General features: G+C 46.9%; 1 protein-coding gene across 1 annotated transcript; it reads left to right on the top strand.

Annotated features, from left to right (window-relative positions):
• Positions 1 to 57585: 57585 nt before the first annotated feature.
• Positions 57586 to 284332, top strand: CCBE1 (collagen and calcium binding EGF domains 1). The gene is made up of 11 exons (XM_042909738.1): positions 57586 to 58149; positions 58519 to 58599; positions 251443 to 251495; positions 255660 to 255794; positions 257964 to 258116; positions 267917 to 268020; positions 275670 to 275790; positions 281065 to 281204; positions 281306 to 281341; positions 282314 to 282349; positions 284016 to 284332. The coding sequence occupies exons 1-11, from the start codon at positions 58019 to 58021 to the stop codon at positions 284247 to 284249; spliced, it is 1224 nt and encodes a 407-aa protein (XP_042765672.1). The 5' UTR covers positions 57586 to 58018; the 3' UTR covers positions 284250 to 284332.
• Positions 284333 to 288358: the final 4026 nt, after the last annotated feature.

Here is a 288358-nt window from a genome sequence, read left to right as displayed (position 1 = left end):
ATAGCGATAACAAAGTGGATCAACTTCAACCCCAAACAATTGTTTTTGTTATTGAACTTGTTTTGTTTTGCATCGAACATGAGGCGATGAATTTAAGGTTTCCATTTATGGTTTCCAAAAAGAAAGTAATTTGGCAGTGATAGTTTCCCACTAAGGGCAAATAAATTATGCTATGACACAAATCTGGTTTCCTTCTTGTCAATAGTGATTACCATATGTCAGCTAAGGTCGGCCTGATTTATCGGCATGAGAAGTTTCATGACCAGCAACTGTGACCATGGTAACCACTGAAACACCCTATTACGTTCTTTTTGGCTTGGACTCTTTGGAGAACCAATGGTCATTTGGCCATGGGAAAATGGAGCACCATATTCCTTCTGGAAAATTTTTGATGAGTAGGTAGAACAGAGGGAAAATGATGATATCTGACTTTCACTGAACATGAGAGAGGGAGACACAGAATCGGAAGCAGGCTTCCGGCTCTGAGCTGTCAGCACAGAGCCCGAGGTGGGGCCCGGACTCACAGACCACAAGGTCGTGACCTGAGCCAAAGTCAGATGCCTAACCGACTGAGCCACCCAGGTGCCCCATGATAATTCATTTATTTATAGAAGACAAAATTAGGCTTGGAGAGATTAAACCCCCTTCTCAAGGTCATACAAGTAGTAAGTAGTAGATATGGGATTCAAACCTTGCTTTGTTTGGATTTAAAGCCTGAGCTCCTAACTACTGTTCTGCATTGCCTTACCTCCCTACCTGGGAACTGGGATCCCCGTGGGGTTAGTCACCGTATCCTATTAACTCTGCATTCTATCTTAAATCCACCTGTGCATTCCTATTGCCCGTACACGTCCTTATGCCACGTTGGGATCACCATGTCACATTTCCACCTGGTCTGCCTACATCTGCCATCTCTTATCAGAGTCCATTTTGTATATCACATGCAGACCGATCTCCTTTCATCCCCAGCTTCAACATTTATTCTACCACTGCATGTTGAGCACCTGTTGCATGCTAAGCTTGGCTCTGTATAGACCCCATCCCTAAGAGGTCTAGTCAACTTCATGAGGTTAGTTCTGTGCGTTTACACAACCATCGGTCCCATTAACTACCCTGGAAATGCTAACGTACTCCATTGGCCTTTCACAACCATCTATGATATCGTCCATCCACCCATGTGACTTTTATTTTTAATTTTTTTTCAAGTGTATTTATTTATTTTGAAAGAGAGAGAGAGTGAGAGAGAGCACAAGTAGAGCAGGGGCAGAGAGAGAGGTAGAGGCAGAATCCCAAGCAGACTCTACACTGTCAGCACAGAGCCTGTTGCTGGGCTCAATCTCATGAACCACGAGCTCATGACCTGAGCCAAAACGGAGTCAGATGCCCAACCGACCGAGCCACCCAGGCGCCCCAACTTTTATTTTTTGTATACAACTCCCACCCACCCAATCTCCAAACTGGGCCAGGTTCGTGAGTTTTACATTTGGCAAAGATGATCAGTCATTGAAGATTTTTTTCATTCATTCAACAAATATTTACCAAATGTCTAATTTTTCTCAATCACTAGGGGCTATATAGTCCTAAAAATTTATAAGACTTTGTTTATGAAACCAAAACAAACGCATTGTTTAAAGGTTGCATTAAACCATCGTCATTGTCTACACTTTAGTCTTGTTCTTCAGCTTTCTTTGGTGACTTCTGTTCTCCGTGGTGGTCACAGGTGTCTCTAGCTCAACCTGAGGGGTCTCCATGTAACTGCTCACTTCTCCAATCTCCGTTTCCTTTTTTGGTTTCTTATTGCTATTAGAATTTATATACGTTTGCGGACCCTTGCAGCTTACAGAAGCAACCCAACCTTTTTTTAAATCAAACTTTAAAGAAGTGTCTTATGGAAACTTTATTGTTATTACTGTTTTTTGACAGGAAGTTTAAAATGAAAAAGAAAACAAAAACCACAGGCATATCAGCAGTAGGGCCATATAATTACAGAGGAATTCAAATTACAACGTAGGTTCCATCCCTGTCGTGCTGCCATTTCTCTCCTGTAGCTCCCTGGGTCTAAGATTTCTGGTCATCCTGCTCTTCTCTTCATCACAGATTACTTGGCTTTTTTCTTTGTCTTTGTTTTGTTTTTTGGGTTTTGCAAAAGTTTCAACAAAAGGTTTACAAATTTTTTTAACAAGGGAAAATTAAATTTGGGTTTTTTTGATTTGCAAAATATTTTTGACTTCTCGATTGAAAAGATAACTCAGTTTAACTGATAGGACCCAAGCTGACAGAAGGTTGACTTGTTTCTTTATTTTTTTTATGTTTATTTATTTATTTTGAGAGAGAGAGCACGTGTGTGAGTGGGGGAAGGGCTCGATCCTGCAAACCAAGAGATTTTTGCCCTGAGCCGAAATCAAGAGTCAGATGGTCAACCCACTGAGCCACCCAGACGCCCCTCATTTTCCTCTATTTAGAGCAAAGTAATGACAGGCAAGAGCGTCAAATGAGGAAAAGCTAATCCAATTCACAATCAAACAAGCATGCTCTGGGTTCAGAGCCAACTAAAAGTTTGAACAGACTTTTGTCAGTGCCTTTCATTCAACCAGATGGAATGTTTTAGAAGTATTATCCCTTCAATCCTTTGAAATAAAGGATTTGTCTCTTGTTGGGAAATATGTGTCTCATCATAAAAATGGAACACAGTGTCTTTGGTTTAGTTATTCTCAAGAGAAGCAGACTTTATTGTGCTATGTGCCAGGAATATAGTAAGGCAGTAGGGATGGGGGCGAACTGATTACGGTGAATTGATTTCAGGCATGAGAGGCTGGGAGACATTTATATAGATAGATGGATAGATTCGGAAGAGAGAAGCTGTAGGCTGCTTTCCCAGGGTACCAATATTCACGGAACAAATTCTCAGAAGGAAATCAGTCACTATGCCTTTTTTTGTTCATGTTCAGTATTCACGAAACTAGAACAAGCCAAGAGGAAAGGACCCACTTCAGAAGTGTGATAGATTCAAGGTTTTTAGAAACCATAAGCTCAGTTATAAAGGAATCTGAACAAAGCTAGGTATGAAACAGCGTTCTCAGGGTCTTGGCTCAAGCTCGGGCTTCTTTTTCTTTAACCATTGAAAAAAAAAAGTAAACATGGATACCCTTTGGGGCACCTGGGTGGCTCAGTTAGTTAAGAGTCCGGCTTCAGCTCAGGTCACGATCTCGTGGTCCATGAGTTCGAGCCCCGCGTGGGGCTCTGTGCTGACAGCTCAGAGCCTGGAGCCTGCTTCAGATTCTGTGTCTCCCTCTCTCTCTGCCCCTTCCCTGCTCGTGCTCTGTCTCTCTCTCTCTCTCTCTCTCTCTCTCAAAAATAAACATACATTCAAAAACTTTTTTTAAAAGATTGATACCTTTCTTATACTATACACCTTGTGCTAAAATAAATCCCAGACTGATTTGAGGTTTTAATGTAAAATATAAAACCACATAAGAACCAAAGGAAAATACAAACAATAAATAGAGAAAAACAAAAACAACAAAAAATACAGTTGAATATTGATATAATCTTGAGGTACAAGTGGCTATGTGAAGACAAACCAACAGCAAACATTGTAAAGGAAATGAGAGGTAGCTTTGTTTTTATTCGAGTTAAAAAACTTTTTACTCAGGATTAAAGCACCATAAACAGAGGCAAACCAAAAGGACCTGGGCAAAAGTCTCGTCAGTTTCCCTTTGGTTGCAAGCAGTCCACTCAAGCTAGTGCATGACAAACAGAAGAAAAGGAACAGCAGGTAGGGATACAGGAGTATCTCACAGACTCCAAGGACAGGAGCATAGCTGGACCTCAGGAAAAATGGGAACAGGGCACGGAAAACCATTGGGAATGAAGGGCTGAAGTGGCCATTCTCAGAGTTGTCCTGGGACCGCGGGTCCCCGGTCACCCATTTCTCAGTCTACACTGTGGCTCCCTTCTTATCTCTCGGACTGTCTTTCCCACCCTCTCTCTGCACCTGCCTGCTCCGGACCTTGTAGGTCTTCAAATCTACCCACATACGGAAGCTGTACTCCACAGTCACTTGCTCCCAAGACAGTGGTGACCTGGTGACCTGAGCAGGACGAGGCCATTCCCCGGCCCATCAGTCCTTTTCTGGTGAGAATGCAGGCTCCTGATCTCATCACATTTTCTGATCTAGCTCCCAAAGAGCCCACTCCAACCCCACGGCAGGGTCTGCTGGACGGTAAGCACCGCCCATCCTGAAGAGGCATCTCAAAGGGAACTGTGCAGGTCCATTTTTAAAAATTTTTATTTAAATCCAAGTTACTGTAATAATGTCATAATCACTGAGTTAATGAATTCAGTGATTCATCACTTACATATAACACCCAGTGCTCATCCCAGCAAGTGCCCTCCCGAATGCCCATCACCCATCTAGCCCATCCCCCCACCTGTCACCCCGCACCCCCCCTCCAGCAACCCTCAGTTTATTCTCTGTACATAAGAGTCTCTTTTGGTTTTCCTCACTCTCTTTTTATCTTATTTTTCCTTCCCTTCCCCTATGTTCATCTGTTTTGTTTCTTAAATTCCACATATGAGTGAAATCATCTGATATTTGTCTTTCTCTGGCTGACTTATTTCGCTTTGCATAATACATTCTAGTTCCATCCATGTTGTTGGAAATGGCAAGAGTTCATTCTTGATTGTCAAGTAAGATTCCATTGTGTGTGTATATGCCACATCTTTTTTTAAAATTTTATAATGTTTCTATTTATTTTTTAATGTTTATTCATTTTTTCTTAAAATTTTTGTAACATTTATTTATTTTTGAGAGACAGAGAGAGACAGAGCGTGAGCAGGGGAGGGGCAGAGAGAGAGGGAGACACAGAATCGGAAGCAGGCTCCAGGCTCCGAGCTGTCAGCACAGAGCCCGGCGCGGGGCTCGAACTCACGAACCGCGAAATCATGACCTGAGCCAAAACCAAGAGTCAGATGCTTAACCAACTGAGCCACCCAGGGGCCCCATACCACATCTTCTTTATCCATTCTTCAGTTGATGGACATTTGGGGTCTTTCCATAATTTGGCTATGGTTGATAGTGTACAGGTCCCTTTCAAAAGGTAGGTAAGGAGGGGCGTCTGGGTGGCTCAGTCGGCTGAGCGTATGACTTCAGCTCAGGTCATGATCCCACGGTTCGTGGGTTCGAGCCCCGCGACGGGCTCTGTGCTGACAGCTCGGAGCCTGGAGCCTGCTTCGGATTCTGTGTCTCCCTCTCTCTCTGCCCCTCCCCTGCTCACGCTCTGTCTCTCCCTCTCTCTCAAAAATAAATAAACACAAAGGTAAGGAAATGAGCCAAATGTTTTTCATCTTTACTGCGCTCAGAAAAAGACATGATGGCTGAAGGCTGAAGCATAAGAGGTTTCAATTACAGAGGAGAAAGACCTTCATCAGACTGGGGCTCCCTCCCCACCCTCCCCCCCAACGCCCGTATGCTCTGTTCCTCTCTGATTGAAACCTCTCTGGTTCCTCCTCCGTCCCCACACCCGTCCTTCACTAGCTTCTACAAGGATGAAGAAGAGTGATTCCTTTATTTTTCATTGTGGCTTCAGGTGCTTGGAGGAAAACTGCCTCCCCACACCTCTTCCTCTCTTTATAAAATTTTTTTCCTAATTATCAAAATAACACATGCTGATAGTAGAAAACTTGGAAAAGGCAGAAATATGTACATTACATATATTACGAACACATATTAGAGTTTTACTACCTAAGTGGCTGATAATGCCAAGTACTAAGGGGGCAAATTGAAAGTTCCTATTTGCTTTTATGTGTTATATATCAGTTCAGGGCATATGTGCTAAGCTCCTACATGTGCCGGCTGCTGGCAAGCAGGAGCGGGATGTAGGAAAGACTAGGAATGTCATCTAGCCACCCCCCTGTGGCTGGGGAGGCGTTCCCCTCTCCACCAACAATTTGAGGGCAATCCCCATGCTGTGTAATGAATTATTTCTCTGACATTCGCTCTGCAAAGAAAAAAGGAAAATATAGGCAGAAGATACAGCCTTTCATTCAGCATAAATCTGAATTGACGTGCGTGTTTCAAAGAGTTGGAAGATGTGTGACTGATCTTCTCATTGTCTCTGTATCAACTGCTGTATAATTTATTTAGAAGACCATTTCGGCGCAGCAGAGAAAATATGACATTGCTCATTTTCTCTATGTCAGTTTCCTCACCATTCCCATCTGTGGGATCCGTCTACCCTACCCATTTATCTGCAGGTAGTGCTGCAAAGGTTGTGTTTCGAAACCACAAATTCTTCCTGAACTTACCAAAGTGTGAACATGTACCGAATGATTATGAAATCATGGAGGAGTCTTCTTTTTTTTCCCCAAAATAAAAAATTGTATTGTTTTACAGAATAAATTGCCCCATACGCATGGGAAAATGTATTTGAGGTTATTTATTTGTTTGTTCTTAAGGCTTTTACGTTTGTTTTGTTTTGCTTTGTTTTTAACTCCAGTATGGTAAACATACGTGTTATAATAGTTTCAGGTGTACAATACAGTGATTCCACACCAAGTGCTCATCAGGGCAAGTGCACTCCTTCATCCCCATCACCTATTTCATGCCCCTCCCCCACCCATCTCCTTTCTGGAGACCATCAGTTTGTTCCCTGTATTAATGGTCTGTTTCTTGGTTTGTTTCTCTCTCTTCCCCCCCTTTGTTTGTTTCGTTTCTTACATTCCGCACGTAAGTGAAATCATATGGTATTTGTCTTTCTCTGAGTGACTTAGTTCACTTAGCATTATACTCTCTAGCTCCATCCATGTTGTTGCAAATGGCAAGGTTTCATTCTTTTTTGTGGCCGAATAATATTCCAGGGTGTGTGTGTGTGTGTGTGTGTGTGTGTGTGTGCGCGCGCGCGCGTGTGTGTGTATACACCACATCTCCTTTATCATACCGTTCCTTAATCAATGGACACTTGGGCTGCTCCCATAATTTGGCTACTGTAAATAATGCTGCTATGAACATAGGGACGCGTATATCCTTTTGAATTAATGTTTTTTTGAAGATTTTATTTTTAAGTAAGCTCTACACCCAATGTGGGGCTTGAACTTATAACCCCGAGATCAAGAGTCGTGTGCTTTACTGACTGAGCCAGCCAGGGACCCCTGCGTTAGTGTTTTTGTATTGTTAGGATAAATACCCAGTACTGTGATTCCTGGATCATAGGGTAGTTCTATTTTTAACTTTTGGAGGGAACCATCATCCTGGTTTCCACAGTGGCTGCCGTTTGAATTCCCACCAACAGTGCGTGAGGGCTCCTTTTTCCTCACATCCAGTGTGAAGGAGTCCTTACCTGAACTCAGTATTGCCAAAACGATAAAGGGCTGTATGTTGGAGGCTTTTATAAAACATTAGGTGTATCATGTATTTCATTAATATGTTTTAATATAGAACTTAGTCCAGTCCTCACGTGTGTTGTTACGCACGATAGACATACCTAATATAGTTTGCTACTATTAATTTTGAATTTCTGTATCCAAGACAACTTTTTTAGCACAAAGAGAAAAGGTCCATTTCAGGGAAACTAATACTCAGAGCAAATGCATATAAAGCATTAAAATAATGCAAATTCTTACGTGGTTTATATGATTAACACACATACAATTGACACTGAATACCGTGGCACACAAGCAAGTGATATCCAGATTCAGTATAGATGACACTCTGTAGCCAGAAAAACAAAAAACGAAGAGTAGAACGCCTATTAACATTGGCTTTGGAATTTGAATGTTACGAAGATTGTTATTTGCTGAATACTATTTAGAATGGTGCTCTATTTGTGGAGAAATCGATTTGTATCTCTCTCTCTTTTTTTAAGTTTATTTGCTTATTTTTGAGAGAGAGAGAGAGAGAGAGAGAGAGAGAGAATCCCAAGCAGGCTCTGGGCTCTCAGAGCAGAGCCCCGCCTGGGACTTGATCCCACCAACCTGTGAGTTTATGACCTGAGCAGAAATCAAGAGTGAGAGGCTCGGGGTGGCTGGGTGGCTCAGTTGGTTAAGCCTCCGACACTGGCTCAGGTCACGATCTCTGCAGTCTGTCGGGATCCAGCCCCACATCTCTCTGCCCCTCCCCCACTCACGCGCGCATGCTCTCTCTCTCTCTCTCTCTCAAAATATAATTAAAAAACATTAAAAAGAAAAGAGTGGGAGGCTCAACACACTGAGCCACCCAGGCACCCCCATTCCAAAATTTTTTGAGAAGACATTCCATATTGAGAACAATATTATATGATTCTTACCTGTTCAGGGGAGGTAGAGAAAAAAACCGAATACACACCTATGTCAAATCACATGCCTTGCCACCGTGTGTTGGCATTTTGTCAAGGGGAGCAGTTTGGGGTGAAACCAGTGCCGTGAGTCCCCTCCTCTATTTGGGGAACCAACCACGGTGATAGACGTATTCACTGGGTCATCAAACAGTGTTCGAGTGCCGGCCACGATATTCGACGGCCACCTCAAAGGTAAGGGAGGCGATGGGCCCAGTCCTCAACGCACACGTAATCGCGTGGGGGAAGGAAGTGTAGGGACAAGCGTGGGAGACCCGGAGGTACTTGGCGATGGGCCACACCGGCAAGGTTGGCCCGCAGTGGGGAGGGGCCAGGCCGGGTGGGTGGGAGGATAGGCTGGGAGCAGGGTGGAGGGGAGGAGTCGGGAAAACGGGCCAGCGGAAGAGGAAGTTCGGGCTCCCAGCTTGGCGCCGAGGCAGGTGAAGCGCAGGGCGGGGAGTGGGATTACACTGTCGGAGGCATCCGACAAAATGCCGGTGGAGATGCGGCCAACTTCTCCATCCTGCAGTCGGGCAGGGGGCTGACGAACCAGTGCAGCCGAGGAAACAGCAGTGAGTGGACAATGACCGCAGCCGCCAAGGTGGGGGGGACGGGGAGGGACGGGGACGTCCTTGTGGGGGACTCAGGAAGGGCACACGGCCCGCGTGGTTGGGCCCGACCCTCGAGCCTTGCATTTGCTGCTCCCCGTGGAGCCCCGTGCCAGGTACTTGCACGAGAGCCTCAGAGACTTCCAGTCCGAGGGCAGTAAGCACGCATTTAGGAATGATCTCACGCTTCTCCCCTCCCTTGGGTCCAGCTGCCTTTTGATCCCCAAGTGGGAACAGATGAGGACCGCTTGCTTTTTGGAGATGCCTGCTCTCGTGCCAGTGGAGAAACGGAAACTATTTGTTGTGCTCGGGGTTTCAGCCCTTGTTCGGAGGATCCCGGCGGCACATGTGTTCCTCCCCTCCCGGGTCTCACAGTGTCCCTGAAAACGGATGTTTTCACCCTAGGGCGAGTTGGGGCAGATGAACGAATACGGCCCGTTTGGTGGCAGGACTGGGGTCTGTCTACCTGCCCCCTGACATCGTTCTTCAGGGCAGTAGTTAGGGCGTGGGTTTCCAGTAGCCAATCCTATATTCAAGCCTTTAGTATACAACCCAGTGGTCTCAGGGGTCTGGTTTTGGTTAAGCTCGGGAGAGACGTGCCCCGGGGCGGAGAGGAGAGCTAGACCTTGGCAGGAAGTGTATTTGTGCTTGTATTGCCCGGCCCAAAGCCTGCACTGAGCTGGCGCCCCGTAAAATGTGTGGAATGAACACATTGTAATAATAAGGAATTAGAGAGGAAACCTTTCAAATGGTAAATGTGGGGTCTAATCCTTTATGTTTTGCTAAATATCATTTCGGATATGGTTCCCAATACTAAAGTGGTTTTAGTATTTTAAGCATGATGCTATGGCATTAAGCTTTACTTTGGAAAAAAAAAATGTACAAAATTAAATGGCTGAAAGCTGAGCTTTCTGAGTGCAATGCACCCACAGGGAAGTTTTTTCTTTAGGGAAAAAGCTACAGGGGAGGCTGAACAGTCACTGTGTGACCTCACCTATTAATGGCACATCAAGTACTTAGAAAACAGTAGAAAGAATCTCAAATCCCATCATCAAATTGATAGAACAAACAATAGACCCTTTAGACTTAAAAAAAAAAAAAAATGCAACAACAGGGGCGCCTGGGTGGCTCGGTCAGTTAAGCATTTGACTCTCGACTTCCGCTCAGGTCTTGATCTCATAGTTGGTGAGTTCGAGCCCCACAGCGGGCTCTGCACTGAGTGAGGACCTTGCTTGGGATCTCTCTCTCTCTCTCCCTCTCTCTGTGCCCCTCCCTTACTCTCTCAAAAAAGAAAAACCAAAACAAAATGCAGCTACGACTGGGTGAAGCAAACAAAGTAGGGATTTTTCGCATACAGCCGTAACAGCTACAGGGTAGGTAAGTGTCTGTCTACACGAGTTACATGCACCTGGTTTCTAAGGGACAGGACTCTGCAGGATGTTGGAAGTCAGCGCTGCAGCTGGTGTGCGAGTCTCCGAGATGAGGCTTTTCCTGCCGTGTGCCCTTCTCTCCAGTCTTGAGAGTCCCAGGGAACAAAACAGATTAAATCATCACGTTAATTCTGTGCACGGGGCATGAAGAACAGTGTTCCCCTTGGAAAAGTAAAAGGCATTAAAATGTAGACAAGGCATGTTCAGAACCTAGGACGATGCCTCTAACGTCCAGTGTGATGCCTCATGATACGTGCAGAAATAATTGCAGAAGGAAGGAGGGGAGAGAGAAGAGGATGGGGGAGGAGGGAGAGGAGCACAGCAAGAACCCCCCCCCCCCCCCATGCTCAGTCCCTCCTGTGAATCCCCCAGATCGTTAACAGTGGCAACGCCCGCCCCCGCTGGGACTTTTCCTCTCCCTAAATTCTAAAGTTCCTCCAATTCCTTCCCTACCATCAAAACTTGTTTGTTCCTTATTTACAAAGGGCCCCTGACCGGCTACTGTGACAACTTAAGGAGATGAGGTGTTAGTGGCCGATCATAACAGCACGTGTTGTTCCCATAGGATGACATTTACATTTAACTGTGGCCTTGAATGCCGGCAGTAGTAATCCTAGAGAGGTAAGAACAGCTACCAGGAGCCTCCAGCTCAGCGGGGGGCCTTGGAAAAGCTCTGGGACGTGGTCATGAGCTTCCACTACCATTTTTACCACATCCGCAAAGGGCAGCTGGCCTCTCCTCGGGCGCAGATAATATCTGAGTGTTCCAAAGTGGGCAGTTGGGTATTCTTTTGAAGGTCCTCTGGGAACCCACGGTAGCTCAAGTTTGGTTTCCCAAGAGCAATAGATCCAAATGTTTAATGAAAAAGTCTTTTAAAATCTGAACTCGTTTTCTTGTTTCTATCTCAGGGAAGGTGGAGGGCAACTGGGGAATAACCCTCCTCGCCAAGCCTTCTTTTATCTTTTTTATTTAAAAAAGTTATTTTAATTTATTTATTCTTGAGAGAGAGAGAGTACATAAGCAGGGGAGGGGCAGAGAGAGAGACGGAGAATCCCAAGCAGGCTCCACACTGTCAGCAGGGAGCGCAGTGCGGAGCTCGAACTCACAAACCGTGGGATCATGACCTGAGCGGAAATCAAGAGTCCGTCGCTTAACTGACTGAGCTGCCCAAGCGCCCCCTAAGCCATCTTTTATGTCTGTGAAGACAGGAATTAAGTGTCATCCGTTCTGAACAATATGACCTCAATTCTTCTAGACTTCTTTTAATAGGAAGTCCTTTTGCACCTGCTTTAGCATATCCCCTTTTCCTGGGTTTGCTCCACTTTCCCACATAACTTCTAAATTGCAGGGGCGGTGCCTACTTGCACCGCCTGTGGTTTCCTTTGGAACGCCAACAGCAGGTGCAGCCCACACCTGCTGTGCGCACACAAACACACACACACACACACACACACACACACACACACACATACATACATCCACCACAGAAACTGCTTTGGAGATGGGGTAAAACAAAGAACATATAACCCTGTTGCATAAAAATGAGGGTTAGAAGGATCAAGGTTGTAGATGTGCAGTCCCCTTACTGAGGTCCTTGCTCCCTTCAGGGGATGGTTCAGTGGTCAGATCCGTGCACAACTGCATACAGACTCACTTGTGAGGGGAGCCCTTTGCAGGCTGCCCACTTTCTAACTGGGTTCAGGACTCCCAAACCACACCCTTTGCCACTTCATGGGGTTTCCTCTAAAACCAAGATACCCTCTTACATGGCCACAGCACGGTTATCAACCGCAGGAACTTAATATCAATACCATAGTTTTAGCTAATCTCTAACCCATGTTCCAATACCGTCCATTGTCCCAGGAACGTTCTCCGCGCATTCAGTCCGGGATGCAGCCCGGATCACGGTGTACGTTCAGTTGTCATTTATTCTCCTTTACGCCGAACGCTTTCGCAACTGCTCTATGCCTTTTACGACATTGACATTTCTAAGAAGACAGACTACTTATATGTTTTTTTAATTTTATTTTTAAGTAAACTCTACACGCAATGTGGGACTTGAACTCCTAACCCTGAGATCAAGAGTTGCCCACTCTACCAACGGAGCCAATCAGGTGCCCCCAGCCTACGTATTTTATAGAAAGTTTCTCAGTTTGGGTATATCTGGTATTTCCTTGTGATTACATCAAATAGACTTTGAGGGCTTCTCCATGGAAAGTTAGAAATCATGTAGTGCACAGCATGGTGACTATAGTTAATAGTGTCGTATTGCATATTTGAAAATAGCGGGCAGGGCACTGGGGTGGCTCAGTCGGTTAAGTATCTGATTCTCGATTTCGGCTCCGGTCACGATCTCCTGGTTCGTGGGTTTGAGCCCTCCGTCAGGCTCTGCACTGACGGTGTGGAGACTGCTTAGGATTCTCTCTCTCTCTCTCTCTCTCTCTCTCTCTCTGTCCCTCCCTACCCCCTCTGAAAACAAATAAATAAACTTAAAAAAAACGAAAGTTGCTGGGGGAGTGGATCTTGAAATTTCTCATCATGAGAAAAAAATGTAACTATGCAGGGTGATGTTAACTGGACTTATTATTATTTCACAATATACACAAAGATCAAATCATTATTTGTATGGTTGAAACTAATATAATGTTATGTCGATTATACCTCAAAAGGAAAGACAGACAGGAAGGAAAAACTCTTCCAGTGCCTTCCGTCTCATTGAGGATGAAATTTACACATTTACCAAGCCCTACAAGGCCTTGCTTCCTCAATACTGATCCTTGGCTCTCTCTCTCTGCCTCAGGCCCTTTGCACTTGCTGGTACTACTTCCTGGTATGCTCTTCATCCAGATCATTGCTTGTCACGTTCCCTCATTTTATTCAGGTACGTTTAATTACAAACTGAACGATAATCTCAGATTCCAATCCACAGCATTCTTTCATCGTTTGGAGCCCTCCTTTCCTGCCAGATGCCTGAGAGCCTTCCTTTCTCTGTTTCCTACCCCCGCAGGGTACACGTGTGTGTGAAACGCTGATGAATACTTTGCTCTTTGGAACCAACCGGGTGTACCGTCAATGTCCAGTCTTTTAAAGATGGGAGTTCGGATTTCAGAGCACTGACTGTTAATTTACGTGACAGTGACATCTAGTGGATCACTAATGGCAGCTAAAAGCTCTAAAGATCAAAGGAGGGGCAACACAAACATCAACCACGAACAACAAAACTCCACCCTGATTCCTGGACAGATGCTCTAGTGAGGTCTGGAGAATCCAGTGAGATTTCTGTTGATGATGTGGCCATTGATGGGTTAAGGATATCTGAAGATTTACGTTTCACTATGCGTGTTGGGGATGGAGCATCGAGGACAAGCCTAAATATGAAAAAATGAGAGAATTTGTTGTGTGGGATAGCTTAAGCTGCTACCAGTTCATTTTTCAAGAGGTTGATTTATCACTCAAAAGCGAGGGGCGCCTGGGTGGCTCAGTCGGTTAAACGCCCGACCTCAGCACAGGTCATGATCTCATAGTCCGTGGGTTCAAGCTGTGCTGACAGCTCAGAGCCTGGAGCCTGCTTCAGATTCTGTGTCTCCCTCTCTCCCTCTGTACCTCCCTCTGCTCACGCTCTGTCTCTCTCTCCCTCAAAAATACACATTAAAAAAAAAAATTTTTTTAAGGTGATACGAACATGAAATTAGTGCATGCTGTCACCAAGTGGTGGTAATAATTTGGAAGAAAAGTAAAATTTTGGTCATTAGGTGTGCTCAGCTGGAAGAAACTAGCAAATTTTGCTCTTGATCTGAAATCAAGAGTCAGATGCTTAACCCAGTTGCCCCTAACAGCAAGCTTTAAAATATAAGATTAAGGAATAGTTTAATAATTATTATAAGTTTGGACAATTTATATCACAATGGAGAATGTGCAAGTCATGTTCTCATGTTATGTTCTCACTTCCACATGAGCAAAGCATGTTATCAGACTTTTTGTTCCTGTTAATCAAAAATTTTATTTTGCATTTCTCATATGATGCCTGAGATTGAGTAACTTTTCATCTGATTTTTTTTTTTGGTGAATTGTGCCCTTATATTTTGCCCATTTCTCTATGAAGCTAATAACATTTTAAAAATTGATTTGTAGAAGCTCTTTATATATTAGGGTAATTGGCTCTTTAGCTGAGATACGAATCACAAATATTGTTTCCGGTGTCTTTTTACCTTGCTTTTGATGGTTTTTGCCATGTAAAATTTTCTTATCGTTTGGGTTTTTGTGTTACAAAGACATTCCCTTCTCTAAGGACTATAAAAGAAAATTATTGCATGGTTTTCTTTTAGTACTTTTATTTATCTTTTCTTTTTAAGTATATGATCAACCTAGAGTCTGTGAAATAGTGTTCTCAGTTTAATTTGTCAGTTGCTGATTGTCCAAACATCATTTATTCAATAATGTACTTTAAATGTCACCTAGCACTTGGGTTCTGCTTTGCCCAGGACTATCCTGGTTTTTGCTTGTTGTCCTGGCATAGTTTTGAATTGTGTTCTCTTTCATTCTCCAGTGTGGCCTGGTTTGAATAATAAATTACATGTTTACCTTCCTACTCATGATAAACGAATACAATACACTTGACCAAAATTGACCCATGGTTAAATTTTACCCCACTGGCTTACTTGTTTGTGCTCTCTCCCTATATTTCTTTTTTCTATTATTATTTTTTTAACATTTATTTATTTTTAACAGAGCAAGACAGAGCACGAGCTGGGGAGGGGCAGAGATGGGGGGAGGGTGGGGGTAGGAGACACAGAATCCAAAGCAAGCTCCAGGCCCTGAGCTGTCAGCACAGAGCCCAACGCGGGGCTTGAACTCACAGACCTCGAGATCATGACCTGAGCCAAAGTCAGATGCTTAACTGACTGAGCCACCCAGGGCGCCCCCCACCCCTCCTATATTTCTTAAGAGTAGGAATAGTCTCTTTCATAGCCTCGGTATTTTCCTTGAAGCAGTATTTTTATCTAATCTACTGTCATATTACAATTTTGTCAGTTGCCCTAATAATCCCCCTTATAGCATCCCTGTGCCTCCCCAAGCGCCTCTCCCTGCCACCCCACCAAGTTTATGGTCAGATCCAGTTTATGGTCAAGCATTGGATTTACTTGTCGTGTCTCTTTGGCTTCCTTTAACCTAGAATTGTTTCCCTTTTACGGCATTGACACTTTTGAAGAATACGGTCTTCCCCTACCTTTTTATTCCAGAACATTCTTCATTTTCTGTGAATCACAGCCATTCTTAATTACAGAGCTCCACTGCCTCAGTGGGGGCTGAACAAGAATCGATAGCCGTATCTCCTCCATAATCTTCCCAGAGAACTGGATCTCAGGCTCCCTGAATGGATCTGGTCAGTGAAATGAGTGAGGGAAGGCTTCACACACTGGCTCTGGGACCCCACTCTTTCCGCATCTATCTTTGATCACTCTCTTCTAGAAAGTCCTTGGCTTGGCAATTGGTTGATCCCAAGTCTTGGGTCAGAGGGATGGATGTGGTAGGTTCTGAAATGGGGAGAGTCTTTTCAAAACTATGGGGCCAGAAGAATTATGGTACCCACTTACCTGGCCTCGCTCTGTCTGATGTCCCTTCCTGCCTCCCTCCTGCCCTTCCCTAGCCTCCCAAGCCTCTCTAGTCACAACCACTGGCCTTGCTCTGTATCACCTAAAGTCATTCCAGGTGCCTCCAGAGACACAGGAACCCCCCCCCCCCCAATTAAGAATCATGTCCCCTTGGGGTACCTGGATGGCTCAGTTGGTTGAGCGTCCAACTTTGGCTCAGGTCATGATCTCGCAGTTCACGAGTTTGAGCCCTGCGTCAGGCTCTGTGCTGGCAGCTCAGAGGGTGGAGCCTGCTTCAGATTCTGTGTCTCCCTCTCTCTCTGTCTCTCCCCAGCTCACACTTGGTCTCTCTCTCTCTCTCTCTCAACTAAATAAAATTTTTAAAAAATGTAAAAAGGATCATGCCCCCTTACGATCTCTCAGTACGTCTCTCTCTAAGGCCTCAATAAACTGTTTTCCCAAGTCAGACTCAGAGCATTCTTGGACCAAATGGCATGATCCTCATCTGAACAAAAACTTCTTCTTTCTTACATGACTGCCCCCCAAAATATTTGTGCCCCATTAGGATTGGAGAAAGATCTCCTCCTGACAGCCATCCCAGGGAGCCTGGAGGAACCCTGGTAAATGTAGCTTTTGCTCACCAGCCCGAGTTGCTGTAAGGGCGTCGCTGGAAGAAATCTTGGCAAGAGTCTCTCCCCGTGGACTAGTCTCTATATGGCTCCCCACTCAGCTTCGCTTATTATGGAGCCTGCTTCTGCTTCTCCCCATCCGTGTCCTGAAGGAGTCCCAGCCTGCACGACCCCCCAGTTTGCCGCCCACTGGTTGCTTTCTTGGTTGACCCTTGATCTTGTAGATGAGCACATGCTGAGTCCCCCCTCCACGGAGCCCGCATGAACCTCTGGACCTCTGACCAACCTGCCCACTTCTTTCCTAAATTTTGACTTCTGAAAAGATCACCACAGCTAACCCACTTCAACCTGGCAGGGAGAGGCCCCTGCCTTGGCATATCCCTAGCCACTGGAGCCCTGACTTAGCAGAAGTTCTCATCATGGGAGATCCAGGAAAGTCTCCGAAAGAAGATGCCGAGGTTCCCAGGAGCACCTTTCCTGAGTCTGTGCTATGATTAGGAGATCTTTGTCTTATGCATCTACGTGAAGCAGACATTTTTGGCAATGCCTTTATTCTGCAGAACGCCAGCTAGGTCTAGGGCTAAGAAAAGCACCATGTTGGGGCGCCTGGGTGGCTCAGTCTGTTAAGCGTCCGACTTCGGCTCAGGTCACGATCTCGCGGTATGTGAGTTCGAGCCCCGCGTCGGGCTCTGTGCTGACTGCTCAGAGCCTGGAGCCTGTTTCAGATTCTGTGTCTCCCTCTCTCTCTGACCCTCCCCCGTTCGTGCTCTGTCTCTCTCTGTCTCAAAAATAAATAAACGTTAAAAAAAAAAAGAAAAGCACCGTGTTTATATGTCCACAAATTTTCTCAATCATGAGCAAATTATTTGCTCCTCGCCACATGAAAAAATGAACTTTATCTTTTGAGAGTTTGGAGAAAATAAAAAAGAGAAATTAACCAATCAAAGAGAGCTTGGACAATAAAGTGAACAAAGACATTTGCTTTCCAAAAGCGTGTTTAAATATTTTATCTAGAAAAATCTTCCCAAAGTTATAAATAGCGCCTAGCTATCGGTTCCAGCATCGACCTCGGAGAAGTGCTTCCAGCTTTATGACTGAGTTTGTGTGCCTGTGGCCAAATGGATTTGGAATGGAAACTTTTTTTTTTTTGTCATCTGGCTTATTGTTGTTTCCTTCTGTGGCCACAGTATTTGTCTGGGCCATGGGATTACTCAATCAATCAAATATTTATTGAGTAACCAGACAACCAATGGAAAAACTAGACTTGGATCATATTGTACAGATCATACCATCTGTCTTAAAGTCTTAAGGCAGTTGTGCTCACTAATGGTCATCTCTTTTTTTTGGAGCTTAGAAAAGGATCCATTTGGGAAAAGAAGTATCCATGCAGAAGCAACTACATTCCTATGACTTTTGGCAAACAAAATATTCGCACATTCCATCGCCCTGTTCTAATATCTATTTATAAATGTTTCTCTCCATTCTAGAGGTTTTCTCTGTAATATGTGGACCATGCCATGACATCCTTTAAAGCTGGAAGTTTTGAGAATTAAATTCTGGTTTCCTTAATTTACTATAGGAATACGTCCCTAGAGACTGTAAGTCCAACATAAATGATGTGTGTGTCAGAAGGCGAGTATATACACCCTTAGTTTTTTGCTAAATGGGTGTAGAGTCACGAGTGCTATTTATCAATATTTCCGCGTCTCCTCTTTTTGGGGACGTGAAAAGATGTCAGTCATCTGCCCACTTGAAGTTAGAGTAGGCCAGCTGACTGCTTCGGCCAATGAAATGTGAGCAAAACTGAGAGGTGCCCCTTTTGGGTAGGTGGTCAACTTCTCATGTTCCCTTCCATCTTCCATGATAATTGGGTAATGTTCTAGCCAGTAGAGATTTTATCAGCATGCATCCAGAGGAGAGAATAAAATAAAGAAGGGTCCCCCACTGACCTGAAATGGACATGTAGCAAGAGAGGGAAATAATGTATTCTAGGCCACTGAAATATCAGGGTTGTTTTTCCTCTAGCATAGCTTTGCATATGCTGAATAATACAAAAATCGGTCTATAGAAGTGGGCCACTGCTATAGCAAAGTCCTAAAACAAATGACCTAAGGGCCAGGTAGGGGGTGGCAAGGACACTATGCCTGCAGTAATTTGGGACGTACATTTTACTCCTGCAGCAGGGGCCCGTGAAAACCCAACCCTGCATCAGGGGACCCATGAAGGGTATGGCCATCATACTCCTTGTTAACACCCGTCGATGAATTAAGGTGTCTTTGAGCAAAGTTCCATTAATGGTGTGGGGTCCAAAAAATCTCACTTGCACAGAATGGCTTGGGGAAAAGAGACGAAGTACATACTCAGCTCTCTCATTGAAGCCTGATGGCCTCGGGGAATTGAAATTAAACTGATAAACAGAGTCATGGGAACAAGAAAGCAAAGAAATACAGTAAACACGAGAATTCTGTCTCAAAAAGAACTGGCCATTGCCATGTGGAGCTGACGGGAAGACGATACCTGAGAAGGTGTTTTTGACAAAAGAAGTATTAATCAGGGGTACCTGGGTGGCTCAGTCGGTTGAGCGTCCAACTTCGGCTCAGGTCATGATCTCACAGTTTGTGGGTTCAAGCCCCACATCAGGCTCTGTGCTGACCACTTGCTCAGAGCCTGGAGCCTGCTTCGGATTCTGTGTCTCCTCTCTCTGCCTCTCCCCCGCTCACGCTTTGTCTCACTCTGTTTCTCAAAAATAAATAAATGTGTAAAAAAAAAAATTAAAAAAAAAAAAGAAGTATTAATCAGCCTGGACAAAGCAGGTGGTGGTTATTTAAGACTACGACTTTGAGGGGCACCTGGGTGGCTCAGTCAGTTGAGCATCTGACTATTTTGACTCAGGTCATGATCTCATGGTTTGTGAGTTTGAACCCCACGTTGGGCTCTGTGCTGACAGCCTGGAGCCTGCTTAAGATTCTCTCTCCCTCTCTTTGCCCCTCCCTCGCACACGTGTGTGTGTGTGTGTGTGTATGTGTGTGCTCTCTCAAAATCAACACACTTAAAAAAAAAAACAAAAACATGACTTTGGGTCTCTAATCAACTAAAAGCAGGAAGTGGGCTGAGAGAGCTGCTCATCCCAGGGAGGACGTATTCTCGTCGCCCACTTCAAATGCGGCCAGAGAAGAACGAAAAAGGAAAACTTCCAGAAGTTGTAGCCAGACTTCAGGAGGACAACCGGACAAGACACCCTTTCCCAGGAAGCAATATGGGAACACAATCGAGGAACTTTCCCTCACCCTGGGAAGAGCCCTCAAATGTGCCTGCCCCGTGGGCGTTAGAATTGCTGTGGACCAGTGTCCCCCACTGCCTCTCTCGTCCCCGCTATGTGTGAATGGAGGCACTTAACTGTAGTTCACGTGTACTTGTTCTATCGTTGAAGGGTGGTTGTGGGGAGGGCAGAAAACCTGACTTTCTCTTTCGTGGGTCCCTGAAGCAGTAGGCACCATATCCAGACCTGTTGTAAAAATGGCTCTGCATCTCCCCAAGTCCTGGGTGTAGAACCAAAAGCCACGTTGGGATGAAACTTGCCGTCGGTATTCCTTGGAGGAAGAGACGGGTGCATTTTACAGGCAGAAAGAAAAGTGAGCTGAGTGTTCAGTAGCAAAAAAGGGCAGACTCTAGCAGCCGTTGGGATTGTTCGATATTTCTTGTTTTTTCTCTTTCTAAGCTTAAAAGGAATACAGCCATCTTGCCACCTTGACGTTCAGCAGGCCGTGTGACTTGCTCTGGCCAATGAAACACCAACGAAGTGATCTGCGTCGTTTTCAGGCAGAAGACTTTCAGACGCAGTATTTGACTTGCTTTTTCCCTTTCCCCTGCCATGGCAACCAGCGAAGTTCCAGAAGGTGGAGGCTCTGGAAGCCTCGGTTCCCAAGTGAGGACAACACAGAGTAGAGAGTCTTGCCCACCCAACATGGACATACAGCACCAATGAAAAATAAATCTTCATTGTTTGTTACTGCAGTATAATTTAGCTGAGGTTGACTAATACAGGTGAACATGTTTAAATTGAATATTAAGATCTGAAAAGACTGGGGCGTCTGGGTGGTTCAGTCGGTTGAGCGTCTGACTTTGGCTCAGGTCATGATCTTGGGGTCTGTGAGTTCAAGCTCCGCGTTGGGCTCTGTGCCAATCCCTCCCTTGCTCTCACTCTGTCTCTCTCTCTCTCTCAAAAATAAATAAACGTTAAAAAAATTTTTAATCTGAAAAGGATTTCCTCGTGGATAAAAGCCAGTGTCCCTTCACAGGTAAACTTGCTTTTTACTGAGCACTTATGCTTGTTGGTTCTCATATATTTCTGTTGAGATTTTTAGTGAAACGATCTACTGTTTTAAATCCCCTCCTTATAAGAATACCATAGATTCAGGTGTACATGCCCTGTCAGGTAACATGTTTTTGCTAATTTCTTTTTTTTTTTTTTAAGTTTATTTTTTTTAAATTTTTTTTAACGTTTATTTATTTTTGAGACAGAGAGAGACAGAGCATGAACAGGAGAGGGTCAGAGAGAGGGAGACACAGAATCCGAAACAAGCTCCAGGCTCTGAGCTGTCAGCACAGAGCCCGACGCGGGGCTCGAACTCACGGACCGCAAGATCATGACCTGAGCCGAAGTCAGACGCTTAACCGACTGAGCCACCCAGGCGCCCCAAGTTTATTTGTTTTTGAGAGAGAGAGAGAGTGAGCAAGGGAGGGGCAGAGAGAGAGAGGGAGAGAGAGAATCCTAAGTGGGCACCATGCTATCAGTGCAGAGCCCGACGCGAGGCTCCATCCCACAAACCGTGAGATCATGACCTGAGCCGAAATCAAGAGTCGGATGCTTAACGGACTGAGCACCCCCCCAGGCACCCCAAATTTCTTGACACTTGTATTATACCAGTATTTAATAATATATTCAATTTTACTTGTTTAAAATGCACCTGTTCACAATACGGTACATGATCTATATTTAAAATAAATTTTTTTAGCGCTTATTTATTTTTGAGGGAAAGAGACAGAGCGTGAGTGGGAGAGGGACAGAGACAGAGAGGGAGACACAGGATCCGAAGCAGGCTCCAGCCTCTGAGCTGTCAGCTCAGAGCCCAATGCGGGGCTCAAACCCACGAGCGGTGAGATCATGACCTGAGCTGAAGTCGGACGCTCAACCGACTCAGCCACCCAGGCGCCCCCCACATTATTTTTAAACATATGAAAGAGACATTTGTTTTCCCATATTTATAGGAAGAAGAGAGCTGTCCTTGAAGCATCTGATATGGACAAAATACTGCTGCACATCGAATCAGCCCTCGGCCTTGGGTTACAAAGTTGTCACTGGTTGATAACGGCAAGTATACAAACTCATCCTAGGGAAGAAAATCTTTTTCAGACTCTGTAAGGGTGGGTGCCCAGTGTCTATCGTATGCGTGATTTTGCAAACGATACGAAAACATTCTTCAAACGAATACCTTATTTCTCTTTATCCAAAGTCGAACTCGTCACATTTAATTCTGTGTAAGCTTATCTGTGGGAAGTTAAGATACCGGCCTTCAGGTTTGTGGCTGGCTGGCGATCTAATTTACTTCAGGGATATGGCTTACAGAACCTAGAGAAATGGAGAATTAACGTATTTCCTTCAAATCCCAGATGTTTACGGCGAACTTCTCTGGCAAACGCCTGAAGCGTGTGCGTCTTCGCTGTTTCCTCCTCTCTTGTGAATATTGTCTCTGCAGCTTGGAACGACCCCTTCTCCAACGGTCAGAATCCTTCCTGTCGTCATAGGTCTGGCTCCAACGCTAAACCTCCACACAACAGTTGACAGAGGCAGTAATGAAAATGATAGATTATCTTTTTAACTAGAAGTCAGTATTATTTAGGTTCCCGTGTGCCAGGTGCTGGGCAAATGCTTTGGGTGATTATCTCATTTAATTCTTATTATAAGCTTATGTCTTGGAACTGTTATTATCCGCATTAGTCATTCTTTGGCTCAGAATTCCATAATTATAGAAATGCTCTATCATGCCTTTGCAACAGACATACCTGGGTTTGATTCCTAGCCCTAAAACTCACGAGACTAGCTGTGTGACCTTGAACGCATTTATTTAACTTTTCTAAACTTACCTGTACGAGAATGAAAATAGCTAACAAGTCACGAGCGTGCCTGTGGTCCCGCGATACTCCTTCCTCCACACGCCAGGGTCCCCAGTGCCTCCCTTTTGTTTTAAATCCCGTGTCATCTTGGTTCTTGGCTTACTCTTTTATTTCGGTGGAACACATGTTCCAGATGCTTTCCGAGAAAGTAAACATGAGCCAGAAGCCTGTGTTCGGGAGACCTCACGTGTCTGCAGTTTTATTTATTTGAATGCTTCTTTAAGAGGCACTTAGAGCCTCCTCTTCCTGACCTCTTCACGGTTCATCCATGTTAATCAGCTTGTTTCTGGATTTTTCTACCAACTTAGGCTGATTTTCTTTGGTTCATCAAGTGCAGCACTATTTATCTGAGTGCTTTGCTGCCTTCTGAGAGTGTGCGTGTGGCTGTTCTCTCTCCATAGTCTCTTTGTCCTGTGGGTTTATGCTTCTTTCCACATCTTTTTATTGTAATGCAGTGCTGTCGGGGTTTTAGCGGGAACACAGATACCCACAAATATTCCACCCACTATCTTGGACCAGAAGTAAGGACTGTCATTATCTTCACATGAAAATTGGGAGGCGTGACTGGTGTTCCCATCCAACCAGAGGGTTACCTCTTTTATTTAAAGGAAGAGTTGGGGTGGGAAGTTAAGGATATCCATGTGGGACAAGTTGATGTTAAAGTTCCCAAGGGACATTCAGATTGAGATTTCTCAGAGACCTTTGGATAGAAGAGCCAGGAACTCAGGAGAGAGTTCCAGGTTAGATAAGGATGTATGCAGGCTTCAGGAGGGAGGGGACAGTGAGAACGTGTGGGGACAGCAGTGGATGGAGGACAGAATATCAGTAAGGGTCAAACAGATGACAGCATTTTGTAAGGATTAGATTATGACCCGGGCTCTTGTTTTGTTTTGCCACTCCCCAATTTCTGAGATTAAAAAAAAAAAAAATCTTAAAAAAAATGTTTTTTAATGTTTATTTACTCTTAGAGAGAGAGAGCAAGCAGGGGAGGGGCAGAGAGGTGGGGGATAGAGGGACCAAAGTGGGTTCCGTGCTGACAGCACAGAGCCGGATGTGGGGCTCGAACTCACGGACCCCAAGATATGACCCGAGTCGAAGTCGGACACTTAACCGACTGAGCCCCCCAGGGGACCCCTAAAAAAATCTTGTAAGCAAAGTGTCAAACATCCTTTTTTTATGTTCCAAATAGACTTTTTTGGGGGGAATAATTTTGGGCTCACAGCCAGTTGAGCAGAAACTACGGAGAGTTCCCCTCTTCTCCCTGCCCACACACACGCACGACCTCACCATCAACATCCCCTACTATGGTGGGACATTTGTTACAACTGGCCAACTACGATGACCTATTATCACCCAAAGTGTGCGCTCTATGGGCTTTGACAAATACGTAATGACGTGTATCCACCATTATAGTATCACACAGAGTAGTTTCATTGCCCTAAAAATCCTCTGTTCAATTCGCTTCTCTATTTATTTTTTGGGAGAGAGAGAGAGAACACAAGCGGGGGAGGGACAGAGAGAAGGGGAGAGAGAGAATCCCAAGCTGACAGTGCAGAGCCTGACATGGGGCTGGAACTCCTGACCCGTGAGATCATGACCAGAGCTGAAATCGAGAACTGGACGCTTAACTGGCTGAGCCACCCAGGCGTCCCTCAGTTCTCTTCTTTTTAGGGAATTATGCAACTTACTCTAGACTCCATTGCTGCTTCCTGAAGCTTAGCCGACATGAAACCAGGACGGTGCAGATAGTGGGGATAAGAAAGCCAAGATAGATGGAGGGTTGCTCCAAAACCTGTGGACCACCTTCAAAGGTCTAAGTGGTTTGTAGCAATTCACTGAAAACTGCCTTCCTCCTTCAACACCCGCAGGCTGCAGACAGGCTAGACCCAGCCGTCCTGCCATGGAAATAGGCCCTCCCGGCTCATCATCCAATAAATGTTGACAGGAAGCCAAACACTCCCAACTCGATTAGCAAGGCAGTGTTCCTCAGTTACTAGACGAAATCACACATATGCTTACTACATTCAAATATGGTAGCCGTAACATCCTTTGAGGGGGGAAGAAAGCAATCACTATTTTCGGGAGGATTTGCCTCTTGACTATTCCAACAGGGAGGGGAATCAGTGCACATGGCCTGGCCCCTGTAAATGAAATGAAAGGGATTCAAGTCCCAATTGATGATGCCAGTCTCTCTGGCAGGTCGAAATAGTTCTCAGGGAAGGGCTTTGAAGGGTGTCTGGCTGGTTCAATCAGAAGAGCAGGTGACTTTTTTTTTTTAAGTTTACTTATTTATTTTGGCAGAGAGACAGAGAAAGCTAGTGGGGGAGGGGCAGAGAGAGAGAGAAGGAGAGGGAGAGAGATAATCCCAAGCAATCACTGTCAGCAAAGAGCCTGATGTGGGACTTGAACCCATGAACCATGAGATCGTGACCTGAGCTGAAACCAAGAGTCAGACGCTTAACTGACTGAGCCACCCAGGCGCCCCTAACCTGTGACTCTTGATCTCAATGTTGGGTGTTCAAGCTCCATGCTGGATGTAGAAATTACTTAGAGAGAGAGAGAGAAGGGAAGGAAGGACGGGTAGGCAGGCAGGCGGGAGGAAGGAAGGGAGGGAGAGCAGGTGGGCTTTCAATCAGCACAGGGTTCTGTGCTGTGAAGCAAGATAGAGACAAGTTTGATCTGAAAATATTTAAAGGCAAGTGTTACCGGTTAGTCACCCAGGCAATGAAAAGATCGCCATGGGATCTTGAAGACTGTCTGATTTTTAGTGAAATTACCCAAAACATATCCTATGGTTGTGCTAGGACAATGGTTTTCCCTCTTGCCTGCCCATTAGGATAACCTGGAAGACAGGTACAGTGATTCCCCAGGTGGCAGGGGCACACTTCTGACTTAGCTGGACCGAGGGGGACCTGAGTATCTGTTCATCTTAAAATCGCCTTCTGGTGGTTCTACAGGCAGCCAGGGTTGAGATGTGCCGCGTGAGTTAGCTTTACCTGTGCTCCCCATAGCTGGAGGAGGTCTGCACCCACTGACAAAGGTGACCCCGTGACCAAGGAACCCACCCACGGACAGAACAAGACCACAGTCACATGATTCCTGTTGGATGGATGGAAGTCAGGTGCCCTCCTCACAATGCAGATAAAGAACCGAAGCTGGGAGAGGCGAGCACCCTCACTCCGGTCACACAGCAAGACTTGTGCCAGGTAGAGAATCAAGTTCTCGGCCGGAGACTAGACTTACTTCTTTTGCTTTGTCACACTGTGTTCTGTTCCCAATTTCAAAACTCAGCTCGCCTGGCATAGCCTCAAAGATGCATGCTCCCTCGCACGTTTGCACTGCCTGGGACAGGAGAAGGACCTCTGGTTCCGTGTTTATGAGGGGCTTGCTTCTCGAAGGCAGACGGGCTGGGGGCAGGGCAGAGGTGGCGGGAAGGATCAGGATTGACCAGCTTTTGGGTGCCCTGCCACTGTTTCCATCACAGCAACTCCTGTTTTACCTATTTTCATCTTTTGGTCTTTTGTAGAAAAAAAAATTTTTGAAGGAAAAGTGTCCGATGCTAAGAAACAGAAAAAATAATATTAAACTTCATGATTTAGTCTAATTAATCCCCTAGTGTTGTAAGAGCGAAAACGAGGCTGAGAAGTTCACAGACATTTCCAAGGCCTAAGTGGATGATGGCTCAATCAAAAGTAGCCTCAACTGGTTGAGCGTCCAACTCTTGATTTTGGCTCAGGTCATGATCCCAGGGTTGTGGTATCGAGCCCCGTGTTGGGCTCTGGGCTCAGGGCTCAGGGTGCAGCCTGCTTAAGATTCTCTCTCTCTCTCTCTCTCTCTCTCTCTCTCTGACCCTCTCCCCTACTTGCTGCCTCTCTGTCGCTATCTCTAAAAAATAAAAAGTTTGGGAGCACCTTGGTGGCTCAGTCTGTTAAGCGTCCACTCTTGATTTTGGCTCAGGTCATGATCTCATGGTTCTTGAGTTTGAGGCCCGCGGCAGGTTCTGTGCTGACAGTGTGGAGCCCGCTTGGGATTCTAGCTCCTCCTCCTCTCTCTCTCTCTTCCTCCCCCACTCTCTCTCTCTCTCTCTCTCCTAAAATAAATGAATAAACTTAAAAAAATTTTAAAAATCTTAAAAACTTAAAAAGTAGCCTCTTGCTCTGTATCCGTATTTTCAGAGTTATAACCACAAACCACATAGTGACCCAAACTTAGAGAATGATGTTAAGTAACAATAATACCTTTTGTATTATTCCTGATTTTATTCATAACACCTACAGTGTTTGCAGGATGAGCCTGTTTGTTGCCTAGATATTTTGCCTAGGATATTTTGATGATGTGAAAAATAATTTGTGCTTTTCTTTATCCTTTACTTCAGGGAATATTCTTTCTGGCCTTTTTATGACCCTGCACAAGGACAGTAAGTTACACCATGACATCAACTTTTTTTCCAAAATGTGTTCCAATAGTTGTTTTGAGAAAAAAAGAAATTTTCTGTGGTTACATACACTTGGGAAACATTGGATTAAAGTAACGTAAACAGGTTTTTTCACTTTAGGGCCTCCCAAACCTTTAATATGCTGTGTGTATTACGAATCTTGTGACACACAGCACAGAGTGCTTCCCAAACCCGTTTTTCTGTAGAATTCCTTTCTCGGGGGCCAGCCGACAAGCAAGGGGGCCAAGTGCCATCGGGACACACGTTAAGAAAATCAGAATTAGACTAAGAACCAAAGAAGCAACAAAGGCATAATATTGACTTTGACGAACAGCAGTGGGCTGGAGTGCGTTGACAGACTTCAGCTGGAACACGTGTAAATCTGGTATATTAAAGAATGTGTTGCTTTTCAAAATACACCGGAGGACCATGGCATGCCGCCGGTGGGAGCTGGCCATGCCGTCAGTGGCTAGTAATGAGGTAGAAGAATGAGCCTATGCGTTGGTCATACAGATGCGAAATGATTGCGAGTTTTCTTGGGCGTATCATGAAATGCAGTATTGCTTTAGGCTTGGGAAAAGGTTCAAGGTAAAAGACATTGTCCTGGAACTCAGTAAAGGGACTCAAGGAGCAGCATCACCAACAATTAAAGACTTTGGTATTAAGAGACTGATTGTGCTGGGGAGCCTGGGTGGCTCAGTTGGTGAAGTGTCTGACTTGATTTCCGCTCAGATCATGATCTCACGGTGGTGAGATGGAGCCCTGTGTGGAGCCTGCTTAAGATACTCTCTCTTTCTCTCTCTCTCTCCCTCCCTCCCTCCCCCCCCCCCCCCCTGCAAAAAAGAATAATCATGCTGTCTTCCAAAAAACCGTCCTTAAAGATCACAAAAGGTTGATTAATGACTGTTGTTAGTCAGGGTCCTTCAGAGAATAAAACCAGTAGGATATATAATATATCCTCAAAACCCAAGCAGGCACCTTCGAGACTGTTGTCTCAGGTTGACTGACCAACTGATATTTCCAGAGAGTCTTGGTTCAGCCTCTTTGTCACAATTTCGTCTCAGTGGAAACCAGTAGACTCCTGGGGCGTTTCACCTCACTGTAAAATGGGTCTCTGGCCAGACTTGGGTGAGAGATCAGGAAATGCAGACCAAAATTAAATTGTAGGGGATTCCTTTTCTCTACTAAACAGAGTAGAGATCCAAATGCAAGGTCTAGTGTATGACCTTAGGTAAGCCGTTTACTGGGTGGTCTCAGTTTTCTCATCTATGAAAGGGAAACGATAAGGAGGTGACGGTCTTAGCGTAGCTGAAACATAATAGGCTCTCTTCATGACACCGTAAGGGCCACCCGGACAAAAGGAACTGAGGAGAGTGGCCAGGATGGTGAGAAGGGTGGAAATCCACACGTGTTTGAAGAAAACGGGCATAGTTAACCAAATACAAAAATACTTTGCGTGGCAAGATAACTGTCTTTGACTCTTCCAAAAGCTATTCTATGGAAAAAAAATAATAATACATTTTAAAACCTGGGCCATCAAAAAACAAATAAACATTAAAAAAAAAAAATTTTTAAAGGGGCACCTGGGTGGCTCAGTCGGTTAAGCCTCCGACTTCAGCTCAGGTCACGATCTCACGGTCCGTGAGTTTGAGCCCCGCATCGGGCTCTGGGCTGATGGCTCAGAGCCTGGAGCCTGCTTCCGATTCTGTGTCTCCCTTTCTCTCTCCCTCCCCCGTTCATGCTCTGTCTCTCTCTGTCTCAAAAAAAAACAAATAAATGTTAAAAAAAAAAAAAATTTAAAACCTGGGCCAGGGGTGAAAGGGGCAAGAATCCTATCAAGGAAGATTTTTTTCAACAGAGCTATTTTGTGATCTAATGGAATGATGGTGAATTTCCTATCCCTAGAGAATTGTGATAGAAAACAAATGACCACTTGCATTGTAAGTACATCAGGCTTCAAATGGGAAGTGCAGTTGGAAAACATTAAGCTTGTCTTCAACCTGGAAATTCTAATTCTTTATGTGTATCTTGATTATCTTATTTAAAAATGAACTAACGTATGAGAAAAAGAGGTTTTGTAGTTTTTTTAATTCTTTTTTATTTTTGAGAGAGAGCGAGATGGAGAGAGTGCAAGCAGGGAAGGAGCAGAGAGAGGGAGACACAGAATCCCCCACAGAGGGTGACTGTGGAAATTATCTGCGTGACAGAGAAGAAAGCAGCTCATCACCTACATCACTTAGAGCATCTGGCTCAGTGCCAGATGGACCCACGGACCAAGAAAGCATGCTACAGAAAGCTCAGCATGTGACACTTGTCAGACTATCCCAACTCTTGAGTTCTGCAGCCTTGCACATGTGCATTGTCAAGTAAATAGCATGCATTTTGGACATATGGTACAAAACTTTAGCACACACTTCAGTGCTGGAAGTGTTTTTAATTTTCTCAGCTTTATTCACCGTTAAGTAACCTATGTGTCACCAACCTTGTCCTGCAAACGGTTCACATTTACCACAGAATGATGAGTACACTCAGAATGACTCAACTGGGGGCATTTTGGAGGGAAATGACAGCTCATTTATATTGAGCCCAGGTTTTTTTGGTCTAACTTAAAATTTCAAACTATTCCTCCTCGATGGTCTGCTGGATAACTTTTGGCTTACCTAGAAGAGCCTGTCGTTCTTGGCAAGGCAAGCAGAGTTGGTGGTGGTCTTCGTTAAATCTTCAACAGGTTTTTGGGGCGTCTGGGTGGCTCAGTTGAGCGTCCGACTTCGGCTCAGGTCATGATCTCACGGTCCGTGAGTTCAAGCCCCGCGTCGAGCTCTGTGGTGACAGCTCAGGGCCTGGAGCCTGCTTCGGATTCTGTGTCTCCCTCTCTCTCTGCTCCTCCCCTGCTTACACTGTCTGTCTCTCAAAAATAAATAAAGATTAAAAAAAAATCAATCTTCGACAGGTTTTTATTCTGATAGCAGTTATGAGTGTGACCCAACGTCCTGTCTGACCACTTGAGTATGAGGCCAAACTGCTAAAAATGATTCAGGAGGGCTCTTTAGATGCAACAACTTTAAATACAGAGAGAACAGGAAAGGAAAGAACCCCAGAGACATGTAAGAAGCCCTGTTGTTCAGGAAATAACGACCACCAACTGCCGAAATCCAAGAAAAAGCCCCAGGACTGAAGCCGAGAGGAGTGAAAAGAGTGGGTAAATAAGGAAGAGAATTACGGGAGGCTTCGTTAATACTTTCCAAGGAGGAAATATGTGGTCAGGAAGTGGTTTAAGACTATTCAAGGAGGGGCGCCTGGGTGGCTCGGTCAGTTGAGCGTCCGACTTCGGCTTGAGTCATGATCTCGCAGTTGACGAGTTCGAGCCCCGCGTCGGGCTCTGTGCTGACAGCTCAGGGCCTGGAGCCTGCTTCTGATTCTGCATCTCCCTCTCTCTCTGCCTCTTCCCCCGCTCATGCTCTGTCTCTCTCTGCCTCAAAAATAAAGATAAACATTAAAAAAATTTTAAAGACTATTCAAGGAACCCAAATCTATGAAAAAACAGAATGAAGAAATAGGGAATATTCATTTAAATAAAGTAAATCACGCAGAGGGAATCCTAACCCACCTCATACATGATCGCTTGGAATCTGCCTCCAGAAACACTGCATTCTCTGAGAGTGTCTGAGGGATGGAGAGGCAGATGAGAGAAAAAAATTGATTATGACGGCCTTCCTGACGGCATGGAGATATACTTTGTCACCTACTTGTGTGAGGCTTGCAGGCCTTGCTTCTACATCATCCTAAAGCAGTCTGCCCATGACGTTGGATAGTCTTGGCAGAGGCAAGGAGGAGAAAAAAAAATGTCAATAAAAAACAACAAGCTTTAAGCTCCCAATTGGTCTCCCGGTGGAAAATGGCTTCCAGAGGCCACCTAAGGAAGGAATCTCTGGGAGCACTGCTTAAGTCTGCAGCCAGTGCTCCCGCTCTTTCCCAGAGCTCACTCCTACTCTTCCCCAGAAGGAAGAGAAATCCAAGTTCTCCAAGCTGAGGCTAAGACATGGCAAGGAATATAGAGATGGATTGAGAATGGGTGAAGTCCCAGAGAATTCTTCTGTCTTAAGACTTTGGTCCTCCCATAAGCCTGCAAGGCAATACGATGATGTCACGACTAGAAACGCTCAGCATCCGCTACTCCAAAAGGGAAGAAATGGAAAAGTAGCGCGTGGGAGTCCAGAGTTCAGCCCCAACATCCAAAAGCGAGAAGGCCTCCTGGCTTCCCTAAACCATTTTGAGGAGCCAGTGATTATCAACACCTCGTGACACTCTGGCAGCTTCCATACTAGAGGTCCCAGCAATAATCCCATCTGCAAATCCAGGCCCGGGCAACAGTCGTTCCGAGAGCACTTGCCCCCAGTTGCCAGGCTAGGCTGTGTTACCAGGAGCTGGCAGAATACACAGCTATGAAAAATGACATCTCGAGGCTGTAGGTGTTCAGTGTCACAGAGACAGTACAAGGGCCTGTGAGTTTTCAGAGCCAGAGACAGCTGATGACAGCCTCTTGAGCTTCTGTCCTTCAATTCCAAGCTAAGCGGGTGCTCCGGTGACCTCTAGCTTTGGCTGTGTCCCAAAGGCTTACGGTAGAGATACAAACCCAGTCGATAGTATATAAACCAGGATTGTGCGGTCACTGCAAAACCAGTCATGCAAGATCTACAGTTGTAGGATGTGGGCAGCATTCTGACAATGGCAGTGACTGACTGAGGGAGAAGGGAATGAGCCAAGCAAGCACATCCTATTTACTGATTCTTAAATAGTTCACCTGCCTTTTCTCTCTGACTTTATTAATGTTTTTAGGACCATAGAACCATTTAGCAATGGAAAAGACCATTGTAACTTATTACCTGACTCTCGGCCTAAGTTCTGTGGCTAGGATGAGAGAAAAGAAACTACCGGCTTTGGGGAACTATATAATACAATTTTGAACTTACGATCTAGTTTGGAACATCAGATGAAGAGACAAAATGGCTTGATACCTGGGGAGCGAGGTGGGGACGTGATAGAGCATTAGGGGCTGGAGAAGCAAGGTGGGTTAGGGGCCCAGCAAAGATACAGAAGAAGCTCAGGTCAGACATACAAGGTTCGGTTGTGTTTGGGACCTGGTTATCTGGCAAGGCCGAAGGCAGGGGCATTCTGTGTGGGGAGTATGGAGCGATTCACCTAATAAATATAGAAGGTTCAGTATTGAGGAGTCATTGGAAAAAAGAGAAGCCAAGTAGAGAGGTTAAGAACATGATTTGGTGGCTCAGTTGGTTGAGTGTCTGACTCTCGATTTTGGCTCGGGTCATGATCTCATGGTTCGTGAGTTCGAGCCCCATGTCGCCCTGTTGGCACAGAGCCTGCTTGGGATTCTCTCTCTTGTTCCCTCTCTGCCTCTCTCCCCCCTCAAAAATAAAGAAATGAACTTAAAAAAAAAAAAAAAAAAAGAACATGGGTTTGGAGACCAATTTGAATCCCAGCTGGATTTCCTTGTAGCTGTGTGACCTTCATCAAGTTATCTCAACTTCGGAGTCTCAATTTCTTCCTCACCTGTGAGATGGTGCCGTTCACCCCATCAGGTCGTGAGGATCTGAAGAGAAAACCCACGTTCAGTGCCTGGATGGGCAAGCTGGCAACAAAGATTAGCTCTTATGTGTTTTTAGTCTCCATGAGAGTAGGGACTCTGTCATTGTTTCCTAACACAGCACATAATGAACTGGCAACACGTGTTCTGGAATAAGTGAGTATTGAAATATATACTTATATATAAATTATATAAACATTTAGGTTGAAATATGTGTATGTTTAAGTATGTATAAAATATACATATTTACATATAAATAATGCAAATGAATGAACAAAAGATCCGAAAGAGGAGAGTAACCCAAGTGAACATATTCATAATCACGTCGCCAAGAAGGGTACCAAGTTTCTTTAAACCAGTTGTCACATTTATTTAGATAGAAATTCCTCCTCATGGGTATTTCCTCCTTCAGTCATGGGAAACGCAAACAAACAAAACACGAAGAACCTGATATCTCATTGATGGCATCACAATTAAAAAGAGGATTATCCGAAGGAATTATCTATGGTAACATTATCATGTTCAAATAAATCCAATTTTTCATGTGTAAAAGTTCAGTGAGCGTTCAGGTTTCTCCGTAGAAAAACAACAAAGATCTCTGTCCATTATGTAAAAACCCTAGCTACTTTGTTTAGGCATACAATAGAGAGAGCTATGATACAATTTCTTTTTTTTTTTTTTTTTTTTTTTTTTTTTATTTATTTTTGGGACAGAGAGAGACAGAGCATGAACGGGGGAGGGGCAGAGAGAGAGGGAGACACAGAATCGGAAACAGGCTCCAGGCTCCGAGCCATCAGCCCAGAGCCTGACGCGGGGCTCGAACTCACAGACCGCGAGATCGTGACCTGGCCGAAGTCGGACGCTTAACCGACTGCGCCACCCAGGCGCCCCTATGATACGATTTCAAGAAGAGTATTTTTGTTGTTGTTGTTTTTGCTGGTCAACAATGCCCCATGTCATTATGATTAGTTATAATAGCCAAAAAAAGAATCAATTTGATATTGAACTCCGTTCGTTCGTTTATTGTAACGTGAGTGAATTGGAGTTTAAATCTGACTCTGGACATGCACCTGGAATAGTTTATGTAGCCTCCGACTGCAAAAAACAAATGGATTTGGGTAGCAGGTCAAGAGGACAAGTGTTAGAGATATTACCTTCATACCCATTGAGGGCCTTGGACGTGTGAGATCTCATCAGATTCACAGATCCAGGGATGAGGGCAGGTCGTCTTGAAGTCCATTTTGCAATCCTGTCTACCACTAGCCTTCATTGTTATCCGTGACCCATAATCATTGATCTCTCTCCACGCACCTAGACCAGTATCTTCCGCGGAGAATGCTGTTCAGAGGGGAAGTTCTTTTGGCTTGCCACATTCAGACAACTGCTTAGTTCAATTCTCTCCTTCATTTGGCCTACACAGGCATACCTAAAGTCTATTTCACTCAAATGAGTCTTTAAAATGTGCTCCAGACCCAGCGTTAAGAGACTTGAAATCATGATTCAATTTCAAATTCTTGCTGTTTTACCCCATCTTATTGTTACTTGCAGAATGATGCAGAATGAGTCTGAGCTCACAATGATGTCAGCTAACTTCCCAACTAATGCCGTTCCATTCCACGGGCCCCAAATCTTTCAATGCGTACAAATTGGAATTGGAATTGGAAAAACTTTCGGCCAATTTGTAGCAGGTTTTCCAGAGAAGTGTTTTTCACTGACATTGTGGAAACCTAAATAGACTTCTCCCTCAGGATCGTCGTAAGAGTCTGGAAATATCAATCAGCCCTAAACACAGTCCAAGAGTTTAGGTTTTCTGGTTTTTACAAACTGTCAGTTTTGATTTTTATTGAGCAATAAGAAGTTTAGTTGTTTATTAGAACAAACAAGGCTGGGAACAATTCTTTCCAAGTGCTGGATCTTTCTATTCACTTTAACTACATACAGTATTCCTGGTATGCCCATGAGAGGCAAGAATGTACAAATGGAGAGCCTGCATTCGCAAAAGGATTCGCGATGTCTCTTGCGGGTCATTTCCCCATGAACCGCCTGCTTGTGTCTTGTTTTCTTTTTAAATCTTTGCAGATACAGGTCGGATACAAATTCCGATTCCCTTCCGGTAAAATTGGAAGATACTTCAAAAATGAGCAAACAGAAGAGGTGAGGATGTTTTGTGGACACTCGCGTGCTGTGGCCTGTCCGTGGCCCATAGCGATAAAAGCATCAGTCGCTGACATCCAGGATGACATCCTTCATCCGATGGATGAAGTCGCTTCCATCCATCATCATCTTAATGATGAGGGTGGAAGCATAGTGAGGCCATAAGCTTAGAAAATGAAGGAACCTTCCCCTCTCTCAAGAGAACCGTGTTTTATTATGTCCTCTTATTTTGAAAACAAGGACGACTTATTTTTGCTATCATTTCATTAAAAAGCCCACACATTAAGATATGGATGTAGGCATATTATAAGAGGACCAAGTCTTCCAGGCTCCAATGAACCTCCCTGGCTTTTAGCTGGTGAACGGCCAGGGAGGAAGTGATCTTTTTCTCTCTCTTCACCATTCTAGAGGATCCTCTCTTCCCAGCATACACCAGAACCAATAAGAATGCCTCTGAATAGAAATGTATTTCTTCCACCATTTTTTCTGTACATGTTACGGAAATTTCTTTCTTTAGCCTGATCACACATTTTCACATTCAGTAAGTTCAATGGATGGGTTGGTGGTTTTAGAAACCAGTCCTGACCACCATCATAATGCCTTGGGATTCCTTTCTCATTTGACTTAGTGACTTAGTGACATAAATACATGTGCAATCCTCTACTCTGTCCTAAAGGGACCAGTCTTTTTTTTTTTTTTAATTTTTTTTTAACGTTTATTTATTTTTGAGACAGAGAGAGACAGAGCATGAACGGGGGAGGGTCAGAGAGAGGGAGACACAGAATCTGAAACAGGCTCCAGGCTCTGAGCTGTCAGCACAGAGCCTGACGCGGGGCTTGAACTCACGGACCGCGAGATCATGACCTGAGCCGAAGTCGGCCACTTAACCGACTGAGCCACCCAGGCGCCCCGGAACCAGTCTTTTTGGCATAATGTTCTCAAAAACTGTTGAGGGGCGCCTGGGTGGCTCAGTCAGTTAAGCGTCTGACTTCGGCTCAGGTCGTGATCTCGCGGTCTGTGAGTTCGAGCCCCACGTCAGGCTCTGTGCTGACAGCTCGGAGCCTGGAGCCTGTTTCAGATTTTGTGTCTCCCTCTCTCTGACCCTCCCCCGTTCATGCTCTGTCTCTCTCTGTCTCAAAAATAAATAAACGTTAAAAAAAAAATTAAAAAAAAACTGTTGAGTTCCCAGTGACAAATCAATGAATCTTTTTTCCCCCCCTACTTCCTGGATCTCTTGATGGGCCTCAGATGAAAATAGAAAGATTCACCCTACTGTTTTTGAGCATGTTTTGCTGCTTTGGGTAAGAATCTTTGGGCAGGGGCGCCTGGGTGGCTCAGTGGGTTGAGCGTCCCGCTTTGGCTCAGGTCATGATCTCACAGCTCATGAGTTCGAGCCCCACGTCGGGCTCTGTGCTGATGGCTCAGAGCCTGGAGCCTGCTTCACATTCTGTGTATCTCTCTCTCTTTCTGCTCCTTCCCTGCTCACATGCTGTCTCTCTCCCAAAAATAAAGATTAAAAAAAAAAAAAGAATCTTCTTGGGCAAATTGCTTGAAGCATAAGGCAAATCTTGTGAGAAACTCCCCAGCTCAGCCCAATTGCTGTGTTGTGTGGACTATCACAGTGACAAATGAGCTATTCTGTAACTCCAAGAATGTTTTAGCTGAAAGGGGTCGCAGACCCTATTTGACTCAAACTTCTCATGCTGCGTGCAAGGCGACTGAGATTCAGAGAGGCTTAATGAGTGAGCCAATGTCAGTCTCCCAGTGGAGAGTTTGAAGATCTTCTATCAGAGGGCCCCATTTTAAGGTGTAGTTCAAACTCATCCGAGTTCCTCCAAAAAGGAGATAATCATGAATAGACGCCCGGTTTTGATGTTAATTTTAACCACATGTCCCACAGTCAGGGTTAGTGCCTAACTGGCGCTTCTACACGTTCCTGCTGAAGCATATAAACTGTCAGGAAATTAAATTTTGCTTCATCCTTTGTCTGATAGAAATGGCATCTTTGAATAAGGTGGTATGTGAAGTTCCTCATGTATAGTTAGAATTTTGCCATTCTGTGTTCATTTTTATGAGGTGTTCAGCGGGTCACGGGTGGATACCCTAAAAACCATGCCTAGGGTATTGTTGGTCCCATCAAGCTGCCTGTCGGTGTGTGTGATGGGAAAGTTTTAGCCTGACTTCAGAGTAGGTGCAGAAAGGTTCAGAAAAACCTGTCAGGCCATTAACACGTTTTTGGATTTCCCCCATCCGACAAAAATATATTCACGGTGACCCTAAGAATCAGAAGTTCTAGAGCTTTGGATTCTTTTTTTACAGTCTGAATTATTACAAACCTAGACTTGAAAAAATGGCCAGCGAGGGGCGCCTGGGTGGCTCAGGTCGTGATCCCAGGGTTGTGGGATTGAGCTCTGCACCGAGTGTGGAACCTGCTTCAGATTCTCTCTTTCTCTCCCTTTGTTTTTCTCCCTCCCTTGTGTGCTCTGCCAACAGTGCCAAGGTTGGAAAACTTTGCTCTAAAAAAGAGGGATGGGGCGCCTGGGTGGCTCAGTCGGTTAAGCGGCCGACTTCGGCTCAGGTCATGATCTCGTGGTTCATGGGTTCAAGCCCCGCATCAGGCTCTGTGCTGATGGCTCAGAGCCTGGAGCCTGTTTCAGATTCTGTGTCTCCCTCTCTCTGACCCTCCCCCGTTCATGCTCTGTCTCTCTCTGTCTCAAAAATAAATAAACATAAAAAAATTTAAAAAAAAAAATAAAAATAAAAAATAAAAAAATTAAAAGAGGGATAATTCCAGTCTGCATACCGAATATTAGTGCAATATGGTTAATAGTCTTACAATTCTTAGCATATGCTGCTCAATATACATCAAGAATTATAACCCCAAATGCATTCTTCAATGGGAACTAGAATATGACAGAGTGAAAAATATATATTTAATGAATTGAACTGAAAGCTAGGAAAGACAACTAAATATGAACACAGTGGACTATTGTATATGCAATAGTTTTGTCACATACATACATATAGACGTACGTTGGAAACTCACAAATACACAGAAACCTATTTCATTGAGATGTGGGGCCTTTTATATTTTTAAGCTATGGCATAAGGACCTTTCATCATATTGGGTTGACATACTTTGTCAGTCCCCACATTCTGGGCCATTAATCATGCAGGCCGATATTGTATTTTCATCAGTGAGATTTTATCAATTAGTCTTTGCTGTATAACAAACCACCCCCAAACTCAACCAGCCTTCACCGATAGACGTTTACTTTTGTGCACTTGGGTCTATAGGTTGATTGAATGGCTGATCTAGGTTGGGCTCAGCTGGGAAATTTGGGCTTAGCTCTTCATCGTGGGTTGCATTTGGATTTGCTCCGTGTGTGTTCTTTTACCCAGGCCAAAGGAGCAGCAGGAGCTCCTGGGAAGATCCTTTCATGGTGATGGTGGATGTGCAAATCAGGAAGCAGAAATGCGATGTATCTTAAGATCTGGGCTCAAAACTGGCACATTGGCACACTCTATTGGCCAAAGCAAATCACAAGGCCGCGCCTGGCATCAGTGGGGGTAGAGGAATGTTCTCTGCCACCAGTGGGAGGACTGCAAAGTCACATGACAAAGAGTATGGAAACGGAAGAGTCAAGAAGTCGTATCGAATCCACAACATGCATTATGGTAATTCCTCATGGCATCGTCTCAAAAGTGTCTTGGGTCGTTGTAAAGCAGCTGACATCTTACAGACATTCGCTGTGGCCAGATCATCCATAAACATATAATTTTTTAAACATATAATTTTTTAAAAGCTCAATTTTCTTTCATTGTGAAATAAATAAAAAACTTATTTTGAAATGAAAAAATCATTGACAATATTATAATCCACAGAAAATGACTATTAATGTCCTAGTGTAGGGGCGCCTGGGTGGCTCAGTCGGTTAAGCGTCCGACTTCAGCTCAGGTCACGATCTTGTGGTCTGTGAGTTCAAATCCCCGCATCGGGCTCTGGGCTGATGCCTCAGAGCCTGGAGCCTGCTTCCGATTCTGTGTCTCCCTCTCTCTCTGCCCCTCCCCCGTTCATGCTCTGTCTCTCTCTGTCTCAAAAATAAATAAACGTTAAAAAAAAATTTTTTTTTAAATGTCCTAGTGTAATTAGTTTTAACATTAAATTGCTTTTAAATTAGGGAAGTAATGTTTGCCTCTGTTGAAAGTTTGGAGAATTGCAAAAAGGACAAAAATCACAATAAAAATTGAAATCCCACTATATAACATTGTTAACATTTTTCAATGCACAGATTTTGTTTTACTTAATTGGTATCAAACTGTATATGAATTTCTCATGTTAATTTTTCTCACCAAAATATATATTAAGTATTTTCTATGTCATTAAATATACTTTGCAGACAAAACTTTAGTAGCAGTCAAATATGCCCATACATAACTGTCCTGTATCCACTCACTCACTTAAGCTATTTATTTTTAATTTAAATTTTGATTAAAATTTTTAAATTTACATTTTAGTTAACATACAGTGCAATATCAATTTCAGGAATAGAATTCAGTGATTCATTACTTACATATAATACCCAGTCCCCATCACAGCAAGTGCCCTTTTTAATACCCATCACCCCTCTAGCCCTCTCCCACCCACCTCCCTCCATCAACCCTCACTTTGTTCTCTGTCATTAAGAGTCTTTTGTGGTTTGTTTCCCTCTTACCTTTGCTCCCCACTTCCCATGTGCTTATCTGTTTTGTTTCTTCAATTTCAAATATGAGTGAAATCATATGGTATTTGTCTTTCTCTGATTGACTCATTATTCTTTAGCATGATACATTCTAGCTCCATCCATGTTGCTGCAAATGGCGAGATTTCGTTCTTTTTGATGGTTGAGTAATATTCCATTGGATATATACCATATCTTCTTTATCCATTCATCAGTCAATGGACATTTGGGCTCTCTCCATAGTTTGGCTATTGTTGATAATGCTGCATTATCATTGCATGCATGATCCCCAAACATGCACCCCATGGGGTTTGCATGCACCCCAAACATTGGGGTATATGTACCCCTTAAAATCTGTATTTTTGTATCCTGTGGGTAAATACCTAATAGTGCAATTGCCGGATTATAGGGTAGTTCTATTTTTAGTTTTTTGAGGAACCTCCATACTGTTTTCCAGAGCGGCTACACCAGTATGCATTTCCACCAACAGTGCGAGAGGGTTCCCCCTTTCTCCACATCCTTGCCAACACCTGTTGTTTCTTGTGTTGTTAATTTCAGCAATTCTGACAGGTTTGAGGTGGTATCTCATCATGGTTTGGTTTGCATTTGCCTGATGAGTCATGTTGAACGTCTTTTCATGTGTCTGTTAGCTACTGAATGTCTTCTTTGGAAAAATGTCTGTTCATGTCTTCTGTCCATTTCTTAACTGGGTTGTTTGTTTTTGGAGTGTTGACTTTGATAAGTTCTTCATAGATTTTGGATACTATTCCCTTATTCAGCTATGTCATTTGCAAGTATCTTCTCCCATTCCGTAGGCTGCCTTTTAGTTGTGTTGATGTTTCCTTCACTGTGCAGAAGCTTTTTATCTTGATGAGGTCCCAATAGTTCAGGTTTGCTTTTCCTTCCCTTGCCTTCAGTGACATGTCTAATAAGAAGTTGTTATGGCTGAGGTCAAAGAGGTTGCTGCCTATGTAGGATCTGTAGGATTTTGATGGTTTCCTGTTTCACATTTAGGTCTTTCATTCATTTGAATTTATTTTTGTGTATGGTGCAGGAAAGTGGTCCAGTTTCATTCTTCTGCATGTTGCCGTCCAGTTTTCCCAGCACCATTTTTTGAAGAGACTGGTTTTTTTCCATTAGGTATTCTTTCCTGCTTTGTTGAAGATGGGTTGACCATATAGTTGTGGGTCCATTTCTGGGTTTTCTATTCTGTTCCATTGATCAATGTGTCTGATATTGTGCCAGTACCATACTGTCTTGATGAATACAGCTTTGTAATATAGGTTGAAATCCATAAATTATTTTTATCATCATCTGTCAATCCTCTTAATGTAGTGTTCTCCACATAATTTATAAGGCACATCTTTGAAAAACAACGAAAGGGAAAAGGGAATGTATCCCAGATGTTGGTCAAATTTTGGTTTTATACAACTTTACAACTTTTTTTTAGTAGACATAGTGATTAAAATGATTCAACTATTTCTAGCAAGGCTAACCAGGACAGGAGCCAAAATTCACCAGTGCCAACAAAAGTCACAAACATTCTTTAAAAGTTAATATCTGGCTTATTTATTATCTTGGACCTAACAGTAACATATGCTTTCCTGGTGACACTTTCTAATGATTTTCTTCTAGACAAAGAAACATTAAGGCTTTAAATCACAGAATTCTGACAGTTCACAATATTGATTGCTTTTCATCGTAAGGACTTTTAGAGCTGTGTGTGTATTCTAAGAATGGGTAGCCCTTTGGTTGACCATTTAGGGTGTGGCAGTACATATTGATGAGGCTTGAAGTGTTAGCAGATGTAAATGGTTGAAGGATCAAGTTCCGAATATTTATCCCTTTATATACTATAAAATGACATCTGACAGTTGAAGAAAATGTACAAACCCGGTGTATTAGTTTCCTAGCCCTGCCTTAACAAAGTAACCCAAACTGGGTGACTTAAAACAACAGATTTATTGCCGCATAGTTTTGGGGGCTGGAAGTCCAAGATCAAGGTATTGGCAGGGCCGTGTTCCCTCTGAAACCTACAGGGGAGAATTTTCCTCACCTCTAGCTTCTGGCGTCTTCTAACAATCCTTGGTTTCTTTGGCTATAGATGCATTGCTACAATTTCTGCCTCTGTGACATGTCACATAGCCGTCTTTCCTTGCATGTTTTGTCTCCTCTTTTAAGATCATCAGTCATATTGATTAAGGGCCATCCGACTCCAGGATGACTTCATCTTAACTGATTACATCTGCAACGATCCTATTTCCAAATGAGGTCACAGACTGAAGTATTGGGGTTAGGACTTCATATCTTTTTGAAGAACACAATTAAATCCTTAACACCAGGAAATGGAAAGTTAAAGCCCTAAGTAATTGAAATACCCCATATGAATATTGTTCCTATTGCTGAGCTGGAAACAGGGAATAAATAACAAAACGTGTTTCTGCAATTGTGGGCTGGCTTTAATTAATAGAATAATGAAAAGTTCCCTTTTGGCCACTTACTAACATACATTCTGTTGAATCCCAAACTTCAAGAGTAACGTGTGAGCCTGGAGTGCATAACATCTCCACGTGTAATGACCGCAGCATTAGTAAGGGAACCTCCTGAGTTAACTAGCGTTTTCTGCGAATTTCCCAGGTTTTTCTGAATTTCAGCCCATGCGACACGACCCCGTGTGACCGCTTTGTGTGATACAGGATGATAACGGCTGGAAAGGACACACTTTCCTAACTCCTTGTAGGGTCTGTGATTTGGCTAATTCCGTCCATCTCAGTTGCAGATGAGCCAAAGGAGAAAAAGATTTCCCAGAATGAGGCTTGATTAGAAAAGTCTGCCCCAGTATCGTCCAACTGCGGGCCAATTGGCAATATCTTGAATCACCAAAGAGAGTGCTGCAATGTGGCTTTCCGCATATTTTGCTCCCTTTATCACTCTTGTAAGTAATGATTAGCCACTGGGATCTTTTAGAAAGCACTTTTTAAAACCCCAAAGCCCATTGATTAATTGATTGCCAAGTAATTAATTACACACAGACACGGTCTGTAGCCAAATGGTGTTCACTTTATTTAAGCAACTGCACTAACAGAATACTCGTGGTATGAAGAATTCGGAGTATATAAAGTGAACTCACTGGGGGAATGATTTATAAAATACTCCTAGAACAAGTTCAACGGAGATACTTACAAAGGTTAAGATGATTTTGCTTTACGTTAGAACTGGTGAAAGAGAGAGGAATGACATTTTGTGTTGATAATAGGCCTCTCAGTAGAATTTAAAGCACTATCTAAATGTTATTTTTTTTTTTAGTTTATTTATTTATTTTGAGAGAGAGAGCACGAGTAGGGCAAGGGCAGAGAGACAGAGAACCTCAAGCAGTCTCCATGCTGTCAGTACAGAGCTCCACACGGGGCTGGAACTCAACGGCCGTGAGGTTATGATCTGAGCCGAAACCAAGAGTCAGATGCTTCACCGACTGAGCCACCCAGGTACCCCTACATGTTAATGAAGCACCCTTGTCCTTGAGGTAAGCACAGCATTTTCTAGGAGGAAGATTCGAGACAGGGCAATAACCAAGTGACTCACTTATGATCCTAAGTGTTGGATAGGATTAGGATGCTAGTTTATGATTTCTACAATTTCTTTTTTTTTTATTTTTTTATTTTTTTTAACGTTCATTTTATTTTTGAGACAGAGAGATACACAGCATGAACGGGGTGGGGGGGGGTGCAGAGAGAGAGGGAGACACAGAATCGGGAGCAAGCTCCAGGCTCTGAGCCATCAGCCCAGAGCCCGACGCGGGGCTTGAACTCACGGACCGCGAGATCATGACCTGAGCTGAAGTCGGACGTTTAACTGACTGAGCCACCCAGGCACCCCGATTTCTACAATTTCTAAGTGCACACTCACAGAAACGTGTATACAGTATGTTTACTGTGCTCAGTCCTCTGTAGGACTTCCATGTATCTAACGTCACAGTGACCTTATGTACTGGGAATTGTCACCACCCCCATTTTAAAGATGAGGAAACTGAAGACCAGAAAGGTTAAAGAACTTGGCCATGGCCCCAGGCTAATATGAATCCATGGGGTAATTCCAACACCTGGCTTCATCCTAAGTCTGGTTTATTCCCATTCCTTTAAGTAATGTCCTTAAGCTCTCTCTCTCTTTTTAAAATTGTTTTAATATTTATTTATTTTAGAGAGAGAGAGTATAAGTGGGGGAGGGGCAGAAAGAGAGTAAGACACAGCATGTGAAGCAGGCTCCAGGCTCCAAGCTCTGAGCTCCAAGCTCCAAGCTGTCAGCACAGAGCCCAACATGGGGCTGAAACTCACGAACTGCGAGATCACGACCTACGTCGAAGTCAGACGCTCAACGGACTGAGCCGCCCAAGCGCCCCTTTTAAGCTGTCTCTTTTGAAGACATTCTGTACCTGTGTTTCCAGCCAGCACTCCTTCCAGAACCCATCACCAATTCAAGGTGAACCTCATGGTATGAGCAGGCAAGTTAAGGAGCATCTGATCAGAACCACAATCCTCGTCCTTGCCTGGGTACAGCTTGCGCGTGAGGCTCCTGCCGAAGGTCGGGTGTGCGCTGAGGTAGAGGCTGGAACAAGTGCGTGCGACTGGCCACCTTCCCAACTGGATGCAGGCTGGAGGTGTCACGGGGCCCAAGTACCTCCTTCGCATTCCTCCCAAGTCACATGAGCTCCCACTCCTCCCGTGGAAAGCAACCACCGCATGTGTTCAGTATGAGAATGCAGATTCTGTGAGATTATAAATAACACCACCACCGCCCCCCCCCCCCCGACCCGAGCATATTCCCGGAAAACATTTGGGGAGCCTAGAGGAAGATGAGTAAGTAGAAACAACCTTGGCCAGCTCTGACTAGTTGCCAAAACATGCGTTTTGAGGTCAGAGCGCTGTGAGTTAACTGTGCGACGGGGAGCTGTGTCCAGGACCACAGGTTCCCTGCTTTGTTTGTGAAATAGATCATTTATGTACAGAAACGCTTCCCCCCAAAGTGAAATAAACCCAAACGAAGTCACCACCAAAACAGCTGGCTCTCGTGATCGAATTATATGAGGTGTGAGAAACTGTTTGGATAGCCTTCCTTGATGGGGAATGCGAGCAATGGGGAAGAGCTGACTCACTCCATCGCCCTTAAATTGTTTTACAAGGCTTTCCTCTAACATCGCGGGGGGGGGGGGGGGGGGGGGGGGGGGGAATGACAAAGCTGTTTCCATTCAGTCTCGGTGGTTTGTTGGCCATGGGGAAGGGGGGAAGGCGCTGCTCCTTTCTGATACTCCTAAAATGTTTGTGTTACTTTGGTCCCTAAAAGTGAGGCCACAGCCACCTCCTCCCCGCCCCCCCCCGCCGAAGTGATGTCACCGGCAGGGGTGCATAGCCAGAGCGTGGGGCACAGAGATGTCTCCTTCCCCGCCCCGTCCTCCCGCTGTCTCCTCACCACTGCCTCACCGTGATTACGGGAACCTCCCAGCGGGGACCAGGCCACCTCCAAAAATCACAACACCTCATTAAACCGCAACTTCCAACGTCTCCTACCCTGCTTCCCAGCAGAACCGTGCCAGTAGGGAAAGCATCGGATGGAATTTCAATTCTATTCTATTTCCTCTCCCTCCTCCAGACTGTGAAGGTCTGGCGGGGTTGGCTAAGCAGCGAAGAACTTCTGAAAGAACCAGAATGTAGAGGGTCTCGAAACCCACAGCTGCGTGTTAAGTACACGAGTGATAATAACCGGCAAGCCGTAAGCGTTGACCCAGATCCGGGGAGAGGGGAATGGGATTCTGATCCTGGGTCTCATCCTTCACCGGCTACAGACAGAGCCCTGCTGTCTAGATGCCTCCGCTCCAGCCCTCTGTCCACCTGGGGAGCCAGTTTGGCCCCTGCTGGGGTGGGCGTCTGTTTTCCAGCTAGCTTCCCACCTATTCTGTCTCTGGGGTTCTGTTAAGTCCTTTGTTCACAGGGCACCGACCCACCCAGTCATTCCTCTGCTACTTGTGTTTTTCCTCAAGAAAGCCAGCTGTAGCTGGAAACCCCCAGAAGCTAGGTTGACAGAAAAGAACCAGAAAAATCCAATTAACAGAGGGCCGAGCAAGGCAGCCAATCCCTCCTAGAGCCTCCAGCCCAACTTGGCGGGTGCAGGAGGAAGGATGCGGTCCCGGGGAGACGGGCCAATCTGGACAGTGGATACCAGCTGTCAGTTCTCACACCCAGAGATGCTGATCGTCAGTGTTCGCACAGTGATGGCGGTGGTGATGAAACTTTGCAAATGGTGCATAATTGACATGTGAAATGAAGATAAGTGGATCCCTTCCTCAACGAGAGTGGAATCACTTAACAAACAGGAGATGGGCGTGCTATATGAAGAAAGTAATGATGCACCAAATAAACATGTTTCTTCTGATTCAGCAATCACTCGTTAGGAACATACTATGCACAAGGCCTAAAGGAAACATTCAAAGATGTAGAAGTCTCCTTGTCCTAAATCTTACACTTGGGTTCCAGGCTCCAGACAAATCCTAAGTGGCTCTGAGTGTATTCTTGTGAATTACGTAGTAACGTGTCTACCTCTTGTCTGCATGTACACCCTTCGTCCCCATACGTGCTGGAAATTTTTCTGATTGTGGTAACATCTGCAGTCATCCATTGGTGCAGCAAGGTCCCTCCTTTTTTTTTTTTTTTAACGTTTATTTATTTATTTTGAGAGAAAGAGACAGGAAGACAGACAGAGGGCAGGTGAGCAGGGAGAGGCAGAGAGAGAGGAGAGAATCCCGAGTAGGCTCAGCACTGTCCGCGTGAACCCAACACAGGGCTTGATCTCATGAACCGTGTTGTGACCTGAGCTGAAAGCAAGAGTCAGATGCTTAATAGACTGAGCCAACGGGCACCCCAGCAAGGTCCCTCTTTATGACTTTGCACGGTGGCTGCTTCGAATTTTGCACTCTGCCTGTGGGTACGGAGCTCCGCAGAGCGGCCTGGCTCACGCAGGGACTGTTCTTTGAACCTTGTTACCGTGGAGCACCCAATTTGGCTAACTCATCGTGAACAACGAGACCTCCCACCGGACACTGTAAAGGATGAGTGTTGGATTCACTTCCTCTGTCCTTAAGGGAACCCCAGATCTTACTTGCAGGCAAAGCCCAGGCTGCCTGGTCTGGTGACCCAGGCCACTACAGGTCCCCAAGGGCTCTATGGAGACCAGATCTGAGGGAAACGATGGTGACGGACCCAAACGAAGTTTCTATAGGGATGATGGCTGCACTGTGAGTCCTGATGCAAAATGCCTTTTTGTCGAGAGTCAGGGCCAAGAGAGGGTAGTGGCTGAGTGTGTGCATTCCCAGACCAGATAGCCTGTGTCTGATTCCAGGCCCCCGTGCCAGGTGATCCTGGATGAGTGAGCGACCCTTCCAGGCCTCAGTTTTTTTCTCATCTATAAAATGGGGCTAATAACACTTGCCTGGTAGGCTTGCTGTGAGGACTGGGTGACATCACATCAGTAATTACGTAGAACAGTGCGGGAGGTAGCGAATAGTTGATAAAGGATTGGCAGAGTTGTTGAAGCGTGATAGGATCCAAGGTCAACCTCGATAGGGACACCAGAGCAGTGAAGAATGTGCATATAAGCCCTCGTCTGGCACCAGCCCCCGAGCCTGGCAATAGATAGGGATATCACAAGCAGGATTACGGCCCTTTCAGGGACACCCATATAGCCACAGGGGAAAGGCCCTTCTCGTGAGAAAATCTAAGGTGATAGTGCTTAGGATAAAGGGCTTTGACTGTACTGTGGTCTGTTTGATCTCTGGGGGAAAGAAATCTCTTCCTTAACACCAAGTTTTCTGTACCGGAGTACCTCTCACAGGAATGACAGTGTTTTGAAGGCTTATGCTGAATCTTCCTATTTTCCTTCAGTCCCTTAAACTGCTGCTCTAAGTTTTCATAACCTTGAAAACTTAGAGCGGGGAATTTGGGCCAGAAGAAAACTAAAGCCAGCCTCAAAATAGTGTTGGCTACAAGTGTCCTAGTGTTGCAAAGGCGTCTTATCAGTGAACCAGAGTAACTTCCACACGTTTGCGAAAATGTCTTGATTTCCAGAGATGAGGCTTTAATGCCTCCCAAAGGGTACAGTTTCCTATGGCAAAACCACACAACTCAACCTGCTTTGATTTATTCACTGCTCACTGCGTGGAGAACGAGTTTGGCCCGAAGAGGAAGAAAGTCGCTTTTGTACGGAGGGGCTGTTAAGTGTAGGTAGTTTAAGCCACTTGCCTTCTGACCCCTTTCTCTGAGACCTGATTAGACGTTGATAGTGTTTTTGCAAGAAGTGAGAACTAAATAAATACAGAGCCACAGAGCTGTCACAATGGCATAGGAGCTCCTTAGAGGGTCACGGGTCCTTTGTGCTTTGGGGTCAAACGCAAGAATCTCCAATTACAATGGTCCTTTTCCGAATGCTGGCCTTTAGTGCTGGTATTAGAGGAGAGAAAGTGATGTAACACGCCTGGATTCTTGTGGCTATACCACTGAGCCACGTGTGGGTCCATCTGGACGCCTGCACTTCAGGGTCCACTCATCTCTAAAAGTGGAGTCTTAGATACGAGGATGGCTGAAAGGAAACTGGTGATGGGTGGCCAGTGACGCCTCGGTCCTTGCTTCACCGGACACGGTCCGCGAAGGGCTCCCCACGTGTATTGCGTTTCCTTCCTTCCTTCATGCGTGTATTGCGTTTCCCTGCCTGCAAACGTGTAAGCAGCAAGCTCTACATTAGTCTTTAAAGAAAATGAATAAACTCTCTGGTTCTTTCCTTCCCTCACCCTACCGGCACCTGCTCTCGAATCCTGCAGAAGCCACGAAGCCCCACTGACACTTGGATTCAGCACAGCAAGACTGATACCGGACTCCGGGGTTCTAGAACTACCAGATAGTAAATGTGTGTTGTTTTGAGCCACTAAGTGGTGGCCACTTTTTACGACAGCCATAGGAAGTTAATGCAGGTGTCCCCCGCCCCTCCCCCCACTCCTATAGCCCCTAACAGACCCTCGGACAGCATGCAGCACCTAGTTTGGGGTGGTTAGTTATCTTGCTGGTCCCCCCGTCAGGGTTGGAGCTCCCCGGAGACCACTGTTCTCTTATTTCCTTTAGTCACTAACACACCCGGCATTGCCGGCCACACAGGAAACACTCATTTGATTGTCTCTGTGTGTGTGTGTGTGTGTGTGTTTAAATTCTTTTTAATGTTTATTATTTACTTTTGAGAGAGACAGAGCGTGAGCGGGGGAGGGGCAGAGAGAGAGGGAGACACGGAATCCGAAGCAGGCTCCCGGCTCCGAGCTGTCAGCACAGAGCCCGACACGGGGCTCGAACCCACAAACCAGGAGATCATGACCCGAGCCGAAGTCAGACGCTGAACCGACTGAGCCACCCAGGTGCCCTAGCGTGTGTGTGTTTTAATGAATGAAGGTAGGGGAAGCCTATTTCTCCCCTCTTACGGTGAAGGAAGACCTGCCAAGAATGCCACACCAATGCAAGCAGCACGTAGGCATCACCGTAACGAGACAAGACAGAACAGCCTCCCTGGCCAGCAGCAGGTGAACAGATGGAGGCAGGCTGCACCTGCCGGAACGCGTGATCTGCTCGAGAGACTCTGAAACCAGAAGCTTCAGGGCCGTCTTGGATTCGTGAAAACTTGCAAAATAAACAGAATTCTAAGAAAAAATATTTCCCCAGATCTTCCAGTCACTGCAGGACAGCTGAGAGATAAGGTAACTGCTGAACTAAGGTGTGGACACCAAGGCAGGAGGAGGAGGAGGAGAGAGAGAGAGAGAGAGAGAGAGAGAGAGAGTCTAAGCAATGAGATCCGACCGAGTTTAAAGGTGTAGAGGAGATCCAGCCAAGAAGACAAGAAGAAGGATGTCAGGGCAAGGAAGAAACGCTAACAAGAAGATGGGGGGCCGGCTAACGGTCAGGCTTGGGGAGGGGAAGGTTTAAACAGTGGGATTGGGCAACAGGAGATAATAGAATTAGAGACGTGGATAAATGTCTGTAGCACAGGATTTCTCAACCTCGGCACTAATGACGTCTGGAGCCATACAGTTTTTTGTTGTGTGCGGTGGGGCGGGGGCTGACCTGTGCATCGTCGGAGGGCGAACAGCATCCTGGCCTCTACCCAGTAGATGCCAGTAGGACCCTCCCCAGTACGACAACTAAAAATCTCTCCAGATGCTGCCGAATTTCTGCTGGCTGTCAACGATGCCTCCCAGTTGAGAACCGGTGGTTTCAAGGAAGAGATAGGATCGAGTCAGGAATATAACAGAAACAGTCAAGTCAGAGGCCGGAAAGTGAAAGTGGGTGGGTAAAAACAGGGCAGAATCGGAGCAAAGGAGGAGATACAGTGAAATGATGGATGAAAGAGAACAGACAAGAAGGCAAGCAAAAAAGCAGAAACAAGACAGAAAGACCCAAGAGGGTCTGAGAGGAGATCAACTTCAAAGTGGGTCACTCGGGGGGGGGCGGGTTTAATGGCGGGTCACCGACACGAGGGGTCAGGGCCCATCAGTCTTCCATCAGGACGTGAAGATGTGAGAGCCAAAGACGTGTCACATTGCATACGCATAACTTTCCGGCTCATTATAATTACACTGCAGATAAATGCTGGAGCTGGAAGAAGATATGCAAGGTCCCAACTCCCTTTCTGATGAATTATCAGGACGCTTATCAGCGATCAAACCAAATAAACAATACTTGAAGGTACACTCCGGTCCAAACATCACCGATCAAGCAGAAAGAAGGCAGACAGTCGCCCTGAAACACCTAAACGAAAGGAAACGCGTGTCGAGTTAAGGGAACCTAAACCGGGGCAGCCTTCTTTATCTGGCATTCCTTGGGGATCCTGCATTGTTGGTAAAGATTAGGACAGAAGAATGCAAACCCATGCTGCTTTTAAACATCTATTGCAGACAAGCCAGCAACCTCTGAGCGCTGGGCATGGGGACAAATGGCAGGGGGGGAGGGCTCCGGGTAGTGGGGAGGGGGCTCCAAAACCCCACCTTTCTTGAGCACAACTTTGGTCGCAGCTACTTTCTGGGTCTCAACCAGGTTCGGGTTGGAAGGAGATTCCACGGGATCACGCTGGCCTCTGAAGTTTTACAAATACTTTGCGTAGGTATTTCTTTGTGGTGACTGCAAGATTGCTCCCCCAGAGTACTTTCATAATCGGTAAGAGTTCTAGGTCTGATAAAGACCTGTCTCGGGGCCAGGGACAGAACTGGAAGGACGGTTTGCGAAAATGCCAGAATGCCAAGAGTTTTGAAACCTGAGCTCATTCTTCTCGGGCCAGCATTCCACGTAAACTAGCAGACTGTGTGGCTCCACGAGGACAGGTCCCGTGGATATAGTTCAGCTTTGCCGTGGAGAGAGAGGTCAGCTAATAACACAGAGGTGAGAACGTATGGGGCCAGCCGGTTGGCGGGGAGCTGCCAAGGAAGGATCATGTCTGCGCATGAACCATGATGGAGTGTCAGGGTTACCGGCTGGGGTGGCGGACCTTGGGCTCTCCAGGTTCTCACGTCCCTGGACAAACATCCTAGGTGTAGCCTGTCTCTTGGGAGAAAACCGCCCAGATGCTCACTTCTCCAAAGGGCAGTATAATGTAAATGTTGAGAGCATGGGCCCTGGGGCCAAAAATGCCCCAGTTCAAAATCAGCTCAGTACTCCTGACTCGGTACCTTAGGCAGATGTTAATTAAAATCTTGGCTGCAGTTTCCTCATCTGTAAAATGCAGCTCATAATAGAATCCGAGACAGAGGATTAGGGATTAAATGAGATAATACTTGTGAAGCACTTTAAAAAATGCCCACACACGCCCAGTATTTGCGTTGTCATTCTTTGTGCCAAATCCTGGGAAAGTCATCATCCGCGAACAGCTTGTAAGAATGTGGCTTTCTTGGTATTATAGCGCGAATAGGCCCCTGTTTTGGTTAAGAAGCGTACCCCACCTTCTTGGGGCGCCTGGGTGGCTCAGTCGGTTGAGGTTCTGACTTCAGCTCTGGTCATGATATCATGGTTTGTGGGTTCAAGCCCCGTGTCAGGCTTTGTGCTGACAGCGCAGAGCCTGCTTCAGAGTCTCAGTCTCCCTCTCTCTCTGCCCCTCCCCCACTCTCTCTCTCTCTCTCTCTCTCTCTCAAAAATAAATAAATAAACTTAAAAATTGAAAAAAAAAAATAAAAGTCAGCACAGCACTCAGAAGCATAGTGATTCTCCAAGGAGAAGCATATACATTCTCATTTCTAGCGACTGTTAGTGGATTTGACTCACCCAGAGCCCTGGTCATTCTAACATCTAATTCAAGCATGGTGGTAGTGACAGCCTGTTCTGTGACAGGATGTCTCTAGCCTTGGCCATCCATCTCCAAACTATCTCTTATGGAAGCAAACTAGAGCTGACAGGGTGGATGGCCCACCATACTTGCATCAATATTTTTGAATAGAAACATTGAAATAATATTAGGTATCCTGTATGACTCCGATGCAGCAGGCATGTTATATATTTCATTCACTCTTTTCAACAATCCTATGAGTTGAAGATTGTTGTTTCTATATTATATATGGATAAACTGAGCCCCAGGAGGATTTCACAATTTGATGAGGATCACAGAGGTTTTATGCTGTAAGCTAGATTTTAAATCTAGGTAAATCTGAGTTTTTAAGTCTAATTTCTTCCCATTTCTGAATGAGTCCATTTTTTAAAGAGGGAGGTAAAGTCAACCTCATATCCCGAGGAAAAATATATTTTAATTATAGATTACAGTAAGTACTTGTGATCTGCTAGCAATGGGTAATAAAATTATCTTTATTCCACCAAGATATCCCAAAGGGCATTTTGGCTCCTATTGGAAAACTTTTAAGGTCAACATTCTTATTACCTGTCAAGTTGGCTTGATATCATATTACTGAGCTGAGTATCTCCCAGTTCTCAATAAATGTTAAATAAGAACTCTTAACCCCATGGAGGAAAGGGATATAAACAGAGTTGGCCCTACACAAATAAAGCACAGAAGTTGTGTATTCGAGTGGCTGATACTCAAAGGAATCAGCTGATAAATGCTGGGATAATTCTTTAAGTTTATTTATTTTTAATCTGGGGGGGGGGGAGGGGTAGAGAGAGAAGGAGAGAGAGAATCCCAAGCAGGCTCTGTGCTGTCAGTGCAGAGCCCAATGGGGGCTTGAGCCCACGAACTGGGAGATCATGACGTAAGCCGAAATCAAGAGTTGGATGCTTAACCCACTGAGCCACGCAGGTGCCCCAATCCTGGGATACTTCTGATTCCACTTACTTGACCAGAGATCAATCACGAGGTATGAGCCACTGGTCCTACCTCTAGTGCTGGCCCCTTATCCTTCCTTGTGTGTGCTTGTGGGGACCCAAGAGATGGGGCCATCTCAGCTGCATATGCTGTAGTCTCCGTGTGTCCCAGAAGGAGCTGCAAAGTTGAGTGGTGTTAGAACACACTTCTAGAAACCCAGGGTCTGATCCTACAACTCCACGGGTCGAGGAGACTGCCAATTCCTACTGTTTCAACAAGCTCCTCCTTTGGGAGAAACCCCAGCCAGGGACTCAGTGTGTGTGTGTCTGTGTGTGTGTGTGTGTGTGTGTGTGTGTGTGTGTAAGAATACAACATCCAAACTGCATAAACAATGTTTCTTGATTTTGTTTTTAGACATTCAACCAAGTAAGTTCTCACTCATTTTCATCGCTTGCACGGTTTTCTTTTAGCAGCCTATAGACACATGGGCTAACTAATCTTTTAAGATTGGTTTCATTTCAAAGTTTGGCAAAAATTGGGATTCTGTCATGGGTGTAGGAATCCGATGTTTCTTCCTGTTCTAGGAGAAAATTCCAGAGATCCATAGCTTCAATATATGTTCAGAATTTGTGCAAGTTAAAACGAAGGCAGACCAAGTGCAAAGACAGCATACACACCCCAGAAACTAGGACTTTAAAACCCTTTTACTGTGTTGACATGTTTGAGTTTTCTTGCCTGAAGCATTTCCTCACAATGGCTTGGAGACTGGCACATTTAAACACTTTTCAAGGTGTAGCCCTGTTTCTCTAAGCCAACCTGGCTGGAGGGTGATCAAAACCGAAACTGAAGGAAAGGTATCAGGGCAACCTGTTTATTTCGGGGAATTATATTGTATGCATATCACTCAAATTCAGTAAGAACTCTACCCACACTTGTTGAGTCTTGTTTCTATGACAAGACCTTTACCTGACAGAGGGTTGTTGCCATATTTCAGAGAGACCAACAGGAAAAATCTGTGACTTTTTTTTTTTGAGCAATTTATAGGCTTTTCCTTTACAGCTACCTTGAATTTTTTAACTGATCATGGAATTATCTTGAACTGACGTCTGAGAATCTGAGAACTGACTTGTGATCTGCTTTGAACGTAGCACAGGACTTTCTATATGATGATCCTGCCGACTAACTTCAGCTTCATTTTATTATTTATCCTGACTTTGCCTTTGCCTTAGTTGCTTTACCTAATCTTACTCGATTCTGTATAGAATATCCTATACATAATGCATATAATATAGAGAAATAGACACACTGGAAGATAGTATGTTTTTGTCAGCCACCACAAATCCTTTTTTATAAAAAAAAAAAAGGTAAACAAATAAAATGACATGACTTGTGCCCTCAACTGGTGGCTCCTGTTTCTTACAGTAATTGATCTTTTTTATCGATCTCTTTTTTCTATTTTCTCCAAATAAGTTATTGGGCTCCCTTAAAAATGAGTGGAAAAGGCCACTGGTCTCATTTAGAAGGGCCCTAGGACCTAGTTTTACTTTTCTTTTTTCCTTTCACTTTGCTTTCACATGCTGGCATCTAGATTCTCCAGTTAAGCAGTCTCCTTCCACGCTGCCCCCTACACTCAATATCCAGTCCACCAGGGAGTCTAACCCACAGCTGAGTCTGTACATTAACGCCCTAGACACAGCCCCATGTCCCTGGGACATGGTAAATTGTATAACAGTCCACCCTCTGGTTTGTTTCAGGGAAGCTGACAGGTCTGTATGGAAAACATCGCGGAGAATGGTATGCTGAAAAGAAAGAATCATCCAGAGACTCCCCTGAGGAGACTTTAGGTCCCTATCATTAATCTTTGCCACACTCCTGTGAAAGAGGCACTAGGTGAGGGCTCTCATCCAATGTCTCATAAATGAGAAACGGGGCAGATTGTAGGGGCGAGCCGGGGAGTGGGGAGCTCGTGCATGGTCGGGGAAGGAATGAGGGTGTTGCGACAGAAAACCTAAGACCCCGGAGGTCTCCACCACACTCAGTCTCCTTCTGACAGCTCCCATGCAGGCTGCAGCCTGAGCAAATGTAGGTTTTGTTTTTTTGCAGGCGTGTTTAACTTTTGGGGGAACTGGTATCCATACAAGGCCATCTCATCTCCTTCTGTTTGGTTGTGTTCTCCAGCCCAGCCCCCCAAAGCCTGACACTACATGTCGTGCTATCAGTAGCTGCCAATGAGTTTAAATTCCAGGCCTCCGGGCAAAGGTTTTCTCCAGGTCTCTGCTCCGGCTCACCTCTTCCAGAAACGCTCTGACCAGCCACTCCTGGGATTTCCTCTTCAGGCAGAGCTGGGCTGATTGCTTGGCCCCAGCACATTCTCTGATGCCTCGTTGTCATATGTGCTCAGTGCAGTGGGCTGAAAATAAGGTGGCGGCAAAGTTGGCTTTGTCCCCAATCTTCTGCCACCAGCTGTGCGTAATGGGCATGGTCTTGCTCTTAGCATTTTGCAGCCTGAAAATCCTTCTCTGCAAAGCTGCATGTCTCCGTATGTGGCTCATTAACTATTGAATGAAAGTAATAACGAATCTCCCTCGCCATTCTATTATTTGTAGTACGGACATCCACAATGCAACAGCAGAAAAACAAAACAAGTAACAATGAGAAAAATATAGCAAAATATCAGAATAATTGGTAATAAAATAAAACGAGAACCTCCTACAGCACAGCGTCCTCCCTGCAAGATGGAGATTAAACATGCCTATGGTGCAATCTAAAGTAATACAATTTTCACCAGTCCCAGGATGCCTGCATTTTTCATGTGCTTAGAGAGGTTATCTCCTTGGAAACCCAAACAACTGTTGTGAAATAAACTTCCATTTATCTAGAAAGCAGAAAAAACTAGAACGTTAAAACGGAAAGATCCGTGCAATAATTATGTTAAAAACGCTACCAGTGGGGCGCCTGGGTGGCGCAGTCGGTTAAGCGTCCGACTTCAGCTCAGGTCACGATCTCGCGGTCCGTGAGTTCGAGCCCCGCGTCAGGCTCTGGGCTGATGGCTCGGAGCCTGGAGCCTGTTTCCGATTCTGTGTCTCCCTCTCTCTCTGCCCCTCCCCCGTTCATGCTCTGTCTCTCTCTGTCCCAAAAAATAAATAAAAAACGTTGAAAAAAAAATTTAAAAACGCTACCAGTTAATGTCTGCTGAGCACACAATACATGCTGGGCACTGTGAAAAATACTTTATATGTATTACCTCATTTAAAACTCATAGGGGTGCCTGAGTGATTCAGTCCGTTCACTCTTGGTTTCCGATCAGGTCATGATCCCACCGTCTTGGGATGGAGCCCCGCGATGGGCTCTGAGCTGAGTGCAAAGATTGCTTAAGATTCGCTCTCTCCCCCTGCCCCTCTCCCCAGCTCTCTCTCTGTCTCTCTCAAAAATAAAAAGTAAATCAACCAATCACAAACATTCATGAGGGAAGTCTCCGCATTTTACTTCGTGTGTGTAGCACCGTATTTCAGTACTGAGTCTGTTTTATGGTCTGCTGTCTCCGTGTGAGCGTTGCTGGGGAAAAACATCTCACTGAACTAAGAAATCAGACTCCTAGTTTCAAGGGATAGCGTATCAATAAAATCCACATTCATGAATGTGAAAACCCTGTGGCAAATCTAAAAGCATTCTACAAAGGGAGGAAGACGCCACTGCTATTAAAAATGTCAAGGTGTGGGTGATACGCCTGGCAATTCTCAGTTGACCAGAACATTCTGAAACAAAACATCTCACACCGGTAACTTGGGAACAAGCTACTTCTCGCCCCGCGGCTGCAAAACACCACGCGTCTGTTAGAGGCCAGGCATTACAACCTCGTGCTCTTGCCATGCACTTCGGGGCCGCGACCACTTGCCGGCTCCGTCCGGCACGTCTGTGTCACGAGTTTTTCCCTTAACAGGCCCATTAAAACGCCTGATGTTCAGCGAAGCGTTACGATGCAGAGGTGTAACGAATTACGGTGGCGGGGTCGTCACCAAACCAGCGGATTTACCGCCCCCACGGGGCTTTGGCTCCGCGCGAACCCCGCCGCGTTCACCAGCAGCGCGCAGGGCCGGTGATTAACCGCCCCCTCCGCGCCTCACCTGGTCTTCCAGGAGTTTCCAGCGCTCACGTGTGCTGGCCCACGGGGCGTGGAAACAGCACGAAAGCCAATTAGGGCGAGAGGCTATAAAAGCCTCCAGGAAGAGCCGCCGGGAGCTCCTCACTTGTCTCGGCCACGGGCTGGGGAGAAAAAAGCGGCTTTAGATACAAGTGTAACCGATCGGGAGACCTTTCTTCTAAGGTTCCAAGGAAGACAGGCTACTACGCCCTGTAAATTGCTCCCTCTCGGGCGTGGAGAGACGCTGTAGCTTTCCGACTCCTTCCCCCCGCCCCCCCCAATCCTGCGGGGTGAAGCCCGGGGTGGCGGGAAAGCACGGCGTAGGCGCTGGAGGGGGAAAGGCAGCCGCAAGCCTGCCCTGGCCTTCAGAAGTGACCTGACGCCAGGAAGAAGGCTGATTAACCCTTGGGCTCCCCCTCCCTCTCCGGGGGGTGCGAGCCAGCTCCTCCTCCTCCTCCTCCTCCTCCTCCTCCTCCTCCTCCTCGCGGTCGAGCGACCCTGGAGCGAGATGCACACAGCCGCCGGCTCTGCGCGCCCTGCCCTTCCCTCCCAGCCCAGGAAGAGGAGAGCGGCGAGGGCGCAGCCCAAAGTCGAGTCCGGTGAGTCTGTGGATCCGGAGTGAACCTCCCGGGCGAGCCGGCTTAGGCCCCGCGACCCTCGCGCCGGCCGTGCACCGCAGACGATCCCTCCACCCGCCCCTCCGCGGAATTTGCACCCAGCACCCGGCTCCTGGCCCTGACCCCAGGCCCCGCGACGCCCCCAGCCCCGTGCCTCGCGCAGGTGGCGCAGACGCCCCTGTTCTCCGGCGCCCCCTGCCGGGGAGAGGGAAGGCGGCGGCCGCGGACGAGCCGGGCGCAGGCGGGGAGAGAGCTCCGGCGCCGCCGGGAAGAGGCCGGGAGCTTCCCTGATGGTGCCGCCACCTCCGAGTCGGGGAGGAGTGGCGAGGGGGCAGCTGGGCAGGAGCCTGGGTCCGCTGCTGCTGCTCCTGGCGCTGGGACACACGTGGAGCTACCGAGAGGAACCCGAGGACGGCGACAGGTAAGCGCTGCCAGCCCCGGCTTGGTGGGCGCCCGGCTCTCGGGGTGCGGGCGGTACCCCCCCGGTTCCCCCAGGCACCCGCATGCCCTCGCTCCGCCGGCTGGGTGCTCGGTTCTCCCAGGCGGCATAAAACTCGGCTCCCCGCCCGGGGTCCCCTCATCAGTGGGTCGGTGTTCCCTGTTACCGCCGTCCTGGGGGCTCGGTTCGCGCGCGGGGACCCCCCCCCCCCCCCGCCAGGCCCAGCCCCAGCCCCCGAGGCCACTGCGCGTCCGCGCTCTGGGACGCCGCTCCCTGCCACCCTCGCGCACCCTGCCCCTCCCCTCTCCCGTGGCCAGCGAGCGAAGTTGCCCCTCGACCTTTTCTCCTTAGGGAGATCTGCTCGGAAAACAAGATCGCCACGACGAAATACCCGTGTCTGAAGTCTTCGGGTGAGCTCACCACGTGTTTCAGGTAAGCCCTGGGGCTTTGCCGAGTCCGCCAGGGCGCACCCTGCCTGGCTGCTTGGAAAGGCGGCTCCGCAGAGGAGGGGTTTGGAGACGCGCTCGCTTTGCGCCGGGACGTGTTCGGGGAGTTCTTGGGCGTAACCCTTCTGGTGCGGTTTTGGGGCTAAAGCAATGACGGGCGACCGAGTGTGAACCTGGGGCTTGCACCTAAGTGCACCTGAGACCCCGAGCTGTTTACCGCTTCCCGGAATACCTTGCGTGGTGGCCATCTGAGAAGAGGAGGCTGGAAGCTTCTAAGAAAAGGGGATCGGACAGTGGGTATCAAACCGTGCGCCACAGCAAACACGGCTGGTGGCGTTTGCGTTTTGTTTAGAAACGTTGACAATTACCGGGGCCTTGTGACACTGTCACGGTCTCTGGGCAAAAGGGTGGGGGAGGTTTGCGGGCTGTGGACGTAGTTGTGTTGAGCGAAAACAACGTCGAGATTGAGCCACAAGGAGAGGATTTCCTGAAAATGCAGTCCACAGATGACCTGGATGCCTGTTAAAATTACCCCTGGTTCGGGGGTCTATAAATTGGGAAGTACTTCCCAGGTGGTTCTCAGTAACAAGGAGAGAATCCCTATTCCCTGCTTGCTACCTCAGAGGTGAGGGTCCGTTTGTTTTCACCTTCAAGTTCCTGGCTTGTTTCCGTGCTTTCCCTGGATGGGAAACACGTACCCATGAACACAAGTTGCCTTTTAAAAGTACTGTGCGAGATGGGAATCTCACACCCGTGCCACACTGTCTTCAGGGGGGGTGGTCCTACACTCTGGGGTGCCAGGATAAATCCTACAAGACAATCTGGAAGTCCCCCCAAGTGAATTTGGAAGAAAGCTTTACTGTTGGGTTCATCTGTTACAGCATTACCATGTTTTCAGCTGTAGAAACCTTATTTCACACGCTCAAAAGCTTGCATGTGTTTCCAGGGCTGGCAAGTTAAATGATCTAAAAGCTGGTAATCAGTTACATTATGTACTGTGCTCTAAAATCTGCCACTGGCAGCGGACTATCATGTAAGCGAGTCCATACTCCTTGGGCTTGGGAAGGGTGGTCTCCAGGACGTGAGTAGTCAACACTGAACACATGGGGTTGGGGGGCGGGTGAGTCCGTTCAGTTTGCAGGTGTAAAGGCTAGAAGAGGTTAACTACGTAAGCAAGGTCACCCAGTTGGTGAGATGAGAGGGTGCGGGCACGAGGATCGCTGTGTCCTCCACGTGACCGCAGTACTAGGACATGTGGTTTTCCTATCAATACAGCACGAAGCCTCTAACTTAACGAGGAAAGCGTCCCTGAGATGGTTCACTCATTTGTTCGGTCCCTGAAGGTCAGACTGCACATAAAGCAGTGGCCTTTGCAGAATGCATGTCTAACTTTCAGAAACCACTGGTGCCCTGATAGGGGTCTTAAGTTGACTTCATTACGCTGTTACCGTCATTTTCCCCAGATGTTTAAAAACCGTGGCTTTTTTCTACACAAACTCGAGACCCTATCCATGTCTTGACAAGCTGTTCCTTTGGATAGCTGTTAAAACACTCGAGGGTTAACAAATTATCTCTATCACAAAGTAAGGAGCTTTGTTCTGGAGGGGGGTGGTGAATGGAATGGGGAGGAGGGGGTTTTTAGTGGGGGGGGAAAGTGGGGTTAATGGTCCCTGTGCCTGTTTTCTGGTTTTATGGAATTCGAGAGTTTTGTGTATACTCCGTTAGCTTTGGACTAGGAAATCGCGAAGTCAGGGGAGTAAAGTCCAAGGTTGGCAACTGCTGCCCCTGTTTGCTTTTGAACCCCACGGCTGCAGGAGTATTGTGCTTGGGTTGTGAATTGATGGGCCGAGCCCCGTAGACCCTTGCTACCCCAAGTGATCTGCAAACCAGCATCCTCTAGGAGCTTGTTAGTCTCGAGGCCTGCCCCTGACCTCCCAAATCAGAGCCTGTTAGCGCAATTACGTTAAAGGTGAAGCCCTTCTCTAGGAACCACGGTCTTCAACCTGGTCGCTGCAAACCCACTTAGACCGAGCCTTCGAGGAGCACAGAGGCTTCTGCAGGTGCACACCTTGTCCCTCCTACCACGTTAACCGAACACTGAAAGGACCATCCTTCCGGGAAACAAGACTCTTCACATCTTGGCTGACCCTGGATTAAGCTTCAGTACAGTAGTGGAGTTGCCATTTAGGGAATGCAGATGGATGGTCCCCACTCGTTACCGCTTGTCCTCAGTTTTTAGCACTGATGAACTGTAGAAGTCCCTGCTGAACTTGTTAAATGATTTTATGTGACTTCGGTGAGGGAGAGGAACGAAGGATTTTACTCCCTTCTGCCATGTTCATTTTAGTATTGGATCTGTTACTCAAAAGTAAATGGAACCCTAAATGATCTAGAGAATAAAAGATGGGCTCAGAATGTTCATTCTGGACCCCTTTCCTGCCACCTGTGCCCACTTGGGTTACACGGTTTCATCTCAGCAGTACCTTTCCATGTCTGTCTTCTGTTAAATGACAACTTTGAGGACTTTGTACTCAACCCTGTTCTGTGCAGGTCACATGCACATCTAATCCACCGGGCCGCCTGCATTGGTGGTTCAGTTTTACAGGGGGAGGAACCAAGCCTCCAGGATTAAGTAAACTCGGTTGGGGTCGCCAAGTTAATACACGTGGGAGCCGAGATCCAAACCCAGGCTTGTCTGACTTCAAAGTCTGGGCCCAGGCCCTTTCATCATCCCGGGCGTATCTTAGGAGGCAGAATTTTCTGGGATCTAAGACTATAAATTCAGGTGGCTGTGCATTCAGAAGACCCTGATAGAAGACCCCCGCCCCCCGTGGCTCTTTTTGGAATTAACCCTGCCTTTGAGATCGGTCTTAGACAATGGACTTCATACGACCTTGTCCTACCCAAAATTGGTTCATATGTATACAGCTTTCCTTCCTTGAAGGGTTTCCTCTTATCCACAGGGTCTGTCTGTGGAGACTCTCCACCCCAACGTGCATTGTGCCCAGTGCCCCCAAGTTCAAACACTGGAGTGAATGCTGGTAACTGCCTCATGTAGAGTGCAGGTTGGGTTGTTCAGACTTCTCTGGTGCAGTGTGATTTAACTACTGGTAAAGGAGTGTACCCTAACTCTGACCTCTTCCCTCAGACTGTTTAGCGAAACCAAGTGCGTGCTTTTATCATGGTGTTACCCTCCTGTGTTAAAGGTTTTCCCACAAGTTGACTTTCCCAACCGCGTAGCTTTGAACAAAACGTTTGTTTACCTTTTGTTTATTGGGTCTATCCATAAAAATGACAAGTTAAAGCCTCCTGGAAGATGAAAATCCGTGGTGTAGGAAAGGTCCAGAAAATCTGATTTTTGAGGCTGTGTCTGATAAACATTGTAACTTTTCTCACCCATTGAGAATCTGTTAGCACCTTAAGATAGCCTTACAAAATGCACATAAAAGAATAAGCTACTGTCTCTGATCTCCATTTGTAGACCTGATTTTTCGACCAAGGCCTTTGAAACCATGAGGATAGATCCAGTTCAACGTCCTACAGTTCAAACTGTAACTACCCGGGATGGGGAAGAGATTCGAAGAGGCCAGGAATGGTTTTCTGGGCAAGAGAAAACTAACACTATGTTAGGTGCTTAATTTGCATTAGGTGTGACTTTTGTGATTCCTGGACCTCCGAGGCCCGTAGCTGCCCCTCTGTGGTAGGTCTTTCCGTAGAGTCTCCTTAGGTACTGCTTTTGGGGTCCGTCCGGTGGGAGATCATGACTTAAGGATGCAAAAACTCCCACTTTTCCATAATGTGTGCATTGCCAAATCCTGTTAAGAGGTCGAAGTTAAGGGGATAGTCATGCAAGTGTGTTTGAGACTTGGAGGACAGCAAAGTCCCTTAGAGCCGTGCTGCTAGGCTGACGACTCTAGCCGAGGCTATGTTGAAGGAAAGACTGTAGAATGCACGATCTGGTCACAGAGCTCCTACGGAGGACATGAAGGTCAAAACCGCAGTAACAGGAACTGTCCCGGTTTGAATCCCAGCTCGACTAAATTGTGACCTTGAACAGCTTAATCTGCTTTAGTGGTCTCCTTTGTAAAATGAAGATTCTTAGTACTGGAGGTACGGGGTTACCCTGAAGATCAAATGAGCTGATTGATGTATGTGTTTCACGATTACCCCTTATGATCACTACTGAATTATGTTTAGCATATCGAGTGCACATGGTAGATGCTGATTGGACACTAAGTCTTGGACAGGATGGTGGCAGTTTTTGGGAAGAAAAGCTCAGACCGTGTCCGGAAAGAGCGTATACCCCTGGGCACAGCAGTTTTTAGATGGCTTTCCAAATGTGGGGATAGGTCAGAAATCCAGTGCCTTGGGAAAAGTCACAGAGAGTGGGTCTTTGCTTCTTCCTGACTATGTAAGGTACCCTGCTTGCGTGATGAGTGGGTGGGAGGCCTAGTTAGCTCCCTTTAAAGAATCTTAAAGGCTTGTGTCTCGTCTGGAGTCATCAAGGGTGTTCTTGGTGGTGACCGGAAGACTAGGAAACCTTCCAGTTCCCAGCCTGCTCGTCTCCCTTCTGTGCCTCTGTTCTGTGGCCAGCATAGCTCAGAACAGGCACTAGGTGGCCACACCGCGACTAATTGTTCTCTCACTCGGGGTATGCTGTCCCTTGTTCAGAAAGCGTTTGTATCCTTGTGACCAGCTATCTAAAAGTGAGGGCGTACTATGAAAAGAGCAGGACACAGGTAGAGACAGCTTTGTGCAGAACTGATTAAATCACAAGCACATTGCAGGCAGCCTCGGTTTCCCCGCGTTAGACCCTCTTTGTCACTGGATGGTGCCCTCACAAGGGTATTGGAGTGTCTGTCCCCTGGTCTGCGACCGTGTCGTCAGAGGCTACTCTCCTGCCTGGACAGTGTCCTGTACCTTGTCAAGTGACTGAACGTGACAAGCAAATGGAAGTTGACTTAGCCTTTCTAGAACTCACGTTGCTATTCTATCCAGATATGCCTCCTTTTCTAGTCTGAGGGGCAGGAAGCTGCTTTGTTTTTTTAGAAACTGGATTTCCTGCACTGCTGAGATGCCGTCATGCCTTTCGTTGGTTCTTGGCTTGACCCGTTTCAACCAGTGCCGTGTTACAGGTGCTGAGTCTGGAAGTTACAACTAATGCCATGCACTTGGTGCTTCCCGTAGCACCTGGAGAGAACGTGGGTGTTCCTGCCTGTAGTTAACTGTCCCATAGACCCTGGCTTTGAAGTGGGGGGTTGCGTTTTTACGGGGGATCCTGCTCCCTTCCACGTTTATCCTCCGCGGAAGGACCCGTGTGGGAGGCAGAGAGGGGGGGAAGGTATCGGCCAAGGCAGGGGCCTGTATCACTTTTCACTCCTTCTCAGGAACGACACAAAGTGCTAGGAAACAACCAAGCATTGAATTCACCACAAAAGGCTGTGCTTTCCCTGGGGTGCCCTTTGAGATGGCTCCATTGGCCGTGCTCATTGTCCCTGAAGTCATTGATGCCTGACTTCCTACATTAACTTCATCTGAGTGAAGCTGCGTGGGTGCACCCGGAAAAAGCAAAGGCGCTCTTTATTCCAGAATACTCTATCTGCTCAGGAGAAAGTTTGCATTTCAATCAGTCTTTTCCGTGTCAGTGAGTTCAGCTTCCCCAAACCTACCACCGCCTGCCCAGCGGGACCCTCCCTGCTTTTGTGAGTTAATGCGTCTTGCCTTTGGAGTGCCGTTGATTGTCCGGAGAACAGAGATCTCTGCTCTGTTGATTGCTTTTCTTTGGGGATGAAAACATACACAACTACAACATCCGTGGGTTTCTCAAGCTACGTTCTTTTCCACGAAGCCGTGGGGCAGTTGTAAAGTTTTACCAACGATTTTGGTTCATTTATTCAGCAAATGCTTGAGTCCCTATGTGCCAAGCACACTGCTGGGGCCTCCGTGTGTGTGTGTGTGTGTGTGTGTGTGTGTGTGTGTGTGTGTGTGTGTGTAAAAGGCAGGAAAAAAAAGCACCTCTACCCTCCTAGGACTTAGGGATTTTAATTCCATTTCTCTTTCACTAAAGGCATTTCGAGTCCAAGGTCTTTGGGGCTGTTTTTGGCACACATCTGATTAAGGTGACATCTGGGGGGCCTACCTGTATCCTTTCAGCCCAAGAACCCTGCCAAGCAGGAACCTGAGAATCCAAGGCTGGTGGTAACCAGAGTTCTGCAGGGGTGTTAGACGTTAGCGTGTGCCTCCAGTCTCTCCCAAGAATCACTGGGATGGGAAGGTATTAAAGAACTGAATTCTCTGGCTCTTTGCCCTGTCAGGTGGATGCCAGCATCAGAACGGGCCCGCTGGGAACAACCAGTTCGCCTCGGCTCTCACCACCCTCCTGTTTGCCAACGGTAACTTGAGGCAGACAGTTGTGAGGAGGAATGTCCCTCCACATTCCTTCGTTGTCCTAACCCATCCTGGTTCACTGTAGTCGTAAGCTGAACTTCCTGGACGATTTCCATTCTGGGGAGGAGAGGGGAGAGTGGGGTGCGAGGTCTACACATTTTTAACCCCCTTTGAGCAGAGCACCTCTTTCTGGCTTCAAGTCCAAAGTGTGTGTGGGAGCTTGGAGGTGTGAATAGACTGCCTCATTCTGTCTGGCGGAGTGTGGACGAGATCATTTTTCCCTACCCTTCGGGATTTCAGGAAACCTGGACTGCATCTGTTCTCTGCCTTTACCTCTGGTCTCAACCTTTCTTTCTTGGCTGTGTCTGGGGGCCGTCCTGTGTTTGCCCCACTCTGGTGAGCACCCCCCCCCAGCTTCCAGGGAATGGTGATGGCAGTTGTCATCACAGCAGTGGCTGGTAGAGAGCCCGCAGGAGGCCAGGAGAGGTTCCTCTGCTCTGGGACATGGCTCTGGGAGTTGGGGATAGGGCAGGAATCGGCGAAGTAGGGCACAAGGCACGTTTTCCACAACTTCTGGCCTAAGAATGCTTTGTAGGTCTTGAAAGAGCTTAAAAAAAAAAAAAATGCAACAGAGACCTCACTTGGTCCCCTAAGCCTCCGATCTTTACCATCTGGCTCTCTCTAGAAAGTTGGTCAGCTTCCAGAGTCATCTTCACATGAGGTCCGGGAGTGGGGTCCTCCATCTGGAACCTTGTCCACAGATGGAAGTGTCTCAAGAAGGTGACTTTAGGGACCTTTGGCCAGCTTTGTCTTCAGGTTCTTGCTTTTCTGTTCCCTTACTGTATTTGGGTCTCCTGACCTGTGCATCTTTGTGACTTGGTTTCCTGATCTCCAGGAAGCTGGAACTCTGTCCACCCCCCGCCACCCCTGCCCCAAGTCCTCATCCCCAGATACCATAAATGGATGTAACTTGTCAGTGTTGTAAAGCTGACCTTATTGCGGGTAGTGGAGTACTAATTTCTGCTTTTGTGCGTGTTCTCAAGACCCGGCTTCCTGTGCTAGTTGAGTAGTCCATGGCTTGCCAAGGCTGATCTTCCCCTCCCCCACCCCTAACCCCATACTTTAATTCCTGACTTTGCGCATTGATGATCCCATGTTGTGTTGACTCCAAGCCACTGCTCTGTGAATTTGTTTTGAATTTCTACCATGGGAAACATTGCCTTCAAAAATCAAATGATAGTACCTACTTGAGGAACATGCGTCAAAACCCTTTCAAGGCGGGGTGGGGGGGGTGCTACTCTAAATCAGAGTTGCAACGTTCCGTTTTTCCTTCTGTGGCTAAGAAGTCGTCTGTTCCTCCATTCCACTAAGCACAGTGTCTGCCATTAAACCTTTGAATTTAAAGTCTGAAGTGCCTTTTAAAAACGTCAACTCTTTTCTGTAAAGATCACAAAGCCTTCCTAGCGATGCCTTCTGACACTGAGCATGTGAGGGAAGTGAAGGAAAGAACTATTTAGAAGCCATAGTCTGAGGGGGGGAAGCCAAATCTAATGGCCTTTTGGGGAAGGGGAAGGTTGGACTCACAACCTGACCTATTAAGAGGAATGCCATGGGGGCGTGGCAAAGAGGAAAAAAGGTACAAAAACTTGCTAGGGAATAGAGAGCATCCTCTGGAGGTGAAGTTGGAGAAAATGCTTAAAGTCACGTGGGAGCTTCTGACCTTGGTAACTGCCATTTTCATGGATTCAAGTAAACGGAGGTGAAAAGAGTGTGGGAAGTGTGACAGATCAACACTTGGAATTTTTGCGACCCGTGGTGTGTGCCCAGCCAGCACTGTTGCTGTGGAGATGAGGCAGGCTAAATGGTGGTGCAGATGGGGCACCTTGGCGCCCCCCTGCCTTGCTTTGATGTCACTGGGCGTTGCTGTCAGGAACGGGCCCAGGTTTCGTCTGGGAGGTGTCTGTACTGACACAGCTCATGATTTTTGTGGTGGAAAAGTTGCATGGCTGGGCAGAGGTTGCCTTCCTAGGAATCCACGAAGACCTTCTTTGCAGGCAAGGACGTTCCAAAAAATGGCACTGGAATTGAGTTCTGGTAGTCCCTGAAAGTTAGAAGAATGTAGAACACAATGTTGGTGAGATTCTATCTCTGAGGAAAATTTGAAGGACTTTTTTTTTTTTTTTTTTTTTTTTTTTTTTGCAAGTCAGTAAAAATTGAATTCAATACTAATTTGTTTTCTAGACCTCTTGTACCTTCTGGCCTAGCTGGGCAGACACAGGGAAAGAAGTTTCATACAGGAACCCTGTACTTCTATGGAGGTTACTACAGGCATCAGTTTCTTTTTCTTTTTAATTTTTTTTTTGTTTGAGAGTGAGCACACAAGCCGGAGAGGGACAGAGAATCCCAAGCAGGGTCCATGCTGTGAGTGCAGAGCCCGACACGGACTCGATCCCACGACCCTGGGATCATGACCTGAGCTGAAATCAAGGGTCTGGTGCCTGAGCCACCCGGGTGCCCCAGGCACCAGTTTCTATTCGGAACACAGCTGGAAAAGGAGACGACAGAGGGAGTTCGGATACCGAAACCACAGCGACAAGTGGGGTGGCTGCTTTCCTTGTGAGTCTGCGTGCCCGTTCCTGCTCAAGGTCCCAGAGCAGGTGCGTGGCAGAGCCCAGCTTCTAAGGCAAACCGTCTGACTCCAGAACCTATGTTCTTACCCACAGTTCTTCCTAAGGGCCTGATCTTCTGGTTACCTTGCTTTCCTCCTGCCAACCACAAACCAAAAAGTGGCATTTAGAGGGGAGAGGAAGTGCTAGAGACAGGAATGTCTATTCCACAGGAATGGCTGAAAGTGTAAGACAGATTCTCAAAAGTAGACCCAACAACCCAAGCGCCCCCCCCATGTCCATTTGCTAGGCCTGCCCAAATGACCTAGGCTCAGGTGGCATTAACAGAAACCCCATTCTCACAATTTCGGAGGCCAGAAGTCTGAGCTGAAGGTGTTGATAGAACTGATCCCTTTCCAAGCGTCTCCTTGGCTTGCAGACCGTTGCTGCCTCCTGGCGTCTTCACCAGATCCTCTCTTGTAAGGACAGCACTTCATATCGGGTCAGGCCCCTCTTAATGACCTCATTTTAAGTCGTGAGCTTTTCAAAGCTCCTATCTCTAAATGTAGTCCCACCCTGAGGGACTGGAGTTCATTCAGACTTCAGCTTTGGGGAGGTCACGATACAGCCCTGTAACCTGCCCTCCCAATAAAACACAGCACACACTGGGCCGTGTATGTGTGGGCGGGGGGATGTTTTATGTACGTACTGTAATTCCCACGAGCGGCCCTGTCTGCCCTGGTGATCCTGAGTGATCGAATGCAGCTAAGGGCCTTCAGTGCCACTGAAGAAAGAAAAGGCTTAAACTCGAAAATCGCATAAACCACAATGTTATTTGTAACATTCACTTCTTTGGAACCTCTCTAGGTGGACATCAGATGGAGGCCGTAGACTGTTCTGACCCTTACGTAGAGGCATCGGAACTGAAGGTGCTGAGGCCCCACTCCAGATCTTAAGCAGAATCTTGCATCTAGACAAGGTCCTCAGGTGTTTCCTATGCATGTTACGTTGAGACGCACGGTCCTGATACGTCATTCGAGGGTTTGCTCGCTCTCCTGTGGCTCCTCTTTGCTTCTGACGTAGAGCCACGGGCAGGGATTCATAACCTGGGCTGCACATTGGAACCCCTTTGTGAGTGTTCGGGAAAAAAAAAAACCACCCTAGTGTCTACATAGCATGCTAGACCCAGGTACGTCGGAAACTCTGGGGGTGGGCGTACCTGGTACCAGGGAATTTCAAAGCTCCGTGCGTGATTTCAACTTGTAGCCAAAGCTGAAAACCTTGGAGCAAAGGGCAAAAGGGAGTAGTGCGCAGCCTGGCTCTTTGCCAGAGGATAAACGGTTACTTCTGGAGCTGGGTCCTCCTGTCTTTCCTTGCGGGTCCGTGCCCCTCAATGGGGGAATTTACAGTTTGTGTCGGTGGACCATCTATCAGCCTGGTGTCCTCATCCCTTGTCTGTTAGGTCCCAGTCTTTCTCCCTACATCTCCTTTCCACTCCTGGGGTGGGGGGGGGTGGGTGATTCGAGGGCAACTGGGGGAGCGATGGTGTGGGTGCAGGTGAGTCAGGGAGGGTAAGACTGGTCTTCCTGAGCTCGTCTGCGTTTCTGAAGCTGAGCACCTCGAAGTCTCTTGTGCAGACCCCACCGCTCGCTCTTTCCCTCTTGAAGGCTCGCAGCTTGGTGTTTGGAGCTACTTAGTGACCTCTGGTGCTTTTTAAAAAAAAAACAACATTTTGCTTTGTTGCTGCACTGCATGAACCTTCTCCCAAGATATAAACATGGCTCAGCGTATTATAAATGAAAGCTTTTCAATGTCAAGCTGTGTTTTTCTTTCCTTGCAAGCATCAAACGCAAGCACCGTTTTTTTCCACATGGTGTGATAGGAAATCTGTGTGCCGTCAGTCTCTTCCCGTTCCATCTTTAGGTTTTTCTTCAGTGTTCTGAGCACCGAAAGAACCTCTCCATCCCTAGCAAACGTGAGGCTTTTTGTAGGTTTGCAATTAACTTGAACACAAAACAACATGCTCTAGTTTGTATGGTTATCCCCCGAGCCCCATATTTACCATATGGCCTTAAGCCAGGCAGTCCCCAAATAGGTCTACATAGAGTGCATGGCTATGTGCAAAAAATTGCCTTTTTTTTTTTTTTTTGAGTAACAGCAATCATGTTGATTAAATCCTAGAAATAGAAATTACTATAAACCAAGAAAGGAAATGAAATTGCGTTTCCTGGATGGATATGCTCCCGAGGCTCTTTAAAGAGGGCTTTCCTTGAATTGGAGGCTGGGAAGGTAAAGTGGTGCGTAAATGACCTCAGAGTTTGAAATCCACTTTCAGAGTCTGACAGCATACTGTGTGGCACCCTATTAGAGAGGATGTGATCGGAACGGATATTTAAAATCTCCAGGCATGAAAGGATCCTGACAACTTCCTCAGCACTCTGCCCCCACCCCCAACACGGTCTTTCAAGTCTTTTCCCAGAGACCCCTAGTGTTTGGGAACCATGTTTTCGGGTTGCGGCACAGATGAAAATTATTTGCGGAGGGCACGTTGAGGTCACTAACAAAGGCTGCTCGGGGCTGGAGGTGCCTAGCCTGGGAGGCTCTGGCAGTCCAGCTGCCACCTGCTGTCCCAGGGCAGGAGGAGGAGGTCTTGTTACACCTGGAGCCACTTGTGGGCCGTGAGGGGGGTGGGGGGTGGCTCATGGTACATCTCCAGTGTAGACTTCCCCTCCTCCACCCTCATAGCTCTTAGCCATTGGGCTCTGTTCAAGCTGCCCCACCAAGTCCGAAGTCTTCAGTGAATCTGCTCTTGGCTGTTCTTAAGAGCCCGTTTCCCCCGTCCCTTTCAAATGATTGCATCGTCTTGGGATGTGTACTTAACCTGTCGCTTATCTACAGCTCGGTGGTTGGATTGTGCTGACACGTTCGGTCTGTGTATCTGATGCGATCTCTGCAGTCATTCTGTGCAGCCCTCGGTGCTCCCAAGGCCACGGTGACACTCTGTGTCCTGAAGGGATGGGGGTTTCGTCCCCACTTCTAAGGATGCTGCAAAAGGAAATTGCCATAATGATGAGGGGAAGATGCTTCTTGTAGAAAAACAGGTAAAGGGAACCCTGCTTTGAAGCTCCTGCAGGGAAAGGGACACGCAAAAGAGGAAATCTTCCCTTCTTAATCGCAATGCTTGCTCTGTGCACGTTGCACATCCTAGTGATGTGGGACTTCTCACCGTGGGTGCTCCCTAATTCCCTCTCCAGGGTAGTGACTGCCAGGGGACCAGAGTGTGTGTCTCGCTCTTCTCTGTGCTGGTGTGACGATATTTGTAGTTTGCCTCTTATGGAAATGGGCTTGTTCTAGAATTGCTTCCCCCCCCGCCCCCGTAATTGGTGAGGAGCCCCTCTTATCACCTAGGGCGCTAACTCACTTTCACAGCATAGTATTTCATTGTCTGGATGCACCTTATTCAGCTCCTTGTAAGGCAAGTGAGTGCCAAGGGGCCCTCCCCGAGGCCTTGGGTTCAGGTTTTAAACTTAGGATGCGAATTTCAAGTAGGTCAAGTTTTCCCGAAATGAATCGGAAGGAGCAGATAACCTAGTACCGCTAGAGCGTACTCTGGGCTGGAACCTGGACGACCTGTCACTGCCCTCCTAGAGCTGTGGGTGCCGGTCCCCGTGAGCCTCTAGGGCTGACCCTCTGATCCTCCGTTGTGGGAGCTTGGGGCTTTGACTGAGTTCCTTCCAGGTCTGGTCATCTGAGACTGAGCACTCCACAGAGCGCAGAACAAACGGAAATGGGCTTAGTTTACAGCCCGGGGGGATCTGCTTGACCTAAAGAACATCTTAAGGGCGAGGACGCTGTGGAGCGTTCTGGATGCTTCTCTCTAATCCGCCTTAAAAACGGGATCGCCATCCGTGAGCTGCGCACGGAGTGTCTCGAGTGCCTTCGGTAGTTGCCGTTGCCCCGTCACGAAAGAGGAGACTGTCTTTTTACTCCCCGGGTGTATACTCGTGAAAGCAAACCTTCTCTTGGCTGTGAGCACAGGAGCCCATCTTCTGCAGAAGTGTCTGAGGCCATCCCTTCCCGTCACACCCCACCCTACCGGCTGGCTTCTGTCTGCTTGCTTTCAAGACCTCCAGTCCCACAGAGCAGGCTAAGGCGGGCGAAGTATGCGCTTCCCCACGTAGGGCAGAAACCTCCTCGTGACCCCCTCCTTTCCAGAAGGGAGATGTTGTTGCACTCGGGCAGACTCCTGTTAACAAAGTGGGACCTCAGATGGGAAGGCTTCCCCATAAAACGTCCTTCACCTCTTTTTATCCTAACGTACTGGGCTCAATGTGCATGTGTTCTGTTTACAGAAACTTTTATTACGAATTTGTTTCGATGCGTGTCCTTTTGAGTTTACTTATCGAGGGGTCCTTGTGAGGACCGTGAGCGCTAATTGGCCTGCGGCCGCGCTGCCCGTGTCTCCATTCTGCTCTGCTTCTGGTTCCATATTTGGCTGTGTTTAAAGCTGCCCAGGGAGGAGGGAACGTGGTGAAACAAGGCAGCTACATGCTTTAGACCGAGAATTTCGTTTTCTGCCAGATTACCCACGTAAGAGAATGTGGCATCTCTTGAATTACCCAGATGATTATCAGATTTCTTTTTTACAGGGAAAAATTAATTTTTTTAAATTAAATCCAAGTTAGTGAACATAATATAGTGTAATTTAACAAGTGCCCTCCGTAATGCCCGTCACCCATTTAGCCCATCCCCCCCCCCAACACCCCTCCTGCAACCCTCAGTTTATTCTCTATATAGAAGAGTCTCTTCTAGTTTGCCCCTCTTTTTATCTTATTTTTCCTTTCCTTCCTCTCTGTCCATATGTTTTCTTAAATTCCACATATTGAAATCATGTGATAATTCTTTAATTTCACTTAGCATAATTCATTCTAGTTCCATCCATGTGTTTGCATGTGGCAAGATTTCGTTCTTTTTGATGGCTAATAGCCCATTGTGTATATACACCACCTCTTTATCCATGGTAGCACTACTGTGAACATTGGGGTACAGATATTCTTAACCCCCTTCTGCGTGGGTAGTCCATCCTGGTTTAAGACGACGGTAGCCCACTAGAGCTCCACATTAAGTGGACAAGTTCCTCGTTAGCTTGAAGTTTGATTCTGTTAATCTTCTTGTGCACGACTCTTTGCATTTCAACCTGTGTTCCTTCTGTAAGCGTTTTCACCAGGCTGGGGGTATAATTAGACAAACGACTCTAAACCACAGCCTTGGCTTTTCAGGGTACTTGCATCATAATCACAGAGGAAAAAAAGATACGAATTTACCTCCTTTTTGAAAGTGAAAAGCCAGCCGTATTTTCCCTCTGCATTTTTTTAAATGATGAAAATATGAAATATGCTATAGTAGGAAACTCAATTGCCATAGACTCCACTACCAATATCAGTAACAAGGTTCTCCATTGGGGCGCCTGGGTGGCTCAGTCGGTTGAGCGTCCAACTTTGGCTCAGGTCATGATCTCATGGTTTGTGAGTCTGAGCCCCAGCTCTCTGCTGTCAGTGCTGAGCCTGCTTAGGATTCTCTGTCTCCCTCTCTCGAGTCTGCCCCTCCCCTGCTCGTTCTCTTTCCAAAAAAAATGCTATTTCATTTATTTTTGTACTTGTGTTTTATATTTAGGATCTTTTAAACCAAGTGGACAAGACTTGCGACTATTTCCCCATAGCAAAACTGTATTAGCTTCACTAATGCACAAAAATGCATTAGCTTCACTAATATCAAAAAGCAACTTAGATATTCTTAACTGAAAGGTACCCACAGCTGCAGTCCTTTTGTTGTTAATGTGGTGCCTTATTCGTGTGCATGGTCAATGTTTTACGTAGTAAAGGAAAATCAGTAGTATAACTTTTGTTTAGTTAATGTCCTACCATAGTTTGAAATATTATCTAAGTTAGAGTTTTAGGGTCCAGTGACTCCACAGCGGAGAAGACAGACGGTAGGCCCTCGACCCCTCCCGGGACCTCTGCTCCCACCCCAGCACCACATTCCGGTTTTCAAAACTTCTTTTGATTTGTCTGTAGCTCCAAGTAACTCAGAACTTTTTGTCAATTTCTGTCGTCGTCTCTTGACAAAGTCCTTCTGTGGGAGAGACTTCAGCTGTCCTCAGCCACCGTCCACACACTTCCCATCTTTGCAGCCAGTGGACTTCTGGTTTGGGATAGACCAGTTTTTCATGGTCTTCAGGGTGATTGTGGAAATGCTATTGATGTCTAAGTCCTGAATGGGGAGTGCCTTTCCTTTCCCTCTGTATTTTGCCTTTCCTGTAGCTCAAAAAAAAAATTTTAGCTTCAAAAATAGAATTGTGACTCCAACCCCCAAGGCACCCTCATCTGTATAAATTTCCTCCCATCCTATTTAAACTTATTAAGCGTGTGTCATTTCAGACTTCTTGGAGAAGTTCCTTTCAGAGCTTGAGGCCTGCCCTGGTCTGAACTGGTTTCTTGCTGAGCCTGCTGTGGCTTTGAGATCTCCCTTACTATCAGCCTGGGAATATTCATATTCATTCTCTCTCTCTCTCTCTCTCAGGGTCGGTCTCTACTCTCTTGGTCTTCACTCTGTCTGTCGTGGTCTACTGTGTCCAGGTCCCCCTTGGTCTCTTGTGTCAGATTCTGGGTTTCCTGGACCCCATGTTTTCCCCTTTTCTGATTTACTCTGTTTTGGTGGAGCCTACAGTCTAGTACTTCCCTGAGAGTCTTTGGAGGGATTTTTTCTTTTTCTTTTCTTTTTTTTTTTTTTTTTTTTTGAGTCACAGCAATTCACCCATCCAGTTGTCCATTTGGTCTCCACTGGTTGTCTTTTAGACATTTCGAAGATAATCCATCCAAATAGACACGGTGATCATGTCCCTCTCGATACAAACACTGCTGCCTTCACTTGTGACCTCAATACCTGATGAGTTGCTCTAGACTGATCTGGAAGTGATTTTAGATTCTTCCTATCAAATATATCTAAACTTGGGCTCTGTTGACTGCTACCAACCTGGTCCAGGCCACCTGTATGTTTGGCCTAGACTGTTGTAACCGTTGTCTCCTGTCCTGCCTCTTGGAATCTGTTTCCATGCATCAGAAAGTGAGATCCTGAACCTTAAAAGGGATGATGCCTGACCCCAGCTTAAAATTCTTCAGTAGGCTCTTCCTGCCCTGGAAACAAAATCTATACTCCTCACCTTAGTCTGTGGGGCCTCTAGTGATCTGACCTCTTCCTGTCTACCCTCATCCTATGTTCTTTCTTCAGTTTAGCTCATTTCTTTAGATGGCAGACTCTTCCTTGTTTCAGGGTGTTGCCTATTTGATTTCCACTGCCTGGATTAAAAAGTCTTCCCCTGCTTAAGAACACAAAACCCCAGTAGTCGCTCGCTCCCAGTCCTTCAGAAGTTAGTGTTACCACAGTATTCTCCCCAGTCTCTGTGGTTCTCCATATCAGGTCCTTGTTTTATCCTGTTAAGGTACTTAAGTCCATTTGTGGCTTTATTTTGTATCTTTTCCTGACTAGATATAAGGGCGGGGTCATGCCTATCTTACTCTGAATCCCCGTGCCTAACACAGCATCCTGCCTGTTTTCCACACAGAATGCGTGTTTGGGGAAAGGTGAATGAATACACATGGTCCTTGTGCAATAAGGTCATCCTCTGAAACAGAGCCATGTTTACTCTTTGCGGATTTCAGTTTGTACTCGGCTCTGTTCCAGATCTGTAGGGCAGTTTACAATACATAAGATATGAAGAGAACGTAAATTAAAAAGACCAAAAGAAAACTGGGACTGGAGAAACAGAGCCAGGATTGATGGTAAGAATGTCTACCATACAGACAAACAGACCTGCTATGGGTGGCCCAGCTGGCTCCCAGCGCCCCGGCAGCCAATGAGAAAAACCGCTCCCCGAGTCCATATGGTAAAAACTGAACAATGCCTGGGGGAACTACAACTGGTCTTGATATGAAGACCAAAGAAATTTCGCCCGAAGGTCACGGTGGAAAGAACGGTACGTAACGTGATGGAGCCTTCCCTATAATGGACGTGGTCAGGTGCACGGGAATAACTCAACCATGACCTTCAAGTGCAGACTCCTGCTGTCCAACCACGTCCGGTTGCCTTGAGGCCTGTTTCTGGGCCCCTGTGACGTTGCTCGGGCCATACGTGCTGTGTGGTGACGTTCGTTGCTGCTGTGGTTGCTGCTGCCTGCTTCGAGGGAGGACCTATGTGGGTGGGGACAGGGGTGTCCACTCCGGCTTTAACTATTTGTAACTTCCTTTCTTTGTCCTAACCAAACATTACTGGCTCTTAGTATGGCGTGCCTTCTCTTCCTGACTGGCTCCTGTTAAACATCTTCGCGATCCTGCTTTCCTTCCAGACGTTTCTTTTTCCATCCAGCCCATCTGTAGGTCTGGTATATACTTCCTCCAGCAGTGTCTCGTGGCTTAAACAGGTCTAGTCTCCAAGACAACACTGCGAGGATGTTGTGAGTCTTCATACTTGAAAATGGCCATCCGGAAAGCAAGGAGTCCGTCTTACTCCTGCAGGTGCCTGTACGACATAGACAGAAGGTATTCCTGAATGGGTGAAAGGATGGGGGGATGGGTGAATACATTCCTTCCCAAAGGCCTTCTCTAGCTACGGTTACCTTACCCCCACTCTGGATAGACCAGCTGGCTTTTCATGTTCTGGATGGTGTGTGGGGCTTTCCAGGGCTAATCTGTGTGCGCTGTCACTAAGATTCTACGGAGAAGGGATATAAACGAGGACGTTATTTTCCTTAGCTTTGTAGAAGAGTAAATGAAGTCTCTGAACGTGGGAGCTGTCCACTTAAGTGAGGCTGCCCAGAGCAAAACTGTGCTCTGAGGAGTGGACGATCTCATACTTAGTTTTCTCCGAAGATCGCTCAAAGTGAAACCAGCCACTGAACATTCCAGTCGCTACTATGAAAAGTGAGCCGAGTCCGTAGATTTTTATCGCATCGTGGGTAGGCTGCAGACCTCTCCCACGGGATCAGCTCTAATACCGAAATGCAGTATAACGCGACAGAGGACCGAACGCCGTTTGCTGCACAGGCTGCCGCTGTTTGTAATGAAGCTTTCCTTACCGGGACCGGGAAGTGTCCGTAGCCACAAAAGCTGGGGCCGCTTGGTCTGGTCAGCTGACTGGTTCTGGGTTCTTTCCTTCAACATTCTTCTAATCCAAGTTGCGACTTAACACTGGGGGTCGTGTTCACGATTTCCGTTTCGTGCTTGACGAGAAGCCGCGGCTGAGGAAGATCGGAATGTGTACGAGGGCGTGCAAGTGACAGTCTTGGTGGAGACCGTATGTGAGAGGCCTTGTGACCTAAAACCTGGATATGATTAAATGCTTGGATTTGCCCAGGGATGTTGAGGTTTTAGAGCCGTAAGCTGTTGTTATTTATTGAATTCTTGCAGAAAATAAACTGTTGTTGTAAATCTGAACCTTTGGAGATCCTAAACCCCCTTTTCCCAGCGGAACAGTTTTTCCCGTTCATAACACAATTGTTGATTATACAAGATTTCTTAAGAATGCGAATATTGTGTAACAGAAGAGATTGTGTTTAATTTTCTGGACGTTGCCAAATACGCTCTTCACATTAATTTTGGTTGTATCCAGAAACATTGACTTCGCTTTTAATAATCATAAGATGCATTGCACACCTCCCGTGTCCCAGGCACTGCCTTAGGCTCTATACGTGATTTTCTTGAACCCTTTCGGCAACCTTATGGCCATTTTTATTCACAAATGAGATGAATTAAGGCTTAGGACTATCAAGCAACTTAATGTCCTTGAGCTTGTGACAGACCCATGGTGGAGCGGGGTTTCCAGTTGTGATTATTCTTACTCCTTTCTTTCCACAGAATTTTGTCCCGTCCTCTTTTGCAGCATAACTAACCACCTTACGTCTTGGTGACCCAAAGCCAGGATTTTCTTGCTCCTGGTTCTCTGGGTTTGCATTTGGGGCAGGGCTCAGCGGGGATGGTGTTGGCTGGAGGAAGCAAGGTGGCCTCTGTCGTGCGTTGGGGGCCTTGGTGCTGGCTGCCAGCTGGAAGGCCTCCATTCTCTAAGTGACCTCCCTACCTGTTCCTTTAGTCAGTAGTCTGGGCAGGGCCTCTCCTCATGATGGTCTGAGCATTCGAGGAGCACAGAGATGGAAACTGTCTGAGATGGAAGCTTTTAAGGTCTAAATTACTCAAGACTGGAACCAGAGTAGGTCACTTTGCTGTATATTGATTGTGTGTGTGTGTGTGTGTGTTTTTAATTTTTAGAGCATGAGAACACGAGTGGGGGGAAAAGAGGGCAGAGTGTGTGTGTGTGTGTGTGTGTGTGTGTGTGTGTGTGTGTGTGTATCTTAAGCAGGTTCCATGCTCAGCACAGAGCCCCGTCCTACAACCCTGGAATCATGACTTGAGCGGAAATCAAGAGTAGGACTCAACTGACTGAGCCAACCAGGCACCCATTGTGTATTTTTTAATTTTTTTTTCTAATTGCAGTGCAGTTAACCTGAAGCATTATTCGTTTCAGGTGTACAATATGGTGATTCAGCAGTTCTGTACATGACTCCGTGCTCATCAAGATAAGTGTACTCTTAATCTCCACCTATTCTACGCATCCCCCCCATCTCCCCTCTGCTAACCATCTGTCCTTCTAGTTTGAGCCTCTTTGTTTTGTCTCCTTCCCCCCCCCCCCCCCACTTGGTTCACTTGTTAAATTCCACATATGAGTAAGATCATACGGTGTTTGTGTTTCTCTGACTTATTTTGCTTAGCATTACACTCTCTAGATTCACTGATGTTGCAAATGGCGAGATTTCATTCTTTTTTGTGGCTGAGTAATAGTCCGCACACACCACATCTTCTTCACTTCTTCATCTACGGATGGACACTCGGGCTGTTTCCGTGATTTAGTTATAGCAAGTAGCATTGCAATAAACATAAGGGTGCATGCATCTTTTCGAATTAGTGTTGTATCCTTTAGGTAAATACCTTATGTGCCGTTCCCGGATCATAGGGTAGTTCTGTTTCTAATTTTTTGAGGAACCTTCCGACGGTCTTCCACAGTGCCTACGCCAGTTTGCATTTCCACCAGTTGTGCGTGAAAGTTCCTTTTTCTCCACATCCTCAATACTTGAGTTTCTGATCTTTGCCATTCTGACAGGTGTGAGGTGATCTCTCACTGTGGTTTTGATCTCCTTTCCTGATGATTGATGGTGAGCAACTTCTCACGTGTCTGCTGGCCATCTGTAGGTCTTTGGAGAAATGTCTGTCTTCCCAATTTTAATGGATTATTTTTTTTGTGGCGTTACAGAAGTTCTTCATGTATTGTGGGTACTAACCCCCTGTTGGATGTGTCATTTGCAAACATCTTCTCCCATTGTCTTTTAGTTGTGTCGTTTCCTTTGTTGTGCAGAAGCTTTTTATTTTGATGTAGTCCCTATAGTTTATTTTTGCTTTTGTTCGCCTTGGGAGACCTACCAGAGAGTTGTCATGGCTGCTTTCAGAGAAATTACTGCCTGTGCTCTCTTCTCAGACTTTTATGGCTTTCAGTCTCAAATTTGTCTTTAATCCGTTTTGAATTTATTTTTGCATGTGGTGGAAGAAAGTGGTCCAGGGGCACCTGGGTGGCTCAGTTGGTTAAGTATCTGACTCTTGATTTCTGCTCACGTCACGATCAGTCAGTTCATGAGATTGAGCCCCATGTCGGCCTCTGTGCTGACAGTGTGGAGCCTATTTGGAATTCTCTCTCTCTCTCTCTCTCACCCTTTTCTGTTCATGCTCTTTCAAAAAAAAAAAAAAAAAAACCAGTTTCATTCTTTTACACGTAGTCCAGTTTTCCCTACACCATTTGCCAAAGAGACCATCTTTTTGTCCCTATTGTATATTCTTCCTCCTTTGTTGAAGATTAAATGACCATATTGCAAATTTCCATCGGAGTGCTCTATTCTCCATTGATGTCTATTTTTGTGCCAGTACATACTATCTTGATTAGGACAGGTTTGTGATCTAGCTTGAAATCTGGAATTGTTACCTCCGGTTTTTTCTTTTTCAAGATTACTTTGGCCATTCAGGGTCTTTTGTGGTTTCATACGAATTTTAGGATTGTTCTAGTTCTGTGAAAAATGTTGTGGGTACTTTGGTGGGGATTGGATTGACTCTGAAGATTGCTTTGGGTAATGTGGACACCTTAACAATGTTTCTAATGCTTGAGCATGGATTGTCTTTCCATTTGTCTTCGATTGCTTCAATGTTGTATAGTTTTCAGAGTACAGGCTTTCGCCTCCTTGGTTAAGTTTATGTTTAGGTATTTTTGGTGCAGTTGTAAATGGGATTGTTTTCCTAATTTCTCTTTCTGCTGCTTCATTGTTAGAGTAAAGAAATGCAGCAGATTTCTGTACATTGATTTTTGTATTCTGCACTCTTACTGAATTCATTTATCAGTTCCAGTTTGTGGAATCTTGAGGGTTTTCTACTTATAGTATCCTGTCCTCTGCAAATAGTGAAAGCTCCTTACCAGTTTGGATGCCTTTTATTCCTTTTTCTTGTCTGATTGCTTTGGCTAAGAATTTGGGTGCTATGTTGAATAAAGGTGGTGAAAGTGGAATCCTTGTCTTATTCCTGACCTGAAGAGAACAGCTCTGTTTTTCTGCATAGAGTAGAGTAGCTGTGGGTTTTTCACATATGACCTTTATTATGTTGCAGTATGTTTCCCCCAGGCCTCCTTTTTTGTTTGGCTTTTATCATGAACGGATGTTATACTTTACAAATGCTTTTCCTGCATCTGTTGAAATGATCATAAGGGTTTCATTTTATGTGATGTATCCCATTGATTTTGTGAATATTAAACCACCCTTGCATTCCAGGAATAAATCCACTTGATCATGGGGAATGATATTTTAAATGTATTGTTGGATTTGGTTTGCTAATCTGTTGAGGATTTCTACATCTATATTCATCAGGTTTGTTTTTGTTTTGGGTAGTGTTTTTATCGGGTTTGGTATCAGGGTAATGCTGGCCTCATAGAATGAATTTGGAAGTTTGCTTTCTTCTTGTACTGTTTTGGAATCCTTTGAGAAGAAATAGGTATTAACTCTTCAAAAGTTCGGTAGAATTTACCTGTGAAGCCATCTGGGCCTGGACTTTTGTTTTTGGGAGTTTGATCACTGATTGAATTTCATTGCTGGGAATTGGTCATTCAGATTTTCTATTCCTGATTGTTTTGGGAGGTTGTAGATTTCTAGGATTTTATCCATTTCTTCCAGGTTCTTCATTTTGTTGGTATATAATTTTTCATAACCTCTTACAATCTTTTGTATTTCTATGGTGTCAGTTACCTCTCATTTCGGAGTTTGAGGGTTTGTTTGGGTTTGAGTCTGGCTTAAAGGTTTATCAATTTTATTGGTCTTCTCAAAGAACCAGCTTCTGGTTTCATTGACCTATTGTTTAGTTTCTCTATCATTTATTTCTGCTCTTATATACTGGCTTTGGGTTCTATTTTTCTAGCTTCTTTAGGGGTGTGTAAGGTTAGGTTGAGATTTTTCTTCTTGAGGTACGCCTGCGTTGATGTAAACTTCCCTCTTAGAACAGCTTTTCCTGCATTCCAAAGACTTTGGACCATTACATTTTCATTTTCTTTTGTCATTTTTTCATTGTTTTCATTTGTTGACCCATTCATTTAGTAGCATGTTATTTGACCTTCATGTATTTATGCTCTTTCCAGATATTTTCTGTGGTTGATTTTACAGTCACGTAACATTGTAGTTGGAAAAGATGCACGGTAGGACCTAAGTCTTTTTTGTTAGACTTGTTGTGGGGGCTAATATGTGATCTATTCTGGAGAATGTCCTGTGTGCACTTGAAAAGAATGTATAGGTGTGTGCTATTTTTATGGATGGTATGTTCTGAATATATCTGTTAAATCTCTCTTGTCCAATGTGTCATTCAAAGCCAATGATTCCTTGTGGATTTTCTGTTTGGATGATCTGTCCATTGATGTAACCGGGGTTTTAAAGTCCCCTGCTGTTACCGTTTTATCAGTTCCTTTATATTATTTAAAAAAAAATTTTTTTAATGTGTTTATTTTTGAGACCGAGAGAGACAGAGCATGAGCAGGGGAAGGGGCAGAGAGAGAGAGAGAGAGAGGGGGAGAGAGAGAGACAGACACAGAATCCGAAGCAGGCTCCAGGCTCCGAGCTGTCAGCACAGAGCCTCACACAGGGCTCGAACTCATGGACCGTGAGATCATGACCTGAGCCGAAGTCCTTTATATTATTTTTTATGAATTTGGGCGATCCCATGTTGGGTGCATAAATATAACTGTTAAATAATCTTGTTGGATTGTCCTTTTTTATTATAGTGTCTTTTGTTAAGGTTTCTTTGTGTTGGAGAGTGTGAGTGGGGGAGGGGCAGAGGCAGAGAATCTTAAGCGGGTTCCACGCCCAGCGCGGAGCCCAACATGGGGCTTGCTCTCACGACTGTGAGATGATGACCTGAGCTGAAACCAAGAGTTGGATGCTTAACTGACCGAGCCACACAGGTGCCCTTTTTCAGAGTCGCTTTAAAGTCTTAATTTTGTGTGATGCAAATGCTATCCCAGCTTTCTTTTCACCTGCGTTTGCATGAGAAACTTTCTTCATCCCTTCACTTTTGGTCTGCATGTGTCTCTAGGTCTGAATTAAGTCTCTGGTAGGCAGCACAGAGTCTTGTTTTTTTACCCATTCTGCCATCCTGTGTCTTCACGGGTGTGTTTAGTCCATTTACATTCCAAATAATTATTGATATGTATGCACCTACTGCCATTTGTTACTTGTGGTTGTTTTTGTAGTTATTACTTCACTTGTTCTTTCATAAGTTGGCTTTCTTTAGTGATACTTAGATTCCTTTATTATTGCTTCTCTATTCCTATCTTTCAACTTGTGGTTACCATTATGTTCGTATATAACCTCTTGTGCACCTAGCCATCTATATTAAGTTGAGGGTCACTTTGAACTCATTCTTTACTCTCTCCCACCACCCCCATGTTTTAGGAATATGGTGTCCAATTTCACATCCTTTTCTGAGGCCCTCGACTGATTTTTACACTTAGTTTACTGCTCTTAGGCTTCCTCTTACTCCTGCTTATGCTCTTTCCTTCTCCTCAGAATCCCCTTGAACATTCCTTGTAGGGGGCTGGGTTAGTGGTCATGAACTGTTTGAGAAACTCTTGCTCCTTCTGTCCTGAATGATAGCTTTGGTGGAGTATTCTTGGCTGCAGATTTTTTTCCTGTTTAGCCCTTTGAATCTATCCTGCCACTCCCTTCTGGCCTGCAGACTTTGCTGAAAAGTCCACTGACAGCCTTATGGGGTTTCCCTTCTATGGAACGGTTTTCTTCTTGCTGCTTTCGCCATTCTCTCTTTATCCCTACTTTCTTCCATTTTTAATTACCATGTATCCCAGTGTGGACCTCCCTGGGTTGATTTGTTTTGAGGGCTCTCTGTGCCTCCTGGATCTGGATTTGTTTCCTTCCTCGGATTCGAGAGAATTTTCAGCTTGTTTCTTCAAATATTCTGCCTCCCTCTCTTGTCCTCCTGGGATCCCTATTATTGAATGTTGTTTTGCTTGATGGTGCTACTGAGTTCACGATTTTCATTTTTTCTTGTTTTCTTTCCTGGTCAGCTTGATTGCTTTCTATTGCTCTTCTAGGTCACAGATTTACTCTTCCTCTAGTGTGCTGTTTATTCCACCTACTGTAACTCATTCACTGTGGTGTTCATCTCTTTGTTTTCTCTTTAAGGGTCGTCTTTTAAAGGTCGTCTTTTCTCATGTGAGTATCTTCATGATCACTTTTTTTAAAGTTTATTTTTGAGAGAGAAAGCTTGTGCAGAGGAGGGGCAGAGAGAGAGGGGAGATAGAGAATCTCAAGCAGGGATGTGGTGGGGGGGGAGAGGGGTGCTTAATGTCGCGGGTGGGGGGAGAGGGCTTGAATTCACGATCTTGTGAGGTCATGACCTGAGCTCAAATAGAGAGTTGGATGCTTAGCTGACTGAGCCACCCAGGTACCCCATGATCATTACTTTAAACTCTTTTAACAGACATATTATCCACATTTGCTTAGGTTTCTTGCTGCGATTTTGTCCTGTTCTTTCATTTGGGAGGTATTCCTCGGTCTCCTTGTTTTGTCTAACTCTGTTTGGAAAGTCCGCTAGGTCTCCTGCTCTTGAAGATCGTGGCCCTGCGAAGAAGGGGTCCCGTAGTGCCCTGCAGTGCAGTGGCCCCTGGTCACCAGAACTTGGCACTTCCTGGGTATCTCCCAAATGGGGTGGCCGAGCCACTTTTCCCTTCAGTCCGGTTGTCTTGCAGTGGCGCCCTCTCCCTGTCGTGGGCAAGGCTTGGTCCCTGTATCGTTAGCGGGCCAGTCTGGTGCTGTCTTCGGCTTGAGCCGAATCAGACCTGGCATTCCCTAGAGATGTAGTAGCACCAGACCGTAAGGTGTTTTCCATGTGTTGTGTCTGGGAAGCTTTGTTTGGTGGGCAGGGCTTGCGATCACACCAGCTGCCTGTCCACAGCCCTCTGCTGGGGCCACAGTCTGAATGGTGTGTGTGGTTATCTTTCCTGCCCACCCCCTCCCCCCCACGGCAGGAGTCACTTTGGAGTGGTGCTGGCTCCTGTTGGGGCTGCTTGCACATGGCTGGGTGTGTGTGGTGTCGCTTGTTGGGTGGGTTTTGGCTAAGAGCACGTTGGAGGGGTTTTTACCCCGAGTGTAATAAAGTGAAGCGTAGTGAGTGTTGGGACTGTGCTGGTTCCCGCAGGGGGCTGTGTGTTTGTGCTGGGGAGTGGGAGAGGGAAATGGCACCTGCCAGTTCCTTCGGTCCTGGCAGTCTCTCCCGATAGTCTCTGTCCCTCTGGGGTAAACTGCTCCCCCTCCTATGTGCCCCAGGTGTTTTTCAAGCTGCTCCTTCGGGGCGTCTGGGTTGGCTTGGTAGGTCAAGCGAACGACTGCGGCTCAGGTCATGATCTCGCAGTCTGTGAGTTCGAGTCCCGCGTCGGGCTCTGTGCTGACAGGTCGGAGCCTGGAGCCTGTTTCAGATTCTGTGTCTCCCTCTCTCTCTGACCCTCCCCTGCTCATGCTCTGTGTCTCTCCATCTCTCAATAGTAAATAGTAAAAAAAAAAAAAAAAAAGTTAAAATTAAAAAAAAAAACCCAAAACTCCTATGCTGTCTCTGCCCAGGCTCTTTGTTCTGTCTCTTTAAGGATGAGGACTCCATTTCCTCTTGCCCTCCTGGCTCTCCCAGAGTCGAGCCTGCTGATTTTTAAAATTGCAAGTTTTAAGGCCTGGTTGTAAGAGCTCAAGAAATTTGACTCCTCTGTTTTTCAAAGCCACATGTGGGGTTCATCTTCCCTGTGCGGGCCTCCCCAGTGTAAGCATCTGTTTCTCTCTCTTCTTTGCACCTGTGGGTCTGTTTCGCTCCCAGCTCTTTTCCCTTCCTACCCTCTTCGATGTGGCCTCTACCCTGCGTTCAGCTGCGGGGTTCGTTCTGCCAGCCCTCAAGTTTTCTGGGTTATTTACACTGTTCTGTTACCTTGTTGTATCTGGGACGAGGCGGGCTTACATACTCGGCCATCTTCCCTAGACGTCTCTGTGTGCTGTTGACCTAACCAAGTGACAGGGCCAGCCCAGATTGTAGGGAGGTGGCCTGTGCAGATGGATGGGAGGGTTGTTGGAGGTGGTTCTTGCAGAGAAGCTTTGCTGTAGGTTCCTAGCCACCAGCCCATGGACCAGAATCCTCCTTCTGTTGACGTCTTTTTTTCTGTTGACTTAGAGTCTCATGTGGCTACTTGGACTTTCCGGACAGCTGCTCCAGCCATTTCTTTGCTCCATTTTCTTTTCTCTATTTCCGCACACGATAGCCGTTTGGAGCTCTTGGCCTCAAGTTCTAGTTTGATTATGGCTGCATTCGTGCGCTTGCTTGTCTATGTGAACCAAGACTGTCCCATGTCCACAGCTAAAGACCTTCCGGCTTGCTTTTCTCATTCCTTTGAAGGCCGTGCACATTTCACTCCTCTTGCTTGATTTATCGTGTTCTCTCCAAACTTAGCATCCTGCCAGCCTTCTCCTTGTGGCCAGTGGAGCCAACACTTTCCTGGCTCCATAAACCTGCTATCTTGGAGTATTGATCCCTCTCGTACCTCTCCCCCCTGCTCCTCTAATCCACCAGATAAGAACAGCCTTGACATGCGTGTCTTCCGTCACCAGTCATGGGCAGGCTTCTGTCACCTCATCTGTCACAGAACACAGCGTTCCAGCGGTCCTCCTCCCTCCTCCTCTCCCCCTGCTCCACTGTTCTTCCCGCAGCTGCTGCTCTTTGGAAAATGCTATTGATGAGGCTACATCCTGTCCCCTCCTTCCCACCAGTTACTTATTGCTGGACACTTGAACTGCTTTCTGTTGTTCTGGACCTTTCAGCTGCTATTGTCTTCCCTCTCCCCCCCAAACTCAGTAAATACTTAGGTGAGAATTTTCCCCTGTTGTAATCTTTAAAGCCCATTCAGCTGCTTTCTGTGGAACTGTGCTCAAGGCCAAATTGTGGCGTAGCTTTGAACGTCTCGGGTTTAGGTTTTATTTTGAAGAGTTTCCGAGATCCTCTTTGTACCATGGAGTTGACAGGATTGAAGATTGGGCGGGGGGGGGGGGGGTGCATAGGGTGCATGGTAGCAATAGAATGTTTTGCTAAGGAAGAGACCGGTCTGCTTTGAGATAGTGGCATTCTGGAAATGGATAGTTAGCTGGAGTTGTAGAAGACGGGGGTCGTGTGGTTGTGTAGGATGTGAGCCATCCACACCTGTGTGTGTGACAAGGCAAGCCTTAATTATAAAGGAGGTGGATAACCTCTCCATCTTCATACGTCTTCCCTTAGGATCATTCTTTCCATTCTAAGCTCAGGTTTCCTCATCTCGGGCCTATCTGTATTTCGCTTTCTGGCGCTTTACCCCCCCTTGAGGAAGAAAGAATCCGTTAACACTTCTGTTGATTGAAAATGGCAGGGGACTGAATGTGCCACCCTCCCCCTGCCATTCATAGGTTATACTGAACCCCCAATGTGATAGTATTAGGTGAAGTCATGGGGGAGGTGATTAGGTCATGAGAGTAGAACCCTTGTGTATGGGATTCAGGCCCTTGTTTAAAAAAAAAAAAAAAAAAAAAAAAATTTCTGCCATGTGATGACCCAGCAAAAAGACGGCTGTCTGTGAACCAGGAAGCAGGCTCTCCTCAGACATGGAGTCTGCTGGCACCCTGACCTTGGACTTCCTAGTCTCCAGAACCCTGACAAATGAGTGTATGGGGCTTCAGCCACCCAGTCTCTGGTATTCTGGCATAGCTGTCTAGACCAAGCAGTAATTCCTATGAAAGTGTCTGTTTCTTTAGTTGTGAGATTTAAAAAAAAAAAAAAAAAAAAAAAAAAAAACAAAACCAGAATACGGTTGCCAAAATGTGTAATGCTTGTGGGTCTTGCCTTAAAAACTGGGGGAACCCTCCCCCCAACACACACACAGGCCATGCCTCTTATCTCGGTCCTGTTTTCTTGCTACCTGGAGCACAGTCGTGGTGTGGGAGTGAAAATAGAAACCCCTGAAAAGCAGGAAGCGGCAGCCCAGTATCCTACCAGCCTGTGCTGCTTACGGACATCATAGCGGGAGAAATCGATCTTTGAGTCGTTGTTAGTGGACTTTGTAGCTGCCGAATAGATCCTCAAGTTAATGTCACGTCAAGACTCCTACGTGTTGGGTGCCTGTTCCGCGCTCTGCTGGGTGCCTTTTACACGACGGCCTCATGAGGCGGCCGGTTCTCACGTCTTTGACCCGGGCAGACAGGCTGAACGTAGTTGATAAACTTGCCTGAGATCCCACAGCCGCGAGGTGGCCCTGTCTCTGGGCTTCTGTCCAGGTCAGCCTGACCCCGGGCTCAGGAGCTTCTCGTCATACCAGCCTGACAACCTGTTTGTGGACAGACAGGAGGAGCCCAAAGTGATAGCCGGGCGGGTCACTTCTGGCGGGAATCTGCGGGAGAGGTCACGAGGTCACCTTGTGTGGCCTTGCTCCTGCCTCGGCCTTGGAGGTCTGTGAGCCTCTGCTAGAGACCTGGCTTCAAAGGCAGCTTGCTCCTAGCAGCGGGGACGTGCCCGGGCCACCACCGCTGTGCACGGGCCCTGAGGGGCGATCGTCCCCCGCCTCGCCTCCTGGACCCTGTCCTCCGAGCCACAGGACACCCCTTGTTACTGTGTCCTTCGGTGCTTAGGGTCCTGCCTCTGCCTCCTGTAGATTTCAGGGGTCGAGGCTTGAAGGGAGCAGGCAGCTGTTGGTCAGAAACCCCACTTCCCGGGGGAACCTGCGATGGTTAACGGAGGTCGGGTGCACCGGCCACAGGCATCCCGTCTAGATGGGACCTTGTTACTCAGGAGTACGGTCCAAGGCCTCGGTCTTCAGTGTTGGCGACCATTGTGTGGACGATACTCTGCTGGAGAACAGTGACAGCCGGAATAAGATAAACGCAGCTGGGAAACGGGGCCGCTGGCTCCTTTGTACGTCACATCCTGCACTGGTTTCCCCAAACGCTGTGCACATCTTTGTGGCTAGCTGTGAAACAAGATTTGCCTTTGGGAGGAATACACGGGACCGTTCCTAATCTGTCGGTGGTGAGCTTGCCTGATGGAGGAGGACAAGGTGACTTGTAACTTCATAGATGTGCTTTGTAGCTTGGTTGTCACCTTCAGGGTAATAGTAAACCCTCTCCAATGGGTAGGACGTGGCAGCTTCCGCGGGCCCTGGGTGCTTTGCGTGATCACAGTTCCTGGCTCAGGCCACTGGGCTGGGTCTTCAAGCAGAAGGCCATTTTCTCCCAGCTTGCACAGAAAGAAGGAACTTTCCCAGGAGGCCGTGAAAACATGGGTGCTTGTGCTCTCTAAAGAGGTGAGCCTTGCAGGCTAGTTTGTATCAGTTTGCTCCCTGTTCCCTTGGCATCACCCCCAGGTTTCCACTACTGCCTTCTGCACATTGTAGCCTTCACATGTTGGTGAACTTGATGGATTGACTCCAGCCCCCACGGTGTTCTTACTCCATTAGAACCGTGTTCCTCAGCTGACAGTAATAGCCATAAAGCGGATGTTCACTAGACCCATTTGTCCTGTCTCCTGGTGAGCAGTACGCTTTTCAGTGGGAAACAGTTAAGCGGCAAGAGCTTGGCCCGAAGGATATACATGAACTCAGACCTATAAACATGACTGCCCTTGAGTGTAATGCTCCCTGCTGTCTAGAGGTTTCCTTTTATTTTGCCTTCAGAAGAAAATCAGATTTTCTTGTTGTCTACCCATCGGGAAGTGATACACTCAGATAGTTCTATGAGCTTGAGTTGTTTGCAGTTGGATGTATAAAATGAGCATAGCCAGATAAATGGTTAAAATGATGTGCTATATTCCTACTTCTTGAAGAATTTTCATGAGGTTGCTTCACCGGTAAGCCTAATAATGATTATTTGACACGGGATAAAAAAAAGTTTCCTGTGGGTTCCTTCTGTGATTACAAGCCACCTAGTCTGGTGTTTTGGTTGCCATTCACCGTTAGGAAACTTTCGTGCTAATAAACTGAGAAGTCCACACATGTTCTGTGCCGTAACCAGTAAAATCAGGTTTAAAGTGCTGAGATCGGGAGGATCCTCTGTCTCTTGAAGATCGTTATTGGTTACAAAGTAGGGATTTTTGCCTGGGTCCTTATGAGTGAGCTTCCATGTGGGAAGGTGCACCCTTGTTGACAGGGCAAATGGTTGCATGCACACGGAGGGGAGAATGTCGGCTAATACATACAACCACATCAGCTTTGTAGGATTTCTCCCATCAAATCGTGAGAAAACTGCAGTGGAATCTATTTGAAGTCCTGGCTAACTTTAGCTACTTGACTTATGTAAGTAAATGTAATCCCCAAGAGAGGAAGCCAGAGGGAGGGTATTTAAAAAATCGGACTCTACTCTTGTTTCTTACCAGTCGTTTTCGCTTTGTTTCTGCCTCAGCTCACCTCTTTGATACTGTGTTTCAGATTGCTGGTGGGTAGCTCTTAATTGGGAAGACGTACTTAATCGGGGCGACGTAGTTTAAAGGCCAGGGGTGGAGGTGGGTAGAGGATTTCTGTTGAAGCCCCATTTGGAGTGTGCCCATCCTTTCTAGAGTTGTGTGTTTCTTGGGCGTGTCTTAGAGGAGGAGAGTTAATGCTCTGGTTTGTGTTTTTTTTCTTTTAGAGACCAGCGCGAGTGTGGGAGAGGGGGACACAGAATTCGAATCAGGGTCCAGGCTCCATATTGTCAGCACAGAGCCTGACTTGGGGCTCAAATTCATAAACTGAGATCATAACCTGAGCTGAAGTCAGATGCTTAACCGACAGAGCCACCCGGGTGCCCCAGTGCTCTGGGTTCTAATGGGGGGTCTCTCCTTTGAGTCTGCAGCCCCATCACCAGCCAGAGCTATCTCCTCTGTTTATCCTCACCTGCCAGATGCACATGGATGGTTCTTTTCTTTCTCCAAACCTCTGGTGGCACAACGGCCCTTCCCCGGGGGGAGGGGGGTGGGGGCTGAAGGCTCAACACACACAGTGCGTGCAAAAACAGAGCTCCTTTTCCCAGCCTAGGGTTCCAGACTTGGCTTACGGTTTTCAGCACCAACCTCCCGGTGTCCCAGACCGCGGTCACAGGAGTTACCCGTTTTTCTCTGCCTTTCAAAAATACTCTAGGCTCACTCAGTTGATACCAAAGCCTCCATCTCACGAGTGTCTCACAAGAGATCTCTGTCCATCTCCAGTGTTCCTGAGCTCATCGTCTCTTGCCTTAAATATGGTCTGCTGGCCTCAGCCTCTGAATAGTCTTCCTCCTGATTTTCTCCCGTGCTGCCGCGTCCCCTTGTTGAGGCCGCCAGTCTGAAGTCCCCTAGCTCTGCTTGGCTTTGCCTGGAGACTGCCTTTTAGCTTGGCCAATCCAGCGGTGCCAGCCTATAACCCTGTCTCCTCCCCCCTCCCCCTTCTCGAGTCCCAGCCTCACTGAGCCCTGCCACAGCAGCGAAGATGGGTCATCCAAATCGGGACACTCGAGAACGAAAAGGCTATTAATAATTATTCCGATATCCTAGGCAAGCATGGAGACTTTTCCCGGCAAATCAGGACATCCGTTCACTCGATGTTGCCTCTTCCCTTGGGATCCCCCTTCCCACTCAGCCAGCAGATTCCCGCTGTCCTTCAAACTCAGCTCAGATATTACCTGCTCGGTGCATCCCTCTGTAACCAGAGAAGAGCTAGTTTTGTCTTTCGGGCTTGGCGTTGCTTTTTCATGCTGTTCTTAAATAAAGCATGTGTATGCTGTGTTCCACAGAGTGTCTCTCCCCAGTCCCGGTGACGGTGGGCTCTGTGACCAACGGAAAGAACGCTGTTTCTCCTCTGTAGCCCTAGCATCGTGCCTGGTGCCTGGGCAATAGTAAATCTGTTGAATTTAAAAACATTTTTAAAAAAATGAAGTACATTGAACTTGGGAGCCAGGTTTCCTTCTGTTGCATACCTTGAGTATCACGTGACCTGATGTAATTATACCCAAGCTTGCCTCTAGGCTTTTACGTTTGTCCTGCCTTCTAGCCTCCAACCTGGGCTTTGGTACTTATTGTCCTGATCTTCCTGAACCTACTGTGGTATTATGGTCTCCCTTTTACATATCTCCTTATCTTCTACATCCCTCAGTTCTCACACTTTGTAAATTCTGTATCTGGGTGACTGTTATGTTAGTTCATTCCCTGCCTCCTCCCCAACTAGACTTTTAAATTTTTTTTTTTTTTTAACGTTTATTTATTTTTGAGACAGAGACAGAGCATGAACGGGGGAGGGTCAGAGAGAGAGGGAGACACAGAATCTGAAACAGGCTCCAGACTCTGAGCGGTCAGCACAGAGCCCGACACGGGGCTCGAGCTCACGGACTGTGAGATCGTGACCTGAGCCGAAGTCGGCCGCTCAACCGACTGAGCCACCCAGGCGCCCCTAGACTTTTAGAGTGAGAAATGCTGTCTGTCCTGGCCACCTTCCTAGCACAGTGGCTGGCATTTAGGAGGCAGTCAACATTTTAGGGAGTGGGGATAGGGCTAGTTCTCATTATTTGTGGATGACGTATTGGCAGATTTACCGGCTTGCTAACATCTATTTGCAACTCTCCCAAATCCGTGCTCGTGGGGGCTTCAGTGGTCATTCAGAGACACGTGCAAAGTAGTGAGAACTTTGTCTTGATGTGCACCTTCCCAGCTGAGGGTGAACAAGGTGACGGTCTGGCGCCTTTGGACACTCCTCCCGTAAACAGGTATCCTTTTTTTGTGGTCTTAGTGCCAGGTTTTCCATATTTGTGTGTGCTTTTTGTTGGTGACTCCACTGTTTGAAATGGACCCCAAGGATAGTGCCACAGTGCTGTCTTGTGTTTCACGGCCCAGGAGGCTGTGGTGTGCCTTACAGAGAAGACCTAAGCCCTAGGGAAGCCTTGTTCGGGCATGAGTTAGTGCGTGCTGTTGGTTGTGGCTCCATTGTTCATGAGTCCACGATATTAAATAAGATGCCTTTGAGCAGGAACGTAAAACAAGATTATGTAGCCATCCGTTGACAAAAATGTTGTGACCAGAGTCTTGCAGGAACCTAATGCTGTATTTCCCCCAGTAGCAGTTTATTTGCAAATTTAGTGTTTGTGGCAACCTTCCAGACCATAACTATGGTAAATAATGAAAACTATGGGAGCCCCATTTTTCAGGGAAGTTAAAGCTCTGAGTATTTCAGTGTCTTGCATCGAAGCAGATCGCTAGTGAGTACAAGACCTGAAGCTTTCACTCATCTAACAAATATCTATTGAGCCACTGCTGAGTCAGGCACTGTGTACGTTTGACCCTCGAGATCCTTCACCCCCGAAACAAATGGATGTGAACAAAGTTTCCTGACTTTTTCAGTAAATTATTATAAACAAAAAAGCCTCAGTCACACAAATCACCAAACTCCTTTGAGCTAGACCAAAAATATTTACTCTGTGTTTTTGGTCTCCAATCTGCAGGTCCATAGAGACGCCTGTTAGATGGCCGAGTTGTTTTTTCAAGTTGCAACATGTTCCGGATGAATTCCACGATGGGAGAGTATGTTAGTATATTGTCAGAACATCTCCGGGGAAAATGACTTTGGTGAAGGGGGGGAAAAAAAAATTCACATTAAAAAAAAAAAAAACCATTTCATGATCAAGTCATCAAGGGAGGAAATAGTTTACAAAGATGTATCTATTTCTATATTTCCCCTTAGTCTGCCAGGTATTGAGATGTCTCAGCAAAAGGCGTTTGTCAATCCGTGGTTAGCCTCTTGGCCACGGGATTGTGAAGTTATTCTAATGAGAGACCAGTTCCAGCTGATGATGTCCCAGAGTCCAATTTTCTAGGCTTTTCAGGAGGGTTTTTTTGGATTACTTCGTATCATTTTTGAAAAAACCGATTAGGTTGAGCGCTCTTATTCGTAGAGGCAGGAAATGGGGGACGGAGTCTTTGACTTAAGAGGACAGTACTGTGGTCTCTACCCTCTGCACAGACATCCCCAGAATATTGCAGGGGCAATACTCTGAAGAGTAATTTCACTATTCGGGAATTGGAGCGCGGTCACTGAGAATGTTAAACTTCTATTTTCCTTAGGGAAAAAAAAAAAAAAAAAAAGACTAAAATGTGAAGATTCAGGCTCTGCAAGCAGTCTGTCTAAAGGGCACTTTTTTCTCCCTCCTGTGTTGGACTGAATGATCATTTGCTCACCTACTTAGGTTTCTACTTCTGGGGTCTGTGAAGAGGTTCATGTTTCCAGGCAGGGCTACCGTTAGGATGTAGCATGCTTTGGCTTGAATCGGGAAAAGGCATCTCTGGAGCTCTAGGCTGATCGACCGGGGGTGCAGGCTGGATCTTGGCCCTGATTGGCTCCCCCACGCTGGGCGCCCATGTGCAGGGCAGAGCTGTACCGCTGTACAGAGAGGTCCTGAGTCCTGGAGAGGCCACCGAAGTGGACATACGGAGAATAATCATGGGCTCATGAGAAACTCGGACGTTGTCTATCGCCGGCCGAGGAGGTAGCTAAAGAGGACGATGTTCCACGGGGACGGTACCGGGGCTAAAGGGACTCCGTGTCCACAGGGACTTAGGACTGGAAAGATGTCTGCACTCTGGTTTCGTCTCTACAACCTCTCATTTTACAAGTGAGCAAACCGTCTAGGAGACTTTCATCTGGGTGTTTGATCGTGTGGCCCCTTGCTGGCAGTGGGGAGAGTTTTGTGCTTCGGTCCCCTCGGAAGGGACCTCTGCGTGTCTATAACACAGCCACATGTAATAAATAGTAGTTGCTAAAAGTACAGCCAAATTGTTGAAGCTCTTTGATATGCTGGGAGTAATTTCTGCCTTCCCACCTCCCCATTTTTAAATTAAATTTTATTTATTTAGGTGCTGGAGAGAGAGTCGTACTTTCAAGAACTGCTGGTTATTCGAAAGCCCTGGAAGAAATCTGTGTTAGATTTAACGGTGTCTGTACTGGCTTCTCCTATTCAAAATTGGCTCCTGTTTAAAAGAACACCGTTTTTGAAAAAACTTAACATGTTGAGAGTATTTACGGAATGTGCTCCAGCTTCAGTGTGGGAGGCCCCATTTCCTTGTAGAATTTCCGCGGTAACCGAATCCTCAGTGTTTACATGGAACCTTTCTCCAAGGAGATCAGAGGACTGGTAGTTCTTATTTCCTGCCCCCCAGCCCGGCTCTGTAACGTGCGTGGAAGCCACGCAGAGGAGCGTGTAGCGTGTGCTGGCTCAGCTTGCTTGCTTTTTCCATTTTTGAAAGCTGATTACTTGTGGCATCGTAGGCACTGATCTGGGTGCGGCTGGAAAGATAAATTGGCTGAGCCTTTCTGATGATACAGTGCTGAGCATCACACCTTTTTTTTTTTTTTTTTTTTTTTTAACGTTTTTGAGAGCATGCGTATGGGCAGGGGAGGGCCAGAGAGAGAGAGGGAGACACAGAACCCAAGGCAGGCTCTGAGCTGTTGGCCTGTAGAGCCTGACGCAAGGCTCGAACCCTTGAACCCCGTGAGATCGTGACCTGAGCTGAAGTCAGACGCTTAACCGACTGAGCCACCCAGGTGCCCCTCTTCATCAGTTTTTTTTTTTTTTTTGATTACAATTTTATGACCGAGCATGTTAAGCCTATAGATTGGTGTCATCAACAGTCTTGAAACCCAGATAACCCGAAGGGTCCGTGAAGAATATCCTTTTTGTTATGGAGGATCTGAGTTTGGTGTCCCTTGTGTGGAAGGACAATTGCTGTGCGGTGCCCTGCCCCACTCGGGTTCGATGTGAATGAAGGATTAGCCTTTGTCTTGGGGTCTCTCTTTCTCCCTTTTCACGCTGCTCCGTTCTTGGTGTTCCTTGGCCGCTCACTCCTCACTGCAGAGCTTCCTCCCCCCTGTTCCGGGTGTCCCTTGAACTCCCTCCTGTCTTAGGTCTTGTTCCCTGCAAGCTTTGCTGAGTAGCTCGGCTAGATCTGAACCACTTGGTGTAGCCATGATCGGATGGTGGTTAGTCTTCTGCGATGTGAACCACTTGGTGTTGTGACACAGATAAGTGGTTTGTGGCTTTCGACAACTTCTACACAGGACTGCTAGAGATAACGGGACCAAGGAAATGAGAGGCTCGAGGTAGACTTTCAGGCTGTGAAAGACCAGGAGTGGAGACATTTGGGGGGCCTGGCCTGTCCCTGACCCTAGGGTATACTCCGTGAAGCCTGTGAACCACGTGAGACCCTAGATGACTCCCCTTCCCAGCTGTCACGGTTTCTTGTCCCTTTCAGGGTTTCTGGGCTTGACTAATGGCAAATTACAGTGGCCTCCCGGTGTGAAGCGCCCAGAGGATAGAGGCTTTGGGGGGCTCCCCCTCCACACTCCCAACTGAGGCTTGGTGGTAGTATAAAGGAATGCTGAACCCCTAGTAGTTTCTGTAGTAGAGGAAGCCCGTGAAATTAGCTTTTGGTATCTAGGAAACTTTATGCTTCAGACCAAATAATAAGCCTTGTGTTTACAACTCCATCGCTGAAAATGCCGACCTCTTAAAATATGTTAGTTAGCCAGACAATTGCCCCGCTAGATACACATGCGAATAATTAGGCCCAGATGCCATTCCTGACCACCAGGAACAAAAACTAATGGCCTGGAATTCATGTCCTCTGAGCGGAGTCCTTAAATTCTCCCTTTGTACAACTAATTTAAAGCCATGGCTCACTGGAAGGTAAATTAACCTCCTTTCCTATTTTGCAGACCAGCAATTACCAAACACCCGAGAAAATAATTTAGTGTTGAAGTCGCTGCTCTTCCAAGATTTAATAGAACTTAAAAGACTCCTTCAGACATTTGACAGTTAAATGAGCCACAGCCATGAATGCTTTGTAGGTTTTTAAAAAATTCTGTTTAAAAATAGTACAAAATATAATTGGCTTGCTTTTTTTTCATGAAGTAGGAGAACGTTTCGGTGAACTCTTGTGCCCCCTTGAGATCCTGCCCCATCCTGTTGAGACGAACACTCTTCTTTCACTTGACATGGACCTACTTCTTGGAGATCTGATTGTAAAATTATAGTGTGCAAGCTCACTTCTGTGGGGATGGTCCTCCGGGTTTTTGTTTTTCGTTTTTGTTTTTTAAGACTCCAAAGCAGAAATTATATTTAGGATACCTCATTGTCCCTGCCTTTTCCTCCAGCCGCCCTCTTGTGTTCTGTAATCCTGGGCACCACATTCAAAGTAGAGTCAACATTTGGAATAAATCACCAGACCAGATTGCTTACAGGTTTGTGAAAATATCCCAGACTTGCTATATCAGGCTTCATAAAAAAAAAAAAAAAGTGAACATGGGTTCTTTGCTTTCTGAGTGATAGTGTGTGTATTTGGTGTATTCACATGGGGTTTAATGTCTGATGGCTGAGTGGCAGTCCTGAAGAGCCATGCACAGTGGCCTCTTGTGAAGACGGACTGTGGCCAACAGCTGTGGCCGGTGGGCTCCCTGCAGCCCGCCAGCCTTTCGTGGATGTTTGGACCCCGAGGAAACCTGTTCTGTCCCAGGGGTTGGCAGCGGTTCAGCTGATGAATCTGGCTGCTGCAGGTTTTTGTAAATAAAATTTTACTGGGACATATCCATAGCTATTTCTTTACATGTTGTTTATGGTTTCTTTCTTGCTACAAAGGCAGAATTTGAGTAGTTGCGGGGGAGAGACCGTATGGCTCGTAAAGCCTACGAGATTTAGTATCTGGCCTTTTACTGAGAAGTTGCCAAGAGACATTAAAAAACACATTCGATGTAGCAAGTCCTTGAAGCTGGTCTCCTTATGGCGCTCGCCGCCTTTCTGCTCGGTGGCTCCGTGTTCTCTCGATTTTTCCCTCCATTGCTAGCTCCCGATGGGTGGTTAGTCTTGTGGAGCTGGGTGATTGGGGGCTGGCTCTCCTACTGACCTGTGGTCACAGACTTTGCCCTTGGATTTCTATGTTGAATGGAGCCCGTCAACGTTAGTCACAAACTAACCTCTGAGAGTATGAAAGTGAATTTTAGAACCAGAGACCACACCTCATGGTCAAGCTCCCTTTGTGTTTGGACGACCATGTCCAGAATCCCAGAGGCTGAGGGACTGCCCAAGGTCCCATGTCGTGGTGGTGGCCATCACCATCTACTCTGGGTCTCTCTGCCCTTGTTCCAGTTCCCTTCCTACCACCGTGTTGTTGCCACGCCCACACAGAACATGTGCTGTGTGTGTGTGTGTTATGTGAACATTTTCTTCATTTCTGCTGTATGTGACTTTATACCAAGTTAGCAAGAGAGCTGTGCTCAAAATAAAAAGCAAAAATCCTGTTAATGCTGGATATATGTAGTCTTTTCCTTCACTGTTGATCAGGGCGGTACTCGGCCATTAAACAGAATGGAGCATTTTTAAATCTTTCGTCAATAATTATAATTCTACTTTTTCCAGCCTAGTTTTAAACCATTGAATTGTGCCTCTTTCTCTCTTTGTACTATTTTAGCGATGCTGAACGCCTTCTGGCTACATCTATAACCTCTGGAATCAACAGTACCCTGTATTAGTATTTCTTATGGAGCTGATATATTTGCTTCTGTATTATAGGCATGCAAGTTTTGTAAATAACCTGGAAGTCCTCAATCCACTTCTGATAGGATTCCCTATTTTCTCCTCAGGAAGATCCGTATTAAATCGAATAGTAACTAATATTTACTTTTGATTTTGAATTACACTAAGATGAACTCAGGGGAAAGCGGTGCTACGTAGAGTTTCAAACTCTTGCACCCTTTGCTGTCCGCGTGGGATCTTTTATTCTGTTGGGAGTATAAAGCGGCATTGACTTTGAGAATGAATTTGGGGGCTTTATGGGAAGACTCTGGGCAATCTTAACTCCTCCAAGCTTTAACTCCTTATCCATAAAGTAGAACTAATGTGCTAATAGGAATGTTGTGAGAAAAATGGCACGATGAGTGAGAAGCATAGCCCTGTGTTCAGCACAGTGCTTACACTCTGAATGGAAGCCTTTAAAACTGTCATTGGTTAAAATGTTTTCTGTCTAGATACAGCGATGAGACTTCAAATATATCAGTTTTGTTAAGCGGATGGATTAAAAAAAAGTGACCAGCTTGCATTTCCCCTAAATTGGGTATGAAAAGTTTTGGTGTCTCCCTCCCTGACGGAGTGACCCTCAGCTGTGTTCAGGGTGTCTATGAAAGGCCTAGACTGGTTCTTACTGGGCTCCTGGGGACAAGAGGGACGATTGCCAACTCTGCGGGGATTGTGGGGCAAGAACAATGTCGTTCTTTGAGAGAGCTGGAGGAAAGGGGAAGACCGTGTTAGTGGGAACGTTTTGTCCAGGCTCAGGCCGCAAACCTACATGATGATTTTTGCGGAATGTGGGCGGGGAGGGACTGAGAAGTGAAATGGTTAGAACAGTCTGACCCCATCTCCTTTTCAGAGTTTTCTATAAAAGCACCTTTGCAGTGGGACTGTGTCAAACAATAATGGAACTGAAATGCCTTCAGCGAGTGAAGAAATGGCTTTCTCAGTTGGTTTCAAGTCCAAACGGGAGGGCAATGGCAGCTGCCTCTGTTTCCTTTTTTTTTTTTTTTTTTTAACCCTATTGTCACAAAATATTTTTATGGACCTAAGCTTTGTTAAGGGCTATAGCATTTTAGTCTGGGCTAGAGATTTCCCATCTTAAAGTCAAAAGGAAGTCCATTTGTGTGTTGTTCTTACTGAGCATCAAAAGGATGCCGAGCAAGCCTAATTATCCATCAGGCTCCCATAACTTGTTTCACCCATCAGTGACAGAAGAGGGCGGAGTTTTCCTTGATTCTTTGATTCCGAGTTTGAGACTCCTGGGAGAAAGGCGTATTCTAAAACGATAGCCCTGGATTCTCCCCCTTGTTTTCCCAAAGCTGACATTTTCGTCAGTGACGGGAAAGAGGTCCTGTGTGTGGGTCTCGAGTCTGAAGGCACACGGCAGCGTCACCAGCTGTGCGTGCCTCCTACCCACCTCCCTTTCTCCGAGGGTCTTGCCTAGGGGGGAAAAAAAAGCCACGCATACAGCTGCAGAAGATTAAGTTCCTGTCAATCACTCCATCTCGGGAAAGATCCTTGCTCTAAGATGTGCTGGGCCATGGCTAACAGATTGGTTCCCAGAAGAAAAACATTCACACTGCAGAGAAATCGGGTTAGTTGTAGGAATGACTGCCAGCCTCCTCACTGGCAGAAAGAACCTAAACTCGGTCTAAATGGGAAAACGGCACTTAGTGTGCGCTCTGGGCAATACCTGTCCCAGAAAGGGGAGCGGTGGGTCTTGTCTTAAAAATGCCTCATTTTGTTTCCTAGCAAGGCAGTACGTACACGCGTTTTTGGATACCTGCAGCAAACCCCAGCGCCAGCAGCTCATCTTGTTAGATCTGCTTTGTTGTCCAAAGAATTACGTAAACGATCTGAACATCCCTCGCCCCAGTTGAGTTCAGACAATACCGCGCTTGGTGCGACCGTGGGGGTCCTTTTCTTTCTGTAGTCTGGGTGTGGCTTCTCCCGTTTATGCCTCTGGAGAAATGGAATAGGGTAGAAAGACCTCACAGTCCAGGGGTGAGGTTAAGAAATTCTGCGTGATATGGGGCCGCCTGGCCAGCTCGGCGGGTTAAGCATCCGACTCTTGATTTCGGCTCAGGTTTGTGAGTCTGAGCCCCGCGTCAGGCTCTGCGTTGGCGGTGCGGAGCCGGCTTGGGATTCTCTCCCTGCCCCCGTTCCTCCCTTGCCTGTGCTCTCTCTCTCTCAGACTTAAAAAATCCCGCACGATGTTCAGATTCGTTAGCTGTCATAGCCCGGAAATGGTCTGCTCTTGGGAAATTCACCGTTGCCCCTTCCGTGCCGTCATCTCTCAAGCTGTGCTAGGGTCTGTTTCTCGAGGTTCTGGGGCTGCTCCCCGTGCACAGACAGGGAACCTTTGTTTCCTTCTATTTGGCTTGTCCCTGCTGCCCATTGACCACGGAACGCTAACCCGGTTTCTGACTCCAGTGACTTTCCCTGGTGCAGTTTTGGGTGCTGAGGTGGAACGTGAAAGACAGAGGGAGACGTGTGGCTCTGGAATGTTTGGGGAGCGTTTCCCAGGGCATCAGAAAATGCTTGAATGTGCAAATTCCGGCTGGGATGAGAACTTCAGAGGAAATTGCGCTTAACGTAAGCCGGCGCAGTTTTCTCTGAAAAGATTATCCCTTACGCTAAAAGGATTAGGTACCTTTTTAGTGTGTTGGAGGCTTTCCGAACCCGATCCCGTTAGGAGGTTTCCCATGGAAAGCTACAAGTCGAGGGGAGCAGGAGGTTAAGTGTCCTTCAGTGGTAGGAGCCTGGGGAGGAAAGGGTCACTCTGCAGAGGTTTGGAGCCTTTGGTTTGAGTGGAGAGCTTGGCCCCTGCTCTGATGGTCGCTCCCAATCCCCTCAGTCTGGCGTCCAGGCAGGGGCGGACTGAGGACACTAGCCTGTGCCTCTGTGCGTCGGTTTGTTTTTGCTTTTTAAATGGGTTCTCTTAGATCGTTCCATGGGGATGATTCCGCAGTCGAAGCCTTTCTCTGAGTAGTAGTTCTGTGGCTTCTGCCGTATTTCAAATTCTCCCTGTGGTCCTGAAGCCGGGACACTCCGTGCAGAGGAAGAGGGCGACGGAGTTGGCATGAACCATGGCTCACACCCTCCTCCCAAACTGTTAACCGAAGCAATGGGACGGAGCCTGCCTGAGCCCTTCCCCCCCACCCCCCGCCCCGCTGCTTCCCGTGTGCTCCTCGAGGCAACCCTTTCGTGGCCCTTTTCTCCCCGTAGACAGAGCTCTGAGCTCCTTGATGATGGCCTTGGCTTGGCCACTCTTGGAGCTCACACACCTACAGTGGGGTAGCCCCTGCCCCGTGCACGTGCCCCGTGAAGGCTTAGGTTTGTGACCCCTTTATCTCCACTCCCCCGCCCCAAGTTTCAGTGAGCAAGGGACGGAAGGGGGTTTTTCATTACAACTGAACAGTAGCTGAGATGGTTGAAAGACTGTACTTTGGAATCTGCGAGATGGGGATTGTATCCAGACTCTTCCACTCCCTAGTTATGGGGGCGGTGGGACCCCTTGGCCTCGCAGAGGCCCAGTTTCCCCATCTATAAAATGATTGAGGAGGAAATCCGCTAGTGCGTGTGAAAGGCCTGCCGTGTAAAATTAAAGTGCTCTGTTGATAGCAGCTGCTACTTCGCATGAAGCATTAATTTACAAATGACTCATTTCGGTAAAAGTATGGAGGGCTGGGGGTGTGGGTTGTCTTACACATCATGAGATCAGTGGGTGAAGGTAAACTGTGCCTCTGGCTGCTGAGTGCGTGGAGCGTATTTTCCGGGCTCCTCTGACTGAGGAAGTCCTGGTAAGGGGCTGAGCCCAGACGCACGGCCACCAGGCCGTGCACAGATCTCCCGGGGGCCACTCTTCTCCACAGGGTATGGGGAGGGATGGAAATTGCCTGAAGTCTCTTGTGTCTTAGTAACTAAACAGCAGTAGCATGCAGTATTTGATGAGATGCTTCCTGTCTGCTCTTAGAAATACACACAAAGTTTCATAAAACGTCTTGATGGGCCACTATCCGTTGAGGCGTGGATGACAAAAGGGGGTCAGAAGGTACAGACTTCCGGTTATAAAATGTCACGGGGATGTCATCCATAGCACGGTGACCCCAGTTAATACTCTATTGGCTGGCTCAGTCAGGAGAGCCTACAACTCTTAATCCTCGGGGTTGTGAGGTCCAGCCCCATGTTGGGTGTAGAGATTACTTAAAAAAAATTGCTAAGAGTAGATCTTAAAAGTTCTCACAAGAAGAAAAAGATCTGTAACTACGGTGATGGGTATAAGCTAGATTTTGATCATTTTGCAGCGTATATAAAATATCCAGTTGTATGCCTGAAACTAATCCATGTCAAGTATACAGGTCAGCCCCCATAAAAAAATAGAAAGTGACTTTATGTTAACGAAATTTATCACACGAACACAGTGGAAATGTGTGCCAAATAGAAAACTGTGAAAATTCCTTCCTCCCAAGTATCCAGTTGAATTTGCATATTGTAATCGGATCACCATTCACAGACGGAGGGGCAGATTCTATATACAACACAAGCGTTTCCTTTCATGACTGGGTTTCTGGGAAGTGCCAGGACTTTTTACAGAAGTTAACATGCACAGGAGCTTTCTGCGAGCCCTGGTAAGAGCAAACCTTGTGGAGCAAATTGGATCATTACGTAATCTGACTGCAAAGCACAATGGTCATTGTAGAAAACTACAGAAGTAGGAAAACAGTTGATCCGTAATTGCGTCCAACAGAGGTGTAGTATTGATGTTTTGCTGCATATTTTCCCAGTGTTTTTCTGTATGTGTGACTGACTATACGCTTGAGCTCTTGTATACAAGTTTTTTCATATACAGCGAATATTTCCTGTGTCATGCAGCCATGAAATAAGTAATACAGAATAGGTATATTTGGGGAAGACTTTTCATACCCTCCACTTTATTTTAAGGCTGAATTTGTTAATACGTGGTGGATATTTTTAGGCAGAAATGAAACCAAATGTAAACAAGGATTAAAGAAAAAATCTGGGAAGCTGTTACCAAGGTTGTTTTTTTGTTTTTGTTTTTGTTTTTTGTCTAGCATCAGCATCAACTTTTTGCTTTAGTTGCTCTATTAGAGAAAATCAATGCAGTGAATTCCTTCGAGAAGGTATGGCTCCCGTCCTCAGGACCACAGAATGATCCAAGCCTATTTCATTGTTCTGCTAAGGCTGGCAGTCCCTAGTGTGTGTTTCGGGGTTAACCTGGATTCAAAATGGTTTTCTGGGAGGAAATACTCTAGGGACCCGGCCGTCATCCTAGCTGCTTCCAAGTGTATATGGCACTGGTGGTCCGTTCACAGCTAGGCTGGTGGCTGAAGCTGGTGGGTCAGCACTTCATCAGTAACAGACTCCCTGCACACCAGACCCTCCTCAGGAAGTAAAGTTTTGAACCCCTGGCTATATAAAACTGCTAAAAAAAAAAAAAAAAAAAATCTCAGATGTTATAAGGGATGTTTACACTTTTAGGGCAGTGGTTCTTTTTTTTTTTTTTTTTTTTTTTTTTTTTTAACTTTTAAGTAATTTCTACATCCAACATGGGACTCGAACTCACAACCCTGAGATCAAGAGTCACTCCATGAACTGAGTCAACCAGGCACCCCCAGGGCAACTGTTCTTAGATGGGTTTGTGGTTTAGTATGGTGAAGGGTCAGAATAGCTGGCCGTGTATACGTGAAATTTCTGCATGAATTTCACAGGATTTATGGTCCCCTAAAACCCTAGCTCATTCCCAAGTTGAAATTTTGCTTTCGATACCGTAAGCTCTAACACCTCCATGCTTCCTCACCAGCATTCCCAGAACACTGGCCACAGCTTCTCTGTGACCATGCAGGCTCCCCAGTGAGTTCTTGGCCACCCACTTCTTGGTTAGGATCCTCTCTTCCCCCAGGTAGGCCTTTTGGGTGGGTCCCTGGTTTCTTCTTGAAGTCTGTAACTGACCCACAGGAAACTCAGTTCCTTGACCCTGAAAAATTCTGAGGATGGTTATCTGTCTCATTAGCCTTTTAGGCATCTACAGTGTGATTCCAGCACCAGTCACGATGCCCTACAAACTCCAGTGGACACTTATTGCGTGGAACCCCTCCCACTTGGTAAGAGGAGAAGGGTGGAGTCCTTAGCTTTCTTCAAAGAAATTCCCTATACCTCTCAAGCTGTCTTCTATAACCCTGAGCAAAGGCTAGCCAAATTGGTTTCAAGACCAGTTAACGTCTCACATGGGGTGTCTATAGTGTCTTTGGAATAAGGGGGAGGGTCTTGGCCACAGATTTTGTCCTAGTTCATGGACCATCTGAGACCAAGTATTTCATTTTTAACATCTCAACCTAGATGGCTCTTCCTACAGCCAAGTGTTAGGGACCTCAGTGGAATGGGATAGAGGAGGGGGAGAGTGCCTTTTGTATTAGGAGGAGGTGCTTTGGAATGCTTCTGGAAGGAAGCAGGTAGTCTTTAAATCTTGTTCTTCTCCTTCCAAGAAGGGCCTTGTCCAACATCAGATGAAATTTTTATGACCTCATACTGCGAGTGTTAAATACCTAGATGTAAAATCCTGGTTCTCAGAAGCCATGCGTGAGTTTGGGACGTTCCCGGGATCTGTAAATCAACAGATGACTTACGTTGGGAGCTAATACAGCATTTTGATGGGCATAATTTTGTATCATTGTTTATATCTAGTAGAAGAAGCAGATGAGAACAAGAATTTTTCCACTGACAACTTATGGGAAGCAGGAAAATCTCTGGCTTTAAAGCCCGAGGATACTCTGTTAGGAATTGGCAAGGGTATTGGGGGGAGGTGGCGTGGATACAGGATCTTTTTCCCTCCACCTCCCCCCATTCCAGCTGGGAGTTACAATATGGAGGGGAGGGATAAGGGGTATTAGGGAGACATCCATACACGTAAACATTTCATCACATGTTGAATTAGAGATTCATTTTTATTTAGTTCTTGGAAATGGCAAGTGGTTCTTGAAAGGATTACATTGGCGTTCAGTTAAATAATCAGATTGGTCTGAGGGTGGTGGTTCTGTAGAAATAATGCCCAGGAAAGTTCGGGAGCCTGTACCTCTGAGGACAGATTAAGATGGCTTGCTAGCATAGTCTGGGGGGCGTACCTTCCATAGCCACAGGGCATAGGAACGCCAGACTTTATGCATTCAGTCAATAGAGACCCATAGAGATTATCTAGGTCAGTGGGTCTTAAATGGTGTTGCACAAAATCCTAACCCCTGCGGGATGTTTCAGAGGGGGGAGAGAGGAAGGATCTTTGGGTCAGATATGTTTGGGAAGCAGTACTTGGATCTCTCACTTGGGCATCCACGGTAAACTTGAGCATATTTAGGACTCTGAGAAGACTTGGAGTTGAAAAACTTATTTAGCTGGATTAAGGAAGCGTTTTCCTAAATTGCTTGGCCAAGGAGCACCCTCTACTCAAAGGACTGGGGCATTTGGGATCTTGGGTGGCCCATGCTTTGGAAGGTACTAAGCTTCCAAAGCAGCTGCTGTGACTTGAAATGCTTTTTTTTTTTTTTTTAATTTTTTTTTTATTTTTGGGACAGAGAGAGACAGAGCATGAACGGGGGAGGGGCAGAGAGAGAGGGAGACACAGAATTGGAAACAGGCTCCAGGCTCTGAGCCATCAGCCCAGAGCCTGACGTGGGGCTCGAACTCACGGACCGCGAGATCGTGACCTGGCTGAAGTCGGACGCTTAACCGACTGCGCCACCCAGGCGCCCCTTGAAATGCTTTTGAAGCTCTGGTTAAATGGCCTTCAAACAGTGGAGCATTTGCTCAAGTAGCCTGTGGTGGCTTGTTTTCTTTACCTTGAGGGTTTGAAGAGAATCACGTGCTTCAGGTCTGATGAAAAGAGACAGGATGAATGATACTAGACAGGGTAAATAATGTGAAATATTTGCATGTATTAGATATATTAAATGCATATAAATGTGCCACCCAATCATCCATTCATAAACTGATTTTTATAAAAGGATAACCGTTTTCTTAAATTGTTTTCTGTATTTCTTGACTTTTTTCCTTTAACATTGTGTTTGATCAAGGCAAAAACAAAATGAAAACAAAACCCCCCAAAACCCATTGTTTGAGTCCTTCCCACCCCCACCCCCACCCCCACCCCCCGTGGTTGGTCCATTTTTCCTTGCAGCGTAGCCTTCCATTTTATGAAAACACAATTTCCGGGGCACCTGGGTGGCTCAGTCGGTTAAGCGTCCGACTTCGGCTCAGGTCATGACTCGCGGTTCGTGGGTTTGAGCCCTGCATCGGGCTCTGTGCTGACAGCTCAGAGCCCGGAGCCTGTTTCAGATTCTGTGTCTCCCTCTCTCTATGCCCCTCCCCAACTCATGTTCTGTCTCCCTCTGTCTCAAAAATAAATAAACATTAAAAAAAATTAAAAAAAAAAACAACACAATTTCCATATTCTGTTGCAGACATTTGAATCGTTCCCAAGTTTTTGCCTTTACAAACACCACTGCTCTGAACATTCTCAGGTGTGTCTCCTGGGGTAAACCTGTAGGAGCTCTTGTAGAGGATGTCCTACGAGTGGGTCTGCGGAACTCTTGGGAAGGGGGATGTTCAGCTTTGCTAGAGGATGCCAGTTTTCCCCAGTGGTGGTATCAGTTTTCACTCCTACCAGCAACGGAAGGGGATCTGCAGAACTACTGGCTCTCCCTCTCTCCCCCTCCCCCAAAAAGAAACATTAAAAAATGAAAAAATTTGGGGCGCCTGGGTGGCTCAGTTGGTTGAGCGTCCGACTTCGGCTCGGGTCATAATTTCGCGGTCCGTGGGCTTGAGCCCCGCGTCGGGCTCTGTGCTGATGGCTCGGAGCCTGGAGCCTGTTTCGGATTCTGTGTCTCCCTCTCTCTGCCCCTCCCCCGTTCGTGCTCTGTCTCTCTCTGTCTCAAAAATAAATAAACGTCAAAAATTTAAAAGAAAAATGAAAAAATTTGAGAATCCTTTATTCCCAAATTGAGTCTTCATATTCATGAACATAGTATATTTATGCATCCTTTTAGGGGTTCCTTAATCTTGTACAAACTTCTTAAAGAATTAGAAAATTTTATAAGTCTTTCTAAAAGCTTTATTATAAATGGAATCCTTTTTTAAAAATTACATTTTCTTAGAGATCTTTGTAAATACCTTTGAGATTTGTGTACTGCAACAGGGATAAGCTGTAGAATCTTTTTTTTTTTTTTTTTTCATTCAAGAGCAATCCTATCTCCAAATGCGTTTTGTTTTTTCCTTTCCTTTATCTTGCCTCATTGGTTCTACGGAAAATCTCTAGTATGGTGATTTTCAAACTTCACTATGCATCAGAATCACTTGGAGGGCTTATTAACACATAAATGCTGGGCTTCATTGTCAGTTTCTGATTAAGTGGGTCTGGGATGAGGACAGAGAATGTGCATTGTTGGTAAACATTCTCGGTTTTGTTTGTGAATATTGACATTGTATTAAAGAGACCTTTTGTTTCTTAAAATGTTTTCTGAGTGTGATAAGTCTTCCTCTGGGTTCCTTTTGTGTTTTGTAATTTTTGGCTGTGAGCTCCTATCCCTTGAATCTGTATCTGGGAATGTTCAAGGCCTGGGAAAAAGGTTTCCTTCAGAAGAGAATTTGTGGTCCCATTTCCAGATGCCTGTACCTGTGACCACTCGAAAAGACGCTTATTGCTGTGTGCTTTTCAGCCAAACCTTCTTGAGAACGGGTCTGGGGTTAAAATAGTGCTTTTCTTTTCTCCCCCCTCACATAGTGCCAAGATCAAAATGACTATCCTGATCTAAATGCTTTTTACCTTAATGTCTCTTTTGTCTGGTTTAAAAAAAATTTTTAATGTTCATTTTTGAAAGACAGCACAAGCGGGGTGGGGAGGGAACACAGAATCTGAAGGCAGGCTCCAGGCTTTGAGCTGTCAGCACAGAGCCCGACATGGGCCTCGAACTCATGAACTGCGAGATCATGATCTGAGCCAAAGTCAGATGCTTAACTGACTGGGCCATCCAGGTGCCCCTCTTTTGTCTGTTATTAATGTCGCTTTTTTCCTCCCATCATCTTTACTCTGCCCCCCTTTTCTAGGTCTTCATTTTAAGTGTGTCTTTTCTAAGCATGTAGCTAGCTTAATTGTTGTTTTTTTTTAATGTAATCTGGCTCTTTAAAAGTATATTGTGACTTGTGATATAAAAACTATTTGAATGATCATCATCTTGTATGTTTTCTTTCCTATGGTGTTGCTTCCTTTTGATTTTCCTGTTGGATTTAATTTAAAATATGTTCCCTCTTTTTTGTTTTGTTTTTTTTGGAAGTTAAACTTCCCATTTCTAGTCATTTAATGGGTTACTGTTTCATGTGCACACTGACCTTGAAATCTGACTTTTTTCTTTCTGAATAATACAGTATTTTGTTAGAATGTAATTTTGATCATACCTTCTGTAAGTTTTGATCAGTATTTTAGATCTTTGTTCTAATCCCCTATGCTGCACATTTTGTTAGTGGTTTTTACAGTTGATAAATATGAAATCTAAAAAAAATTATCTATTTGCTTTTCCTTACTGCATATCTGATCTCCCTTTTGTGAGATGGTTTTCCTTTTTTAAAAAAAAATTGTAAAGTTTGAGAGTGAGACCAAGAACAAGCGGGGGAGGGCAGAGAGGGAGACACAGAATGTGAAGCAGGCTCCAGGCCCTGAGCTGTCAGCACAGAGCCTGACGCGGGGCTCGAACTCACTCATGGTGAGATCATGACTGGAGCTGGAGTTGGATGCTTACCCAACTGAGCCACCCAGGCATCTCAAGATAATCTTCCCTTCTTGTGAAGTACGTCCTTTGACAGTTCCTTTGGTGATGTGTGCTGTTCGTACTTTCTCCTTTTTTGTTTGCTCAGGATTGTTTCACTGAATGCCAGATTAGCTGTCCACACGATTCTAGATTGATAGCTATTTCCTAACAGCACTTTGAAGTTATGATTTCGCGGTCATCTGGCTTCTATTTCTAACTATTAAAATCTGATGACAGTCAAATTGTCCTTGCTTTGAAGTAATCGATCTCTGTTTTCTGCCTGTAAACTGTCTTTGCTTTCTAGATTTTTATTCCGTATCAGCTCCCATGCTTTCTTCCTTTCTCCCTAATTAGAATGTGTTGCACCCTCAGAATCTGAGGATTTGTGTCTTTGGTCAATGCTGGGCATTCCTTAGCTCTTACCTCTTCAAATGTTGGCTTATCGTTTTTTCTTTTGGAGATGTAATTAGATGTATGTTAGACCTTCTGTCAGCCCTCCTGTCTCTCCATCCCTCTTCCATTTTTTAGTTTCTGTGCTGTGCGCAGGGAAGTTCCTTCCAGTAACTAATTCAGTCTTCAGCTGTCTAACTTTTTTAACTCCTTTTGGGGTCTTTGATGTTAGTGATTATATCTTTTGCATACCTAGATATTTAAGTTTGAGAGAGACAGTGGGGGGGGGGGGCGTTGCGGAGAGGAGGAGAATCCAAAGCCGGCTCCTGCTCAGTCAGTGCAGAGCCCAACACGGTTCTTGAACCCACGGAACTGAGATCGTGACCTGAGGCGGAAATCCAGAGTTGGAGGCTCAACCGGCTGAGCGACCCAGGTGCCCCTTGCCTATTTAGAAATCCTATTCCCACTCCCCACCCCCCCCCCCCCGCCCCATTTCCCTGGTCCTTTCAGTTCTACCCGTTCTCTCTTTAAATGACATTTTAAGTGAAGATCCAGACGGATAGCCTTAAGTATTATCATTCTTGATGGTTTTTGGTTTGGCAGACTCTAGCTCAGGGAGTCTTGCTTCCTCAGTGTCTTGTAGTTGTGGTTTTTTTTGTTTTTTGTTTGTTTGTTTGTTTGTTGTTTTTTTTTACTGTGAACTCCTATGTAGCCACTATCCTCTGTAGGAATCCTAGAAGGGTTGGCTTAAGGATGTGCTCCTCCAGTGAGACTTGGGTTTGCTCCTGCCAAGTGCTCTGAAGCGTCTGGGAATCGGGACCACCTTCAGTTCCTTTTTATGCAGCTTGGGGGGTCTCAGATCACGCACTTGGGATGAATGCAAACCCTGAGGCTGTGTGAATAGAGATCTACGATTAGGTAGCTTGATCGGGGGAGACCTCGTCTGTTGGGGGGCTCCGCTGAGGTGAAAAGTTTCCCTCGCTGGGCAGCTGGCCTTCCCGGCCCCTCCCTCCCTCCGCTGAGAGTGGGGCCCCTTGAGGGTTCTGTTACCATGTTGCAAAATGATTGCCTTTGACTTAAACAGTCTGCTATTTATTTTAGCGTCTTGAGTTTGTCCTAGATTTTACTTCTTAAGTTGCCTTCAGATCCCTGGAATATTCACGTAGTTGAGACCCCAGCCATCAAGAAGTCCTTCCTTTCTTTTTCATAAATTGACCGCAGTTCTTAGAATTTTGCAGGCACATCTGCCAGGCCGGTTTTCTCATGTTGGCCATGCGTCCCTTGAAATTACAGCTACTCATCCACAACTGGGTTAATATTTTTCTTTAAGGCAGGATATTATGACCCTTTGTTTAGGCGTTTGTCCAGTTATAAAATCCATCATTTATGGTTGGGCCCTGAGGTAGTGGGATGCTGATACCATAAAAGAAACCTAAGGTTGTACTATAAAATTACATGCATAAACTCATTTATGCATATAGTAAATTGTATACATGTATGTAATGCGGCAAGAAACAGCCTGGTTTTGGACAGGTTGGCTGCCCTTTGCTCTCCTGGCTACTTAACCTCCTAACAATTTAGACCATGCTTTCCGTGTTTTGCCTCCGGGGCTATTGCTGGCTGAGTGTCCTCCAATAATGACCATACAGATCCAAAGGAGCCTGAAAACCAAGTTTAATGAAATGCGCAGATGATGGTAAAAGAGGGCGGGGTGCCATTTTCAGTGGGGACAGGGCTCAATAACCAGAGGAAAAACTCTAATGCTGTAGGCGACGAATAATGATACAAGAGCATATGCCTGAATTTTGACTAGAGAAAATTAATGTGTTTCTTGAAAAATGATCTACGGCGAGTCTCAGAGTGATTCTGAGAATCAGAATCAGATTCACTTCCTACAGTGAAGATGGGATCTAGAGAGCGATGGGGGTGGGGGTGCGGCTACACTGTAGTTAATTTCAGCTGCTTGGTCATTGACCTAACACCAGGCAGTAAGGAAGTTTTAGTTTTCTAATAAAAAAAAAAAAAAAAAAAAAAAATGCTATCCTTGGGGAATAGCATAAATACTTGCAGAGTAGTACTGTTTTGAAACTGCGGTTTCCATCTGTCACCATAGGTGATTCCTGCCCTGTATTGAATTTTACAAGATCTCCTCACTGTGAGCTCCTGCTGTATCCATTAATCGAGAGGAATGCGTAAGAAAGGAAGCTGTTGGATCATCCCCTCAGTGATGAAGTCATTTAAGCACAGAATGCTTAAAACCAGTTTCAAAAAAATTCTATAGCCTCCAGCGTGAATGCCCAACCTTACCCTTCCGACCCTCTCCTTGGCTCACTCTGTTCCATAGTTCCTAGAATGTGTCTTCCGTGGGCTCTTCAATTACCAGGCCTCATCGATCCCCTGTGATCCTGTGCAACCATGTGGGGCCATTGTTTCTTCATCAGTGCCATGAATAGCTTGAAATGGCACTTCTGACTCGGGTCTGTGGAGGTTCCTACTGCCCTTTTAGCTGATGGCGTTAAATTCAGCGCTTTGCTACTCCTGCTCTTTGGAGTGGACCTTAAAGTTTTTGCAGGTTGGTTTTGACTTCACGCTGCTGTTTTTACGTTCTCGTGGATGTCCTTGGCTGGTCTTTGTTGAATCTGTAGGACAAAAGATGGCAGTCTAGTGCCGAGCACAAGGCACTAAGTGGTGGTTGTCCCACATTTTTGCTGTCTTACATTCCCTGTTGTCCTGAGATTTCCATCCCATACTTAATCGTTAGGGTCTTCGTTCTAATCCGTTTGTTAAACCCCCAGATTTCTGCCTCCCTGATGCATGGGTGCCACCTAGTGGGCACAACTGGCAACTGTAGGCTGCTCGGTGCCCTGCCCTTTCCCCCAGGTCCTTTGTGTAGTTTCGAGTCCAAGACGGAAGTAGGCACTTGGGAGTGAGTGGCTGTGGTGTGGCTGCCTTGGTGCGTGCACGACAGTTGGCTGGAATCTGCGTGGTATGATATGGCGGTAGCGGATCTGGACTGTGCTGTTCCAGGGGGAAGACCTTTCCTGGTGAGCTTGGAAAGTGCATTCGGTAAGATCCGCCTTAGGTTTTCGTACCTTAACCATCGATCCACGATATTGTGTTGCTTCTCTGCCCGTGTTCCTTGGGTAGAAATCCGGATTCTCAGTTACAAGTGAAAGAAACCCAACTCAGACCTTTTTAAAAGCTAACAAAGGGAGTTTACCTCCTGTCACTGGAAAACCTCAGGGTAGGCTGGCTGCAGGCACGTTGGCAACGTTTCCTCTGGATTCAGCCTCTTTCTCGGGATCTCTTGGCTCTGCTCTTGGCTTTAACTTGATGGCGCTTGTTTTCCCCTGGGTACCAACCTGTCAGCCTCTCCCCATGCTTTTTGCTTTCTCCTCCAAATCCTGCAAAAGTACTGAGATTTACTCTTCTTGGCCTGTGTATCAATCCTTGAACCAATTACCATGGGGGAGGGGGAGAAAAGTTGAACTCTGGCCCACTCTCCATCATGTGCCCACCCCGATGCCAGGAACTGGAAAAGGGGAGGGGATTATCTTCTAAAGGAAGGTGGAAGTAGGATTTCCAGAAGGAGGATTGGATGCTAGGCCAGACACTGCATCTGTTAGCTCGTTGCAGGCAGCTTGTCCTTTGCCCCACTACCTGCCAGTGTGGACACATTGCTAGATCCCTCGTACATGCTTAATAATTACTGACCGAATGAGGAATCCGTGGGAAGGGAGGCCACCGAGCACCCGAGAGCCACTGGGTGCCAGGAGGAAAGGTGGACAACTAAGGATACGTGTTGTGTGGGTAAATTCAGGAAGCCGTGTCCTAGTTTTCAAACATCCTCGGAAATATTATGAAGAGCCTACTGGGAAGAGGGGTCTGCGTTCCCTCCCCTTGAATCTGGGAGGGTTTCTGATGGAATTAGTCCATACACTGTGAGGCTTCTGCAGAGAGGTCCTAAAAGACCACGCAGCCTCATTTGCCGGGACACTTGATCGTAGAGCCTAGATCTGCCACACGAGAAGTCGAGCATGAGACTGCCTGCCATGCTGGAGAGGCCACCTTCAAGGGCTGTGGTGGACGGTCCCAGATGAGCCCAGCCCTTCCTGTTAAAGTATTATCGTGCAGCTGGCTCAGGATCCTTCAGCCCAGACCATCTACCCCTGGAGTGAATCCAAGGAACTGCATGCCAGGTGGGACCGAAGAACCTCCCAGCTGAACCCTGCCTGACTTCCCTGACCCACCAAAGCGTCAGACCGGGTAAATGGTGGCGGTTTTAAGCTTGACGCTTTGGGTGTAGTCTGTTCTCCAGTGGCACGGGACCGTAACAAATTGCCATCTCTCCAGCCTTAACGAGAAAGGGAACAGCAAACACATTTCACGTTACTCTATGATCTCAGCGCAAATGTGCTATAAAAAGGACTGTTTATGAAGAAAGATTAAATGACTCTTTTCCCCAAAAGGCTTTCAAATAATCAATTTGAATAAATGCCGTCTTCCTGCCAGCAGCTTGTTGGCGGCCTGCCTCCTTTTATCTCAAGGAGCCTCATGTAGCAAGAGGCAGAGGCTGGAGTCTGAGTTGCTGTCCCAGATCTGCACGCGGCAGCTGGCTTACACATCCCCGGGGCCTTGAGGAACTTCTGTTTCCTCCTACAGATGGATCTTGGTGGGCAGGTGGAGTGTGTTCCATACGTGGCATCGCAAAACAGAAAGTAGGCTTCCTTTCTGGAATTTCGATGGAGTTTTTTTTCTATCCCCCACCCCCTTTCAGACCAACAGCCTGTCCTTTGGCCCAGAACCTTATTAACGACTAGGCAGGGAGAGGAACAGGTGAAATTTGGAAGGGCGGCCTGAGTGTCGTGAGCAGGTGGGAAATGATGTCAGAGGGCCACGTGAGCCATGTCTGAGAGAGACGGGAGCCACTGGAGAGGGTTTTTTTTTTTTTTTTTTTTTTTTAAGTTTATTTCGAGAGTGCACAAGCAAGGGGAGGGACAGAGAGATTGGGAGAGAATCCCAAGCAAGCTCTGTCCTGTTAGCACAGACCCCAACACGGGGCTTGCTCCCCCAGACCCCGAGATCGTGACCTGAACCGAAACGAAGACCACGCTGTGTTCGGGAGGGAGGGCTGTTGGACACCTGCGCGGAGGTGAGTAGGCGCTTGGTCACATGGGGGTTGGGGTGAGGACCGGGTGCCTGGATGAAGGGCTTTCCCACCAAGCTGTCTCCAGTTAGATTAGGTCTCAGAGCAGACCTGGCCCAGGGCTCGGCCCTGTGTCTCAGAACGTGCTTCAGCCCATCCGGTCTTGTGATGGCCATCTCTTCCGCAAAGTTGTGGACTTGACAGAAAAACAGGATGTTCACGACATGCTCTGGGATTGGCCATGACAGTGCTGTTGGCCCAGAGCGTGGATTGGACTGTTGACGTGGGCAGATACAGAGCAGTCTTCCCTGGAACTGTGTGTACTTAAGTTTGAAGAGCCTGAAGGCAGTTTTTTTTTTTTTTTTCCCCCTCCCATCACCTCATGTCACTTGAGGGTAGGGGAATCGGGAGTGGAAGAAAAACTGTATAGAAAAATACATTTTATTCTGAGAAGGCAAGAAAAGAAAAAGCACCGGGTTTTTTTTTTTTTTTAGTATATGAAATTTATTGTCAAATTGGTTTCCATACAACACCCAGCGCTCATCCCAAAAGATGCCCTCTTCAATGCCTATCACCTGCCCTTCCCTCCCCCCCCACCCCCCAATCAACCCTCAGTTTGTTCTTGGTTTTTAAGAGTCTTATGCTTTGGTGCTCTCCCACTCTAACCTCTTTTTTTTTCTTTTTTTTCCTTCCTCTCCCCCATGGGTTTAAGTTTCGCAGGATCCATATAAGAGTGAAAACATGTGGTATCTGTCTTTCTCTGTATGGCTTATTTCACTTAGCATCACACTCTCCAGTTCCATCCACGTTGCTACAAAGGGCCATATTTCATTCTTTCTCATTGCCACGTGGTACTCCATTGTGTATATAAACCACAACTTCTTTATCCATTCATCAGTTGATGGACATTTAGGCTCTGTCCATAATTTGGCTCTTGTTGAGAGTGCTGCTATAAACATTGGGGTGCAAGTGCCCCTATGCATCAGTACTCCTGTATCCCTTGGGTAAATTCCTAGCACTGGGTTCTTATTCCTGTCTCCTTTTCCAGCGAAAAATCCCGGCTTCCACTTGACTCCCCTTTGTGTGGTGATCATTGAAAATATCCTCCCCCAGAGATACAGGTCCAAGTCTGGCATTTTAATCCACTTTCAGGTATAGTTTCCAGTATATACCTGTATCCATTTCCTAGAGTTGCTGTAATGCCATAAACTGGGTGGCTTAAAACAGAAACTTCGCCTCCCGTTCCGGGGACCTGAAGCGTGAAGGCAAGGCGTCTGCAGGGAAGGGTCTGTCCTCGCCGCTTGTAGCCTCTGCCGGCGGTCGTGGATCCCTGGTGGCTGCGGCTGTGGTACTCCCATCTGCCTGTTTTGTCACCTGGCCGCCTCGTGGGTCTTGGTGGCTGAGTTCAAATGTCCCTCTTCGAGGCACAGCAGGCATTGGATCAGGGCCCACCTGGATCTCGCATGACCTCAACTTGATTATGTCTACGGAGGCCTTATTTCCAAGTAAGGTCCTATTCCCGGTTCTGGGGGATGAAGGCTTGAACGCCTCTCTTGGGGGAGGAGCCGAGGATACCCGCTCTGACAACCGAAGGACAACAGAACAGGCTGTAGAATGCTATATAAGCTAAGGAAATAACGCTTTTCTCAAAAGAACTTAGCTGCTTTAGTAACCTTTCATATTCCTTTTGTAAAAACCTCGACCGCTTCAGAGAAGTTTGGAACTTTTCCCCTCCTAGTTCCTGAGATTTCAAGAGCTCGAGATGGATTACGCATGCGTCCACTCCAAGCAGGGACGACGTGTCGTGGTACGTGTGGCATTCTGGGAAACGTATTCGCATCAACGTGACAAGGAATGGACCGAAATCTGCCGTCTTCACCCCGAACGAGCACGGACTGCTGAACTTAATCAGTGACGGATGTCTGCTCTGGGCTTCTCTGAAATGGGGATTCTTCAAAAGGAAGACGATGCGAGGGTTGCTCTGTAGGAACAGGATGAGTGGTTGCGAAGCAGGAGAGGCAGGAGCGTGTGGCGAGTGCAGCTTCCTTGCCCCCCCGCCCCTGGGTGGCTCCGTAGGTTGAGCGTTTGACTCTTGATTTCGGTTCAGGTCATGATCCTACGGTTGTGGCATCGAGCACACTTCCTCTCGGTCTCTAAGAAAAAAATAAAAGTGCAGATTGCAGACCAGCACAGTACAAAACCCCAGCCCATAAGCCCCGTGGCTCTTAATTTTCCTGTCTGTAGAATGGGCGCATTGACTGCACTTATAGGGTTCTTTTGAGGACGTGAGTTGAGATTCATGTGCAGGTGGCAGCAGGTAAGAGCACGGATTCTGGAGTCAGATGGTCCGAGAGCCAGTCCTGCTCCACTGCTCCCTCCCTCTGTGACCTTGACCAAGTTGCTCAGCCTCCCTGGGCCTCAGTTGCCTCTTCTATAAAATGGAGATAATGGCTACCTCATTGTTATTCTTAGGACCACGCCTAGAACAGATCCGTCCTCTTGCAGTGTTTTCTGTATTAAAAGTGTTTGTAGGGGCGCCTGGGTGGCTCAGTTGGTTAAGCGCCCGACTTTGGCTCAGGTCATGATCCCACAGTTTGTGAGTTTGAGCCCCACGTTGAGCTGTGTGCTGACAGTTCAGAGCCTGGAGCCTGCTTTAGCTTCTGTGTCTCCCCCTCTCTCTGCCCTTCCCCTGCTCATGTTCGGTCTCTCTCTCAAAAATAAATGTTAAAAAAATATTAAGTGTTCGGGGTGCCTGGATACTAGTGTAAGCTCAGTAAATGTTAAGTGTCCCTATTGTCATTGTCCCCTCCTCCTCCTTATCCTGTCCCTAGAAATGGAGCGTCAGCCACCTTCATTTCTCCTCTGGGTCCTGAAAAAAAAAATGCTTCCATAGGGGCATTTTACCTCAAGGACAGCTCGAACTTTCAAAAGGAACGCATGGAGAAATGGCCTAACTTTTACTCCAGGATTTACCCTGGGATTCTTCAAATGTACTTTGAGGGGGCACTTTTAGAATTAACTTCTCTATAGGACTATCTTTTCAAGACCTGACTGGGTGTGGAATAGATACTAAGATTGGGTAAACTAAATGTCCCCAGTTCCTTTGTCCATGGGGCATCCTTAGGGGTGTCCAGTTCTGGGCTTTGACACTTGCACACAACATTTTAGCCCCCCGCTATTTTCTTAATCCCCCCCCTTTTTTTTTTTTTTGTAAATGTGCTGCCAAAGCGAGCTCCTTTCCTTGTTAACTCGCTGTCAGCCACAATGACTAACTTCAGATCTCTGTTGGAAGGTGCTTCTGAAATTCCCAAATCGCCCCCCCCTCCGCCCCCCCACCAGTTCAAGAATGTTGACTCAGATGGCAAGGTGGTTCACTCTCCAGACGTCCTTTTCCTTTGCAAAGCTGTGAGTCTCCAAAGCCCCCCGTAGACGCTGGCATCTGGCTGCAGTTTGACTCCCCCCGTGTTGCTCTTCCCCTCTGTTAATAGCACACCTTTCAGTTGGTGACACTGGTGTTCAACCTGGGGGATGAAATCACGGATGCCTTGGTCCCGAGGCCCCTGCCCCCCACCCCCCAGAGATTCTGCTGTGTGGATGGTACCTGTGTACCCAGCATATGGCCGTGGGTAAGAACCATCAGCCTAGAACCACGTACTGTTTTCTTTACCCACGATTGTGTGTTCGCTTCCTAAGTTCAGTGGATGATAAAGTTAACCGCCTAGTAGCGTGGGCGGCTACAGGAATGACCGAGGTTTGCTCAACACTGATGAAGCCTGGGGAGGTGGTGACCCGGCCGACGTTGCCACGGGCTGGGAGCGAGTCTGTCTGAGCTTGTCTGAGGCTCCTTGTTTTTCTTTTTTTTTTTTTTTTTTTTTTTTGCTGCTTAGCTATGTTCAAACAGCCTGGCGGGCTTGAAACCACTGTGGCCGTGTGCCCGTGCTCCTGAGAGGCTGAGTGCCACTCTGTCCTTCGTCATCCTGTTTTCGCGTGGGGCCGACCCCTCCGTGACTGTACTTAGACTGGACTCGGCCTCCTGTGTTGGCATCAGGAAGCCAAACTTCGTTATTTTACTCATAGTCCCCGGAGTATGTGGAGGTTGGGAACTTGTGCTCACTAGATGTTGATATTCCAACAATCCCAAACCTCTCTCTCAAAACCTTAGACAACGACTCAAATCTGCAGGTTTCAGGAGTGATGCCTACGTTCTTACTCCCCGCCTTACAACCCCACCGCCCCCTCTCCGCGCCAAGATGGCCTTGTAACTGAGCCCCAAACGTTCTACCACGGCCTTGGAATGGTCCTGTCGTGGGCCGGAGAGAATTTGGGGCTGAGATGTTAAAGTCTGGCCAGTGAAAAAGGAAATAGCAATAACGTTCTCTTCCAGCCTTGCAGTGGAGAGTAAGGGCAGCTAGAGTTGCAAAGCGCTTCTCGACCAGGAGCTCTGAGAAACGTCGTCTTGAATTGCAATTCTAGCAGCTCTGGCCGGACCACCCTCCTTTTTGTGCAGAAAGGTAATTCTGCTACTAAGTTCAGTCCGTCAGCCCCTGTCATTTGGAACCAGTTATTCCTATCGGCCTTGTGGTTTGGGTCTTTGTGTACGAGGGAACATGTTTAATGAAAACCACACAATTCATCTTGACAGCCTTGGCTCCTCTCTCCCAAATTGAGGAGCTGCTCGTGACTTTCTTCTATTTTCAGTTTTTGGGGTTTTTTTTTTTAATTGCACAATCAGGCATTCCTTTGAATTTATGTGTGTCCTTAAAAGCCGGCCATGTCTTCCTGAGCTCAGGCTCACCCCTCTGTGTGGCTGCTGGTGGATGTGGAGGGAATCATAAACAATCACTGGTAAACAGCCTTCCGGGGTCCTACTGCTTGAAGGCAAAACGACAACAAAGGCGAGAGTGCTGCTTTCCTGTTGTCGATGGGCTCCTAGCACGCACGGGAGGAACCCTGGAGCTTAGAGCCCGCTGCTGTCTGTGTGCTAGGTGGCTTCGTGTGTTCCGTGGGCGTGGTCCCTCGGAGTCGTGGCCCAGGATGACCACCCTGTCCTTATGCAGAGTTTGCTCAGTAGGAAGCGGGGTGACCCGTGCAGAGAGCACGGCTGGTGGGATAAAAGACAGCTGACTCGGACCATTTGCTCTGCCATTTTAGTTTTGTGCCTCGCCCACCTGCCGTGACTCCGTTCCCTTCTGCAAAACGGGAGAGCGGCGGCAGTGTTCCCCTGCTCAGGAGTAGAGCTGAGTGCCCACCAAATGGCAGCTGTTAACGGGCGGTGGAAGCCGTGACCCGCAAAGGCAGTGAGCTTGCCTCCTGTGTGTGTGCTGCCTTTCGCCTCCCGGACGGTCTTGCTTGCTTGCTCTTTGATCAGATTTGGCCTTCGGAATAACGTTGGACTCTTAAACCTAAACCAAGAGTTGTGCCTCGTGAGAATGCTTAGCACGTTGCAGCCTGGGAAGATAATTTCCGCAGATGAGCTCCCCCAAAGTTGTGACAGACGTGAGGAGTGTTGAACTTCTGCAGCTGTGTGGTGTGGTTGCACGTTTGGGCCGATCGGACAGAGGGACGTGCACGCCGTTTCATCTGTCCGGGACTCGACGTGGGTGGCCTTGTGGGGGCCCGGCCTGGGAAGGCCCTCTTGGGTAATGGGCAGGAGGCACCCCCGCAGCTGGCCACGGAAGAGAGCACAACGGGTGAAGGCCTGACCTGGGAAACAGGTGGGCAGGTACAGAGGAGGCGGAGAGAAGCCGGACGAAGCTGGGCTCTGGTTTGTCGGTCTCCGAGGGGGAGGGGATGCGTTCAGGCAGACTTGTCCGCGCCGCGGTCACGGGCCTTCTGAGTCGTGCCAGAGGCTCGAGTCCACGGGCTGTGAAGTCCAGAGCTGGACTCCGTAATCAAGGGTGACGTCCGAGTTGCCTCCTGCCGGTCATCTAACGTGGCCATTTCCCCACGGGTTCGGCTGACGGTTCTGACGGTAAAGGCCAAGAACAAAGGGGTAGCGACCATGTCCTCTTTCATCTGGGGGCTTGGGCCGTGCAAATGACAACAGGACGGAGGAGATTTGGAGAGTGGGACGTGGGAGTTCACTCACCAGCACCGTGGCTTTGACCGGTTTCTCGCTTCTCTGAGCCTCTTTGCTCCCCTGGAAGATGGACAGAACCCCCATTTCCTGGTTCGGATCTGGTCACGACCTGTGTAACGTGAGGCGTGCGGAAGATGCTTGACCTGGACGTATCGCGCCTCTGTCTCTACACGCACTGGCGTGTTCTCTGAGCCGCTCCCCTGAGAAGTCTTGAAGGCAAACCTGTGACTCCAGCAGCCCCAAGGCACTTTGTCAGGTGGTGATGACCTCCAGAGAGAGGACTGTCCAGGCCCGAGTCCCAGAGGAATGGGTGGCTGATGCAGCTTGCCCCGATGGGCTGTTCACCTCAACACCTTCAGCCCAAGTGTAGCCTTGAGAAGCCCCTTTTTCCGGTTAACGCAGCTTGATCTGCGCGTGCGTGGGGTTTGTGTTTGGCTGCTCGTTTCAGAGCTAAGTAGCAGGACAGGTGCGCTGTTGAGTGATGCATCATTTCTCAGCAGCCCATGGGTCCCCGACACCAGGGTGTGTATTGTTCCAGAATCTTGGGATGCCCGTCTGAGGAAAGTGTGACGATTTTGCCACGCCTTGAGCTGCTTGAACTGGTAGACTCTATCACTACCACCTCATTCCTGCTTTATTTCTGTTTTACACAGTGCATTGAAGTTTGTTTGCCCCGACAGGCCTGGCCGATGACAGGAACACTATTCTAGAAACCCTTCCCATTTGCAACCAAGCTGGGATCCTGCCACATACGGTGTCCGGATTTGCACAGTCCTACGGAGATGAAAAACCAAGAGAGCATCCATTTAAAGTCATAAGGGGCTCGGCTTTTTCTTTGGAAATCCTCAGGACGCTGGCCACACTGCAGAGGGGGGAGATCTAGCCCTGCAAATTGAAGCCTTTCCAGCCCCTCGGAAGTTCTTTCCCTCCAGCCAGCTGTATCCCCCCAGAAAGTCCTAGGAGAAGTGGATTTCTCCTTTTAGCAACAGGACGCTGGAAGAGAGTAAAGAATGTAGAAGCACCAAGGCCAGAAGTGAAGGGGGAGGGGGAGACCTTTAAGTCATGTGGGAAGGCTGGTGTCAAGGTTCTCACAGTGCCCAGTGTGGGGGGGGGGCGGGGAGGGTTCATGTGTGTGCACAAGTGCAGGTGCATATCTCTCTCTCTGCAAGGGTGTCGTCCTTACTCTTTCCCCTGCCCCTCTCGAGGCTTAGCTTACAAGGATAAAAGCTAAAAGCTGTACAAATGTATAATGGGATAGTGAACAAGGGCTTTCCCTCATCAGCTTTCTATCATAAATTCCCTACCAGCTTAGTTTGCTTGTTTTAAAGGAATTGGTATCCCTTTACACTGTATAATCATAAAGGGAACAATCCAGTGAGGCATAATAATTGTAAATATTTATGCACCCACATGCACAAAGTAGCTAATAACAAACATGAAGAAATCAATAGTCATACAATAATAGTGGGGGACTTTAACATCCTACTTACGTAGGTCGTCAAACAAAATCAACAAAGGAAACTGTGGCTTTGAATGGCACACGAGACCAGCTGGATTTAACAGAAATATTCAGAACATTCCATTCTAAAACAGAATACATGTTCTCAAATGCACACAGAACAGTCTCTAGATCCCAGGTTAGGCTACAACACCAGTCTCAATAAATTAAAAAAAAAAAAAAAAAAGGTACTAGGCATTTTTTCCAATCACCATGCTATCAACTAGACATCAACTGTAGGAAAGAATCTTGAAAGAACATAAATACTTGGAGGTTAAATAACATGCTAGTAAACAGTGGGTCAACCAAGAAATTGGAATAAAAAATACATGGAGACAAATGAAAACACAATGAGTGGTTCAAAATCTTTGGGATGCAGCAAAAGTGGTTCGAAGATAGAGGTTTATAGCAATACAGGCCTACCTGAAGAAGCAAGAAAAATCCCAGTCAACCTAACCTTCTACCTAGGGGAGCTAGAGAAAGAACAAAGTTGAAGGAAGTAAATAAGGACGACAGTAGAAATAAATGAAATAGAAGCTTAAAAAACAATAGAACAGATCAGTGAAACCAGGAGCTGATTCTTTGAAATAATCAACAAAATTGATAAACCTCTAGTCAGACTCTTCAAAAAGTCAAATGGAAAGAACCACCGAAACCATAGAGAGCTACAAAGTAGTATGAAAAAATCATGAAAAATTGTAGGCCAACAAACTGGACGACCTAGAAGAAATGGGTAAATTCCTAGAAACAGAACTTCCCAAAACTGATGTGAGGAAGAAATAGAAAATTTGACCAGACGGATTACTGATTCAGTTTTGTGGCTGGTAATCAAAAAGACTCCCAAAAAGCAAAAGTCCAGGACCAGATGGCTTCATAGCCATCTGTTTCTGCCAAACATTTAAAGAGTTAACACCTGTTTTGTTCTCAGACTATTCCAGAACCAGCATTACCCTTCTACCTAAAACCTGACACACTACAAAAAGACCTATAGGCCATTGTCTCTGAACATAGATGCAAAAGTTGTCAACAAAATACTAGCGAACTGAATCCAACAACATAGTAAATCATTCATCACAATCAGGTGGGAATGATTCCTGTGATGCAAGCTGGTTCAATATTTGCAGATCAACATGATACAGCAAGAGAAGAGATGATGTGATCATTTCAGTAGAGACACAAAAAAGCATTTGATAAAATACAATTTCCATTCATGATAAAAACCCTCCAAGAAGGATTGGAGGGAACACACTTCAACATAAAGGCAATATATGAAAAACCACTGCTGACATCATACTCAATGGTGGAAAACTGAGCTCTTTCCACCTAAGATCAGGAACAAGACAAGGATGTCCATTCTCGACACTTTTATTTAACATAGTGTTGGAAATCCTAGCCACAGCAGTCAGGCAAGAAAAAGAAAAGGCATCCAAATAGGTAAAGAAGAAGTAAAACTTCCACTATTTTCAGATGACTTGATACTATGTATAGAAAATCCTCCAGACTCCACCCAAAAACTACTAGACCTGGTAAAGGAACTCCTAAGAATGCAGGATACAAAACCAATATACAGAGATGTGATGCCTTTCTATATGCTAATCTTGAAGTGACAGAGAAAACAGTCCTGTTCACAGTTGCACCAAAGGAAAAAAAAAAAAACATACTTAGGAATAAACTTAACCAAAGAGGTGAAAGGGCTGTCATCTGACAACTATAAAACATTGGTTATATCATTTTCAATTTCTTTATTCAAATGGAAAAATATTCCACGTTTGTGGATTGGGAGAATGGATATGGTTATAATGTCCATACTCCCTAAAGCAATCTCCAGGATCCATGCAGTCCAGAACAAAACTTGGAGATAGCACGGTTCCAGACAGAAGATCTACAAAGCTGTAGTAATCAAAACAGTATAGTACTGGCAGAAAGAGATGCATAGACCAATGGAGCAGAATAGAGAGCCCAGAAATAAGCTCGTGATTATGTGGTCAATCTTCGACAAAAGAGGCAAGGATAGCAGTGGGGAAAAAGACGGTCTCTTCAGCAAACGGTGTTGGGAAAACTTTCTTAAACCATACACAAAAACTCAAAACGGATTAAAGACCTTGTCTGTAACCCTCCCACTCTGAACACACTTGATCTCATCTGCTCTCAGAAGCTAAGCAAGGTCAGGCCTGGTTAGTATTTGGATGGGTTAAAGACCTAAATGTGAGACCTGAAACCATAAAAATCCCAGAAGAGAACACAGGCAGTAATTTTTCTGGCGTTGGCCATAGCAACATTTTTCTAGATACGTCTCCTGAGGCAGGAGAAACAAAAGCAAAAAAATTGGGACTACATCAAAGTAGAAAGCTTTTTCACAGCAAAGGAAACTGTCGACAAAACTAAGACAGCTTAATAGAAGATATCTGCAAATGACCTATCCAGTGGTTAGTATCCAAAATACATAAAGAACTTCTGTAACTCAACACCAAAAAACAATCCAATTTAAAAATGGGCAGAAGACCTAGGTAGCCACTTTTCCAGATAGCCAACAGACACATGAAAAGATACTCATCGTCGTTCATCAGGGAATTGCAAATCTGAATCGCAAAATAGCTCCTCATGCCTGTCAGAATGACTAAAATTAAAAAAGAAAAATGTTGGCCAGGTTGTGGGAGGAAAAACCTCTTGAACTGTTGGTGAGAATGTAAACTGGTGTAGCCACTATGAAAAACAGTATGGAGGTTCCTCAAAAAATTAAAAATAGAACTACTCTATGATCCGCTAACTCCACAACTATTTACCCAAAGACAAACGAAAACATGAATTTGAAAATCTATGTGCATCCCTGTGTTTATTGCAGCGTTATTTACAAGAATCAAATAATGGAAGCAGCCCAAGTGTCCATCAGTAGATGAATGTATAAAGATGTGTTTCACCCGATGAAATCTTGCTCCGCCATAAGGAAGAATGAAATCTTGCCATTTGCAACAACATGGATGGAACTGGAGGATATTATGCTAAGTGAAAGAAGTCCGAGAAAGACAAATATCCTGTGTTTTCACTCATGGGGAATTTGAGAATCTTAACAGAAGACCATGGGGGAAGGGAAGGGGGAAAAAATAGTTTCAAACAGAGAGGGAGGCAAATCATAAGAGACTCTTAAATAGAACAGACTGAGGGTTGATGGGACGAGTGAAGAGGAGGGGAAATGGGTGATGGGCACCGAGTGGGGGCACTTGTTGGGGTGAACACTGGGTGTTGAATATAAGCAGTGAATCATGGGAATCTACTCCCGAAGCCCTGAACACGCTGTATATGCTGTATGTTAGCTAACTTGTCAACAAATTATATTAAAAATAGCTCCTAAAACTTGAGCGGGACAAATCAGAGATACTTGATCCTTTAATATATAGTAGCAATTATCACAAATTAATGCAGAATTAATGTGTAGTTTTGGAACAATTGGCTTGCAGTTTGGAAAATTAGTACGCATTCTCGTGTGATAGTCTAAATAACTAGACATTGAGGGAAAAGTAAAATATTTTTGAAACTTTAGGATTTAGAAAAACATGTACTACATGATGATGACATCATTTCTAGTATGATTTAAATCATTTGTGCTTTTGAGGTAAACAGATTCTTTGGGGCTGATACATATTTAAGATTTTCAAGTATTTTCCATCCTTCTTTACTGTTGGAAAAAATTTTTAATGCTAACAACAGGATAAAACCCTTATGTGTAATTATGAATGTTTAATAGTCCCATAACATTGAAATCAAGTAACTTTCTTACACGATGATAGCTGGGGTAGTGTTTGTTCATTCTGACTCTCTACCTTGCATAAAATACAAAAAGTTTCCATCTGAAATTAAACTATTGCTTTAAAAACATCAGTAGTTCATAGGCACGTGATGATTCTCAGCCCTTTCTTTCATCCCAAGGAAAGACACCATTTAATATCCCTCAAGGTCTAGTTCAAAGGGGGACTTTTCTAAGGACATAATGGATGTAGATTTCTGAAAGTCACACAGACTTGGGGGACAGGAGTTGGCTGCACCAAATTTGATATCTTTAAATTGCATATAAACCACCACAAAACTAATGTAAGAAATCAATCCTCGTTTATGGGGACATTTAACTTCAATACAGAATCATGGTTCAAATTGGTTATCTTAGATTTTTTTAAAAAAATTTTTTAATGTTTATTTTTGAGATGGAGGGAGGCAGAGTGGGAGTGGGGGAAGGGCAAAGAGAGAGGGAGACAATCTGAAGCAGGCTCCTGGCTCTGAGCTGTCAGCACAGAGCCCGATGTGGGGCTCAAACCCACGAACCATGAGATCATGACCTGAGCCGAAGTCGGACGCTTAACCGACTGAGCCACCCAGGCGCCCCGGTTATCTTAGATTTTTAATTAGGGATCCTAGATCCACTTTATCTCTTTGAGGTAAGTTATGAAATACGATCCATCTGTTAATTTATCGTGTCTGATTAATTCTGCATGACGTGGAAGTCACATACTGATTTGATTACTGCAGGCACGGTGCCTTGGAACCTTCTCGGCGGGCGGGGTGGGGGGTGGGGGCAATGGATCAAATAAGAGCACATTCACACGTGGAGGCCCCAACGTCAGCATGGCTCAGATCGGAGCAGACTAATCCCCAAGTCAGAAGTATTGTCTTGAAAAATGTGTCTGCTAACATGGATGCCTCGTGAGCCTAAAAACGAAAAACCTGATGGCAGAATTTTCCAGGAAAAGATGTTGGTGGGAGTCAGACACTGGCCAGGGCAACACGGGCATTGCTTTTCAGCTCATGGGGGGGGAAGGTCTCTAAGAAATCCCTCGGAGTGGTGTTTGCCTCTGCCTTTCATCCTCCCTCCTCTGCCCTGTGACCTGCTCTTGGTCAGACAAAGGCAGTCAGCTCTGATGGAAAATTGCATTTCTCTTCATTTTAAATCACCCTTCTCAGGTTTCCTGTTCTTTCTCAGCCCCCGACCTTCGGTCTGAGCAGCATGTGCTCAGGTGATGTCCTTGCCAAAGGCTGGGCTTATGGTAACGCGCGTGCCACTTTCACAGGTCGTTTTGCTGAACAAAGAATCTCAGACCAAAACCCGTAAGCGTTTCAGAAGTGTACCTGAGGCATCCAGTAACTCCTCCTCTGGTGTTAAAAGTGTGCGGGGAGCGATGGGAAATGCGCGAGAAGCAAGTGGTGCCTGATTCTAAGGAGGTGCCAGAACAATTCTTTCACCCTCCTTTCCCCGCCCCCCCAATCGCATGAAGCAACGCTCCGGTAATGATCTCGGGCATCCCTGCCCTTGCCGTTGTGTTGTAAATTCCGACTCTGGCTGTGTGTTAGAATCACCGGGGCAGCTTTTAGGAATGCCGATGCCCGGGCTCCACTCCCAAAGGTCCTTAACGTCTGGGTCTGGGGGAAACTGGACAGCTAGGTTTGTGCAGCCACATTTGAGAATCAGAGGCTTCCCATCTGCCCTGAGAACCAGACCAGAGGGACCCTGTTCTCTTAGCCTCAGCACCCGTGAAAGTTAAAGCCTGGGCTGAGGTGTACCGACCTGCCCAGCGTTACCCAGTTCGTGGCAGGGTTGGGATGAAAACCCAAGCCTTCTCTCCGAGTGGACTTCGAAATGAAATTCGGCAGCGCCTTCATCACGCTGTGGCCGTTGTGTGAAATTCTTCGGGTATTACGTTAAGAATCCGTTTCTGGGAAACGGAATGCAACTTGTTCAAGCCTGGACTCCCTCCAACCTTAACGGACTGTCTCCCATGCACCAGGCGTCTAGTGCCAGGCGGGAGAAAGATGAAGGCGACCGGGCCCTTGGAAGAGCCAGGACTGAAGCAGTGGATTTGGCTGGGAGCCTCGGAGGGAGTTGCACAAGAGGTCAGCTCCAGCCATCATGGCACTACCTCCCTGTAGCCCGGGGGTAGGGGTGGGGGGGGTGTCCCGTTTCCTCCCTGGGGAGCCATAATCCCAAAGAAGGGGGAAAGGGGCAGCCCTTCCCTTCCTCATGTTCTTCATGTCTAGACTTGAAACGGATCCAACTCTGCAAGTATTTTAGATAGTGCTGCTTAACCCCCAGTCCCTCACCTCAGAGCCCGTGTTGACCACATTTGGGGTTTCCCATAAATGCTTTAGCCATCACTTCTCAGCCTCTTCTGGCTCACCAGCCCCCCCCCCCCCATTGTTGCCAACTTTTCATCAAAGGCAAGCATTCCTCGAGTCTGTCCTCTCGATGTTCTTCCCTTCCTCTGTCTAACCACGTGCTCCCCTGACCCCACAGCAGCCCTCGCTGGTTGGCCAAGGCTGCCCACGTTGTCCAGCTCTGGAAGATTCTCGAGAGCTGGTCTCTCGCCCTCACGAGGATCCTCGGGTTGTGAGGGAGGCGCCAGGTGTGTGCTAGCCGGGGTGGGGGCAGGCCAGGCCACCCATTCACGTGATCTCTACCTCGTTGGACCACAGCAGGGCTTGGTTGTGTCTGGTTTCTGTGACTTCAGAATTTTCTCTTGATCCTGATGTGGCCATGGTGGTAGTTGTTTGGAAGTAACCTTTTACTGCCAAAGTCCCCTTAGAAGGTACCCTCCTTCTTCTGAAGGAACTTTCTTCTTGTTTCTTCCTTTTCATATCTCGAATGCTTACGTGCACTGTTGTAGCTATGCCGGTGAACAAAACAAAGTTCCTGTGTGGATCTTGCCTTCTAAGGTGACCTCTGTGGGGTTGGGGAGGACGTTTATTTAGCACCTACTTTGTGCCAACAATAACGTCCTCCTTCGTGGAACAAGCGGCAGGTTAAATATGCTGAGTGTTGTGTCAATAAAGAATAAAACAGCTCCTGACTATGTGCTCGTACCTACTTAGGAAATTTATAGCTTAATGTGGCCAATGTGTAGATCAAGTGCAATGAAAACACACGTAAGAGGGGAGTTTTTGTTTTTGTGTTTTTTGTGGTTTTCTGACAATTGATCTTGAAAGGCTTGACTAGTGCAGGTGACATTAGAAATGAGCCTGGAATGAGGAAGAGAGGAGAGAGGAGAGAGAGGGCTGTTCTATTCAGGAGGAGTTGGGTGGGCCAAAGTGCAGGACATGAGTGAGCATGGTGTCGGGGAAGAAGAACAAGGGATTCTGGGAACGAAACTGCAAGCAAAGCCATGAACAGCCTTGCACATCCCAAAGGGAGGACCCTGTAGATAGTAGGAAATTACGTCAGGTTTTACAGCTCAGTGGTTGATCCCAGCAGAGCCGTGTGTTCAGAGGTCCCTTTGGCGGAGTGGGGGACATCTACAGGGGAGACGGGTTAGGACTCTGAACTGGGGGTAGTCTTCTAATCAAGACGGAGAAAGGCTCTAGTCTGTGTCCTAGGTAGGGCAGGTGGAGGGGGAGGACAGGAGGCAAAGAAGACGGGACGCACGGTTGTCAGATGTTTGTAATTGGATGTGCCGAGGAGAGGAGTCATTGAAGACGTGGGTTTCTGACTGGAACATCTGGCTGTGCCGTCCGCTAGGAACAGAATATGACAGTGCCGTGCTTAAGACCCACGACTCGCATATTAACGTTTGTTCTGAGAGCAACCCTGAGACCCCTAGGTGGGGTAATGTCACCCCGTTTTATATCAGGTTAATGGAAGTCAGGAAAAACGGTCATCCGCTCAACTTTGGAACTGTGGCCACGGAGGCCAACAACGCCTTGAGAAAGACTGGGTAAGAGCCAAAGAGCTGAAACCTCCAGCCTCGGCTTGAAGGAAGTTAGCTACAATCCCGGTGTCCAGGCTTACAGGATTCAGACGTCGGCAACCGGTACTTAAGGCTAGGGATGTGGGCTGTGAGGCCATTCCTTCTGGGTTGTATTGACTTAACAACCATAACACGGGACGCTGAGAAAAATTGCCCCGGGCGTCTGCTGCTCCAGATTGTGGCCAGGGTGCAAACCCAGCCAGTTAAAAAAAAAAAAAAAAAAAAAAAAAAATCCCCCAAAGCTAGTGTGGAAGGAAACTCAAATTATTTGGGAAGGCATGATTGTTTCTTGAGTGGATTAAGTGTGTTTTAGGTTCAAGTAAGAGCTAAGTAAAAGCAAATCACATTATTTTTTGGCTCAAAACCAAAAAATACGTTTGCTATCTCAAATATTGTTGGTATTTAAAATTATAAAAGTGCTGCCTATGAGAGAAAAATTCTTTTGCTTCTATTTAAAATAGGTAATCGAGTAAAAGGTTTTAGACTCATGTTTACAAGCATGGAAACTGATAAATTAACGGATAAATGAGAGACATTAACTGATTATATTGAAATTTTATTTATTTATTTTTTCAACGTTTTTTATTTATTTTTGGGACAGAGAGAGACGGAGCATGAATGGGGGAGGGGCAGAGAGAGAGGGAGACACAGAATCGGAAACAGGCTCCAGGCTCCGAGCCATCGGCCCAGATCCCGACGCGGGGCTCGAACTCACGGGCCGCGAGATCGTGACCTGGCTGAAGTCGGACGCTCAACTGACTGCGCCACCCAGGCGCCCCTATATTGAAATTTTAAATGAAAAATCTGAGTTAGGTGGTTGACGTACTCTAAAAACGGATGATTGAAAATTTCTGACTGCGGTTAAAAACATTCAGAGAGCGTCATTTGTGAACTTCCTCTTTAAAAGAATTGTTAGCGTCACTCTATGGATTTGTAAGGGGAACTTAAATTTGAATTTGTGAACTCAAACGCATTGAACATTCACTTTTTTGTAAGTTGACTTTGAGCGAGGGCAAGCACGAGTGGGAGCTCATGACCCGAGCGGAAATCAAGTCAGACGCCTGAACAGCTGAGCCACACAGGTGCCCTGAATGTGAACTTTTAAAAGTGACCAGTTCAGAAGTAACTTTGGAATTTTTAAGTGTTCCAGAAACCACTCTGGAGAACACGAAACGCACTGACAGCCGGTGTACTCTGCAAGTTTGTATTTTGACGCTGTGGATGGCGACTAATGACAGCTGTGCCCTGCTGGCCGCTGGGTCATGTGATTATCTGCGTGTGTATGTGCAGCCTCTGGTGTTTGTTCCTGTCGTTCCCCACCCCCTGCACCCCCTCGCCTCAGGCCCCAGTCGGGAAGCTTCCTTGAGGTCTGTCTGCTCTGACTTCCTTTAGGGTTTAAAGTCCATACCGCATAATTTTACTTAATTATATGCCCTCTTGCCACAGTCTCGAATTCTTTGGGTACGTCTTGTTTTCCCACCCAGATAGGTTAAAAAAAACAAAACAAAACAAACACGGAAGAAAAAGCCCACCTCTTGGGTTGACTGGGTTTGAGTTTGCCCTGAACCACCGTCCTCTATAGGGGAACCACAGGATGTGCGTTTTCAGAATCCTTTACATCAGTGGCTCCTACGGCCCAGCGGAGAAGGCTTCAGAATACCAGGGCTCCTGTCTTGACTCCGTGACTTGTTGGCTGTGTGAACTTGGCTAATTAATCAGGGCAGTCCAGGCCTCCATTTCTTCGGCCCCTTAGCCCAGCGCCTGCCAAATAATCAAGCTCCATGAGTCTTCCTTCTTCCTGTTCCTCCTTCCTTCCTTCCTTCCTTCCTTCCTTCCTTCCTTCCTTCCTTCCTTCCTGCTGCTGTATTCCCGGGAAGAACAGGATGGCAGCATCGCCGGCTAGGTGGCTCTCCTCTGGGCAGGCCAGGATGGAGAGGGAGGGCAGCTGGGGTGGTCCTTGTACCCTCTCTGACAGCCCTGGGGTTGCTGCCTGGAGGAGGCGGGAGGGAAGGCCAGGGTCCCCTCTGGAGCACATCCGCGGCGCACTGATGGAGGGTTAGGTGGTCTGAAGGATGGTTGCTTCTGCCAAAAGGTTGACTAAGCTCTCGACGCTTGAGGTTTGCCCCCGTCGCTCTTAAGGTAAAGGTGAGCAAAAATACGTGTTCGTTCAGCCCACACTTTCTGTGAATTGAAGGAATTCTGAGGGGGGAGGACTCCGCAGACCCAGGGATGCGAATAATCGCGGAGCCCCGGCAGTCTGCCACATCCCAGCAGGTCTCGAAAGCGCACGGACTGAATAGCTTTAAGTCAGCCAAGCGGGTAGACCTTGTCCTGCTCCTAAGACTTTTTAGATCTCTGTTTTCTCCGTTGACTGTGTACTTGAGTCAGCATCTACTTGAGCCTGAACTTGATGCCTAAGATCTAGGCTCACTTTTGAAGCTTTTAGGTCAGTGTCACGAAGGCCACCTTTCTGCCTTCAGAGAAACGCTTTTTGGCAACCTTCTGTTTTGCCCAAGCGTGGGTGTCTGCTGGAGAGCATTTTGAATCGTTTTTCTGCTTTCTGAAAAAGTCTGGTCGCTGTGCGTTTCCTTCTGAGCTGTGCCCGGAGGGGAGGGGCCGCGAGAGAGCAGTCACCCTCAAGCAGGTGTCCTAGGGGCCCTTTCCTGGGTTATCACTCAAGTTCTGAGTCCTCACCAGTCCTCCACCGGAAGGAGGGAGTGTTGATGCTGAGTACGCCAGCTGAGCGACACCTAATGAATGACAAAGGACATGCATTGATGGCCGGGCTGCCCTGAGTGTAAGACTACCTTGTTCTGTTGAAAGCGCCAGAGCCAGCTGTGAGATCAACCAGTCGATGTCTCGGTACCTTCCAGTTCTCTGAAAACAAGCCTGCTGTCGCAGACGGTTTCGTTTCCTCCTCCTCTTTGTGCTAAAGCATGAGGCCTATACAGTAAAAAGCAACTCAGAAAGCCAAGTGAATCTGAGTCAAAGAACATTGGCTCGGGAGCTCGTCAGAAGTTGATTGTTGTGCATAAAGAGGCCCTTTGGGTTGTCTGGTGTTGAACACTTGCAGGCAGCTCATGAATCCCCCTCCCCCCTGCCCCAGGGACTTCGGTAGGGAGGAAGGGGAACGGTGTGCCGGAATTCGCTTTGCTAGCTGGCTCTGCAGAGAACGAGCCCTGTCACCTCTGGTCTCCGTCTGAGGCTCAGCTCGTGTGTCCACCTCTAGGGGTCGGTGGGATTATTTTCTGAGCGAGCCCTGGAGCCCTCTCAGGAAGCGGCTGGAGGCGCCAGTGCTGCTTTCCCGGTTCCCAGGCGGGTCAGACCGGTGCAGTTATGTAACGTGCATATGAAACAAAAGCCCTTCTGAAAATGAACACTAACGATCCCGTTAAAGCACAGTATCCCAATTCTGGGAGTGCTTCTAGCTTCTAAATTTTATCAGCGAGTGCCGGAGGAGGAGATTTCCTACGGCCAGAGTCGAGGAAATCCTTTTCTGTTCTAGGGGTATATTGGTCTGTAACGTGATTACGGGGTGGCTTTTTTTTTTTTTGAGAGGAAGGGGTGGGGAGCAGCAGAGCTTAGGACAGTGTTAGATGGTCTTTGCATAAAAAGGTCTGTTCTTAGAAATTACCTTTAAATAATTTCTGAATAATATATATACACACACACAATTTACTAAACACTGTATGTGTATACATACACACATTATATGTATTATATACGTTGCTTAATATATATAAAAGTATAGAACAATACTACAGTGAAGGCCCTTCCAGCACTCAGGTTGATATGAAATATTTCAATGGTTAACACACCCCTTGGTCACCTCCCTGATTTCAGCCCTCTCTATTCCAGCCACACGGAGCCACGATCCTGAACCTTGTTATTTGTTATTCCCACACATTCCTTATGCTTTTGTTGCTTATGTGTTTATCCTGTAAGTGACACATAGTACTATTTTTCGTGTCTTTAAGTTTCACATAAATCATCATGTGACTTTTGTTCCCCACCCCCCCCCCCAACGTTAGGTTTATGTGCTATATCCATGTTGACCCGGATACTTAGCCTACTTTCACTTTCCTGTGATATCCCATTGTATCCATGTCCCAAAGTTGGAGAAAGAATACTGTGCGGAAATATTTCATATGTAAAAAAAAAATCTTTTTAACGTTTATTTTTGAAAGAGTGCAGCAGGGGAGGGGCAGAGAGAGCGCGCAGGACATAGAATCCGAAGCGGGCCCCAGGCTCTGAGCTGTCAGGACAGAGCCCGACGCGGGGCTCGAACTCACGAACCGGGAGATCATGACCTGAGCTGTTGTCAGATGCCTAACCCACTGAGCCACCCAGGTGCCCCTCATTCATATTTTCTTGGTAGTAAGTGGAAATCTTGTCCATTCGTGCTGAAATATTATGCCTATTCCCTCCCCCCATAACTGGATCATTGCCTCTATGGGTAGATTGGCGTGACTTCTGCTTTGGAAAATTCATGCTTTGGCAATGTTTCATATTAGACTCTTTCAGAAAAAGCCTTTGCCAATCTACTCCATCAAATCTGATGGCATGAAGGATGGATAGGAGGAGAGTGAAAGTGATAGGAGGTAAAGATACCTTCAGGGTTAATGAGGCCAGGAAGTAGGAAGCCCTTGACTAAACCGTGGCAGCAGGGATGGAAAGATCTATGAGGGCTGGAGAACTAGTAAGAGTGTGGAACCTGTAGTACTTGGTGGTGTAGTACAGGGAGGAGATCAGAGTGGCTTGTCTGGCTTTGGTCTATTAGGTGAATAATGGAACCATTCTTTAGCATGTGGAATTCCTAAGGAGGTAGCTGTATTAGTGGTAATGAGGTTGGGTAATGATGATTGATTAGTCTTGGACTTGTTGAATTTGAGCTGCCTATAACATGTGAGAGATGTCCGGTAAGCAGCTGTATGTATGCGTCTGGGAACAGGAGAGAGAAATGAGCTGGAGTTAGACTTCTGGCGTACGAATGGTGGATGAAGCCACAGAAACAGATGAGGCTCCACGAAGGAGGGTGCACGATGAGAAGGGGGAAATGGCTGAAGACCAAACTCATCAGAACACTGAGAGGAGCCTGTAAAGCAGAGTGGAGGGTGGCCGCCTAAGAAAGGAGAGAGAAAAGTGCTGTCCCGAAGACGAAGGGAGACGTTTCGAGAAGGAGCAGTCGGTCAACAGACCAGATGTGACAGAAAAGTTAGGCAAGAACTCAAGGCTGTTGGATGTAGCCTCAAAGAGAACATTGGTGATCTTCAGGAGAGCTGTGTCAGTGGAAGGAAATCTGGATGGGAACCAGATTCTGAATCAGGGAACACTGGGTAATGAGAGAAAAGAGACAACAGATGTTGAATACTGTTTCAGGAGATTTGACTGGGCCTGGGAGAAAGATGGCAGCAAGAGAGGAACTTGTTCTGAACCGAGAGGAGGCATGAGCATGTTCATATGCCCAAGGGAAAGATCCAGTATAGAAGACTTGATAAAGGAAATGGGAGGTGACTGAGGAAGGAATGGAATCCATATCAGAAGGAGAAGGCTCAACCTTGGGTTCCCACTGAGGAGGAATGGCAGAAGGAAGAGGCTGGTGGGGAGGGGGATGCATTTGTAATTGGGAGCTTGGGAAGTTGAGAATACTTCTGCTTTACCTCTGCAGATGCCTTTCATCCACCACCACTACCGATCCTGAGGAACTTCCGGTTGTCTTACAGGAGTCATTCAGCAGCACTTTCTCAAGAGCTGTCCTGTCCAACATAGCAACTGCTAGCCACCTAAGGCTATTTAAACTTAATTTTTTAAATCGTCTTTAATTTTAACTCCATTTCAAAATAAGCCACATTTCAAAGATACAGTAGCCACATAGTGGCCACCATATTGGACGTCAGAGCTGTAGAATATGTGTAGAGTTCTCCCTGACAACTCCCCCTTCTGTAAGCCTGCCTTCTGTATTAGACCTGCTTTCTATGAGTCCTCTATTCACCTCAGTGGCAACTATTTAAAAGGCAATTCAACCATCTATAAAACTTTGTATCCTAGTTGCTAGATCAATTCAACAATCTATAAAAGTTTACATCCCAGTAGCTAGATCAGTGTATGGTTCACAAGGAATGGTGAATGAATAGTCATTGAAAACTCAAAGGAACAAACTAAAGAGTGAGTGAATGGGTGCGTTGGCCTAAGTCTTTGGGCCTTATGGCAGTGAAGCTTGGGGCTCCACAGTGATTGGATAATCGTTCATTCACAATAAACACCTTCTTTGTATTAAAGTTCCACTTGAAATGCTCACCGGCAAGTCTTGAGCTTCTCAGAAATCTTTACCTTTCTTGAGTAGTTAACAAATTCTACTTCAAAGAACCTTCTCCAGATTATTCCATTGCTGATATAAAATTAAAACTGGGCTTTAGTCCTATGTTTCTCCTGAAAGGTAGGAAGTAAAGACCGAGGACAGCTCCTCTCCTTTGAAATGCAAAGAGAGCATTTGGTAGGATGACTGCTAAATAATGTTGTCTGCATTAACATCTTGGCCTAAGTGTAAGTAGTCTGTTTAGCACAAGCTAAAAGTAGGGGTCTGGGGATCTGGAACAAAGGAGAATTCATTGTCCTATTGACCTATAAGGAGTCAAAAAAGATTTAAAGTCCTGGAAAAAGGAGTTTTGTAAATGATGCAACAACAATATTAGCTAATGCTTATTGAGTACGTGTGGGCCAAACACTGTATTGAGTAGCTTGTTATATTTTAATTTTTCATATAAGCCCCTCACATACATGCTTTTATTGCCCCCATTTTGTAGATGGTAAACCAACAACCTGAGGTTTGAAGAGATTAAGATAACCTCGTTAGTATCACACAGTAAGCGGTTAGAATTTGAATTTAGGTAGGTTCCAGAACCTGCGTTTAACCACTGTGCTATACTTACTCCCAAGCCCCGCAATGGTGCTCTGGGATGAAACCCGAGTCTGTCGAGGACAGCTGAAGGGCGTTAGAGGGAGAGCAGCCAAAGAAACCAAAATGAATGTAGCAATCATGCTTCCCTTTTAGCCTTCGTAGGCAATCACCAACTCCTAGAGGAGTTGTGCCCCCATCGCTCATTGTAAGTCCTTTGAAATTTGGGATGATTGTCCAGTCGGAACAATATCCTAGATGGTGTTGGGTCTCCAGGGTAGCAATCTGCATCCACGTAAATAATTCATCCTTTTGAATTCACAGACTATCAGACTCTGGACATTAAGAGGGGGATCTTCACAGTATATCCGAGCTCATGAACCACCATCTACCATGCTGATTGGCACATGCTTTTATATAAAGATCAACCCAAACCACACAAAATTAGAGGACCAAATCCACAACTGCAAAAAGGCTGAGCATTTCCAGGTGGACAGGATTTGGGGGTTAACCTTGGTTTTCAAGAGGACCACTTTGGCCTTTAATCGGTCTAAGGCATGCGTGTGCTTATTGCTTCGGGGGTTTCATTTAGAGTGTGGACATCCATTAAAAAAGCCCTTCTCTGAGTAGCTAGTGAAATGTCAAGTGAGAACGTGCATTTGTGTTTATCAGTGTAAGGTCACACGGTTCGGTTAAGAAAGCAGTTATGCTCAAAGTCCGATTTCTTGGCTAAAAAAGAAGACTTCATTAGGTTCTCTTTTCATTGTAAAATAGCCAGAGGGACAAAAGAGCCAAAATAAAATGCAGCCTCCAGAGACGATACTTGCTGTGTTTGACACACCCTCTGTGTATGTCCCCCTGTGGCCACTTGGAGATGCTTGATTTACAGATGCTGAGCTGGTCCCAAGAGGGGACCCAAAGATGGCAGGGCTTCACATATGGGCATTATCTTTGAAGGCAAAAAGTCATGTTTACTACATCTTTTTTTTTTTTTTTTTTTTTTTTTTTTGGTGACCCTTTGGAATGGGATGTCATAACAGACTTGTTAAGCATGTAGATAATTAAAACAAAGTTTGGTTTGTAAACAAGGCGCATAGGAAGTCAGCATTTCACTTGTGTGCTTTGTGGTTTGCTATGTGGACATTTTCCTCCTCACAGATGCCTTTCTGATTTCCCTGAAAGGGTCACTGCGTCCCTATCCCATCTGAGGAATTTCATCCCAAGTAACTAAACAATTCTGGGGGAGTTCTAATGCCTTTAGCGCAGTCATAGAGCACACAGAAGAGATGCCAGTGTGATCCCTGCCCTCTGGGAGCTCCACAAAGCATTGGTTTTTTTTTTTCTGAAACGGTTAACAGATAAGGACTAATTTTGTATTACTAGGAAAACTATATTTGTCCGACTTGAAGTCTGGGATCGATTGGACTTTGTCCCGGAGCACAGCAGGAGCTGAGATCATCACCGTGGCTCTGGAAGGGTAACGTGTTCTGGGCAAGAAGCTGTGGCTGGGAAGTTCAGGCATTCAGATTCCTGTCCCAACCCCGTTTCCTGGGGCCCGGCCTAAGCCGTTTTCAAGTGGAACAGGTCACTCGTTCGGCTTTTCCCACGGAAATTGCCAGGAGGACAACAGGTTATCCCAAGGCTACCTCATCAGGCAGTGGTCCCGGGGGCTCTGGGCCGTTGGGCCCTTCTCTGGCTTTTCCTGTCTGACGACAGGAGTGTATGTTAACTCGGGGGTCTCTGGGGAGTAGAAAGGGTTTCATCCACCTAGGAACGTGTCACCTTTAGGTCCATGGTTTCTCAGCAAGGTCTTAGCACAGGGGAGGCAGTCAGGAACTCTCTCCTGGGCAGTGATCCTAATGGCTGCAAATGGGGGTGCAGAGGACCTGGTCATAGGACATGGTTTCCTCTGCCCAGAGTTGCCTCCATTTGCCACCCTCTCAGCATCTACCTGGCTCACTTTTTTTTTTTTTTTTTTTGGTCCTTCGATGCTCAGTTCGAGTAATGCTTTGTCCGCGAAGCCCTTCCCATCCCTACCCGGCAGTGAGGAACTCTCCTTAGGCCATGCCAGATAGATCCCAATTCACGCCTTATTCCAGTCCTCTGACCGTCTGTTCTCGAAGGATAGGACGTGTCTTTTTCCTTGTGGCTACTCGGTGCCTAGCACAGCGACTGGCTTTCAGGAAATGAAGGCATGATCAGGCTTCACTCTTCTTTGGTTTTAAATTTTTCTAGAATTAAAAAATTGAGCTGTAATGGGCATACAATATAATAGCTTAAGGTATACAACAGAATGAATCGATGTTTGTATATATTTGAGAAATGGTTACCATAGTCTAGTTAGCATCTATCACCATACATAAAGAATTTGTGATAAGAACTTTTAAGGTCTACTCTCTTAGCTGCCTTCAATATGCAATACTGTACTAACTATAGGCACCATGCCGTATGTTATGTCGACATCTTTTATAACCGGAAGTTTATACCCTTTGACCCACTTCACCCACCCCTCCCTGTGCTCTCTGTGAGCATGGTGTCTAAGAGTCCATATATAGTCTTCATCGTTTTTTTTTTTTGATTATTTTTGAGAGGGAGGGAGTGAAATGTGTTTTATATCTGTTAGAGTGGACTCTAGAGAAGGTCGGTTTGAAACCCCTCTTGCTTTTACTGGAGGTGTGTCTGTGTTGCATGACATAAACCCCTGCTCTGAAAAGGGGGCTCACAGACCCCTGACTGGTGGCGCCATGGGTCTCTGTCCAGTGACTCTTTGGCCTTGAGGGTCTGTGTAGCGCTGAACCTCTTGAAGCGAAGGCCACCCCCCCCCCCCCCCCCCCCCCCGTGTCCTGTGACTACTTTCTCCACTGGGTTCTTCCTCACTGGTCTGCCTGAGATGAGATAAAGTACCTTAACCTCCTTTCTTTTTCTTTTCTTTTTCTTTTTTTTTTTTTTTTAATGTTTTCTGTCTTTCCATTTTATTTTAGTGTGCGCAGGGGAGAGGGGCAGAAGGAGAGAGAGAATCCTTTTATTTATTTATTTTGAGAGAGAGAGAGAGAATGAGCGGGAGAGAGGGAATTCCAAGCAGGCCTCCGCACTGTCAGCACAGAACCCGATGCAGGGCTCAATCCCACGAACTGTAAGAACGTGACCTGAGCCAAGCTCAAGAGTCAGACGTTCAACCGACTAAGCTACCTAGCGCCCCAAGAGCGAGAACCTTAAGCAGGCTCCCCGCTCAGCTCAGAACCCGACGTGGAGCTCGATCCTGTGACCCCAGGATCATGACCTGAGCTGGACGCTCAACCGACTGATCCACTCAGGCGCCCTCCCGGCTTTCAGTTTTTAAAAAGTGATAGCTAGCATCGGTGTTTCTGCTCATCGAGCATCAGGCTTCCCACGTGGTCCTATACTGGCCCTACAGAGTCCTTCCTGTTTGGATGTGGAATCTGAGACGTAAAGTGGTTGAACACCTTGCAGCCCGAGGAAGTCCACGTCAAGCTCTAGTTGCTCCTTTGGATCCCCTTTATCGTGTCTGAGCTGCTTTTTTTTTTTCTTGACCTATTTGCTCGGTCTCCAGTATTTTAACAAGGACAGGAGGTTCTTCTCCTCCTAAGAGAAAATTGGTATGTTTCTTTATAAAAGATAGAGGAGAGCGTTTTCTGGGTTGAGAGGAAAAAAGAACTACCCTGTCAGGAGAAGGGTGCTAATTTCACTTCATGTTCTCATTAGATTCAACAACATAGGAACATAGAATCACTTAGTAGATAATTCTGTAATTACTTAAAGATGAGCAAAAACTTGAAAATGACCCAGGATGTGAAAGGTTTTGAAGTCAGGAGCTGTGCTCCCTGGAGAAAGCCAAAGACTATATTTAAATCAGATGTTTTATGGAGAGATGAGCCGTCCTTATCTAGAAAGGCCACATTCTGCCTCTTTGCAGCAGTAGAAAAAGACTGTTTTAGAAATAATAATAAAAACTTTATTTACAGAAACCTTTCATCCAAGGACCCGAAGGGCCTGGCTGACATTAATTGATGAGTCCTTGCGAAACGTAGCGTCTCCCATTTCTTCAGCGTCTTCCAGAAGAGTTTCAAGCCCCAGGGACGAAATCCTATGCCCTGATATTTGAGGCTGTAGGAGCCGTGGCTGCTTAGCCTCCAGTGGTTTATTCCAGGATCTTCTGAGCGGTTAGCATTTGGCTATGGCGCGCACACACTCTGGAATTTCTTTCCAAGGACACTTAAAATGTGTAATAGCAAGCAAATTGAGTATTGTGCTCCTGGGAGCACGTGAGTGCAATTCAAGCAGTCTCCTAGTCCCCGCAACCACCTTACAGGGATAGGTACTATCACTTCATAGTTCACGACTGTAAGACACAGAGGTTCAAGTTGTCCAAGGGTGCAGAACCTGCCAGTGTGAGGCTAGGTTTTGATCTCAAGTCCATCTGACTTCAAACTTGACCTCTTTATTTTTGGCTACAAAGTCTCTCCCGTCAGATCGCACGTTCTGAGTTGGAATTGGAAACTGACCATCGTGTAATCCTTCTCACAACGATGTTAGGGTCGTACTGCTATTGGGTAAGAATTTATGGCCCACAATTCCTAGGTCTTCAGGATTTACCCCCTCACTTCTCCATAGACTCTCCTTTTCCCTTCGGTCCCTGCCCCTATTCCAAGTCCTGCTCGTGCCTCAAGGCTTCCCCCAAAGCCTTTGTGGTTGTTCAAGCTTATTGTGATCACTCCTTCTAGAGATTTCTCCCTGTGCGTGCTATACACATGCCCCCTTTCGGTATTTCCTGTTTCACAGCGTGGTGTTTTCCTAGTGAGGTCATTGTCAGTGGGAAAATGTGTTTATCCAGAGGTTTTATGTTGAGTTTGTACTCTGTGCATAAGCATCAGGGATACTAATGAAAAATGAGAGTCTGTGCTTTGAGTCTTGAAGGCAATACTAATAAATCTTGATGGAAGGAGGGAGAAATAAAGGATCGCATGAAGATAATGCTTGTAATCTCAGTCTTTCCCAACATGCTTGTCGAAAGGCAAAAGCAGAATAAGAAAAGACCGAGGTAAGAAAATCATGAAAAAATTCAGCTTGTTTTCCTACTCCAGTCTCTCTCTGCCCTTTCATTGCTGTAAAGATGGATCCTGGTACCAAATTCTTGTACTTTGGGCCCCATGAAACCCAGCTGTGGTGTTTAGTAAAGGACAGTGGGTAGGGTTCAGTTGTACTATTGTACTAACAAGCGATCTCATAAATAATGCGCTCGCATCACTTGCAGTCGATTTTTTTTTTTTAATTTCTCTATTTTTTAAATGTTTCAAGCTTGCGGACGTTTGGACTTCGCTGTGCAAGCAAGAAGATCAGATGTTGAATTTGCTGATTATTTAAAGATGGGTAAAATTGAAAAGTCCTTTCGGAAAAATGAACAGTATAGAGAGGGGATGAAGGGTATGTACATGGGGACGGAGAAGGCACGGTTTCTTCTACAATTTCAAAAGATGGGATTACACTGTCTGGTTTGACGAGCGCAGAATGTCCTCTCTCCCAATTCCATAGTGTTCTGGGCTCCACATGCTTCCTCAGTGCAAGTTCTGTTAGGTGACAAAAGCAATGAAAAGGAAACAGGGATAGCTAAGAGGGGTCCCTGTTTAAAGCAGAACATAGGCCCCCTTTCCTGCAAGCAGGAGAAATGGACTCTGTGAATTACAGGAATGAGAAATGACGTGTTTTTCCCTGTCTCCCCTCACCAGCCTTGAGATCTTTAAAGGAATATCGATCCCGAGGCTCAGGGGTGGGGTCAGGGCTGAGGATGCCAACTGGAGAAGTCTGAGGACTAAATTGGCCCTTGTAAGAAAAGGGGCGAGCTGTTCTGAGGGGAGAATCTGTGTGCCGAGGAGTCGGCGGTAACCAGCTGTGGGGTGCGTGGGGTGGGAGGCAGCTAGAACACGAAGGAGGCTCTGCTGACTGGTCTCCCAGCATATCCCTTAGGGAAACCCACTTTACTCCCTTAAAAACGTCTGGCATTTCTTCTGACCTTAGAACTGCTGGGAGACTGGTGGGGGCTCTTGCTGTCCCTCTGGAATGACCTGTTTCATTCAGAAGCACCATAGCTCTGGGGGGTTAGGATGAATTTTTGACCTTCAGCGATGAGAGTTTTGCTCTCAAATGATGGGTGGGATAGGAATGAACCAGGGGTGACACCGGGGCCACCTTTTGAACCAACAAGTGTGCGAGGTCATGTGATATTTTCATTTCGTAAAATGCAGGGACATGACTCAAATGAGAATTTAATTGCCACTAACTACGGGTTCCATTTTCTAGACGTGCCGCCTTCCACTTGAAGCCTCTCAGGTCTCTGAATCTATCTGTAAGACCCCAGACTGTGTAGGTTGCTTACAATAACTCTCCAGACAGGAATTAACATCCCAGTGGTACAGATGAAAGAGTTCAGGCACCGAGTGTAATCTGCTCGGATCTCAGGAAGAAGCGGAGCCGACGTTTGAACCCAGACCTGACTCCGTATTTGTGCTCGTAGCCACCAAGCCGTAAGGCACACTGTCACCAAGTTAATGGTACGTCAGTAGTGCCCCCGGGACAACGTGTGACTTCTGCGAAGAAACCAAATGTAGCCAATCACTCTGTTTACTACAGCGCGGTGACCAGAATTAAGGAAATGGACTGCAACAGAGTAGTTATTTCCATTTTAGTCTTTATTTAATTCGGTGCTGCGACTGTCCTATCCAGGCATGGTAACTCTGAGTTTTAGATGTCTGCCGCGTCCCAAACTGCATAGTGTCTCAATTAAGCACTTGTCACATACATCAGCTCGCAAATTGGCTCCAAATGAGCTAATGGAATTAATAGCATCCGGCGTGGTGCCTGGCACGTAGAACTTCTAAATCTGCAGAATGTAACTGATCAATCCTCCTTCACCCACCTAGCCCTCATCTGCCCTTGGCTTTTCCTCCTCTCTTCCCTCCTTGCATCCCCTGTAGGACTCCGGACTGTGGTTGCAGGGGGGAAGTAGCAGAACTTTAAAAGAGTGAAAGGAGAAGAAAAAAGAAGCCAAGACCAAGAGAAGAGTGAAAGGAGAAGAAGAGTAGGTGGGCTAATAGGAAATAGTAATAGACTATCAGACGTGGGTCTGAAATCAACTACGGCCGGACTCAGGGCCCCAGTCCGTGACACCAGGATTTGAGACCACTCTATCTTTTGGTTCTGCTCCCCTCCCCTCTGTGTTGGCTTCGTTCTCAGGCATACTTTGCCGTGTGCTGGTGCGACAGCCTCCAGAAATGCCAGCCTCACGTCCTTGTGGCCCTAGATCCATCAGAAAGAGATGGTCTTTCTCAGGGGATCCAGAAAGACCATGGAATGGAGCCTCCTCCCCGGCTTGGGTTGTGTGCCCACCAGAGAACCCATCACTGAGACCGGGTCTGGTTCACACACTACCCTTGAGGGATGGGGGGTCGTCCCTACCTCAGCCCACGCAGTTAAACAGTAGGAAGGGTGATGGTCCACAGAGTACTAGGGCACAGAGGTGGTTCTGTGAGGAGGTTACCTCAACGGCCCTCCCAGCTGCCACCTGCTGTACTTTGGCACACTTCAGAGGGTAGAGATCTGGAAACTGCATTCCCTCCCTCCTTGTGGCTAGGATTTGGACCTTGCCAGTCTCTGGTACCCGAGTGAGACCTGGGTTCAGAACTGGGTTAACAGGTAAATAAGCAGCACGTTTGGCTGGTGTGGACCCTGTCCGTGGCAGTGTGATTCAGCAACTTCATACTTTGGTGGCGCCCCGCGGTGGTGGGTGACTTTCTGTATCATGACACATGCAGTGTCATTCTGTGGGGACTTTTTTTTTTTTTTTTTGACTGCTTCACCTAGAGCCTCCTGCTCCAGGCTTTGTAAATCACTTGACATCTGATAATTAATCTTTTTATGCTAAAACTACATAGCACGGTTCCTGCTCCTCTTTGCTGACCCCTACTTCATAGCGCCTTTTTTTGGGAGACGGGTGTGGGTACTGGGTGAACAGCACACAGCGTCCACCGGGGTCCCTGACCCTCCATTTCCATCCTGCCTTTTCTTTCCCTTTCTCTTCTTCGTTCCCTTAAAATTCAGACCATGAATGAGGTTCCAAGTTGCGTTCCTTGAGAGGCTCCAAAATACGATCCTTCCCAACAACCTTGAAGCAAAGGGTAGTTGACTGGTAAGGTGCTTGAATGAAATTAATGCGGAGACGGAGTCGGACTAGCAAAGCTCTTAAGGTCCTTTCTAAGTGTATGTATTTGCGTCCTCGTGGACATTTCCTAAGGAAAGACCACGTTCATGGAAATATGAGGGATTTTGAGGTCAGACTTGGGTTCGTATCCCCCGCTCCTCTGTTCACTAGTTGTGTGACCTAGGGAAACCATGCAGTGTCTCTGAGGCTCAGTTCTCGTGTCTATAAGTGGATACTTATTAATAAGGCCTCATGGATTTGCTTGTGAGGATTACGTAGTATACTATACATACAGCGAATGCTCCAGAAAATGCCTTTTTCCTCCTTAAGCCTTAATCTTTTCTGTCCCTTTTCTGACTCCACATTACGCTGAGTGATACTAGTTGAACACTTATGTGTCCCGCCATGTTACAGGGTTTATCTCCTTGCATCTTTACAACAATCTCTTGGGATAGATACTGAGATTATCCTGACTTTACAGTTGAGAAAAAGGCGTGGAGGGATTGTGTAACTTGAGTGAGTTTACACAGCTAGTGAGAGGTCTAAGGTTTAAACCCACCAGTCTGACTCCAGAGCCCAAGCTCATCACCACTGACCATAGTATTATTTTATTCCTAGTATCTTGGCCAACCAAAAACATTAAGTGAACTTTAAAGCCTTTAATAACTGGAGAAAATGTACTGTGATTCCTCCTCGAAGATGATCTGATTAACATCTCTTCAGAATTTTTGTTTCTGGCTGTGTTGACCTGTTTGCATTGGGGCACCGACGTGTTCTTCTGTGGCCATCTTTGGGACGACTAGCTTCTGGTTCCAAGCTTTAAAAGGACGTGTGTCCTTTGATTATGGAAGAGGTTTTACCCATCTGAGACGGGGTGGCCTCCTTAAAGGTCAAACCCATCACTTTGTTTCCAGAGGAGTCCTGTTTTAACCAAATGAACAGCCCTGCTTTTATTGATGGTTGGATCCCGCTCAAATACACAACAAAACAGACCAGAGTCTTCTGTGAACCGTTGCTGTCTCAATATAACAAGATGGGGTGTGAGCTCGCTCCTCACCTGTCAACTGTGAGAATCTGGGCGCCACCGAAATCTGGGTGCAGGAGGGGCTGCTGCACATGGGAGTTTAGCTTCTGTTGTAAAACTGAAGTTAGTTCCTTATTGTAGGGCTTTCTTCCTCCTTTGTCCTATATTACAGCCAAGAATGAATTCCTGTCAACTTAGATCTAACATGTTTCTGAAATATTAGTCATCTAAGACTCTTGAAGGTAATCCAGATACTGGAAATGAAACATTCCAAAAAGGGTCCACTCCCATAAAAATTTCCACGCACACCTAATTTTTGGTGTTAAACCAGGAAAACAATTACGTGGAGAAATTGTTTCAAAAAGTCTGTCATTGTGATCTGTTCTCAGCTGGCGTGGAGTCAGGATCGTAGACTCTGATGTTTGGACCTTCTGCCCAATCTTCGTCCCTGCCCGCCCCGCTCTTCTTTGCTAGAAACCACTGAAATGTTTTAAGCTATACTTTTGAGAAATGAGATCCTGTCCATTTCTCTCCATTTCTTATAAGGGAAGTAAACAGCTATTGTATTCAGAACTTTCATTTATTTACCCCCTTCTTTTGCCATTTATGTAAAAAAAAAAAAATTCACTTGGGAATTGAAGAATTAAAAGCCCCACAGAATAGGCCATACCAGTTCCCTGTAGACATTTTAAAATTATGTAGGTTTCCATGGATAATGTTTCCAGGAAACCTGTAACCCCTAAATTTCACTTTTCAGGCATTTCTTGGAGGTGGTAAAGCCTTTGGGGTAGCCCTTGGGGAGGGCTGTCACTGTGGGGACCCCATTGGTAAGTTACGCCTGGTAACTTATTTATACACATGTAACGCTATGTTTATACACATAGTACTTTTCAGACTATTTCTTAATGCTATAAAATTTGAGAGCCAAGGGCAGTCACCGGTGGTAGGAATTTAAGGCAATATCTTGCCCGAGGGAACTTAACCCTAGTTTCTGGATGAGTTCAGGTGATGATACAAATATAAAACATCCTGAGAAACTTACAGGGATCAGGTTCACTGCCAGGTGATTTTTCTTGCGTCGTTCCGGTTGGTTCTCCTAATGACGTGACGGGGTTGGCTCTGGAATTGTTTCCGTTATTCAGATTAAGGTAACTGAGGGAAAGGAATAAAAGTATTGAACCTCGAGGTGCCACTGCACACCTATTAGAATGGCCCCCAATCCCTAACAGTAACCATACCGTATGCTGGCACCGATGGAGTAATAAGAACTGTCATTCGTTGCTGTGGAATGCAAAATAGTGTAGCCACTTTGGAGGACCGTTTGGTGGTTTCTTGGAAAAGTAAACATACTCTCACTGTGAGATCCAGCAGTCATGTTCCTTGGCGTTTACCCAAAGGACTTGAGAACAAAAACCTCACTGATGGTTTATAGAAGCTTCATTCCTAATTGCCGAGACTGGGAAGCACCCAAGATGTCCTGCAGTAGGTGAATGGGTAAAACAAACTGGGGTACATCCAGACAATAGAATATGATTCGGGGCTAGAAAGAAATGAGCTGGTGAGCCACGAAAAAACATCGGGAAGCCTTACGTGCGTGTTACTAAGTGGAAGAAGCCAGTCCGAAAAGGCTACATCCTGTATGATTCCAACTGTCTGGCATTCTGGAAGCGGCTAAAACTATGGAGACCGTGAAAACATGAGTGCCTGTCAAGGGTTGGGGGGTGGGGAGGGATGGATGAAGAGGCAGAACAGGGGAATTTTGAGGGCAGCGGAACCACTCTGTGTGATACTACAATTGCGGACACACGTGTCAATACGCTTGTCCAAACAACGTGCGAAAGAATGAACCGTCAACCATGGACTTAGGATTGTGACAATGCTACCTATCCATGGAGGTTCACCAGTTGCACACCTGTGCCACTCTGGTGGGGGGTGTGGAGAATGGGGGGAGGTGACACGTGTTTCTGGGAAGAAGGTATTTGGGAAAAGTTTACAAATATGACGGGGAAAAAAGGTATGTTGACAGTGATTTTGCAGCTCGTAAAGGGCAGGGTGGGGATAAAAAACTGTGATGCTGGGGTGCACAGGGGAGAGCCTGTTATGTGGAAGTAGGAGATTGGAGACAGGAGTGGGCTTTTAAGAAAAATGCAAAGTTTAATGTGAAATATCAGGTGTTGCAGTGCTTAGGTGAGGGGACCCTGGAACGTTAGCCTCCTTAGGCTTCCTGGGGAGCCACGTTTGAGAGCTGATGTCCTTACTCACTTTCTGGGTATGTAATAGGCAGCCTCCCAGGCCCCACGGGTAGAGGCTCAGCTTCAAAAGTTACCAATGGGGGGGGGGGGGGCGCCTGTGGTTGAGCGTCCGACTTCGACTCAGGTCATGATCTGACAGCTCGTGAGTTTGAGCCCCGCGTCGGGCTCTGTGCTGACAGCTTGGAGCCTGTGTCTCCCTCTCTCTCTGCCCCAACCCACTCGCATTCTGTCTCTCTCTCAAAAATAAACAACAAAATAAAATTTTAAAAAAAAAGTTACCAAATGGAGGCAGAGCTGGAGTGAATTTGCTGGTAGGCTCACTCCTGGCAGGTCTGTTCCCTTTCGAGAAAAATTCAGACTTTCTAAACAGAACAATCAACTTTACGGTAGAATTGTGTTTTGCTCCGGAGTAACCTGCAGGTCTTTTGCTTCTTAAAAAAAAAAAAAAAAAAAAAAAATTGTGGCAAAACACACATAACCTAAAATTCACCACCGTCACCATTTTTAACTGGAAGGTTCAAGGACGTTAAGTACGTTCACATTGTCGTGCGACCATCCCCACCATCCATCTCTGGAGCTTCGTCGTCCCCAACTGAAACTCTGCACTCGCTCAACACGAGCTCTCCTAATGTTTCCTAGTTCTGAGAAATAATTGAATACATCACTGCTTACATTTAAGGCGTACAGCCTGATGGCTTGGTTTACGTACCCTGTGAAATAATTCTCTCAATAGGTTCAGCTAACCTCTGTTATCCCCTATAGATAAAGTACAGCTTTTTGTCAGGATGACTCAAGATTGACTCTTCAACAGCTTCTCTGTATATCACACAGCAGTGCTGGCTGGGAGGTATCATGATTATATGACTCACTGTCTTGTAAGTGGGAGTTGATTTTATCTGTTGTAACTAGAAATTTTTGCCTTTCGACTACCTTCCTCCAATTGCCCTTCTGCCCACCCTCTGCCTCTGGTAACCATGTCTTATTTTTCTGAGTTTTTTATTAAGATTTCACGTGAGATCATACAGTATTTGTCTTTGTCCTTCTGTGACTTATTTCACTTAGCGGTGGTGCCTTTAGGGTCCATCCATGTTGTTACAAATGGTAGGATTTCCTCTTTTTTTTTTTTTTTTTTTTATGGCTGAGTAATCTTCCTGTGTGTGTGTGTGTGTGTGTATGCACACCTGTTACAACTTCTTTATCCATTTATCTGTCGATGGATACTTTGGTCTTGGCTATTGTAAATAATGTCATGAACATGGGAGGTGCAGATATCTTTTCCAGTGAGGAAAAGATATATTCCCCAAAGTGGAATTCTTGGATGATAACGGTGCCTGAAAAGACGCTTACCATCACTAGTCATTAGGGAGGTACAAATGAAAATCACAGTGAGAATACCACCTCATGCCTGTTAGAATGGCCATCATCAGAAAGACCAGAGATGTGTGGGTGTGGAGAAGAGGGAATCCTAGTGCACTAGTGGAATTGTAAATTGGGACAGCTGCTAGGGAAGGTCCTCAAAAAATAAGACCTAGAACTGCCACGTGATCCACAAAAGGTTCAAATGTCAGCATAAGTTAAGAATCTCGGGAATACTCAAGCCAGCACTGCCTGCAGCCAGGATTCTAAAGCTTATAAACGTGTCTGGCGAGTTCACAGAATTTCAGACCTTGTCTTCTGTGAGAACCCTAGGCCCGTTTTACTTTTTCTTCCATTTTTCTTGAGAAAAGGAATTAAAATTTTCTTTCTGGTTTTCATTGTCTATGCTGTTGAGGGAGGATAGCAGTGTCGATAATCCCAAACAGCTGATGGAACACACACACTTCAGCATTTACAGTTGGTACTAGAATGCGATGCAATAGTTACTGTTGGCAACACTTAGTCTCTTCTGTTTGTCTTAAGCTAATCTGAAGGATGAGGATATGTTCTCTGACCGCGCAGCATCTGATGGAAGGCAGGGGTTGCAGCGTTGCACTAACTCAGCTAGAAAAACGCCGAAGGCATAAGGATGTCCGCAGATCGGCATCACGCGGACCATCGACGAGTGGCTGTTTGGGCTTTTCTCAAAAAGCTTTGTGTTGTAAACTGCAACACAGAAATAGAATACTGCTTAAAACAACTGTGCCGCTTGATACAAGGCGGACACCTTCGTAGCCAGGACCCAGGTCAAGAAATAGCCAGCCAGACGTGTCTCCGTGTACCATGTCCCCAAGCACAAGCCTTCTCTCCCTCTGAAAATCGCCACTTTCCTGATACTTCCTCGTGATTCTCTGTGGTTCTGTCTCCCCTGTGTGTATCCCTGAAGTCTAGGGTTTGCCCATTTTATTTTTATTATCTTATTTTTGAGACACAGAGAGACAGAGTATGAGCAGGGGAGGGGCAGAGAGAGAGGGAGACACAGAACCTGAAACAGGCTCCAGGCCCTGAGCTGTCCACACAGAGCCCGACGTGGGGCTCGAACTCACAAACCGTGAGATCGTGACTTGAGCCGAAGTCAGACGCTTAACCAACTGAGCCACCCAGGTGGCCCCAGGGTTTGCCCATTTTTAATTCAGACTGTCTTTTACAATGGTTTTTAAATCTACGGACGTTCCCCTTCTTGCCTTGACAGTTGTTTGTTGAAGATCCTGGGCCCTTTGGTCTGTAGAGTTTTCTGTGGTCTGGCTTCCGCTGACGGAGCGCTTAGTCCTTACTGAGGCAAGTCCTGACGATGTGAGACAGGAGCGTGATTCCAGAATGCAAAGCTACCCAAAAGCGAAAACTCGGAAGTACAATTCCCTATGTTAATCTGTGTGTTCCATTTTTGCCCAGTGATCTCGTTCATTTCTCCTTAGGTTTCTGTTAGCAAAAATCGATACATATATATAAAAATAGTGGCATCCCTTTATGGGACTAAAGTGTTGGGCCGTATACATCCTGATGCATTTTAACTTTCTTCACTAGGCATTATTTTGTGGAGCTCTCCCTCCGTGTCCGTTTATAGGGATCTTCGTTTGACTTTTCTTCAGCCGCAGAATATCCCATTCTGTGGCTATACCATAGTTCATTCAACTTGTCTCTCCTGTTCGGGTGCTTTTCCCATTATTTTGTAGTGACCCGTAATCCAGTCAATAGGCTTGTGCACATGTATTTTCACTTTGAGACACAAATTCCTAAAAGTGATGTGGCTAAAACCCAGCAGTAAATTTTTCGTAGGTTTTTGTCTGTTGTTTTAGGTGTTTCCTGATTCCCCTTCGTAAGGGGGGGGCCAGTTTGCCTGCCCACCAGCAATTTCTGAGCATGTGTGTTTCCCCAAGCCTGGACGACAGTGTATTCAAGGTCTTTAATTTTTGCTGATCTGATAGATAAAAAGAGGATATTTTCATGTACTTTTAAATGGCTTTTCTTATGGGTAGACCTGGGCAATATGGGTAAATCTTTTCATACATTTAAGGGGCATTTTTACATCTTCACTGTCCATGAATTTAGTCCACTTTTCCATTGGGCTTTTGCCCCACCCTATTTTTAAATACGTACGTGCAAAATAGACTTAACATATAATTGCATTTAATACATAAAACCATATAAATATCAGCCTTTTCGTTGTGGCATCGCTACAAGCCTTTCCTGCCAGTTTGTCCTAGGACCTACGGTATTCTTTGCGATGCAAAAGTTTTTAATTCCTGTGTAGTCGAATTTATCAATGTTTTTAAAAATTGCATGTGGAATTTGCTTATACTTAGCTGCTTTTTGCTCTCAGTTTATAGAGGCATTCCTCCCCCTCCCCCAGCCCATGTTTTCTTCTAGCACGTTTGTTTTTGCATTTATAACCAGATTCATTTGAAGCTGATTCTCATGTGCAGATTGAGGTCTGGATCGGAGTCTTTTTGCAAACGGCTGTCCAGTTGTCCTCGTGCCATTTATTACTAAGTCCATCTTTATCCCCGTGACCTGAGATGCCTCATTTTACATACGAAATTTCCAAAGTAGTTGGGTTGGTTTCTGGATTTTCTGTCCTATTCCGTTGGTTGGTCTGTCCCCACCGTGTACCACTTTTTAATTCTGAAAGGCTTTGCCGTATGTTTCCCGTCTGGCAGGGCAATCCCCCCACTCTTCGCTGGCTCCAGCGTTTCCTTTTGTAGTGTCATCTTAACTATTCTTGCACTTGGCCTTTCCATATGAACTTCAGCATCCTCTTGTCTAGCTCCATAAAAAGCGAAAAGTTTTGTTGATCTTTTTATTGAAGTCGGTAATTTTATTAGAATTTATAAATTAGGGAGAACTGACATCTTTATGATGCTGAGTCATCCTATCCAGGGACAGGGGGTGTCTTTCTGGTGGACTTCTTTGTCTTCCGAGAGCGTTTAAAAAAATATCCTTTAGGTAGGCTTCGCAAATTTCTTGTTCTGCGGAACTGAGCAGAGGAGTGCTTCTTGCTTTCTGGTGGAATGATTGCGTGTTGTTCTTCACGTGCTTTAAACCGGTTCAAAAGGAAACGTTCTGTTTGATTCCAATTACGTGAGCAAGATGAGACCAAGCTAACTGGTAGTGTTAAGAGTCAGAATAGTGGTTGGCCTGGGGGGACTGTAACCTGGAAAGGGCATGAGGGAACCTTACTGAGTGGTGCGGGAAGTGTTCACGTCTTAATGTGAGTGGTAGTCCCATGAGCTCTACCTATGTAGACAATCACGCTATCCGCATAGATTTTTGTGAATTCCGGAACTTACTATGTATATCATACCTCAAAAGTTAACCAGGGCTGTTCTTGGCCCTTTGGTTATTCTATGTCAATTTTAGAACCAGTGTCCGGTTCCACCAAAAAAAAACCAAAAAACTGGGGATTTCAAGAACTGATGTCTTTATAAGTCTTGCAGTTCATTATTACGAGTTTGTTGCCTTTGGCCTTTTAAGATGTATCTCACAGTTTTTGTGTTTTTGGAATTCTTCAATTTATTGCTAGTGACTTGACATTTTAATGCTTTAAAGTGATATCTTTAAATGCTTCGTTACCTCTTTATAAAATAAAATTGATTTCATTTGTAAAATTCTATCTAGCAAAGTTAATAACTTCCTATGCTAGGACTTTATCTGAAGGTTTGGATTTTGTCTTGTAATCTTATCAGCGATAAATACAAGTTTTATTTCTTTTTTAATCCTCTCGTCTTTTATTTATTTTTCTTGACCATCTCAGTAGTTCAGGCTTCCAGGAAAATGCTAATAGAAGCGGTGATAAGAGCCATAAGACAAACCGCCCAGAGAAGTTACTTAGAGCATAAGCCAGGGGGAGGGGCAGAGACAGGGTCCACACTGTCAGTGCAGAAGAGCCCGATGCGGGGCTCAAACTCATGAACATGAAATGGTGACCTGAGCCAAATGAAGAGTCCAGTGCTCAACCTACTGAGCCCCCCAGGCACCCCCTGTGAGTCTGTATTTCTTATGTGAACAAGAAATATGCTTTTATGTATTAAGCTGTTGAAAATTTTGGGCTTGTTCCTACAGCATATCTTGTCCTAACTAAATCAGGTTCTTTTCAATTCCTAGTTTGCTGAAAGGTTTTTATCCTACGTGAGTGTTTAATCCTAGCAAATGCTTTTTTGGCATCCATTGTGTTGATTCTATGATCTGTTGTCTTTACGCAGCAAGCTATATTCATTTTTTCCAATGTTAGGACAAACTTGTATTCCTGAGATAAACCCATAGTGGTCATAATGTATTATTTTTCATTTGTTGCTGGATTTGGAATGCTAATATTTTGTTTGGGATTTTCATGTTGATGTTCATGAGGGAGGTTAGCGTCCTTTCTCATACATTTTTACAGGGCTTTATTAAGGTTTATAAAGCGAATTAGGAAGTATATCTTCTGGTCTCTCAGAGTTTACAAAATTGGAATTATTCAGTCCATATTTGGTAGAATCTGCCAGTGAAGTGGTCTTCAATTCTTTGTTCAAGTTCACCAGTTTTCATTTCTGATGAAATAATCCTTTTTTTTTTTTTTTTTTTTTTTTAAGATTTTAATGTTCATGCTTTGTACTTGGCTCTGTCTCATACCTGCTTTTTTCCCCCTAATCTCCAGACTTCTTGGAAAATTTCTATTCCTTCTCCCTTTAAGGAATAATTTTTGAGGTCATTTTTAGGCTGCTTCACGATTTCGTTTTCATCTGGTTTTTTTTCAGCCGAATTCTCCCAGTCGTGGGTCTGCAACGTGTTTCTCTCTGAGCTTCCTGCTAAGTTTTGTAGCAGGGAGGCAAACCCACCTTACGTGTTCCACGCCTGTCTCAGCCTGGTCCACTAAGATTGCAAAGCAGCGGATGGGTCCTCAATTGAAGTGTGGGGTTTGTCATACAAGGAGATCATCCTGGATGCTGTGCTCACTTGCGGTCTGGCAGGTGCTCTCAGACGTGGCCGATGCACCTTCCTCCTTGCCAATGGAAGAATGTTACATTTCTGCCTCTGTTAGAGGGGTTGCTGTGGAAGCATGTTAGGTCTAATGTCAGCCTAATCATAGCTCATTACTTTTCCAGGGAACTTGGTTCTGGTTGTGTCCCAAAGCCTGTTTGTGAGGGCTGTTTGGCTACGTTTCCTAAATTCAGTGGGGACCACTCCCAGAAACCAGAGTGTCTCAGCCACTCTCCACTGCTTTTTCTCTCTTCCCAGACACGGAGGTTTTTCTTATTGTTCTCAAGTGTGCCTGTGCAGATCGCGTTTCCCTACCTCCCAAATATTGATGCACTATCTGGCCTCCCTGTGTGTTTGACATGGAAGGAGAAAAATAATTCGGAGCTCACTCCCTCTTCCCAAGGGTTATCATGTGACTCTTCCTTTTAAACTTCCTGGTTCTTTTTTGGACTCAAAACTGATGAAAAAGCCTCTTAGGGTTGAAGTAGAGAACATTACTCTAAAGTTAGGTTGAGCACTTCCTTGTCCGTGAAGCTAGTATTTGTGTGCCACTTTGAGCTAATAAACAGCATATCAAATCTTAAGTCTCAATATCGAGAGACCGTATTTCTTCCATTTTGATAATTTTATAGCAAATACTTTTAAGATCTGAAGCTTTTTATTTAAAATAAAAAAATTATATATTTAGGAACATGGCAGTGGGTTGAAATACAGGTGTGTAATTAAAGATGGTCTTAGTATATGCTGCTCTTACTAAGTGGCTCCTCTTGCCACAATTTTTTTTTTTTTAATATTTAAAAAATGTTTTGTTTTTGGGAGAGAGGGGGAGGGGCAGAGAGGGAGACACAGAATCTGAAGCAGGTTCCAGGCTCTGAGCTGTCAGCACAGAGCCCGACCCGGGGCTCGAACTCATAAACCAGGAGATCGTGACCTGAGCCGAAGTCAGATGCTTAACTGACTGAGCCACCCAAGTGTCCCAATTGCCTCAATTAAAAAAAAAAAAAAAATCAGTGCTTACAAGTGTGATGTAAGCTATTTGTACAAACTGAAGAAAAAGGTGTGAGCAGGACACCCACGATGAAGAGCTGGGAGTCTTGGGTGCCAAGTAGATTAATGTGCCGAGCCTCTTTAGTGTCTATAGTTTTACCTCCACGTGGGCTTGTGACAGCTTAAAAAAAAAAAAAAAAAGCTGTGCTGATCTTGAATAACGTAAGACGCTTTGCCCCTTTTCTACCTCTGGAGAAACAAGAGTTTGACGCCCCTGAGAGTGGTGCTCTGCGAATCTCAATGGGTTTCATTCCGAGTTCCCGCACCCACCAGTTCCTTCCTGAGCTGCTCTGATGTGTCAGGCTCTGACCTTGGCATTGAGGGCTTAGCGGCAGCAAAACCCGGCACGATCCTTGTTTTCAACGTGGTGGTTGTGGCTCTTTGTTTTCAAGAGTGAAGGCCAGGGGCCAGTAGTGACCAAGTTACCACAGAGGAAATGTGAAGTTACCAACGTGGGGAAGTGGTAGGAAGCCGATGAGCGTGTTGATGAGAAGAGACCTGGGTACCGCACCGCAGGAGTGGAGGGGGCGTCAGAGAAGGCTTCCTGGAGGAGGGGACATTTTAGGAGATATGAAGGGTAGTAGGGGGTACTCCATATGCAGGGAATAGCTTGTCGAAACTCCATTCGGCAGGAAGGAAGGTGGCGTGCTGGAGAAGCTGAAAGAAGGCTAGCGTGGCTCACACGCGGACCGCCAGGAGAGGCGTGGTCCCTGGTGTGTCTTCATGAGACAGGCTGGGGGCGGGGCGTGTCTGTGATTTTGATCCTTTGCAGGGACAGGAAGCCACTAGCTTTTGCCAGTTTCAGGCAGGCAAGTGACAGAATCAAAATTGTGTTTTGGGGGATTCTCTGAGGGTACGTGCAGAAGGCCTGGAGTTTGTAAAAGGCTGCAAACGAACACGAGGCTAGTCACACCCTTGGGACCAAAGAATTGGCCTCGTGCGGGAAGATCTCTACCTCGACTCTGTGATCCAAGATCCACGGAGCACGGTGAAGGAGTGAAGCCTTTGGCTGTTATCTACGGGGGGGAGAAACTTTCTCCCCCCTAGCAATAAATCCTAAGGGAAATTTGTCACGTGGCTCTCTAGAAAAAGGGCATTGGCTGTGTTTGGATAACGAGAAACCAAAGCAAAGAACAGAGCACGTTCTTGTCATCATGCGCTTTTCATCTGGGGACAGTTTTGCCCTCCACCCCCACAGGAGACAACGTTGGGTTATATATATGGAAGAAAATCAAGTAGTAAGCATTAAGATGGAGAGCTAGAGAGTTATCTTGAAGTTCCCTTCCATCCATGAGAATCTAGTTTTTTTTTTTTTTCAGGTTTAGCAGAAGTTCCTCGTGTGTTTTATTTTTTTCCCCCACATGAACTTAAAGCTAAAAGTGTGCATTTCAATTTAGCAAAGGTATTTCGTCAGGAGACCCCACCCGCCTCCTGAGTTCAGGTGACGAACCCTGTGTGGGGTTAGAATTTAACTTAAAAATGGTTTGTATGCTCCTTAAAGCTTGGCTTTTTTTTCCTTCATAAAAATAACCACTTTATAGCTGGCAAGTTTAGCATTTTTATCTGGTTGTAAAAAAAAAAAAAAAAAAAAAATGAATTCACTCTCTCTGGTGAACAGGATAGAAAATAAACCTGAGAGTCCTGATCCGGGGCCTGGGTGCAAAGGCATCCGGCTCTGGGGCCGGTGGCCACCCTCAGTGGGGGGCTGGTGGGGCCCCACTGTCACCACTCCAGGGCGCACACGATACCAAGTGAAAGAGGGTGACATTGTAAGCCACTAGTCCCTCTTGCCCCAGTCCCCACTAAGAACCTCCAAGTGGACTCCCGAAGTCTGTTTGCACATTCACATTCCAGCCTTTTCTTAGCAAGCACTTGTCATTAGCGGTCGTCTGGTGGTTGGTATCCACTCAGCTGAATAAAGCCTCAGGCTTGGACAACACAGACTGGGTTCTAACACCCTAAGGTCTTAGAACACATCAATGGAGCCTGCGCTGTGTTGGGTCACAATGCAGTTTACTTTAAAAAAAAAAAAAAAAAAAAAAAAAAATTTTTAATGTTTATTTTTGAGACGGAGGGAGAGAGAGACCATGAGCAGGGGAGAGGCAGAGAGAGGGAGACACAGAATCTGAAGCGGGCTCCAGGCTCCGAGCTGACAGCACAGAGCCTGATGCGGGGCTCGAACCCACGAACTGTGAGATCATGATCTGAGCCGAAGTTGGAGGCTTAGCCCGCTGAGCCACCCAGGCACCCCTGCAGTTTTCTTTCTTTTTTTTCTTTCTTTTCTTTTTTCTTTTCTCTCTTTTCTCTTTTCTCTTCTCTCTCTTCTCTCTCCCCTCTCTCTTCTCCTTTCCTTCCTTCCTTCCTTCCTTCCTTCAAGTTGAGCCAAGAGTGTAAGAAAGGTAAAGGAAGAAATGGTAAAAAAAAAAAAAAAAAAGCCTCATGGGAACTGTTGGTGACTTGGACCTTCAAAATCCAGTAGGGTTTCTCCTGGTGGAGACAAGGGAGGAATCCTAGCAGGAGGAACAGAGGCGGGTAGGTTAAGTAGTAAGCGGTTTTGTGGGAGGGAAGGGGAACCCTAAACCCCACGGGTGCGTTAGGGTCGGAGGGTAACCCCCGATTTTCCCCACCTTAGCATTGCATCTTCACGATTGGCGCCTGTGACAAGGGAGGGTTGTTATTAGCAATAAGACCAGGATAGAAAACCCAAAACCTTTAATGGAGCTGCCGCTGGGGCTGAGCGAGACGCTTGAGGGCACGGGCTCGCCGCTGCGTAGTGGGGACCGTTAGCAGCATCCGAAGACCTTTCTGGTCGTCGCTCCCGGCGTCTAAGGGGCAGAGGCCAGGGATACCACTAAACATCCTACAAAGCACAGGCCGGCTGCCCTCCCTGCCCCCCAACAAAGAAATCTGCAGCCCCAGAGGTCAGTAGTGCTGACGCTGAGAATGCACTCGTGGTGGGAGTGTTGGAGGGACCAAAAAAACCCCCTTCCATTCCTCTTACCCCTTAGGTTTGCCAAAAAAGGGTAGCGACCGTGGCCTGTTTCTCCGTATGGGAAGCCGAGGGTGTGCTTCGTTACCCGGTGAATTCGGGAACCCCCAAGCTGGGGTCTCTAACTCTCCTGCCCCCTATCCTGGGTAGGAACGTGTCTGTTCCTACTTTCGAGAAAGGTTGAAGAGACAGGACTTAGGAGTGCCTGAAACATTTTCCCCAAGAGCTCAGCCTGCCTGGTAAGTTTATATTTCTGCTGTCAACATACATTCTGCTCGGCTGCTTCTCAGTGTTCTGCGTGGTACAAGAAGCCGTGCCATTGGTTTCAAATGTGCTGGCAATGGTTGCCCAAGCGAAAGGCAGTAAATAAAACCAGAGGAGATCGTGCAGAGCTCGGGTGCCTTTTCTCATCTACCCTAAGACGGCTTCCAATGAACAGCACGTAAAGGTGGATTAGAATCACAGGCGCCCAGTCTGGCCAGCATGTAGTGAACACCTCCCGTGGTCTCGGGTTCCTGAGTCTTGCCTAGCAGTGAGGACTGGAAGTTGGAAACAAGTAAATCGTCCGGTGGGAAAAGCATGGCCATCCTGGCCCAGTCCCCAGCCCCTACCTTGGGGGAGTCACTACATTTAGGACTCTATGGCCGAATCTCACGGATGAGACTGTTGGACTAAATTACTCCCAGGGTTGTCTTTGCCCTAAGACTTCTTGTAATAGCCCGACGACTGGCTTCACTCTCTCAGGCTCTCAGTTGGGTTTTCTCTGTTTTCCCTAGAAAACAAATTTCGCTTCAATCAGATGTGACTTGCTCTCCTTGAGTTACGGAAAAGACGGGAGCTTCGGGAAGATTTTCTTAGGCTGTCATTCCCCCGTTTCCAGATCCCGGAGGCCTCTTTCTCTGGTGGGTTCAGCCTACCAGTTCTAGTAAATTCCATGAAGGCTGGATGCTGGTAGCCCGGCATACTCCGGGCACGTGCTCCTGTCAAGTCAGGTCCACGCGTGGTGGTGAAATTGCTAGAAATCTGTGAACAATGAATTAAACAACTGTTCTCTGCGGGAACCACAATAATAGTTTTCAACCTCCACTGAATGCTGAGAGCTTTTTGAGGCACTCAGTGCCCAGAGGCTCCCCAGAGCATTTGTTTTATTTTTCCTTAAATTTTTTAACATGTGTTTATTTTTGAGAGGCAGAGACAGGGAGGGAGACACACACACACAATTAGAAGCAGGCTGCAAGCTCTGAGCTGTCAGCACAGAGCCCGACGCGGGGCTCGAACTCAAGAATGGTGAGATCATGACCTGAGCTGAAGTCGGATGCTTAACCGACTGAGCCACCCAGGCGCCCCTCCCTAGAGCATTTAAATTAGCATCTCAGAGCTGGACCTAGGATGTCTGCTTTTTTTTTTTTTTTTTTAAAGATACCGTAGGATTCCAGTGGGCAGCCGGGGTTGAGGACACTTGTCGGGAAGCGTGTATCAGGTGTATGATCTCTGTCCTCTTTGTGCATCTATGGCACGGACAGCTGTTTTTGGTTTCTTCCTGCTGTGTTTCCTTTGGCTTTTCCAACTAACTTTAACAGCTAAGAAGCCAATAACAAGCACGTTTGCCAAAAATGCAGCAATGCCAGTTGTCAGAAAAGATTCAGGGGCGTCTGGGTGGCTCAGTCGGTTGAGCATCTGACTTCAGCCCAGGTCATGATCTCCTGATTCACAAGCTTGAACCCCACGTGGGGCTCTGTGCTGGCAGCTCAGAGCCTGGAGCCTGCTTGGGATCCTGTGTCTCCCTCTCTCCCTGCCCTTCCCCAGTTCGTGCTCGCTCCTGCTCTGTCTCTCTAAAAAACATTAAACATTTTTGTAATTCAAAAGTTGAAAAAAGCCTGACAGGGATTCGTTTTGGCAAGGGGATTCCTGTGCTTTGAGAGAAGTCGGATAGAGAATCTCTAATATCCTGAGCTCCTAATGATGAGGCTTTGGTCAGTGAGGCAAAATGACAGACATCCACGTTAGCCCTGTGTTGTGTTTTTTTTTCCTGTGTTCTTCATGATGAAGGCAAGTATCTTGAATTTAAACTGTTTCAGTTCTGTAGGTTGGCCCTTTTCCTGTGTAACCAATTCACTTGGGTCAAATAAATCATACTGATTTTTTTCTTCAAAATTAGATACAGTTCTACCACAACTCCTTTGTGTACATTCACCGTAAGATAGATGTATGCGTGTGGGTACAGGCTGTATTCTGTATAACTCATGCACTGATTTTTTTTTTAAGTTTGAGACAACGCAGGTGGGGGAGGGGCAGAAAGCAAGAGGGATAGAGCCTGATGCGGAGTTCGAACCCCCCAAAGCCGTGAGATCATGACCTGAGCCAAAACCAAGAGTCGGACGCTTAACCCTCTGAGCCAACCAACTGAGCTCCCTGTGCACGGATTTATTCATAGATATCTATAGAATTGATAAAAAATCCACAAATCATACTAGCACTTCTTTCTACAGGGCGAATGAACGTGAGCCTATTTTTATCAAGTCTACGATGTTTGGGGTGCAGTGCCTTATGACTTAGGTTTAGAACTTGGGAGAGAAGTGGCGTCAATCAAGGGCAGCTTAAGCTGGTCCCTTGTGTCTTTCCAGGGGGCTTTCCTTTTACTAAATTAATCTTCAAACCTCCACTGCACTGCCAGACTTGGCTTTTGTTAAGAAAACAAGATCCAGCTGGAGCTGTGGCCTGGAAACTTAAAAGCAGCCTCATAGAGGCTGCACCCCCACCCCCCGACCACCGGTGACCCCGTGAGTCTCTCTCCCCCTACGTGTGCATTTGCCTAAGTGTATAGTTTGTGCTCCTGCCTTTCTCTCGCCAACTCCGCCATCCCTTTCCCATCTGTGTCCAGATCCGGGAGGGCCATACGTTCCCAGGCACCCCTGCTCCCTTGCAAACACAAGTCTGCACGAAGACCTTTTGGAGAAGACACTGGGGCGTTGGATTTTTTATACGTGAACCAGCTGGCTCTTGGACTTCCCACCAGGATTTCTCTTGGTCCCGTGTATAGGGGGGGCATCCACACACCTGGCATGGAGTTCAGAGAGAAGGGGGGGGGGGTAGGAAGTGGTCAGAAAACCGGGGGTACGCAAACCCAGTCTGCAGGCGTGCTGGCATCTTTGCTTACGAAGATGGCAGGTCTCTGGGGAAGATGCACTCTGGGTGAGACCTACACAAATTCTCAAACGGGTGCACTTCACCTCCTCGATGCGTTGGAGGTGACCGTTCATCTGATTGGCACACAGATGCCGTGGTAGGAACTACAGGTGGAAGAAGGGTGGGCCAGCGGGGAGTGGCAGGGTCAAAGCCACAGCCTGGCTCTGCTCACAGCTGGTCACTGTGTGTTGGGGGGGGAGGGGGATGGCAAAAGCAATCTAATCCCATATTGAATCAGAGGCGAAATAAAAGCAGAAAGAAGTGGCTTTTAGTCTTAGGCCTCTGTTCCCTTACAGTCTTGCTACATTTGTTTGTTGGCTTAATCCTAAATACCGAGGGTTTCGACGAGTGTTAGACATCTTCCCATTTAAAATAACACTATTTGTAACGCACTGCTTGCTAACAAAAACATTTACTGACTAATCTTTTCCTGAATGTCGAGTGTCCTATGGAGCCCGTGTCGTAGGTGGTGGAAAAAGCTACTTTAGAAACAGCTGTCTGAACGGCACGACAATTTCTGGAAAACAGTTTGATGTTTTTTTGTTTTTTGTTTGTTGTTTTTTTTTTTATAAAGTTTTTACCCAAGTGAGACGAAAGCTTATGTCCACACAAAAAATGTGTATGCAAATATTTACAGTGGCTTTTATTTTGTAATTGCCAAAAACTGGAAACCAGCCAAATGCCTTGCATCTGGGGGTTGCGCACGGCCACGGTGCATCCCGACCACAGAGTACTACTCAGCAATAAACAGGAACTGCTCAGACATGTGAGAACGTGAACAGCTTTCAAATGCATCATGCTAAGTGGAAAAGGCCAAATACAAAAAGGCTGTGACCTCCTGTGTGATTTCTTTTTTAGGTGACATTCTTGCCGAGGAAGAGTTACAGGAACAGGAAACCGATCAATGGTTGCCTAGGGCTGGAGGGGTTTCGGGGACAGGATTGGGGGGGGTGGGGATGGAACTGTTCTAGATCTTGATGGGTTACTGACTACACGTGTACCAAATCTTGCACACCATACGCTTAAAAAAGTGAATTTTAGGGTGCTTGGGTGGCTCAGTTAAGCATCTGACTTTTGATCTCTGCTTGGGTCTTAATCTCAGGGTCGTGAGTTCAAGCCCCATGTTGGGCTCTGCACTGAGCATGAAGCCTACTCAAAACGTGGGTGCCTGGGTGGCTCAGTTGGTTGAGTGTCTGACTCTTGATCTCAGCTCAGGTCATGATCTCATGGTCGTGGGGTTGGTGCATGGAGCCTGCGTCTGTCTGTCTACCTCTCCCCTTCTCTTGCTCTCAAAAAAAAAAAAAAAAAAGGGTGAATGTTACTATGTGATTCATGCCTATATATATATATATATATATATATATATATATATATATATTCATGCCCATATATATACACACACATATATATATTCATGCCCATATATATATATACACACACATATATATGTGTGTGTGTATATATATATGCCCATATATATATATATACACACATATATATATGTATACGGAGTGGGGAGATGAAATCCCCTGTGTAAGATGGGGGGGGGGGGGCTCTTACCCAGTATTGCCGATGTAAGGCATCAGAACTGTGGTGGCCAGAGTAGATTGGGTCCAGTCTTCTAGATGATTACCTCTGGCCACTTAGGACTTTATGAATGATTGGAAGGGCATCAGGACATCCAGACGCAGGCACGCCAGAGAAACCAGAACTATGCAATTAGGTATGGCCTGGGCAAAACTCGACCAAACTCGGAGGCCTCTGGTCTCCGTTCCCGTTCTCTTTGCCTTCAAATTCTGTCTGTTGTCCATGTGGATCATCTTGTGCTGGCCCACGTTAGATATTCATTCCTACTACGAGAGTTATCATTTGAATTGCCCTGTAATGTGTTCGGTTGCCCCTTTGTGGTTCTGCGTGGGCTTTGTGGATTGGTGTGGGTTAGTTGGCGAGGGCTGCTGGTCCCACAGATGAGGTAATTTCTCATTTCTCAAAGCTAGAAGTCTGAGATGAGGGCATCCGTGGGGTGATGTGAGGGAGAATCTGTCCCTTGCCTCTCCCGTAGCTTCTGGGGGTTCGTGGCAGCCTTCGACATTCCTGAGCTCCTGCCACATCACCCCGATCTCTGCCTTCATCTTCGCACGGCTTTCTCCCTGTGTGTGCACCTGTGTCCTAATTTTCTCTTTTTATACGGGCACCAATATAATGGGTTAGGGGCTCACCTTACTCCGGTATGGCCTCGTGTTAATTAATCGTATCTGCAGCGACCCCCCTTTCCAAGGTCACATTTGGAGATACTGGGAGTTAGGATGGTCTCGCCTCACCCCAAATTTGGCAAACACACAGGTGCCCACAAGACTTATGTATCAAAGCTAAACACCTTGCCCAGGCTGCAGCGAAATAGAGATGATCCCTATACGTTGATTTCCTGAAAGCTCCATCCAGAAGCAGGCTTTTTGATTGAACCTTTTCTTCCAGAATAGAGCCTGGAACTTTGAAGGTACGTTTTCATGGAATTTATGCATGGAACGCAACAAAAATACCGTATGCAAAGAAGTTGGTGAAACCTATTAGCCATTTTGGCCCAATTCTTAACAAGTGCTCCCTGGGCAGTGGCCTTCCTCCCATGATGTTTTCAACACAGGCCCCATTTCTCAAACGCTCAGCGTTACCAAATCGTTTCCTGTAAGTGTGGTTTATTGAGAAGATAGTCCGTGGGGTGACTGTCAGCTTCGATTTCAAATCATCAGTGGCCCTCGACTAACGTTCTGGAAGGATTGAAGCAGTCTCACCTGACATTAATCAGGTCGCAGGGGCGGCCCTGGTGTGAACCAGGGAAGACTAAACTGAGGTCATTCGGAAGTTGCTAGGCCAGTGTGCAGCTTTTCGAAGCCAGTTGTACAGGTGGAGCATGAGCCCACCAGAGGGGAGGGGGAAGGTGTGAAGGAGCGGAAGAGGCTTAGGAGAGCATTGACTCTGAAGATTGCAGCCCTCATTCATTCAGCAAAAAGTACATTTAACACCCATGCTGTGTGACGTGAGTTTCAGGTATACAACCTGGTGACTCAACGACTCTGCACATCGTGCGAAATTTCAGGCATTCTCTGTCCTCAGGATGCTCACACTGGACTGGGGAAGCCAAGCATTGACACTAGAATGACCTTCTATAGTGAATGGAATAATGAAGTGTAGACGAAGTTCTGTAGGGTTTCCAATGTTTATGGAAGTTACTCCAGTTTGCGGTAACCCTAGTAAGCCATAATTTCATTTTCTGCCTGGAAAGTGGGGACACTGGGTTTAAAAAAAACTCTGGAAAGTTCCCCGATTTCCACCCCCCCCCCCCCCCGCCGTTTTGACTAAAGTGTGTCAATTAAAATGAGAACAGAAGAGCAGTAAACATGTTATGGAGACTGTGGGTCAAAAGTTAGGGTTGGGGGGCTGTGTTGGAGTTTCCCCAGATAAACAGAACCAATAAGATCTATATTTGGACAGAACTTGATTTCAAGGGATGGACTCCTGCAGTCGTGGGGCCAGAAAGTCTGAAATCTGTAAGACAGGCCTGCGGGCTGGAGTTTTGGGGAAGAGTTGCTGTAGCAATCTCAAATCTGACGGCTGGATGCTTAGGCGGATTTTCTGTGTTGTGGTCTGGAGGCAAATTGCTCTTTTTGGAACCCTATGTCTTGGCTCGTAAGATCTTCAAATAGAAGAGGCCTCCCCCTCATTACGAGGGGTAATCTGCTTTATTCAGAATCTCCAGAGTCCAATGTTAATCACATCTAGAAAGTAACTTTACAGGAACATCTAGATGAGGTGTTTGACCAACCCGCCCGTCGGCGTAGTCTAAGTTGACACACAAAATTGACCGTTTCGGGGACATACGTCGGTATAGTCTTCACGCTCCTCAGGACTTTGCATCGTGAACGAAGCACCAATGTTCGAAGAGTTAATAGTTGATTTTCTTGAGCCTTGTGCCGGGATTCGGCTTCTGCTTCCTGCTATACACAAGGCTGTCTCAAGAACTATAGCTCACCCTGCTTATCTGTATTTGCTGAAGTTTGAAAGTAAAGCTAATCCAGCCAAGCTTGCCCAAGCAATATAAATTATCTTGACTGATTTACATATTTTGACATTCCACATAAAGTAGGGGTTTTTTTTTTCCCCTAAACAATGTGTTACCAAGTCATGATCGAGAACATGAAGAGAAAGGAAAAAATTGCTGTATAGTCATTTTTCTTCCTTGAAGTATTTCATTTGGAAACATGGTCAAAACAGTCTGTGACAAGGTCTGTGTGGTGCCATTTCATGTGGGTTTAATTATGTTTAAAAAAAAAAAACACCCAAATCACCCATACAATATTATTGTAGTACCTCAAAAAATCGACCCGTGATAACAGGAAGTTCGGGACCTCTTTTTATTTAGTCTCCCTATAACAGCAATTGGTTCCAGCTTCACAGGGCAAAGGAAACAAAATTTGTGACACCTAAAATAATACTGGCTTGGCTGGATTAAACTCAACAGCAAGCTGATCAGGGAATTGATTTGACGCTACAAGACATTTTTTAAAAACACTCCCTCACTGTTACGGGTGTTCATGGTTTATTTCTCTTTATGCTCCATGACTATGAAAATGCTAGTGAACTCCAAGGTGATGCCAGGCAATATGTTCTTTTCATTTTTGTTTTCTTCCCCCAGCGACCGCCTCTACCAAAACAAGCACCACGAAGATCCATGTTGGTGCCCGGCTTAGATTGTTCTGGAAAGTAGGCAGGGTGTCACTAGGTTTCTCCAGTGACTGAAGACTAGACCCTCCGGTAGGCTAAAGGCTAAGCTCTGTCCAGTGTCTGGGCAACACTGGAAACTGGCTCAGATTGCTGGGCCCCTGCCCGAGTTTGATTCAGTAGGTCTGGAGTGGGGCCTTAGAAAATGACATTTCCAGCAAATTCCCAAGTCCGGATCATACGTTGAGAATCACTCTTCCGTGCGTCAGAGATAAACTAGAATGAATCAGTCTTGTTATGAGATGCAGATATTGGGGCACCTGGGTGGCTCAGTCGGTTAAGCGTCCGACTTCAACTCAGGTCACGATCTCGCGGTCTGTGAGTTCGAGCCCCGTGTCGGGCTTTGGGCTGATGGCTCAGAGCCTGGAGCCTGCTTCGGATTCTGTGTGTCTCTCTCTCTCTGACCCTCCCCCGTTCATGCTCTGTCTCTCTCTGTCTCAAAAATAAATAAACGTTAAAAAAAATTAAAAAGATGCAGATATTTCTACCAATTGCCCATGTCCTCTGTTCCTTTATTTTAGTATTTAGCGGGACTACTGTATAGATAAAGGAAAAACCCCATTATAGGCCATGTAATCTGTTTTCTGAATTTTTTTTATTTTTGAGAGAGTGCATGCAAGCAGAGGAAGGGCAGAGAGAGAGGGAGACCCAGAATCTGAAGCAGCCTCCAGGTTCTGAGCTGTCAGTGCAGAGCCCGCCCCGGGGCTCGAACCCATGAACTGTGAGATCATGACCTGAGCCAAAGTCGGATGCTTAACTGAGCCAGCCTGGCACCCCTATAATCTATTTTTAAACACCCACGAGTCACGTCATAATGCAGCAAAACAATATATGATGTGCCAAACGTCTCAGCCTTTCCTGATGCCCTTAGCAAACCCACCTCTAAAAGGAAAGAAGTTCATCTTGGGCTTGCTCCACTTTTGAGCAAAAACAGAAAAACATGTTTTACTTTGGGGGGGGGGGGTGTTGATGACTATTACTCTAATCAGAAGTGGTAGGGTGAATTTCTGAGGCAAGCTCCTACATTCCAACCCAGCGGTCATTTACCCCCTCTGATGGAGCGTGAAATCGAAGCAATATGCGCCCCCCCCCCCCCCCACCGCTGAAGGACCTGCTCTGTGGGATCTGGGCCCAAGGCACTGCTGGGGACCACATGAATGACTGAGGCCCCGATGCCTCAGTTGTCATCCTGGTTGGTGGGCGGCCATGGAGCATCCAGCTCTCTCGGAGCCCCTGTGCTGGGATTCTGCCCCGATTCTTCTGCCCAGCAGAGGTTCTGCCCTGGGTTCTTCCGGGAGGCCTCCCACAGCACTATACGTGAAGGCAGTTTCCTTTTCATATTCTGGGAGGTCATCGTCCTGGCCACGTCACACAGGACTCTTCTTCCTTGCCTGTGATCTCGGGGTCCCTGCCCTAGCAACTATACTTGCTCATGGCTATTTGGGGCTCAAGTCAAATCCAAGAGAATCTATGCCGAGCGCTTGCAGAAGCCAGAAATGTTAGAGCGGGCAGATCCGGGACCAGAGGCACCTTCCTTAAGCGTCAGTGTGCGTCCCTGATCAGAAACTCACTGTGGATGGTGTTAAGCTCTGGCTCAGAAGCCTGACTTTCCAAAGCCCTCCCCGCCCGGCACGTAGCCTGTTTCAGGGAGTGGCTCTGCTTGGCCTCACGTAACGTTTCGTGCCTCCTTGGTGAGGGTTCGTGTCCCTGTCCCTCTGCAGACTCCGTGGTTCACGCCCGATTGTGGTGATGGTGGGCACACAGCTTCCTACTTCAGTTTTCCGGGCCCGTAAACCAGGTGTTGCCCGGCTTCTAGAAGACGAGCTTCTGGCCTTTTCAGTTTAGCAATCTCCTTAGTTCTCGTGGTCAAGAGAGGGAGAAATCGGAAGGCTTACGTTACTAAAGGTTCTCTCAAAACCCTTCTGAGAAGAAAATAGTCCTTTGGTTAGTATTGCGGAGGGCAGCCAGGAAAAAGAGCTCGTGCTAGTTCCCTTCAAGAAGTCTTTTGGGGGAGCAGAGGAAGGCTGGCTGTGTCCAGTCACACCTCTGTTGCAATACGCACCCACCTCTCTGGCTGTACCGTTTCATTTGCACAGCCTGGCAGTAATGTCATTGGACAGAGTAGAGGCAGAATTCGGGGTCAGATCTCTTTGTAAACCAACCGAACAGCTGTGCGCCGATGGCACCGGGACAGCAAAGCAGAATTGAACGTTTGTTCCGCGGAAAAATCTTGGCCTTTTGTTTCTACCACATCGTTGGAGATGTCAGGACTGGGAGGTGTTATGGACTGATTGTGTCTGCCCCACACCCCCAAAATTCACGTGTTGAAGCCCAAACCCCCCCCCCCACATGACTGTATTTGGAGACAGGGTCTTCATGGGGGATAATTAAGGTTACGTGAAGTCCTGAAGGTGAAGTTCTGATCGGCGGGATTACTGTCTTTGTGGGAAGAGACCCCAGAGAGCTCAGTTGTGTGTGCTCGCTCTGCCCCCGTGGGCACAAAGAAAAGCCATTCGAGGACACACATGGCTGCATCTGCAGCCCACGGCCAGAGTCCTCACTGGACACCAACCCAGCCGGCTCCCTATCTTGGACTTGCAGAAAATAAATCTGTTGTTTAAGCCACCCAGCCCATGGTATTTTGTTGTGGCTGCCTGAGCTGATGAATTCAGGAAGGTTCAGGCTTGGAAAGTGCTGGAAGGACCCCTGTAGAGACCCACTTTGGCCCCCACGAGGAATTTTCTTCCCGGCGGTTCTGTTCCTGTATGAATTCAGATTTCAAAAATTAGAGAAATAGCCACGACAGCAGTATTTTTATAGCCTGTGAATAAATAGACAAAATTAAAACTTCAAAACAAGTTACGCATTTTTGAAAACCGTGCGATTTAAAAATAGCATCAGGAAAGGGATGTCTTGCATCCATGTTCTGGTGCATGAAATACGAGTCTCCTCAAACCTAGAGTGAGCGGGGTCTGCTTTAAATCTGCACATCATGGACAATGACTTTTATTCGTGTCGGAACAGAGTTTTGTTGTGCAGAGTCGCATTGTTGGCCGATCTTAGATACAGTTCAGACCGTTCTAGGCAGCACATAGGACCTCAGCCCTGGAAAACATGCCACGGGAGGACATCGGTTACCAACAGAGGCCTTGGTCACCAGCAGAATCACTGTATTATCACAGGATCCACTTAGCAGCTTAGAATGGTCTGAGGGAAGGGGCGCCCGGAGGAGGGGGTGGGGTGGGGCTCAGTCAGATGGGTGTCTGACTCTTGACTTCAGCTCAGGTCGTAATCCCAGAGTCATGAGATCGAGCCCCCAGTCGGGCTCCTTGCTGAGTGTGTGGAGGCTGCTTAGAATTCTCTCTCTGCCCCCGTCCCTTGCTCAAATGTGTGCTGTCTCTCTCAAAGAAAAATAAATAAATGATGGTCAGAAGGTGAAATCCAGGGAACAAAGAGTGTCCTTTTGCCTCCCTATCTCTTCCTACGTTCGTTTTCCATCAGCTAACTGAAGTGTCTCCGTGTCCTCCAAGAGTCATAGGAGCGAGGGAGGTCTCACGAAATAAAGGAGCAAATGTGAGAACCTGCGTCTGATTATCTCTCTCGGTAAAGACAGAATGGCTGTTCGCGTTACAGATAGGAAACAGTTTGCAGTGTGACTTGTGGCGGTCATGTGGTAGGCCTCGGAAGCTGGTCTTAAAAAGAAGAAGAATCCGTTTAGTTTATCTTAATTGCTCATTTCACCACGACTTTCATCTTTAATGTCTTAGGCTTTACGGATTTTTTTTTGGTAGCTAGACATTCCAGGAAGCATCCATCATTTTCCCGCCCCCCCCCCCCAACCCTTGGAGGAAAAACGTGGTGGGGAGCGATATTTCTTAAGAGACAACTGTTACCCAGTCGTCGTGTCACTGGTGGTGTTTCTTACTAAGGGAACCTAGGGATCTTATTAATAGGTTCAGATAAGATTAGCATCAGCAAGTCGCATCTTTGGCAGTGCACAGAAGAGCGGAAAGTTCTTTCTCAGCATCATCGTCGGGCATTTCTTGCCTACTTTGTTAGGGGGCTTTTTTCAAACACGTGTCTGAAGAGCCCGTACTTGAGGATTTTACTGCCTCTCTAAAGTTACGGTTGTTGAAGGATGGTACTTCCGCCCTTTTAGGTTAATCTTCTATGTTTTTGCTTAAATTTTACAGCGTTTCTGAAGACAAGTTTAATTAGGGAATACTTGTAGGTTATGCACGTGAGCCGGAAGCAGACACGTTCAGTATTAAAGTGTTCCCCTGCTCCCCCTACCCCACCCCAGAAATTTGTCCTCAAGGTGGTCATAAGAGTCCAATGAATAGTTGTTTATAATGGAAACAGATGCATTATGAGTGGTCCCGGAAGAGGTGTTTTGTGCTACCGAGAGGGAAAGCTATACCCCGTGGATGAAATGATTGGCTGATTCGCTTTGCTGTCGCCGGAACCCCTTGTTGCGGGGTCCTGGCATTTCGCTATCAAAGTCCTCTTGGGTGTGTTCTTTCAGGGAGTACAGTAGAGCCTCCTGTGGTCTGGACGGTGCCTCCTGGAGTGCAGAGGCCGGAGGTGGTGACTCAGGAGTCGTGGGGGGAGTGATGACTAGAGACGGGGCGGGGTGTTGTGGACAGGAGTCCTGAAGTAGACTGAAAAGTTCTGCCTTCGACTAGCTTTTTTTAAGTTTGAGAGAGACCAAGAGAGTGCAAGCAGGGGAGGGGCAGAGGAGAGGAGAGGGAGGGTCCCAAGCCGGCTACACATGGTCAGTGCACAGAGCCGGACGTGAGGTTTGAACCCACGAAACCATGAGATCATGACCTGAGCCGAAATTAAGAGTGGGACGCTTAACCGACTGAGCCACCCAGGCATGCCTTAGAGTACCTTAGGCATTAAGTTGGGCTTCGCATAGGACTTTGGGGAGAAAACAGTTTGAAAACTCAACAGTGTGCTTAAGAATCTAACAGGATACTTGTGCTGTTTAAAAAAAAAAAAAAAAAAAAAAAGTTGACAACTCATCTTGCCCTCTTTGCCACAGGGTCTGGGTTTGTCCTTCCCGTGCAGGCAGGGCTGGCTTTATGGCCACATGGCCTCTGCAAATGCCCAGGGCCCCATGCTTACAAGGGCCCTGCATGTAGTTTAATGCCCTTCTGTCACCATTTTGAGAAGTTTTTATAATTTTTGAACAAGGACTCCACATGTTCTTTTTAGAGAGAAGGAAAGGGGCGGAGGCAGGGGACGTCAGGGGGCGAGGAGAGAGAGAGAGAATATGAGAATGAATATCTTAAGCAGGCTCCACACTCAGAGCCTGACTGGGACTTAATCCCACGACCCTGGCATCATGACCTGAGCTGAAATCAAGAGAAGATCAACAACTGACTGAGTACCCCCCTCCAGGCGCCCCATGGGCCCCACATTTGCAGCTCGTGCTGGGTCAGACAGATTATGTAGTTGGCCTGCCTATACGGTCTCAGCCTAACCCTGATTTCAGGCCCTGAAGTCTTCGTGCTCTAGCCTGGCTCAGGTCTGGGGCATAGAGTGTGTCCTAAATCCTGCAGCCCCGTCTGCTGTGAAGCAGCCCTTGACAGAATTTGTCAGCTATTCTCCTTGGGGGCTGGATTCCTTGTCCTCAGCCTGTGCCATTGGCTGGGATCTCGTTCCTGTTTTGAACAAAGCAGACAGACTTCCTGGAAATCTGACCTACCTCTGTTTTTTTATTTTTTTTTAAACATTTATTTTTGAGAGCGCAAATGGAGGAGGGGGCAGTGAGAGAGGGAGACACAGAATCCGAAGTAGGTTCCAGGCTCTGAGCTGTCAGCCCAGAGCCCGACATGGGGCTCAAGCCCACGAACTGTGAGATGGTGACCCGAGCCAAAGTCGGACACTCAACCGACTGAGCCACCCAGGCGCCCCAATCTGACATACCTCTTACCTGACAAAGTCCCGACCTCAGCCCCCCTCTTGCTTACTCCCCTCCCCTGCATTTTGACAGGCTGAGTCTCCCCGAGAAGGCCACCACCTGAACCAAACGCGTAGAGCCTTGCTTCTCCTCCCAGTGGATCTCCCTAGCCCCTGACCTGGCTCCCCCTCCTCTGTAGAGGCCTGTCGGCCAGCCCTGTCGTGAACATGGGAACAAAGCCAATTTTTCAGTTCTGTTGCAGTGGTCATGCTGGATTATTGAAGCCATCACGTTTGTTGGTTTTAGCTGGGATTCATGTGACCAATGCCCGAATACATATTTTGAAGTCCACTTGTGATCTGTCTTTAAATCACTCCTAGGTCCGTTCTTTGTGTCCTACTTTCAGCACCACGGACCTAGCCCAGGTCTTTATCACTTTGTTCTTGGCTTCTTGAAGACATGGGCTTTCTGTAGTTGTCTCTGGTTTCTCCTCCGTCAACCTCAAACGGCCTCAGCATTCATTGGCCTTCATTCCGACTACAGGAGCCATTCAGGGAAACCATCTTTCTAATAATTAGCAGGTCGGGTCTTCATTTACTCTGAATTCTTAGAACACTTGCCTTCTGAAAACATTTTAAATTACAAGTACAAAGTCATCTAAAATTCAAACTTTATAGAAAGGCATAATGGAAAAGGTTAAATTCCCCTGGATCCTACCCAGTAGAGACTATGATTCACTTGCTTTAACTTTATATTCTCTTTTTAATGCTTATTTTTAACAGAGACTGAGCATAAGAGGGGGAGGGGCAGAGAGAGAGGGAGACACAGAATCCGAAGCAGGCTCCAGGCTCTGAGCTGTCAGCACGGAGCCCGACGCAGGGTTCGAACTCACGAACGGCAAGATCATGACCTGAGCCGAAGTCAGACGCTGAACCAACTGAGCCACCCAGGCGCCCCTTAACTTTATATATTCAATGCACAAAGGGAGGTAATTTATAAATACAAAAAGGAGTTACTGTGTGCATACACCCTGTATTCTTTTCACTTACTATATATGTTTTCCCACATCAGTACACACACTGAGCTACCACCGATTTGGAGTTATGGTCATGAACAGTCTTGTACCTTGTACAGCTGGTGCACATGTCTTACCAACTCCTCGCTCTTAAACCTTTTTATTGATGAGAATTGTCTTCTAATCTCAGAAGCGTGAGAATTCTGTGTATCTAGTAGGCGTTCAGCAGAGACTCAGTGGCTGAATTGAAGCCCAGGGAGCTTCGTTTCCAACCACCCATCGACGTTGGCTCGCTTTTAGCAGAGAGGGCCTCACCCTGTGAGACCCAGTGATGCTCAAAACTCTTGTGTCCTTTGAGCCGGTCAGAGGAGGTCCACGGCCAAAATCAAATTGTGGCATCGCTTTCCTAGATCACAGGAGGAAAAAGGTAAAGCAGAATTTTCTTAATTTTATACATTTCCCATATATTTTTTAGAAACCCTTGATATTTGCTGCCAATTGTTTGCTTATGAGTATTGGCCAGATGGCCAAATGAATGCACAAGCAGTGGACAAACATCAGAAAAAAATTAGGAACAGCTGATCATGTCTTCGCAGATTTGTCGTCCGCTTCCTCCCAACCCACACACTCAAGTGTGGTTAGGTTTTGTGTTGGACACAGGACAGAGAAGCATCTTGTGTTCTGTCGGGGATGCACCCCTGCCATGGCATTGGCGCTGATGCCATACCGCCTAGTGGGGTCAGGTTGCGCTCATCTCCACACCCCCCCAACCTAATCATGGACACAAATGCACCAGAGAATAAAAATATGTAAGCGTGGGACACCTGGGTGGCTCAGTCAGTTAAGCCTCTGACTCTTGATTTTGGCTCAGGTCATGATCTCACAGTCCTGAGATGGAGCCCTGAGCACGAAGCCTGCTTGGGATTCTCTTTCCCTTTCTCTCTCTGCTTCTCCCATGCTCCTGCTCTCTTTCTCTCTCAAAATAAACACATAAACGCTTAAAAATAGGCAAACGTTCCCGTAGACGTGCCAACAGTTCTCGTTTTAAGCTAAAGCAATCTGTAAACTTGATGTATACGGAACACTGCTGCTGAGTTAAGGAAGCAGAAACAGCATGGCTGAGACTAGATTGAAGAGTCCAAGAGAAATTCACTACAGGCCCGGTGGTGACACGGACAACTGTACCCAGAGATGTGTGACCTCTTTCCACGCCCCTCAGGGTGAAGGCTCTTGCAGTAGAGACAGGGGGAGTTCTCTGCAGTGTCAGAGGGCCAGGGGCTGATCAGTAACGAGAGTACATGGTGTGGTTGGGGAACCAACGCCTGGGTCCTGGTCGGAGCTCACCTGGTTTTAAGAAACAGATCCAGGGAGGCAAAGTCGTATTGCCAGGATCGGGGGGCTGTCCAAATGCACCAATTTGCCTGTGATGGGAAAAGTCTACTCTGCTCCCCAGTTCTGCCAGATTTATGTCTCTAAATTTCTTAGTATTCTAAAAAAGGAGATTTGGATCGCTTCTTGGTCTCCTCAGGGGTTAGTTTCCTGTAGGTCAGGTGTTCATGCCAAGCCAGTCAGCCTGTGTGTGTGCACACAGGCCTATGTATTTTACAGATCTGAGAATTCACAGGTGAGCCTATGACCATGTATACTGCTTTTGTCCTGGGACTTTGATTTTCGACCCTCCTGCAGATGAATGGCCCTGTACGAGGAGCCCTGTGCTTCATCTTCAACCAACTATAGACTGTAAATAATCTATGTGGATGCTGAATCGGGGAAAGCTGTCCCCACCTTGTTGCAAAGTGGCCTTGGATTTTTGCATAAAAGTAAGTTTCCTGATCTCATGAACCAGGCAGTATTTCCTTCAGCTAGAAAACAGGCAAGTGGTGGTAAGGCAAATGGAGTGGTTCGACAGGTAAAAGTTGCAGTTACGCAAGATTAAGTTCTAGAGATCTGTGTACCAGTGCCGACAGTTAACGGTACTGTGCTGTGTACTTAAAACTTTCAGAGGGTACAGCTCCTGTATTCTGCCTACGGTAATAAACTACATGCATAATATATACATTTATATTATATACAGCTTTGGCTTTTTAAAGGTGCGTGCTAAGTCACCTAGAAAGTGAAATACAGGGGCAGTTCTTGAGATGGTCTCTGTCTCCCTCTCCTCCCCCTGCAACCTCTCTGCTCATGCTTGCTCGTGCATTCTCAAGATATAAAAAAGTGAACCACAGATCTGCCTGAGTCGCCAAACATAGAGCTGCCTTGTGCTCTTATTTGGGAGAGAGTCTTGGGGGTTTTTCTTCCTAGGACTTTCTCATCTTCAACACAGGGTGGTCATGACCATGATATGGTTGTTAAAAAAAACCCTCAGTTACATATCCCGATACAGTTTGGTAAAGATACGTGTATTAGGGACCTAGAGGAGCAGAAACACTGATAAAATGAGACTTATTATGAGTGCCCACAACTGTGCCCAGTTCAACAGTCCCTCACCTCTGTATCTGATGCTGAACCTGAAGTCTGTGGGGCTGGCATTGGAAGGAAAGATGGAAACGGAGAAGAGCAAGGACGAGCTGGAACCTGTGTCCCACTGCGTCTGGCTCGTACACCGTGGGCAGCCTGCGGAGAAAGCTGGTCCAGGATGCCCAGAGGCCGAAGGGAGGGCGGGCCCAGCTGCTGCCCCAGGAGGTGCGGCGGCACCTGCTGCCCTCTGATGACCTCAGGAACATGCGAGGCCTGGCTGCTGTCGCACCTCACTCTTAACTGGTGACCAGTGTTCATGTAAGACTATCCAGGGCCAGGAAGCCCCAGCTTAGCTGAGGCTAAGATGTATAAACGTTCCCATCAACGATGCAAACCATTTTATCTTTGTCTTAAGCTATCCATAAGATGGGTTTCCAGGGAGTACCTCTTTCCTTGAATGCTATCACTTCAGGGGAACCAAGGAAAAGCGGGGGAAACATCGGGTTGAAGTTAGGATGATGTATTCTTCAAATAATTTCAGAACTGACCCGATCCTTAAAACCTGCTAAAAATGGTTGGTGCTCTGAGCAGAAAGGAACCTTCTCGTTAAATTCCAACACACGAGGTCACTGTCATGGCTCTTGCTCCAGCTGCCTAATTTAATGCTGCATAAACCTCTGTCTTCTGCAGCTGGGTCACATTCAGTAAGTGCTTACAGCACATCTGATTAAGGTCAGTCCCAGGGCTTCCATGAATCATCTCCAGGAAGGAATGCTGGGGAGGCAATGTGACTGCAGGTCACTTTCTTCCGTCTTGCTGCTCCGAGGACGACTCCTGCTCTGCGCTCCATCACGTCCCCCACATTAATCGTTCCTGGAAGACAGAACACAGCTGGACCCTGAACACGCCCAGGACTTGGCCACAGCTGGGATTTGGCCCTGCCGCGATCTCAGGGGCTCCGAGGGCAAGACGCCTTGTCTGTCTCTCCTGCATATCCCAAAGCAGCCCGCGCCGAAGCCGCAGCAGGTAGGGCCGCTGAGATGTCCTTCAAGGCGGTCACCAAACAGGAGGCTGGGTGTCTAGGGGAGGGGCAGAGGTCCTGGGACAGAAGAGCCAACCGGGGAGCTTGCATAGCTGAGACCTGGGTGTCCCCTGCTTCTGAGCGAGCCCTGGAGATGAAGAGAATCTGAATATCATGTGCGTCGAACGAGCGCGTCCTCGTCAAGGCTGCAGGCAGCAGAGTTTCCCTCTGGCGAGCTCTGTCACACCCCCAGCTCCTGAGCTACGGTTTGACTGCCCAGACAGGACTTCATCTGTAACAGATGGAGTCGGTCTGTTGCTTTAGGATGTGTGAGCTGTGACCGCGACACCGACTTCCCTTCACGTGATAGAAAATAAAGAAGGACTCCAGGTCGCTGGCATTTGCACAGATAGGGCGGCATTTCTTTCAACTTCCGAACATTCGGAATGGAAGCAAAGACTCCCACGGTAATTTAGCGCAGCACCTGCTCCCCCAGGCAAATAAAGTGACTTCAGTCCCTTTAATCTTGCCGGACTAGAAACCCAAAGAGCTGGCGCGGGAACCAGACTCGTGAGTTCTAACACTGGACCCGGACTTTTGGAGCAGAAGCTGAACGTCACCACTGGTTTGGGCAGACGTAACAGGAGAGACCATAAGAGCTGAGGCCGTGGGTCATGGGGTGTCGGTTAAGCACCCAGCTTCAGCTCAGGGCATGATCTCGCGGTTCGTGAGTTTGAGCCCCGTGTCAGCCTCTGTCAGCCCCGCACAGCCTAGGGTTCTGTGTCTCCCTTTCTGCTCTTCCCCTGCTCATGCTCTCACATGCTCTCTCAAAAATAAACATTTTTTAAAAATTTATAAAAATTTACTGTCAAATTCAGCTCTCCCTCCCAAGAGAAAAAAGCCAGGGATCCCTGTGTTTGTTTAAACTTCATTTTTTGAGTATTGGGTAATCAATAATTCTCGTTGAAGGACTATTAAAATGCATGATTTCAAAAAAATGTTGTAGATTCTGAAACCACTTAACGCTGTATTTCCCACTAGAGCTGAATGGGTAACATTTTCCATTTGTCTGTTAAGTTGGCTCTGAGAGAACAACATGAATGTCACAGCCAGAGGAATCTTAAGAAATCCTGTTCTCCAACTGTTTTATTATACAAATAACTTCAAATCCACGCCTGGCTTAATTAAGGTCTCTGCTAGTTACTGGCAGAATTTGGCACTGTGATTTCCCATTCCAGCCTCTTTCTATACCTCAAAGCTGCTTTATTCTGTCCAGACACTGGGGCGTGCCATTGGAGACCTGTGGTCCCACTTCATATGAGCACGTTTCCAGGTAGTGACTGGGCCAGGCCGGAAGGGCCACAGCCTGCACCCCTGGAATCTCTCCTCATCTGCCTCCACGAGACTGTCCCCCCTGCTGGACTGTGAACCACCTTCTCGCATAAAATCTGCAATGTGATAGGGAGAGAAGAGATCCCAGTTGCCTGTGGTTATCTGGCACATCTAACTTTGGAGGCCTTGTGAGTTGGCCACGTTGGCCTGTCATTCTAGTGACCCACAGGGAGTTGGCAACGACCTGAACACGATCGTTGCTCAAAGAGAGATTGTGGTTGCTCAAAGGCCATCTGGTCCTCCGTGAAATCATGAAATTCTTCATGCTGGATGATCTGTTTTAAGCCAGATGATCATGTGGGCAGGTCCTATGCAACAGGGTCCACACACAGCCATGGATCAAAAATGGCAAACTGGCCTTACATTTTTAAAATAATGAGCCAGCATCTCTCCCTAATTTTTGTACCCCGGGTCAAGCTTGTGATGTGGAAAGAAAGGTCCTCTCTCCTCATTGAACGCTGAGCAATAACCAGATTCTGTTCTAGATGGGAGCTGTCTACAGCAGCGTCCCCTCTATAGTCTGGAAGGGGGTAGAAAGTTCCTCCATCCTCGGCTGTGCCTTGCAACACCACAGACGTATTTTATTTCCACTTCCAGAGCCAGAGGGATCATCCCTCCTCAGGCCTCCAAGTCACCGAGTGGAGATGGGCTGCAGGGCAGGAAGAGCAGCGTGGCATCTGTGGCCAACCCAGGTTACGGAAGTCAGAGTGGTGACAGGTCCCTTCCACCTTTCAGGGATCTGGGCTCCGTAACAGGAGACTGTTTACGAGGCAGGCCCTGCCCACCTAAAAAATGTGCTATTCCCAACCAGAAAGTGTCGCGGCAGGTTGGGATTGTGCCCCAAACTTTATCCCTTTGACTTCACCCCTGGGACAGAAAGGATTTTCATGGCTTGAGTTTGGTGCTACTGAAAAGGCACAACAGCGTTTCTCTGTGGCTGTGACGCCATACCCATCCAGGGCCCGGCAGCCAGTCTGTTGATTCCAAGTGGGGCCATCACTGCGTCTGGGTTATATATGCCTGGTTTGTGCAGTAACTGTGTGTGACAGTCGCTCTACTTGAGTGTAAGAACCTCTCTGGGCCTCAGTTGCCTCACCTGCGAAGTAAGCGGGGTCCCCTGTGCCTCTGAGGGTCTAGTGTCCTGAGTGCCCGTACTCCCGTGGGACCGATGCTACTCCTGATGTATCTCCCTGATGTTACTCTTTTTATCTTTGTATGGCTGGACAGCTGACTCAACTACATGATCAGAGGAAGGTCAGCTTCGGTTCAAGGGAGGAAAACTCCACCTTTAATACAGCCTAAATGCTCATCGTAAGAGCGTCTACGGGGTGGTTGAACGTCCGACTCTGATTTCGGCTTAGGTTGTGATCTCATGGTCCTGAGATCGAGTCCTGCGTTGGTTGGCTCCACGCAGAGTGTTGGAACCTGCTGAAGATTCTTTCTCCCCTCTCTGCTTACACTTGCATGCTCCTAAAAAAACAAACAAACAAACAAAACACCTTAGGAAAAGAAAAGAGCATCTCCAGTGATGTTGTCCCCCCTGCCAAATGATTACGTGGGTTCTTTCACTAGAGAAGTGAAAATACTCTACGTTTGCCGTAGCCTGTCGCCTAGAATTATTTATCGTGATACTAAATGAGTTTGACCAGGTATCTTCTGTTTTGATGGCGACAACTTCCCAGGACAAAGTCCTCTTTCTAAATGAGGTTTCCTGCTAGGAAAACTCTGCTGGACCCGTTGCCAACTTTGACGAACGTTCCTTTCAAATTAAGTGAGCGAATGGGTACTTGGGATAGCGGAAGCCTAAGGAGTTGTCAGATTGCCTCCAGACACAGCACCAGGACGCACAGTAATAGTGTTTTTAAGGCCATCTTGCCAAAAACCGGATGAAGAGAGGTTCTTTCCCTGTGGCCCTGCAAGTTCGTGAACCAACCCCCCCCCCCCCCCCATGAAACCCGCTACGTGTGTTCTCTCCTCATCACAACAGGCAGCAAGATACAAACATCCTGGAGGAACCATGGCTGTGACATTTTGCTGCTCATTTCATCAAGGGGTGGAGTCCCTGTCGCCGTCTCTCACGGCGTCCTCTGGACAATAGGATGTGACAGAGCGATAATGTGCAAGTTCTATGGCCTTCGCCGCAAGAGGCGGGCCGGCTTTTGCCTCTCTCTTGGAATGCTCCTGCCCCCACGTGAGGGAAGTCCAGTCTTCCTTACTAAATGATGACAGGCCCCCAGAGAGAGGTGGGCCCAGGTGACAGCCAGCGTGGGGGCGCTAGCCATATGAGTGAGGCCATCTTCTAGCCTCCAGCTCCAGGCCAGCTGCCGAATGGCTGCAGCCAGACGCGTGAGTCAAGATCAGAACTGCCCAGCTGAGCCCAGCCCCGGTGGACAGTGATGACCAAATAAGCGATCCTTGTTCTAAGCCGCTGAGTTTTGGGGTGAACTGTTACCTAGCAGTAGAGAGAAGCCACATAGCTCTGCAGTGCAGACGGAGAAACGTGAATCGGGATCAGGGATGTGAAGTAACTTGGCCAAGGGCTATAGAGGCAGTAGGTGGGCGCAGTCATGATCTGACCTAGGTCTTTGTGATATCACATCCTCCTTTGCTTGTCCGTGTCAAGACTATTCCACCTAAGTGGAAAAAGTCCTGAATTTCAGGAAATGTGAAGGAGCAGCTTCTTATAAGCAGATGATGGTGAAGATTAGTTAAAACATATTTTTTTTTTAGTAGGTTCCTGCTTTTATTCGTTAGGAAGTGTTTTCCAAAATGGCTTCAGAGAATGTATCACCTCTCTTTTTAGGAGCAGGATTCTTGAGCTTACAGGGTTCTTCAGCTAATGTTCTGACCTGGGGCTTGGGTAGGCACAATTCCTCTGAAATATGGGTTTTTTCGTAGGGGCTTTCTAGTCCAATGCACTTGATGAGAAAAGGTTTACTAAAGGATCAGCCTGCTGTAGAACTTGGCTGTCTGAAGCTTGTGAAGTCTTACAAGTGAGGGTCCTTCTAAAGCGTGGGGCCACCAAATAGGGGGCAGGACATTTTTTCCAGAAAGGACCAGGTAGTATTTTGAGCTTTGTGACCCATACGGCCTCGGTCAAAACTAAACTCAGTTCTGCCTTTGTAACTTGAAATCGGCTGTAGGCAATATGTAAATAAGTGAGCGAAGCTGTGTTCCGGTAAAATTTTATTGACAGAAATGGCAGGCCAGATTTTATCCGTGGATCATAGTTGTTTCCATGACCCCTGAATTCGAGGAAGACTGCCTGCCAATTAGAGGAAGGCCGCCTATAGCTGAGCTGCTGGCCCGGGTGTCTGCAGGGTTTGAGTGACTACATAGCTTCCAGGTGGCTGTTACATAGAGGGGCTAAAGCTAGGAGTGCACAAGCCAACAGGATCAGACCAAGAGATGCTTTTTAAGGAACAGCCCCCTCATCCCAGCAGACTCCCGAGGAAGCCCGGTGGCTGACAGCCATCTGGCACGCGAAGTTCCTCAGTTGTGTCCTCGGGCAAATTATCTTTGAGGCTTAGCCTGCTTATCTGTACAATGGGGAGGGTAATGAGGAACAGACTCTGCAAAATGGGTGGGCTCTTATGTCACATGGTGGTGTCATGCTCACGGGGGAGGGGTCAGGTTCTGTGCTCTCCTTACCCAGTGTGGAGAACAGCCGCGGATCATTGATTATTGCCCATGAGCTTGGCGAGGGGCACGCTAATTGCCCGACCAGACACTACGTCTCTGAAGTGTTGTTGGCTCCTGGTCTTGCTTGTTCGTCCCCTGGTCTGAGATTTGACCTCTCCATCATTGTTTTGACCTCACTGGTGACAGAGGCAGCAGGGCAGACGGGGGTTTGGTGCCTGGTGTCCCCAAGGGTTTAAGCTGCTGGTTGGCAGAGGTGGTTACCTTGGGCCCAGGTGCATCGGAGGGTGTCTATTTTTTAACGTCAGCCTGAATCAATGAGATCAAATAATACCTTCCCTTAAGTCGGTTTGCCCTTGTGTCCCTCCAGGGATGCCCGTGATTCTGTTTGCTCCTTCCAACTGCAGTTTTGTCTGGCTGGAATTCTTCTGGGGGATGGTAGAATAATAAGAATAGCTTACTTACCAGTCTACATCCGCCATGGTTACTTTCCCCGGTGTTCCATTTCTAGCATGCCGCCATATTCGAATCAGATGCTGCCGCTTTAAAGTGCGGGTTATTTTAGGTTTTAAAAGTGTGCATGAAACAGTCTGGTCTAGATTTACGAGGGCAACGGAGAGCTTCCCAGGGCACAGTGTATTTCTTTTGGTCATGTTCTGAGTCTTAAGGGCATTCTGCCAATAGTTGGTCCATGATTCCACTTGTTGGGCAGCAGCTGATTTGCTCTGAGATTAATCGAAAGGGCTTCCCGGTTTGTTTTTTCTCATATAATTGTTCCTTGCCAGATCTGAAGGGAATCTTAGTGGCTACCTAGCCATGCCCTGTAGTCCCTATCCCTCCTCCTCTTCTAGACTGGAAAAATCAAAGCATTCCTCCTCAAGTGTTCTGTTGTTTTTGTTTGGTTTTCTGTTGAGCGTAGCTGACACACAGTATTATGTTAGTGTCAGGCGTACGACGTAGTGACTCAGCAAGTTTATACGTTACGCTGTGTTCAAGCGTAGCTGCCCTCTGTCCTGATAGATGGCTATTTGGAGGTCATTGATTATATTCTTTATGCTGTGCCTTTTATTCCTGTGATTTATTCCGTAACTGGAAGCCTATAGAAGTTTTCTCGATGTTGTTACAGGACTGAATGATCGTGTTCTCCCAGAAGCTGATGGGTTGAAATCCTAGCCCCCAGCGGGATGGCCTTAGGTGGTGTTGGTATGGCAGAGCCCTCATGAATGAGATTAACGCCCTCGTGAAAAGAGACCAGAGAGCTTGCTTGCACACACTCTGCTCTCTGCCGTGTAAGGGCGTAACGAGAAGGCAGCTTTCTTCGTCATGGGGAGAGTAAACGTACAGGGTATTGGGGCCCCTGGGTGGCTCAGGAGGTTGAGTGTCTGACTCTTGATTTTTGGCTCAGGTCACGATCCCAAGGTCATGGGACGGAGCCCCGCTCCACACCCGGCACGGAGCTTGCTTGAGATTCTCTCTCCCTCCTGTGTGCAGGTATCCTCGTGCCCTCTCTCAAATATTAAAAAAAAAAAAAAAAAGTACAGTGTATTGAAGTAAAAGTCTTCAAAATCTCAGCTGAGATGTCCAATGCTTGTATTTCGGTTGGGTCATCCTTCCCTGCAGGAGCAGAATGACCCGAGGTCTCTCTTGCTGTAAACAAGGAGAGCCTTGCTAGGGGCCCCAGAGCCCTGCTGGCATATTTCTGGGCACTCCACACCCAGCCTGTGCAGTTTCGGGGTGGCGGAGGTGGCTGGATATCTCACTGTACGTGTTCACGTTCACTTTTTCCGTCTCAGCCACATTGGGAATCATAGCCGCAACTATTTCCAGCGCCTAGCCCAAAATTGTCTTTAGCCGGAAGCCGATATCTTCCATGCATGGAAATGTTTATCAGGTGGGTGACCCCCATTGTATTAGCGCTTTTAGGGAGCTGTGAGACGATGCCCTTCCGATGTCGTTACTCTAAGCGGCTCTGTTCTTGTGGCTCTGCTGGTGATGCCTTAGCATCACCTTCAAACCTGTTTTTCCCGCTGGGGCCATTCCTGCTAGGATTGCCTGCTGGACACGTCAACTGGGAGCTTTGGTTGACCTCTTGAAAACCAAGTTCCTCGTCTTCTCCCCCAACACGAGCTTGCTCTTCCCAGTTTTAATTTCTTCCAGGGGCTCCGCCATTTTCTCAAGGTAAAGTCTAAGCTTCAGATCTGTGATGCTGGCTTATTTATACTGCCGTCCTCCCCCTACCACCATTGCCAGCCCAACGTAGGTCTTGTTTCTTCCAGAATATTCTGTCCTTCTCCCTTCTGCCCTCTTCTCGCTACCACATGCCTAAAGTACAACAGCGGTCCATGGCTCCACTTGGTCAACCTCCCCCGGCCTTTCCACCCAAAAAATCAGTGTGATTTTCTCATGTCCAGTTGAAATCTGAACCTCTGTGTTGGGTTTCTAAAGTCCTGGATGCTTCCATCCTCCTGGTCTGGTATGGAAATATGATTGTTTCTGCTCAGGCCCGTTGCCAAAACATTGCCGTTCACTGTTGCTTCTGTCCTACCCTCATGGGGATCCTTCATCTGAACTGCCCTCCAGTGTCCCCCACCCCCACCTCCACCCATTCACTTGATGTTTCACTCCCTCAAGCCCTCCCTAATTTTGCTGTTCTTTGCAATCTCTTCTAGGTGTGTCATGTCGTATGAACCCCACTTTGCCTGGCCCTGTTGTTCCTCATGTCACATGGATGCGTGTTCTCTCCCTCGTTAGGCTGTAACCCAGTAGCTGTCATGGCAACGCTGTTTCGTGTTGGTCTCCGGATAGTGATGCTGTTGGCCGGGAATGCCGTGGGGCGCCGACCTGGGCTGTACTGCTTGGGGGGAGCCTCCCAGACATCTCCCCTCCCGGAGCCGATGTTGTGGCTGCACCGGCCCCTGTGGTTCTTGGGATTTCAAGGCGTACCTTAGCAACAATCATCAGGGAACTTTGAAAAAACAAGGTTTATTACAAGTCCTGGAGGGTACACAGCATGCCCAGGGCCACACAGCAAGAGAGAAAGCATAGACCTGGCATTCTGCCTTTGTTGGGGTCGAGGGTGGGGGCCTGGGGTTTCTATGGGTTCACTCTTTATTGGCGAATGTAAAACATCGTAACAGTGGGAATTCAAGCCTGGGAAGGGAAGAGCAGGGTCGCTCCAGCGGTCAGTAATCTAGGTCACCCAGGGTTTTCTAAAAGAAGGCCGTGGGTGGGGTGGCCTGGCTCTTTGTCTCGTTGTGCAGCTGGCAGCGTGTTCATTTGAAATGGATTCCGCAGCAAAAACTTGATGTCAGGCGCTACATTACAATAAAAAACCCTGGCGGTCGGGCACTTTGCCTGGGTGCCACAGCCTGAAACTATAGCAAACTGCCCCCCACCCCCCCGAGCTGAGCTGAGTAGCCAGTGGCCCTACCTGCCGAGCTTGGCAGCCGTTTCCTCACGCAGAGGTTGCTGTCCATTTCCCTCCTTCAAGAATGCCATTCCCGACTCCACCTGCAGAGCCATTTTCTCTTTCAGGAACCTTGAAAGTGGATTATGCTGATCTTGGTTTCCAGACACAGAACCATAGATTTTCTGCTGGTCAGAGGTCCCCACCTAGCCTCTTTCTGTCGTCTTTAAAGCTGATACCCCAAGTCCCTTTTGTGCCTTGGTCTTAGAGTGTACCCTTGACAAAGGGGTCTCCCCCCCCCAGGATCGGAGAGTGTGAGGGATACTTGAATAGTCCCGTGTGCTCAGGCTAGAAATGAATGCTGAATTGAGGTAATAAATAGAAGAGTCCTGTCCTTCCCGGGGCCTGACGATGAAGAGCCCAAGGAGTGATGTGTGGGAGAAGGGCAGCGAAGAGAGTAGCGCCCTCAGTTGCCCCCCACACTTGTTTCTGACTCTTCCTTGTGATTCTCCGAGCTCTATGCAGAGAGTGGCTGGCCGCCACTTAGGATGCTTCACGAACCTGAAAGGTTTCTTGGAGACGAACACGAACTGATGAATAAGTTGTTCCCTCTGGGCAGGAAGAGCTGATCGAAGAATCTTGGCCATTCCTTACCTTTACCAAATGTTCCCAAGAAAAGCCCCATAGAAGGACATATTGTGTGTGTCCCCATCTAGGGATTTAACGTCCACGTGTGGACCACCTCCCCTTGCTTGTGGCTCGCTCACTCTCTCCTGTGGACCTAGCCGACCTTTTAGACCTAAATATTTACCAGAGAGAGGTTGGTAGGAGAACAGGGCTACACATGAGGGAGAAGAATGTAGGTTTACGATCAGGAAACGCCTCCGAGTATCAGAGGAATAAGTCTCCTGAGGGAGTGCTCTCTCAGGAGGCGAAGGAAGGGAGAGGTGTCCCCTTGGCTTATGTAGTTCTCCAGAAACGTACTTGTTGACTGAAGTGGGAGACTAGTGAGGATGGTCTGTTCCCATCCCAGCTGGATTCTTTGTCAGAAACCACACTGGCTGTCCTTAACTAGGTGGCTGGGTTTTCAGGGTGTCCTTGAACACAGATTGGGCTTCCCCAGGTTTCTTCTGTGAGGCATCCTGCCTCCCGTTCTCCTCAGGGAATTGAAAGAAATGAGAGAGTTGCATAGACAGATGGTCAAAATTTGTACAGAGCCCCCAGTGTTAACATTTCAGTGCCAGAATTTTAAAAGAGCGTGAAATGATTCCGGTGGCCAAGTTTTAGGAATCAAAGCTACCCAGTTTCCTGCAGGTATAGAAACCATGGTCTCAACAAGGGCTGTGATGTCTTATCGTGGATGGAAATGCCTGAGATTTCTATCTGCTGTTCTTGTTAGGTATTTTAGAGGTCACGAGTAATTAGTCATCACCAGCCCTTTTGATTGTCATGAAAACGCCTCCCTCCCCCGCCTCCCTTCTACCCACAATTTGAGTGATCTCACGTCAAACTCCACAGATGTCTCACCTGTGAATGTATAATATTTTATTAACAGTTTTGCCCACCTTCTTGCCCTTAATCCATTTTTACTTCCAGAATAATCTCCATAAACCGGATCTCATTAGGCTACTCCCAACTTAAGGCCCGCTCTAACTTGGCATTGGATGTTACCCTTGACCTGGCCCGCAATGACCTTTCCAAGGTTCAAGGTAAACAGCTTGCTATAGCGCACACCCCTTCACTGGGGGGCCATGTGCTGGCAATTCCCTCTGCCTGATGACTCACATATGTACCCCCTTCACATCCAAATTCCATCGGTCCTGGAGACTCAGCCCGCATGGCACTGCCTCCACAGACCTGGATCTTTCTCCTCTTCCCCACTCTTCATCCCAGTTTGTCCTTTGGCCACCCACACTTCCAACCTTGAGTTATGATCTTTTGTCATTGCGTCGTAGCCCATCTGCGTTGTAAACACGCTGTGGCCATAGACCGTGCTTTCAGGCTCTGAATCTAGCTATCCCAGAGCATCATCCCCAAATGAGCATCCGATTAATAATCGTTGCTACGGTAGGTCAGTTAATGGGCTTAGGTTGTGTCTTATTCAATAAAAGTTGTCTTAAACGTGCGTTAAAAACCTTTTATGCCACTTATAGAGGCTCTTATGTCTAGAACTGTCCACAAGCTAATGATTGCTGTAAGCCAGAAAATATAAACGCAAGAGTTCAAAATAACTTAGAGTGACGCAACATGTTTCTCCCCCTCAGTGAGTGTAAAGTAAACCCTATCAAGACATTTTCCTTCTTGGAAGAAGAGGGAAGGAGGAAGCTCTACAGATTAGACAAAATGAGATTACTATAGAAAACTCAAAGTTCTGTCAGTTTAGATATTGCCTTAAAATTTCTATAGACAACATCTGGAAGATTAACAGATTTGACTGCATAACCTTTACCATACAGAAGATTAGCACGTTTGAAATGCTGACTGGGAGGAATACTTACAGGCTATGTAATGGGACAAAGGATTAAGACTCGCCAAATAGAACAAGTTTCTATAAATCCGTATAAAAATGGATGAAGGATTGTGTTTGCTATCTATTGCTAGTGAACGAACTACCCACAATGCGCTGGGTTGAGTGAGCACTGACTCCGTGTGCCTTGTGGCTTTGCAGTCTGGGGCTGGCCCTGCCGGGTGGTTCTTCTCCATAGGGTCTCCCATCCAAGTACTAACCAGGCCCGACACTGCTTAGCTTCCGAGATCAGACGAGATCGGGCGCGTTCAGGGTGGTATGGCCGTAGACGGTTCTTCTCCGTAGGGTGTGCACCGCAGCTGGCGTGTCCGAGGTGGCTCCTTCAGTGGCCTGTCTGGGGCCTCAGCTGGAGTGAGGAGAACAGCCAGGCGTCTCGTCCTCCATGAGGTCCTGCTTGCAAAGAAGCTGGACCTTTATGTGGTGACTTAGGGTTCTAAGAGTGAGCTGTCCGAGGGAACAGCCCCACCGTGTAAGCACTTACCAGCAAGCCTCTGTTTGGGTCATGCTTGCTAATAACTTTTTTGGTCGAGCAAGTGACTTGGCCGAGTCCATTGCCAATGGTGGAGGTGTTAACCCAAGAGCGTGAACATGAGGTGTGATTTACTGTGGAACATCGGTGTAATGGCCCGCTACCCATATGACAGGCAGTTCACTAAAGAAATAGGAATGAGTCATAAACAAGAAAAATGCACAGTTTTGTTAGCAAAGTAATGCAAGTGAAAATGGTGACAGGCTGTTTTCATTAGGAAATTGACAATACGCAGTATCTAGTTAATATCTAGGGTTTGGGCGCCTGGGTGGCTCAGTTGGTTAAACGTCCGACTTCGGCTCAGGTCATCATCTCGCGGTTTGTGGGTTCGAGCCCCGCCTCGGGCTCTGTGCTGACAGCTCAGAGCTGGAGCCTGTTTCGGATTCTGTGTCTCCCTGTCTCTTTCTCTCTCTGCCCCTTCCCTGCTCACACTCTATCTGTCTCTCCCAAAAATAAACATTAAAAAAGATTTTTTTAAATCATTAAACAAAAACATCTAGTGTTAACAAGCCTTACGGGAGAATCTTCTACACTTTGGTGGGAGTGTCGATTAGGGTGACCTTTTTAAAAAAGTTATTTGGCAGCGGGTATCAAAGTATAAGATGCGTGACTTGGCACCTTCCACTTCTGCAGGTAAACATACTTCTATGTGTAGAAATATTTTTGTAAGTTCCCCGGAATATTACAGAGGGATGTTTATATATCACCATTTGTAAGGGTAATGAAGTAGAACATAAAAGCCTATTAGAGAATGTGTGAATTATAATAAAGCTATACTATGGAATATCGAGCAGCCACGTTAAGGTTGGGTAAGAGTCTGCTGGTGTGGAATGATCCCCAGAGAGGTTGTTGAGTGGGAAAACAGGCACTCTGGGTATTCTGTGTCAACGCTTTCATGGGAACAAAATTTGGGGTAAATACACACCAGAAGGAGAAAGGGGTCTAGAATAAAGAGTAGAAACGGGCTGGGAGTTTATTTTTGCTTTTTAGTTTTGTATGAATGCCTGATTATTTGGAATCTTTTCTGATGAGAACGCATGGCTCTCATGACGGGGAAAAGTGGAGGCTCCCTTAAAATTTGCACGTCTACGTGTATACCCACACATGCATGTGCAAATGTACGTAGAGGTACAGCATAAGAGATCTTAGGGGAAGGTTCCTTGGATACCCGAAGCTCTGCCAGTGAGCCTCTCTTGCCCTCTTCAGTGCCCTCAAGCTCATTCTCTCTTCTGGAAAAATAGAGGTCTGTGAGTCACTTGTAATTCCTGATAAGAGGCACATTTTTGTATGATTTACTTCTGAGCTTTTTAAATTGCACGTTGATTGTATTAACCGAAAAAATACACTATTTTGTTTTTTCCGCATCTGGAACCAAACTACACATTAGGAATGAGGGATTGTTAGAAAAGGTGGACTCAGTGTACCCGTTCAGTGAGATGTCCAATTTCCGCGTAAGCTCCTGGCGTCTTCTGACGCCCATGTGGAATGGGTACAGTTCAAATCGGGCTTCTCCGTGGAAGGCGTAACGGGGAAATGTCCAGACTCACTTCTGCGGTGGTCAGAGCTGGCATTTCCCTTCTGTGTTTCCTCCTGCTGATACCTGAACAAATCCTCGCTTTCCTCCCTCTTCTCGCCTCGTGTCCTTTTCAAGAAAAAGAACACATGCCGTTAGCTCCTGTGCGGTGAAGCTCTTTAAGCCGCACACGTGGAAGAGAGCTGGGCCCAGGAGGAAGCCTTGTTCTCTTCGAGGTCAGAGCTGCCGCAAGGTCAGGCATGTGTGAGACCCAAGACGAAGTCTTGTTTAGTTTGAAAAGATCGTTTATCAGATGGTACCAAATCTGATAGTTTCTGCAAGGATAAAGCAGTGGTGTAGAAATATACGAGAGCTTTTATTTCATAACAGGGGTTCATTTCCTTGTATCGTTAAAAACCATCTTAAGGCAACACGGGGTTTTTTTGTTTATTTTCTTATTTTTTTTTAATTTTTTTTTATTGAGAGTGTGTGTGTGAGCACAAGCAGGGCAGAAAGGGAGAGCGATCCCAAGCAGGCTCCGTACTGGCAGCCCAGAGCCCAACTCGGAGTTCGATCTCGCAAACTGCAAGACCGTGACCTGAGCTGAAATCAGGAATCAGATGCTTAACCAACTGAGCCGCCCAGGCGCCCAAGGCAACATGGTTGCTGACAAATATGTTTTGAACTCTTACATCTTGGTTTCTAGTTACATGGAGGGAGACCCATGAAGTTTCAAGAAGGATCAAACATCACACCAGGTAATCGTTGACGCTTCTTCCTGGCAGTTAGGAAAAGCGCTCAATACATCAGTGTTACAGTTTCTTAAAGCAACTGTTTCTTTCATGCCTCGATCAGCTGCTTATATGTTATCTCTGTTGTGCTAGATATTTTAGACATCGTTTTCATTTTTTGGAAGTTACACAAAGGAAGGAATACTTAGAGCACGTGATGCGTTACTTTCTAAGAGTATTTTTATACACTGGAAAAAAAAAAACGTGCTGCTTCCAGTATACCTGTGTTGCATCTTCAGTGCTTAGCAGGGAAGGTGATGCTCATAGAAACACAAACTGAGGGGCCGGCCGGCTGGCTTAGTTGGTAGAGCGCGTGACTCGAGCTCAGGGTCGTGAGTTCAAACCCCACGTTGGGCATGGAGCCTATTGAAAAAAGTCTTTAAAAAATAAACGAGTAAACAAAAAAGAAACACAAACTGAGAACCCCAGAACTATGAGAAATCTGAACTTGCTTTCAGATTCCCACATATTGGTTTCGTAGAAGCCTTGTAATAGTCTGAGGTAAACATGGCTAAGGTTTTTTTTTTTTTAACATGTGTTTTCTAACTTATCTGAAAATCATATATGCATAATGAAACTGTTGTCTTTTTACAACCTAAACCATTTGCCAGAGGAGAAATGAAGTCGTTCTCTGGGTGAGGGGAAAAAAAGAAAAAGAAAAAAATGACCACATCTCTCTTGTGAACCTTATTCCCTAAATAATGTTGAATGAATGTTGGCACAGAGTTCTAGATTCTGTAGCAGGGTTTCTCCAGGTGTGCCCCCCAGGCTCTCGGGGAGAGAGGAGGACTTGTACCAGATCCTAGCACCTCCCCCCGCCCCATCCCATCAAGTCAAAGACAAGGTCCTGGAGTCTGTATGTTAAACTACTCCCCAGGCAGTGTTTAATATATAGTGAAGTATGAAACATTTAAAAATGAACTAGAAAAGTCTAGGACTTCCTGAGAAGGAAGCCAAAATTCTGAGGAGGATTCTAGTTAGGCTTGTTGGTTTGTTCCGTAAAAGATTTAGAAGGACTTTTCAAAAAGAGGGAGGAGGAGGTCACTTCTGGGTGGCCTGGGTTTGGCTGGATCTTGGAGGAATCAGTCTTCCTCCCTGGTGGGGTTCAAGAGGTTAGGAGGGATGGGGAAACCAACTGTGGCCAAGAGAAGAGAGACGTTGGCAGGTCAGAGCTTCGGAGGAGGTTCAGTTACGTGAGGCACTTCCCCAGTGGCCCTTGGGGGCACCAGGAGAGGAAGGGCTGTGGGGTCAGTGACACTTCGCTGCTCCCAGGCACTCTTCAGGTCTGCCTTTCTTGGACTATCTTGGCCAGTGCTACCATCAGAGCAACGTTACATAGATTTTTCAAAAGTGTTGGGGCGCCTGGGTGGCTCAGTCGGTTAAGCGTCCGACTTCAGCTCAGGTCACGATCTCGCGGTCCGTGAGTTAGAGCCCCGCGTCGGGCTCTGTGCCGACAGCTCAGAGCCTGGAGCCTGTTTCAGATTCTGTGTCTCCCTCTCTCTGTGACCCTCCCCCGTTCATGCTCTGTCTCTCTCTGTCTCAAAAATAAATAAACGTTAAAAAAAAAAAAATTAAAAAAAAAAAAGTGCTTGCCTCTTTTAGCCTATTTCATTTCTGAGACGAGCACAGAGCTCCAGAACATTAGGAATGATTTATCAGTCCTATTAAAGTGAGAGTATCGTCTCTTCTCCTTGATGGTGTTCTTTCTAAATATCTAGAGGTATGAATTTTTAAAACTGTCGTTTTCGGTTTATGTAACTCCTCCGTAGTGCTTTGGAAGTTTGCACTAAGCATCCTGCATTTGTACGAGAACTAATAATTTATCGTGTTATGTGAACAGCTCGCTCATAGACCTTCTGGAACCTCCTGCCTGGAGGGGTTGTCAGACCTCATACTGTACAAAATATACCCCCTGCTTTCAGTAGGAGCACATACAAGGCACTATTCAGCAGCAGGGGGACCCAGATGCACCAAGACAGTACGATTCTTTTAGGGACAACTCTCATCGTAAGAAAGATTTTATTTCTTTTTAATTAAGCAGATATCTGTCTCCTGGCATCTTGACTCTTTCATTGTGACCTTACTTGGTGAGAAGAGCTGGAAGAAGTCCAATGTCTTCTCCGTCACATCCCCTCACCTGTTTGAATACAGTGAGTGTATCATCCTGTGTCTTCCCTCTCAGACCACGTGCCCTTGAACGCTTCCTCCCATGACCCAGTATCCTGGCCCTCCCTCCACCTGCTGATCCCTGCTGGTGGCTCCAGTTACCAGGGACCCTTAAATCTGGACGCCTGGGACTGAACTCAGGGTCTGCGAAGTCTGAACAACAGCATTCAGCAGGACTGTTAGCCCTTTCCAGATACCACATGTCCGGAAGCCTTACCCTTTCCCCTGGTTTTATGGAGGTACAATTGAGGGATAGCATTATACAAGTTCAAGACATAGAGCATCATGATTTGGTCTCTGCCTATATTGAGAAATGATTAGCATCCCTCACCTCACCTAGTTATAAATTTTATCTTGTGATGAGATCTTTTAAGATCTAGTTTCTTCACCGCTTGCAAATACACAATACAGTATCGTTAACCCTATTCACCATGCTGTATGTTACATCCCTAGAATTTATTCATCTTATAACTGGGATTTTGTACTTCCCATCTTCTTCACCCCACCCTCTGCCTCTGGCAACCACCAGTCTGATCTGTTGCTATGAGTTTGTTTTTGTTTTTGTTTTAGTTTCCACATATAAGTCTTTGCCTTTCTAGGTCTGATTCCACTTAGCATAATGCCCTCAAGGTCCATCATGTTGTTGCAAATGATGGGATTTCCTCCTTTTTTTTTATGGCTGAAGAGTATTTTAAGTAGCCTTGACTCCTTTCTTACAGCAGCTGTACCATAAGAGCACCGCGCATTGAACTTCTGGTTAACTAAGAAATTAGACCTATTTACAGGCTGACTGCTCTCAAGCCTCTTTCCCATTCTAACCTTCTGAAGTTGGTGTTTAGAATTCATTACACGTACTACCTTAGCGCAGACCTAATTCTGGCTTATTCTTTACAGCCTGTTGATACTTTGGGGTCCTGACTCCTCCCTTACATACATGGTGGAGAGAATGTGGACTTACCAGTAGAACACAGATTAAGTCCCAATGCTGTCACCCATCAGCTGAACTTCGTTTCCTCCCTTGTAAAATGAAGGGGGTAATGATACCCAATTAACCAAGCCCAGATTATTTAACAGGTGGTTTACTGAGATGCAGAGCATACAAAACGGACATGAAAATCTATTTAGACCGCGAACTACTATAGAGAATTTTACGTTTGCCACCCATCCCATTTTCAGGTCACCTGCACACATAGGCAAGTTTTTGTCAAAAATCTTATCCAAGTCATTAATTAGTATGTAGACCGATTCCAGGCCAAGAATAGATACCAATCCATTGGTATCTTGATTTGATAGTACTCTCCATTTTCAATACATTTCTTCAGCTCGGCCTCGATGAGATTATAAGACCTTGTTAAATACCTTGTTGAAATCCAGATATGCCCACAACATTTTGCATGTACTTACACTTGCCCTTGTCCAAGAAAGTAATGAGAATATTTGGAAGTACATGTTCTTAGGAAATGCATCTTGATTTCAAAGGATCCCTACACCCCCTCTTATTATTGCAAAGCTCCTCTTACATTAATCTGGATGTTTGCCTGTGATTCGTCATAAAGCTCCCTGATGTATGGTTATGGACATCATCTTCTGTCTATGTTTTTGGTTTCTAGTCATCACATTTTTCATTCTTTTTCTTTTCTAACTTTCAAAGAATACAGAACGGCATTTAAGCAAATAAATTCTCAAGGCTACTTAATTCCTTAAATTGAATAGCAAACCTCATACTAGTAAACACTGAAAAAAGACAAGTGCAAAGTTACCCCATATAAATTATACCACGTCCTTAAGCAACCGTGAGCGATAGCTCAGATATTAATGTCACATGTAGCGAGCAATGGTCTTAACTTAGCGTTGTCCAAGATTGCCACGTCTGAAGACGTTATGTACAGACTCAAGTGTGATTCCTTAGATTCCAAATTCAGCACTGCCTCTAAGGGAAGAAGTAACCAGCCCGTCGTTGGTTTATTTTTCTAACAGTTCTACCTAATTTACTATAAAGCACTGGCTGGACAAACACTATTCCTTTATTTCTATCATTTTTTAGAATGGGAGTCTGCAAACCTTTTCTGCAAAGAACCAGATGTTAAGACTTCAGGCTTTGCGGGCCTTATGATCTGTTGCAACTACTTAATTCTGCTTTTGTAGCACGAAAGTAGCCCATAGACAACATGTACGTGAAGGGTTTGGCTGTGTCCCAGTAAAACTTTATTTACAGAAACAGAGGGCCATTGTTTGATGCTGTGACACCTCTTTTAGAACTTGAATTCATTTAGAAATAAAACTTTGCAACATAGATTGGGCTTCTTTGTGAAAGTGGTTATGTTAAGAAAATCCATTGGGGGGGGTGGATTTGGGTGGCTCATTTGGTTGAGCACCCGATTCTTGATTTTGACTCAGGTCATGATCTCATGGTTGGTGAGATTGAGGATTCCCTCTCCCCTTCTCTGGCTCTCCCCCACTTGTGTTCTCTCTCAAAATAATAAACATTTCTTAAAAATTGATGAGGGAAAAGGATTATATTGGTACTTTAACCTAAACCATTACAGTTTGAAACTATAAGAAGTCAAAAAGGAACCTCCCCAACCTGCCTCCCCCCCAAAAAAATGAGAGCAACACCTCCCTTTACCCTTCTCTCCATTACCAGCCACTTAATACCAGGGTTGGCCACAGTCCACCTATAAAATGGCAAAAATTGGCATTCAACTTCATTGGAACATTAGTCGACCCTGAATTATTCTAATACATTTATAAGAGACCTAAAATGTACTGCCTTTCTGGGTCCTGTATAAAATTTTTCAGATAATCGACAAAAATTGAGATGTTGACTCCTTTGGATTAGAGGCAATATGAAGAACACAAAACCCAAAAACAAATACGATCCTAACATTTAACTACCTTCCTCTACGGAGGAAATGTTAAGGAGTGTTTCTAGTAAGTACATCAATTCTCAAAGATAGCAGCAGTGGATTAAGTATATGTTAATTATTAACAAATGCCTCCTACTTCCTTTTCTTCTATTCGTCATGAGAAATGAGAGGATTATGTAGAATTTCAAAATAGGTGTGTGCGTGAATTTCAAATTTTTATGGGTTCAAGATTATGGATCTGTTGTTTTAGTTTTGTTTTTTTTTTTTTTTTTTTTGAGACAGAGAGTGTGAGCGGGGGAGGGGCAGAGAGAGAGAGAGGGAGACGGAGAATCCGAAGCAGGCCCCAGGCTCCGAGCTGTCGGCACAGAGCCCGACGCGGGGTGCGAACCCACAGACCGTGAGATCATGACCCGAGCTGAAGTCGGACGCTCAACCAACTGAGCCACGCAGGAGCCCCTGTATGGATCTTTAAAGTCAACCGAATGCATTAAAGAGGATTCAGGAGGTGGGGAGTGAGGCATGACCCCTAGGGAGAATTTACCAAATAGAATTCCCCATGGGACAGAGTCCTGGAGAACCTTGAAAAAGCCTGTTATTATAAGATAACCTTTCAAAAACAAAGACTATAGAAGGAAAATTAATAGTGCTCCCAGGGTATCACGTAATTTTAAAAGAAGTTGAAGATCACAGCTATTGGACTATTATGTAGGTTTTAAAGCAACTTTGAGAGAATTTCTTAGTTTCCAAACTGATGAATGGAAGTTTAAAGGTTTTGAGGACCCAGAAGATCCAGTCAGATTCATCTAGCTCTGGAGAATTAGGGTGATATTAATGCAAACGGCTTTACCCCTCCTCTGATTTTCACTAGTTGATGGACTTTGTATGAGTCGATACATATCCAAATACCCCAGAACTTGGCAGCTTAATACACTGTTTATTATCTTAGTTTCTGTTGGTGAGTTATTCAGGCCCTGCTTAGCTGGGTTCTTTATTTCATCAAATGTCAGCTGGACGAATGGAAGTTTCATTGGGGGAAGAACTTCCAAGATCACGTGATTGGTAGCAGGATTTAGCCGCTCAGGGGAGGTTGGATGAAGGGCCTCAGCTTTTCACTGACTGTTGGCCAGAGGCTACCCTCCATTCCTCGCCAAGTGGGCCTTTTCCATGTTCTCCATCAAGCGGACTGACCAAGGAGACACTGGAGACAGCCAGCAAGATGGATGCCAGTCTTTTCTAACCTCGTCACAGAAGTGACCGCCTATCACCTGTGCCACATCTATTGGTTAGAAACAAGTCGCTACGTTGAGCCTACCCTCGAGGAGAGGGGATGACAAAGAGGTGAATGCCAGGTGTCATTGGGGTCATTGGAGAAGTACCCTCAGACTTCTGAATTCTTTCCTGGCTCATCCAGTCCTTGAATAAAGAGAGAGCCCGTAACTGTCACCAGTGTCTACCACATGTGACTTACTTTTGGCTGTTTTCTCTCGTTCCCCCTTAGGTTAGACATTGATTTTGTGAGTTGTCATGGGTAGCAGCTTTGACTAGTAGTTCCCATAATTAAATACAAATATTTCAATGCCCTTAAGTTATCCTTTCGAGAATTTGGGTTCTATAATAACATACCCAAGAAAATATCTATGTTCTACACAGAGAACGCGGGAGCGACAGGTTTGAGAGCGGTCCACAGAAATATTTGGGTGTTAGCCTTGTTCTTTTGGAAAGTATTGCAATAATAGATACAAACCTGTTTATGATTAAGTTTAATGGGTCTAAGTTGTACTAAAAAAATAACGGCTTTATCAGAGAGATTCATGGATGGAAATGAAGAGAAAACAAACGTACATGTATATTTTGGCAACTGAAGATGGGCATTTCTCTGAAGTTCTTTGAAGTTTGGGAATTCTCTGAAAATTAGCGTGGAGTTTTTTAGAATGGACTCCTCCGTTTCCCAGCTTCTGCTCTAGCTATTCTATACTGTATTAAAATGTGTTTATATCTGTCTTCATCTTTGCTCCATGGGACCATGAATCTTTCGATGTATTGTCTATTGGCTATACTTAGCGAAAAGCAAGATGTTGTGTTGGATAATCACGTTGTCTCGCAAATGTAGCTTATTTACAACTATTTTCTTTTAGAAATACATCTTGCAATTACTGCGGTCCACGTACTCTCCAAGGTGTTTTCAGATAACTCATTTAGTCACCATAATACCCCTGTAAGTAAGCACTAATACCATCTGCATTTTCCAGATGGGGAAAGCGACCTAGAAGAGGTTAAGTGACCTACTCAGTGGCACACAGAGAGGCGTGCGGCTGTGAATGCGATTCTGTCGAGGCCCATCATGTAGTTCAGCTCCGGTTTTGATGGATGAGATGAAAAACGTATTGACAACAGATTCCTTATGCGTAGATACATTGAAGGTTGTGTACTTTATTTTCTGTGTGTGTGTGTGTGTGTGTGTGTGTGTGTACTTGATAAAAGATGAAAGTTGGCTAGCCAAAAACAAGAAAAGCTCAAAATGTTCTTTTATCTTCCTTGTTTAGTTTCAAGAAATGAGGCTGCCCATTTAACACGATTTTGCTCCCTGAGTTTGTTTCAGTCGGTCCTTCTCATTGGTTTCTGTATCACCATTGCCAAGTTGTGGTTCTCCTGGCACTTTTTCTCCCCTCCATTTTCCTGGGAAAGTTGATATTTTCCCAGTCCAGGATAACCATCGCTTTATACATAAAAATCTTCCTCTCGCATGGTCTTGGATATTTTCAAACCCAGAGCTGTGGCTTGCGTATGCTAATGCATTTGAAGGAATCTAGCTGGCAAGAGAGGAGGGCTAGATATGACGATGGTCACGTTGCAGGAGAGGGAGGGGAAGATGGGAAGCCCAACAGAAAGACACAAAGACTTCTTGAGTACCTGCCTGCTGTGTGCCAGATGATAACAGTGCTTGCTTCAGAGGGGAGCTTAGGGGGACTAAATAAGTTATTTTTAAATACCTTGAAGGTTGTTTGGCACATAGCCAACGCAATACGTATTTCTAAAATGTAGACAACCTCACAGATGACCTGTCAGCGGACCCTCCATATTCTCCCACACCAGATAAGAAAATGAAGACTCATGGGGGTTAATTTGACCCAAGTCTTGCTGTTAGTAAGGGCTAGAGTTGCTATTCCCATCTCTCTAGATTCAGAACATATTTTTAAAATGAAAAATTCGACCTTTGCGAACGCTAGAGAATGGGGCACCTGGGTGGCTCAGTCTGTTGGGCGTCTGATTTCTTTCTTGGGCTCAGGTCGTGATCTCAGAGTTTGTGGGATCGAGCCCCACATCGGGCTCTGAGCTCTGATAGTGCGGAGCATGCTTGGGATTCTCTCTCTCTCTCTCTCTGCCCCTCCCCTGCTTGTGCATGCGCTCTCTGTCCCTCAAACTAAAATAAACAAGAATGTCATGATAACATTTTGTATTCACCTGGAAAAAAAATTAAAACATGACAAACACAAGTGAAACTCCATGTATCCTTCTCCCCCTGGAAGAGAAGTTCACGCTATCCCAAATCTGGATTGTATTATTTCTCTGAGATGTCTTTATGCTGATATATGTTTGTATTCCTTAGTAATAAATACTTACTATTTTCAAGTATGTAAACTTAGAAACGGTATCATGACCTATCTTTTCATAGCTTGCTTTTTGTATTTTACCGTATCAAAACACATGATGCTTTTCTGTATGTTAAACCAGTTTATATGTCCATTCTCTTGACAGACATTTGGATTATTTCCAAAAATTTTAGTTATTAAAAACAGTGCCACGGGGCGCCTGGATGGCTCAGTTGGTTAAGCATCTGACTTCGGCTCAGGTCATCTCGCGGTTCATGAGTTTGAGCCCCGCGTCAGGCTCTGGGGTGACAGCTCGGAGCCTGGAGCCTGCTTCGGAGTCTGTGTCTCCCTCTCTCTCTGCCCCTGCCCTGCTCACGCTCTGTCTCTCTCTCAAAAATAAACTTTGAAAAAAAAAAAAAACAAACGGTGCCACAGCGAACATGCCCCTGTGTGCACCCTTGTGCTCACGTGCCCCAGTTTCTCAGTGTTGCAGTCCATGCACTTGCTTCCCCGGGCATGCACGTTGCTCTCCAAAACGTGCTGATTTTCACTTACGATAGTAATTCGTGTTTGAGAGTTCCTGTTGCTCTCCATGCTTATCAGTACTTGTTTCTGTCAGGCTTTGCGGTTTCTGCCAGTCTGATGGGTGTGAAATAAATTTAATCTGAATAGCTGTAATTGCCACGGATGAAAACCTTACAAAAGGTTTTCTCTCTTTTACAAAAGAAAGCCGGGGCTGAATGAGGACCCTCATGTTGACAGATCTCAAGACCCTGTTCACCAACACTGACAGTCTCCACCTTTCTTAGCACCTTTCCAGCATCAAGATTTAACGATGCTACTGACTTTGTTATTACTGAAGACGAAACGACAACATTCTGCGTCGTTTGCCGTAAGATCGAAGAAGTTGTAGGACAATTTTCATGAGTCTGTCATGTAGACCTAAGGAATCGTTGGTAGAAACTGTGGTGTAGCATTCCTAAATACTAGGTGGTGGTGTTTTTTTCTTTCTACACCTTAGCACCACGACTTACGACTTTTCTCCTTCATGTGCATGGTCAGTTGGGTGACTTGTGAGATAAACAGGCCGTGAACTCCGGGTTATACAGGTCTAGGTTCCAGGCCAGAAGTTCTGGGAGGCATTTTCAAGGGAGCACAGGGAGGTTTCTGGAACCAAACAGAGTCTGGGTAGAACATCGTCTTTAGACCAGTGGTTCTCTGATGTCTGTGAGCCTCTGGAACGAACTGGCAGACTTGTCAATCTACAGATGGCCCGGCTCCGTCCTCAGATTTCCTGGTTCAGTAGGTCTGGGATGGAACTGAAAATGGACTTGGGCAACAAGTTTCCCTGATGCTGGGGGCCACCCTTTGAGAATCCCTGCTTTGGAGCAATTTACCCCAAAGCTGGGGTGGGACTGGACCGGGGTGGAGCGCTCAGACTGAGGGTCAGATCCAGCCCCAGCGTTAATACGTGACGTTAGAACGTAGGGGTGTGGCTAGTTAGGTGTGCGAGTGATTTCTGTTTTACTCTTGGTGGCTTTAGGCATATCCTATGTAAGGATGTGTTTTTAAATATTAAGGACCAGGCTGAAACGAAGGGGGGCCGAGGGGCCTCACGCAGATTAGGGATTCGATAAGTAACAGATGGTTCTTATTTGGAACTTGCATTTTGAAAATTCAAGCAGAAGTTTGAATTCATGATATGACTATGACAAGTATGTTGTGTTTAGGCTAATAGACTTTTAGGAATGTATGGCTGGGCAAACGATTTCTAAGATGGTAATAGCCACACATTCATTTATCATCAGCCCCTGTTTAGTCATCTTCTGTGTGCCAGGTTATAAAGGCTGAATTATGCAGTTTTTAAGAGGAACACATTTTTTCTGTTGTTGGAGCTCTCCCAACGAAATGAATCGGCCCAAGTTCACGGATGCCCAGGACATGGGATGATAGTCACTTGGTGACTGCCGTTACAAATGAAAAGTTATGACTGACTTAGGTAAATGGATTAACGTATTTTTGCCCTTCTATATACGCATGGACACATGCACATATATATAACCTGTATATGTAACCGATCACCTGAATAACTTAGATATTGCAGCCAAGGTGATGTAACATTTCTGTGCATGAAAAAGCAAAATAACTTTCTTAAAAAAATAACAATTAGCAGACACATGGCATGGAAGAGGAATGTTAGGGTGTTGGTAAAGGTCTGTGTTTTAACTTGGAGGATATTTACACGGGTCTTTGAAAAACCTTTGTTTCAACAGAATATATAATTTTCGTGCCAATCTCCGTATGTTTCACAATAAAATGCTTTAAGTATGAATACAGTGAAAATCAAATTATTTAAATCCTTTCCATCGTGCTTATGTGTTTTTAGAACAGTTAATGCATATTTAATTATAGCTTATTTTTATATGTGCCTGTGTGAACATAAAATTTGAAAAGTATGGACCAAAAGCAATATGAGAAAGTATTATTTACTTCTAATGTCTATCTTCGTAAGTGGTCTTATTTGGTATGAGTTAGTTATTTTAAATACTTTAAACAAGTGGGGTTTGAGCTTCAATTTTTATTTTCTATTTCAAAAGACAAATTACGGATCCATAAGGGAAGTAATGAGAAGTCCTAGGTCTGTACTTAAGATATACTAGCGTTTCATTGTAACCTGACCGTTCTCCTAGTCTATTTCTTTTGAACTTTGCTCAGAAGAAAAGGTAATTTCTAATTGTAATCTTTGTGGTTTTTTGTCTCTGAAGATTTTGTTTGAACGTACGTGTATGTTACACACAACGGAATGGGAACCAAGAATAGCATGGGGGGGGGGGGAAGCGAGGATCAGGGTTTCAAAATATTATGAAAGGGAAACGATCAAATGCAATACTTCCCTTTCATGTTGAGCTTCTTTTTCTGGCTCCCCACCCCCCGCCCCGGGCTGAACGCTCTGAGGCCTGCAGGCGTTGGTGACCGCCAGACAGGAGGTTACAATTAGCAGTCACAGGCAGCAGTCCTGTGCCCCACGGATGGCATTTTGCGGAAGAGGACGAGGCCGAGCTAGCAGAAAAATGGATGAGGCCAGGGTCACGTTTCTGTTTTATACAATTTGTTGTCTCGAGGAAAGTTTCATCAGACATCGCTACCTTCTGAGTCTGAAGGTGGCCTAACGCTGGTAGAAAGAACGTGAGCTTTGTGATCCGGTAGTCGCACTCCCCTCCCCTCCACCCCATTGCTAGCTGTTTACAATTCGAGTGAATCATAAATCTGCAAGAATGCTGCCTCAGTCTGTGGAGTGGGTATCCTAACGTGTCGCAGGATTTGGAGGGTGACACGAGACAACCTACGGGAAGATGTGAGACAGGTTGCTGGGACTTCGTAGATACTGTGCCCCCCTTCTCCCTGCCCAGCAAAGCCGCAGCACCAGCAGCTTTGGAGGCTTGAGCAGGCTATGGCCCCGTCACTGGGAGACATGATTTAATGGGCTGCCGTCCATGTTTAGCAGAAGGCAGGTCTTGCCTTCTAGACCTCCAACCCCTAAAAACACAACAACGTAAGAACATTAAGCGAAGAGAGCTATAGGTGGCCACAAGTGTTCATTCGGTGCCTGGTAGATGAACATGACGTGGAAATGGCTCAACTGGTGTGGCACATGCTCGTCTTGGGCGCCGAAGCGAGAAGCAGTGTCACTTCCACTGGGTCCCTTTCAGAGGCTGTCCGGGGCTGGCCGGCATGGCAGTTGATGGGTCTGTGTCTTTCCCTGTTGGGTGCCCCCTTCCTCCCTAGAGCCCAGATCTCGCTTGTGCTCAACATGCCCAGCACCTGTCAGTTGGATGAATGAATCACCAGCATTTGAACAAATGAGGTTCAAATTTGAGGTTTGTAGGTTGGCCCCAGCGAGCGTGTTTATGTTCCGATGTCTTGATAATGACTCTCAGCAGGGTCAGGTTTCTGGAGATTCAGTGAGGGACTGGAACTCCCCAAAGCAACAGTGTTCCGGGTCCTGGCCTACTTTGTTTTTAATTTACTTAGGCTTTTGTTTTTCAGTTAGAGTACAAGGACTCGTGGTGTATCTTTGTACCTTGTCTTTACTGGAGACGGGCAGCACCTTTGCGATCAACCAGAGGGTTGTTTCAAAGCCGTGACCGGACAGGAATGATAGTTAACACTGCAAGAGTGTTTGTTGCTAAGTCAGGCATGCCGCTAAGGGCCTTAACGTTTTTTGGAGCATCTGGGCTTTTCTCAGGTGTTAAGGAGAACAGTGAAACCTTAGAATGTGTAAGATAGGATAGCCTCTAATCCACATGCTCTAGTTTTAAGCTGAAACATGTATTATCATGAGATCTTTGTAAGGTAGACTGTCAACCATTAAACTTTGTAACTCTGTTCCCCGAATGGACAGGTAGTCTAGTGAATTCTGTGTTAACCTGGGTCATATATAATCGTATGAAGCTGCTAAATGCTGAAGTAATTCTCAACGAATCAAAAGCAACCGACATTTTTTTGAGTGCTTGTTCTGCACCAGGCATTGTGATGAGCATGTTATGTTTTATGTCACTTCATACTCAGAACCACCCTATGAGGTAAATGCTATTACATGAAATCCAGATGTTAAAACTGTGGGGTAAAGAATTTATGGTCAGCTGACTCCACACCGCCGTAATGAAGACATCAGTGGGCAGAGGGCCCGGGAGAGTTGTCTGAAGTCAGGACAGTAAACTGATGGGGCTGGGATTCAGAGAGCCTGTCTTGACCTGTGTTCTTTCTGTTCTGCATGGTCCTTAAGATGGTCTTTACATTCTCCCTCTCCTTAATTAACTTCTATGTTTCTGGAACCCTCTTTGGGACAAAAAATGGGGTTTCGCCCCACGCTACAGTGAGTGTTGGTTAACTACCACTCATAACTACTGTACCCGTATGCTCCTCGCACTAGAGCTCTGACGTGTTGTCCCCGAGACCCTTCTACCATGGGGCCCCCAGTTCCCCTGTCTAGGTGTATCTCTGTCACTCTTCTTTGGGCATCTTCAACTCTCACCTAGCCCTGGAGAAACTCTTTACAGTCTTGAACGTATCCCTTTGTTCACCCACTGTCCTTCGGTGAAATGTCAAAGACCTGGCTTAGTAATCACCCAGTTCTGATCTCACGTCATCTGAGAACCCTTCCTGGGATGCTGCCCCCAGTTAAATCCCCGTTGTCAGAAAGCCTGCACCTCTCAGATCTCTGCCACTCATTTATCCTGGCCGGATACTAACTTGGACGGCTTCTTTTTCTTTCATGCTTGTGTGCTTTGGCTCCCCAAATGAATTGCCACTTGAAGGTACCCCCTTCCTATATGCATAGTCTCCTAAATACATAGTAAGTATGTAGTAAGTTTTTTCATTCCTGAGGACATCTTTTTTTGTTTCTCATTTTTCTTTTATTCTAACGAGAGGCCTGATTTGATAGCACATGAGATTCTTGGACATGAAAAGGAAAAAAGATCACATGTGGTTGAAAGGGAATGTGCTTTTTACTTTTATCTTGAATGTGTCTCTTCTTGTCTTTCATTCTGGCGGGGGCACTGATGAGGCACTGTTTCCAGTGTCTGGGTCATTTCTTTTTTAATGTTGGGAGTTCTTTGTGTTCAGTAATTGTGTGGCCAGCAAGTTGATTTGAGGGGTATCAAATCATTCGGTTTACCCTGATCCCTTATTATGCTTGAAGAACAGTGAGTTCTCAGATGTATTTAACAAGACAGCCCTCTCTAGAGGACGTTCCAGCTGGGCTTTTTGGTATTCAACTTTTAACAGTCTTGAACCCATCAATTCATAGCCATCACTTAGGTGACAGAGGATGGAAGAGTTTTCCCCACTGTAATGAAGCATCTGATTAAAATAGTGTGCTTAAGAAAACAGCTGGTTATAATAACACCTAGTGCTATTGATTACCATGGTATTTGAGAAGAAAGCTCTTTTTAGAACAACGGGAAAGTGGTGCTTTATGGAAATGGTGTGTGTATCACTGTTCCCTTCGTTTTATGCCATGGACCATAGCTCAAGCCAGATTTTCCAGAGAATTACAGAAGCCATGTCACTTTCACGAATGCCAGCCGATAGGAGAGAAATTGAAAATTAGCATCAGAGGATGGGACGTCCGGCCTCCTGTTCAGGGCCAACCTGACCTTGACCCCATTCCCTCCTACTTCCTCAAGGAACTTGTCCTCTTGGTCCTCTCCACTCCGTTCCTTTCTGGATTCTCACTTAAAAAAAAAAAAAACAAAAAAAAAACAGGGGCACCTGGGTGGCTCAGTCGGTTAAGCGGCTGACTTCGGCTCAGGTCATGATCTCGCGGTCCGTGGGTTCGAGCCCCGCGTCGGGCTCTGTGCTGACAGCTCAGAGCCTGGAGCCGGTTTCAGATTCTGTTCTCCCTCTCTCTGACCCTCCCCCGTTCATGCTCTGTCTCTCTCTGTCTCAAAAATAAATAAATAAATAAATAAATAAATAAATAAATAAATAAATAAATAAATAAAAATTAAAAACAAACAAACAAAACCTCCAGCATTCCTGCTGGCTATTATCAGTCTCTCTCGTCCCATTTAGCATCCCAAGTTTTTAAAAAGAATCACTCACGTTTACTCCATTATTTCATTTTTACCTTTGCTCCTTAAGGTAGCCAGCAGTAATAGCCTTTTGCCCACGCTGCTCTTCTGAAATGGTTCTTCAGGTAAACAAAAGGTCCCCCTCTAGTTGGATGCAGTGTTCATTTCTCCATTCTTCTCTTACTGAGGCACTTGTTTCTCCCTTTCACCTTTCTTGATCATGGTCTCTGGGTCTCTTCTCTCTGTGACCACTTCTCCCAGGACGCTCATTGGCGTTCCCCAGGGTTTCATCCGTGGACCACTGCTGTAGCTTTGCTCCCTTGTGGCACGTAAGATTTCAGCGCTCGCAGTCCCGTTGTGGCTGATGACTCCCAAGTTTTCCCTCCACTCGGGGCTCACTGACGGCTGAACTCCTTCACTTGATTTTCCAGAAGGACTTCAGATTCGGGGTTCAGCCCCCACCCACGTTTCCTCTTTTTTTGCTTCCATTGTTAGTAGCACCCACCCACAGCTCTGTTAGAAACAAAGAAGTTGTCCTTGATTCTTTTTTTTCTCCCATATCCAATCCATTGGCATGCCTTTAGATTAAATTTCTAAGTAGTTATTTCTTGAATCCTTCCCCGGGGCTTCTGTGACCTCCTCCTCTCCTACCTGGTCCCTCAGACCTCAGTCTTGTCTTCATGAGATTCTGCTTTGTTCCAATGGGAGTCCTCAACTCCTGTGTGGTCATGGCATTCCCTGCCCTGGAAAATGACAGTGGTTCTCCACGGCCGGCAGGATTAAGTCTAGGCTCTTCAACATGACACGAAGGGCCCTGATTTTTCCCCCTTGACCCAAGAAGCAGTCTAGAGACAGGCTGAAGCTAAGGACCCTGTCTCTGTTGGAGCCCCAAAAAGTGGATTCTCCATCCCGGGGCCAGGACAGTTTGGTTTCACCTCTCTGCCTTTATTGCCAAGGAGTAAAGCAGAGGCTGAAGCTGGCCCTTGATCATCTCCCAGACTTCCTTTTCTAAACAGCTGAGGTAGATAAGGAGAGGAGCTTGAGCCCTTAAGAGTACATTTAGTAGACCTGAGCAAACAGGGCAAGGCTGTGTGAAAGATAAGATGCAGGGGTGTGCGCTCCTCCGTAGGTAAACGAAAGGTCCAGAGGATTTGGGGATTTGAGCCTTTGGTCATGGTATCCCGTGCTCCCTTAGCTGTGTGTCTAATCAGACTTTTTGCACAGCCAGCAGCACGGCTTCCCTTACGAAGGGCATCTCGGGACCCAAGGTTCTTGTGGCTTCATAGCAGGGCAGTCTGAAGGAGGCACGTTGTAAGCAATAAAAGGACTCTGTTTGGGTCGAGGAGGTGTGGATGGTTGTCACTCCGGGGTGGAAAACTTCATTTAGTCGCAGAAAGGTAAATTTAAATCAAATGCACATAGAAGTTCACATATCTTGGGATCTCATCAGTGATGCAGAAGGCTGTCCTGTGCAAATGGGCGGCATGACACGGTATTGAGTCCAGGGGCAGGAGACACGGGGTCCGGGACTATCCAGGCTCTGCCCATCGTGGGCCGTGGACACTTTTACCTCTTTGAGCTTCGGTTTCTTCATCTCAAAAAATTCACCACCCAGCCCTGACTACCATTCACAATAAAGTTCAGTAAGGGTGCGTGAAATCACCTCGGCAACCCCTATGTGCTAATGAGTTACAAAACGGTGTTCTAATTATTACAGGTTATAGTTTCATAACAACTGTGGCAGAACGGTAGCTGAGCCAGTCACCTTACGTGCATTATCTGATGGAAACTTTCACAGCCCTTGAGATCGATATTGTTAAAATCCCCATCATACGGCGGAAGAAATGGAGACGCAGGAAGGTGGGGTTTCTTGTCGCAGACCGCCCAGCTGGTAAGGAACAAAGCCAGGGTCTGAATCCAGAGTGTAAAAGGTGTCTATTAAAGGATTATGTATCTTAGCATAGAATTTCAAACTATATAAACATACAGTAACTAGAGAAAAGTTAAATCATGGTTTATCCATAATACAGAATATCATGTAGCTAATAAATGTCTTGTGTTCACAAAGTGTCTAATGACAGAAAATACAGGACTTTCAAACGAAAGCCAGGAACAAAACCGCATAGGGTAAAGGCTTTATTTTAATATATGTGTTTAACATACGTGTATTATACAATAAGATGTACACAGTCTTTACAGATGATGAGAAGTAAGGTTATGGAATCTTTTTATTCGTGCTGTATGTTTTGCAACTTTATATGACCCCCGTGTAGAATTTTGTTCGTTTTTCAACTAGCATTGCTTTACAATTTTTTCTCAAAACGTTCACTAAGTCCAATGAATTTCGTCTTTTAAAAGTAGAATTTCTCACAATTTTTTCCATTCTGCAAAGCCTACAGATTTCCTGTAGTGGCGTGATGACCGGTGACCACAGGCCAGTGGTGACCTCTGGTTCCTTGTTAAATCCCCCATTTCTTCACCTGAGTCTGGAGTGAGGGAAACACAGGAAAAGCATTCTTGACCGGCCGCAGCACCCACAGGTATCAGGTAGAAAGCAGGAACAGACGCCCCAGTTGGATCCACTACTGACAATAAAGGCTGTGCTGTTCCCCAAATTCCCTGCTGACCTGCGTATTGGGGGGAAATGCTTCCCGAAAGAAGAAAAAAAAAGCAGCTGTTTCTCTGGAAGGATGTGTTCACTCAGACTCACCCACGTAACTCATGAATACGTTTCTTGTCGCCGTAACCAAAGAGCCGGGGAGATCTGCATTGAAAAGAACACAGTTGTGTTGAAATCATGAAATCCAAAGATCCCAATTCCGATGGATAAGAAAGCTGGGGGATTTTTATCTGTGTAATGCTTACTGGAATTTGGCTCTTCATTTTCAACTTAGTAAAATTCTTGTTTGCTTAAAATAGCTCTTCTGGAGCAACACTTGTATGCGAGTATAACACATGGGGTTTAGCTGTTGCTGGCAGGGAGGGCTGAAGATTCCACTTTGGACTGTAAAATCCGCACCACTGGCTGAGAGAGGAAGACAGATGGATTGAGTAACAGGAGAAGTTCAGCATTCAGAGAATATTGTTCCAGAAAAATAGCTTTATAGTCCTTTTGTGACTGATGAAAACCAACAAAAATCTATTACTTTTGAAAACACTATTTCAACAAAACACCCAACCGTGTACTCTGCTACAGTTAAGAGGCATTGTGCCAGATTGGATTAATTTGTATTTGTGTTTAGCATGTCAGGATCTGAAGGCTTTGAACGAACATTTTTTTAGAGAAGGAAATGATGGTAAGCCGGAGGCTCATTCTGGCCATCAGCCACATTCAGCTCAACTGAAAATCATTATGGAAAATTGGATACATACGGTTCTGGTAGACGCTTACCCTATCTGGCAAAATGAAATCGAATATTATTGTGAAGCTCAGAGTCAACCTTGTTTCCTTCTGTGGGTCTCGGTCGGGTGCTTTGCATGCAGAGGTCTGCAAGATTGCAACATGTTGACCCTCCTTGTATGGATACTGGGACATTTATCTGAAATGTTCCCATTGCAAGAAGTTACTTGGGGAAAGTTCAAACACACATTCTCCCTTAACTGCCATTGATTCATCGTGCAGTCAAGCAGGTCAGTGTAGCCTGTGTTGAATTCTGCTTAATCCAAAACTCGTGAGTGGGACCAAAGTTTATATTTAACATCTAAATTTTGGTAGTGGTACGAGTCCTAAATAATTTAGGACACGTTTCCTTGGAAGAAACCAGAGCTTACCTATAGAAGCCATTTATCCTTGGATAGTTCGTTCAAAAAAAAACAAAACTATTTTAGGTGAAAGTTGATGAGATTTGGGTGTTACTTTAAGTTGAAATGTGGAGAATAAGCTGATTTTCTAATTATTAAAATTATTCTGCTATGATGAGAGACTTGAGAATATCCAAAAACTCAGATCAATTAATTGAATTGAGGGAAATCTTTTTTTTGTTTGACTCACTTTATTTTTTTGGTTTTGTTGTTTGTTGTTTTTAAATTTAAGGAAATCTTAAAATGAGGCCAAAGGTTATCAAAAGCTCCATTAAATATAGCATATAGGTTGGTGGTAAAACGCTCAAAATAACAAAGTTTTGTAGCCATCCGAAATTAAAGTTTGAGAATAAAATGCTTATTCTGTAATATGAAGTGAGGGAATCATACACAATGGGATATCAGTATGATGTCACCTATGTCAAATATGTATAAAATGTCAAATGTCAATGTCAAATATGTATAAAAGCAGAAGGATAGTTGTGAAAAACTTGATATTCTGGGTTGTAGAATTATGAGCGATTATTTTGTTCTTTGTATCTTTTCATAATTTCTAGGATTCACATCTTTAGATACTTAGGCATATTAATTTACAATCCTAAAATGGTAATAAGAAATTACCAAGTTCTTAACTGTTTCAGAATAGTAATAAAAATTTTTAAATATAAATCTTTTAGAAGTCTTAAGGAAAGGGAGATTTCTGGATTGATTCACATGCCCGTCAACCTAATTTAGAAATAACCAAAAAGAATGTTTAAGCAGACCTATATATTTTTCCCCCCAAATCGTATCAATTTAGCGAACAACATGTCCTTCCACTGCCTGGCACCTACTCTCTCTTCCTAGTAATGCTGTCCTAATTTTGTTTTGGAGAAATTGTTCTTTCCCACTCTGAGTACATCAAGTGGAGCAGACCTCCCATGCTGGTTGGAGTGTGTGGCTGAGATGTGAGCCAAAGCATTAGCCCCAGAGTCACGATGCTCGGTGCAGAGAGAGGCACATGACCCACTTTGGGCCAGTGGGAGAGAGTAAATCCTAGGACTTGCATGGCAGTGTTGCCCTATGAAACGTAAGACCCTTGAACCTGGCGTATGAAGATGTATGCCTCGGAACCAGCCAGCAGACCCAGGAGCGGCAGGACTGAGACAGGGATCCTGTGATGGCACTTCTGACACCCTGGAATTAGACAATCCCTTGAAGTGAATCTTTCCAATGGTCTGAGCCAGTAAGTTCCCTTGCTACTTATTCTTGCCTGGGTTAAATTTTCTTTCAACTAAACGGACACGACCCGCTACTGTCCTAAACGGTACAGAAACCGAATGGGAAACTTGGCACAGAAGTTAGGAAACACTGTGATCAATCCAAAATTCAAAAGTGGAAATCACCATGATCCTATTACACAAAACATCAATTGACATTTAGACTGGGAAGTTTTATGGCTTTTAGACTGGGAGAAAATAGGATTATGTAGTAATTTCTGTCAGTCTCTTTTTTTCCATTACTAAGTGGACCTCTTCCCAATTCATTACACATTTTACAATGACATTTTAAAAAATCCTGGTGCCCCATTAAATGTATTGTCGCTTATCGTTAGGTATTTAGGTTGCTTGTAACGTTTCTGTTCTTGCTGCGACAGTACGAAGAACATCCTTGAAGGTGTGTACTCGATCACTATTAGAGTAAGTTCCTAGATATTAAGGTTTCCTGGGTCATAGGGAGAACCACATTTTAAGGATTTTTCTCTTAGGTTGTCCGCCAGGAAGTTTATACCAATTTACCTTTCCAGAAGCATAGTAGGAGAAGGCTGCTTTCTTCATACTCTCACGCCTTATCATTTGAAAAAAATCCTTGCTCACCCTTGCAGAGTTGACACGTGTAAGATTTAACATCACTCTCCCCCCACCGGACTGTAAGCTTTGTGAGCACAGTGTCAGCTTCTCTTCTGCTGGTACCTTCCACGATGCCTGCCACACAACAGCAAATCTCAGTAAATTGACTCTCAGTAAATCGTTGATGGATAGATGAAGACACGTGTACCTGTATGCAGGTGTGGGTATCACTTTGGGTTTGCGTTTCAGTGAGCGTAAAACTTTGTGCTGTTGATAAATCCCAGAAACTTCCGAGGACTGACTACATGAAACTAGAAGTAAGCCCATCTCCGTTACAAATGCGACACGTGATCGACTGTCCCTGTCGTAACTGCTCAGCTTTTGCTGTGCGCTAAAACCAGGCCTGATTATAAAGTGCCGCGTCTCCTTTCTTTTGTCCTCTCGTCGCCCTACCACAACGTGCCAACAATCCTACAAGCAGAAGAACGTGGGTTTTTATTTTCATCTTACAAAATTTAAACATTCAGAATTGTTTTTAATTTGAGACCAAGACTCTGGGAAGCCATACATTTTCTAGCTTATTCAGAGCTGTTCGCAGAGACCGTGGTGCGTCCAGAAGGACTCCGTTCTTGTATTTCACGTATCGATTGATCTGCAACTCCGTGGTGTCTTTTACTTCGTTCCTCTTAGTGTGTTCCTCTTCAAGTATGTCAAGGACCTCAGAGCTGGTGCTGATCTGAGGTGAGGTTCTTGGTAGGGGGACAAAGAGCCAGCCGGTGACTGACACCCAGGGAGAAGCCACTTCCAACGCAACCTGTCTAATCCAGGTTCATTTGGCCTGCTTGGAGAACTGTTCGATAATAGCATAGAGGTGGGTGTGGTATGGGGTTTGGTTTGGGTTCCCTCAGAAGCCAACCCTGAGGCCGAGACTTACGTATATGTGGTATATTTGGGAGGCGATGTGGGGGTGGGGGGGCACTTGTAAGGAAGGTGGGCAATGGAGGGTGTGCTTAAAGTAAGTTCCCACTCTGGGGCCCTGAAGCTTGATCCTGCTGGGAACTCTGGGAATAGTCTAAAGTTAGAGACTGATCCAGGTTAAGGGCTGTTCCCAGGGAGCTGTGAATTGCCCAGAAGCTCCTCCTCCCTTTGGGTGGCCCTGCCAGCAGGCATGTGGGTTCTGGGAGCCAGAGAAGGCGCAGAAGCAAAGTGATACAAGTGCCAGCTGTTGCAAGTTGGGGGGGTGGGGGGAGCGGGGCGTAGGCTTTGAGTGGGTGCCCCGTGGTATCTGCTCAATGTGTCTCCCTGTAACCTCATGCCCACACCACGCCTGTGCCGTTTGTGGGAGAGTAATGACCACCTCATCCTGGTCTACCCACTGGCAAATAGGCAGTTTTCACACATCGGCCTTAAACTACAGGCAGAATAAAGACAGAGCGAGTATGGTGGCCAAAGAGGGAAGACCCATTAGCAAATGAGTTGGACTTTTGTTTATAGTTGCGTTATGAATGGTTTGTTTTCTTAATCGTGACCCTATAACCAAATGTGCGTAAGCACTGACTGAATAATGTGCCTGCTACTGGTTGAGAACTGAGGGATGATAAATACAGAAAGAGAAAGCCTCCCAGACGGAGATCTGGTCAGCCGCACTGGAATCCCAGCCTATCAGCTCCTCAGAGTTGAGCTTTTTTTTCTTCTTCTCCTAATTAGTAAATTTGCAGGGATTGGACTGGCTGGCAAATAAGGTACTATTAGTGTCCTTCTCCCACCCCCAAAAGATCTCTCTATACTAATAATTCATGGATTTCTTCTCTTCCAGCCTGTGTGATGGTTTGTTTTTTTGGCATAGCTGACACGCGATGTTCCGTCAGTTTTAAGTATACGGCTTAGTGATTCCACAACTCTGTGCTGTATGCTGTGCTCACCACTAGTGTCCCTTCTGTCACCATGCAACACTATTACGATAGCCTTGACTACACTCCCTGTGCTGTATGTCCCTCTGTATTTTTGCTTTGGTTTCCCTTGCCTTCGGAGACATATCTGGAATAAACAATGGTACAGCCATTGTCAAAGAGATGACTGCCTATATTCTCTTTTAGGATTTTTATGGTTTCAGGTCTCATGACCTACAAACATTCAAACATACTCATTTTTTTTTCCTGTGACTTTTTTTTTTTGGCTGGGTACAGTATATTTTATTGATGGTACATGACAAGGTGTAGGGGTCCCCGAGCCCCTTCTCTTCTGCAAGGGGTCTGGGATGGAAACTCTGTAGAAGTCAGGAGACTCTCAATGTATGACGGGATAAGTTGGGGCAAGGACTTCCCAGCGGCTGAGGGCCTCTCTCTTCCTCTTGCCCTTGCTGGGGCTGGTGGCCCAGGGGGCTCCTACTCCTTGGAGACCGTTTGAACCATACGGCCTACCACCGATTGCTGTAGCCAAATTCATTGTCATGCCAGGAAATGAGCTTGACACAATGGTCTCTGAGGGCAATGCCAGCCCCAGGATCGAAGGTGGAAGAGTGCATGTCACTACTGAAGAAGCAAGAGACAGCCTGGTCCTCAGTGGAGAGTCGAGTATGCCCTTGGCCCTCCAATGCCTGCTGCATGGCCTTCTTGATGTCATTGTATCTCCAGGCAGCAGGTCAGATCCATGACTGACGTGTTGGGGGTGGGGCCACAGAAGGCCACGCCAGTGAGCTTCCCATTCAGCTCAGGAATGACCTTGCCCACAGCCTTGGTGTTGCCGGTAGAAGCAGGGATGATGTTTTGGGCAGCCTCTTGGCCGTCATGCCGCAGCTTCCCTGGAGGGCCATCCGCAGTCTTCTGGTGGCCATGTGGTCATGAGTCCCTCCACCAGGCCATAGTTGTCACAGATGGCCATGACCACAAGAACCAAGGAGCTGGTGGTGCAAGAGGCATTGCTCATGATCTCAAGGGAGTTGTCATTTCATGGTTCACACCCATCATAAACATAGGGGCATTAGCAGAAGAGGCAGAGATGATGACCCTCTTGGCCCCACCCTCAAGTGAGCCCAGTCTTTTCCACGGTGCTGAAGACCCCAGTGGACTCCACGGGGTGCTCAGCACTAGCATCACCCCATCTGATGGTGGCAGGATCTCACTTCTGGAAGGTGGAGATGGATTTTCCATTGATGACCAGTTTCTCATTCTCAGCCTTGACTATGCCACTGAATTGGCTGTGGGTGGAATCATACTGGGAAATATAGACCATGTGGTTGAGGCCGATGAAGGGGTTATTGATGACTGTATCCACATTGCCAGAGTTAAAAGCAGCCCTGGTGATAGGCACCCAATACGGTCATATCCATTTACTTTGACCTTTACCCTAGAGTCTCAGAGATACAGCTGGCACTGCACGAGAAGGTGCAGCTGTCAAAAGAGGGAGGATCAGAGAGCCTCCTGTGACTTCCTCATTCCGTAACTGGAAGCCTGTATCTCCCACTCCTCTTAACCCATCGTGCCCATCCCCCTACCCCTCTCTCCTCTGGCAACCATTGGTTCTCTGTATTTATAGGTCTGATTCTGCTCTTTGTTGAGTCATTTCTTTTTAGCTTCCACATATAAGCAAAATCCTGTGATATTTGATTTTGTTGGACTTAATTCACTTAGCATAATATCCTCTAGTTTATCTACATTGTTGCAAATAGCAAAAGCTCCTACCTTTTTATAGCAGCATGATATTCCTGGTGTTGGTGTATGTATGTGTACCACATCTTCTTTATGTATTCATCTGTCAGTTGACCTTTGTTTCCATAACTCAGCTATTGTAAAGTTGCGGTAAACATAGGGGTGCATATATCTTTTGGAATTAGTGTTTCCATGTTTTCAGGGTAAATACTCTGTAGTGAAATTAATGGGCTACATGGTATTTCCATTTTTAATTTTGAGGAATCTCCATACCATTTTCCACAGTGGCTATGGCAATTTACATTCACATCAACAGTGCATGAGTGTTCCTTTTTCTCCACATTCTCAGCAACACTTCTTTCTTCTTGTATTTTTGAGTCTAGCCATTTTGACAGGTGTAAGGTCAATATCTTATTGTGGTTTTGATTTGCATTTCCCTGATAGTGATGATGAGCATCTTCCCATGTGTCCACAGGTCTTTAGAAAAATGTCTAGCCTCTACCGTTTTAATCAGATTATTGGTTTTGGGGAGTGTTGTGGAAGTCCTTTATATATTTTGGATTTTAACCCCTTATTGGATACATCATTTGAAAATCTCTTCTCCCATTCAGTAGGTTGGTTGCCTTTTTGTTTTGTTGGTTTCCTTCACTGCGCAGAAATGTTTTATTTTGATACAGTGTATTTTTCCTTTGGTTTCCCGTGCCTTAAAAGAACTATCTAGACAAGTATTGCTTCAGCTGATGTCAAAGAAATTACTGCCTATGTTCTCTTCTAGGAGTTTTATGGTTGCAGGTTTCCTGACATACAAACATACTCAAATTAAGCCCTTAAATCATGCAAAAGAACTTTGGAAGATTCCCATCAAAGAGATGGTAATGATCCTGAAGAGAGAACCTTTTTAAAAATATCTTTGATATTTTGAAATCTGATATTCCCCAAGGAGGAATTCTGCATGTCAAGGAAGCAATAGAGGTTGAAAACTCCCTAAGTTCTTGACAGATACGTGTGTGTGTGTGTGTGTGTGTGTGTGTGTGAGAGAGAGAGAGAGAGAGAGAGAGAGAGAGAGAGAGAGAGAACAGTGAATGGAACAATGTAAGCACTAGATGTGTTGGCTATTATTGTGTTATAGAATAGTAACTCTCATCCAGGATCCTGAGAAGGTCCCTAAAGGGGAAGCTTATCATACCATCGAGGAATTTGTGTTTTTTAGAGCTACTATGAGTGTATCCTCAGAAAAACGTTGCCAACCACCAGGAGGTCCCAGGGCTTTTTTGAACCTACTGTCTTATGTTCAAACCCACAGAACATCGTCTCCTTTCTTATGATACTGATCACAGCCTAGCAACAGAGGTGCAAGTTCTCTCTGTCCCACCCACCTTACCCAGAGAAGTGCCCTTCCTGGTTCAGAACCATGGACAGTGTCATGGGCAGCGTTAGTCCCCTGCCACCCAACGATCTTATACATGCTGATCCTGTGACACATCTTTTCTAACCTTTGAAACTCCCTCACCCCCTTGACTATGTATGTTGTGTTGTCAAGATAGTATCCATCTCTGCCAAAGTCAAGACCTGTGCCTTTCAGTGACTGTGGCTCTCACCCCCTGCCAGCCTAATGACTGTTGGCTCAATAGAAAAACCAAATGCTCCGAAAGGCCACTTCTTCACGTGTTTGCTGTTAGGAGTATCCGGTTTTAAGTGCAATGTATAAATGATTCTAGGAAGAAAGGAGCAGAACTTACCAGATGTTTTCACATAATCAGGGCACACATCCTCAGTCTTAAAATGGGGCTTCCATACAACCAGGCACTCCGGGGTTCAAGATGCTCGACAGGCCAAGGATAAGACAACAATGTGCATTATAGGGGAGCCCGTGAGTTTTAGCTTGAGGTGTTTATAGATGATATATAATGCCTCTATGACACTAGGTTCTTTATATGTAAATAAACGACTTTTTTTTTCAACCTAAAGCAGAGCCCACATAATCATCACCAACGCTGACCCTTCTTAACACAAACAGATGAAAACTCTTCTTACCCCAGAAGGAAACCCTGCCCCTAATGAAGCCACATTGATCCAAAAATGCCACATGCCTGGGATTCCTTACAATGAGCAACACTGGAAAAGGACAGCTTGTTTGAGTGAACCAGTTAATGGTAGTGATACAGTTCAGTTGGGTGCCCCATTCTCCACATCCTGTGCTCAGAAGGGCCCTAGCAATCTCATCTCCCATTTTTGCAAAAGTGAGGAAATAGAAGCATAGATGACCAGTAACTTGTGTAGTGCTGGAAACTCCTCTACTCCAGTGGCCTGTCTCGCCTGCCACGAGAAAAATGTGTCGTCTTGGTTTAGACACTTCTGTCTTGTGTAGTTTGTTATGGGCGATAGTGCCATGGGAACAATGGTGGTCAGGTGAGCTGGCTGGCACTAGGAAGCTTAATTGGTACTTGGTTTATTTCAAGATGTCCTGAATATGAGATATTGGTAGGAGAAAAGGGCCCACCGTGCTTTCGAAGGAAGATCCAAGTGAAAGAGTTGAGTTTGGACAGAGCTTCTCTCCTGGCACATAGTGGTGTGGACAGCCATTGCAGATTCCAGTACATTCTCTGTTTACTGCAATAATTCCGGCAGCCAGCTTGCAGGTTACCGTCTGCTCCCGCTACATTTCGCTATAACACTACCCAAGAGGGCCGAGGACTGGCCTCCAGGGCATCTGGTGTCTCGGGAACCAGGTCACAACGTGGAAACCAATTAAGCAGAAATTTGGTTCGCAAGCCAAGGTCTGTGGTAATGAGCCAAATCATCTCATAAGAAGAGAAACAGACCCTGAAGATGAGTCCTCACAGAAGAGTAAACAAAGATAAACCTTGGTGACCACCCCTCCCAACTTTCCTTTTCAGCCCAAATCATTTTACCCCCTATCAGTGGAATGTTAATGACTTACATCCATCCCCTCGGTACCGTTGCAACAACAAACAAAGGCAGCTGCTATCGGCCACTAGACATGTTTCGCTGGCCCTTCTCGTTTTCACTGGCTCTTACCCCTCCGCCTTAATGAAGACTTATAGATGTTTGCCTTCCTAGCCAGAGAGGAAAAGTAGAGGTCTTTCTGAAGAGGAAAATGTTTGCCCTTGTTCTCTTTCCTTGGCAACGTGGCTCCTATACATAAGGGCAGTTGGGCTCTACAAAGTGAACGAGAAGAAAAACTGCCAGTGTTTCAAAGGGGAGCACATGTTTGAGCATCGCTAGCACAGTCTCCTCAGTCTCCCCTCAAGCCTGTAAAGTAGATCTTCCTGTTCTGCCCATTTTGCAGATGAGGAAACTGAGGCTCCGGGTCATTAGCTTGTCTGAGGCACAGCTGGCAGGTGGCAGAGACAGATTTGAACTCAGGCAGCCTGTCACCTCAGCTTCTTTTCTCCTCCCTCTCTCTGGAGAGGATTGTACAAGGCCTAGAGAAGAGCGACGTAGAGCCGACGCGATTTTTAAGGTAACGTTTTCCCGAAGGATCAGTTTTCTTACTATTTAATTACTGCTCAACACACTTAAAGATTACGTTGGCCTTCCAACCTGAAATTGTGTCCAAGACAGGCTTTCCGGAGGGTCTGTGTTGACGATCCAAATGAACTACTGCTCAGAGAATCAGACCCCGTGAGTTTCTGGGCTCAGAAACTCGTAACACGGTAGCTCTGAGAAGACCTAAAAAAGACACGGGCAGAGGAGAATCTTAACAGCCTCGTTCTTGGAAATGATACCATTTATGGGAAAATTGCAGCTCAGGGTCCTTCTTAGGAAGATCTATTATAGACCTGTTACTAAGATCCATTGTCTGGATTCCTGAAAAATTGGTCTTTAAATAAAACGTAGCTGTTCTTGGCATAACTAGAACGCCAGCGGGAAACTTTGGAAGCAAGCATGTGGCTCACAGTGGCCCGCAGGCATGTTGTGATGGTTGTGTCTTTCTTCCTTTGGGCCCAATTCTAGCCCGGCTTCCTCTCCCCACCCTTCTTTTTCTTGCACCCCCCCCCCCCACCTTTTGCCCTCGTTCATGTATCACCTTATGCTACTTTATACCCTCTTCGGAGGAAGCGAGGACGTGCATAAATTTAAAAAGTAAAATAAATATCAGAACTTCCTGCTTCTCAGCTTTGCAAACATAAAAGGAAAACCATGTGTATCTGAACCTGGCCCCCTGGTTATTGTAATGCCAGGTGTCGTCCATAAGTACAGTCGAGCTAAAATGAGGAGGGTCAGAAATTGAAATTATAGAGATTTATCGACCTAGGGAACTGTGGCCAAAACAACTTAAAATGGCTCTACTAAAGTAGATGACTCTTCCTTTGTGTTTCAGTGGTTGAAAACCAGAAGGCATTCCGTGTCGTGGCAAGGGTGCTCTGGAGTAGGGATTAAGTGTGTATTCTTTCAAGTCAGCAGATGCCACTTAGATTAGAGTTGCAGCCTTTTTATTTTATTTTTTTAAGAAAAGGGGAAAAAAAAAAAGAAAAAGAAAACATGCCTGAATTCCCCCAAGGGAAGTCTATATTCCATAGCAAACAAAACCCCAGCCAGAAGCTACCCTTACATGCTTCAGCCTCAGCGTCTGAGCCAGCTGAAAATGTCACCCGTGGCTTTCCAAGTCAGACTAGCCTGTTGGGTCACTGGTCTTGGCTGCACTGAAGGCTGAGCTTTGGGAAAACAAAGCGCCAAATCAAAGCAGTGAGACCGTGGCTCTCAAGTCAACTTGGTGGGGCCGTGGGGGTGGGGGGGGCCGTGTGTCCATTGAGGAGCTAGGTAAGGGGAACGCCAAGAGTCCAGGCACGGTAATCGGCACGTATTAAGTGCCACTGTATACTACCTAGCAGCAGTCTGCTAGATGCTCTGAAACGTACAGAAGCGGTCCCTCATTGATGTCACGAATTTGACACAGGCAAGTGGTGTGTGTGTGTGTGAAAGTTTTTTGAAAAGGATAAGAAAGTGATGGCCCCGTGCCAGGTGGTGGTCGTGCTGCTGTTCTCGTCTTTCTAGTGTCCCAGAACTCCAAGCTGCCTCTGTCTGATGGAGGTCAGCACGGCCGTTCAAGTCCCTCATGCCCCTGGCAGCCAGCCCGTGGTGGTCCAAGCCTGGCGTACTCCCCCCCCCCCCCCCAGGGCAGGAACGGTCTGCCCCCTCCTTGCTTCCTGAGATGGTGTGGAAGGCAGGAGCACGGGTTGGAGCCAGTCAGACATGGGTCTGGGTTCCAGCTCTGAGCCTCAGTCTCCTTCCCGCAGGGCTCGTAACTCTGAGGTGAGGCTCTCTGACCTGTTTCACGTAGGTGTCGTGCGGCCTCTCCCCTCTGTTGTCACTCAAAAGCGTAGCCCTTACCGAGGCGCGAGGTAGTCTGGGGTCTCTGGTCTGCCACCTCCGGGCTGACGGGCCTGCTTCTGCCACCAGAAGCTCCCACTGGCTCGATGCTCGGTCTGCCCAGAAGACCGCCCCCCCGCCATGTCCCTCATGGCACGGAGTGCTGGCCACCTGTCCCGCCACCAGGCTCTACGTACCTGACTGCGATGTCAGGCGTTGCTGACTGATGTTCAGGCTGGACATCCCGTCAGATTCTCCCTGGTGCCTACACCGATGTCGCTTTCCAGTTCCCTTCAACTCGAAAACCTCAACCTCTCCCTCCGGGAAATGGCATACTCTCAAAAGAAGGAGGTGGTCATTTTGCCCCCTCAGTCTTCTGTCATCAGGAGGAGGGCAGGGGACCCCCGGGAGGTGATGGGGGGAGGTGAGTATTTGTGTTCTGGCTCCTTCCCCCCTCCAGCGAGGGCTGTGGACCTGTACTTCCTGCCAGGGAACCTGTTCCCCAAGCACAACTCTTGTTAAGGTTGATTCCCCACCCCCCACCCCCCCATCCACAACCAGGCCATATCTCATCCAGCAGAAAGCATGCCGTTCCTAGGAGCAGGACTCTGGGAAAGGGGACCCCCCATATAGGCTGAGGAGCTGCGGGATCTTTCCTGCCTGGCCATGGGCCTTCCAGAATCACACAAGGATGCCCACTCTGCCCGTCTCACAGGGCAACATCACGGTGCTCACACGTTCTTTACTCCCATCTCTCTGGTGGGTGGTTTGAGGGTAGGGAAGTTTCCAGCTCCTACGGCCACAGCTCCTTTGACAGCCAGAAGCAGAACTCTACCTCGGTGGGGGGTATCAGAATTAATGGTAAGGCTACAGAAGAAGCACCAAAGCTAAGGACAGAAAATGAAGTCTGCATGAGCCTTGTGTGATCGAGAATTGGAAAGTCAAAGGCTAACGTTACTTTCTCATTAAATGTCTGTTCGCTCTCAGTGTGGGTTCTTGGTCTGCACATCTTACCTTTTCCATTTGATTCTCTTCCTGTGCTTGTTTGCTATATATAGCACCCACCCCCCGCCCCCAGCAAGGGGCTACCCCAACCTTAGAGTCAACGAATGGTCTGCTCTCCACAGCTAACTACTGGCATGGATCCCCTATCTCGGAGTGGAAACCCCTCAGCAAATTTGATTGGCTCAGCCCAGTTTATGGCCACTCTTCAAAGCCAGTGTGCACTGACGTGGGCCGGGCGGGGTTCTGAACTGTGATGCGCGGTCAGGAGCTGTGAGAAGGCCAGGTTCCCAGAACTAGGATGTGACCACGTTTGTCATGAGGAGGAGGAGGGCAGTGACGATGACCAAATGTCATCAATTTTAAGATAGGGGAGGTAGCTTTCGCTCATTGTATCCAGGCAGCAGAGAGGATTTTTTTTTTTTTTTTTTTTTTTTTTTTGGTAACGTCTGCAAGCTCTCTAACCGCAAACGTGCTGGCATCACAGTTGCTGCTTGGGAAAAAGCCCTGGGGACACAGCAAAGCATTAGTCAGCGGACACAGTTGACCTGTAATTCCTTAGAACCGAAAGGTTCCCGGGGGGGTGGTGGTGAATCCGATGTCTCCAGCATTCCTGGAGCAGGAGTCCAAAGTAGGCTCTCAGTACTCAGACTACTAATCCAAAAATGTCGCATCACCAATGGTCCCATGGCACAAAGGACGTTTTGTGGTAAAGAACAGGAATTGGGGACCCTCCGTTGATAGGCTGACGCTGAAGAGTCAGACTTCAAATGTGAAGATGTTTTAAGACCATCTTCACCAGTCTCTCGTTACCACACGTGACCTATGACAATCTGTGTCTAACTAGGATTAAAAGAACGATTTTTAGCAAGCCTAGAAGACTTTCAGTGATGAAGCATTGTGTCAGAGTTTAACTGGCAACTTAACCTGTTGCCTCGAAATAATGGTGTGGCTTAAGTCTTGCCACTCAGTGAAACATAGTGATGTCATCAACAGAAGGGGGTGCAGAACTCCGACCGGCAGGAGCGTAGAGATAGGGATCTGATATGCGGGGGGAGAAATCTTGGGGGACCTTCCTTGCATTAGGGTTTGCATAGCGAACATATCTTCACGTAAATTGTACTTGGCCAGCCCATAAATATAGCCGTGTTCTTGAGGAATCCTTGTATTCGTGCTTCATGTGAGAATGCCAACACGTCAGCCCTCTAGGTGTGGGAAAAACACCAGGAAAGAAGGGGCGTGCTGTGAGATGGGGGACGGAGGGGGGCAGCAAGCAGGCCCGTGTAGCTCCAGCCCAGACAACCAGGGAGGACCTCCGTGTGGCCAGGAAGCCAAGGATTTGATCACATAGGCATCTATAGACCAGAGCAGGGAGTTTTGAATTTATCCTGTAAGCAGTGGGACGACACTGGCGGAGTTTGAGCAGAGGGCTGACACATTTTAAAGGTCATCCTATTTGCTAGGAAAGCAATGGCCTATAGGTAGTAAGGAGAGAAAGCAGAGAGATCTGAGGCTTATAAAAGTGTCGGGGACTAAAGATCGGGGTGGGGAGAGGGTTGGAGCAAACAATTAAATCCTAATGAGCAGATCACATGTAGGGCACACAGTTCTGGTACCATTCACTGAGCAGCGAGAACCGATGGTCACGCGGAAGAACATATGGTTGTCCCTCTGCAACATAAGTGGCATCGCTTCCCAGATATTTGTGCCTTTCATAATCCAAAAGTCCTTGATGAGGGCGGCTCACGTTTCACAGCGTGAACTCCAGCAGCGCTGTGGCCTGACGTTTGGGTTCACGGGTTTTTCTGCTGGCTCCTGCCGCTGGCAGCTGAGCGCCCTTGTACAACACGGTTCACACACTTCCTCCCTTCCCCAACCTGCCCCTTAGAAAACCACCATTCCAGGGCTTGGGAAACATGTTGGGTCAGTTAATTATTTCTTTTCTCACCCAGCTCATTAATAATGACATCCCATAAATCAGCCCTATCTAAGAATACTCTGAGAGCAACGGAACCATCTGGATTCCAGAAAGGTCATTAGAAAGTACACATGAAATAATTTTGTGCCATCCCCTCCTGTATGAATCTGGCGTGTTTCCACCAAAGTTCCCCTTTCTGTGTGGCATTCTTCTGCAAACTTAAGAAACGCGCCAGATAGCATGTGTCCAAAATCTCACGGTTTCAGTGTGTGTCCATGAGGGGTGCTGGTTCAGGACCAAAGTCTTTGTTGCTTTTCCTTTTTTATCCCCTTGTATTGCATTCAAAGTAAACACGTTAGCGTTTTGTGAGTATTAACTATGCATCTATGAATGCGCAACAATAAAGATGGCAATAAAATAGCTGAATTTTCCGGAGTATGTTAGGTGATAGCAAATAATTTATAGGTCGTATCATTAAAATTCTTGATCACACTAGGTTACTACCCACTGCAGCTCTTGCGAAGCGTGCACATAATTTTTCACTCAGGTTTGTGTCTTTACATAGGTAACTTTTTGAGGAGCTTTTGATTTGGACCTTAAGCAATGCCCGCAAGGTGGCTAACAGCATTGATAAACACAGACAAGACCAGCATCGGCCTGCTGTGGCCAGCTTCTCAGTCTACCGAGGACGCAAAACAGTTTGGGATCTGTACAAGCACTGATTATAGGTTTGGTGGTTTGGAAAAACCGTGGTCTGGAAGTTTATGTCTGCTTTTTCTTAGCCGTAGAATGGCTGGGCAAAATTGCTGGCTTTAAGGGACAAGGAGAATGAGAACGGGGACCGTGTGATGTACCCCAGCAACCAAGTCTCCGTGTCTGGGCTGCGTGCGGTTACAAATGACACACTTACTGCCCTTGAGTAGAAGTTGCGTGACTGTGCCGTTCACTCTTTACGCGAAGAGGCTAACTTTAGGCCTGTAGAGCGTGAAGTGTTTTACGTACGTTAGCTCTTCTCAGCCTCCCTATGACTCTTGTGAGGCAAGTTTCAAATTGCCATTTAACAGATGAGAAAACTGACACGCAAAGAGGAGATAACGTAACCTGTCCAAGGTCACACGAGTAGAAATGGATGGACTCAAACTGTGACTTCGGTCTGTCTGATACCAAAAGCTCAAGCCCTTGATGACTGTGCTGTAATACCTTCTTTGACCCAGAGAAACACGAACGGAGTGTAGGTGACTGTTCTCATCAGGTGATAAAGGGACAAGCATGAGGGTAGGACGGCAAAGGAAGCAGCTTGGCCACAGCAAGGTTCTCCTGGACAGATGGCCGGAAATACAGTTGGAAAGGTCGAACGGAATTGGAACGAGAAGGAGTTGGAATCCTCAGCAGCCAGGGGACAGATTCAGCATCTGACAAGTGAGGGCCTGCGGCAGAAAGGGTCACGGAGAATTCGAACACGGGTGTGGCACAAGGAAGGTGGCATTGCCTGGCCATGGCAAAATCGGAGGACCTGGGAACCTGGAGTTGTGGAAGCCAGCTCAGAGCTTGCCAGCCGTTACTCAGTGCAGACAGATGTGGCTTCAACGCAAGGAGTGGCAGTTGTAGAAATGGAGAGAGGGTGAACAGAGGCACAGTGTCTTCATTAAAACCAACAAGCCTTGATATTTTGGGGCAAAGAGAATGAATCAGAGAGTGTCAGCCTAAATGGGTTGGAGAGGTAAGATAAGGAATTCCCAAGAGGATGTTGGTTTTGGAAAGAAGATGGTATGGTTGATCCTCGAATGTTTTGACTCTGAAGGGCTGACGAGCTGTCTTGGTAAAGATTTCCTGGGCTGGGACTGGAGCTGGAGAGGGAGGCTGGGCTGATGGTGCGGATACGGGCATCCCTGTTACAGCAAAAACCACCACGAAGGTTGAGTGTGGAGACCGGAGAACAAAGGGGTCAAAGAGAGAAGCTTGAGTTACAGTTTTGTCCACCCCTCCAGATACACTGTCCACCCTGTGACCTCCTGCTCTGTGCCTGAGGGCTGGCCTGTGTGGCCCATGTCTGCAGGCCTCTCACACCCTCTGTTTGGGTATAGCTGTTGGGTATAACCCATGAGAAGCCCCAGGTGGAGATGGGAGGGATGGAAGAAAGAGGGTGAGGCTGGGACATTTATTCCTCCAGCTCCCTTCTTACAAGGCTGTCCCAGCCTGGTGCTCTCCTGCCACTGAAGGGTCGCCGCCCCACCCAGGGGCCCACTTGGCACACAGTCTCCCACTGGGCTCCGTTCCTTGCCATCTTTTCATCCCTTTAGGAAGCGCAGGGGTATATTAGTTTCCTGGGGCCGCCATGACAAATCACCAGAAACCGCGTGGGTTCGCACACCAGAAATGTATTCTCTTACGGTTCAGGAGGCCAGAAGTCTGAAATAAAGGTGTCATCAGGGCTGGTTCCTTCTGAAGGTTCTTAAGGAGAAGCTAACCTGTGCTCTTCTGAGAGCTTGTGGTGCTTGCCAACAGTGTTTCGTATTCCTTGGTTTGCAAACATATGACTCCAATCCCTGCCTCCGTCTTTACATGGTTGCCTTCTCTGTCTCTGTGTATCATTTTCTGTCTCATACGAGGACACTACCGTTGAATTGAGGGCCCACCCCAATCCAGTATGATCTATCATTACCCGATTTACATCTGTAGAGATTTTATTTCCAAATAAGATCACGTTCTAAGGTTCCTGGGTGGAGGACCAGTATTCAACCCCCTACGGGCAACAACAGCTCCTCTGTGGCCAACCCTGAGTTCCTGCACTTGGCCTTGTGGTTTCCCTACACCCTGACCACATATTTGTACTTTAGCCTCTTTGTAAACAATCCCTCTTTGGGTTATCCTGATTTTATTTTATTCTTTAAGTTTATTTTTTGAGAGAGAGTGAGCGAGCATGAGCGGGGGAGGGGCGGGGGGGGGGGGTACCGAGGATCCGAAGCAGCTCTACACTAACAGCAGACAGCCAGATGGGGGGTTCGAACTCACGAACCGCGAGATCCTGATCTGAGCCGAAGTCGGACGCTTAACCGACTGAGCCACCCTGGCGCTCCTATCCTAATTGTAATGTACCGTCTGTTTCCACTTGGGACTCTGAGTGATGAACATCCCTTTGGTAAATTTCCCACCTTTTGTACAAACCTATACATGTTAGAACTAACTCCTCGTAGGTCCCTTTTTAGGCTCCACGGCCAGGAAAATCAGCTCCAAGCATAGTGCTCAACTGTAGAAGCTCTCTTTAGCCTGACTTTCTGCTATCTTTATCTCTTCCTTTGAATGTGATCTTGTTCTCATTTTAACGTGTCTTTATAAATTATTTTTTAAGATACGGAATTATGTAATTTAATAAGAAAATGCTGGTTCTCCAGGTCTCCCTTTCCCTTGCCAAGTCCCTTACAACTCAAAGCTCATCCCCAGAGGAATCCACTTGTACATCTATTTCTTGCGTTTCAAGGGATGTAGATTTGGCTCATCCACAGCGGTATGTTTTGAATTCACCTTGGTTGATCATGACCGAAAGGAACATTTAAGTCGCTTTTCCCGTGTGTGTGAAGTATGAGTTTGCGTATGATTGCAGTCACCCATCTTTATCACGATGAACGTGTCACAGCATAGTCGATACAACCTACGGCATCAGGCCCAATGGACACTAACTCTTACCCTGCTGGGCCATCTCCTGGTTGCGTGTTTAGTTTGAGGTTGCCATCGTGTGGCCTTGTGGAAAATGAGGAACGTCTCCAAATCATTGTTTTCAACTCTTAAATCGTTTGTGACCCAGAGTTCTATACTTTTTACCCTTCACCTTCTACCCCACAAGGGAGCTTTCAAATAGTGTCAAAGTATCTGGCCTTTTTCATAGAGTTATAGATCTGGAAAGAAGCTGGAAGGAGGCCATGTAATTCAACTCGTGTAACTCGCTCATTTTGCAGCCAAGTAAACAGAGGTCCGGCGAGGGGAGTCCACCACCCGGGGCCCCAGGATGCATTTGTAATTCAACTGGGATGACGGTCCCAGCGCTGTGCCCTGTCCACTGTGATTTGCTGCATGTGACTTTTTACAGGGCCCTAGTGACCCACAGAACGGGTGCCATGAACGTTCAGGGGGAGAGGAAGTCACTTTCCGCTTGGCTCTAAGAGCCAGGGACGGTGTCAAAGCAGAGGAGGTTGAGATAAACCTTGAAGCTAACCTCTGCCCAGGCTAACTTCCACTTCTCACGGGGAAGGCGGGAAGACCCTGCAGACTCCGGGTAATCCCCGGGCGCCGGCTCTTTATGTCATCAAGTGAGGACAGCAGCAGTCAACCAGAATTCTTGATGAACCGAGAAAATTGTGCTTTGGCCAAGCAAAGAGAAAGGTAGACGTTCTAGGATCAGATGCTACTGTGAGTAGCTAGGTGTCCCTGAGGAAAATACTTTTGAGCGGAGTAAGTCTGGACTGAAATGTCCAACATTTTTAGCTAGAATTCAATTTCTTAGTTTCTCGTGGCTATTCCCGAAATTTAGCGAAATCTAGGACACTATAACATAGGAATTGTTAAGACTGATGATACTGAGACCCCCATGCATGTATAGTCAGTTGTCAGAAATTCAGTGATCGGGGCACCTGGGTAGGTCAGTCGGTTGAGCATCCGATTTCGGCTCGGGTCATGATCTCACGGCTCGTGGGTTCGAGCCCCGCGTCGGGCTCTGTGCTGACAACTCAGAGCCTGGAGCCTGCTTCCGATTCTGTGGCTCCCTCTCTCTCTGCCCCTCCTCCGCTCATGCCCTGTGTCTCTCTCTCAAAAATAAACAAACATTAAAAAAATTAAAAGAGTTGATGTGTCCTTGGCACCCAGTCACATTGAGATGAAGCTTATTAGAAAAAAAATTCAGTGATCTTTGCTTCCCCCTCTCCCCCCTCCCCCCACTGCCCCAACTTAGAGATTCTGTTCCTTCGATCAGTGAGTGAGTCAGCTTTGTAACATCCGTGAGCATCTCCCTTCTGCCAGATCCTGGGGAAATTACAACGATGAACAAGACCAGCCTCCTGCCTCCTAGGAGCTCACGGTCTGGGCGGAAGGACAAACACATAAACAGGCGAACTGAAGGAGGCAGAGAATTTTTACAGAGGGTTCTTCTGAGCAGGACATTTGGTGTGGCTGATCACGGTGGGGAATGATAAAGACAGAGGGTGAGGTGAGGTCACTTGGGCCTCACAAAGGATCGGACTGGAGCAGTCGCCAAGGGACATTCTTGCACAGGGTCGTAAAATAGATACACTTTAAAATGTTTGCGCTTGGTGGGATGTGGGAAAGATTGGAAGCGGGATAGATGAATTAAGAGACTATAAAAAAGGTAAGACTGAGGGATTTTAGGTCTGAGCTAAGGTAGTTGCCAGCGGGGACGGAGAGAAGTGGATTCCAGAAACATTTTCGAGTGTCCGTCCTGGGACCCAGGAGGGTTGTATAACAGCGAGATTCAGAACCCAGGCTTTCGAGTCCGGCCGATTCTGGTACCGATTCCAGCCCCGTCCCTTGTGGTGTGACCAGAGCAAGTCGCCTAACCCCTGTGGACCTCTGTACGGCCGGATAACGCCTCTCCCTGCTGCTAGCGGACCGAGAAGATGGTCGGGTGCTCCATAAACATTGGCTGCTGTCTCTACTGCCGATGCCCAGGAATCCTGACTTCCAGCCACTTTGTTCTCGAATCACTCTTTCACTGTAGCTGACATCTCATGGCCCACGAAGGTGCTTGATCTCCGCAGAGACAGTTCTCACTGCTCCCCCCACGGCCACCAGTGTACCCGTAGGACAGCAGGCTGTGTCATGTGCACATCACAGGCTGGTCCTCCGAGGGAGGGGGCACCGACCCGTCCCCGAAAAGAACAGCTCAGAACGCTCGTCTTGCTGGCAACGAGCCAGGAGCCTGTCTTCACAGGCGAGAGGCAGCCTTTCCTCCACTTCCATCTGCAGATCGCCATTGGTCTCTGTTCCTTTTTTAAGGGGATTTATTATTCATCGGTGGCATAGAACATTATGCGTCCTCCGACAGGAGAGAGCGCAAAACTGGAAGGGAGTCGGCGGTCCACCTCCTCGCCAGTGAGTTACGACTGTTTGAGTTCAGCAGCCTAGCAACGAAATCGCAATCGCAGCAGCCACAGAGCTCGGGTCCCCACAGCTCCCCTCTGGCACGCCTCTCACCTCTGGAATGGAATTTATGGTCTTGTAGCTAATGTGCCTTTCTTCCATTTTTTTCTTTCTTCTTCTTCCTTTTTTTTGGGGGGGGGGGTGGGTTAAGGAAATTGGAGTCACAAAGCCAAGTCCTATAAGCTTGAGAATTCCAAGGGCGCAGAGTTGGGCTCAAGTTCGCCAGACAAGCATTTAGCGCTGCCCTCTGGCTCACCTTTGTTTAGATAAATAATTGAAAGTGTGCCATTTACAAGGCTGGGGCCTCAGAGGCACACAAGGAATCTGGCTGAAGCCTCCTTAATTGAAAGCAGGAGATAACCAACAGCATAGCCTGTTCCTCCCCTGGGATGTTCACGGGGTGAGGGGAGTGGGGGATTTATTTTCTTTGGAATCCGTGTTCTTAGGCTGCCTGTATCAGAGGATGAACACATAGGACTCCTTACAAGACAAAGCAAAACGTGCCCCGTATCCACCTGGGGGCTATTGCGATTTTCAGTCGAGGGTGCCATCGCTCAGCAAGCATCCGATGAGCACGGGTGATGGGGAAGCCTGGGCTTGGTGTCCAGAACAGAGCTACATGGGGCTGGGGCTTTGCCCTGAGGAGCTCCCAGCTAGATGGCAGTGGGGGGGGGGGGGGGGGGGGGGACAGGGAGGACAAAAAGGCCACAATCAGATTTCAGGGTGCGGTAGCCCTGGTCCCCAGTCCTGGCTGATTTTTAAAATACTGACTCCCACGGGGTGTCTGGGTGGCTCCATCGGTTAAGCGTCTGACTCTTGGTTTTGGCTCGGGTCATGATCTCGCAGTTCATGAGTTCGAGCCCCACGTCGGGCTCCGTGCTGACAGCATGGAGTCTATTTAGGATTCTCTCTCTCTCCCTCAATTCTCTCTGCCCCTCCCCTGCTCACTATGTTTCTCTCTCAAACTTAAAAAATGAAATAAAAATACTGATTCCCTGGTGCCAATCCCAGAAGCTCTGATTCAATTATTCAGAAGTTGGGCCTGGGCATAAGTATTTTCATCATTTTTTTTTTTTAATGTTTGTTTTTGAGAGAGAGAGGGAGAGCCAGAATCCGAAGCAGGCTCCAGGCTCTGAGCTGTCAGCACAGAGCCCGATGCGGGGCTCAAAAAACTCACAAGCTGTGAGATCATGACCTGAGCCGAAGTCAGACACTTAACCGGCTGAGCTACCCAGGCGCTCCTTCATTGAAGAGGAAAAGTTCTCCAGTGAATTCCAGCGGGCAGCCAGGATTGAGAACCACTGTTGTTTGGGGTTTTTTTTCCCCCTTAGATCTCCTGGGATGAGCCCCGGTGAAATGTGGATGTTCACAGGAACTGGAAACCGCTCCTAGTGGGTGGGATTTCAGAGAAGGCTTCTGGAGGAGGAGGGAGTTGAGCCGAACGTCGAAGGGCAGGTTAGGTGTATTTGAGGCCAGGCAGGGGAAGACTACTCACACTTCCGGTAGAGAGTTCGGGGGTTTCCTCCGCACCTCAGCGGGTTTTCTAGCAATTCAGCCCTTGCCTTCAACCTGGCAGTCACTCAGCTTTGCTCCCTGCCCACAGTCCTGGCCTGGGTCTCAGGAGGGATAAATGGGCCTTACCCACCCTTGTGTCCTAAATCAGTGAGCGTGGGTCCAGAGCTACCCTCTAGAGCCAGGAGGTAGAAGGCGAGGTGGTGTTCCCAGGGAGGAGAGGGCAGCCCCAGCACTCGGACTCCTCGGGCCGATGCTCCCGTCGAGCAGCCCAGGCCCTCCTGGGCTCAGGACGAGGCTCTGCTGGTGATGGCATGGTTATTTCCACGTCTGCAGGTTTGTTTTGTTTTGTTTTCAGATCTTTTTAGCGAGTGACTGTTCTGAGCCAGACACGGTACTTTGTACGTTGAGGACTGAAATCCTGGCTCTAACCCTCCTTCACGGTATGACCTCAGCCACGATTCTTAAGCTGTCTGGCTGGCACTCGGTTTCTTCACCTGTAAGATGGGGGTGATCACAGACCGTCTCGTCGTTCCTCGTGAGGATTTGATACGACTCCATAGGAGGTGGCAGCTTCTCACCTGTGACCCACCCTGGGAAGCCCTTCCTTACCCTTTTTGGATTTCTGCCACCACAGGGATGGAATGGTGAAAATACAGTCTGTGGAGGCGTAGAGGCAGGCCCTGGGCATGTGACTTGCCCTTGCTCCGTTGGCTTATGCTACAGGGTGTGATGGCACAAGGCCACGTACAGAGAGGGAGCATTGCTGTGCTGTTCCCACCACCATTGTCCCTCCTTACTTGTCCGACTTCCAGGTTTTATCACGCAGCGGGTCTAAGCAGAGTAGCCTCCTTAGAAAGGGGGCCCAGGGTCTAGAAGGGTATGTTGAGTTTGCTGGATGGAGTCAGCTGTTCTCTCTGGGCCTGCACCTGCTGAGAGGCTCCGAGAAGGACACCCAGGAGACCATGGCCTCTTTCAGTAGAAAGAAACCAACAAACCAAAGGGAAGTCACATACCTGAGACATGCCCCACCTCCTTCCAAAGGTCCCCGCTGCTGGCAGAGCTGTCCCAGTGGAAATACAGAAAGGGTAGGCAGGGTGTGGCCGTGGTTGTCCCCCAGGGTGAGCCGCACAGGGAGAAAACTGTTGATTCAGGTGGTCTTCTGGAATCTGTGGAAAAGCACCACATTCTGGGTCCAGCCGGCCGGCACCACTGTGGGCTAGGGCTGTGCTATGGCTGGCGCTGATGGGGCATCCTCGGGCCAGAGGGTGGTCTGGGTGGTACCTGGCATAGTCCTACCCCACTTTCCTGCGAGTTCTCTCTCCACTGAGGACAGCCTCTGCTGGAGTTCTGCCTCGTAGCCCTGGGCTTTCTAGAAGCGGAACCTCATTCCATGATACGCACCTGAGATAGCCGCCTTCACAGCTGTCCAAAGTCCCTAGAGCATCAGTCCCTGGAAGGTAGCGGCTCAGACAGGAAATGGCTAGAGCAGTTGGGGCTGTGTGAGAAGGCCCCTCCTGCCTACACCTGCTCCCCAGCCGTTGCCCCGTCTTGCCACCCCATATAAACACACTTCAGCCCCTGAGCGACATCAGCTCTCCTCAGTGTGGAAGTTCCGTGGGCCACTGTTGAGCATGAGAAGACCATTGCTTCCCTAGTGTCACTTATTAGAACTCAGAAAGCAACCCCCGGTTCGTCCCTCGCCACAGGGCATCACTCCCCACCCCCCGCCCCCGCGGTATCTGGGGTTCTTCACTTGGTCACAGTGCCCAGAAGTCGAACAAGGCATATTCCTCTGAGTTGAACACCATCCTTTTGAAAAGTTGATGCCTTGAGAGATTGGTGTCTTATAGTATACAGTTCTTTTTAGGGACTCTGGTTTGACTCTCGCCTCCAGTTAAAGGAGTCCTCTGTCACTAGACTTTCTAGCAGTCCTTGCTTGGGATGTTGGAGTGAACACTGAAGTCCCTAGGGCAAGTGTTCAAGGTTCCAGTTACTGCTCGATCCCACGGCACTGTTTGCTCATTATCGGAAATGCTATACTTGGGGGGGGGAGAAGAAAAACTGCTCTCTCCGACTTCTGAGAACCACTTGGCCTGAGGTTGTATCAGGAGACCAGATCAGGAAGCATTTCAGAGATCTGGAGGAGGGGCAGCTGTTAATATAACAGCGAGGAGTGGTCACCTGCATGAAACAGCAGTGCGTTGATGTGTCAGTCTTGCCACTTCTTTCTAGTGCAACCCACAGAAGGGTGTCTTTTGGCGGGGAGTAAGGAACCAGACCCTGGGGAAAGCCAAACAGAAGTCAGAAGGCACCGAAGCTCTGCCAGCGACTTACGCACTTAACGTTGCCAGAGACACGAGAACTTCCCTTGTTCTTTAAAGCAGGCTCACGTTTGAGAAACGCGTTTCCTCCTTGGCTTGCTCTGCCCTGCCTGGTACCACTGGTTTCTTGTTTACACTCAAGCCACAAGTCTTTCTCAAGGTCACCAGTAAATGATTTCCTACTGCCGAAAGCACCTGGACGTTCATCTGTTATTGACAGAGTCCAGTTCTCTGTGTGATAAGGGCCGTGTCTACAGGTTAATAAGAACGTGTATATTTGAACTACCTGTGAGTGATTTCTGTACCCAAAACAAATATCTGGGCTCTTGATAAAACCCACAGCAATCACAGGAGCCTTACTTGCAACTCATCCCCAAATCAAAAAGCCTTTTGTACTCTTACTTCCCCAAATGGGATCATCCCTGTTTGCGGGATAACTGGAAAAGAACAAGATCTTGGGGTGGCAAAGAACAGAAGTGCCTCAGGAGTAAAGGGAGCTGTGGTTACATTACTTGGTGTTGAAATGGGGGTAAGGGGGGAGGTGGTGGCCTTAGAAAACAGGGCAGCCCTGGGGGCTGGCTCCCCCCGCCTCTCCCTCATGAAGCATCTGCTTCTCTCAGGAGTCTGGCCAATGCCCAGTTTCCTCCCCCAACTCAGGGTTTCAGCTCACCGGTCTCTCCAGACCTTTCCCAGCTGCGGGAGCCCCCGCCGTACCGCCTCAGCTAGCTAGCCTGCTCTCGGGGTGTCTGTTAATGCAGAGCCTTGGATGACAGCATGAGATCGGTCTGGCCCACTGTTTTGTCCCCGGAGAGATGGCTAGGTTGGCCACCTTGTATCCACGTGCCCCTTCCCAGTCTTCTGAACCTAGCAGGACAGCAGTGTTGCCTCTTGGTACAAAGTAGGACCGGGCGGTCTACCCAGGGGGACACAGCAATGGGCTGGGCAGTTCTCCCTGGGAAGTAGCCATGGACAGGCAGGTACAGTGACTGACGTTTCCGGTTCAAGAGATACCCGGGTGATTTGCGGTTCTCGTTAACGAGGCACTGCTCTCTCTCACCACGTGACAAAACTCCAACAGTGCTGTGTCCCTCACGCCAGGATGGTCAGCACCTCGAGGCAGAATGCCCCGCGTGCCCCGTCTTTGCCCTGAATGGCCTTCCATTCTCTTCGCTGTCTAGATAGATCTTATCCCTCCTGCAAAATCCAAATCTAACTCACAGAGAATTCCCAGACCATTCCAGTCTGGGCCTGCCCTATTCTGTGGCAGTTTCTGATGGACTGGGTGTCTTTTAATGTCTTGAGTATTTTATTATTTTCAAAGGTTGCGTTGTAGTTGAACGGTTCTTATGTCCTGCGTCGTCCGTGATTGTATCAGCTCTTTTTAATCTTAGGATTCTTTATGTTTCCCAAGGCATCCATCAGTGACTTGCCCAGGGTCAGGATCCAATTATTTTTTGATCCAATGTAAGTTAATGTACTGTTTAGCCTTCGTGCCTTCCAATATTTTACAGCTGTTCATCACAATTGGTATGGGGAGCCTGGGTGGCTCACTCGGTTAAGTGTCCAACTTTGGCTTAGGTCGCGATCTTGCGGTCCGTGGGTCCGAGCCCCGCATCGGGCTCTGTGCTGACAGCTCAGAGCCTGGAGCCTGCTCCGGATTCCGTGTCTCCCTCCCTCTCTGCCCCTCCCCCACTCACACTCTGTCTCTCTCTGTCTCTCAAAAAGGAATAAACATTTAAAAATAATTCAATTGTTATAAGCATTCATTAAACATATACTGTAACCCCTACACTGAAGAAGAGGAAAGAGTCTAAACAGTAATTGTTACTGCTGTCATTATTGCTACCCTTTTATTGGACATTTCCCACATAACAGGAACTATACCAAGCGTTTTATCCATCTCATTCAAGCCCTAACAAAGCACGTATCAGTAATACTGCGTTTTTCAGAAGAAACTGTAGAATATAAGTTTCCATATAAGTTACGTCAGTTGGCCAACCCAGTAGGTGGTGGAGTCGGGTCTCAAGCTCAGGTCTGCCCGACTTTACAACAGCTGCCCATAGAGTGATACCGTGCAGTGTCTCCACATTCTTGTGTTTCATGGTGTTGATTCATTCAGGCCGCCTAGACACAGAGGCCTATGTTGTCACCGGGCAAAGATCCAAAGTTGGCAGCCTGAGACGTCCTGGTGCCCTGGACGGAGCGGCTCAGTTGCCAGGCAGCCCCTGGATTGTTTCTCCAGTCGTGGACACCTCGCTTGGATTACCTGGGCGTCCCAGTGCTGCTTCTCAGAGCACACGGTCTACTTACTCCAGATAAAGCTATTTTTAGTCCTGGGATTTGTCATTAGTCCATGCAGGAAACATGACTGGGGCTACACCCTCCTTAACTCCTCCCTGTCCATTACTCCTGCCAGTCCCTAATTCCTTCTGTACCTTGTGATCTAGAAAAGGAAGAAGAAAGAGCCCACAGGAGGCCAGAGAAGATAAACCAAAAGGAAAAAAAGAAGATAAAGGTATTACTCTTATCATGTAAATAGCCCCTTGGATAGCGTCTTCCCAAGGAAAGTTGGAGCCACGTTCAGTTCAGCCAGAATGTGCTGAGCACCTGTGATCTTCAGACGTGGGGCCAGGTACTCAGGATAACCAAGAGCCGATCCCTGCCCTGGAGGAGTTCCTGGTCAATTAGCAGAGCCCGGTTACAGCAGGTACAATGGTAGGGATTTGCGTGTACTCTCATGGCCTAGAAGATTCTCTGTAGAGCCACCTTTATCACAGAGCCCCAAATTAAGCTCTGTTGTTGGGGATCAGACCTCCTACTCTTAGGTGCATGCGCATGCCCTCTCTCTCTCTCTCTCTCTCTCAAAATCTGCAAAAAGGAAAAATATGATAAATGAGAAACTCCCTAGTGGACTCAATATTAATACAGAGATGTGGGCAGCCTCTCCCTTCTAATTGATACTTGAGATACCAGTGATCCGAAGTTGTATCGAAAGTGGGTACCGCTTGCGTCAGGAACATCATTCCTGCGCCTTAGAAACCCTTAAGTTGATCCACATGATGACTGACGCGTGACGAACTCCTGAGAACCACCACTTGAGCAAACTTGTCTAGAAGTGACTAGCACCTGTGAGCTGCAGGTGCCAGGGAAGCCAGGCTCTCCTAAAAAACCTGCACATGCCACATCAGAGGGTCATCCACAGGTTCGTGTTACTTTTGCACGTGTCCGTAAAACATTTTCAAGACATCTCGCTCATACCAATGTCTGGAATGATCGGAAACTGATTTCTCAAAAGAATTCCTTCGAATGCATGCCTGTTTTCTCCCCCTGGGGATTGAGGGTATACATTTTTTGACCTGTATTTCTCTTTTCTCTGGTGAAAAAATACCCATAACTGGACTGTTTCATACTATCGTTGATAATTTTGCATGGTGGGGCACCTGGGGGGGCTCAGTCGGCTAAGCGTCCGACTTCAGCCCAGGTTATGATCTCAGGGTCCGTGAGTTTGAGCCCCGCGTCGGGCTCTGCACTGACAGCTCAGAACCTGGAGCCTGCTTCTGATTCTGTGTCTCCCTCTGTCTCTCAAAAATGAATGAATGTTAAAAAAAAATTTAATAATTTTGCATGGAATGGTAATTACTCGGAGCCAGAAATTTTTTTAAATCAACTTAAGTATAATTGACAGCCGATAAAACGCACCAATTTTAAGTGAACAGTTCAATGAGTTTTGACAGAGTATATGGCCGTGTAACTACCACCACAGTGAAGATAGAGAATATTTTCATCACTTTAAGAGCCAGGGAATTTGGGAGTTAGGGGAGATCTTAAAGACCACCCTAGTCCAAGGCCCTTTTTTCGCGGAATGGGAAGCAGAGACTCAGAGTAAGACTGGCTTCCTTACTGGGCCCAGTTCTTGCGGGAGGACATCTCCCCAAACTCTGTCCTTGGCCCATACCTTCCCTGGGTGTGTTTATCCGACACTTAGCATCACCTGTTCCTCTAAAGCCCCTGCCTTGCCCGTGAGTTGCCTGAGGCCTCAAACATCCTAAATGCTGTTACAAAACTGAGGGTAATTAATACCTTCTAGTCATCCCCAAATCTGTACTATAACAGTCTTTTGTATTCGCTCTTTTCCCGTGTAACCTGCACCAGCTACAGGTGACCTCATCCTCCAGGCAGCTCCCCTGAAATCATTCTCCAGTCTTGGACTTCTCTGTTTTTCTTATTCTCTGCATCCAGTGTGTTGGGAAATCCTATCGATTCTGCCCCCACGATTTCTTTAAAATCTATCCTTATTTCTCAATTCCCACTACCCTGTTGACAGCCTCTTAACCTCTTGCCTGAACCATTTCGGTAGCCTTTTTGAGGGCTCTCAGTCTGCAGTCTCTTCTACCCGACCTCTCCTCTGGGCCTGTACTGTTAACTCTCTGACTTACGGATTACGTGAGTTTCAGGCTTCGGAGGCACATCCTAAAAGTGATCTGAATCCTGAATCAAGGGCAGGGGATTTTCCCCCAAAGTGAGCCGAGGCTGCAAGACAGAGAAGGTGGATTTGGGGCCAAGCTAGAGAGTCACGGCTGGGATGTAGCAAGAGGGAGGGTCCCTTTATAGGGGCCCCGATCTAGCTTCCTGGACTGGAGCAACACCCAGGGGCGGCACATTCCTGCAGCCTCTGAAAGTGAGTTCTGACTCTTCCCTTCTGTCCTGAGGAAGCACACTGTCCCGGCATTTTGATGCCGATAGTGCCCTCTCTTGTGGTCTCTGTGGCTGTGCACTTGTGTTTCTCCCACACTGATTGTTTTCAAGGACCAAATGCAAATGGCACTCATCTCCCTATCGCCTGTAACACCCACTTCCGGGAAGAGGTGGCCCCTGGAATCCTGCAGCCTGGGTTCATGTTCAGCTCGGCTACTAATTTGTTATTTACCAAGTTCTGTGCTTTAGTTTTCCCATCTGTAAGAAGCATGGTTACGAGTATTTAATGAAATAATCTGTGGAAGATGCTTGGCTTGGTGTATAGGAAGCTTTCAATTAAGTGTTGGTTGAATTCACATTTGATGTTTCCAGTTGCTGGTTAATCCGAATTAAAGCTCTTACTGTGATATCGGATCATTATGTAATTCAGCGTCTAAAGTAGAAGACTCCTGCTCTATTCTGCGAATCATCTAGAGGTAGCGTATGAATTTCGACCTGAATTAGCACCAGTTGTGTTTCATTTCATTTTCCGTAATAATTTGATGCATATGAGGAATGGCATATGTCACATGAGTGATGGAAGAAAGATCTCCGATCGGGCTCCCTCTGTCTTTGAGAGTCATTACACGTAAAGCTGTCTCCTTTCAGACTGCCGCATTTAATTCCCAGCTGACCGACCCGTGGGCAGAATTCTGAATCGGGAAATTGTCGTTGCAAGAGCCCTCGGGAAATGCCTCACTTACCAAGGTGAAGTACAGGAAAGGGGGCTGAGTGCCAACGAAACTCTGCCCACGGCATGGAAAGAAGGATCGCGGCCCTGTCAAAGCAGAGAGGTCTTTAGCTTTGGTTAATTTGCAAGGACGGCTCCACTTATATTTCAAGGGTCAGCGTTTCACGAGGCTCAAGGGCTCCCTGCACAGTTGTTCCTGAAGTGGAATAAAAGTCTGGTTCTTCTCCAGGCCCCTTCTGGCTTGCTAACCTTGCATTGCAGTAGCCTTGCTCCCATAGGCTCATTCCCTTTAGTTATTTTAGTTTTCTGGCTGTATTAGGCTCCTATAAGCTGAAACCAAAAATAACAGTTTAAACAAGGTGGAAGTTTGTTCTCTTACACAAAACTGTCAGGAGTCCTTATCCTCTGTGGTGGCTGGACAGCAACATTGACCGAGCTCCTTGTGTGTTGACCCACCCATCGCTACGTTCCAAGATCGCTCACTACCGTGTTCTTGCTGTCACTCATGGGAAGGTGAAAAGGACAGCTTACGTGCCCCTTCCATTTAAGGTGTCACGGCTACTCACATCCTGTTGCCAGGCTTATTCGCAAGGCAGTGCCTGGTGGGTGCGAGGCTGCAGAATTCTTCCCTTTCTTCTGGGAGGTTAACGTACCCAGCTATAATCTGGGCTTTTGTTACAATGGGGGATAAAAGGAAATAGTTATGGAGAAACAGCTAGTTATCTCTGCCACGGCAATGACCTTTGGAAGTGTGGCTGTTGTGGGTAATTTGGGTCTCTTACTAGGGAGAAAAACCGAAGGCAATATATAAAAACGGTCTTGTGGGTTATTGGCCTCCGAGCTCTGGCCCCATCAGGGATGCTATTCCCTTCCACGGTGGCAGCGAGAAGTTAATTTTCTTCTATTAGTTTTAAAATATAACCTTTTCTCACTATGAAAGTTAAGACCTGATAATTACAGGAAACCTGGAAAATACAGGCAAGCAAAATGATCGCATCTAGGGGGCCTGGGGGGTTACAGTTCAGGAGTCGTAAACAGAGGTCAGAGTTGAAATCCTGAAGCTGAACCCAGCCTTTGAAGAAGAGAGAGCAGCGAGAAAACGCTGGCTGAGCTGCACAGGGAGCCCAGGGTGGGAGGAGAAGGTGGAGGAGTCGTCAGGAAACTTCAGAAGACTTCAGGAATGCTTTGGGAACCACCGTGGATGACTTCTTGTATTGCTCGGTTGATCGTGAACAATTCATTGCTTGAAGATCTGATTTTCTTGGTGAATGCCATTGGAACAGATTATTTTTTTTTTCAACGTTTTTTATTTATTTTTGGGACAGAGAGAGACAGAGCATGAACGGGGGAGGGGCAGAGAGAGAGGGAGACACAGAATCGGAAACAGGCTCCAAGCCATCAGCCCAGAGCCTGACGCGGGGCTCGAACTCACGGACCTCGAGATCGTGACCTGGCTGAAGTCGGACGCTTAACCGACTGCGCCACCCAGGCGCCCCAGGAACAGATTATTAATAACCATTCAGGCATCCCTTGGATGCTCAGAGGGTTGATAGGATAAAAATACATCTGGGACTAGGCCTTTGGGCCCCCCCAGTGTCACTGCATATGGTGAACTATATCGCTGCAAGGAATGGTCTCCACTTCCCACACGCTGTCCGTGTCCAATGGAGCAGAGAGTACGACACGATTCACAGCTATCAGTGCTTCTGAAAATTAGCAACCCTGGGAATAAACGTCGGCAGAGATTCGTTGGTTTAAACAGGTCTTATGAATGGGGAAAATCATTCTCTTAAAATCCTCCCTTCAGACGAACCTCTATTAAACCGTTTTTCTGATGTGAAAAAAGGACAAACATCCTTCTAAACGATGCCCTAAGTCCCAGAAGTAATTTTATGGCATTAATAAATGCCCTACATCGGTTCCAGGTGACTTGGGTCAGAATCAGTTCGGCTGAAACCTAGTTGTCCAAAATGTAAGTCTTGAGTTTCCGGGCGAAGTAAATCATGGTGGGTGGGTGCCTATGTGCACTGTTCTCAAACGCGCTCATGACTGCTACTCCTTGGCCAACTTTCAAAACTAGCAGTTTCCAAAACTGTTGCCAAGCCTGGCATTAGAAATGTACCAAAACAGGGGCACTTGGGTGGCTCGGTTGAGCGTCTGACTTTTGATTTCGGCTCAGTTCATAAACAGGGTTGTGGGATCGAGCCCCACCTCTGGCTCCCTGCTGAGTGTGGAGCCTGCTTGAGATTGATTCATATCCTCTCTCTCTCTCTCCCCCTCCCCCCCCACACATACCTCTCTCTCTCTAAATTTAAAAAATTCAAAACGTATGTACCAAAACACCCTAAAAAATCCCTCTCGTTTGATTATTTCCTTTATTTTCTCTTATTACAAAATTAGCACCTGTTCATTGAAGGAAAATCAGAAAACACATTAAAAAAAACCTGACTTACTGTGGTGATCATTTCACAGCGCATACAAATATCAAATCGATATGTCATGCACCTGAAGCTGGTACAATGTTATAGGTCAATTACATCTCAAAAAAAAAAAAAAATCTTACCCACGTAAAGAGATCCATGAATACCCAACCTAACCTTTATTTTTTTAATGAAAAGATCTTTTGCCTATGTGTATATAAATATACAGATGCATACAGTTTTTATCTTTATCTTTTTTATACAAAGGTAATGCCAAACTAACTACCTTTTTCAATGTGTTACCATTTTTCCTTACGTTTCAAAAACGGCCAACTTCTCTATTGAATCAGGGAAAAGACAGCCAGGGAGCAAGACGATGAGGGTTCGTGGGGTAGAAAACTCACTTGAGGAGGTGGGGAAGGAGGGAAAAGTGTGTGAAAAGAGAGCTAGATATGTAGCGTTGGCATCGTGGTGAAGAGGCAGGCAGTCAGCCCCAGGTTCTTGTCTCCGGGACCCGTGTGGACTCAGGGATGCCCTCTGCGGAGCTCCCTGACCCTGTGAGAATGGCTGATGTGGCAGGGAGATAGGGAGGCGGCGGAAACAATACACCGAAGTGGCTACACGTGTTCTCAGCCCCGCAGCCCAGGCAGTTGTCCGCGCCTCCCAAGTGCTGCTGAGCCAGCTTTGAGCAAACAAGACGAGATCCTGTCACGTGCCTCTCATCATGGAGAACAGATATTACACTGATCACATAGAGGGGAGTGTGATGTGTTAGTGGCCTGAGAGGGTTCTCCTGCTAGCTGATAAGATCATCTTTGAGTAGGCACGACCGTGGCAATGAAACGGCCGAGACACTGGCTTCGGTACTGCTGTCAGTCAGCCCTGGCTTCTTCTCAAAGCCAAGCCGATGGGCAGCCAGACCGTGGCTCAGCCGCTGACTCCCTCATGCTCCCTCCTCTAAAACACACCAGGGTCCTTGAAGGTGAGCATGAGAGTGGGACACAACAGGAAAACCACATTTCTTTGCACGTTCCCTGTTGGTCTTCATGCAGCCAGCATTGTATTGAGCTCCATATGCATCTTAACTCATCGAACCCGCACACCAAGCCAGCAAGGTGGACATGATTATCATTCCTCTTTACAGATGGGGAAATGGAGTTAGGGGGACTTTAAGTCACTTGTCTAAGGTCCCCACAGCTGGAAAGCAGAAGAGCCGGGATTCAAACCTAGGAGGTACATCCCCAGGGGCCAGGGCCCCAACCACCGGCTCTTCTGTCTTCCTGGAAGATGCGTGGTGAACATTTGTTGGATGAATACATTATTATCACTTGAAGCCTTGTAGGAATAACTACCTTCTGGTTGTTACCTTAGCCCCATCTAACGATAACCCTCACATGCCTAAAAAATATTTTCTCTGTAATTCACACAGCTAAAACCCAGATGATCCCATGCCCCAGGTATTAATGGTGAGAGGAACGGCTTCAACATCTTTCCCCTCCTCCTCTAGTCTTTTCGTGTATGTGTGGGAAGATACATCCAATGTAAAATTTACCACGTTAACCATTCTTAGGTGTGTATTTCAGTGCCAGTAAGCACGTTCACATTGTTGTGCAACCAGCAGCATTCGTCTCCGGAACTTCCTCATCGTCCCAAACTGAGACTGTGTATCCATTGAGCAGCTCCCCATTCCCTCCTCACCCAGCCCCTGGCCATCACGGTTCGACTCTCTGCCTAAGAATTTGACTGCCCCAGGCACCTCATATAAGTGGAGGCCTACGATATTTGTATCTCTCTCTCCAATATTTCTTTGGTATGATTTCACTTAGCATGATGTTTCCAAGTTTCCTCCGTGTTATAGCATGTGTCAGAAGATCCTTTAAAGGATGAATAATAATCCGTTCTCTGTGTGTATCACGTTGTCTTTACCCATCTGCCAAGGGACGTTTGGGATGTTTGTACCTTTGGCTATTGTGAATGATGTTGCTATGAACAAATGTGTCTTTTGAGTCTGCTTTCAATTCTTCTGGGTATATACTCAGCAGTACAATTGTAGGATCCTGTGGTTACTCTGTGTTTAAATTTTTGCGGACTTGCCGTGCGTGTTCTGCATTTGATCTTGGCCGTCGGTAATTGTGCATATAAGACCACGTGATATGTAACATACTGCTTATGAGTCTCTTCACGTTGTCACTGAGATTTGGCAGGAGCAAGTTTATATGTAGATGAATAAATGGGTTTGTTTGGTTTTTTTGGTTTTTTTTGTTTTTTTTGTTTTATTAATTTTTTTTTTTTTAACGTTTATTTTATTTTTGAGACAGAGCGAGACAGAGCATGAACGGGGGAGGGTCAGAGAGAGGGAGACACAGAATCTGAAACAGGCTCCAGGCTCTGAGCTGTCAGCACAGAGCCCGACGCGGGGCTCGAACTCACGACCGCGAGATCATGACCTGAGCCGAAGTCGGCCGCTTAACCGACTGAGCCACCCAGGCGCCCCCTTTTTTTTTTTTTTTTTTTTTAATCTTCACTGATTGCTACGGTAAACATGATCTTATTCCATTTTCCCGGGAGGAGCACTTTCTGGTTACAGGACTGGATCCAGGCAGGCCTCGATGGGAGATGAATCATTTTACTGGGTTCCGTTCTCAGGGAATCTGGTGTAAGAGGCATTCTAGAAGTTCATGTGAAGTCATGGAAAGCTCAATCAAAGTTTCTCCAAGAGAAGAAGGTTAAAACAAAGAGGAAAACTTCCTCACTCTAAGGAGTTTGACAAAGACATTCAGGACCGCTTTCAAATCCTCAGGCAACTTTGAATTTAGTCCCAGGAGTTGTGTGCTGTTCCTGGCGTCAGTCTCTTATGGACCCCTCGTCTGACATGTCGCAGTGTAGTTAGTAGTTAGATGGTGAAAAACAACCACGCTGACTGGGCTCTGCACTTTCCCAGCCGCCTCTGTCTTCATTTAGGACTAACTGGTTGGAGATGCGCGGAAGCCGCCATCGGGGCCTTCAGAAGCCATCACCGGGAGGCTTCCATTGTTGTGCAATGAGCTATCCCATTGAAGGGACTCTTTAAAAATATTTGGAAACTCTGTGCGTGGGCAGGAGTATCTACTCATGGGCATATTCCACGTGGGCCTCTGGCTTGGTGTGACAGTCGATCTCCTCGGGTACAGTTTTCCCCAAGGAACGTTCCTTCTGCCTCTCGCGGTGGTGGACGAAGGGTATCCGACAAAGGGAGCCCGGGGTCAGGAAACCAGAAGTCCTTCTCACCAGACCTTCAGGTTGGCCTGCTGTCTGTTGGCCTCCACCTTCCTCCATACCTGGTGTCTCCGATTCCTGAGCGGGGCCGAGCCTCCGCGGGGCCAGTTGGCTTCTCCACGATAACCGCCCCTGGAGGCACGTAGGTTTGAAGTCACTCTGCTCTGCGAAATCACTTCCCATTCTCCCGTCCACTGGCCGTGTTCATATTAACTCCATATTAGAGGGGCACCTGGGTGGCTCAGTCGGTTAAGTGTCTGACCCTTGGATTTGGCTGTGGTCATGACTTTGCAGTTTCATGGGTTCGAGCCCCACGTCTGGCTCTGTGCTGACAATGCGGAGCCTGCTTGGGATTCTCTCTCTCCCTCCCTCTGCCTATCCCTCCCCTACTCACACCATCCAAAGTAGATAAACTTTAATAAATAAACTAACTCCATATTAGAAATATACTCCTAAAACTATGGACTATCAGCTTGAATTTATAGTTCCTATTCCCATTATTTGGCATTAGCTTGTGAAACAAAAGGACAAAAATGTTACTTTTCCATGTTGAAATCAAAATTTTCTCCCTCCCTCCTTTCTCCCCCTCCCCCTCTCTTCCATTTTTGGAAAAAGAAAGCAAATACTGTTATTCATGTTTTATCCACGAGGAATCTAAAGCCTCAACAAGTTTAAGAAACAAGCCCAAAGTCCTATCACAGGCTCTTTTTTTTTTTAATTTTTTATGTGTATTTTTGAGAGAGAGCGAGCACACAGGGTGGGAGGGGCAGAGAGAGAAAGGGGGAGACACAGAATCTGAAGCAGGCACCAGGCTCCCCCACCCGTCCGCGCAGAGCCCAACGCGAGGCTCAAACCCACGAACCACAAGATCATGACCTGAGCCGAAGTCAGACACTCAACTTGACTGAGCCACCCAGGTGCCTCATCATCACAAGCTCTTTAAATGACAGAGCCAGAATCGAACACCAAATGTGCTTGACCCCAAAGCCACCGTTCCATCCACTACCTGTAGCTGGGCAAAAAGAACCCCGAAATACTCTAAAAAGTGCAGTTTTTTCCTCTCATTACAAACAAAACAAACAAAACATCTGAGCTGTCTGGTGCATGTGTAGGCAAGCGATGCAGAGGAAACCCCAAATAAATCTTAGGAAAATTTACTGTTGCAGTGGGATGAGTGTTGAAATATCTCTTGCCTACTAGCTCACTTGACCTTTCAAGGTTCCTTCTTGCCCTTCTAATTCCGCAGGGAGGTTTTTTGTTGTGGTGGTGGTTTTAATTCTTCTCTAGAATCTGATAACTAACAGCAGGCAGTCCGATGTTGATATCTCTGCCACCGTCATTTTCCTGATTCGGTTTTTCCTTCCAAAAGCTCTCACACACGCTCGGTTGCTGGGATGTATTTCTGGCCGCGCTGTTTTTATTTACAACGTTGTGTGTGTGTGAATGCTCTGGGGCACCCAGGGGAAACCTGCACAGACTTTCCTGGTGAGCAGATGTCGCCCTTTCTATGTAACAACCACCTAATCGCCACTTCCCCTCGCCAAGAAACGGGAAAGGCATTTTGCGTTTGGAAAACCGAGCTCTGCCACATGAAGCGGCTCACAAAGGGCTGTCTCCCCCAAAGTCCACATGAGCTTTCCCCATCTTCGTTTGTTTTTCTTAAAGATAAAAACCGCACGGCCGTGCTTGTAGTTAGGTCCGGTTGCATAACGAGGAGGTCTCACTTAGGCCATTTCAACTTCATTATACGTAAGTTGTGTTGTAAGTAATCTTTGAAATGGGGTAAGATGTGCAGCCAGTTTTTATGTTTTTATACTTTGGAATATTCCGTCGTTTATTTTCAATCGTGACTTCTGCTGGATGGGTGTTTGACCTGCAAAATAATGCCGTCTTCAGGAGCTCTCGAAAAGCAAGAGGGTACAGTGAAGTCACAGACCTCCTCGCCTCGAGCAGAGCGATGGTGTTAGGTATGCAATTAAGAAAAAAAGCCAAGGGGAAGTTAATTCTGGGCTGAGCAGGTATTTAAAGGAAGCATGGCCATCCCGAAGCTTAGATCTCCCGACAGGGCTCTGTAGCCTTTTGAAAGCATTATCAAATCACTGTGTTATTTAATTTTGTAGCAAGGCAAATGACAGGTTACTTTTGGCTCCACTAAATGGACAACCCCAAGCTCTTGCAATGCTCAGAAAGATCAGAATGCCCAAGTAGGATGTCTTGGATGAAGAGAGAGAGATTGTAAGGGTTGTATCCGTGTGCGTGAACTTTGAAATGCCATCAAAGTTCTCAGCGGCTGTATGTTAGGTGCGCCATTTACATAGAAACAGACAAATAGAACCGTATGTTTAAATGTGGCGTTGCCCTGAAGATATATCAAAAACACATGTCTCCCCTCCATTCCAACTTTCTTATGATTCACTTGAGTTTCAGATCATCTAGGGCACTGTTGTTCCTCTTAGTTTTCCATAGGACAGCTTCAAGTAATACAGTAAGTAAACTGTAAAATTGTAATGAATACCCTAGTAAGCAGTTTTCTTTCTGGTTGTTAGGAACTTGGACTCTCTTAAACCATGGAAAACGAGAGTTTTATGGAACATCAAGGTAGATCCTCTACTTCTGTTAGAAATAATCATCATCATGAATTTGTACACCATGGGTTTCTCTTGTCATGTAAAATTACAGTTCAGTTGGAAATGCTGGGAGATTACGTCTAATTGTAGGAAAACTCTGAACACTGCCACATGTTATTCATAGCAGTAAATCTCACACACACACACACACACACACACACACACACACACACACACAGATATGTAACAAAATATGCTGAGGAAAGATTCAAGGTAACCTATATTGATTGGACAGGTACAGGTAGGCAAATGCGTCCTTTGCAGGGGACGGGACCCTGAATTATTTCATTCAGGTCTGATTCGGGAGCGTCCCAGCTGCTACTGTCCTTTATAAAGGAAGCCCACTTATTATGCTTTTGAAGTAAGATTGTCTACCACAGCTGGACTGCACATGAGGAAGGTTGCAGGGAGAAAGGAGGCGGTGTTGCTGTACCCAGCTGGGCCTCAGAACTTTCTCTTACCAGATCAGTTGTGTGTGCATGTTTAATACATTATCTGAGAAGTTTTTAATGGATTTAGTACAATCCTTATAAATTTTGTTAAATTGCTGTCTTACTAAAATGTGATGGAAAAAATACATTTAAGCGTACCGGATTTTTCTCAGAAGGTCTTGTCTAATCTGGTTGAAGGTTCTGACCGTTTGACAAAGGTAGGAATTTGCTTTAGGACCTAGAGAATGCCTCATCTCCCAAATCTTTGGTTTCCGACCTTGTATTCAATACAACATACAGATGATAGGCTCACACGCGTGGTATAGAAAGGCCACAGGCGATGTGCACTTCCCAGGCGGGAGACCATATTTAACTGCCTTTCTCTTCCACCTAGAAAGCATGTCCAAATGCAAATTATTGAGACCATTCGGATAGCAATAACCTTGAATCTCATTTCTCTTATGGTTACACAGAAACAGTTTTGTTTTGTTTTGTTTTTTAGTTTTATTTATTTTTGAGAGAGAGAGATAGAGTGAGCCAGGAGTGAGGGAGGACCAGAGAGAGAGGGAGAGAATCCTAAGCAAGTTCTGTGCTGTCGGGTCAGAGCCCAACGTGGGACCCTGACCCATGAACTGTGAGATCATGACTGGAGCCAAAATCAAGTGTTGGATGCTTAACCAACTGAGCCACCCAGGCTCAGGAATAGTTTTGGGTGTTTCTTAATGATAGTTTGACCTTGATAGTCAAGGAAAAAGAGCAAAAGATCCCGGGCTGTATTCTTGAGACTTGCAGATTCACTGCCCCCAGCTTAATTCTTGGCCTCTGAATGAACATACTGATTTTGGAAGTGGTAAAGGGAAGTTCTCTAGGAGCCCAGCGGGGGAGGGGGGTTGGGGGGTAGGGGAGGATGGGGTAGGGGGAAGGGAAGGGAAAAGTAAGGAGGCCCGAGAAACCCAGAACAAAGGGGAATGTTTGCCGCAAGGGAAGTGTCAGAATTGTACCATTTTATACGTGGTGTAGAAATTTTGTAAGCATGTGGGTCCATTTACATTATGGACCTTGTGGGTCCATTATTCTGTTGATTGCATTTACTTGCGTTATGAATCCTGCAAGACAAGGACATACAGTTTTTGCTTTGAAATAATTAAGCGTGAAAAAATCACGTTTTATATAGGTACCAAGACATTTACCATTTAAATACGAGGCATTTCAGCCCTTCCTAAAAGTTCAGGTTTTTCTCCCTGGTCCCTGTGTTTTTATTCTGAACAACTCCCTGTAGCATTTCTCATAGCCCAGATCTGCTGGTGTTGAATGCTTGGTTTTCTTTTTTCTGAAACGTCTTGATTTCCTCTTCATTCTCGAAGGATATTTTTCACTGCATAGAGGATTCTGGATTGACAGTTCGGTTTGTTTTCTCAGCACTTCAAAGATGTCATGCCATTGTTTGTGGTTGCCATGGTTTTTGATGAGAAGCGCATGGACATTCAGATCATTCTTTCCTGGTATAGAATGTGCAGTTTTTCACTGCTGGCTTTCAAGATTTTCTCTCCTCTTTTTTTTTTTGTTTGTTTGTTTTTTTGTTTTTTTTTTCAGCAGTAGGACTATGACATCTCTAGACGTACGCGTGCACGTGTGTGTGTGTCTTCAACCTGTTTGGCTTTTGCTAAACATCTTTAGTGTGTAAATTTATGTTTTTCACTAAATTTGGGATGTTTCAGCCATTCTCACATTTGTTTTCTTCTCCATTCTCTCTCTGTTTGCCTTCTGGAACTCCACATACCATACCTTGGACCTTTTGAGGTTGTCCCCCCGCCTCCCCCCCAGTCCCTGATGTTTTGGTGCCTTTTTTAAAATCACTTTTTCTCTTTAAGTTGGGTAATTCCTGTGCATGTATCTTCCAATTCACAAATTCTTTCCCACTTCATATCACCATTCTGTTGTTAAACCCATCCAGCAAGTTTTTTTTTTTTTAATTTGATACGTATATTTTCCAGTTCTTGAATTTCTTTTTTTTTTATTTTTTTTAATGTTTATTTTTGAGACAGAGACAGGGCATGAGTGGGGGAGGGGCAGAGAGAGGGAGACACAGACGCGGGGCTCGAACTCACAGACGGTGAGATCTTGACCTGAGCCGAAGTCGGAAGCTCAACCGACTGAGACACCCAGGCGCCCCATCCAGTTCTTGACTTTATATTTCGTTCTTTTCACAGTTGCTATTTCTTTTAGGTCTCCTACCTTTTCATTTATTACAAGTGCCTTTTCCCTTACCTCATCGAACACCATCGTAACAGCCGCTTTAACGCGGTGTCTGATACTCACAACCTCTGGAATTGGGGTTGGCATCATTGATGGTCTTTCCCTCGAGAATGGGTCACATTTATACAAGTTCTGTTGCGGAGATCCTGGATCCTGCTTTATTCATCCAAAAAGCGTTGATACTTTTCTTGGAGCAGGCAAGCAACTCGGATGGATGGAATGTGCAAACGGCCTCGCAGTCGGCATTGGTCAACCCAACCCTCGTCCAGCCCGTGTGGCCTTTAGCTGGGGTGTTTCGAGTCTGCTCACTGCATGCCTGGGTGAGGGTTTCCCCGCGACTGGGCAGAGTTAATACACAGAACTTAAGGCTCCTGTCCTCCAGCACTCTCATTTCCAGGATTTCCCCTGAATTTTTCACACCTCTGGTTATCCCTGTTTTGCCCTCCATCTGATCGGGCCGAAGCCTGTCACAGGTTCTCTGTGTGTTCACTTTCCCCACCACATAGCAACTGTGATGGGCGCTCGGGCCAAAGTCCTGAAAAGCAGGAAAGTTAGCCTGGGTTAGTCCCTCGTTCCAAATGTCAGCTCTCCTCTTAAATCCTGCCCGCCTTTCTTTGCTCTCCAGAACCTGCCAGCGGTTGTTTGCTTCTGTTTTGTCCTGAGTTTATATTCTCTATCTGCAGGGGGTCGGTCTGTTAAGAGCTTGAAACCCCAGACCAGAGACCTCATCTTTCCCGTGGAGGTTTACATTTTGAACTAACGGTGCCATTTCTCTACCTCAGGTGGAGATGGACGTCTTGGAAACTTTTGCTAGAATTGCCTGTTTGCTGTTTGTTTGTCTGTTTAATTCAGATAATTTAGATAGCTTTTAGTACCTATGTGGTCCAGGTGAAGCCAGCCTTCAAATGGGGGACCGCTTGGGCTTCAGCCTCAGCTACCTAATTATAATTTGCAATCATTAGGTTACAATTACCTAGTTATTTATTATTAGCAAATTGTTATAATTGGCAAGTCACGTGAATCCTTGGCTTGTAGCATGAGGGGCCCGGCCAGCCTCAGAGTTCCTTTTCAGGATGCAAAGTTTCTTTCTATCCTTTATGTAAAAGTTCTTTATATCCTGTAGGCCTCTGGTCATCTGCTACAAGTAGCTTGAAGTCTCTGAATTAATCCACTTCATAGAATTCAAGTGATTAATTCCATATATTATGTGGTAAAAAAAGGACCTTCTGCTACTGGAACATGTGGTCATGTGCTGTTGATTATATTTTCCCTTTGTATCTCTATCTCAGCTTTCCTTAAAAATACCCAACCCCTAGGGGCGCCTGGGTGGCTCCGTGTCCAACTTCGGCTTGGCTCATGATCTCGTGGTCCGTGAGTTCGAGCCCCGCATCAGGCTCTGTGCTGACAGCTCAGAGCCTGGAGCCTGTTTCGGATTCTGTGTCTCCCTTTCTCTCTGGCCCTTCCCTCTCGAGCTCTGTCTCTGTCTCTGTCTCTCTCTCTCTCAAAAATAAATAAACATTAAAAAAAAAAAATACCCAACCCCTTCTTTCCCTTATACCTCACTTTTTCCTGGGCACAAATCACTAACTGAAAAGAATTATAAATATATATTATACATATATTTTAAGTTTATTTGAGAGAGCAAGCATGCGTGTGAGTGGGGGAGGGGCAGAGAGGGAGAGAGAATCCCAAGCAGGCTCTGCACTGTCAGCCCAGAGCCCAACATGGGGCTCAATCTCACGAACCGTGAGATCATGACCCGAGCCAGAATCGAGTCAGATGCTTAACCGACTGAGCCACTCAGGCACCCCTGAAAAGAATTATATTCTTAATCTGACGTCACATTTAAAACACACTTTTGTTTGTTTCTTAGGAAAAAATGCTGCAAAGGGTATAAATTTGTTCTTGGACAATGCATCCCAGAAGGTACGTAATGTAAAAGATTATGTCTTCTCACCTTGTTTGTGACTAATCGCTAGGTGTCTGTAGAGTTCCGATGTACGTAGAATGTACGTGGATTATCTGCGTGTGATTTCCGTTTTCTTCTGGCGTTGGATTCTTCTAGTGCCAGTTTGGCTACACGTAGCATGCTCCAGCTCCATCGTTACCCGACAGGTACACCTATATTGAGTAATTCTCCTATTTCAGGTTTTTTTAAGCTGAAGAGGCTATCATCCCGTCATCAGCATTTCATACACAGAGCACACACGTCCTCCTGACCTCTGTGTTTTCCACATGCTGAACTCAAAGCCCCTCCAGACACTCTGCTCAGCCCAGCACTAAAGGCGTAGAGCAGTGGAAGCAGCAGGTGCCCAGCTCTCAGGGCATACACCCCCTCAAACTGGTGAGATGGGGTATAGGTTGCATGGAGTCAGACCTGAATTTTAATTCCACTTTCCGTATTGCCTTAGTCCATTCCGGCTGCTGTAACAAAAATACCATAGTCTGGTGCCTTACACAGCAAACGCTCATCTCTTAGTTCTGGAGGCTAAGCCAAAGACCAAGGCGCTGGAAAACTCCACGTCGGGTGAGAGCTTCCTGGTTCATTGACTGCCATCTCCTTGCTGTGTCCTTACGCGGCAGAAGGGGCAAGGGAGATTTCTGGGGGTTCTTTTATAAAAGCATCAATCCCATTGGTGAGGGCTCTACCCTCATGATCTAAGCACCTCCCGAAGGCCCCCACCTCCCAATACCGTCACCTTGGAGGTTAAGATTTCAACATACGAATGTCAAGAGGACGCAGACATTCAGTCCACAATACAAATCCTACCTTAGTTTTTGTGGGAAAGTATTTGTACTTGGCTCGTGGTTGTTTTAAGAATATTACCACATGTTAAATACTTGGAACAGAGGCTGGCTCTCATTAAGTGCTTGATAAATAGCGGTTGCTGCTGTTGTGTTTAATAATAACTGTGATATGTGCGGTCAAGGCATTCGGGGCTGCAAGTGTTTGGAGCAGGCGCACAGCACAGAGAACCAGAGCAGTTCGAGGTGGTCTCCAGAAGGAGGGGGAGCCGGCTTACCAAGGAGCCCCGGCTGCCCGGGGCCTACACAAATAGGAGGAAGAGAGCTGCAAAGGATTCCCGCGCCGATCCAGGAAACACAAAGCCCTGTCTGGAGAGCGCGAGATCAGTGTGCCTGGGGCTGGGGAGAGGTGGGAGGGTAATGAGAAAGAGGTTTCTTCACTGTCACCCAAGAAGCCAGATCTCTGGAAGAGGGCTTCTGGAAGACCAGAAGCCCAGCCGAGCCAATTCATGCTGCATTATCTCCTAGAGAGCAGGCTCTTTGTCAGAAATAAGTGAATCCCTCCCGTGTATGGCTCTCTTCGGTGAAAGGGTGGAAGAATTCACTAAACCATAGCTGGGGAGAAAGCTGCTTGAGGAAGAGTGGTTAGGAAATCACTTAACATAACGCTGGTGTATGTGGCCTTGGGTCTTCCCGAGACAGACTTGTCTCACTGCCAGCCAGTTCTGTGGGTTAGAGCGTGGTGGAAAGCGACAACAACAAAGGTCCAAATAATCGCATTCTTGTATCAGCCAGCTTGTCCCAGTCCCCAGCCGTGTCCTTTATATTGCAATTGGGCAGATACTAAGAAAATTAAGTTTGGACCCATCACTTTAAGATCTCAGCTAAAGACCTTGCCCAACCTGATTAAAAGCAGGTTACGTGGGCACCACATACTTAGATCTTCTTTAAATGTTAGGTCTTGTGGTTTCAAACATCAGAGCCTACAAGCAGCGCCCCTCACCCTCGAGTCTGTGACACCTGTGATTAACGTAGCCTCGCCATGATAACACTCTGCTCTGTTGCTTTCACTGGAACATTTAAGCGTTTTAATCTGTGGGAATAAGTCTGTGTGTGTGTGTGTGTGTGTGTCTGTCTGTCTGTCTGTCTTACTAAAGATCTCTTGAGTCATCAAGGTTTCTGTCACCAAGAATGCAAAGTATAAACGTAGAATTTCAGAAAAGATAAGTGTATCAGTTAGGATTCTCCAGAGAAACAGGTTCATTTTAAGGATTTACTTGGAGGCTGGCAAATCAAATGTCCGTACGGTCGACCGGAGACCCAGCAGAAAGTTACAGTTTGAATCAGAAGGCCATCTGCCACCAAAATTCCCTCTTCCGTGGGGGAAGTCTTTTTTTCTAGTAAGGCCGTGAACTGATTGAATGGGCCCATCCACCTTTTGGAGGGCAATCTGCCTTATTCAGAGTCTACTGATTTAAATGTCGATCCCATCTATTAACAAAAAAACGAACAAAAAAAAAAAAACATCTGCACGGAAACATTAAGAGTGTGTTTGACCAAATATCTGGGTACTGTGGCCTACCCACATTTGACACATAAAATGAACCATCACAGGTGGTAAAGAGACCAGAATGTTTAACCAAATCTGCTGAGTAGAAGCTGCAATTTAAAAGTTGTCTCCTATTTGTTGCTCTAAGTCAAAAGTCAACAACCTGTGGGCCAAATCTGACCCACTGCTTATTTTTGTACATAAAGTTTTATTGAAACACAACCACACTCACGCACTTGAGTATTTATGGCCGCTTCTGCCCTACCACAGCAGAGTTGAGGAATGCTGGCCAACCAGACGTGCTTTGCTACGCCCTGCTGTGTTATTTTGATTGGCCAGAGTGATAGAGTAATCTCATTTGTTCTAGTCCAACAGTTATTAATTGAGCATAAACTGTAGGAAGAGAGTAGTGCCAGTTCCTCTAGGGGACACAGTCCTTGCCAGATACCCAAACAATCGTCAGAGCGAAGCCATAAAGGAAGCAGAAGAACAGGGTGAAGCTTTTGCTGTGGGTCAGGCACGGTGCTCCATGCGTCATCCGGGTTTACCTTCAGAAGAGCACCCCGAAGTCGGTATTCTTGTTACCCCTCTTTTACAGGTAAGCGAACTGAGGCTTAAAGGATCCGAGGTCACAGAGACAGTAGCAGAGCTGGGAGGGCTGGCTCCAGAACCTGGACCCTCCACCAGGAGGCTGCATGGCCCCTACAGTGGGGCCTGCTACAGGGTGTAGGCATTCAGCAAACAAGGCAGAGCACAAAACATGGGCCGCCTAGAGGCGATTTTCGGCAAGGAAACCCAACCCGTGCGGGGAAAAGCAGGCCTGGAATCCCAGTTTGTGGGGGGAGGGGACTTGCAGCGAGGGCAGCTTCCCAGGTCATCGCGAGAATGACATGCTCCTTGTCACACTGACCCCGCCTGCGTCGCGGGCTGACAGACCCACCCATCCCGCCTTCCTGTGTGGCGGGGCGAGCAAAGCCAGGCTTACTCCGCATCCAAATATCGTTTATCTATGTCAGCGCCCGGGGAAGAGAGCGCAGTGATTGAGATGCTGGATCTAGTCTGGAGGTAAAAACGCGGCCTGAGCGCCCGACTCGCAGCCGGAGTCCCTTCAGAGGCTCATGAGATACGTTTGTAAGGACTGGGCGGAAGAGATGCTTTAATTCTTTTCAGGTTAAGAGGGCATCCACGCCAGTTTGCTCGGAGATCTCCAGCCACTCGACCCCACCCAGCCCCTTCTCGGCACGTGGGGTCCGTCCTGGGCACACACGGCTACAACACACTGGGGGGCCCAGCTCTGCAGCGCCCACACCGTCTCTGTTCCCAAGCCCCACTCACACTCCTCCTGCCCCCGCCCGACTGCCAGCCCCTGCCCTCCTCACACTGTGATGCCCACGCCCCTCACCAGGCCCGGCCTCTCTTTCAGTGTGCATCCGGAAGGAATCCCCTGTCTCTACCGCAGCTGGCGAAAGAGACAAAACAGGCCCCCAGGTACTGCCGCGGGGGCCCGGCCGTCTAGAACGTCTTTGCTCTCTAGATGAGGGACAGACACCAGAGGGCGAAGAGGTGACCCGGGGGAGGGTCACAGGTGACGTTGGCATCTAAGTGGCCGTGCTGAGCACTAAGTTACCTGCTGTGCTACACAAAGAGTTCGTGCCCTCCCACGCACAGCTGGCCACGCTTCCCAGGTCCCGAGCGGAATGCAGCCCAGGAGGTCTGCTCCAGACCCGGGCGCGGCGGCCCCGCCCCCAGCTGCTGAATGACCGAGGCTGATGTGCGCTCACGCTTGTCTATTTCAGATTACGATGTGTGTGCCGAGGCTCCCTGTGAACAGCAGTGCACGGATAACTTTGGCCGAGTGCTGTGTACCTGTTATCCGGGATACCGGTACGACCGGGAGCGACACCGGAAGCGGGAGAAGCCGTACTGCCTGGGTGCGTTGCCGCCACACGTGATCTTCCAGCTCCTGGGGGGATGATTCTGTCCTCTGCTGGACACTCTTCGTGGGTGGGACCAGCCCCCAGGAGCCGCTTTGATCTTCGTTTCTTCCCTTGTGTCCCGATACCCAGATGGAGGTGTGTTAGTACCAAAGCTAGCGGGCACGGGCTTTCGTTGTGGTGGTTTTTTTAAATTTTTTTTAAATGTTTGTTTGTTTATTTATTTATTTATTTATTTATTTATTTATTTATTTTTGAGAAGAGAGAGAGAGCATGAGCAGGGGAGGAAAGAGAGGAAGACACAATCTGAAACAGGCTCCAGGCTCTGAGCTGTCGGCACAGAGCCCGACGCGGGGCTCGATCTCACGGAGCGCGAGAGCGTGACCCGAGCCGAAGTCGGACGCTTAACCGACTGAGCCACTCAGGCGCCCCTCGTTGTGGTTGTTTAAACCAACCACGGCCAAGGAATTCTTCAGGGAGCCAGTACCAGTCAGGTCCTAACAGGCGGTGAGACATGAGAGCAGGAGAAGGGGACCATCGTCAAATGAAAAGCAGAACAATGTCACGCAGAATGTAAGCGGCCAGAAATGTTAAAAGCACAGACAGGTAAGAATCCACGTTCTCTCGGAAGACTAGGAAGAGAGGGCTGGGAGCCAGGAAGAGACCATGTGGCAGGCAGGTTGAAGTGAGTCCGAGGGAGCTGAAGCCAGCCACCTGGAGCCCAGCTGAGAGAACTCAGCGCCACCCCTGGCCACCAGCGGGTTCCTTCCCCCATTGGCTTGGCTTTCCAGCCGCGCACTTTGCAAGTCCCGGAGACAGGTTGATGGGAATTGTTCCCTGAAGCCACGTGTTTCAGAGTGCGGTCAGCCTGTGGCTAACCTGTCTCAGAAACATCTGGGGTTCTTGCTTTTGCAAAAAAACAACGATCCTGGCCTCGCCTCCAGAGCCTGAGGGGTGGGGCTGGATTCTGCGTTTTACACAAATGCCTCGAGTGACTCACGTGCACATCAAGTTCGAGAATCAGCTGGAGGATGAACTGAGGAGCCAGGCAGACGGTCCCAAGTGGAGAATAAATGAACTGTGATGAGTGGCCCCTCTTCCTCTGCCCCAGCGGGGACTCTAGCAAGTACCATTTAAGAGAAGTTGTAGACAGTAGCCTCCTGGTTTGTCCCCAGTGGCACCCCACGCTGACAAAGAGGAGGATGGAGACCACCAAGTGAGTGCAGCCGGGACCACCGGTGCCTCTTACAGAGAGTGCGATGTGCCATTCTGTCCTTCCGTGGTCCCAGGCACGAGGGTTCTTCTTTGAGTTTGTGATAGCCACGGTACCCTGTGCTTCCCATATGGGGGTCAGCAAAAGAGCATTCTGCTCAGAATTCCATCTGTTTCTCTCCTTTCAACCTTGCCCTCCCTCCCCTGGACAGTAGAGGCAGCTTCACGCTTAGGTCAAGGGCAGAGAAGGGCTTGTTTGATGGGCTCATGGCTCGTTTCCGCAGCTCACGGGAGGTCTGTCTGGGTCATTGATGACACCGAAATTTCCTGGGGAAAACTCTCTCCGTTAGACCCATCGTGACTATTTTCTTTCACCCAAAGTGGCTTTTCTTCTCCGGTTTCATTACCTCTCTTAACTGGGAAGGAGCCATTGACCCAAAGTTGACCTTGGGTCACCATCCTGCTGCTCAGAACCCAGAGCCGTAAAGGGGAACGTAAAAGCCCTCGGCACACATGGGTCCTTGTAGAAGTTCATGTCTCTGATGCCTGCTTTTCCGTGTACGTTGCTCTCCATCATCTCATTTTCTCTCCTGATTTGCCCGGTGAAGTATTTCGGGCAGGCATCGTTCGTGTTTTGTAGGTGGGAATTTTGAAGGCTAGGCACCGGAGGGGGGGGGGGGGCGGGGGGCGGGAACCAGGTCACATGACTTGGTGGTGGCAGGGCCACCATAGAACCCCATTACTGATCGGCTTGTCACCACGGTGACCCTGCCTGAGGCACTCCCCTCGAGATGGCTCCTGTTTCTAGCGTCCTGCTTCATTCCAGCATTCTCAGAGGGAGGCTGGCAAAGGGTCCCCTGCAGACGTTCACAGGAAGGCCAAGCCCAACGTCCCCCTGTCATTGGAAGAGAGTTCTCTGAAGCGGAGCCTTCTCTGCCTTTGGTCCAAACCCAGATATCGACGAGTGTGCCACCAGCAACGAGACACTGTGCGCCCACATCTGCGTCAACACCGTGGGCAGCTACCGCTGTGAATGCCGGGAGGGTTACATCCAGGAGGACGACGGGAGGACGTGCACCAAGGGAGACAAATACCCCAACGACACTGGTGAGTAGTCCAAACGAAGCCACCCCAGGAGGTGGGCAGGCCCCCCGGGAGACCACTAGCATTCCTCCGGGAGCGGCGGGCAGGAAGGGGCATTTACGCGACTGGCAGGCGGCATCTGGGTGAGAGAGGAGGAGGACATCAGGCCGAGCCCCAGCGGAGCAAAGCCTGCCAGCAGGGAGGGTTGCGAGCCGGGGTGTATTTGAGGAAGCTCCCCACCAAGTGGAGGCGCTATGCTCCCGCCCCCGTCGGTAGAACTTAGCTACGTGCTGGCACCCACCTCAGATGGGCAGCGAAGGGGCCAGAAACCCTGTGTTCTCTCAGAGAAAGGGTGGAAGATCGACAGGAAACCTTCCCATGCCCGGGAACCACGCACATCAATGCCACCTGAAGTGCAGTCCGTGCCCCGTACCTGCCCAGATGCATTTGTTACCTGGTTCATCATTGGATAAAAAGAGAAGTGAGAGCGTTGAGACGTTTTTGTACCCATTCGCTAGACGTTGTGTCTGAATCCAAAGATCTAGGCTGGCAGGTGGTCTAATTTTCCTAGTAATTGTAGTTTTCTAGAAAAAAAATTTGAAGTTTTGATCGTGTTTTGCAAATACAGTCCACGACGCAGCGCTGCGGTGTGAGAAGCGGGCCTTCACGGTTTGAGAGGCTCATGTACGTTACGTCAACCCCGTCCCACTGACCTGTCACTCGGGGATCCGATCAGCCCGGATGTTGGGTTGCTCCTTTAAGTTTGGAGGAAAGGAGCCCCTGTGCTCCTGTATCCAACACTCCTAGGCCGGGAAGCCTCTCCCGTAGTCCTGTGCTCAGGGCCCAGCTCTCCCCGGGCCCCCTCGGAAAGGGAGGTGACAGGACCCTGTCTGTCTGTCCGGAGAGGCTGGCTGGGCCATGGGCATCTCGGAGCAGGGAGGGGCTCCTGGGCAAAACCCATGTACCGGGACATGCAGGGGGGTGAAAAGGCCAAACAGTCTGGGCGCTCGGGAGGTCGTGATTCTTGGGTGTAGCCTGAAATTCACAAACGGGTAGAGGACCGTCGCCATCCGCTGAGGGCAGCAAACAGCTGGGGAGCAGCTGCCTCGCATGGAAAAACTACAAAGGGAAATTCTGAGAACAACCGGCTTGAGTCGTGAGGAGGCCACCATATACTAGAAGATGCAAAGTCTCTTTGGGGCCAGCCCAGGATTGGGCAATGTGGAATAATTTGGGCTTGGTGACACTTTGGAAAGCCTAAGGCATGTGGGGCCGGGGTGCCCAGAGGTGCTTAAAAGCAGGGGTAAGCAGCCTTTTTGGCCTAAGGGTTGATTGAGGAAAAGTGTTGCTGGGGCTTTTTTTGTTTGTTTGTTTAATCCAAAATTAAAATCACTTCCTTTTTGTCCCACGGTGAAGACGGTGGGGGAGGGGCACAGTGTGTCACTTATCTGTTTGATTATCTCCTTTACTGGAAGGAAGGAATCCTTTGGAAAATGAGATGCGGCCTTTCGGCCGCTGACATGCCAGTTCTCGGGCCACCTTGAAAGTTGGCAACAAGAAAGCCGCTTTCTAATTTCTCTTTTTGGAATTGGGCTTCCAGCTATGCTCTGAGCCAGGAAGCCGGGGCCTGTGAGCCAGGAACCTGGCAACTCCATTGCCTCCTTGCCTTAATTTATATCCAGGTGGAACCTGTTTACTTGGGCATGACGGGCAGCGCTGAGCAACGCAGTCTAGAGCTGTCCCATCAGAAATTGCAACGGTAAACGTTTACTGCTGCGTGCCAGGGTGGGATTCGATGGGGGGGGTGGATCTCCAAAGAACAGGACCTGGCCTCACCCGTGAGGGTTCCCGCCCAGAGACCCGGCCTTAATTAACAGGGAATTAACCAGAGAAGCTGGACGGAACATCCAGAGGCAGGGTAGGACTTTATGCTGACATGAACTTCTTCTCTGGTCTCCGGCTCCCTCCCTGTGCAGCACCCTAGGGAGAGCTCTTGCCAGAGTGCAGGGACCAGGTGGGCCTGGTGGGAGACGCTCACCTCCTCCCACCTCGTGTAGACCCAGACGGGCCCAGCAAGAGCACGGCGGAGGCACAGGAACGTCACCATTGTGTCTTTGCAGTTGGCGGTCTACGGAGGTTACGTTTTGTCTTCAGACCGTAGGTAGTCCTCTGTCTTCTTCCCCAAGGTGCGAATTGTACCACTTGAACATTTTTTGCATGGCACCCAAGAAGTGTTAGTGTGAGGGATCAAGTTCAAGAGATCAAGAATTCTAAAGCGGTGAGCAGTTTGGCTTCTACGGCTGAGAATTCAGGGAGAAACTGAAGCGGTCACAATTGTAAGGGATGGACACGTGCTACGTTTCGTGCACCGTCTCTAAGATTCCTTTGATTTAAAGGCGGACCTCTTCTGACCATCTGCTGCCACGGTTCCCCCACGTTGTATTCTCTTTCTTTAGAAATGTCTGCGTTCGGATGTTTGGGGAAGAACACGTTACTACACCCACTTAAGGGTTCATGGTGCTGGTGCACGAAACGCTCGGAGATTGCCTTTTTCAGAAATGTCAATTTTGATGAAGCCTGAATGTCCCCCAAATTATTTAAGTTTATTTTGAGAGAAAGAACACCAGCAGGGGAGGGGCAGAGAGAAGGGGGTTGGGGGGGGGGGGGGGTAGAGAGAGAATCCCAAGCAGGCTCTGCACTGTCAGCCCAGAGTCTGATGTGGGGCTCAGACTCACGAACTGTGAGCGCGTGACCTGAGCCGAAATCAGGAGTGGATGCTTAACCCTACTGAGCCACCCAGGTGCCCCTCCCCAAGTTATTTTCTTAAGATAATCCCTGTGAACATCTCACAGATGATAGGGTCCTGGAGATTACCATTTGGAAAATTAACATCAAAGGCCTAAGCTCGGGGGTTGAGCTTGGTAGGTCATCTGGTTGACTTTTAGGCAAGGACGTCTTCATCGCTAGATGAAGCGGCCAAAGTCCGGAGGGAAGCCTCTTGCTGCAGACTACAGAGCATCTGATGAGCCAGGACGGGACTCCTCTGTCCTAGCCTACAGAGAGAACGTTTGTTCCTGCGTACGGTGACTTTAAATGGGAGCTGACTTTCCGTGCAATTAGTGAGAACCGGCTGGAGGGTATACCACTGAGCTTTAGCGGGACATAAAACTCGTTGCACAGATAAGCCTAGGCTGCAAATTCTCTCTCCTCTCTCTTCCTCCTCCAAATATAACAGCTACCAATACTTTAAAAGCAAACACACACACACACACACAAAAAAAATACCAAAGCTTCAACATCACTGTCTGTTGAATCACAGTCCCCTGCCGCGGGCTGCCGCATTAGAAAAGAATTTCTCAGGGTTTAATTTTCAGTCACCGGTGTCTGTTGGATTCACCACACATGCAACACGGGATTAGCATTTGGTTTTCGTATTTTACTAAGAAAAACATTCCAACGGCAGTAACCAAGAACGTCAGGAAGGTAGGGACGGAGAGGAAGAACTCTCATAATGAAAACTATGAGAGAGGACAGGTGTGTCGTGTGCCCTGACTGTTAGGGTCCTAACCCGAGTGATGGGCCACGGAGAAGGTGGGACCCTGATGGCCCTGATGGTTCTGGCAGCGAAAACAAGCACCCCGGTTGCGTCTCTTTGACCACCGCGATGCCGTGGAAAGTTCCTTGGCTTGGAAGCCGGGGGAGCTGGCCCGGAGCTGCTTCAGTATCAACCGCGGAGTGTCGCGGGGCAGGCCCCGGGCCTCGGCTTCCTGCTGTGTAGGAAGACAAGAGTGTGGGACTGGGTGAGCCCCGAAGCCCCTCTTGCCCTCCCTCACCTTTTCCATAACTTGCTGCGATGCAGCATAAGTAATCTGAGCCCGACCGGCCCCGTGAGCCCTTCAGTCCTCACCGCGTTGCCCTCCATCTGTGCGAGTGCCAAAGCTCAGCGGCGTGGCCAGCTTCGACACCTCAACCGAGAACTTTCCTTACGGTATCTAAAAGATGAATAACGAACATCCAGATATTTGGCCCAGCGACGGGGAAAGTTAGCCGGATGAGCCCTGCGTCTGGGACAGCACAGCCAGTCTAAGCAGCTTCATCTGCTGTGGACTAATTAACAAAACGAATATTTCATCATGGTTAAGTTTTTTTCATGAAGAGATAATGATCATTGGGTATAAACACATGTGATCTAAAATCTCCTTTCCCCATCCCCCCCCCCTTTTTTTTTTCTTCCTTCGCCTCGTCCCATGTCTGCGATGTTATAGCCGGAGGAATTTAAAAGTCAAACACAGCCTCAGCTCACTCTTAGAAGAGCGTGTGGAGAGCAGAAGGGGGCGGCCTCGAAACTGCCCCTGCCGGTTGAAGGGTGGCCGTGTACACACAGGCACGGTGACACAAGCCGTCTGGCTACCACACAAGAATGGCGGGCCGGTTCAGACACCCCAGGGAGTCTGTGTAGCACCGATGGGGAGACAAATTTAAGGACACAGTGGCTCCGTGGTAATTAGCTTACTGCTCTATTTTTCCACTTGTGTTTACTTTCTGATAGACTGACTGCGGGACCCCCGGCGTCCCTTATTACAGTTCAGAGTGTCAGGGACGGCCAGGTGTTTCATGTAACTTTCAAGCTCCACTTAATCCATAGATCAGTGGTTCCACCCGGGGAGCTTTAAACATTGAGGACCCTGTTCCCTTGCTGCAACCCCCAGATGGGTGGGGTGCAACACAGTGGTATTTTTTTTTAACCCCTCCCCCTCCCCCAGGTGGTTATCACGTGCCAGCAGGGTGGAGACCGGCTGCCCAGGGCCCAAATCTGCACAATCAGCTTTTCAAAACAAACCTCCGTTGGCTTGTGACATTGCCCACATGAGACATATTGGGAACATTCTCTAGTTTCCCTTGGGTTTCTTGAGATACTCTTCTTTCTAATGCTTACGATGTGTGTCGCCGACAGTAGTAAAAATTAGAGCTACATGCCCCCATGTGGCTAATCAATAATAATGCACCTTTAAAGCCTGAACTGGTTGGAGCAAAATGTTAAGTAACCCCTCCCTTGACAGGGGCTGCTCACAGTTGGGGATGTTCGGTGACCACAGCGTGAATTGAGAGGTCTGAAAACATGCAGAATCAGAGATGTCTACTCAGACTTCTAAATGAATCGTTAACGCACGCACAGGATGGTTTTAGCTCCACATTTGACAAACTGCGGGACAGATGAGCCCCAATTCAGAACAGACTGCATGCTTCAGGCCTACACACGCAATTAATTTATCTTCAGACCATCTGAGAGCTCCTTCCAAAGGGTGATGTAAGGAACTGTTATTTTGTAAGGAACTTCCTACCGATAATATTTATGGAGCAATTGCCCTGTACTGAGCCCTGTTCTAGGAACTTACAGGTGTCACTTCATTGATGCCAAAGCAACCGAGGTGATCGAGGCTTTTGTCATTTTATTATTTGAGGAATGTGCCCGGCAGCTGTGGCCACCAACCCACAGGGTACAAAGTGGCAGCGTCGGGATCCAAATTCTGATCATCTGCCTCCACCAGAGCCTGGGCTCCTTGCTACTGTGTCAGTCCCTGTCTGTAGAAGATTGACAAATCCTTTGGACAGAGTCCATCTTGAGGTCTGTGTTCTGATAATTACACAAAGGGACAGAGAACAGACCAGGCGTTTTCCAGGTGAAAGTCCCTCGGCAGAGCTCATCCCCGGGAGTGGTGATGGTTGAACAGGCAGGTGCTTCAGGGTCCCTCGGAGGACTCTGATGGAGCTATGCACTAGGACCTGCTCCCAGGATTTCAGATTTCTGAGAGCAGGTTACATGCTGCTGCTGGCCCAGCAGTCACACGACGACCACTGTCCTGGGCTCCGCCTGGCAGAGAGCTCTCGGGTGTTCTAAACGCAACTCCCAACACCAGGCTCACCGCATCCCCCCGATGCCACATTCGGAACCTTCAAGTCCCCAGCCTGTGTACACAGGGAGACCTGAAGCAAGTTACGTTTCCTTATCTGGAAAGGAAAGATCGAACCAAACTGTGATCTAAATAGAGTCTAGAACCTGGTAGGGAGGCTTACTCTCCTTGTGAAAATACCAAGTCGCCTTCATCACACCGGCACTTGGAAAATTCAGCGGAGTATATGGAAGCAGAAATGGAAAGACGGGCTTCTAACTCTTGTTCGCGGCGGCCTGGCTCTCCAGCAGGGCTGGTTCCTTACAAAGGCGGATCACAAATTGTTAACTGGGCATCCTCGATTGCTTTGCATCCTCACGGCGTCACGCGGCCTGGCGAGTAGCAGATGCTCCGGAAGTGGATAAGAGGGAGAGAGGGAGGGATGGGTAAATGGATGGATGAACAGACAGGTGGATGGGAGAGGGAAATGGATGGGAAGCAGGGACGAGACTGTATGAATTGGCCAGTAGAAGGGCTGGAATGGATGGATGCTAGGTAGGCAGAGAGGATGTGCTCCAGCCGTCCTTCCGTACTAACAGACCGAATAAACCTGCAGCCGGGGTCATCTCTTTATGCCGGGGTCCACCATTCTCGGCCATCAGCACGCCCAGAGTTGGTCAGGCTTCAGGCCTTCACCACCAAGTGCTCTCTTGCGTGGAAATGCCCTCGTGTCGCTCTTTTATGCTGAAGACTGATCGAAGTAACTGGCTCTCCTCACATGAGTTCAAGTTCTGTAAGCAAGTAGGACTGTAAATGGGTACATTAAACGTGGCTAAAGAGCCCAGAGGAAATTGCCTGATTTGCAGAAAAGGCGTCGGGCTCCGATTCGGGATACCCCAATTCCAATAGCCTACGTCAGCGGACTTGCGAGATGGCTTCCAGAAAGTCACCGGATGTCGGTTTTCCCTCGTCCTGTTTGCGTTAATTTCTGTCCTTCGAGGATCCTGGGACTACCAGGCGAAAGGAAGCAAAGGGCTGGAGGGGTCCGAAGACTGAGCCAGGCACCCTCTCCTGTTTCTTACAGCTTCTGTGCCAGCTCGTGCACAGACCTCCCCTCGCTCATCACCGTAGTATCCTTCCGATGCTGTGGTTCAGGAAACTGGGGCTCACCGAGGCCGGATAACTTGCCCAGGATTCCTCAGCTAGTCCTCGACAGAGCTGGGCTGTGGAGCCAGGACAGTAGCGCCGTGGAGGCCTTGCTCTTAACCGTTCCATTTTGCCACCTCCAAGCAAAGACCTCCGTCCTCCTCCTAACTCGCTCATTATTACACAGCTCTAACGTGGGTCCACATCATTCCCCAAGCGTACGAACTGGCCGTGCGGGTGGGGAAGTCACTGATAGGACGGTTAGCATGGGACGTGGGAATTGACGAGGTGGCCCGTTACATCACATACACGTAGGTGGATTTAAAAAGTGACTGCCAGGGGCACCTGGGTGGCTGAGTCGGTTGAGTGGCTGACTTCGGCTCAGGCCATGATCTTGAGGGTGATGAATTCGAGCCCCACTCGGGCTCCCTGCTGTCCGTGCCAAGCCCGCTTCGGATCACCTGTCCCCCTCCCTTTGCCCCTCCCCCCCCCAGGCACACTCTCTCAAAAATAAACATTTAAAAAATGACATTAAAAAAGACTGCCACCTTCCTGTGGATTCACGTGCATCTCCCAGTCTTTCAAAACCTAAGCTAGAGGTTGCTTTTGGTAACTTAGAGACTGAGCACTGCTTCGCTGGCTTGAGAAGTGTGTTCCAAGCAGGGGCGCTCCAAGCCTCAGGCTTCTGTGAGGGGCAGGGACCGGGGGCGGGGGGTGATGGGTGAGCTCTGAGCCGCCCCCTGCTATGCTGCCTGTGCTAGTTGCCATGTTGCCCCCCCCCCCAAGGCCCACCCCACCTCCCAAAGAGCAGAAACGCCCACCACCACGTAGATCACCGAGCAGGGGACTGACCCCGTTGGAGAAAGCAGCTGGGCTTGGTGAACAAGGTTCGTGTGAGCGTGGGGCTCTCCTGACGCCCAGGGCGGCCATCTGTTTCCCAGGTTTGCCATAGAGAGCCACCAACTAGGTGGCTTAAAGGGCAGAGATGTATGATGTCTGTTCTGCAGGCTACAAGTCTGAGATCAAGGTGTCGGCGGGGCTGTTTCCCTGCCCCGTGCCCCTCTCCTTGCTTCTGGGGTTTGCCCTCGGTCTTTGGCATTCCTTGGCTCCTGCTGAACCTACCTGATCTCTGCCTTCACCTTCACGTGGTGCTGCCCCTGGGTGTGCCTCCATGTCCTGAGTTGTCCTTTTTGTAAGAATACCAGCGTCTGTCTGTCTGCCCCCCCCCCCTCAAAAATAAACTTAAAAAAATAATTTTAAAAAATACCAGTCACATTGATTCCAGGCCCGGCCTGTGACCATATGATGTCATCCTAACTAATTACGTCAGCAATGACCCTGTTTCTGAATAAGGTCACATTCTGAGGCACTGGGGATCAGGGCTTCAACATACGAAGTTTGGCAGGAAAACAGTTCAGCCTATGGCACGCTATTTCACAAATATTTTTTGAGCAGCCACTGTGTGAGCTATGGGCAATTCCAGTCCTCAGGTGGCTTACACTCCGGTGCTGGGAACCACTCTGCAGAGAAGTCCAGAACATGCTGCCTGACCTCAGGACTGTGGTATCTCTGTAGAGAGGGAGGACAGGCTTCATGGTACATCTGAACTGGGTCTTGATAGCTGATGGGTCTCCGTGAATGGAGGCAGCAAAGAGGGCTTCCCAGAAGAGGGGAATAATAAAAGTACACGAGCCTAGAAGGACGAGAAGGGACTTAGAGGGACCCCAGCTGCGTTCTAGATCGCCATGGTGGTTCTCTGCACACCCAGCCCAACCCCAAAGGCTTTCTGAGCTCGGCACGTTTGCCTGTCCCTGGGTGTCAAAGTGCCCTACCCGACCCCATATTCACACACTCTCTCGTCCCACAGACACCTTTCACACACAGCTTGGTGGTCTGCACCCACTCATCTCAGCGAGAGGACCTCTGGTAGCCAGTCTCCCGCCCCCCCCCCACCATGCAGGCTTGCGCAGCCCATTTTAATGCCCGTAAGCTGAGAGTTGGGTGAATTTGGGGGTGAATGTTTGACCACGTCACTGTTCAAGTCACCCATTCTTTCTTTCCCAAATACAATTTCACGAAGAGCTCTTGGAGCTTCTAATGCTCTACGAGACAGCACTGGGACCCTTCCAGTGGACAGCCAGACTGCCTTCCCCGGTGCCTGTCCCATTTTACCCCAGGCAGGTGTGTCCAGAGCACCTGGCACGTTTTCCATCCTGGCCTCACATCTCCCTGGGGTGGGTGCGCAGCCCTGATCTGTGACTGACATGCACACACACACATACGCACACACACACGCACCTGGCCTGTGCTCAGTTCAAACAGCTGGACTGTCAGGGTTTTTAGAGACCAGTTTTGTGAGCCCTGCACGAGAGTCCCATTGCCTGAGCTTGGAGGATAACTTACAGCAGGTGAAATGTTGGCCCTTGGATGGGTGGGAATGTGACTCATGTCACATTGGCAGATCCCACCTCCTGAAAGGCACTGATAAAAGGGCCATGGTTCACGCGTTCACGCGTGAAAGAGGAAGATGCTGGGCTGCCTGAATGAGAACGGCTGAATCCAGAGGTTTTTTTTTGGGGGGGGGGGCGGGGCGGAGGGGTGTCTCTGTCTCTCCCCTGACCCAAATGTGCGGTCAGTGACCTGAGCACTGTAAAATCGCCAGCCTCTCTCCCTCGCACGCCCCCGCTGCCAGCCGATCCCCCTGGGACTGCCCTTTGCGATGCTGTCTCTCTGGGTCTGGGGGTCCTCCGGCCTCCCAAGCCGACCTGAGCCCGCCTCCTCCCACAGGGCACGACGAGAAGTCTGAGAACGCGGTGGAGGCCAAAACCTGCTGTGCTACGTGCACTGAGTTTCTCCAGATGAAGCAGACGGTGCTGCAGCTGAAGCAGAAGGTACGTGCCTGTTACGGTAGAAGCAGCCGCATAAAAAGAGGACTCCGGGCAGGTAAAGACGAAGAATGTTTAGAAGCAGTAAGCAAATAAGGTGTCGCCCCCGACTGCCTTGAGCATTCACTGGGGCTGGTGCCAGCTCGGTTTGGAGTTGGACTTAGCTTTGCCCACCCACCCTCAGGGCTGACAGCTAGAGGGCGACAGGACGGCCGAGTCAAGGAAGGGACTGATGAGGTGACTGGTACAGCAGGCCGCGAGGAAGGGGCACGTGGCGAAGACGTAGGCAGGAAGAGCTAGGATTGTTGCAACTTTGGGTCAAACGAACCACGTCCAGACACATGGTCCTGGGACAGACTCACCCAGCTTTACTCTGTCTAACGTGTCGACTACGTTTTACGATAGAGAGCGTCCTGTCTAGAAACTTCCACAAGCTGACGATGAATTTCTGTAGCAGCTTTATTTTTTCACATTTAAAAGCTATGGCCCGTGCTTTGTCTGGGCTGCATCACCTTGGAAAATAGCTGTTTGGGTACCTCGTGTCAACAAGAATGAGGATTGACTCATTTTACAAAAGGCTGCCACACATACCTCAGAGAATATCAGGTTTCTAGTAACGTTGGTTATGCTGTGAGTAATGGCCCCGTGATGGATCTAGTGACCTGATTTCTTGAACAACTGTCCTGGACCCAGATCAATGCTATTTATTACATCTAAGGTCGGTCGATTTCTCCAACTTGTCAGCGGCTCAGAAATCGCTCTAATGCTGCTGAAACAAACGAGGATCTGTTTATATATCCTGTAATCACGATCCCAAGTGGCCTCTGACCCAATAGGGAGAACCAGCAGAACACTTTGTAAGCGTAGCAACGTAAACACAGAGATAGAAATGCATCCCACACACATTCTCAGGTTAACCCTGGATTGATGTTAATATTTACCGAGCAAATCCAAAAAAGGGCTCACGGAAGAAACTTTGTGTTGCACAGAGGACTGGGCTTGCGGGGAGGAGTTGCTCAGCATCTCAAGACCTAAAGCTACACTCTGCTTCCTCTCCCGGGTAGTTAAAAAATCCGAAAACCGTAGGGAAATTTGTTTTCCAGCCTGGACGATCTTGAGAACAGGGCGACGAAATCTCCCAAGTTGTTCAGAAACGCAGTTGGCTAAATCAGTATCCGGCTTTCCCTCGGGCTCCGTGGCTTTCATGAAATGTACGTTCTGTGAAAGAAATATCTAAAGAGTTGAAAATTTTGTGTCGCAATACCCACCACCTTTAAAGACCTTGTTGTAGAGCTCGTACAAATCCAAGAGCAAGTACTTCCTAGTGCTTCGGTAACTCACGTGGTACCTCTCACACGCTTAATACGCCAGTAACTCGCGTGCACTTAGTACTCTGACAACTCACAGGTTAACTCTCAAATACTTAGTACGCCAGTAACTCGTGGTAACTCATACACTTAGTAGTCCAGTAACTCAGGCAATAATTTGCATGCACTTAGTACTGCAGGGACTCTCATGTGGTAACTCTCACGCACTTAGTGCTCTGGTAACTCACGTGCAGTTGGTCGGACAGCAGTTGATCCATCTCATGCTGAACTCTGCACACACATTGTGACAAGTCGAAGCTAATGCTGACATTCAAAGAACGTTAAGAGGAGCGACTCCTTTTAAAAGGCGCCTGTTGGAAGGGGCGGCATCCTACGGTTTCCAAAGCAGGCTTCCATCCAGGGCGCCATTTGTGCCTGTGCAAGAAGGGTGCGGCGAACCGCGGACAGGTGAAGTCACTGCCCGAGAGGCAGGCCAGACTCCTGCTCCTGCACCGGCGGCGGGATCATCGGTTGGTTTTCACTTCATCTCACTACTCCCGAGGCCGCGTGTTCTTTCAGAAAGAGCGTAGGAACTCTCCCCAAATCAGCTGGCCGAGAGGTAGGTACTGGATGTCAAGGCCACGGTAGAAAATAGGGTGCAGACGTGCCGAACGGCCCCGTGGGTGTAGTCAGCCAAACCCCAGCTGCAGAGACTTGCCAGGGGGAGTGCCCTGGGTTCTCTGATGGGTAAATTGTCAGGAAAAGAAAGAGGTGGGGCGACGACCTGAAGGTTAAAAGAAACCGAAAAGACACGTCATTTTGGTAAAATGAACAAGACTAAACCGTAGCAGGTGGACGTGCGTGGGTAGGCGAGAGATTATTTTTAAGACACAGGAAGTGATTACGATAAGGAATAGCGGTCACTTGGGGCGGAGGGGAATGAAACTGATTGGGTCGGAGCACATGAAGGGTGACTTCTGATGACTGGCCAAGTTCTGTTTTTTTGACTTAGGGTTTCATTAAAAAGGTGCTTGCCTTATAATAACTTGCTAAGATACAGATTCGTGGGTTTTCCGGATTCTGTGCTTTTATTTTCCCCTTAAAAGGTTTTCCAAACTGTGTGCAGACATCAGTGCCCCCAGCTTCCTCATTTCTTCTTCGGTTTGGGAGAAAAAGGAAAAAGCTGATTTTGGCTAAAAAGGGAGACTAGGGATGAAGTAAAATACCCATCATTTAACTCGTAGAGGGGGTGCCAGGCCCGTGAGAGCACTGAGGGAAAATCCGCGGCAAGGAGTCAGGTTTTTAGAAGCCCCTTGTGTTCCTGCTGCAGGGACTATTTGATTGGAGATCCACGCTGCGGCAGGGCAGTTGAGAAAAGCGTGAATCGTGAGCTCAGGAAGGGTTGGTGAGCACCTGCTGTGCCCTATGGTGGGCTGGGAAGTGAGGAAATACGAGACGGTGTGGAATGAAATCCTGCCTCTGTAAAGTGTTTCCTCTGGGCAATCAAGCCAGTGGCACAGGTCAAACCCCAGTTGCCAGGCGGAGGGGGGCAGCCGGTCAGAGCCTCAGAAGTTACAGGTCCGCGCGTTTTCAGAGGCGTGCGCACATTTGCAGCCCGAGGTCTGCATTTGCTCATCCTAGTGCCGCCCTTGGTGCTGGGGGACTAACTGGCTTCTCGATCAGTTGTGACTTCCTCTGCTACCTTGATCTAGTTGCTCTGCAAAGTGGGTCTTCTCAGGATATTGAGAAGACTAATCCATACTAAAGTGACTATAGATTGCTTTGCAGAATATCACTGGTAATATTGAGAGAGGCGGCTTGATGTAGTGGTTAGGAGCACAGATTCCAGAACCGTGTTGGCTAAGTTAAATCCTAGCCCTGCTACATGCCGGATGTGTGACCCTAGGTAAGTTACCTAACGTCTCTGTGCCTCACTTTTATTAAAAGGGGACAGCAGGGGCACCTGGGTGGTTCAGTCGGTTAAGCATCTGACTTTGGCTCAGGTCACGATCTCACAGTTTGTGAGTTTGAGCCCCGCGTCAGGCTCTGTGCTGACAGCTCATACCCTGGAGCCTGCTTCAGATTCTGTGTGTGTCTCTCTCTGCCCTCCCCGGCTCATGCGCGCGCTCTCTCTCTCTCTCTCTCTCTCTCTCTCTCTCTCTCAAAAATAAAAACATTAAAAAATTTTTTAAAAAGGGACAACAATGTTTCTGTTTTCATGATGATCAAATAAGTTAACATTTATAAAGGACTTAAAATGGTATTTGCCACTTAGAGCTTTATAAATGGTTACCCAGTAAACAATATTAATTGTATATCCTCACAAAGTGCTGCACAGACAGCATCTACCTGACTCGTACCAACAGCTCTATGAAGTGTAGATACCTTATCACAAAGGCTAATACAAGATAACGATATTCACGATTCCATTGGTTGGAATCTAGGAGAAATGGACACTCCTCTGTCATTACCATGACCTTCACACATACCTGCATCCCACAAGCCAGTCCTCCGCTGTGTTTTTGCAACAAGTCACACCAGGGACCCTGGACATCTGCCTCCAAAACTCTAGCACCCTTACTTTCCCACTCATCCTGCTGACGTGTAGGGGAGCCGAGGGAGCCAGAATGTAATCACCCAGCCGGAGATCAGCCAGGAAGCGGAGGTTGACATTTATTGGGTCAACTCACAACTTCTACAAGGGAGCAGAGAGAGCTGGACATACAGATCTCGTCCTCCAGGCTTGCTTACAACACTGTAAATCCAAAGGGTGATCATCTGGCCCAGGCCTCTCGATTGGTAGGCGTGGAGGTGCGAACGGGGAAGGGAGAAAGGACTCGCCCAAAGTCACACAGCCAGACATCGTCCCCTTCACGTGCCCAGCAGGCCTTTCAGGGGGATGTTAACAATCTTCATTTGGTAGATGGGGAGATCCCCCGGGGAAAAATAGTAGCAGGGCTGAGACTGAGACCTAACTCTGCCTAATGCCAAAGCCCACAGATGTGATCCACATTTCAGTTTTCCTCTCGGAAGCAGATAATAACATTGGACCAGCCTTCAGCTGCCAGTGTTGGCTGTTCCCTAGTTACGGTAGATTTGCTTCTAAATTCCCCTCACTCGTTGGTTCCCTCCCGTTCCACGCCAGGGTGACAGGCCCACGTTTGCAGGTTGGAGTGGTATCTTGCCATGACCCAGTGACACCAGCACCGTTGTAAACCCCTAGATCACAGTAGCGTCCTGGTGAGGGCTTTGAATCACGAGTCCTGATTAAAAAAAAAAACAAAAAACTGACTTTCAGACTGCGCAATATTCTAATTCTTATGGTTGGCCCCACTGGCTTCTGAGTGATGATCACGGGGGTCATTGTTTGCATTTTTCAGGGAACACTGGGTCTTCTCAAGGCATGGAGGAGGGCAGTGAGTGGTCAGGAATCTCCTAGCTCGTGGACCCTTAACGGCTGTCCTTACCCAAGGATGTGAATACTAGGTAGGGGACTGCCAAGCATCCTGGGATGTGCTCGGAAATGCTAAGGATATCGAGGGGACTCTTTGAAAGACGTTGTTGATGCTTCTTGGAACTCCCTGTCCTCTGAACATCCTCCTGCCCAGAGCTGGATAGATTTCAGTAAGAACCTCAAGTTCTTTGGGGAAGTTCCAGACGGGGGAGCATCCCGGATTCACATGGGTCCCCTAAGGCAGCTGAAGCAGAACAGGACCTTGACCGCAGGAGAGCCTGCCCCGCGCTGTGAGGGACGCTGAGCGGGAGCAACACCTTGAACCTCTTGGCCCCGCTTGTTCTTCACACCAGGCTGCAGGGATACAGCCGAAACCTTCCAGGGGTTTCCCATGAACTTGCCTTTTAGAAAAATTGCACATGCTTCTATTAAGAAGCTATTAGGATGCGGTATTAGGGAGTCGCCCTGCAAAGGAGCCAAAAGAATTTGTTCTCCATGAGACATATCGGATAAAAGTAAAAACCTTATGTTGCGATGTTTGCTTTTCACTGATACTGGATTCCTCCATTGGCAAGAACATCCGTCTCCATGACTAAGAAGAATCATCAGTTTGTAAAACGGGATCGAGCCAGCCCCCCACCCAGCGGCTCTCCGGCGGGAGAAGGGGACCTCGGCCAGGGGTCCCCATCAGAGTCCTCTTTCATCACGGACGTGCTAAGTATTCCCAAGCCTCCATGCTCAGAAGTGGACACGAGTGCAGGAGACCAAGGACTTTCTGAAGCCAGATGAGGTCATCTTGGACAGCAAACCTTTCCCAGGCCTACCGTCCACCTCCTGATCTCTCAGTGGTGATTTAGTAGATGCATTTTGTAGCTCCTACTCTCCCCGCAGGCCTAGGCTTCGGGGCTCAATATCTCATGATCATCTTTTATTCTGTTACTGTCGAGCCAGGTGCCCTAACCCCTGATAGTGAATTCCTTATTTATTTTTTTTTTTTTTTTTACTTTTTAAATGTTTATTTTTGAGAGAGAGAAGCAGAGCATGAGCAGGGGAGGGGCAGAGAGAGAGGGAGACACAGAATCCGAAGCAGACTCCAGGCTCCGAGCTGTCGGCACAGAGCCCGAGGCGGGACTCGAACCCGTGAACCGCGAGATCATGACCCGAGCTGAAGTCGGATACTTAACCATCTGAGCCACCCAGGCGCCCTCATTCCTTACTGTTAAAGACACGTGCAGGCCCTGAAGTCTTAGGGTGGTTTGTGTGGCCTCACTGACAGAGGGTTTCACTCTGCTGCATCAGAACTTGACCAGAGAGAGGGCTGTAGTCTCTTGGAAATGGGTGGAAATCCCTGAGGAAGGAAATAGGAGGTGAGAAAGGGTGACTTGCCCATGAAGGTGGAAAGGGAAAAGACTCCCAAGATCGAGGTCATCCAAATCCTCTCCCTACATGGAAAGCCTGTGCCCAGAGGGCAACACCAGGAGGCAGCAACTGGCAGAGCACCTTGTTGTTTTGTGCGCCCAAAAGTCATAGTTCAGGGTTGATAACGAGCCTCAGAGGAAGAACGTTGTACAATTTTTAATTGCATTTGCTGTGCTGATGTTGGACCTCACAGGGCACAGAGCTGGCCACCTCTGACTATGCAGCGATGGTCGGTACCTCTCTCAAAAGCTCAGATCCAAAGATGGATGTAGCGCGTCTAGAGCATTCCAAGGCTAGCGATGAGCCCTGCCATGCACCTTCTCCTGGCCTGTGTTGTGCTCTGGGTTTCTAAGCAGAGCCTCCTCTGGGAGGACATGGGAATGAATGTAACATGTTCTAGAAAAATCTCAGAAATACCTGGTTTCTACGGGACTCCAGAGTAAATCTTCTGGAAGGGATAGCTCTGACCCTCATAAATGAGCCTTTCTCCACCTGACTTGGCACCCCAAAATTAGCTTCTTGAAAAAGAGAGACTGGAACTAACATCTATCAAGCACTTAGTATGGTCCGGGTCCTGTGGTGGACACCTAACCTCCATTTCCTGTTCAATCCCCACAGCCCTAAAGGTGGGTGGTGGTGTTCCCTTTTATGTGAGGAAATGGAGAATCAGAGCATCCAGTTCTCCCCGAAGGTCTCACGGATTCACGCAGCCTACCTGATCTCAAGGAACGTGAAGGTCATTTGTCTGGGTGACCCCTCTGGCTTCCCCCTGGAATGAGCTGCCTGAAATCCAGGAGGGAAACCATAGAGGAAGCCATGGTGCATCTTATGCTCTCATCTCAGAAGTTACACACCATCCCTTCCGCCATTTTCTAGTCATTGGACATGAGTTTCTAAGCACAGCACACGCTCCGAGGGTGGAAATTAGGTTCCCCCTTTCGAAGGTGGGCATGCCAAAACCTTTGTGGACCTATTTTTTCCATCACAGTCACTGTTGGCCACTGGTTCCCAAACACCTGAGCGTGCAGGTGAACCTTAAGCCACCTTCTCGGTCCTGGCTCCCTAGGCTGAGGGGTCTCTAAGAGCGGGGACCCTTCTCAATCGCCATTGTCACCATTAGAACCAAGCACAGGGCCTGGCACGTGGTAGGTACTAAATAAAGTAATTAACAAATTGAAGACTCAAGTAATGAGTCTAATGATCACATCTCGGCTATCTGGCGCCTATCCAGGTTTATCCACTAACCAGCCAAGTGATCTCATACGAGTAATTTTCACGGGAAGGCCTCTGGGTTAGAAAGGGATCTCTACAGCCCGTCTGAGCTCTAACTCAAAGCGGGGGGATCCAGGAGCTCTAACTCGTGGAGGGAAGTTACTGCAAAAAGGATTTGCAGCCTCTGTGAACACACAAATGCGAACAATCTCCCTGGCAGTGGGGCCATGGCTTCCTGACCGAGGATCGTCTTCTTTTTACAGATTGCCCTGCTCCCCAACAGTGCTGCCGACCCGGGCAAGTACATCACTGGCAACAAAGTGCTGGCGTCAAATGCCTACCTTCCAGGACCTCCTGGGCTGCCTGGGGGCCAGGGCCCTCCTGGTGAGTTTTGGGGAGGGTCAGGGAGGGTGAGGGAGCCACCAGCCAAGACCTGCCAGAAGCTGCCACGAATGCGGGCTGGACACAGATCAGACTCCATGGGTGAGGGCCCCGGCAGGGGTCCAGGGAGCTCCCACACCAGTGTGATAAGAAGCCTGGGGGGGGATTGGGTCCTCGAGCCTGAGAAACCCTCACAACCAGGAGAAATCTGGGAGAAAAAGGTCATTGTCCTCGGCTTGGGTGAGATTCTTAGAGATCATGTTAAGTTACAGAGAAACAAAAGGAAGAATTATTTCTCATGTTAACGTACAAGAATAGAATCGGGTAAGGAACCCCTAGGGCCACATCTTATTCTTAACCTCGTTCTTCCTCTTTCCCCTGTTATTTGTGAACACGCGCACATCTGTGTTTCTTTTTGTATCTATATATTTTTTGTAAGTCAACTTCATTGAGGTACAGTTATATACAGTAAAACGTACCCCTGTAATCACAGTTCAACGAGTTGTGACAAATGTATACGTCCTATATCAAGCCCTTACTAGTCAGCACCCTATCACTGTATCAAGACATAGATTATTTCCATCACCCCACAAAGTTCCCTTGTGTCCCTTTGCAGTTTACGCCCATGTCCCCAACTGTAGGCAACCACTGACCTGCTTTTATCACTAGTTTTGTCTGTTCTAGAACTTCAGAGCAGTGGAATCTCATCACGGGTGTGCTTTTTATCTGGCTTCTTGCATTCAGCGTATTGTTTTGGAGATTCACCCTTATACTTGAAGAAAACCCTAAACGTCCCATCATTCCATCAGGAAATACACAACGAGAACTTTCGAAAAATAGTTACATCGCGTTTTGTATTTTATCGTGAGTCCCTCCATAGACAGATCAACAGAATTTTTTCCGCACCAATAAAGGAAATGACATGAGTGTTAGCAGATGATTCTAAACCATGGGGAGGGTCTTATCCCTGATTATCCTCACTTAGTAGTGTGCTAGATGTTAGGAGCGACCTGGCATTCTAATGAGAAAGACGAGACACAAAGAGCAAAAGCCAATAGAACAAAACAGTATCTGCATGCCCCTGAGTAAGTGAACAGGGGCTTCCCACCGTGGGAGCTTATGGAAGGGAGAGACCACTGTGGCCTCCCGTGACTCCAGGACTCGGGTTTGACCTGGACATGAAAGGCCTTGTAGGGTTTGTTCGACCCGGAAGGACGTGGGCAGATTATAGGTTGGAATCTCAGCAAGAACAAAGGCTCAAAATTCTTTCCAGACTGTTTACATGTTTTCCTTTCCACTTATATCTTAATCGCCTGGTTTCTACCCAACATACGTACCCTGGGCCTCAGTCTGTACAAGGAGCAAGAACTGGTCCAGGACTGTGGTTTACCCTCTTGTTCATCCCCTTGGCCTGAGGTACTCTGGGCCATGGTAGAGTTTTCTCCAGATGCCTCCCACAGGCAGCCTCTTGCTGAGTCTAAGTAGATGTGGGTCTCCTTACGAACTGATTCCTAGCACAGAGCTCTCCACCCTTCTCTAAGACAGTGCTCTTGCTCTGCTTCCTTGGAGGAAGTTCATCTCCAGACCAGTCTATGTATCAGTCCAACAAGGACAAATGAAGTAGAAACAAGAGAACTGTTGGCTGGCTTTCTTCTCCATGAATGACTTACTAGCCCTCCTTTCCAGTTCTGCCATCTGATTTCTAACACAGTTTGAGCTGTCCAGGGTCCTTGATGGAGCAGTGAGTAACCGAGGAGTGACTTTAGCAATGGACTATGCCCTTGCTGTGTGCCTCCAATTCTTCTTGCTCACCCCTGCATCAGTTTGTGATGCCCTCCATTGAAATGTATCAGGGGAGCCAGAGAGATTATAAGGTTTCTCTTACCCATAACTAGAAGTCCAGTCCCGAGGCTAACGATAAATCACAGTCTGGGCCGCCAACATTGGCAACTATGGTGGATTGGAAACCTTTGACTTTGATGGCTGCTGCTCTATGGCCCCCACAGTTATGTATAAGGTGCTTCCATTTGCACATCAAAGCCCCACATCCTAAGGACCCTTGACATACAGTGATCTCTGAAGTTCATTGATTGGGAAAATGAAGGCAAAATGTTATTCTGGCCTTTCCTTGTGCTACTGGAGTTGAAGAATTTAGTTACAGGAGGAATCTGGTCCATTTCTCAGATAAATTCTTTCAAGATGTGCTTAGAACCAGCGTTGAGAGTAAGGGGGTGAAACGTGTTTGGATAGAACATTAACTGTCTTTAACTTTGGCTTAGCCTATGAGCTAGAAAAGACTTCCCCAAATATGAAAAGCCTGGTCTTCGTTTCTCTAACATTTGACTTGCTCTGTTTTCCGGTGCATGAAAATTATTCCATCCTGTCCCTGTGGTCTGTCAATAGTAGGAGCTAGCTAGGTATCTTCCAAAAGTATTACTGTATGCATTTGAGATAGACATCGCCGGTGAATAATTATCGCACAGCAATCAGCCCACCCTCTTCAGTGTGCTCACTTGATGTGAAACATTTACTAAGCAGCCTGTGTGTACCCAGGACTCTGCGAGTGTGCTGACGATTCGGACATGGCCCATGCCCTCACAAAGTCTACAGCTGAAAACAGGTTAAAACTCCTGTTGTTCCGTATGCAAAAGAATGGAGTTTGACCCTTATCTCACACCATATACAAAAATTAACTCAAAATGGATTCTAGATCCCGATGTAAGATCTGAAATTATAAAATTCCTAGAAGGCATTATAGGAGAAATGCCTCATGATGATGAATTTGGCACAGCTTTCTTGGGTGTGACACAGATGACAAAAGGGATAATAGACAAAGGGGTCTACATCATACTTAAAAGCTGTGCGTCACAGGGTACAACCAGCAGAGTGAAAGGCAGTCTACAGAATGGGAGAAAATGTTTGCAAATCATTCACCTGATAAGGGGTTAATATCCAGAATAGAAAAAAACCTGCAACTCAACAACAAAAAATCAACTCGATATAAAAATGGACAAAGGACTTGAATAGACATTTCTCCAAAGTTGATATACAGACGGCCAACAGGCATGTGAAAAGATGCTCAGCATCACTAATCGTAGAGAAATGCAAACCGAAACTTCACATCCATTAGGATCTCCCTTAGGATAGCCACTATCAAGGAGAGAAGAGAACAGGCGTAGGTGAGGCTGTGAAGAGGGGAGTCTTGTGCACTGTTGGTGGAAACGTAAAATGATGCAGCCACTACGGAACACAGGGTTCCCCAAAAAATTAAAAGTAAAACTAATATGACCCAGAAATCCCACATCTGGGTATAATATCCAAAAGAATCAAAAGCAAGATCCCAAAGAGATGTTTGCTTGCCTGAATACAGGACAACACTATTCACAATAACCAGGCTACCCAAGCGTCCATCAGTGGATGAGTGTATAAACAAAAATGTGGTATACACAGGAAGGGAGTATTATTCAGCCTTAAAAAGAATGAAATCCCGCTGCATGCTATGACATAGATAAACTTTGAGGACATTAGGCTAAGGGAAATAAACCAGTCACAAAAAGACAAATGCCGTATGATTCTACTAATACGAGGTATCCAAAGTGGTCATGTTCAGAGAGACAGAAAGTAAAATGGCGGGGCTCAGTCGGTTGAGCGTCTGACTCTTGCTTTCAGCTCAAGTCATGATCTCACCGTTTGTGGGTTCCATCCCCACATTGGGCTCTGTGCTGCTCTCTCGCTCTGTTTCCATCTCTTTCTCTCAAAATAAATAAACTTAAAAAACAAAAACAGAATAGTGGTTGCCAGGGCGCCTGGGTGGCCCAGTTGGTTGAACATCCAACTTTGACTTCGGCTCAGATCGTGATCTCACGGTTAGTGGGTTCGAGCCCTGCGTCGGGCTCTGTGCTGAACGCTTGCTCAGAGCCTGGAGCCTGCTTCAGACTCTGTCTCCTCTCTCTGCCCCTCCCCCACTCACACTCTGTCTCACTCTGTCTCTCGTAAATAAATGTAAAAGAAAAAAAGAAGAATAGTGGTTTCCAGGGGCTGGCAATAGGCACAGAGTTTTAGCTTTGCAAGATGAAAAGTTCTGCCGATCTGTTGCAAGACAATGTGAATGTACTTAACATTACTAAAGTGTACATCTTAAAGTAGTTAAAATGGTAACTTTCATACCATGTGGCGTTTACTGCAATTTAAAAAAAAAAAGGTTCTCCTAGAGCTTACACCCTTTCCCCCCCCTCCCCCCACCCCAGCTGACATCCGGGGCAGAGGTGAAGTCTGCACCAAGCGCTGCCCTACAACTTAGCAACCACGCTCCCCAGGAGCCAGTGAGGCTCTCCCTCACTGTGTCACAGACACTGGGCCCCGCCCCCCCCACAAGCCCCGCCCAAGCCGGAGTGGCTGTTTACAACTCTCTGTGTCTGCAGTTACAGACAGATGAGGCCTATAGGTCACGTCCCCGTCAGCTTCCACGATAAGTAAGGCCACATTCTGGTCCTCATACGATTACTATCAAGCAGGCACAAAAGCAGTCCTGTAGCTCGCTCTTAAACTCCACGTACTCCCAGGGCTCTGTCGATTTAGACCTCAGAAAAGAATTAGAAAACAAAGCAAAACCCTCAGTGTCTACAGGGACGAGGCAGGTAGGCACAGGTGAATGCAGGGCCAGGGTGTGAGCAGTGGGGAGGAAACTAAACCAGAGAGGGCAGAGCCCCACCTTGAAGGGGCAGCCCCTGCGTACAGCTCTGGTCAGGTGTGCCAGTGGGAGAATCGCAGTCCAGGCTTTACTTCTTCCTGTTTTCAAACAGATCCCAGAAATCTCCCAGTTTTTAAACCTTAGGACATTGAGAGGATAATGGTATCCGTAAACAACTACACACACACACACCTGTATGGAGTATACGTGTTGTGGATTTGCATATATGGATACAGTCATATATGTCTATATCTGATATATAGCCAATGTATATATCTATGATATATACATGCACCTTATATTTATACTATGATGGTACACAACGTTGTAACCTGTTAATTCTCTTGCAGAGAAGAGGCACTGAGATGCCCCCGGAGAAATAAGGTCTACAACGATTACATAAGGGATTGAGAATTCTGATCACGTCAAGTTTAAAATGCCTATAGGGCACCTTAGTGGAGATGTCAGAAGGCGCAGGGCAGATTGCAAAGAGAAATGGCTGTAAAGGGCTCCCAGACCCTCCTGTCGGCCAGAGCCCTTGTCCTTTTCATGGGATATGGAGCTAATGAGATGTTCTCTGATTACAGGCTCACCAGGACCTAAGGGGAGCCCAGGCTTCCCCGGTATGCCAGGCCCTCCCGGGCAGCCTGGCCCACGGGGCTCCATGGGACCCATGGGACCGTCTCCTGATCTGTCCCACATTAAGCAAGGCCGGAGGGGCCCTGTGGTCAGTACTTTATCAGACATCCATTTGCTGCTGTTGGGGAAGGCGTGTTCTTGTCCCGTGCTTTTTTTCCTCCCCTTCAACTAGATCCCCGTGTCTTGTAGGGTCCGCCAGGTGCACCAGGAAGAGACGGCTCTAAGGTAAGTCTGATGAGTGGTCCTTACAAGCTTAAGATTTCCCATTTTCAACCTATTGGGCAGGCACCAAGTAAAGCTCAAGCACTGTTTATTGTCCCCATTCTGCATGTAGCAAAATCGAGACACATCTCTCCCCCCCCGCCCCGCCCCAAAGCTGAAAAGGACATCTAAAAAGCAAACACCTGTGATAACAAAAACAACAACCAAAACCATCCCTGCGAAAGATTACCCTGGGGCACCTGGGTGGCTCAGTCGGTTAAGCGTCCGGCTTCAGCTCAGGTCGTGATATCGCGGTTCGTGAGTTCGAGCCCCACGTCGGGCTCTGTGCTGACAGCTCAGAGCCTGGATCCTGCTTCGGATTCTGTGTCTCCCTCTCTCTCTGCCCCTCCCCCACTCACGCTCGGTCTCTGTCTCAAAAAAAAAAAAAAGTTCAAAAAGATTTTGTAATAAAAAAAGGAAGATCACCCCTATAAATTTTAAACAAGCTGCTGGGTTGCCATAGTAGCACATGTCTTACTCTTTAGCCAGTGTTCTTTCGTGGGGCTATGCGGTGTGTCCCCATTCTTTGACACAGTCAAGAACAGGAAAAGCTGCATTTTGTGCAAGTGGGGGTTTCGCTTCAAGAGCCGCCTGCCTCGCAAATAAGGCAGGGTGTGTTACTTTAGAAAGTTTCTAAGTTGTCACACACACACACCACACACACACTGCCTGGAACACAGGCATTCCTCGTGTCAGATCTGGTCTGGAAATACACAGCCCCGGGGGGACATCGGGATGAGAGACACTTGCCCCAAGCAGATCTGTTCCAATGAGCGGTCCCGGGAGCCGAGCTTCAAGCTCCCATTCGTTCCTGATAGGGGACACTTGTCATTTGTGCAGGGCAATGGTTACGGTGAGGGTCTAAGTAGAAGACCGGTGGTGGTGGCATCCACGTGGTCTCTGTCCACAAAGCTAATCTGACCTTCTTGCTTGCAGGGAGAGAGAGGAGCACCCGGACCCAGAGGGTCGCCAGTAAGTAGCCCTACCTGTCCCGCTCCCCCAGGGGGAATGTCCTCAGGGACGTAGCTCAGGGGGGGCTACAGGTTGGTCTTACCGGCTGAAGCCAGCCCCTTCCAGCCTTTACTGAGCCTACCTAAACAGAACTCAGTGGTTAGGAGGGCGATCACGGAGGACTTTAACAGCTGGTTGGCATTTATTTTTGAAACAGTTCTTCTGTTTTAGTTGTCTTTTAACCGTGGCTAATCTTTATCCGGAAGGTGTTCTTTTAAGGTTACAAACAAAAACCAGCATGCCATGAGCCTGTTTCCCTGTATGTCCTAAAACATCTGATGGTGCCGTCATAACCCTGAACACATAAGAGTTTAGCCGCCGCTGCAACTCGAGCAGATCGGAGGACCATCCCTTCCCAGAAAAGTACAGACATACGCAGGGCTGCTGGGGATCTCTTGAGAGTAAATGAGCTGGGATATACACGTGGTGTCTGGGAAGCGAGAAATGAAAGTCAGTATCCAGAGGGCAGAAAATTCAGGCAACTCCCGTGCTATTGGAAAGATCAGTGTCATTTCTGAAGAAAAGACAGCCTTTGGCTTGGATGCGGGAGGTCTGGCTTCCCATGCCAACGCCTCCACCTCTTAACTGTCCGCTCCTGGCCATCCTTAGCACCCCCGGATGTCCCTCCCCTCCCCTGTGCGCTGCCAAGCAGTGTCTGAGCTGTGACCCTTCAAGCGAGCATCGGTTAATGTCAAAATACTCTCCTCCACCAAGCGCTCTGCAGATGAAATTGCTCTCTCTGGGAGCTCCAGCAGCAGACGTAGCGGGGTAATAAAGATTGTACTGCAAGCCGCTAACAAGCCCAGACCTTGCTTGTTCACACGTTATCTTGCTGTGCCCCACACAGCGCCATGTAGAAACTGAGGCTTAACAAACGCTATATATAATGATAAAAGTCCAGCCGATAGAAAGATTAGGAAGTCCTTGGACCTTTCCTGGTCAATGGGGAAGGGGTGCCTTTACAAGCATACTTTCACCTTCAGTCAGGTGGCATTACAGTCAACGATCCTTAGAGACGTTCTAACGGTTTCATTTACTTAAAAGATAACATTTTGAGCATTTGTGATGCTCTAAGCCCTTTACGTGTATTAACTCACGTAAATCCTCACTTATGAACCCTACGAAGCTATGAAGCCCCATGACACTGGGACAGTTATCATCCCCATTTTACAGATAGGGAGGTGAAACCCCGAAGAAGTGGGGTAACTTGCCCGAGACCAGCTAGCGGGCCACAGAGCTGAGATTCAGACCCAACAGAACCCCAACCCCTTAACCACTGCTCTACCCTTCCGTAAGTATCTCCCGGTTTTCTTTGGAAGGCAACATAGGAGAGTTCTTCCGTTCCTTGATTTGAGGCAGCCGAGAGTTAGAGGAGAGGAGAGGTGAGCGTGTCGCCACAGCTCGTAGGGGAGATGAAGGGATTAGAAGACCATCTTAAGAACTCCCCCTGCCCCCTACCCGGCTACTGTAGTAGCTGTTACGTTTGCTCCATTTGGGACACAGAGTCATCTGCCACATAGCTGCCACCAAGCAGGGGGAGTGGCAAGTCACGGAGCCCACAGAAGCCATGGCTTGGCACAGGATTGAGTGTGTGGTTTTCTGGCTTTGATTCCTCCCCCATGCACAGGGACCCCCTGGTTCTTTTGACTTCCTGCTGCTGATACTGGCCGAAATCCGCAATGACATCGCTGACCTGCAGGAGAAGGTGTTTGGGCACCGGACGCACTCTTCAACGGAGGAGTTCCCTTTACCTCAGGAATTTTCCAGCTCTCCGGAAGCCATGGACTTCAGCTCTGGAGACGAGTACCCAAAAACAACTGAGACAAGAGACTTGGGACCCACCAGAGACTTTTATCCTTAGCCCATCCTAACATCTTCATGCCAAAGGAGGAGCAAAGAGTGTTTTCACCTGCAGTTAAGTCATATACAGAAAAAAAAAAAAAACACTGGAGACCTAGAAAAGATACATTCTTAATTTCTTGAGCTCTTTTCCTGCCTCCTCCTTCCTCCTCTTCTTCCAAATACTGTTCTCACAGTCCCCCTGCCGGAGACATGAGGGAGTAAGTCGCTAATTACATGTTTCCTTCCAAGAGCCATTTGGGGGGGGGGGGAGGGGGGAGGCGGGTGCTGGGGGTTGGCTGTTCTACATTGGAACTTTCCCTCCTTCATACTGAGGAATTTCTGGATTTCTGAGTTAAGTACTCTCATGGTATCTTAAAGTTTGGCAGAATATCCAAATGGAAAAAGTGGCAAGGTAAGTTCTGAGAAAACGTGAGGTTACTTATTAAAAATATATAGATGGATATGTGTCCAAAATCAGTAATCACTCAGTATCAAAATTAGGCTTCTTCAATTAAAACAGGAAGGCAATAATGTATATTTACCTTGGCAGATAATTCTTTTTCCTTGTCAATCTAACAGTCTAATATATTTTAAATGTTCTACTCTCTTATCCAACCTCGTTTCCCAATTTTGATTAAAGAAAGGAGGGAATGGAGTAGGAACGGATATTAGGGAAAATGGAGAAAAATTAGAGTCCTATGTTTACTGTCCTATAAGTTGCCACATTCTAAGTTCAAATATGACCATTAAGGGTTCATGCCCTGCATATCTGCAAGTTGCCTGTAGCAATAGGAGTAAAAACTCTTCTCAAAACAAAGCAAACAAATGAAGAACCCTTATTCCCATTAGAACAATGGGCTTTGCCAGGACATTTTAAAGCGCTTGATCAAATGAGTGGGCTTGCTCAGTAAATCACAGATATTAAATAAGGGTGGCTGACCCTTAGGGAGACGCACTGAATGGCCAGGCTCAGACTGGGTGCCCAGAAGGTGCCATTACGCCCTGATCCTTGTTGGATCGGTGTGCACTGGGGCTGGAGGCTGCAAGGAGGTCGCTCACTTGGGTTGTGGGGGAAGGAGAAGGATAGCCTCAGGCAGGGACCCCACTGAATCTGCAAAGGCAAGTAAATTTGCCATCGTTGGGAATTGGAAGTCCTTGTCTGGGGCGGGTGAAGCTTGCCAACACAGATACGCTGTTAGAAGTTCTCTTGGATGCAGAGGGAAATAACAGTTTTTCTTGTTTGGCAGAAATTTGCTTCCCGCTCTTCCCATTTTTCCTTAATTTTCCATAACTTAGTCCAGGTTCCAGTTCTTACAGGCCTTCTTGATTCCCCTTCCTCAGCAAATGCGGGAAGCAGTTGGGAAAGTGGTGTATTCTCAAACCCGCCATTGAGTCTGTGTTTGCTCGCACAGCCGCGAGCCTTTCCAGAAAAAGGCCGCCTCTGGTTCCATAGAGACTGGAGCGAGAGCAGTGCTGAAGAGACCAGGAGCATTTTCTGCCTTGGAACATCATTGGGGGAACGTCTTGGTTTTGGTGGGGAGCACGTGGGGCTCCTCAAGTCCATGTTCGCATCTACCACGTGGAAAGGCGGCCACCTGCTCGGGGCCCTTCACCCCGGCGTGGACCCGCACAGATGCTCGCTGGCACACGCACGCCTGCTCATGTTGGGGTTCCTATTCCCCACCCTGCAGTTTGTCCCTGTATTTCTGGGAAGGGTGTGTCTACTCATTCCATCACCTTTTCACCCACCACAGAACTATCTTCCTGGGAAACCTTCTTTAAAAGCCACTGTTGGTGTTTGTCGTTCCATCTTTCCGTCTTCTTCCTCCAGAACGATAGGCAGGGCTTCTGTGCGCGCATCTCAAGTGACAAGAGCCTCCCTCCCCCTGTTGCCATCAAGTTAAAACCCTGGGATTCCAGTTGGTCAGCTGGTGGCTGGAGTTTCCACGGACCCCCAACACCACTGTTTCTTTCTCCTGCAAAATCCCCAGTGACGGTCCATCAGAAAGTTACAGCGACAAGCAAACACGTTCTCAGTGCGCCTTCTCTAGCATTTTCCGTCGCTCCCCAGTCTCTCCGGAGTCCCATCTTCACCGCAGAAGGCCTCGCCAACCTCGGGTTCACTAAGAGCTGAACTGAGCGGCCGTGGATTCCCATCTGGAAAGCATTTAACGTTGCCGGCTCGTGGAACACAATATTTAAAGGGTGTGGATGGATGAATGCTAAAGAAAATTCTGCACAGGCTCCATGAGAAATGATTAGGTCCATCTTTGATTTTTTTTTTTTTAAATGAGGATTTGTGTTTGGAAATATGTCTCTTTTTTTGTCAAATGTTCGTAATATACAACCGAAGAGCATGTTTGACGGGAGGCTAGGATAATTCATTAAAAAAATGAACTGAAGGAAGGAATAGTTGGGATTCATGAGACTAGATAATATTCTCTAGCCAAACACACAATAACCTGTGTCGTATGATCTCAGTCTGCTAGATCAGCTTATAAAATAATTGTTCATCCTCAGATTTTCAAAACCACGGACTGCTCCCCCGGACTAAAAAGGTTCTCTGTAGGTCCAAATTGTACTTTTCAAAAATAAGACCTAATAGTGCATTGTTAATCCTAATGTATCTTTTAGTTTTGGATAGAAAACCAAAGCTCACTATGTAAAACAGGGGCTTCTCAAAACCTAACGGGGGATAAAATTTGCTACCGTTTTGCTGAGCCGCCCCATGTTTTATGGGGGGAAAAAGATCTTTGTACACCTCCTCAACTCCTTAGCGAAATACTGACTTTCATGTTTTGCACCCTGATGACTAGAACTTAGAATAGGACCTAATAATTGCTTTTCTTTTTGGAAAGCAGTGGGAATAAAAATAATGCCGTTGAAAATAGTGCACAGAAGGCACCATTTTAGTTTAGGAAAACCCTCCTCCCTTCCTAAATTCCAGAAGGAGAAATTACATGCTTTCCCAGGCCAAAGAGTATGGGGGCACAAGGGCAATGCTGTCTTCTCTGTCCTCTGTTAAGTCCAACACCTGCTACAGAGTGAACTGACCAACTGAAGTCATTTCTACTCTATGAACTCAGGTGGGTTCATACAGGTAAATAATAAATACACATTGGCATGGAGGGAGGAGTATTACCCCACCAAGTATCGGGTGAAGGGGACACTGGTCATGCTCCCTTTCCAGGGTTCACAACTGTTTGCCTCGTGATCGCTTTTTCCAGGCAGGCAGGGGAAGGAGATATTCTCCGTAACTAAGCACCAGGCATCTCCTTGGGCTGAGAGCAAATCCCTCACCGTACTTTGGGGGTCACTGCCCCTCCTCCTCTCCCCAACTCCAGCCTGTCAGAGACACAGCCGCCTCATTGTGCAACCTTGACATCTTTCCGATAACCTTCCTGAAAAGGAAATTTATATACGGGAATCCAGGCCAAACAACTAATAGAATAGAGCCGTCTCAAGTTGTTAATAATGAATTCAGGGAAATAGATGAAATTTTTCCTGGCATGGTCAGCATGTGTATTTCACAACAAATCAAAAAACAATTTCCATTTGGAAAAAAAAAAAAAAACCATGACTGATTGCTAAAGCATAAAATCTTGGACTTCATCTGCTCAAAAAATATTACTGCTTTAGGGAAATCAAAGAAGAAGGAAAGACCCTTTCACGCATCCCCCTGAGACTTGAACATTATTAGATCCTGAAGCATGTGCCCTGGGGATTTAATGTGTCACGATGGTTTTTTATTTCCTAGCGATTACTCCTGTGCTTCAGTAGCCATGTTCATTATTTATAACAGGTCTATATAACAGCTGAGCTAGTATTGGAACAGTTACGGATGTGATACTATGAAGTACTTTTGATAAGATTATATATGCTTAATAACAAAGTTATTTTTCTTACGTGGTTGTGCTGTGTTTTGTACTGACTCCCCGTCTTGCAGAACTGAGCTGTCTTCTTACAAGGTGAATACAAGGAGATCGAGACATTTCTCCCAAGAGCTGGACCCTGCATTCTGGGCAGGCCGCCTGTTGGGGTCTGAGTGTGGACCCAACATTTGAGTCTGAGTCAAGGTCTAAAGGCCCAGGTTCCATTGAATCTGAGTCTCAAAGGCCCATGTCTCCA

This window comes from Panthera leo, chromosome D3, assembly GCF_018350215.1.
Source record: "Panthera leo isolate Ple1 chromosome D3, P.leo_Ple1_pat1.1, whole genome shotgun sequence".
Taxonomy (NCBI): domain Eukaryota; kingdom Metazoa; phylum Chordata; class Mammalia; order Carnivora; family Felidae; genus Panthera; species Panthera leo.
Note: the sequence above shows the minus strand (reverse complement) of the source record. Positions and strands in the feature narration are given on the sequence as shown.

Bases quoted from the DNA above. Each gene is read 5' to 3' on its own strand.
- CCBE1 (XM_042909738.1), top strand. From the start codon at position 58,019: ATGGTGCCGCCACCTCCGAGTCGGGGAGGAGTGGCGAGGGGGCAGCTG. The intron at 268,021-275,669 runs GTACGTGCCTGT...TTCTTTTTACAG, and splicing joins TGCTGCAGCTGAAGCAGAAG to ATTGCCCTGCTCCCCAACAG. The intron at 281,205-281,305 runs GTCAGTACTTTA...CGTGTCTTGTAG, and splicing joins AAGGCCGGAGGGGCCCTGTG to GGTCCGCCAGGTGCACCAGG.